The sequence below is a fragment of the Rhinoderma darwinii genome, chromosome 7 (assembly GCF_050947455.1).
Source record: "Rhinoderma darwinii isolate aRhiDar2 chromosome 7, aRhiDar2.hap1, whole genome shotgun sequence".
Taxonomy (NCBI): Eukaryota; Metazoa; Chordata; class Amphibia; order Anura; family Rhinodermatidae; genus Rhinoderma; species Rhinoderma darwinii.
The window spans coordinates 81325065-81613422 of record NC_134693.1 but is presented as its reverse complement, the minus strand read 5'-3'; the positions used below and the strand labels follow the sequence as shown (position 1 = coordinate 81613422).

The window sequence follows — 288358 nt, the reverse complement described above, 5'->3', positions numbered from 1 at the left end:
TGCTCTGTGGGCTTGAAAATACAAGTGGTTTGTATATCAAGTGGAGTTCCAAAAACCGGATTGACTTACTGTGTTGTGTGTGACAAAGTGGGGGGCCATTGTATGTGATATATGTATTGATTGCTTGCTAAAAAGTTTGCAAAAGTGACACGATTTAAAACCATTTTTTCTTTGCAGCTTCCTTCCTGCTGAGCAGCTGACTAGGGGGAGGGGTTAGCTGGTCCCAGGTGGTATAAATCAGGCCTCAGTACTCTGTAGAGCCTGCTCTGTGGGCTTGAAAAAACAAGTGGTTTGTATATCAAGTGGAGTTCCAAAAACCGGATTGACTTACTGTGTTGTGTGTGACAAAGTGGGGGGCCATTAATGGTATGTGATATATGTATTGATTGCTTGCTAAAAAGTTTGCAAAAGTGACACAATTTAAAACCATTTTTTCTTTGCAGCTTCCTTCCTGCTGAGCAGCTGACTAGGGGGAGGGGTTAGCTGGTCCCAGGTGGTATAAATCAGGCCTCAGTACTCTGTAGAGCCTGCTCTGTGGGCTTGAAAAAACAAGTGGTTTGTATATCAAGTGGAGTTCCAAAAACCGGATTGACTTACTGTGTTGTGTGTGACAAAGTGGGGGGCCATTGTATGTGATATATGTATTCATTGCTTGCTAAAAAGTTTGCAAAAGTGACACAATTTAAAACCATTTTTTCTTTGCAGCTTCCTTCCTGCTGAGCAGCTGACTAGGGGGAGGGGTTAGCTGGTCCCAGGTGGTATAAATCAGGCCTCAGTACTCTGTAGAGCCTGCTCTGTGGGCTTGAAAAAACAAGTGGTTTGTATATCAAGTGGAGTTCCAAAAACCGCATTGACTTACTGTGTTGTGTGTGACAAAGTGGGGGGCCATTGTATGTGATATATGTATTCATTGCTTGCTAAAAAGTTTGCAAAAGTGACACAATTTAAAACCATTTTTTCTTTGCAGCTTCCTTCCTGCTGAGCAGCTGACTAGGGGGAGGGGTTAGCTGGTCCCAGGTGGTATAAATCAGGCCTCAGTACTCTGTAGAGCCTGCTCTGTGGGCTTGAAAAAACAAGTGGTTTGTATATCAAGTGGAGTTCCAAAAACCGGATTGACTTACTGTGTTGTGTGTGACAAAGTGGGGGGCCATTGTATGTGATATATGTATTGATTGCTTGCTAAAAAGTTTGCAAAAGTGACACAATTTAAAACCATTTTTTCTTTGCAGCTTCCTTCCTGCTGAGCAGCTGACTAGGGGGAGGGGTTAGCTGGTCCCAGGTGGTATAAATCAGGCCTCAGTACTCTGTAGAGCCTGCTCTGTGGGCTTGAAAAAACAAGCGGTTTGTATATCAAGTGGAGTTCCAAAAACCGGATTGACTTACTGTGTTGTGTGTGACAAAGTGGGAGGCCATTGTATGTGATATATGTATTGATTGCTTGCTAAAAAGTTTGCAATAGTGACACAATTGAAAACCATTTTTTCTTTGCAGCTTCCTTCCTGCTGAGCAGCTGACTAGGGGGAGGGGTTAGCTGGTCCCAGGTGGTATAAATCAGGCCTCAGTACTCTGTAGAGCCTGCTCTGTGGGCTTGAAAAAACAAACGGTTTGTATATCAAGTGGAGTTCCAAAAACCGGATTGACTTACTGTGTTGTGTGCGACAAAGTGGGGGGCCATTGTATGTGATATATGTATTGATTGCTTGCTAAAAAGTTTGCAAAAGTGACACAATTTAAAACCATTTTTTCTTTGCAGCTTCCTTCCTCCTGAGCAGCTGACTAGGGGGAGGGGTTAGCTGGTCCCAGGTGGTATAAATCAGGCCTCAGTACTCTGTAGAGCCTGCTCTGTGGGCTTGAAAAAACAAGTGGTTTGTATATCAAGTGGAGATCCAAAAACCGGATTGACTTACTGTGTTGTGTGTGACAAAGTGGGGGGCCATTGTATGTGATATATGTATTGATTGCTTGCTAAAAAGTTTGCAAAAGTGACACAATTTAAAACCATTTTTTCTTTGCAGCTTCCTTCCTGCTGAGCAGCTGACTAGGGGGAGGGGTTAGCTGGTCCCAGGTGGTATAATCCAGGCCTCAGTACTCTGTAGAGCCTGCTCTGTGGGCTTGAAAAAACAAGTGGTTTGTATATCAAGTGGAGTTCCAAAAACCGGATTGACTTACTGTGTTGTGTGTGACAAAGTGGGGGGCCATTGTATGTGATATATGTATTCATTGCTTGCTAAAAAGTTTGCAAAAGTGACACAATTTAAAACCATTTTTTCTTTGCAGCTTCCTTCCTGCTGAGCAGCTGACTAGGGGGAGGGGTTAGCTGGTCCCAGGTGGTATAAATCAGGCCTCAGTACTCTGTAGAGCCTGCTCTGTGGGCTTGAAAAAACAAGTGGTTTGTATATCAAGTGGAGATCCAAAAACCGGATTGACTTACTGTGTTGTGTGTGACAAAGTGGGGGGCCATTGTATGTGATATATGTATTGATTGCTTGCTAAAAAGTTTGCAAAAGTGACACAATTTAAAACCATTTTTTCTTTGCAGCTTCCTTCCTGCTGAGCAGCTGACTAGGGGGAGGGGTTAGCTGGTCCCAGGTGGTATAATCCAGGCCTCAGTACTCTGTAGAGCCTGCTCTGTGGGCTTGAAAAAACAAGTGGTTTGTATATCAAGTGGAGTTCCAAAAACCGGATTGACTTACTGTGTTGTGTGTGACAAAGTGGGGGGCCATTGTATGTGATATATGTATTGATTGCTTGCTAAAAAGTTTGCAAAAGTGACACAATTTAAAACCATTTTTTCTTTGCAGCTTCCTTCCTGCTGAGCAGCTGACTAGGGGGAGGGGTTAGCTGGTCCCAGGTGGTATAAATCAGGCCTCAGTACTCTGTAGAGCCTGCTCTGTGGGCTTGAAAAAACAAGTGGTTTGTATATCAAGTGGAGTTCCAAAAACCGGATTGACAACCTGTGTTGTGTGTGACAAAGTGGGGGGCCATTGTATGTGATATATGTATTGATTGCTTGCTAAAAAGTTTGCAAAAGTGACACAATTTAAAACCATTTTTTCTTTGCAGCTTCCTTCCTGCTGAGCAGCTGACTAGGGGGAGGGGTTAGCTTGTCCCAGGTGGTATAAATCAGGCCTCAATACTCTGTAGAGCCTGCTCTGTGGGATTGAAAAAACAAGTGGTTTGTATATCAAGTGGAGTTCCAAAAACCGGATTGACTTACTGTGTTGTGTGTGACAAAGTGGGGGGCCATTGTATGTGATATATGTATTGATTGCTTGCTAAAAAGTTTGCAAAAGTGACACAATTTAAAACCATTTTTTCTTTGCAGCTTCCTTCCTGCTGAGCAGCTGATTAGGGGGAGGGGTTAGCTGGTCCCAGGTGGTATAAATCATGCCTCAGTACTCTGTAGAGCCTGCTCTGTGGGCTTGAAAAAACAAGTGGTTTGTATATCAAGTGGAGTTCCAAAAACCGGATTGACTTACTGTGTTGTGTGTGACAAAGTGGGGGGCCATTGTATGTGATATATGTATTCATTGCTTGCTAAAAAGTTTGCAAAAGTGACACAATTTAAAACCATTTTTTCTTTGCCGCTTCCTTCCTGCTGAGCAGCTGACTAGGGGGAGGGGTTAGCTGGTCCCAGGTGGTATAAATCAGGCCTCAGTACTCTGTAGAGCCTGCTCTGTGGGCTTGAAAAAACAAGTGGTTTGTATATCAAGTGGAGTTCCAAAAACCGGATTGACTTACTGTGTTGTGTGTGACAAAGTGGGGGGCCATTGTATGTGATATATGTATTGATTGCTTGCTAAAAAGTTTGCAAAAGTGACACAATTTAAAACCATTTTTTCTTTGCAGCTTCCTTCCTGCTGAGCAGCTGATTAGGGGGAGGGGTTAGCTGGTCCCAGGTGGTATAAATCATGCCTCAGTACTCTGTAGAGCCTGCTCTGTGGGCTTGAAAAAACAAGTGGTTTGTATATCAAGTGGAGTTCCAAAAACCGGATTGACTTACTGTGTTGTGTGTGACAAAGTGGGGGGCCATTGTATGTGATATATGTATTCATTGCTTGCTAAAAAGTTTGCAAAAGTGACACAATTTAAAACCATTTATTCTTTGCCGCTTCCTTCCTGCTGAGCAGCTGACTAGGGGGAGGGGTTAGCTGGTCCCAGGTGGTATAAATCAGGCCTCAGTACTCTGTAGAGCCTGCTCTGTGGGCTTGAAAAAACAAGTGGTTTGTATATCAAGTGGAGTTCCAAAAACCGGATTGACTTACTGTGTTGTGTGTGACAAAGTGGGGGGCCATTGTATGTGATATATGTATTGATTGCTTGCTAAAAAGTTTGCAAAAGTGACACAATTTAAAACCATTTTTTCTTTGCAGCTTCCTTCCTGCTGAGCAGCTGACTAGGGGGAGGGGTTAGCTGGTCCCAGGTGGTATAAATCAGGCCTCAGTACTCTGTAGAGCCTGCTCTGTGGGCTTGAAAAAACAAACGGTTTGTATATCAAGTGGAGTTCCAAAAACCGGATTGACTTACTGTGTTGTGTGCGACAAAGTGGGGGGCCATTGTATGTGATATATGTATTGATTGCTTGCTAAAAAGTTTGCAAAAGTGACACAATTTAAAACCATTTTTTCTTTGCAGCTTCCTTCCTCCTGAGCAGCTGACTAGGGGGAGGGGTTAGCTGGTCCCAGGTGGTATAAATCAGGCCTCAGTACTCTGTAGAGCCTGCTCTGTGGGCTTGAAAAAACAAGTGGTTTGTATATCAAGTGGAGATCCAAAAACCGGATTGACTTACTGTGTTGTGTGTGACAAAGTGGGGGGCCATTGTATGTGATATATGTATTGATTGCTTGCTAAAAAGTTTGCAAAAGTGACACAATTTAAAACCATTTTTTCTTTGCAGCTTCCTTCCTGCTGAGCAGCTGACTAGGGGGAGGGGTTAGCTGGTCCCAGGTGGTATAATCCAGGCCTCAGTACTCTGTAGAGCCTGCTCTGTGGGCTTGAAAAAACAAGTGGTTTGTATATCAAGTGGAGTTCCAAAAACCGGATTGACTTACTGTGTTGTGTGTGACAAAGTGGGGGGCCATTGTATGTGATATATGTATTCATTGCTTGCTAAAAAGTTTGCAAAAGTGACACAATTTAAAACCATTTTTTCTTTGCAGCTTCCTTCCTGCTGAGCAGCTGACTAGGGGGAGGGGTTAGCTGGTCCCAGGTGGTATAAATCAGGCCTCAGTACTCTGTAGAGCCTGCTCTGTGGGCTTGAAAAAACAAGTGGTTTGTATATCAAGTGGAGTTCCAAAAACCGGATTGACTTACTGTGTTGTGTGTGACAAAGTGGGGGGCCATTGTATGTGATATATGTATTGATTGCTTGCTAAAAAGTTTGCAAAAGTGACACAATTTAAAACCATTTTTTCTTTGCAGCTTCCTTCCTGCTGAGCAGCTGACTAGGGGGAGGGGTTAGCTGGTCCCAGGTGGTATAAATCAGGCCTCAGTACTCTGTAGAGCCTGCTCTGTGGGCTTGAAAAAACAAGTGGTTTGTATATCAAGTGGAGTTCCAAAAACCGGATTGACAACCTGTGTTGTGTGTGACAAAGTGGGGGGCCATTGTATGTGATATATGTATTGATTGCTTGCTAAAAAGTTTGCAAAAGTGACACAATTTAAAACCATTTTTTCTTTGCAGCTTCCTTCCTGCTGAGCAGCTGACTAGGGGGAGGGGTTAGCTGGTCCCAGGTGGTATAATCCAGGCCTCAGTACTCTGTAGAGCCTGCTCTGTGGGCTTGAAAAAACAAGTGGTTTGTATATCAAGTGGAGTTCCAAAAACCGGATTGACTTACTGTGTTGTGTGTGACAAAGTGGGGGGCCATTGTATGTGATATATGTATTCATTGCTTGCTAAAAAGTTTGCAAAAGTGACACAATTTAAAACCATTTTTTCTTTGCAGCTTCCTTCCTGCTGAGCAGCTGACTAGGGGGAGGGGTTAGCTGGTCCCAGGTGGTATAAATCAGGCCTCAGTACTCTGTAGAGCCTGCTCTGTGGGCTTGAAAAAACAAGTGGTTTGTATATCAAGTGGAGTTCCAAAAACCGGATTGACTTACTGTGTTGTGTGTGACAAAGTGGGGGGCCATTGTATGTGATATATGTATTGATTGCTTGCTAAAAAGTTTGCAAAAGTGACACAATTTAAAACCATTTTTTCTTTGCAGCTTCCTTCCTGCTGAGCAGCTGACTAGGGGGAGGGGTTAGCTGGTCCCAGGTGGTATAAATCAGGCCTCAGTACTCTGTAGAGCCTGCTCTGTGGGCTTGAAAAAACAAGTGGTTTGTATATCAAGTGGAGTTCCAAAAACCGGATTGACAACCTGTGTTGTGTGTGACAAAGTGGGGGGCCATTGTATGTGATATATGTATTGATTGCTTGCTAAAAAGTTTGCAAAAGTGACACAATTTAAAACCATTTTTTCTTTGCAGCTTCCTTCCTGCTGAGCAGCTGATTAGGGGGAGGGGTTAGCTGGTCCCAGGTGGTATAAATCATGCCTCAGTACTCTGTAGAGCCTGCTCTGTGGGCTTGAAAAAACAAGTGGTTTGTATATCAAGTGGAGTTCCAAAAACCGGATTGACTTACTGTGTTGTGTGTGACAAAGTGGGGGGCCATTGTATGTGATATATGTATTCATTGCTTGCTAAAAAGTTTGAAAAAGTGACACAATTTAAAACCATTTTTTCTTTGCCGCTTCCTTCCTGCTGAGCAGCTGACTAGGGGGAGGGGTTAGCTGGTCCCAGGTGGTATAAATCAGGCCTCAGTACTCTGTAGAGCCTGCTCTGTGGGCTTGAAAAAACAAGTGGTTTGTATATCAAGTGGAGTTCCAAAAACCGGATTGACTTACTGTGTTGTGTGTGACAAAGTGGGGGGCCATTGTATGTGATATATGTATTGATTGCTTGCTAAAAAGTTTGCAAAAGTGACACAATTTAAAACCATTTTTTCTTTGCAGCTTCCTTCCTGCTGAGCAGCTGACTAGGGGGAGGGGTTAGCTGGTCCCAGGTGGTATAAATCAGGCCTCAGTACTCTGTAGAGCCTGCTCTGTGGGCTTGAAAAAACAAGTGGTTTGTATATCAAGTGGAGTTCCAAAAACCGGATTGACTTACTGTGTTGTGTGTGACAAATTGGGGGGCCATTGTATGTGATATATGTATTGATTGCTTGCTAAAAGTTTGCAAAAGTGACACAATTTAAAACCATTTTTTCTTTGCAGCTTCCTTCCTGCTGAGCAGCTGACTAGGGGGAGGGGTTAGCAAGTCCCAGGTGGTATAAATCAGGCCTCAGTACTCTGTAGAGCCTGCTCTGTGCGCTTGAAAAAACAAGTGGTTTGTATATCAAGTGGAGTTCCAAAAACTGGATTAACTTACTGTGTTGTGTGTGACAAAGTGGGGGGCCATTGTATGTGATATATGTATTGATTGCTTGCTAAAAAGTTTGCAAAAGTGACACAATTTAAAACCATTTTTTCTTTGCAGCTTCCTTCCTGCTGAGCAGCTGACTAGGGGGAGGGGTTAGCTGGTCCCAGGTGGTATAAATCAGGCCTCAGTACTCTGTAGAGCCTGATCTGTGGGCTTGAAAAAACAAGTGGTTTGTATATCAAGTGGAGTTCCAAAAACCGGATTGACTTACTGTGTTGTGTGTGACAAAGTGGGGGGCCATTAATGGTATGTGATATATGTATTGATTGCTTGCTAAAAAGTTTGCAAAAGTGACACAATTTAAAACCATTTTTTCTTTGCAGCTTCCTTCCTGCTGAGCAGCTGACTAGGGGGAGGGGTTAGCTGGTCCCAGGTGGTATAAATCAGGCCTCAATACTCTGTAGAGCCTGCTCTGTGGGATTGAAAAAACAAGTGGTTTGTATATCAAGTGGAGTTCCAAAAACCGGATTGACTTACTGTGTTGTGTGTGACAAAGTGGGGGGCCATTGTATGTGATATATGTATTGATTGCTTGCTAAAAAGTTTGCAAAAGTGACACAATTTAAAACCATTTTTTCTTTGCAGCTTCCTTCCTGCTGAGCAGCTGACTAGGGGGAGGGGTTAGCTGGTCCCAGGTGGTATAAATCATGCCTCAGTACCCTGTAGAGCCTGCTCTGTGGGCTTGAAAAAACAAGTGGTTTGTATATCAAGTGGAGTTCCAAAAACCGGATTGACTTACTGTGTTGTGTGTGACAAAGTGGGGGGCCATTGTATGTGATATATGTATTCATTGCTTGCTAAAAAGTTTGCAAAAGTGACACAATTTAAAACAATTTTTTCTTTGCCGCTTCCTTCCTGCTGAGCAGCTGACTAGGGGGAGGGGTTAGCTGGTCCCAGGTGGTATAAATCAGGCCTCAGTACTCTGTAGAGCCTGCTCTGTGGGCTTGAAAAAACAAGTGGTTTGTATATCAAGTGGAGTTCCAAAAACTGGATTAACTTACTGTGTTGTGTGTGACAAAGTGGGGGGCCATTGTATGTGATATATGTATTGATTGCTTGCTAAAAAGTTTGCAAAAGTGACACAATTTAAAACCATTTTTTCTTTGCAGCTTCCTTCCTGCTGAGCAGCTGACTAGGGGGAGGGGTTAGCTGGTCCCAGGTGGTATAAATCAGGCCTCAGTACTCTGTAGAGCCTGATCTGTGGGCTTGAAAAAACAAGTGGTTTGTATATCAAGTGGAGTTCCAAAAACCGGATTGACTTACTGTGTTGTGTGTGACAAAGTGGGGGGCCATTAATGGTATGTGATATATGTAGTGATTGCTTGCTAAAAAGTTTGCAAAAGTGACACAATTTAAAACCATTTTTTCTTTGCAGCTTCCTTCTTGCTGAGCAGCTGACTAGGGGGAGGGGTTAGCTGGTCCCAGGTGGTATAAATCAGGCCTCAATACTCTGTAGAGCCTGCTCTGTGGGATTGAAAAAACAAGTGGTTTGTATATCAAGTGGAGTTCCAAAAACCGGATTGACTTACTGTGTTGTGTGTGACAAAGTGGGGGGCCATTGTATGTGATATATGTATTGATTGCTTGCTAAAAAGTTTGCAAAAGTGACACAATTTAAAACCATTTTTTCTTTGCAGCTTCCTTCCTGCTGAGCAGCTGACTAGGGGGAGGGGTTAGCTGGTCCCAGGTGGTATAAATCATGCCTCAGTACCCTGTAGAGCCTGCTCTGTGGGCTTGAAAAAACAAGTGGTTTGTATATCAAGTGGAGTTCCAAAAACCGGATTGACTTACTGTGTTGTGTGTGACAAAGTGGGGGGCCATTAATGGTATGTGATATATGTATTGATTGCTTGCTAAAAAGTTTGCAAAAGTGACACAATTTAAAACCATTTTTTCTTTGCAGCTTCCTTCCTGCTGAGCAGCTGACTAGGGGGAGGGGTTAGCTGGTCCCAGGTGGTATAAATCAGGCCTCAGTACTCTGTAGAGCCTGCTCTGTGGGCTTGAAAAAACAAGTGGTTTGTATATCAAGTGGAGTCCAAAAAACCGGATTGACTTACTGTGTTGTGTGTGACAAAGTGGGGGGCCATTGTATGTGATATATGGATTCATTGCTTGCTAAAAAGTTTGCAAAAGTGACACAATTTAAAACCATATTTTCTTTGCAGCTTCCTTCCTGCTGAGCAGCTGACTAGAGGGAGGGGTTAGCTGGTCCCAGGTGGTATAAATCAGGCCTCAGTACTCTGTAGAGCCTGCTCTGTGGGCTTGAAAAAACAAGTGGTTTGTATATCAAGTGGAGTTCCAAAAACCGGATTGACTTACTGTGTTGTGTGTGACAAAGTGGGGGACCATTGTATGTGATATATGTATTGATTGCTTGCTAAAAAGTTTGCAAAAGTGACACAATTTAAAACCATTTTTTCTTTGCAGCTTCCTTCCTGCTGAGCAGCTGACTAGGGGGAGGGGTTAGCTGGTCCCAGGTGGTATAAATCAGGCCTCAGTACTCTGTAGAGCCTGTTCTGTGCGCTTGAAAAAACAAGTGGTTTGTATATCAAGTGGAGTTCCAAAAACCGGATTAACTTACTGTGTTGTGTGTGACAAAGTGGGGGGCCATTGTATGTGATATATGTATTGATTGCTTGCTAAAAAGTTTGCAAAAGTGACACAATTTAAAACCATTTTTTCTTTGCAGCTTCCTTCCTGCTGAGCAGCTGACTTGGGGGAGGGGTTAGCTGGTCCGAGGTGGTATAAATCAGGCCTCAGTACTCTGTAGAGCCTGCTCTGTGGGCTTGAAAAAACAAATGGTTTGTATATCAAGTGGAGTTCCAAAAACCGGATTGACTTACTGTGTTGTGTGTGACAAAGTGGGGGGCCATTGTATGTGATATATGTATTGATTGCTTGCTAAAAAGTTTGCAAAAGTGACACAATTTAAAACCATTTTTTCTTTGCAGCTTCCTTCCTGCTGAGCAGCTGACTAGGGGGAGGGGTTAGCTGGTCCCAGGTGGTATAAATCAGGCCTCAGTACTCTGTAGAGCCTGCTCTGTGGGCTTGAAAAAACAAGTGGTTTGTATATCAAGTGGAGTTCCAAAAACCGGATTGACTTACTGTGTTGTGTGTGACAAAGTGCGGGGCCATTGTATGTGATATATGTATTGATTGCTTGCTAAAAAGTTTGCAAAAGTGACACAATTTAAAACCATTTTTTCTTTGCAGCTTCCTTCCTGCTGAGCAGCTGACTAGGGGGAGGGGTTAGCTGGTCCCAGGTGGTATAAATCAGGCCTCAGTACTCTGTAGAGCCTGCTCTGTGGGCTTAAAAAAAGAAGTGGTTTGTATATCAAGTGGAGTTCCAAAAACCGGATTGACTTACTGTGTTGTGTGTGACAAAGTGGGGGGCCATTGTATGTGATATATGTATTCATTGCTTGCTAAAAAGTTTGCAAAAGTGACACAATTTAAAACCATTTTTTCTTTGCAGCTTCCTTCCTGCTGAGCAGCTGACTAGAGGGAGGGGTTAGCTGGTCCCAGGTGGTATAAATCAGGCCTCAGTACTCTGTAGAGCCTGCTCTGTGGGCTTGAAAAAACAAGTGGTTTTTATATCAAGTGGAGTTCCAAAAACCGCATTGACTTACTGTGTTGTGTGTGACAAAGTGGGGGGCCATTGTATGTGATATATGTATTGATTGCTTGCTAAAAAGTTTGCAAAAGTGACACAATTTAAAACCATTTTTTCTTTGCAGCTTCCTTCCTGCTGAGCAGCTGACTAGGGGGAGGGGTTAGCTGGTCCCAGGTGGTATAAATCAGGCCTCAGTACTCTGTAGAGCCTGCTCTGTGGGCTTGAAAAAACAAGTGGTTTGTATATCAAGTGGAGTTCCAAAAACCGGATTGACTTACTGTGTTGTGTGTGACAAAGTGGGGGGCCATTAATGGTATGTGATATATGTATTGATTGCTTGCTAAAAAGTTTGCAAAAGTGACACAATTTAAAACCATTTTTTCTTTGCAGCTTCCTTCCTGCTGAGCAGCTGACTAGGGGGAGGGGTTAGCTGGTCCCAGGTGGTATAAATCAGGCCTCAGTACTCTGTAGAGCCTTCTCTGTGGGCTTGAAAAAACAAGTGGTTTGTATATCAAGTGGAGTTCCAAAAACCTGATTGACTTACTGTGTTGTGTGTGACAAAGTGGGGGGCCATTGTATGTGATATATGTATTGATTGCTTGCTAAAAAGTTTGCAAAAGTGACACAATTTAAAACCATTTTTTCTTTGCAGCTTCCTTCCTGCTGAGCAGCTGACTAGGGGGAGGGGTTAGCTGGTCCCAGGTGGTATAAATCAGGCCTCAGTACTCTGTAGAGCCTGCTCTGTGGGCTTGAAAAAACAAGTGGTTTGTATATCAAGTGGAGTTCCAAAAACCGGATTGACTTACTGTGTTGTGTGTGACAAAGTGGGGGGCCATTGTATGTGATATATGTATTGATTGCTTGCTAAAAAGTTTGCAAAAGTGACACGATTTAAAACCATTTTTTCTTTGCAGCTTCCTTCCTGCTGAGCAGCTGACTAGGGGGAGGGGTTAGCTGTTCCCAGGTGGTATAAATCATGCCTCAGTACCCTGTAGAGCCTGCTCTGTGGGCTTGAAAAAACAAGTGGTTTGTATATCAAGTGGAGTTCCAAAAACCGGATTGACTTACTGTGTTGTGTGTGACAAAGTGGGGGGCCATTGTATGTGATATATGTATTGATTGATTGCTAAAAAGTTTGCAAAAGTGACACAATTTAAAACCATTTTTTCTTTGCAGCTTCCTTCCTGCTGAGCAGCTAACTAGGGGGAGGGGTTAGCTGGTCCCAGGTGGTATAACTCAGGCCTCAGTACTCTGTAGAGCCTGCTCTGTGGGCTTGAAAAAACAAGTGGTTTGTATATCAAGTGGAGTTCCAAAAACCGGATTGACTTACTGTGTTGTGTGTGACAAAGTGGGGGGCCATTGTATGTGATATATGTATTGATTGCTTGCTAAAAAGTTAGCAAAAGTGACACGATTTAAAACCATTTTTTCTTTGCAGCTTCCTTCCTGCTGAGCAGCTGACTAGGGGGAGGGGTTAGCTGGTCCCAGGTGGTATAAATCAGGCCTCAGTACTCTGTAGAGCCTGCTCTGTGGGCTTGAAAAAACAAGTGGTTTGTATATCAAGTGGAGTTCCAAAAACCGGATTGACTTACTGTGTTGTGTGTGACAAAGTGGGGGGCCATTAATGGTATGTGATATATGTATTGATTGCTTGCTAAAAAGTTTGCAAAAGTGACACAATTTAAAACCATTTTTTCTTTGCAGCTTCCTTCCTGCTGAGCAGCTGACTAGGGGGAGGGGTTAGCTGGTCCCAGGTGGTATAAATCAGGCCTCAGTACTCTGTAGAGCCTGCTCTGTGGGCTTGAAAAAACAAGTGGTTTGTATATCAAGTGGAGTTCCAAAAACCGGATTGACTTACTGTGTTGTGTGTGACAAAGTGGGGGGCCATTGTATGTGATATATGTATTCATTGCTTGCTAAAAAGTTTGCAAAAGTGACACAATTTAAAACCATTTTTTCTTTGCAGCTTCCTTCCTGCTGAGCAGCTGACTAGAGGGAGGGTTTAGCTGGTCCCAGGTGGTATAACTCAGACCTCAGTACTCTGTAGATCCTGCTCTGTGGGCTTGAAAAAACAAGTGGTTTGTATATCAAGTGGAGTTACAAAAACCGGATTGACTTACTGTGTTGTGTGTGACAAAGTGGGGGGCCATTGTATGTGATATATGTATTGATTGCTTGCTAAAAAGTTAGCAAAAGTGACACGATTTAAAACCATTTTTTCTTTGCAGCTTCCTTCCTGCTGAGCAGCTGACTAGGGGGAGGGGTTAGCTGGTCCCAGGTGGTATAAATCAGGCCTCAGTACTCTGTAGAGCCTGCTCTGTGCGCTTGAAAAAACAAGTGGTTTGTATATCAAGTGGAGTTCCAAAAACCGGATTAACTTACTGTGTTGTGTGTGACAAAGTGGGGGGCCATTGAATGTGATATATGTATTGATTGCTTGCTAAAAAGTTTGCAAAAGTGACACAATTTAAAACCATTTTTTCTTTGCAGCTTCCTTCCTGCTGAGCAGCTGACTAGAGGGAGGGGTTAGCTGGTCCCAGGTGGTATAAATCAGGCCTCAGTACTCTGTAGAGCCTTCTCTGTGGGCTTGAAAAAACAAGTGGTTTGTATATCAAGTGGAGTTCCAAAAACCGGATTGACTTACTGTGTTGTGTGTGACAAAGTGGGGGGCCATTGTATGTGATATATGTATTGATTGCTTGCTAAAAAGTTTGCAAAAGTGACACAATTTAAAACCATTTTTTCTTTGCAGCTTCCTTCCTGCTGAGCAGCTAACTAGGGGGAGGGGTTAGCTGGTCCCAGGTGGTATAACTCAGGCCTCAGTACTCTGTAGAGCCTGCTCTGTGGGCTTGAAAAAACAAGTGGTTTGTATATCAAGTGGAGTTCCAAAAACCGGATTGACTTACTGTGTTGTGTGTGACAAAGTGGGGGGCCATTGTATGTGATATATGTATTGATTGCTTGCTAAAAAGTTAGCAAAAGTGACACGATTTAAAACCATTTTTTCTTTGCAGCTTCCTTCCTGCTGAGCAGCTGACTAGGGGGAGGGGTTAGCTGGTCCCAGGTGGTATAAATCAGGCCTCAGTACTCTGTAGAGCCTGCTCTGTGGGCTTGAAAAAACAAGTGGTTTGTATATCAAGTGGAGTTCCAAAAACCGGATTGACTTACTGTGTTGTGTGTGACAAAGTGGGGGGCCATTAATGGTATGTGATATATGTATTGATTGCTTGCTAAAAAGTTTGCAAAAGTGACACAATTTAAAACCATTTTTTCTTTGCAGCTTCCTTCCTGCTGAGCAGCTGACTAGGGGGAGGGGTTAGCTGGTCCCAGGTGGTATAAATCAGGCCTCAGTACTCTGTAGAGCCTGCTCTGTGGGCTTGAAAAAACAAGTGGTTTGTATATCAAGTGGAGTTCCAAAAACCGGATTGACTTACTGTGTTGTGTGTGACAAAGTGGGGGGCCATTGTATGTGATATATGTATTCATTGCTTGCTAAAAAGTTTGCAAAAGTGACACAATTTAAAACCATTTTTTCTTTGCAGCTTCCTTCCTGCTGAGCAGCTGACTAGAGGGAGGGGTTAGCTGGTCCCAGGTGGTATAACTCAGGCCTCAGTACTCTGTAGATCCTGCTCTGTGGGCTTGAAAAAACAAGTGGTTTGTATATCAAGTGGAGTTACAAAAACCGGATTGACTTACTGTGTTGTGTGTGACAAAGTGGGGGGCCATTGTATGTGATATATGTATTGATTGCTTGCTAAAAAGTTAGCAAAAGTGACACGATTTAAAACCATTTTTTCTTTGCAGCTTCCTTCCTGCTGAGCAGCTGACTAGGGGGAGGGGTTAGCTGGTCCCAGGTGGTATAAATCAGGCCTCAGTACTCTGTAGAGCCTGCTCTGTGCGCTTGAAAAAACAAGTGGTTTGTATATCAAGTGGAGTTCCAAAAACCGGATTAACTTACTGTGTTGTGTGTGACAAAGTGGGGGGCCATTGAATGTGATATATGTATTGATTGCTTGCTAAAAAGTTTGCAAAAGTGACACAATTTAAAACCATTTTTTCTTTGCAGCTTCCTTCCTGCTGAGCAGCTGACTAGAGGGAGGGGTTAGCTGGTCCCAGGTGGTATAAATCAGGCCTCAGTACTCTGTAGAGCCTTCTCTGTGGGCTTGAAAAAACAAGTGGTTTGTATATCAAGTGGAGTTCCAAAAACCGGATTGACTTACTGTGTTGTGTGTGACAAAGTGGGGGGCCATTGTATGTGATATATGTATTGATTGCTTGCTAAAAAGTTTGCAAAAGTGACACAATTTAAAACCATTTTTTCTTTGCAGCTTCCTTCCTGCTGAGCAGCTGACTAGGGGGAGGGGTTAGCTGGTCCCAGGTGGTATAAATCAGGCCTCAGTACTCTGTAGAGCCTGCTCTGTGGGCTTGAAAAAACAAGTGGTTTGTATATCAAGTGGAGTTCCAAAAACCGGATTGACTTACTGTGTTGTGTGTGACAAAGTGGGGGGCCATTGTATGTGATATATGTATTCATTGCTTGCTAAAAAGTTTGCAAAAGTGACACAATTTAAAACCATTTTTTCTTTGCAGCTTCCTTCCTGCTGAGCAGCTGACTAGGGGGAGGGGTTAGCTGGTCCCAGGTGGTATAAATCAGGCCTCAGTACTCTGTAGAGCCTGCTCTGTGCGCTTGAAAAAACAAGTGGTTTGTATATCAAGTGGAGTTCCAAAAACCGGATTAACTTACTTTGTTGTGTGTGACAAAGTGGGGGGCCATTGTATGTGATATATGTATTGATTGCTTGCTAAAAAGTTTGCAAAAGTGACACAATTTAAAACCATTTTTTCTTTGCAGCTTCCTTCCTGCTGAGCAGCTGACTAGGGGGAGGGGTTAGCTGGTCCCAGGTGGTATAAATCAGGCCTCAGTACTCTGTAGAGCCTGCTCTGTGGGCTTGAAAAAACAAGTGGTTTGTATATCAAGTGGAGTTCCAAAAACCGGATTGACTTACTGTGTTGTGTGTGACAAAGTGGGGGACCATTGTATGTGATATATGTATTGATTGCTTGCTAAAAAGTTTGCAAAAGTGACACGATTTAAAACCATTTTTTCTTTGCAGCTTCCTTCCTGCTGAGCAGCTGACTAGGGGGAGGGGTTAGCTGGTCCCAGGTGGTATAAATCAGGCCTTAGTACTCTGTAGAGCCTGCTCTGTGGGCTTGAAAAAACAAGTGGTTTGTATATCAAGTGGAGTTCCAAAAACCGGATTGACTTACTGTGTTGTGTGTGACAAAGTGGGGGGCCATTGTATGTGATATATGTATTGATTGATTGCTAAAAAGTTTGCAAAAGTGACACAATTTAAAACCATTTTTTCTTTGCAGCTTCCTTCCTGCTGAGCAGCTGACTAGAGGGAGGGGTTAGCTGGTCCCAGGTGGTATAAATCAGGCCTCAGTACTCTGTAGAGCCTTCTCTGTGGGCTTGAAAAAACAAGTGGTTTGTATATCAAGTGGAGTTCCAAAAACCGGATTGACTTACTGTGTTGTGTGTGACAAAGTGGGGGGCCATTGTATGTGATATATGTATTGATTGCTTGCTAAAAAGTTTGCAAAAGTGACACAATTTAAAACCATTTTTTCTTTGCAGCTTCCTTCCTGCTGAGCAGCTGACTAGGGGGAGGGGTTAGCTGGTCCCAGGTGGTATAAATCAGGCCTCAGTACTCTGTAGAGCCTGCTCTGTGGGCTTGAAAAAACAAGTGGTTTGTATATCAAGTGGAGTTCCAAAAACCGGATTGACTTACTGTGTTGTGTGTGACAAAGTGGGGGGCCATTGTATGTGATATATGTATTCATTGCTTGCTAAAAAGTTTGCAAAAGTGACACAATTTAAAACCATTTTTTCTTTGCAGCTTCCTTCCTGCTGAGCAGCTGACTAGGGGGAGGGGTTAGCTGGTCCCAGGTGGTATAAATCAGGCCTCAGTACTCTGTAGAGCCTGCTCTGTGCGCTTGAAAAAACAAGTGGTTTGTATATCAAGTGGAGTTCCAAAAACCGGATTAACTTACTTTGTTGTGTGTGACAAAGTGGGGGGCCATTGTATGTGATATATGTATTGATTGCTTGCTAAAAAGTTTGCAAAAGTGACACAATTTAAAACCATTTTTTCTTTGCAGCTTCCTTCCTGCTGAGCAGCTGACTAGGGGGAGGGGTTAGCTGGTCCCAGGTGGTATAAATCAGGCCTCAGTACTCTGTAGAGCCTGCTCTGTGGGCTTGAAAAAACAAGTGGTTTGTATATCAAGTGGAGTTCCAAAAACCGGATTGACTTACTGTGTTGTGTGTGACAAAGTGGGGGACCATTGTATGTGATATATGTATTGATTGCTTGCTAAAAAGTTTGCAAAAGTGACACGATTTAAAACCATTTTTTCTTTGCAGCTTCCTTCCTGCTGAGCAGCTGACTAGGGGGAGGGGTTAGCTGGTCCCAGGTGGTATAAATCAGGCCTTAGTACTCTGTAGAGCCTGCTCTGTGGGCTTGAAAAAACAAGTGGTTTGTATATCAAGTGGAGTTCCAAAAACCGGATTGACTTACTGTGTTGTGTGTGACAAAGTGGGGGGCCATTGTATGTGATATATGTATTGATTGATTGCTAAAAAGTTTGCAAAAGTGACACAATTTAAAACCATTTTTTCTTTGCAGCTTCCTTCCTGCTGAGCAGCTAACTAGGGGGAGGGGTTAGCTGGTCCCAGGTGGTATAACTCAGGCCTCAGTACTCTGTAGAGCCTGCTCTGTGGGCTTGAAAAAACAAGTGGTTTGTATATCAAGTGGAGTTCCAAAAACCGGATTGACTTACTGTGTTGTGTGTGACAAAGTGGGGGGCCATTGTATGTGATATATGTATTGATTGCTTGCTAAAAAGTTAGCAAAAGTGACACGATTTAAAACCATTTTTTCTTTGCAGCTTCCTTCCTGCTGAGCAGCTGACTAGGGGGAGGGGTTAGCTGGTCCCAGGTGGTATAAATCAGGCCTCAGTACTCTGTAGAGCCTGCTCTGTGGGCTTGAAAAAACAAGTGGTTTGTATATCAAGTGGAGTTCCAAAAACCGGATTGACTTACTGTGTTGTGTGTGACAAAGTGGGGGACCATTGTATGTGATATATGTATTGATTGCTTGCTAAAAAGTTTGCAAAAGTGACACGATTTAAAACCATTTTTTCTTTGCAGCTTCCTTCCTGCTGAGCAGCTGACTAGGGGGAGGGGTTAGCTGGTCCCAGGTGGTATAAATCAGGCCTTAGTACTCTGTAGAGCCTGCTCTGTGGGCTTGAAAAAACAAGTGGTTTGTATATCAAGTGGAGTTCCAAAAACCGGATTGACTTACTGTGTTGTGTGTGACAAAGTGGGGGGCCATTGTATGTGATATATGTATTGATTGATTGCTAAAAAGTTTGCAAAAGTGACACAATTTAAAACCATTTTTTCTTTGCAGCTTCCTTCCTGCTGAGCAGCTAACTAGGGGGAGGGGTTAGCTGGTCCCAGGTGGTATAACTCAGGCCTCAGTACTCTGTAGAGCCTGCTCTGTGGGCTTGAAAAAACAAGTGGTTTGTATATCAAGTGGAGTTCCAAAAACCGGATTGACTTACTGTGTTGTGTGTGACAAAGTGGGGGGCCATTGTATGTGATATATGTATTGATTGCTTGCTAAAAAGTTAGCAAAAGTGACACGATTTAAAACCATTTTTTCTTTGCAGCTTCCTTCCTGCTGAGCAGCTGACTAGGGGGAGGGGTTAGCTGGTCCCAGGTGGTATAAATCAGGCCTCAGTACTCTGTAGAGCCTGCTCTGTGGGCTTGAAAAAACAAGTGGTTTGTATATCAAGTGGAGTTCCAAAAACCGGATTGACTTACTGTGTTGTGTGTGACAAAGTGGGGGGCCATTAATGGTATGTGATATATGTATTGATTGCTTGCTAAAAAGTTTGCAAAAGTGACACGATTTAAAACCATTTTTTCTTTGCAGCTTCCTTCCTGCTGAGCAGCTGACTAGGGGGAGGGGTTAGCTGGTCCCAGGTGGTATAAATCAGGCCTTAGTACTCTGTAGAGCCTGCTCTGTGGGCTTGAAAAAACATGTGGTTTGTATATCAAGTGGAGTTCCAAAAACCGGATTGACTTACTGTGTTGTGTGTGACAAAGTGGGGGGCCATTGTATGTGATATATGTATTGATTGATTGCTAAAAAGTTTGCAAAAGTGACACAATTTAAAACCATTTTTTCTTTGCAGCTTCCTTCCTGCTGAGCAGCTAACTAGGGGGAGGGGTTAGCTGGTCCCAGGTGGTATAACTCAGGCCTCAGTACTCTGTAGAGCCTGCTCTGTGGGCTTGAAAAAACAAGTGGTTTGTATATCAAGTGGAGTTCCAAAAACCGGATTGACTTACTGTGTTGTGTGTGACAAAGTGGGCGGCCATTGTATGTGATATATGTATTGATTGCTTGCTAAAAAGTTAGCAAAAGTGACACGATTTAAAACCATTTTTTCTTTGCAGCTTCCTTCCTGCTGAGCAGCTGACTAGGGGGAGGGGTTAGCTGGTCCCAGGTGGTATAAATCAGGCCTCAGTACTCTGTAGAGCCTGCTCTGTGGGCTTGAAAAAACAAGTGGTTTGTATATCAAGTGGAGTTCCAAAAACCGGATTGACTTACTGTGTTGTGTGTGACAAAGTGGGGGGCCATTAATGGTATGTGATATATGTATTGATTGCTTGCTAAAAAGTTTGCAAAAGTGACACGATTTAAAACCATTTTTTCTTTGCAGCTTCCTTCCTGCTGAGCAGCTGACTAGGGGGAGGGGTTAGCTGGTCCCAGGTGGTATAAATCAGGCCTTAGTACTCTGTAGAGCCTGCTCTGTGGGCTTGAAAAAACAAGTGGTTTGTATATCAAGTGGAGTTCCAAAAACCGGATTGACTTACTGTGTTGTGTGTGACAAAGTGGGGGGCCATTGTATGTGATATATGTATTGATTGATTGCTAAAAAGTTTGCAAAAGTGCCACAATTTAAAACCATTTTTTCTTTGCAGCTTCCTTCCTGCTGAGCAGCTAACTAGGGGGAGGGGTTAGCTGGTCCCAGGTGGTATAACTCAGGCCTCAGTACTCTGTAGAGCCTGCTCTGTGGGCTTGAAAAAACAAGTGGTTTGTATATCAAGTGGAGTTCCAAAAACCGGATTGACTTACTGTGTTGTGTGTGACAAAGTGGGGGGCCATTGTATGTGATATATGTATTGATTGCTTGCTAAAAAGTTAGCAAAAGTGACACGATTTAAAACCATTTTTTTTTTGCAGCTTCCTTCCTGCTGAGCAGCTGACTAGGGGGAGGGGTTAGCTGGTCCCAGGTGGTATAAATCAGGCCTCAGTACTCTGTAGAGCCTGCTCTGTGGGCTTGAAAAAACAAGTGGTTTGTATATCAAGTGGAGTTCCAAAAACCGCATTGACTTACTGTGTTGTGTGTGACAAAGTGGGGGGCCATTGTATGTGATATATGTATTGATTGCTTGCTAAAAAGTTAGCAAAAGTGACACAATTTAAAACCATTTTTTCTTTGCAGCTTCCTTCCTGCTGAGCAGCTGACTAGGGGGAGGGGTTAGCTGGTCCCAGGTGGTATAAATCAGGCCTCAGTACTCTGTAGAGCCTGCTCTGTGGGCTTGAAAAAACAAGTGGTTTGTATATCAAGTGGAGTTCCAAAAACCGGATTGACTTACTGTGTTGTGTGTGACAAAGTGGGGGGCCATTAATGGTATGTGATATATGTATTGATTGCTTGCTAAAAAGTTTGCAAAAGTGACACAATTTAAAACCATTTTTTCTTTGCAGCTTCCTTCCTGCTGAGCAGCTGACTAGAGGGAGGGGTTAGCTGGTCCTAGGTGGTATAAATCAGGCCTCAGTACTCTGTAGAGCCTGCTCTGTGGGCTTGAAAAAACAAGTGGTTTGTATATCAAGTGGAGTTCCAAAAACCGGATTGACTTACTGTGTTGTGTGTGACAAAGTGGGGGGCCATTGTATGTGATATATGTATTCATTGCTTGCTAAAAAGTTTGCAAAAGTGACACAATTTAAAACCATTTTTTCTTTGCAGCTTCCTTCCTGCTGAGCAGCTGACTAGAGGGAGGGGTTAGCTGGTCCCAGGTGGTATAAATCAGGCCTCAGTACTCTGTAGAGCCTGCTCTGTGGGCTTGAAAAAACAAGTGGTTTGTATATCAAGTGGAGTTCCAAAAACCGCATTGACTTACTGTGTTGTGTGTGACAAAGTGGGGGGCCATTGTATGTGATATATGTATTGATTGCTTGCTAAAAAGTTTGCAAAAGTGACACAATTTAAAACCATTTTTTCTTTGCAGCTTCCTTCCTGTTGAGCAGCTGACTAGGGGGAGGGGTTAGCTGGTCCCAGGTGGTATAAATCAGGCCTCAGTACTCTGTAGAGCCTGCTCTGTGGGCTTGAAAAAACAAGTGGTTTGTATATCAAGTGGAGTTCCAAAAACCGGATTGACTTACTGTGTTGTGTGTGACAAAGTGGGGGGCCATTGTATGTGATATATGTATTCATTGCTTGCTAAAAAGTTTGCAAAAGTGACACAATTTAAAACCATTTTTTCTTTGCAGCTTCCTTCCTGCTGAGCAGCTGACTAGGGGGAGGGGTTAGCTGGTCCCAGGTGGTATAAATCAGGCCTCAGTACTCTGTAGAGCCTGCTCTGTGGGCTTGAAAAAACAAGAGGTTTGTATATCAATTTGAGTTCCAAAAACCGGATTGACTTACTGTGTTGTGTGTGACAAAGTGGGGAGCCATTGTATGTGATATATGTATTGATTGCTTGCTAAAAAGTTTGCAAAAGTGACACAATTTAAAACCATTTTTTCTTTGCAGCTTCCTTCCTGCTGAGCAGCTGACTAGGGGGAGGGGTTAGCTGGTCCCAGGTGGTATAAATCAGGCCTCAGTACTCTGTAGAGCCTGCTCTGTGGGCTTGAAAAAACAAGTGGTTTGTATATCAAGTGGAGTTCCAGAAACCGGATTGACTTACTGTGTTGTGTGTGACAAAGTGGGGGCCATTGTATGTGATATATGTATTGATTGCTTGCTAAAAAGTTTGCAAAAGTGACACGATTTAAAACCATTTTTTCTTTGCAGCTTCCTTCCTGCTGAGCAGCTGACTAGGGGGAGGGGTTAGCTGGTCCCAGGTGGTATAAATCAGGCCTCAGTACTCTGTAGAGCCTGCTCTGTGGGCTTGAAAAAACAAGTGGTTTGTATATCAAGTGGAGTTCCAAAAACCGGATTGACTTACTGTGTTGTGTGTGACAAAGTGGGGGGCCATTGTATGTGATATATGTATTGATTGATTGCTAAAAAGTTTGCAAAAGTGACACAATTTAAAACCATTTTTTCTTTGCAGCTTCCGTCCTGCTGAGCAGCTAACTAGGGGGAGGGGTTAGCTGGTCCCAGGTGGTATAAATCAGGCCTCAGTACTCTGTAGAGCCTGCTCTGTGGGCTTGAAAAAACAAGTGGTTTGTATATCAAGTGGAGTTCCAAAAACCGGATTGACTTACTGTGTTGTGTGTGACAAAGTGGGGGGCCATTGTATGTGATATATGTATTGATTGATTGCTAAAAAGTTTGCAAAAGTGACACGATTTAAAACCATTTTTTCTTTGCAGCTTCCTTCCTGCTGAGCAGCTGACTAGAGGGAGGGGTTAGCTGGTCCCAGGTGGTATAAATCAGGCCTCAGTACTCTGTAGAGCCTGCTCTGTGGGCTTGAAAAAACAAGTGGTTTGTATATCAAGTGGAGTTCCAAAAACCGGATTGACTTACTGTGTTGTGTGTGACAAAGTGGGGGGCCATTGTATGTGATATATGTATTGATTGCTTGCTAAAAAGTTAGCAAAAGTGACACAATTTAAAACCATTTTTTCTTTGCAGCTTCCTTCCTGCTGAGCAGCTGACTAGGGGGAGGGGTTAGCTGGTCCCAGGTGGTATAAATCAGGCCTCAGTACTCTGTAGAGCCTGCTCTGTGGGCTTGAAAAAACAAGTGGTTTGTATATCAAGTGGAGTTCCAAAAACCGGATTGACTTACTGTGTTGTGTGTGACAAAGTGGGGGGCCATTGTATGTGATATATGTATTGATTGCTTGCTAAAAAGTTTGCAAAAGTGACACAATTTAAAACCATTTTTTCTTTGCAGCTTCCTTCCTGCTGAGCAGCTGACTAGAGGGAGGGGTTAGCTGGTCCCAGGTGGTATAAATCAGGCCTCAGTACTCTGTAGAGCCTGCTCTGTGGGCTTGAAAAAACAAGTGGTTTGTATATCAAGTGGAGTTCCAAAAACCGGATTGACTTACTGTGTTGTGTGTGACAAAGTGGGGGGCCATTGTATGTGATATATGTATTGATTGCTTGCTAAAAAGTTAGCAAAAGTGACACAATTTAAAACCATTTTTTCTTTGCAGCTTCCGTCCTGCTGAGCAGCTAACTAGGGGGAGGGGTTAGCTGGTCCCAGGTGGTATAAATCAGGCCTCAGTACTCTGTAGAGCCTGCTCTGTGGGCTTGAAAAAACAAGTGGTTTGTATATCAAGTGGAGTTCCAAAAACCGGATTGACTTACTGTGTTGTGTGTGACAAAGTGGGGGGCCATTGTATGTGATATATGTATTGATTGCTTGCTAAAAAGTTAGCAAAAGTGACACGATTTAAAACCATTTTTTCTTTGCAGCTTCCTTCCTGCTGAGCAGCTGACTAGGGGGAGGGGTTAGCTGGTCCCAGGTGGTATAAATCAGGCCTCAGTACTCTGTAGAGCCTGCTCTGTGGGCTTGAAAAAACAAGTGGTTTGTATATCAAGTGGAGTTCCAAAAACCGGATTGACTTACTGTGTTGTGTGTGACAAAGTGCGGGGCCATTGTATGTGATATATGTATTGATTGCTTGCTAAAAAGTTTGCAAAAGTGACACGATTTAAAACCATTTTTTCTTTGCAGCTTCCTTCCTGCTGAGCAGCTGGATAGGGGGAGGGGTTAGCTGGTCCCAGGTGGTATAAATCAGGCCTCAGTACTCTGTAGAGCCTGCTCTGTGGGCTTGAAAAAACAAGTGGTTTGTATATCAAGTGGAGTTCCAAAAACCGGATTGACTTACTGTGTTGTGTGTGACAAAGTGGGGGGCCATTGTATGTGATATATGTATTCATTGCTTGCTAAAAAGTTTGCAAAGGTGACACAATTTAAAACCATTTTTTCTTTGCAGCTTCCTTCCTGCTGAGCAGCTGACTAGAGGGAGGGGTTAGCTGGTCCTAGGTGGTATAAATCAGGCCTCAGTACTCTGTAGAGCCTGCTCTGTGGGCTTGAAAAAACAAGTGGTTTGTATATCAAGTGGAGTTCCAAAAACCGGATTGACTTACTGTGTTGTGTGTGACAAAGTGGGGGGCCATTGTATGTGATATATGTATTGATTGCTTGCTAAAAAGTTTGCAAAAGTGACACAATTTAAAACCATTTTTTCTTTGCAGCTTCCTTCCTGCTGAGCAGCTGACTAGAGGGAGGGGTTAGCTGGTCCTAGGTGGTATAAATCAGGCCTCAGTACTCTGTAGAGCCTGCTCTGTGGGCTTGAAAAAACAAGTGGTTTGTATATCAAGTGGAGTTCCAAAAACCGGATTGACTTACTGTGTTGTGTGTGACAAAGTGGGGGGCCATTGTATGTGATATATGTATTGATTGCTTGCTAAAAAGTTTGCAAAAGTGACACAATTTAAAACCATTTTTTCTTTGCAGCTTCCTTCCTGCTGAGCAGCTGACTAGAGGGAGGGGTTAGCTGGTCCCAGGTGGTATAAATCAGGCCTCAGTACTCTGTAGAGCCTGCTCTGTGGGCTTGAAAAAACAAGTGGTTTGTATATCAAGTGGAGTTCCAAAAACCGGATTGACTTACTGTGTTGTGTGTGACAAAGTGGGGGGCCATTGTATGTGATATATGTATTGATTGCTTGCTAAAAAGTTAGCAAAAGTGACACAATTTAAAACCATTTTTTCTTTGCAGCTTCCTTCCTGCTGAGCAGCTGGATAGGGGGAGGGGTTAGCTGGTCCCAGGTGGTATAAATCAGGCCTCAGTACTCTGTAGAGCCTGCTCTGTGGGCTTGAAAAAACAAGTGGTTTGTATATCAAGTGGAGTTCCAAAAACCGGATTGACTTACTGTGTTGTGTGTGACAAAGTGGGGGGCCATTGTATGTGATATATGTATTCATTGCTTGCTAAAAAGTTTGCAAAAGTGACACAATTTAAAACCATTTTTTCTTTGCAGCTTCCTTCCTGCTGAGCAGCTGACTAGAGGGAGGGGTTAGCTGGTCCTAGGTGGTATAAATCAGGCCTCAGTACTCTGTAGAGCCTGCTCTGTGGGCTTGAAAAAACAAGTGGTTTGTATATCAAGTGGAGTTCCAAAAACCGGATTGACTTACTGTGTTGTGTGTGACAAAGTGGGGGGCCATTGTATGTGATATATGTATTGATTGCTTGCTAAAAAGTTTGCAAAAGTGACACAATTTAAAACCATTTTTTCTTTGCAGCTTCCTTCCTGCTGAGCAGCTGACTAGAGGGAGGGGTTAGCTGGTCCCAGGTGGTATAAATCAGGCCTCAGTACTCTGTAGAGCCTGCTCTGTGGGCTTGAAAAAACAAGTGGTTTGTATATCAAGTGGAGTTCCAAAAACCGGATTGACTTACTGTGTTGTGTGTGACAAAGTGGGGGGCCATTGTATGTGATATATGTATTGATTGCTTGCTAAAAAGTTTGCAAAAGTGACACAATTTAAAACCATTTTTTCTTTGCAGCTTCCTTCCTGCTGAGCAGCTGACTAGAGGGAGGGGTTAGCTGGTCCCAGGTGGTATAAATCAGGCCTCAGTACTCTGTAGAGCCTGCTCTGTGGGCTTGAAAAAACAAGTGGTTTGTATATCAAGTGGAGTTCCAAAAACCGGATTGACTTACTGTGTTGTGTGTGACAAAGTGGGGGGCCATTGTATGTGATATATGTATTGATTGCTTGCTAAAAAGTTTGCAAAAGTGACACAATTTAAAACCATTTTTTCTTTGCAGCTTCCTTCCTGCTGAGCAGCTGACTAGAGGGAGGGGTTAGCTGGTCCCAGGTGGTATAAATCAGGCCTCAGTACTCTGTAGAGCCTGCTCTGTGGGCTTGAAAAAACAAGTGGTTTGTATATCAAGTGGAGTTCCAAAAACCGGATTGACTTACTGTGTTGTGTGTGACAAAGTGGGGGGCCATTGTATGTGATATATGTATTCATTGCTTGCTAAAAAGTTTGCAAAAGTGACACAATTTAAAACCATTTTTTCTTTGCAGCTTCCTTCCTGCTGAGCAGCTGACTAGAGGGAGGGGTTAGCTGGTCCCAGGTGGTATAAATCAGGCCTCAGTACTCTGTAGAGCCTGCTCTGTGGGCTTGAAAAAACAAGTGGTTTGTTTATCAAGTGGAGTTCCAAAAACCGCATTGACTTACTGTGTTGTGTGTGACAAAGTGGGGGGCCATTGTATGTGATATATGTATTGATTGCTTGCTAAAAAGTTTGCAAAAGTGACACAATTTAAAACCATTTTTTCTTTGCAGCTTCCTTCCTGCTGAGCAGCTGACTAGAGGGAGGGGTTAGCTGGTCCTAGGTGGTATAAATCAGGCCTCAGTACTCTGTAGAGCCTGCTCTGTGGGCTTGAAAAAACAAGTGGTTTGTATATCAAGTGGAGTTCCAAAAACCGGATTGACTTACTGTGTTGTGTGTGACAAAGTGGGGGGCCATTGTATGTGATATATGTATTGATTGCTTGCTAAAAAGTTTGCAAAAGTGACACAATTTAAAACCATTTTTTCTTTGCAGCTTCCTTCCTGCTGAGCCGCTGACTAGGGGGAGGGGTTAGCTGGTCCCAGGTGGTATAAATCAGGCCTCAGTACTCTGTAGAGCCTGCTCTGTGGGCTTGAAAAAACAAGTGGTTTGTATATCAAGTGGAGTTCCAAAAACCGGATTGACTTACTGTGTTGTGTGTGACAAAGTGGGGGGCCATTGTATGTGATATATGTATTCATTGCTTGCTAAAAAGTTTGCAAAAGTGACACAATTTAAAACCATTTTTTCTTTGCAGCTTCTTTCCTGCTGAGCAGCTGACTAGAGGGAGGGGTTAGCTGGTCCCAGGTGGTATAAATCAGGCCTCAGTACTCTGTAGAGCCTGCTCTGTGGGCTTGAAAAAACAAGTGGTTTGTATATCAAGTGGAGTTCCAAAAACCGGATTGACTTACTGTGTTGTGTGTGACAAAGTGGGGGGCCATTGTATGTGATATATGTATTGATTGCTTGCTAAAAAGTTTGCAAAAGTGACACAATTTAAAACCATTTTTTCTTTGCAGCTTCCTTCCTGCTGAGCAGCTGACTAGAGGGAGGGGTTAGCTGGTCCCAGGTGGTATAAATCAGGCCTCAGTACTCTGTAGAGCCTGCTCTGTGGGCTTGAAAAAACAAGTGGTTTGTATATCAAGTGGAGTTCCAAAAACCGGATTGACTTACTGTGTTGTGTGTGACAAAGTGGGGGGCCATTGTATGTGATATATGTATTGATTGCTTGCTAAAAAGTTTGCAAAAGTGACACAATTTAAAACCATTTTTTCTTTGCAGCTTCCTTCCTGCTGAGCAGCTGACTAGAGGGAGGGGTTAGCTGGTCCCAGGTGGTATAAATCAGGCCTCAGTACTCTGTAGAGCCTGCTCTGTGGGCTTGAAAAAACAAGTGGTTTGTATATCAAGTGGAGTTCCAAAAACCGGATTGACTTACTGTGTTGTGTGTGACAAAGTGGGGGGCCATTGTATGTGATATATGTATTCATTGCTTGCTAAAAAGTTTGCAAAAGTGACACAATTTAAAACCATTTTTTCTTTGCAGCTTCCTTCCTGCTGAGCAGCTGACTAGAGGGAGGGGTTAGCTGGTCCTAGGTGGTATAAATCAGGCCTCAGTACTCTGTAGAGCCTGCTCTGTGGGCTTGAAAAAACAAGTGGTTTGTATATCAAGTGGAGTTCCAAAAACCGGATTGACTTACTGTGTTGTGTGTGACAAAGTGGGGGGCCATTGTATGTGATATATGTATTGATTGCTTGCTAAAAAGTTTGCAAAAGTGACACAATTTAAAACCATTTTTTCTTTGCAGCTTCCTTCCTGCTGAGCCGCTGACTAGGGGGAGGGGTTAGCTGGTCCCAGGTGGTATAAATCAGGCCTCAGTACTCTGTAGAGCCTGCTCTGTGGGCTTGAAAAAACAAGTGGTTTGTATATCAAGTGGAGTTCCAAAAACCGGATTGACTTACTGTGTTGTGTGTGACAAAGTGGGGGGCCATTGTATGTGATATATGTATTCATTGCTTGCTAAAAAGTTTGCAAAAGTGACACAATTTAAAACCATTTTTTCTTTGCAGCTTCTTTCCTGCTGAGCAGCTGACTAGAGGGAGGGGTTAGCTGGTCCCAGGTGGTATAAATCAGGCCTCAGTACTCTGTAGAGCCTGCTCTGTGGGCTTGAAAAAACAAGTGGTTTGTATATCAAGTGGAGTTCCAAAAACCGGATTGACTTACTGTGTTGTGTGTGACAAAGTGGGGGGCCATTGTATGTGATATATGTATTGATTGCTTGCTAAAAAGTTTGCAAAAGTGACACAATTTAAAACCATTTTTTCTTTGCAGCTTCCTTCCTGCTGAGCAGCTGACTAGGGGGAGGGGTTAGCTGGTCCCAGGTGGTATAAATCAGGCCTCAGTACTCTGTAGAGCCTGCTCTGTGGGCTTGAAAAAACAAGTGGTTTGTATATCAAGTGGATTTCCAAAAACCGGATTGACTTACTGTGTTGTGTGTGACAAAGTGGGGGGCCATTGTATGTGATATATGTATTGATTGCTTGCTAAAACGTTTGCAAAAGTGACACAATTTAAAACCATTTTTTCTTTGCAGCTTCCTTCCTGCTGAGCCGCTGACTAGGGGGAGGGGTTAGCTGGTCCCAGGTGGTATAAATCAGGCCTCAGTACTCTGTAGAGCCTGCTCTGTGGGCTTGAAAAAACAAGTGGTTTGTATATCAAGTGGAGTTCCAAAAACCGCATTGACTTACTGTGTTGTGTGTGACAAAGTGGGGGGCCATTGTATGTGATATATGTATTGATTGCTTGCTAAAAAGTTTGCAAAAGTGACACAATTTAAAACCATTTTTTCTTTGCAGCTTCCTTCCTGCTGAGCAGCTGACTAGGGGGAGGGGTTAGCTGGTCCCAGGTGGTATAAATCAGGCCTCAGTACTCTGTAGAGCCTGCTCTGTGGGCTTGAAAAAACAAGTGGTTTGTATATCAAGTGGAGTTCCAAAAACCGGATTGACTTACTGTGTTGTGTGTGACAAAGTGGGGGGCCATTGTATGTGATATATGTATTCATTGCTTGCTAAAAAGTTTGCAAAAGTGACACAATTTAAAACCATTTTTTCTTTGCAGCTTCCTTCCTGCTGAGCAGCTGACTAGAGGGAGGGGTTAGCTGGTCCCAGGTGGTATAAATCAGGCCTCAGTACTCTGTAGAGCCTGCTCTGTGGGCTTGAAAAAACAAGTGGTTTGTATATCAAGTGGAGTTCCAAAAACCGCATTGACTTACTGTGTTGTGTGTGACAAAGTGGGGGGCTATTGTATGTGATATATGTATTGATTGCTTGCTAAAAAGTTTGCAAAAGTGACACAATTTAAAACCATTTTTTCTTTGCAGCTTCCTTCCTGCTGAGCAGCTGACTAGGGGGAGGGGTTAGCTGGTCCCAGGTGGTATAAATCAGGCCTCAGTACTCTGTAGAGCCTGCTCTGTGGGCTTGAAAAAACAAGTGGTTTGTATATCAAGTGGAGTTCCAAAAACCGGATTGACTTACTGTGTTGTGTGTGACAAAGTGGGGGGCCATTGTATGTGATATATGTATTGATTGCTTGCTAAAAAGTTAGCAAAAGTGACACGATTTAAAACCATTTTTTCTTTGCAGCTTCCTTCCAGCTGAGCAGCTGACTAGGGGGAGGGGTTAGCTGGTCCCAGGTGGTATAAATCAGGCCTCAGTACTCTGTAGAGCCTGCTCTGTGGGCTTGAAAAAACAAGAGGTTTGTATATCAATTGGAGTTCCAAAAACCGGATTGACTTACTGTGTTGTGTGTGACAAAGTGGGGGGCCATTGTATGTGATATATGTATTGATTGCTTGCTAAAAAGTTTGCAAAAGTGACACAATTTAAAACCATTTTTTCTTTGCAGCTTCCTTCCTGCTGAGCAGCTGACTAGAGGGAGGGGTTAGCTGGTCCCAGGTGGTATAAATCAGGCCTCAGTACTCTGTAGAGCCTGCTCTGTGGGCTTGAAAAAACAAGTGGTTTGTATATCAAGTGGAGTTCCAAAAACCGGATTGACTTACTGTGTTGTGTGTGACAAAGTGGGGGGCCATTGTATGTGATATATGTATTGATTGCTTGCTAAAAAGTTTGCAAAAGTGACACAATTTAAAACCATTTTTTCTTTGCAGCTTCCTTCCTGCTGAGCAGCTGACTAGAGGGAGGGGTTAGCTGGTCCCAGGTGGTATAAATCAGGCCTCAGTACTCTGTAGAGCCTGCTCTGTGGGCTTGAAAAAACAAGTGGTTTGTATATCAAGTGGAGTTCCAAAAACCGCATTGACTTACTGTGTTGTGTGTGACAAAGTGGGGGGCCATTGTATGTGATATATGTATTGATTGCTTGCTAAAAAGTTTGCAAAAGTGACACAATTTAAAACCATTTTTTCTTTGCAGCTTCCTTCCTGCTGAGCAGCTGACTAGGGGGAGGGGTTAGCTGGTCCCAGGTGGTATAAATCAGGCCTCAGTACTCTGTAGAGCCTGCTCTGTGGGCTTGAAAAAACAAGTGGTTTGTATATCAAGTGGAGTTCCAAAAACCGGATTGACTTACTGTGTTGTGTGTGACAAAGTGGGGGGCCATTGTATGTGATATATGTATTGATTGCTTGCTAAAAAGTTTGCAAAAGTGACACAATTTAAAACCATTTTTTCTTTGCAGCTTCCTTCCTGCTGAGCCGCTGACTAGGGGGAGGGGTTAGCTGGTCCCAGGTGGTATAAATCAGGCCTCAGTACTCTGTAGAGCCTGCTCTGTGGGCTTGAAAAAACAAGTGGTTTGTATATCAAGTGGAGTTCCAAAAACCGGATTGACTTACTGTGTTGTGTGTGACAAAGTGGGGGGCCATTGTATGTGATATATGTATTCATTGCTTGCTAAAAAGTTTGCAAAAGTGACACAATTTAAAACCATTTTTTCTTTGCAGCTTCCTTCCTGCTGAGCAGCTGACTAGAGGGAGGGGTTAGCTGGTCCCAGGTGGTATAAATCAGGCCTCAGTACTCTGTAGAGCCTGCTCTGTGGGCTTGAAAAAACAAGTGGTTTGTATATTAGGTGGAGTTCCAAAAACCGCATTGACTTACTGTGTTGTGTGTGACAAAGTGGGGGGCCATTGTATGTGATATATGTATTGATTGCTTGCTAAAAAGTTTGCAAAAGTGACACAATTTAAAACCATTTTTTCTCTGCAGCTTCCTTCCTGCTGAGCAGCTGACTAGGGGGAGGGGTTAGCTGGTCCCAGGTGGTATAAATCAGGCCTCAGTACTCTGTAGAGCCTGCTCTGTGGGCTTGAAAAAACAAGTGGTTTGTATATCAAGTGGAGTTCCAAAAACCGGATTGACTTACTGTGTTGTGTGTGACAAAGTGGGGGGCCATTGTATGTGATATATGTATTCATTGCTTGCTAAAAAGTTTGCAAAAGTGACACAATTTAAAACCATTTTTTCTTTGCAGCTTCCTTCCTGCTGAGCAGCTGACTAGGGGGAGGGGTTAGCTGGTCCCAGGTGGTATAAATCAGGCCTCAGTACTCTGTAGAGCCTGCTCTGTGGGCTTGAAAAAACAAGTGGTTTGTATATCAAGTGGATTTCCAAAAACCGGATTGACTTACTGTGTTGTGTGTGACAAAGTGGGGGGCCATTGTATGTGATATATGTATTGATTGCTTGCTAAAACGTTTGCAAAAGTGACACAATTTAAAACCATTTTTTCTTTGCAGCTTCCTTCCTGCTGAGCCGCTGACTAGGGGGAGGGGTTAGCTGGTCCCAGGTGGTATAAATCAGGCCTCAGTACTCTGTAGAGCCTGCTCTGTGGGCTTGAAAAAACAAGTGGTTTGTATATCAAGTGGAGTTCCAAAAACCGGATTGACTTACTGTGTTGTGTGTGACAAAGTGGGGGGCCATTGTATGTGATATATGTATTCATTGCTTGCTAAAAAGTTTGCAAAAGTGACACAATTTAAAACCATTTTTTCTTTGCAGCTTCCTTCCTGCTGAGCAGCTGACTAGAGGGAGGGGTTAGCTGGTCCCAGGTGGTATAAATCAGGCCTCAGTACTCTGTAGAGCCTGCTCTGTGGGCTTGAAAAAACAAGTGGTTTGTATATCAAGTGGAGTTCCAAAAACCGGATTGACTTACTGTGTTGTGTGTGACAAAGTGGGGGGCCATAGTATGTGATATATGTATTCATTGCTTGCTAAAAAGTTTGCAAAAGTGACACAATTTAAAACCATTTTTTCTTTGCAGCTTCCTTCCTGCTGAGCAGCTGACTAGGGGGAGGGGTTAGCTGGTCCCAGGTGGTATAAATCAGGCCTCAGTACTCTGTAGAGCCTGCTCTGTGGGCTTGAAAAAACAAGTGGTTTGTATATCAAGTGGATTTCCAAAAACCGGATTGACTTACTGTGTTGTGTGTGACAAAGTGGGGGGCCATTGTATGTGATATATGTATTGATTGCTTGCTAAAACGTTTGCAAAAGTGACACAATTTAAAACCATTTTTTCTTTGCAGCTTCCTTCCTGCTGAGCCGCTGACTAGGGGGAGGGGTTAGCTGGTCCCAGGTGGTATAAATCAGGCCTCAGTACTCTGTAGAGCCTGCTCTGTGGGCTTGAAAAAACAAGTGGTTTGTATATCAAGTGGAGTTCCAAAAACCGGATTGACTTACTGTGTTGTGTGTGACAAAGTGGGGGGCCATTGTATGTGATATATGTATTCATTGCTTGCTAAAAAGTTTGCAAAAGTGACACAATTTAAAACCATTTTTTCTTTGCAGCTTCCTTCCTGCTGAGCAGCTGACTAGAGGGAGGGGTTAGCTGGTCCCAGGTGGTATAAATCAGGCCTCAGTACTCTGTAGAGCCTGCTCTGTGGGCTTGAAAAAACAAGTGGTTTGTATATCAAGTGGAGTTCCAAAAACCGGATTGACTTACTGTGTTGTGTGTGACAAAGTGGGGGGCCATAGTATGTGATATATGTATTCATTGCTTACTAAAAAGTTTGCAAAAGTGACACAATTTAAAACCATTTTTTCTTTGCAGCTTCCTTCCTGCTGAGCAGCTGACTAGAGGGAGGGGTTAGCTGGTCCCAGGTGGTATAAATCAGGCCTCAGTACTCTGTAGAGCCTGCTCTGTGGGTTTGAAAAAACAAGTGGTTTGTATATCAAGTGGAGTTCCAAAAACCGCATTGACTTACTGTGTTGTGTGTGACAAAGTGGGGGGCCATTGTATGTGATATATGTATTGATTGCTTGCTAAAAAGTTTGCAAAAGTGACACAATTTAAAACAATTTTTTCTTTGCAGCTTCCTTCCTGCTGAGCAGCTGACTAGGGGGAGGGGTTAGCTGGTCCCAGGTGGTATAAATCAGGCCTCAGTACTCTGTAGAGCCTGCTCTGTGGGCTTGAAAAAACAAGTGGTTTGTATATCAAGTGGAGTTCCAAAAACCGGATTGACTTACTGTGTTGTGTGTGACAAAGTGGGGGGCCATTGTATGTGATATATGTATTGATTGCTTGCTAAAAAGTTTGCAAAAGTGACACAATTTAAAACCATTTTTTCTTTGCAGCTTCCTTCCTGCTGAGCCGCTGACTAGGGGGAGGGGTTAGCTGGTCCCAGGTGGTATAAATCAGGCCTCAGTACTCTGTAGAGCCTGCTCTGTGGGCTTGAAAAAACACGTGGTTTGTATATCAAGTGGAGTTCCAAAAACCGGATTGACTTACTGTGTTGTGTGTGACAAAGTGGGGGGCCATTGTATGTGATATATGTATTGATTGCTTGCTAAAAAGTTTGCAAAAGTGACACAATTTAAAACCATTTTTTCTTTGCAGCTTCCTTCCTGCTGAGCAGCTGACTAGAGGGAGGGGTTAGCTGGTCCCAGGTGGTATAAATCAGGCCTCAGTACTCTGTAGAGCCTGCTCTGTGGGCTTGAAAAAACAAGTGGTTTGTATATCAAGTGGAGTTCCAAAAACCGGATTGACTTACTGTGTTGTGTGTGACAAAGTGGGGGGCCATTGTATGTGATATATGTATTCATTGCTTGCTAAAAAGTTTGCAAAAGTGACACAATTTAAAACCATTTTTTCTTTGCAGCTTCCTTCCTGCTGAGCAGCTGACTAGAGGGAGGGGTTAGCTGGTCCTAGGTGGTATAAATCAGGCCTCAGTACTCTGTAGAGCCTGCTCTGTGGGCTTGAAAAAACAAGTGGTTTGTATATCAAGTGGAGTTCCAAAAACCGGATTGACTTACTGTGTTGTGTGTGACAAAGTGGGGGGCCATTGTATGTGATATATGTATTGATTGCTTGCTAAAAAGTTTGCAAAAGTGACACAATTTAAAACCATTTTTTCTTTGCAGCTTCCTTCCTGCTGAGCAGCTGACTAGAGGGAGGGGTTAGCTGGTCCCAGGTGGTATAAATCAGGCCTCAGTACTCTGTAGAGCCTGCTCTGTGGGCTTGAAAAAACAAGTGGTTTGTATATCAAGTGGAGTTCCAAAAACCGGATTGACTTACTGTGTTGTGTGTGACAAAGTGGGGGGCCATTGTATGTGATATATGTATTGATTGCTTGCTAAAAAGTTAGCAAAAGTGACACAATTTAAAACCATTTTTTCTTTGCAGCTTCCTTCCTGCTGAGCAGCTGGATAGGGGGAGGGGTTAGCTGGTCCCAGGTGGTATAAATCAGGCCTCAGTACTCTGTAGAGCCTGCTCTGTGGGCTTGAAAAAACAAGTGGTTTGTATATCAAGTGGAGTTCCAAAAACCGGATTGACTTACTGTGTTGTGTGTGACAAAGTGGGGGGCCATTGTATGTGATATATGTATTCATTGCTTGCTAAAAAGTTTGCAAAAGTGACACAATTTAAAACCATTTTTTCTTTGCAGCTTCCTTCCTGCTGAGCAGCTGACTAGAGGGAGGGGTTAGCTGGTCCTAGGTGGTATAAATCAGGCCTCAGTACTCTGTAGAGCCTGCTCTGTGGGCTTGAAAAAACAAGTGGTTTGTATATCAAGTGGAGTTCCAAAAACCGGATTGACTTACTGTGTTGTGTGTGACAAAGTGGGGGGCCATTGTATGTGATATATGTATTGATTGCTTGCTAAAAAGTTTGCAAAAGTGACACAATTTAAAACCATTTTTTCTTTGCAGCTTCCTTCCTGCTGAGCAGCTGACTAGAGGGAGGGGTTAGCTGGTCCCAGGTGGTATAAATCAGGCCTCAGTACTCTGTAGAGCCTGCTCTGTGGGCTTGAAAAAACAAGTGGTTTGTATATCAAGTGGAGTTCCAAAAACCGGATTGACTTACTGTGTTGTGTGTGACAAAGTGGGGGGCCATTGTATGTGATATATGTATTGATTGCTTGCTAAAAAGTTTGCAAAAGTGACACAATTTAAAACCATTTTTTCTTTGCAGCTTCCTTCCTGCTGAGCCGCTGACTAGGGGGAGGGGTTAGCTGGTCCCAGGTGGTATAAATCAGGCCTCAGTACTCTGTAGAGCCTGCTCTGTGGGCTTGAAAAAACAAGTGGTTTGTATATCAAGTGGAGTTCCAAAAACCGGATTGACTTACTGTGTTGTGTGTGACAAAGTGGGGGGCCATTGTATGTGATATATGTATTCATTGCTTGCTAAAAAGTTTGCAAAAGTGACACAATTTAAAACCATTTTTTCTTTGCAGCTTCCTTCCTGCTGAGCAGCTGACTAGAGGGAGGGGTTAGCTGGTCCCAGGTGGTATAAATCAGGCCTCAGTACTCTGTAGAGCCTGCTCTGTGGGCTTGAAAAAACAAGTGGTTTGTATATCAAGTGGAGTTCCAAAAACCGCATTGACTTACTGTGTTGTGTGTGACAAAGTGGGGGGCTATTGTATGTGATATATGTATTGATTGCTTGCTAAAAAGTTTGCAAAAGTGACACAATTTAAAACCATTTTTTCTTTGCAGCTTCCTTCCTGCTGAGCAGCTGACTAGGGGGAGGGGTTAGCTGGTCCCAGGTGGTATAAATCAGGCCTCAGTACTCTGTAGAGCCTGCTCTGTGGGCTTGAAAAAACAAGTGGTTTGTATATCAAGTGGAGTTCCAAAAACCGGATTGACTTACTGTGTTGTGTGTGACAAAGTGGGGGGCCATTGTATGTGATATATGTATTGATTGCTTGCTAAAAAGTTAGCAAAAGTGACACGATTTAAAACCATTTTTTCTTTGCAGCTTCCTTCCTGCTGAGCAGCTGACTAGGGGGAGGGGTTAGCTGGTCCCAGGTGGTATAAATCAGGCCTCAGTACTCTGTAGAGCCTGCTCTGTGGGCTTGAAAAAACAAGAGGTTTGTATATCAATTGGAGTTCCAAAAACCGGATTGACTTACTGTGTTGTGTGTGACAAAGTGGGGGGCCATTGTATGTGATATATGTATTGATTGCTTGCTAAAAAGTTTGCAAAAGTGACACAATTTAAAACCATTTTTTCTTTGCAGCTTCCTTCCTGCTGAGCAGCTGACTAGAGGGAGGGGTTAGCTGGTCCCAGGTGGTATAAATCAGGCCTCAGTACTCTGTAGAGCCTGCTCTGTGGGCTTGAAAAAACAAGTGGTTTGTATATCAAGTGGAGTTCCAAAAACCGGATTGACTTACTGTGTTGTGTGTGACAAAGTGGGGGGCCATTGTATGTGATATATGTATTCATTGCTTGCTAAAAAGTTTGCAAAAGTGACACAATTTAAAACCATTTTTTCTTTGCAGCTTCCTTCCTGCTGAGCAGCTGACTAGAGGGAGGGGTTAGCTGGTCCCAGGTGGTATAAATCAGGCCTCAGTACTCTGTAGAGCCTGCTCTGTGGGCTTGAAAAAACAAGTGGTTTGTATATCAAGTGGAGTTCCAAAAACCGCATTGACTTACTGTGTTTGTGTGTGACAAAGTGGGGGGGCCATTGTATGTGATATATGTATTGATTGCTTGCTAAAAAGTTTGCAAAAGTGACACAATTTAAAACCATTTTTTCTTTGCAAGCTTCCTTCCTGCTGAGCAGCTGACTAGGGGGAGGGGTTAGCTGGTCCCAGGTGGTATAAATCAGGCCTCAGTACTCTGTAGAGCCTGCTCTGTGGGCTTGAAAAAACAAGTGGTTTGTATATCAAGTGGAGTTCCAAAAACCGGATTGACTTACTGTGTTGTGTGTGACAAAGTGGGGGCCATTGTATGTGATATATGTATTGATTGCTTGCTAAAAAGTTTGCAAAAGTGACACAATTTAAAACCATTTTTCTTTTGCAGCTTCCTTCCTGCTGAGCCGCTGACTAGGGGGAGGGGTTAGCTGGTCCCAGGTGGTATAAATCAGGCCTCAGTACTCTGTAGAGCCTGCTCTGTGGGCTTGAAAAAACAAGTGGTTTGTATATCAAGTGGAGTTCCAAAAACCGGATTGACTTACTGTGTTGTGTGTGACAAAGTGGGGGGCCATTGTATGTGATATATGTATTCATTGCTTGCTAAAAAGTTTGCAAAAGTGACACAATTTAAAACCATTTCTTCTTTGCAGCTTCCTTCCTGCTGAGCAGCTGACTAGAGGGAGGGGTTAGCTGGTCCCAGGTGGTATAAATCAGGCCTCAGTACTCTGTAGAGCCTGCTCTGTGGGCTTGAAAAAACAAGTGGTTTGTATATCAAGTGGAGTTCCAAAAACCGCATTGACTTACTGTGTTGTGTGTGACAAAGTGGGGGGCTATTGTATGTGATATATGTATTGATTGCTTGCTAAAAAGTTTGCAAAAGTGACACAATTTAAAACCATTTTTTCTTTGCAGCTTCCTTCCTGCTGAGCAGCTGACTAGGGGGAGGGGTTAGCTGGTCCCAGGTGGTATAAATCAGGCCTCAGTACTCTGTAGAGCCTGCTCTGTGGGCTTGAAAAAACAAGTGGTTTGTATATCAAGTGGAGTTCCAAAAACCGGATTGACTTACTGTGTTGTGTGTGACAAAGTGGGGGGCCATTGTATGTGATATATGTATTGATTGCTTGCTAAAAAGTTAGCAAAAGTGACACGATTTAAAACCATTTTTTCTTTGCAGCTTCCTTCCAGCTGAGCAGCTGACTAGGGGGAGGGGTTAGCTGGTCCCAGGTGGTATAAATCAGGCCTCAGTACTCTGTAGAGCCTGCTCTGTGGGCTTGAAAAAACAAGAGGTTTGTATATCAATTGGAGTTCCAAAAACCGGATTGACTTACTGTGTTGTGTGTGACAAAGTGGGGGGCCATTGTATGTGATATATGTATTGATTGCTTGCTAAAAAGTTTGCAAAAGTGACACAATTTAAAACCATTTTTTCTTTGCAGCTTCCTTCCTGCTGAGCAGCTGACTAGAGGGAGGGGTTAGCTGGTCCCAGGTGGTATAAATCAGGCCTCAGTACTCTGTAGAGCCTGCTCTGTGGGCTTGAAAAAACAAGTGGTTTGTATATCAAGTGGAGTTCCAAAAACCGGATTGACTTACTGTGTTGTGTGTGACAAAGTGGGGGGCCATTGTATGTGATATATGTATTCATTGCTTGCTAAAAAGTTTGCAAAAGTGACACAATTTAAAACCATTTTTTTCTTTGCAGCTTCCTTCCTGCTGAGCAGCTGACTAGAGGGAGGGGTTAGCTGGTCCCAGGTGGTATAAATCAGGCCTCAGTACTCTGTAGAGCCTGCTCTGTGGGCTTGAAAAAACAAGTGGTTTGTATATCAAGTGGAGTTCCAAAAACCGCATTGACTTACTGTGTTGTGTGTGACAAAGTGGGGGGCCATTGTATGTGATATATGTATTGATTGCTTGCTAAAAAGTTTGCAAAAGTGACACAATTTAAAACCATTTTTTCTTTGCAGCTTCCTTCCTGCTGAGCAGCTGACTAGGGGGAGGGGTTAGCTGGTCCCAGGTGGTATAAATCAGGCCTCAGTACTCTGTAGAGCCTGCTCTGTGGGCTTGAAAAAACAAGTGGTTTGTATATCAAGTGGAGTTCCAAAAACCGGATTGACTTACTGTGTTGTGTGTGACAAAGTGGGGGGCCATTGTATGTGATATATGTATTGATTGCTTGCTAAAAAGTTTGCAAAAGTGACACAATTTAAAACCATTTTTTCTTTGCAGCTTCCTTCCTGCTGAGCCGCTGACTAGGGGGAGGGGTTAGCTGGTCCCAGGTGGTATAAATCAGGCCTCAGTACTCTGTAGAGCCTGCTCTGTGGGCTTGAAAAAACAAGTGGTTTGTATATCAAGTGGAGTTCCAAAAACCGGATTGACTTACTGTGTTGTGTGTGACAAAGTGGGGGGCCATTGTATGTGATATATGTATTCATTGCTTGCTAAAAAGTTTGCAAAAGTGACACAATTTAAAACCATTTTTTCTTTGCAGCTTCCTTCCTACTGAGCAGCTGACTAGAGGGAGGGGTTAGCTGGTCCCAGGTGGTATAAATCAGGCCTCAGTACTCTGTAGAGCCTGCTCTGTGGGCTTGAAAAAACAAGTGGTTTGTATATTAGGTGGAGTTCCAAAAACCGCATTGACTTACTGTGTTGTGTGTGACAAAGTGGGGGGCCATTGTATGTGATATATGTATTGATTGCTTGCTAAAAAGTTTGCAAAAGTGACACAATTTAAAACCATTTTTTCTCTGCAGCTTCCTTCCTGCTGAGCAGCTGACTAGGGGGAGGGGTTAGCTGGTCCCAGGTGGTATAAATCAGGCCTCAGTACTCTGTAGAGCCTGCTCTGTGGGCTTGAAAAAACAAGTGGTTTGTATATCAAGTGGAGTTCCAAAAACCGGATTGACTTACTGTGTTGTGTGTGACAAAGTGGGGGGCCATTGTATGTGATATATGTATTCATTGCTTGCTAAAAAGTTTGCAAAAGTGACACAATTTAAAACCATTTTTTCTTTGCAGCTTCCTTCCTGCTGAGCAGCTGACTAGGGGGAGGGGTTAGCTGGTCCCAGGTGGTATAAATCAGGCCTCAGTACTCTGTAGAGCCTGCTCTGTGGGCTTGAAAAAACAAGTGGTTTGTATATCAAGTGGAGTTCCAAAAACCGCATTGACTTACTGTGTTGTGTGTGACAAAGTGGGGGGCCATTGTATGTCATATATGTATTGATTGCTTGCTAAAAAGTTTGCAAAAGTGACACAATTTAAAACCATTTTTTCTTTGCAGCTTCCTTCCTGCTGAGCAGCTGACTAGGGGGAGGGGTTAGCTGGTCCCAGGTGGTATAAATCAGGCCTCAGTACTCTGTAGAGCCTGCTCTGTGGGCTTGAAAAAACAAGTGGTTTGTATATCAAGTGGAGTTCCAAAAACCGGATTGACTTACTGTGTTGTGTGTGACAAAGTGGGGGGCCATTGTATGTGATATATGTATTCATTGCTTGCTAAAAAGTTTGCAAAAGTGACACAATTTAAAACCATTTTTTCTTTGCAGCTTCCTTCCTGCTGAGCAGCTGACTAGAGGGAGGGGTTAGCTGGTCCCAGGTGGTATAAATCAGGCCTCAGTACTCTGTAGAGCCTGCTCTGTGGGCTTGAAAAAACAAGTGGTTTGTATATCAAGTGGAGTTCCAAAAACCGGATTGACTTACTGTGTTGTGTGTGACAAAGTGGGGGGCCATAGTATGTGATATATGTATTCATTGCTTACTAAAAAGTTTGCAAAAGTGACACAATTTAAAACCATTTTTTCTTTGCAGCTTCCTTCCTGCTGAGCAGCTGACTAGAGGGAGGGGTTAGCTGGTCCCAGGTGGTATAAATCAGGCCTCAGTACTCTGTAGAGCCTGCTCTGTGGGTTTGAAAAAACAAGTGGTTTGTATATCAAGTGGAGTTCCAAAAACCGCATTGACTTACTGTGTTGTGTGTGACAAAGTGGGGGGCCATTGTATGTGATATATGTATTGATTGCTTGCTAAAAAGTTTGCAAAAGTGACACAATTTAAAACAATTTTTTCTTTGCAGCTTCCTTCCTGCTGAGCAGCTGACTAGGGGGAGGGGTTAGCTGGTCCCAGGTGGTATAAATCAGGCCTCAGTACTCTGTAGAGCCTGCTCTGTGGGCTTGAAAAAACAAGTGGTTTGTATATCAAGTGGAGTTCCAAAAACCGGATTGACTTACTGTGTTGTGTGTGACAAAGTGGGGGGCCATTGTATGTGATATATGTATTCATTGCTTGCTAAAAAGTTTGCAAAAGTGACACAATTTAAAACCATTTTTTCTTTGCAGCTTCCTTCCTGCTGAGCAGCTGACTAGAGGGAGGGGTTAGCTGGTCCCAGGTGGTATAAATCAGGCCTCAGTACTCTGTAGAGCCTGCTCTGTGGGCTTGAAAAAACAAGTGGTTTGTATATCAAGTGGAGTTCCAAAAACCGGATTGACTTACTGTGTTGTGTGTGACAAAGTGGGGGGCCATAGTATGTGATATATGTATTCATTGCTTACTAAAAAGTTTGCAAAAGTGACACAATTTAAAACCATTTTTTCTTTGCAGCTTCCTTCCTGCTGAGCAGCTGACTAGAGGGAGGGGTTAGCTGGTCCCAGGTGGTATAAATCAGGCCTCAGTACTCTGTAGAGCCTGCTCTGTGGGTTTGAAAAAACAAGTGGTTTGTATATCAAGTGGAGTTCCAAAAACCGCATTGACTTACTGTGTTGTGTGTGACAAAGTGGGGGGCCATTGTATGTGATATATGTATTGATTGCTTGCTAAAAAGTTTGCAAAAGTGACACAATTTAAAACAATTTTTTCTTTGCAGCTTCCTTCCTGCTGAGCAGCTGACTAGGGGGAGGGGTTAGCTGGTCCCAGGTGGTATAAATCAGGCCTCAGTACTCTGTAGAGCCTGCTCTGTGGGCTTGAAAAAACAAGTGGTTTGTATATCAAGTGGAGTTCCAAAAACCGGATTGACTTACTGTGTTGTGTGTGACAAAGTGGGGGGCCATTGTATGTGATATATGTATTGATTGCTTGCTAAAAAGTTTGCAAAAGTGACACAATTTAAAACCATTTTTTCTTTGCAGCTTCCTTCCTGCTGAGCCGCTGACTAGGGGGAGGGGTTAGCTGGTCCCAGGTGGTATAAATCAGGCCTCAGTACTCTGTAGAGCCTGCTCTGTGGGCTTGAAAAAACACGTGGTTTGTATATCAAGTGGAGTTCCAAAAACCGGATTGACTTACTGTGTTGTGTGTGACAAAGTGGGGGGCCATTGTATGTGATATATGTATTGATTGCTTGCTAAAAAGTTTGCAAAAGTGACACAATTTAAAACCATTTTTTCTTTGCAGCTTCCTTCCTGCTGAGCAGCTGACTAGAGGGAGGGGTTAGCTGGTCCCAGGTGGTATAAATCAGGCCTCAGTACTCTGTAGAGCCTGCTCTGTGGGCTTGAAAAAACAAGTGGTTTGTATATCAAGTGGAGTTCCAAAAACCGGATTGACTTACTGTGTTGTGTGTGACAAAGTGGGGGGCCATTGTATGTGATATATGTATTCATTGCTTGCTAAAAAGTTTGCAAAAGTGACACAATTTAAAACCATTTTTTCTTTGCAGCTTCCTTCCTGCTGAGCAGCTGACTAGAGGGAGGGGTTAGCTGGTCCTAGGTGGTATAAATCAGGCCTCAGTACTCTGTAGAGCCTGCTCTGTGGGCTTGAAAAAACAAGTGGTTTGTATATCAAGTGGAGTTCCAAAAACCGGATTGACTTACTGTGTTGTGTGTGACAAAGTGGGGGGCCATTGTATGTGATATATGTATTGATTGCTTGCTAAAAAGTTTGCAAAAGTGACACAATTTAAAACCATTTTTTCTTTGCAGCTTCCTTCCTGCTGAGCAGCTGACTAGAGGGAGGGGTTAGCTGGTCCCAGGTGGTATAAATCAGGCCTCAGTACTCTGTAGAGCCTGCTCTGTGGGCTTGAAAAAACAAGTGGTTTGTATATCAAGTGGAGTTCCAAAAACCGGATTGACTTACTGTGTTGTGTGTGACAAAGTGGGGGGCCATTGTATGTGATATATGTATTGATTGCTTGCTAAAAAGTTAGCAAAAGTGACACAATTTAAAACCATTTTTTCTTTGCAGCTTCCTTCCTGCTGAGCAGCTGGATAGGGGGAGGGGTTAGCTGGTCCCAGGTGGTATAAATCAGGCCTCAGTACTCTGTAGAGCCTGCTCTGTGGGCTTGAAAAAACAAGTGGTTTGTATATCAAGTGGAGTTCCAAAAACCGGATTGACTTACTGTGTTGTGTGTGACAAAGTGGGGGGCCATTGTATGTGATATATGTATTCATTGCTTGCTAAAAAGTTTGCAAAAGTGACACAATTTAAAACCATTTTTTCTTTGCAGCTTCCTTCCTGCTGAGCAGCTGACTAGAGGGAGGGGTTAGCTGGTCCTAGGTGGTATAAATCAGGCCTCAGTACTCTGTAGAGCCTGCTCTGTGGGCTTGAAAAAACAAGTGGTTTGTATATCAAGTGGAGTTCCAAAAACCGGATTGACTTACTGTGTTGTGTGTGACAAAGTGGGGGGCCATTGTATGTGATATATGTATTGATTGCTTGCTAAAAAGTTTGCAAAAGTGACACAATTTAAAACCATTTTTTCTTTGCAGCTTCCTTCCTGCTGAGCAGCTGACTAGAGGGAGGGGTTAGCTGGTCCCAGGTGGTATAAATCAGGCCTCAGTACTCTGTAGAGCCTGCTCTGTGGGCTTGAAAAAACAAGTGGTTTGTATATCAAGTGGAGTTCCAAAAACCGGATTGACTTACTGTGTTGTGTGTGACAAAGTGGGGGGCCATTGTATGTGATATATGTATTGATTGCTTGCTAAAAAGTTTGCAAAAGTGACACAATTTAAAACCATTTTTTCTTTGCAGCTTCCTTCCTGCTGAGCCGCTGACTAGGGGGAGGGGTTAGCTGGTCCCAGGTGGTATAAATCAGGCCTCAGTACTCTGTAGAGCCTGCTCTGTGGGCTTGAAAAAACAAGTGGTTTGTATATCAAGTGGAGTTCCAAAAACCGGATTGACTTACTGTGTTGTGTGTGACAAAGTGGGGGGCCATTGTATGTGATATATGTATTCATTGCTTGCTAAAAAGTTTGCAAAAGTGACACAATTTAAAACCATTTTTTCTTTGCAGCTTCCTTCCTGCTGAGCAGCTGACTAGAGGGAGGGGTTAGCTGGTCCCAGGTGGTATAAATCAGGCCTCAGTACTCTGTAGAGCCTGCTCTGTGGGCTTGAAAAAACAAGTGGTTTGTATATCAAGTGGAGTTCCAAAAACCGCATTGACTTACTGTGTTGTGTGTGACAAAGTGGGGGGCTATTGTATGTGATATATGTATTGATTGCTTGCTAAAAAGTTTGCAAAAGTGACACAATTTAAAACCATTTTTTCTTTGCAGCTTCCTTCCTGCTGAGCAGCTGACTAGGGGGAGGGGTTAGCTGGTCCCAGGTGGTATAAATCAGGCCTCAGTACTCTGTAGAGCCTGCTCTGTGGGCTTGAAAAAACAAGTGGTTTGTATATCAAGTGGAGTTCCAAAAACCGGATTGACTTACTGTGTTGTGTGTGACAAAGTGGGGGGCCATTGTATGTGATATATGTATTGATTGCTTGCTAAAAAGTTAGCAAAAGTGACACGATTTAAAACCATTTTTTCTTTGCAGCTTCCTTCCTGCTGAGCAGCTGACTAGGGGGAGGGGTTAGCTGGTCCCAGGTGGTATAAATCAGGCCTCAGTACTCTGTAGAGCCTGCTCTGTGGGCTTGAAAAAACAAGAGGTTTGTATATCAATTGGAGTTCCAAAAACCGGATTGACTTACTGTGTTGTGTGTGACAAAGTGGGGGGCCATTGTATGTGATATATGTATTGATTGCTTGCTAAAAAGTTTGCAAAAGTGACACAATTTAAAACCATTTTTTCTTTGCAGCTTCCTTCCTGCTGAGCAGCTGACTAGAGGGAGGGGTTAGCTGGTCCCAGGTGGTATAAATCAGGCCTCAGTACTCTGTAGAGCCTGCTCTGTGGGCTTGAAAAAACAAGTGGTTTGTATATCAAGTGGAGTTCCAAAAACCGGATTGACTTACTGTGTTGTGTGTGACAAAGTGGGGGGCCATTGTATGTGATATATGTATTCATTGCTTGCTAAAAAGTTTGCAAAAGTGACACAATTTAAAACCATTTTTTCTTTGCAGCTTCCTTCCTGCTGAGCAGCTGACTAGAGGGAGGGGTTAGCTGGTCCCAGGTGGTATAAATCAGGCCTCAGTACTCTGTAGAGCCTGCTCTGTGGGCTTGAAAAAACAAGTGGTTTGTATATCAAGTGGAGTTCCAAAAACCGCATTGACTTACTGTGTTGTGTGTGACAAAGTGGGGGGCCATTGTATGTGATATATGTATTGATTGCTTGCTAAAAAGTTTGCAAAAGTGACACAATTTAAAACCATTTTTTCTTTGCAGCTTCCTTCCTGCTGAGCAGCTGACTAGGGGGAGGGGTTAGCTGGTCCCAGGTGGTATAAATCAGGCCTCAGTACTCTGTAGAGCCTGCTCTGTGGGCTTGAAAAAACAAGTGGTTTGTATATCAAGTGGAGTTCCAAAAACTGGATTGACTTACTGTGTTGTGTGTGACAAAGTGGGGGGCCATTGTATGTGATATATGTATTGATTGCTTGCTAAAAAGTTTGCAAAAGTGACACAATTTAAAACCATTTTTTCTTTGCAGCTTCCTTCCTGCTGAGCCGCTGACTAGGGGGAGGGGTTAGCTGGTCCCAGGTGGTATAAATCAGGCCTCAGTACTCTGTAGAGCCTGCTCTGTGGGCTTGAAAAAACAAGTGGTTTGTATATCAAGTGGAGTTCCAAAAACCGGATTGACTTACTGTGTTGTGTGTGACAAAGTGGGGGGCCATTGTATGTGATATATGTATTCATTGCTTGCTAAAAAGTTTGCAAAAGTGACACAATTTAAAACCATTTCTTCTTTGCAGCTTCCTTCCTGCTGAGCAGCTGACTAGAGGGAGGGGTTAGCTGGTCCCAGGTGGTATAAATCAGGCCTCAGTACTCTGTAGAGCCTGCTCTGTGGGCTTGAAAAAACAAGTGGTTTGTATATCAAGTGGAGTTCCAAAAACCGCATTGACTTACTGTGTTGTGTGTGACAAAGTGGGGGGCTATTGTATGTGATATATGTATTGATTGCTTGCTAAAAAGTTTGCAAAAGTGACACAATTTAAAACCATTTTTTCTTTGCAGCTTCCTTCCTGCTGAGCAGCTGACTAGGGGGAGGGGTTAGCTGGTCCCAGGTGGTATAAATCAGGCCTCAGTACTCTGTAGAGCCTGCTCTGTGGGCTTGAAAAAACAAGTGGTTTGTATATCAAGTGGAGTTCCAAAAACCGGATTGACTTACTGTGTTGTGTGTGACAAAGTGGGGGGCCATTGTATGTGATATATGTATTGATTGCTTGCTAAAAAGTTTGCAAAAGTGACACAATTTAAAACCATTTTTTCTTTGCAGCTTCCTTCCTGCTGAGCAGCTGACTAGAGGGAGGGGTTAGCTGGTCCCAGGTGGTATAAATCAGGCCTCAGTACTCTGTAGAGCCTGCTCTGTGGGCTTGAAAAAACAAGTGGTTTGTATATCAAGTGGAGTTCCAAAAACCGGATTGACTTACTGTGTTGTGTGTGACAAAGTGGGGGGCCATTGTATGTGATATATGTATTCATTGCTTGCTAAAAAGTTTGCAAAAGTGACACAATTTAAAACCATTTTTTCTTTGCAGCTTCCTTCCTGCTGAGCAGCTGACTAGAGGGAGGGGTTAGCTGGTCCCAGGTGGTATAAATCAGGCCTCAGTACTCTGTAGAGCCTGCTCTGTGGGCTTGAAAAAACAAGTGGTTTGTATATCAAGTGGAGTTCCAAAAACCGCATTGACTTACTGTGTTGTGTGTGACAAAGTGGGGGGCCATTGTATGTGATATATGTATTGATTGCTTGCTAAAAAGTTTGCAAAAGTGACACAATTTAAAACCATTTTTTCTTTGCAGCTTCCTTCCTGCTGAGCAGCTGACTAGGGGGAGGGGTTAGCTGGTCCCAGGTGGTATAAATCAGGCCTCAGTACTCTGTAGAGCCTGCTCTGTGGGCTTGAAAAAACAAGTGGTTTGTATATCAAGTGGAGTTCCAAAAACCGGATTGACTTACTGTGTTGTGTGTGACAAAGTGGGGGGCCATTGTATGTGATATATGTATTGATTGCTTGCTAAAAAGTTTGCAAAAGTGACACAATTTAAAACCATTTTTTCTTTGCAGCTTCCTTCCTGCTGAGCCGCTGACTAGAGGGAGGGGTTAGCTGGTCCCAGGTGGTATAAATCAGGCCTCAGTACTCTGTAGAGCCTGCTCTGTGGGCTTGAAAAAACAAGTGGTTTGTATATCAAGTGGAGTTCCAAAAACCGGATTGACTTACTGTGTTGTGTGTGACAAAGTGGGGGGCCATTGTATGTGATATATGTATTCATTGCTTGCTAAAAAGTTTGCAAAAGTGACACAATTTAAAACCATTTTTTCTTTGCAGCTTCCTTCCTGCTGAGCAGCTGACTAGAGGGAGGGGTTAGCTGGTCCCAGGTGGTATAAATCAGGCCTCAGTACTCTGTAGAGCCTGCTCTGTGGGCTTGAAAAAACAAGTGGTTTGTATATTAGGTGGAGTTCCAAAAACCGCATTGACTTACTGTGTTGTGTGTGACAAAGTGGGGGGCCATTGTATGTGATATATGTATTGATTGCTTGCTAAAAAGTTTGCAAAAGTGACACAATTTAAAACCATTTTTTCTCTGCAGCTTCCTTCCTGCTGAGCAGCTGACTAGGGGGAGGGGTTAGCTGGTCCCAGGTGGTATAAATCAGGCCTCAGTACTCTGTAGAGCCTGCTCTGTGGGCTTGAAAAAACAAGTGGTTTGTATATCAAGTGGAGTTCCAAAAACCGCATTGACTTACTGTGTTGTGTGTGACAAAGTGGGGGGCCATTGTATGTGATATATGTATTGATTGCTTGCTAAAAAGTTTGCAAAAGTGACACAATTTAAAACCATTTTTTCTTTGCAGCTTCCTTCCTGCTGAGCAGCTGACTAGGGGGAGGGGTTAGCTGGTCCCAGGTGGTATAAATCAGGCCTCAGTACTCTGTAGAGCCTGCTCTGTGGGCTTGAAAAAACAAGTGGTTTGTATATCAAGTGGAGTTCCAAAAACCGGATTGACTTACTGTGTTGTGTGTGACAAAGTGGGGGGCCATTGTATGTGATATATGTATTGATTGCTTGCTAAAAAGTTTGCAAAAGTGACACAATTTAAAACCATTTTTTCTTTGCAGCTTCCTTCCTGCTGAGCCGCTGACTAGGGGGAGGGGTTAGCTGGTCCCAGGTGGTATAAATCAGGCCTCAGTACTCTGTAGAGCCTGCTCTGTGGGCTTGAAAAAACAAGTGGTTTGTATATCAAGTGGAGTTCCAAAAACCGGATTGACTTACTGTGTTGTGTGTGACAAAGTGGGGGGCCATTGTATGTGATATATGTATTCATTGCTTGCTAAAAAGTTTGCAAAAGTGACACAATTTAAAACCATTTTTTCTTTGCAGCTTCCTTCCTGCTGAGCAGCTGACTAGAGGGAGGGGTTAGCTGGTCCCAGGTGGTATAAATCAGGCCTCAGTACTCTGTAGAGCCTGCTCTGTGGGCTTGAAAAAACAAGTGGTTTGTATATTAGGTGGAGTTCCAAAAACCGCATTGACTTACTGTGTTGTGTGTGACAAAGTGGGGGGCCATTGTATGTGATATATGTATTGATTGCTTGCTAAAAAGTTTGCAAAAGTGACACAATTTAAAACCATTTTTTCTCTGCAGCTTCCTTCCTGCTGAGCAGCTGACTAGGGGGAGGGGTTAGCTGGTCCCAGGTGGTATAAATCAGGCCTCAGTACTCTGTAGAGCCTGCTCTGTGGGCTTGAAAAAACAAGTGGTTTGTATATCAAGTGGAGTTCCAAAAACCGGATTGACTTACTGTGTTGTGTGTGACAAAGTGGGGGGCCATTGTATGTGATATATGTATTCATTGCTTGCTAAAAAGTTTGCAAAAGTGACACAATTTAAAACCATTTTTTCTTTGCAGCTTCCTTCCTGCTGAGCAGCTGACTAGGGGGAGGGGTTAGCTGGTCCCAGGTGGTATAAATCAGGCCTCAGTACTCTGTAGAGCCTGCTCTGTGGGCTTGAAAAAACAAGTGGTTTGTATATCAAGTGGAGTTCCAAAAACCGCATTGACTTACTGTGTTGTGTGTGACAAAGTGGGGGGCCATTGTATGTCATATATGTATTGATTGCTTGCTAAAAAGTTTGCAAAAGTGACACAATTTAAAACCATTTTTTCTTTGCAGCTTCCTTCCTGCTGAGCAGCTGACTAGGGGGAGGGGTTAGCTGGTCCCAGGTGGTATAAATCAGGCCTCAGTACTCTGTAGAGCCTGCTCTGTGGGCTTGAAAAAACAAGTGGTTTGTATATCAAGTGGAGTTCCAAAAACCGGATTGACTTACTGTGTTGTGTGTGACAAAGTGGGGGGCCATTGTATGTGATATATGTATTCATTGCTTGCTAAAAAGTTTGCAAAAGTGACACAATTTAAAACCATTTTTTCTTTGCAGCTTCCTTCCTGCTGAGCAGCTGACTAGAGGGAGGGGTTAGCTGGTCCCAGGTGGTATAAATCAGGCCTCAGTACTCTGTAGAGCCTGCTCTGTGGGCTTGAAAAAACAAGTGGTTTGTATATCAAGTGGAGTTCCAAAAACCGGATTGACTTACTGTGTTGTGTGTGACAAAGTGGGGGGCCATAGTATGTGATATATGTATTCATTGCTTACTAAAAAGTTTGCAAAAGTGACACAATTTAAAACCATTTTTTCTTTGCAGCTTCCTTCCTGCTGAGCAGCTGACTAGAGGGAGGGGTTAGCTGGTCCCAGGTGGTATAAATCAGGCCTCAGTACTCTGTAGAGCCTGCTCTGTGGGTTTGAAAAAACAAGTGGTTTGTATATCAAGTGGAGTTCCAAAAACCGCATTGACTTACTGTGTTGTGTGTGACAAAGTGGGGGGCCATTGTATGTGATATATGTATTGATTGCTTGCTAAAAAGTTTGCAAAAGTGACACAATTTAAAACAATTTTTTCTTTGCAGCTTCCTTCCTGCTGAGCAGCTGACTAGGGGGAGGGGTTAGCTGGTCCCAGGTGGTATAAATCAGGCCTCAGTACTCTGTAGAGCCTGCTCTGTGGGCTTGAAAAAACAAGTGGTTTGTATATCAAGTGGAGTTCCAAAAACCGGATTGACTTACTGTGTTGTGTGTGACAAAGTGGGGGGCCATTGTATGTGATATATGTATTGATTGCTTGCTAAAAAGTTTGCAAAAGTGACACAATTTAAAACCATTTTTTCTTTGCAGCTTCCTTCCTGCTGAGCCGCTGACTAGGGGGAGGGGTTAGCTGGTCCCAGGTGGTATAAATCAGGCCTCAGTACTCTGTAGAGCCTGCTCTGTGGGCTTGAAAAAACACGTGGTTTGTATATCAAGTGGAGTTCCAAAAACCGGATTGACTTACTGTGTTGTGTGTGACAAAGTGGGGGGCCATTGTATGTGATATATGTATTGATTGCTTGCTAAAAAGTTTGCAAAAGTGACACAATTTAAAACCATTTTTTCTTTGCAGCTTCCTTCCTGCTGAGCAGCTGACTAGAGGGAGGGGTTAGCTGGTCCCAGGTGGTATAAATCAGGCCTCAGTACTCTGTAGAGCCTGCTCTGTGGGCTTGAAAAAACAAGTGGTTTGTATATCAAGTGGAGTTCCAAAAACCGGATTGACTTACTGTGTTGTGTGTGACAAAGTGGGGGGCCATTGTATGTGATATATGTATTCATTGCTTGCTAAAAAGTTTGCAAAAGTGACACAATTTAAAACCATTTTTTCTTTGCAGCTTCCTTCCTGCTGAGCAGCTGACTAGAGGGAGGGGTTAGCTGGTCCTAGGTGGTATAAATCAGGCCTCAGTACTCTGTAGAGCCTGCTCTGTGGGCTTGAAAAAACAAGTGGTTTGTATATCAAGTGGAGTTCCAAAAACCGGATTGACTTACTGTGTTGTGTGTGACAAAGTGGGGGGCCATTGTATGTGATATATGTATTGATTGCTTGCTAAAAAGTTTGCAAAAGTGACACAATTTAAAACCATTTTTTCTTTGCAGCTTCCTTCCTGCTGAGCAGCTGACTAGAGGGAGGGGTTAGCTGGTCCCAGGTGGTATAAATCAGGCCTCAGTACTCTGTAGAGCCTGCTCTGTGGGCTTGAAAAAACAAGTGGTTTGTATATCAAGTGGAGTTCCAAAAACCGGATTGACTTACTGTGTTGTGTGTGACAAAGTGGGGGGCCATTGTATGTGATATATGTATTGATTGCTTGCTAAAAAGTTAGCAAAAGTGACACAATTTAAAACCATTTTTTCTTTGCAGCTTCCTTCCTGCTGAGCAGCTGGATAGGGGGAGGGGTTAGCTGGTCCCAGGTGGTATAAATCAGGCCTCAGTACTCTGTAGAGCCTGCTCTGTGGGCTTGAAAAAACAAGTGGTTTGTATATCAAGTGGAGTTCCAAAAACCGGATTGACTTACTGTGTTGTGTGTGACAAAGTGGGGGGCCATTGTATGTGATATATGTATTCATTGCTTGCTAAAAAGTTTGCAAAAGTGACACAATTTAAAACCATTTTTTCTTTGCAGCTTCCTTCCTGCTGAGCAGCTGACTAGAGGGAGGGGTTAGCTGGTCCTAGGTGGTATAAATCAGGCCTCAGTACTCTGTAGAGCCTGCTCTGTGGGCTTGAAAAAACAAGTGGTTTGTATATCAAGTGGAGTTCCAAAAACCGGATTGACTTACTGTGTTGTGTGTGACAAAGTGGGGGGCCATTGTATGTGATATATGTATTGATTGCTTGCTAAAAAGTTTGCAAAAGTGACACAATTTAAAACCATTTTTTCTTTGCAGCTTCCTTCCTGCTGAGCAGCTGACTAGAGGGAGGGGTTAGCTGGTCCCAGGTGGTATAAATCAGGCCTCAGTACTCTGTAGAGCCTGCTCTGTGGGCTTGAAAAAACAAGTGGTTTGTATATCAAGTGGAGTTCCAAAAACCGGATTGACTTACTGTGTTGTGTGTGACAAAGTGGGGGGCCATTGTATGTGATATATGTATTGATTGCTTGCTAAAAAGTTTGCAAAAGTGACACAATTTAAAACCATTTTTTCTTTGCAGCTTCCTTCCTGCTGAGCCGCTGACTAGGGGGAGGGGTTAGCTGGTCCCAGGTGGTATAAATCAGGCCTCAGTACTCTGTAGAGCCTGCTCTGTGGGCTTGAAAAAACAAGTGGTTTGTATATCAAGTGGAGTTCCAAAAACCGGATTGACTTACTGTGTTGTGTGTGACAAAGTGGGGGGGCCATTGTATGTGATATATGTATTCATTGCTTGCTAAAAAGTTTGCAAAAGTGACACAATTTAAAACCATTTTTTCTTTGCAGCTTCCTTCCTGCTGAGCAGCTGACTAGAGGGAGGGGTTAGCTGGTCCCAGGTGGTATAAATCAGGCCTCAGTACTCTGTAGAGCCTGCTCTGTGGGCTTGAAAAAACAAGTGGTTTGTATATCAAGTGGAGTTCCAAAAACCGCATTGACTTACTGTGTTGTGTGTGACAAAGTGGGGGGCTATTGTATGTGATATATGTATTGATTGCTTGCTAAAAAGTTAGCAAAAGTGACACAATTTAAAACCATTTTTTCTTTGCAGCTTCCTTCCTGCTGAGCAGCTGACTAGGGGGAGGGGTTAGCTGGTCCCAGGTGGTATAAATCAGGCCTCAGTACTCTGTAGAGCCTGCTCTGTGGGCTTGAAAAAACAAGAGGTTTGTATATCAATTGGAGTTCCAAAAACCGGATTGACTTACTGTGTTGTGTGTGACAAAGTGGGGGGCCATTGTATGTGATATATGTATTGATTGCTTGCTAAAAAGTTTGCAAAAGTGACACAATTTAAAACCATTTTTTCTTTGCAGCTTCCTTCCTGCTGAGCAGCTGACTAGAGGGAGGGGTTAGCTGGTCCCAGGTGGTATAAATCAGGCCTCAGTACTCTGTAGAGCCTGCTCTGTGGGCTTGAAAAAACAAGTGGTTTGTATATCAAGTGGAGTTCCAAAAACCGGATTGACTTACTGTGTTGTGTGTGACAAAGTGGGGGGCCATTGTATGTGATATATGTATTCATTGCTTGCTAAAAAGTTTGCAAAAGTGACACAATTTAAAACCATTTTTTCTTTGCAGCTTCCTTCCTGCTGAGCAGCTGACTAGAGGGAGGGGTTAGCTGGTCCCAGGTGGTATAAATCAGGCCTCAGTACTCTGTAGAGCCTGCTCTGTGGGCTTGAAAAAACAAGTGGTTTGTATATCAAGTGGAGTTCCAAAAACCGCATTGACTTACTGTGTTGTGTGTGACAAAGTGGGGGGCCATTGTATGTGATATATGTATTGATTGCTTGCTAAAAAGTTTGCAAAAGTGACACAATTTAAAACCATTTTTTCTTTGCAGCTTCCTTCCTGCTGAGCCGCTGACTAGGGGGAGGGGTTAGCTGGTCCCAGGTGGTATAAATCAGGCCTCAGTACTCTGTAGAGCCTGCTCTGTGGGCTTGAAAAAACAAGTGGTTTGTATATCAAGTGGAGTTCCAAAAACCGGATTGACTTACTGTGTTGTGTGTGACAAAGTGGGGGGCCATTGTATGTGATATATGTATTCATTGCTTGCTAAAAAGTTTGCAAAAGTGACACAATTTAAAACCATTTTTTCTTTGCAGCTTCCTTCCTGCTGAGCAGCTGACTAGAGGGAGGGGTTAGCTGGTCCCAGGTGGTATAAATCAGGCCTCAGTACTCTGTAGAGCCTGCTCTGTGGGCTTGAAAAAACAAGTGGTTTGTATATCAAGTGGAGTTCCAAAAACCGCATTGACTTACTGTGTTGTGTGTGACAAAGTGGGGGGCTATTGTATGTGATATATGTATTGATTGCTTGCTAAAAAGTTTGCAAAAGTGACACAATTTAAAACCATTTTTTCTTTGCAGCTTCCTTCCTGCTGAGCAGCTGACTAGGGGGAGGGGTTAGCTGGTCCCAGGTGGTATAAATCAGGCCTCAGTACTCTGTAGAGCCTGCTCTGTGGGCTTGAAAAAACAAGTGGTTTGTATATCAAGTGGAGTTCCAAAAACCGGATTGACTTACTGTGTTGTGTGTGACAAAGTGGGGGGCCATTGTATGTGATATATGTATTGATTGCTTGCTAAAAAGTTAGCAAAAGTGACACGATTTAAAACCATTTTTTCTTTGCAGCTTCCTTCCTGCTGAGCAGCTGACTAGGGGGAGGGGTTAGCTGGTCCCAGGTGGTATAAATCAGGCCTCAGTACTCTGTAGAGCCTGCTCTGTGGGCTTGAAAAAACAAGAGGTTTGTATATCAATTGGAGTTCCAAAAACCGGATTGACTTACTGTGTTGTGTGTGACAAAGTGGGGGGCCATTGTATGTGATATATGTATTGATTGCTTGCTAAAAAGTTTGCAAAAGTGACACAATTTAAAACCATTTTTTCTTTGCAGCTTCCTTCCTGCTGAGCAGCTGACTAGAGGGAGGGGTTAGCTGGTCCCAGGTGGTATAAATCAGGCCTCAGTACTCTGTAGAGCCTGCTCTGTGGGCTTGAAAAAACAAGTGGTTTGTATATCAAGTGGAGTTCCAAAAACCGGATTGACTTACTGTGTTGTGTGTGACAAAGTGGGGGGCCATTGTATGTGATATATGTATTCATTGCTTGCTAAAAAGTTTGCAAAAGTGACACAATTTAAAACCATTTTTTCTTTGCAGCTTCCTTCCTGCTGAGCAGCTGACTAGAGGGAGGGGTTAGCTGGTCCCAGGTGGTATAAATCAGGCCTCAGTACTCTGTAGAGCCTGCTCTGTGGGCTTGAAAAAACAAGTGGTTTGTATATCAAGTGGAGTTCCAAAAACCGCATTGACTTACTGTGTTGTGTGTGACAAAGTGGGGGGCCATTGTATGTGATATATGTATTGATTGCTTGCTAAAAAGTTTGCAAAAGTGACACAATTTAAAACCATTTTTTCTTTGCAGCTTCCTTCCTGCTGAGCAGCTGACTAGGGGGAGGGGTTAGCTGGTCCCAGGTGGTATAAATCAGGCCTCAGTACTCTGTAGAGCCTGCTCTGTGGGCTTGAAAAAACAAGTGGTTTGTATATCAAGTGGAGTTCCAAAAACCGGATTGACTTACTGTGTTGTGTGTGACAAAGTGGGGGGCCATTGTATGTGATATATGTATTGATTGCTTGCTAAAAAGTTTGCAAAAGTGACACAATTTAAAACCATTTTTTCTTTGCAGCTTCCTTCCTGCTGAGCCGCTGACTAGGGGGAGGGGTTAGCTGGTCCCAGGTGGTATAAATCAGGCCTCAGTACTCTGTAGAGCCTGCTCTGTGGGCTTGAAAAAACAAGTGGTTTGTATATCAAGTGGAGTTCCAAAAACCGGATTGACTTACTGTGTTGTGTGTGACAAAGTGGGGGGCCATTGTATGTGATATATGTATTGATTGCTTGCTAAAAAGTTTGCAAAAGTGACACAATTTAAAACCATTTTTTCTTTGCAGCTTCCTTCCTGCTGAGCAGCTGACTAGAGGGAGGGGTTAGCTGGTCCCAGGTGGTATAAATCAGGCCTCAGTACTCTGTAGAGCCTGCTCTGTGGGCTTGAAAAAACAAGTGGTTTGTATATCAAGTGGAGTTCCAAAAACCGCATTGACTTACTGTGTTGTGTGTGACAAAGTGGGGGGCCATTGTATGTGATATATGTATTGATTGCTTGCTAAAAAGTTTGCAAAAGTGACACAATTTAAAACCATTTTTTCTTTGCAGCTTCCTTCCTGCTGAGCAGCTGACTAGGGGGAGGGGTTAGCTGGTCCCAGGTGGTATAAATCAGGCCTCAGTACTCTGTAGAGCCTGCTCTGTGGGCTTGAAAAAACAAGTGGTTTGTATATCAAGTGGAGTTCCAAAAACCGGATTGACTTACTGTGTTGTGTGTGACAAAGTGGGGGGCCATTGTATGTGATATATGTATTGATTGCTTGCTAAAAAGTTTGCAAAAGTGACACAATTTAAAACCATTTTTTCTTTGCAGCTTCCTTCCTGCTGAGCCGCTGACTAGGGGGAGGGGTTAGCTGGTCCCAGGAGGTATAAATCAGGCCTCAGTACTCTGTAGAGCCTGCTCTGTGGGCTTGAAAAAACAAGTGGTTTGTATATCAAGTGGAGTTCCAAAAACCGGATTGACTTACTGTGTTGTGTGTGACAAAGTGGGGGGCCATTGTATGTGATATATGTATTCATTGCTTGCTAAAAAGTTTGCAAAAGTGACACAATTTAAAACCATTTTTTCTTTGCAGCTTCCTTCCTGCTGAGCAGCTGACTAGAGGGAGGGGTTAGCTGGTCCCAGGTGGTATAAATCAGGCCTCAGTACTCTGTAGAGCCTGCTCTGTGGGCTTGAAAAAACAAGTGGTTTGTATATCAAGTGGAGTTCCAAAAACCGCATTGACTTACTGTGTTGTGTGTGACAAAGTGGGGGGCCATTGTATGTGATATATGTATTGATTGCTTGCTAAAAAGTTTGCAAAAGTGACACAATTTAAAACCATTTTTTCTTTGCAGCTTCCTTCCTGCTGAGCAGCTGACTAGGGGGAGGGGTTAGCTGGTCCCAGGTGGTATAAATCAGGCCTCAGTACTCTGTAGAGCCTGCTCTGTGGGCTTGAAAAAACAAGTGGTTTGTATATCAAGTGGAGTTCCAAAAACCGGATTGACTTACTGTGTTGTGTGTGACAAAGTGGGGGGCCATTGTATGTGATATATGTATTCATTGCTTGCTAAAAAGTTTGCAAAAGTGACACAATTTAAAACCATTTTTTCTTTGCAGCTTCCTTCCTGCTGAGCCGCTGACTAGGGGGAGGGGTTAGCTGGTCCCAGGTGGTATAAATCAGGCCTCAGTACTCTGTAGAGCCTGCTCTGTGGGCTTGAAAAAACAAGTGGTTTGTATATCAAGTGGAGTTCCAAAAACCGGATTGACTTACTGTGTTGTGTGTGACAAAGTGGGGGGCCATTGTATGTGATATATGTATTGATTGCTTGCTAAAAAGTTTGCAAAAGTGACACAATTTAAAACCATTTTTTCTTTGCAGCTTCCTTCCTGCTGAGCAGCTGACTAGAGGGAGGGGTTAGCTGGTCCCAGGTGGTATAAATCAGGCCTCAGTACTCTGTAGAGCCTGCTCTGTGGGCTTGAAAAAACAAGTGGTTTGTATATCAAGTGGAGTTCCAAAAACCGCATTGACTTACTGTGTTGTGTGTGACAAAGTGGGGGGCCATTGTATGTGATATATGTATTGATTGCTTGCTAAAAAGTTTGCAAAAGTGACACAATTTAAAACCATTTTTTCTTTGCAGCTTCCTTCCTGCTGAGCAGCTGACTAGGGGGAGGGGTTAGCTGGTCCCAGGTGGTATAAATCAGGCCTCAGTACTCTGTAGAGCCTGCTCTGTGGGCTTGAAAAAACAAGTGGTTTGTATATCAAGTGGAGTTCCAAAAACCGGATTGACTTACTGTGTTGTGTGTGACAAAGTGGGGGGCCATTGTATGTGATATATGTATTGATTGCTTGCTAAAAAGTTTGCAAAAGTGACACAATTTAAAACCATTTTTTCTTTGCAGCTTCCTTCCTGCTGAGCCGCTGACTAGGGGGAGGGGTTAGCTGGTCCCAGGAGGTATAAATCAGGCCCCAGTACTCTGTAGAGCCTGCTCTGTGGGCTTGAAAAAACAAGTGGTTTGTATATCAAGTGGAGTTCCAAAAACCGGATTGACTTACTGTGTTGTGTGTGACAAAGTGGGGGGCCATTGTATGTGATATATGTATTCATTGCTTGCTAAAAAGTTTGCAAAAGTGACACAATTTAAAACCATTTTTTCTTTGCAGCTTCCTTCCTGCTGAGCAGCTGACTAGAGGGAGGGGTTAGCTGGTCCCAGGTGGTATAAATCAGGCCTCAGTACTCTGTAGAGCCTGCTCTGTGGGCTTGAAAAAACAAGTGGTTTGTATATCAAGTGGAGTTCCAAAAACCGCATTGACTTACTGTGTTGTGTGTGACAAAGTGGGGGGCCATTGTATGTGATATATGTATTGATTGCTTGCTAAAAAGTTTGCAAAAGTGACACAATTTAAAACCATTTTTTCTTTGTAGCTTCCTTCCTGCTGAGCAGCTGACTAGGGGGAGGGGTTAGCTGGTCCCAGGTGGTATAAATCAGGCCTCAGTACTCTGTAGAGCCTGCTCTGTGGGCTTGAAAAAACAAGTGGTTTGTATATCAAGTGGATTTCCAAAAACCGGATTGACTTACTGTGTTGTGTGTGACAAAGTGGGGGGCCATTGTATGTGATATATGTATTGATTGCTTGCTAAAACGTTTGCAAAAGTGACACAATTTAAAACCATTTTTTCTTTGCAGCTTCCTTCCTGCTGAGCAGCTGACTAGAGGGAGGGGTTAGCTGGTCCCAGGTGGTATAAATCAGGCCTCAGTACTCTGTAGAGCCTGCTCTGTGGGCTTGAAAAAACAAGTGGTTTGTATATCAAGTGGAGTTCCAAAAACCGCATTGACTTACTGTGTTGTGTGTGACAAAGTGGGGGGCTATTGTATGTGATATATGTATTGATTGCTTGCTAAAAAGTTTGCAAAAGTGACACAATTTAAAACCATTTTTTCTTTGCAGCTTCCTTCCTGCTGAGCAGCTGACTAGGGGGAGGGGTTAGCTGGTCCCAGGTGGTATAAATCAGGCCTCAGTACTCTGTAGAGCCTGCTCTGTGGGCTTGAAAAAACAAGTGGTTTGTATATCAAGTGGAGTTCCAAAAACCGGATTGACTTACTGTGTTGTGTGTGACAAAGTGGGGGGCCATTGTATGTGATATATGTATTGATTGCTTGCTAAAAAGTTAGCAAAAGTGACACGATTTAAAACCATTTTTTCTTTGCAGCTTCCTTCCTGCTGAGCAGCTGACTAGGGGGAGGGGTTAGCTGGTCCCAGGTGGTATAAATCAGGCCTCAGTACTCTGTAGAGCCTGCTCTGTGGGCTTGAAAAAACAAGAGGTTTGTATATCAATTGGAGTTCCAAAAACCGGATTGACTTACTGTGTTGTGTGTGACAAAGTGGGGGGCCATTGTATGTGATATATGTATTGATTGCTTGCTAAAAAGTTTGCAAAAGTGACACAATTTAAAACCATTTTTTCTTTGCAGCTTCCTTCCTGCTGAGCAGCTGACTAGAGGGAGGGGTTAGCTGGTCCCAGGTGGTATAAATCAGGCCTCAGTACTCTGTAGAGCCTGCTCTGTGGGCTTGAAAAAACAAGTGGTTTGTATATCAAGTGGAGTTCCAAAAACCGGATTGACTTACTGTGTTGTGTGTGACAAAGTGGGGGGCCATTGTATGTGATATATGTATTCATTGCTTGCTAAAAAGTTTGCAAAAGTGACACAATTTAAAACCATTTTTTCTTTGCAGCTTCCTTCCTGCTGAGCAGCTGACTAGAGGGAGGGGTTAGCTGGTCCCAGGTGGTATAAATCAGGCCTCAGTACTCTGTAGAGCCTGCTCTGTGGGCTTGAAAAAACAAGTGGTTTGTATATCAAGTGGAGTTCCAAAAACCGCATTGACTTACTGTGTTGTGTGTGACAAAGTGGGGGGCCATTGTATGTGATATATGTATTGATTGCTTGCTAAAAAGTTTGCAAAAGTGACACAATTTAAAACCATTTTTTCTTTGCAGCTTCCTTCCTGCTGAGCAGCTGACTAGGGGGAGGGGTTAGCTGGTCCCAGGTGGTATAAATCAGGCCTCAGTACTCTGTAGAGCCTGCTCTGTGGGCTTGAAAAAACAAGTGGTTTGTATATCAAGTGGAGTTCCAAAAACCGGATTGACTTACTGTGTTGTGTGTGGCAAAGTGGGGGGCCATTGTATGTGATATATGTATTCATTGCTTGCTAAAAAGTTTGCAAAAGTGACACAATTTAAAACCATTTTTTCTTTGCAGCTTCCTTCCTGCTGAGCAGCTGACTAGAGGGAGGGGTTAGCTGGTCCCAGGTGGTATAAATCAGGCCTCAGTACTCTGTAGAGCCTGCTCTGTGGGCTTGAAAAAACAAGTGGTTTGTATATTAGGTGGAGTTCCAAAAACCGCATTGACTTACTGTGTTGTGTGTGACAAAGTGGGGGGCCATTGTATGTGATATATGTATTGATTGCTTGCTAAAAAGTTTGCAAAAGTGACACAATTTAAAACCATTTTTTCTTTGCAGCTTCCTTCCTGCTGAGCAGCTGACTAGGGGGAGGGGTTAGCTGGTCCCAGGTGGTATAAATCAGGCCTCAGTACTCTGTAGAGCCTGCTCTGTGGGCTTGAAAAAACAAGTGGTTTGTATATCAAGTGGAGTTCCAAAAACCGGATTGACTTACTGTGTTGTGTGTGACAAAGTGGGGGGCCATTGTATGTGATATATGTATTCATTGCTTGCTAAAAAGTTTGCAAAAGTGACACAATTTAAAACCATTTTTTCTTTGCAGCTTCCTTCCTGCTGAGCAGCTGACTAGGGGGAGGGGTTAGCTGGTCCCAGGTGGTATAAATCAGGCCTCAGTACTCTGTAGAGCCTGCTCTGTGGGCTTGAAAAAACAAGTGGTTTGTATATCAAGTGGAGTTCCAAAAACCGGATTGACTTACTGTGTTGTGTGTGACAAAGTGGGGGGCCATAGTATGTGATATATGTATTCATTGCTTACTAAAAAGTTTGCAAAAGTGACACAATTTAAAACCATTTTTTCTTTGCAGCTTCCTTCCTGCTGAGCAGCTGACTAGAGGGAGGGGTTAGCTGGTCCCAGGTGGTATAAATCAGGCCTCAGTACTCTGTAGAGCCTGCTCTGTGGGTTTGAAAAAACAAGTGGTTTGTATATCAAGTGGAGTTCCAAAAACCGCATTGACTTACTGTGTTGTGTGTGACAAAGTGGGGGGCCATTGTATGTGATATATGTATTGATTGCTTGCTAAAAAGTTTGCAAAAGTGACACAATTTAAAACCATTTTTTCTTTGCAGCTTCCTTCCTGCTGAGCAGCTGACTAGGGGGAGGGGTTAGCTGGTCCCAGGTGGTATAAATCAGGCCTCAGTACTCTGTAGAGCCTGCTCTGTGGGCTTGAAAAAACAAGTGGTTTGTATATCAAGTGGAGTTCCAAAAACCGGATTGACTTACTGTGTTGTGTGTGACAAAGTGGGGGGCCATTGTATGTGATATATGTATTGATTGCTTGCTAAAAAGTTTGCAAAAGTGACACAATTTAAAACCATTTTTTCTTTGCAGCTTCCTTCCTGCTGAGCCGCTGACTAGGGGGAGGGGTTAGCTGGTCCCAGGTGGTATAAATCAGGCCTCAGTACTCTGTAGAGCCTGCTCTGTGGGCTTGAAAAAACACGTGGTTTGTATATCAAGTGGAGTTCCAAAAACCGGATTGACTTACTGTGTTGTGTGTGACAAAGTGGGGGGCTATTGCATGTGATATATGTATTCATTGCTTGCTAAAAAGTTTGCAAAAGTGACACAATTTAAAACCATTTTTTCTTTGCAGCTTCCTTCCTGCTGAGCAGCTGACTAGAGGGAGGGGTTAGCTGGTCCCAGGTGGTATAAATCAGGCCTCAGTACTCTGTAGAGCCTGCTCTGTGGGCTTGAAAAAACAAGTGGTTTGTATATCAAGTGGAGTTCCAAAAACCGCATTGACTTACTGTGTTGTGTGTGACAAAGTGGGGGGCTATTGTATGTGATATATGTATTGATTGCTTGCTAAAAAGTTTGCAAAAGTGACACAATTTAAAACCATTTTTTCTTTGCAGCTTCCTTCCTGCTGAGCAGCTGACTAGGGGGAGGGGTTAGCTGGTCCCAGGTGGTATAAATCAGGCCTCAGTACTCTGTAGAGCCTGCTCTGTGGGCTTGAAAAAACAAGTGGTTTGTATATCAAGTGGAGTTCCAAAAACCGGATTGACTTACTGTGTTGTGTGTGACAAAGTGGGGGGCCATTGTATGTGATATATGTATTGATTGCTTGCTAAAAAGTTAGCAAAAGTGACACAATTTAAAACCATTTTTTCTTTGCAGCTTCCTTCCTGCTGAGCAGCTGACTAGAGGGAGGGGTTAGCTGGTCCCAGGTGGTATAAATCAGGCCTCAGTACTCTGTAGAGCCTGCTCTGTGGGCTTGAAAAAACAAGTGGTTTGTATATTAGGTGGAGTTCCAAAAACCGCATTGACTTACTGTGTTGTGTGTGACAAAGTGGGGGGCCATTGTATGTGATATATGTATTGATTGCTTGCTAAAAAGTTTGCAAAAGTGACACAATTTAAAACCATTTTTTCTTTGCAGCTTCCTTCCTGCTGAGCAGCTGACTAGGGGGAGGGGTTAGCTGGTCCCAGGTGGTATAAATCAGGCCTCAGTACTCTGTAGAGCCTGCTCTGTGGGCTTGAAAAAACAAGTGGTTTGTATATCAAGTGGAGTTCCAAAAACCGGATTGACTTACTGTGTTGTGTGTGACAAAGTGGGGGGCCATTGTATGTGATATATGTATTCATTGCTTGCTAAAGAGTTTGCAAAAGTGACACAATTTAAAACCATTTTTTCTTTGCAGCTTCCTTCCTGCTGAGCAGCTGACTAGGGGGAGGGGTTAGCTGGTCCCAGGTGGTATAAATCAGGCCTCAGTACTCTGTAGAGCCTGCTCTGTGGGCTTGAAAAAACAAGTGGTTTGTATATCAAGTGGAGTTCCAAAAACCGGATTGACTTACTGTGTTGTGTGTGACAAAGTGGGGGGCCATAGTATGTGATATATGTATTCATTGCTTACTAAAAAGTTTGCAAAAGTGACACAATTTAAAACCATTTTTTCTTTGCAGCTTCCTTCCTGCTGAGCAGCTGACTAGAGGGAGGGGTTAGCTGGTCCCAGGTGGTATAAATCAGGCCTCAGTACTCTGTAGAGCCTGCTCTGTGGGTTTGAAAAAACAAGTGGTTTGTATATCAAGTGGAGTTCCAAAAACCGCATTGACTTACTGTGTTGTGTGTGACAAAGTGGGGGGCCATTGTATGTGATATATGTATTGATTGCTTGCTAAAAAGTTTGCAAAAGTGACACAATTTAAAACAATTTTTTCTTTGCAGCTTCCTTCCTGCTGAGCAGCTGACTAGGGGGAGGGGTTAGCTGGTCCCAGGTGGTATAAATCAGGCCTCAGTACTCTGTAGAGCCTGCTCTGTGGGCTTGAAAAAACAAGTGGTTTGTATATCAAGTGGAGTTCCAAAAACCGGATTGACTTACTGTGTTGTGTGTGACAAAGTGGGGGGCCATTGTATGTGATATATGTATTGATTGCTTGCTAAAAAGTTTGCAAAAGTGACACAATTTAAAACCATTTTTTCTTTGCAGCTTCCTTCCTGCTGAGCCGCTGACTAGGGGGAGGGGTTAGCTGGTCCCAGGTGGTATAAATCAGGCCTCAGTACTCTGTAGAGCCTGCTCTGTGGGCTTGAAAAAACACGTGGTTTGTATATCAAGTGGAGTTCCAAAAACCGGATTGACTTACTGTGTTGTGTGTGACAAAGTGGGGGGCTATTGCATGTGATATATGTATTCATTGCTTGCTAAAAAGTTTGCAAAAGTGACACAATTTAAAACCATTTTTTCTTTGCAGCTTCCTTCCTGCTGAGCAGCTGACTAGAGGGAGGGGTTAGCTGGTCCCAGGTGGTATAAATCAGGCCTCAGTACTCTGTAGAGCCTGCTCTGTGGGCTTGAAAAAACAAGTGGTTTGTATATCAAGTGGAGTTCCAAAAACCGCATTGACTTACTGTGTTGTGTGTGACAAAGTGGGGGGCCATTGTATGTGATATATGTATTGATTGCTTGCTAAAAAGTTTGCAAAAGTGACACAATTTAAAACAATTTTTTCTTTGCAGCTTCCTTCCTGCTGAGCAGCTGACTAGGGGGAGGGGTTAGCTGGTCCCAGGTGGTATAAATCAGGCCTCAGTACTCTGTAGAGCCTGCTCTGTGGGCTTGAAAAAACAAGTGGTTTGTATATCAAGTGGAGTTCCAAAAACCGGATTGACTTACTGTGTTGTGTGTGACAAAGTGGGGGGCCATTGTATGTGATATATGTATTGATTGCTTGCTAAAAAGTTTGCAAAAGTGACACAATTTAAAACCATTTTTTCTTTGCAGCTTCCTTCCTGCTGAGCAGCTGACTAGGGGGAGGGGTTAGATGGTCCCAGGTGGTATAAATCAGGCCTCAGTACTCTGTAGAGCCTGCTCTGTGGGCTTGAAAAAACAAGTGGTTTGTATATCAAGTGGAGTTCCAAAAACCGGATTGACTTACTGTGTTGTGTGTGACAAAGTGGGGGGCCATTGTATGTGATATATGTATTCATTGCTTGCTAAAAAGTTTGCAAAAGTGACACAATTTAAAACCATTTTTTCTTTGCAGCTTCCTTCCTGCTGAGCAGCTGACTAGGGGGAGGGGTTAGCTGGTCCCAGGTGGTATAAATCAGGCCTCAGTACTCTGTAGAGCCTGCTCTGTGGGCTTGAAAAAACAAGTGGTTTGTATATCAAGTGGAGTTCCAAAAACTGGATTGACTTACTGTGTTGTGTGTGACAAAGTGGGGGGCCATAGTATGTGATATATGTATTCATTGCTTACTAAAAAGTTTGCAAAAGTGACACAATTTAAAACCATTTTTTCTTTGCAGCTTCCTTCCTGCTGAGCAGCTGACTAGAGGGAGGGGTTAGCTGGTCCCAGGTGGTATAAATCAGGCCTCAGTACTCTGTAGAGCCTGCTCTGTGGGTTTGAAAAAACAAGTGGTTTGTATATCAAGTGGAGTTCCAAAAACCGCATTGACTTACTGTGTTGTGTGTGACAAAGTGGGGGGCCATTGTATGTGATATATGTATTGATTGCTTGCTAAAAAGTTTGCAAAAGTGACACAATTTAAAACAATTTTTTCTTTGCAGCTTCCTTCCTGCTGAGCAGCTGACTAGGGGGAGGGGTTAGCTGGTCCCAGGTGGTATAAATCAGGCCTCAGTACTCTGTAGAGCCTGCTCTGTGGGCTTGAAAAAACAAGTGGTTTGTATATCAAGTGGAGTTCCAAAAACCGGATTGACTTACTGTGTTGTGTGTGACAAAGTGGGGGGCCATTGTATGTGATATATGTATTGATTGCTTGCTAAAAAGTTTGCAAAAGTGACACAATTTAAAACCATTTTTTCTTTGCAGCTTCCTTCCTGCTGAGCCGCTGACTAGGGGGAGGGGTTAGCTGGTCCCAGGTGGTATAAATCAGGCCTCAGTACTCTGTAGAGCCTGCTCTGTGGGCTTGAAAAAACACGTGGTTTGTATATCAAGTGGAGTTCCAAAAACCGGATTGACTTACTGTGTTGTGTGTGACAAAGTGGGGGGCTATTGCATGTGATATATGTATTCATTGCTTGCTAAAAAGTTTGCAAAAGTGACACAATTTAAAACCATTTTTTCTTTGCAGCTTCCTTCCTGCTGAGCAGCTGACTAGTGGGAGGGGTTAGCTGGTCCCAGGTGGTATAAATCAGGCCTCAGTACTCTGTAGAGCCTGCTCTGTGGGCTTGAAAAAACAAGTGGTTTGTATATCAAGTGGAGTTCCAAAAACCGCATTGACTTACTGTGTTGTGTGTGACAAAGTGGGGGGCTATTGTATGTGATATATGTATTGATTGCTTGCTAAAAAGTTTGCAAAAGTGACACAATTTAAAACCATTTTTTCTTTGCAGCTTCCTTCCTGCTGAGCAGCTGACTAGGGGGAGGGGTTAGCTGGTCCCAGGTGGTATAAATCAGGCCTCAGTACTCTGTAGAGCCTGCTCTGTGGGCTTGAAAAAACAAGTGGTTTGTATATCAAGTGGAGTTCCAAAAACCGGATTGACTTACTCTGTTGTGTGTGACAAAGTGGGGGGCCATTGTATGTGATATATGTATTGATTGCTTGCTAAAAAGTTAGCAAAAGTGACACAATTTAAAACCATTTTTTCTTTGCAGCTTCCTTCCTGCTGAGCAGCTGACTAGAGGGAGGGGTTAGCTGGTCCCAGGTGGTATAAATCAGGCCTCAGTACTCTGTAGAGCCTGCTCTGTGGGCTTGAAAAAACAAGTGGTTTGTATATTAGGTGGAGTTCCAAAAACCGCATTGACTTACTGTGTTGTGTGTGACAAAGTGGGGGGCCATTGTATGTGATATATGTATTGATTGCTTGCTAAAAAGTTTGCAAAAGTGACACAATTTAAAACCATTTTTTCTTTGCAGCTTCCTTCCTGCTGAGCAGCTGACTAGGGGGAGGGGTTAGCTGGTCCCAGGTGGTATAAATCAGGCCTCAGTACTCTGTAGAGCCTGCTCTGTGGGCTTGAAAAAACAAGTGGTTTGTATATCAAGTGGAGTTCCAAAAACCGGATTGACTTACTGTGTTGTGTGTGACAAAGTGGGGGGCCATTGTATGTGATATATGTATTCATTGCTTGCTAAAGAGTTTGCAAAAGTGACACAATTTAAAACCATTTTTTCTTTGCAGCTTCCTTCCTGCTGAGCAGCTGACTAGGGGGAGGGGTTAGCTGGTCCCAGGTGGTATAAATCAGGCCTCAGTACTCTGTAGAGCCTGCTCTGTGGGCTTGAAAAAACAAGTGGTTTGTATATCAAGTGGAGTTCCAAAAACCGGATTGACTTACTGTGTTGTGTGTGACAAAGTGGGGGGCCATAGTATGTGATATATGTATTCATTGCTTACTAAAAAGTTTGCAAAAGTGACACAATTTAAAACCATTTTTTCTTTGCAGCTTCCTTCCTGCTGAGCAGCTGACTAGAGGGAGGGGTTAGCTGGTCCCAGGTGGTATAAATCAGGCCTCAGTACTCTGTAGAGCCTGCTCTGTGGGTTTGAAAAAACAAGTGGTTTGTATATCAAGTGGAGTTCCAAAAACCGCATTGACTTACTGTGTTGTGTGTGACAAAGTGGGGGGCCATTGTATGTGATATATGTATTGATTGCTTGCTAAAAAGTTTGCAAAAGTGACACAATTTAAAACAATTTTTTCTTTGCAGCTTCCTTCCTGCTGAGCAGCTGACTAGGGGGAGGGGTTAGCTGGTCCCAGGTGGTATAAATCAGGCCTCAGTACTCTGTAGAGCCTGCTCTGTGGGCTTGAAAAAACAAGTGGTTTGTATATCAAGTGGAGTTCCAAAAACCGGATTGACTTACTGTGTTGTGTGTGACAAAGTGGGGGGCCATTGTATGTGATATATGTATTGATTGCTTGCTAAAAAGTTTGCAAAAGTGACACAATTTAAAACCATTTTTTCTTTGCAGCTTCCTTCCTGCTGAGCCGCTGACTAGGGGGAGGGGTTAGCTGGTCCCAGGTGGTATAAATCAGGCCTCAGTACTCTGTAGAGCCTGCTCTGTGGGCTTGAAAAAACACGTGGTTTGTATATCAAGTGGAGTTCCAAAAACCGGATTGACTTACTGTGTTGTGTGTGACAAAGTGGGGGGCTATTGCATGTGATATATGTATTCATTGCTTGCTAAAAAGTTTGCAAAAGTGACACAATTTAAAACCATTTTTTCTTTGCAGCTTCCTTCCTGCTGAGCAGCTGACTAGAGGGAGGGGTTAGCTGGTCCCAGGTGGTATAAATCAGGCCTCAGTACTCTGTAGAGCCTGCTCTGTGGGCTTGAAAAAACAAGTGGTTTGTATATCAAGTGGAGTTCCAAAAACCGCATTGACTTACTGTGTTGTGTGTGACAAAGTGGGGGGCCATTGTATGTGATATATGTATTGATTGCTTGCTAAAAAGTTTGCAAAAGTGACACAATTTAAAACAATTTTTTCTTTGCAGCTTCCTTCCTGCTGAGCAGCTGACTAGGGGGAGGGGTTAGCTGGTCCCAGGTGGTATAAATCAGGCCTCAGTACTCTGTAGAGCCTGCTCTGTGGGCTTGAAAAAACAAGTGGTTTGTATATCAAGTGGAGTTCCAAAAACCGGATTGACTTACTGTGTTGTGTGTGACAAAGTGGGGGGCCATTGTATGTGATATATGTATTGATTGCTTGCTAAAAAGTTTGCAAAAGTGACAAAATTTAAAACCATTTTTTCTTTGCAGCTTCCTTCCTGCTGAGCAGCTGACTAGGGGGAGGGGTTAGATGGTCCCAGGTGGTATAAATCAGGCCTCAGTACTCTGTAGAGCCTGCTCTGTGGGCTTGAAAAAACAAGTGGTTTGTATATCAAGTGGAGTTCCAAAAACCGGATTGACTTACTGTGTTGTGTGTGACAAAGTGGGGGGCCATTGTATGTGATATATGTATTCATTGCTTGCTAAAAAGTTTGCAAAAGTGACACAATTTAAAACCATTTTTTCTTTGCAGCTTCCTTCCTGCTGAGCAGCTGACTAGGGGGAGGGGTTAGCTGGTCCCAGGTGGTATAAATCAGGCCTCAGTACTCTGTAGAGCCTGCTCTGTGGGCTTGAAAAAACAAGTGGTTTGTATATCAAGTGGAGTTCCAAAAACTGGATTGACTTACTGTGTTGTGTGTGACAAAGTGGGGGGCCATAGTATGTGATATATGTATTCATTGCTTACTAAAAAGTTTGCAAAAGTGACACAATTTAAAACCATTTTTTCTTTGCAGCTTCCTTCCTGCTGAGCAGCTGACTAGAGGGAGGGGTTAGCTGGTCCCAGGTGGTATAAATCAGGCCTCAGTACTCTGTAGAGCCTGCTCTGTGGGTTTGAAAAAACAAGTGGTTTGTATATCAAGTGGAGTTCCAAAAACCGCATTGACTTACTGTGTTGTGTGTGACAAAGTGGGGGGCCATTGTATGTGATATATGTATTGATTGCTTGCTAAAAAGTTTGCAAAAGTGACACAATTTAAAACAATTTTTTCTTTGCAGCTTCCTTCCTGCTGAGCAGCTGACTAGGGGGAGGGGTTAGCTGGTCCCAGGTGGTATAAATCAGGCCTCAGTACTCTGTAGAGCCTGCTCTGTGGGCTTGAAAAAACAAGTGGTTTGTATATCAAGTGGAGTTCCAAAAACCGGATTGACTTACTGTGTTGTGTGTGACAAAGTGGGGGGCCATTGTATGTGATATATGTATTGATTGCTTGCTAAAAAGTTTGCAAAAGTGACACAATTTAAAACCATTTTTTCTTTGCAGCTTCCTTCCTGCTGAGCCGCTGACTAGGGGGAGGGGTTAGCTGGTCCCAGGTGGTATAAATCAGGCCTCAGTACTCTGTAGAGCCTGCTCTGTGGGCTTGAAAAAACACGTGGTTTGTATATCAAGTGGAGTTCCAAAAACCGGATTGACTTACTGTGTTGTGTGTGACAAAGTGGGGGGCTATTGCATGTGATATATGTATTCATTGCTTGCTAAAAAGTTTGCAAAAGTGACACAATTTAAAACCATTTTTTCTTTGCAGCTTCCTTCCTGCTGAGCAGCTGACTAGAGGGAGGGGTTAGCTGGTCCCAGGTGGTATAAATCAGGCCTCAGTACTCTGTAGAGCCTGCTCTGTGGGCTTGAAAAAACAAGTGGTTTGTATATCAAGTGGAGTTCCAAAAACCGCATTGACTTACTGTGTTGTGTGTGACAAAGTGGGGGGCTATTGTATGTGATATATGTATTGATTGCTTGCTAAAAAGTTTGCAAAAGTGACACAATTTAAAACCATTTTTTCTTTGCAGCTTCCTTCCTGCTGAGCAGCTGACTAGGGGGAGGGGTTAGCTGGTCCCAGGTGGTATAAATCAGGCCTCAGTACTCTGTAGAGCCTGCTCTGTGGGCTTGAAAAAACAAGTGGTTTGTATATCAAGTGGAGTTCCAAAAACCGGATTGACTTACTCTGTTGTGTGTGACAAAGTGGGGGGCCATTGTATGTGATATATGTATTGATTGCTTGCTAAAAAGTTAGCAAAAGTGACACAATTTAAAACCATTTTTTCTTTGCAGCTTCCTTCCTGCTGAGCAGCTGACTAGAGGGAGGGGTTAGCTGGTCCCAGGTGGTATAAATCAGGCCTCAGTACTCTGTAGAGCCTGCTCTGTGGGCTTGAAAAAACAAGTGGTTTGTATATTAGGTGGAGTTCCAAAAACCGCATTGACTTACTGTGTTGTGTGTGACAAAGTGGGGGGCCATTGTATGTGATATATGTATTGATTGCTTGCTAAAAAGTTTGCAAAAGTGACACAATTTAAAACCATTTTTTCTTTGCAGCTTCCTTCCTGCTGAGCAGCTGACTAGGGGGAGGGGTTAGCTGGTCCCAGGTGGTATAAATCAGGCCTCAGTACTCTGTAGAGCCTGCTCTGTGGGCTTGAAAAAACAAGTGGTTTGTATATCAAGTGGAGTTCCAAAAACCGGATTGACTTACTGTGTTGTGTGTGACAAAGTGGGGGGCCATTGTATGTGATATATGTATTCATTGCTTGCTAAAAAGTTTGCAAAAGTGACACAATTTAAAACCATTTTTTCTTTGCAGCTTCCTTCCTGCTGAGCAGCTGACTAGGGGGAGGGGTTAGCTGGTCCCAGGTGGTATAAATCAGGCCTCAGTACTCTGTAGAGCCTGCTCTGTGGGCTTGAAAAAACAAGTGGTTTGTATATCAAGTGGAGTTCCAAAAACCGGATTGACTTACTGTGTTGTGTGTGACAAAGTGGGGGGCCATAGTATGTGATATATGTATTCATTGCTTACTAAAAAGTTTGCAAAAGTGACACAATTTAAAACCATTTTTTCTTTGCAGCTTCCTTCCTGCTGAGCAGCTGACTAGAGGGAGGGGTTAGCTGGTCCCAGGTGGTATAAATCAGGCCTCAGTACTCTGTAGAGCCTGCTCTGTGGGTTTGAAAAAACAAGTGGTTTGTATATCAAGTGGAGTTCCAAAAACCGCATTGACTTACTGTGTTGTGTGTGACAAAGTGGGGGGCCATTGTATGTGATATATGTATTGATTGCTTGCTAAAAAGTTTGCAAAAGTGACACAATTTAAAACAATTTTTTCTTTGCAGCTTCCTTCCTGCTGAGCAGCTGACTAGGGGGAGGGGTTAGCTGGTCCCAGGTGGTATAAATCAGGCCTCAGTACTCTGTAGAGCCTGCTCTGTGGGCTTGAAAAAACAAGTGGTTTGTATATCAAGTGGAGTTCCAAAAACCGGATTGACTTACTGTGTTGTGTGTGACAAAGTGGGGGGCCATTGTATGTGATATATGTATTGATTGCTTGCTAAAAAGTTTGCAAAAGTGACACAATTTAAAACCATTTTTTCTTTGCAGCTTCCTTCCTGCTGAGCCGCTGACTAGGGGGAGGGGTTAGCTGGTCCCAGGTGGTATAAATCAGGCCTCAGTACTCTGTAGAGCCTGCTCTGTGGGCTTGAAAAAACACGTGGTTTGTATATCAAGTGGAGTTCCAAAAACCGGATTGACTTACTGTGTTGTGTGTGACAAAGTGGGGGGCTATTGCATGTGATATATGTATTCATTGCTTGCTAAAAAGTTTGCAAAAGTGACACAATTTAAAACCATTTTTTCTTTGCAGCTTCCTTCCTGCTGAGCAGCTGACTAGAGGGAGGGGTTAGCTGGTCCCAGGTGGTATAAATCAGGCCTCAGTACTCTGTAGAGCCTGCTCTGTGGGCTTGAAAAAACAAGTGGTTTGTATATCAAGTGGAGTTCCAAAAACCGCATTGACTTACTGTGTTGTGTGTGACAAAGTGGGGGGCCATTGTATGTGATATATGTATTGATTGCTTGCTAAAAAGTTTGCAAAAGTGACACAATTTAAAACAATTTTTTCTTTGCAGCTTCCTTCCTGCTGAGCAGCTGACTAGGGGGAGGGGTTAGCTGGTCCCAGGTGGTATAAATCAGGCCTCAGTACTCTGTAGAGCCTGCTCTGTGGGCTTGAAAAAACAAGTGGTTTGTATATCAAGTGGAGTTCCAAAAACCGGATTGACTTACTGTGTTGTGTGTGACAAAGTGGGGGGCCATTGTATGTGATATATGTATTGATTGCTTGCTAAAAAGTTTGCAAAAGTGACAAAATTTAAAACCATTTTTTCTTTGCAGCTTCCTTCCTGCTGAGCAGCTGACTAGGGGGAGGGGTTAGATGGTCCCAGGTGGTATAAATCAGGCCTCAGTACTCTGTAGAGCCTGCTCTGTGGGCTTGAAAAAACAAGTGGTTTGTATATCAAGTGGAGTTCCAAAAACCGGATTGACTTACTGTGTTGTGTGTGACAAAGTGGGGGGCCATTGTATGTGATATATGTATTCATTGCTTGCTAAAAAGTTTGCAAAAGTGACACAATTTAAAACCATTTTTTCTTTGCAGCTTCCTTCCTGCTGAGCAGCTGACTAGGGGGAGGGGTTAGCTGGTCCCAGGTGGTATAAATCAGGCCTCAGTACTCTGTAGAGCCTGCTCTGTGGGCTTGAAAAAACAAGTGGTTTGTATATCAAGTGGAGTTCCAAAAACTGGATTGACTTACTGTGTTGTGTGTGACAAAGTGGGGGGCCATAGTATGTGATATATGTATTCATTGCTTACTAAAAAGTTTGCAAAAGTGACACAATTTAAAACCATTTTTTCTTTGCAGCTTCCTTCCTGCTGAGCAGCTGACTAGAGGGAGGGGTTAGCTGGTCCCAGGTGGTATAAATCAGGCCTCAGTACTCTGTAGAGCCTGCTCTGTGGGTTTGAAAAAACAAGTGGTTTGTATATCAAGTGGAGTTCCAAAAACCGCATTGACTTACTGTGTTGTGTGTGACAAAGTGGGGGGCCATTGTATGTGATATATGTATTGATTGCTTGCTAAAAAGTTTGCAAAAGTGACACAATTTAAAACAATTTTTTCTTTGCAGCTTCCTTCCTGCTGAGCAGCTGACTAGGGGGAGGGGTTAGCTGGTCCCAGGTGGTATAAATCAGGCCTCAGTACTCTGTAGAGCCTGCTCTGTGGGCTTGAAAAAACAAGTGGTTTGTATATCAAGTGGAGTTCCAAAAACCGGATTGACTTACTGTGTTGTGTGTGACAAAGTGGGGGGCCATTGTATGTGATATATGTATTGATTGCTTGCTAAAAAGTTTGCAAAAGTGACACAATTTAAAACCATTTTTTCTTTGCAGCTTCCTTCCTGCTGAGCCGCTGACTAGGGGGAGGGGTTAGCTGGTCCCAGGTGGTATAAATCAGGCCTCAGTACTCTGTAGAGCCTGCTCTGTGGGCTTGAAAAAACACGTGGTTTGTATATCAAGTGGAGTTCCAAAAACCGGATTGACTTACTGTGTTGTGTGTGACAAAGTGGGGGGCTATTGCATGTGATATATGTATTCATTGCTTGCTAAAAAGTTTGCAAAAGTGACACAATTTAAAACCATTTCTTCTTTGCAGCTTCCTTCCTGCTGAGCAGCTGACTAGAGGGAGGGGTTAGCTGGTCCCAGGTGGTATAAATCAGGCCTCAGTACTCTGTAGAGCCTGCTCTGTGGGTTTGAAAAAACAAGTGGTTTGTATATCAAGTGGAGTTCCAAAAACCGCATTGACTTACTGTGTTGTGTGTGACAAAGTGGGGGGCCATTGTATGTGATATATGTATTGATTGCTTGCTAAAAAGTTTGCAAAAGTGACACAATTTAAAACAATTTTTTCTTTGCAGCTTCCTTCCTGCTGAGCAGCTGACTAGGGGGAGGGGTTAGCTGGTCCCAGGTGGTATAAATCAGGCCTCAGTACTCTGTAGAGCCTGCTCTGTGGGCTTGAAAAAACAAGTGGTTTGTATATCAAGTGGAGTTCCAAAAACCGGATTGACTTACTGTGTTGTGTGTGACAAAGTGGGGGGCCATTGTATGTGATATATGTATTGATTGCTTGCTAAAAAGTTTGCAAAAGTGACACAATTTAAAACCATTTTTTCTTTGCAGCTTCCTTCCTGCTGAGCCGCTGACTAGGGGGAGGGGTTAGCTGGTCCCAGGTGGTATAAATCAGGCCTCAGTACTCTGTAGAGCCTGCTCTGTGGGCTTGAAAAAACACGTGGTTTGTATATCAAGTGGAGTTCCAAAAACCGGATTGACTTACTGTGTTGTGTGTGACAAAGTGGGGGGCTATTGCATGTGATATATGTATTCATTGCTTGCTAAAAAGTTTGCAAAAGTGACACAATTTAAAACCATTTTTTCTTTGCAGCTTCCTTCCTGCTGAGCAGCTGACTAGAGGGAGGGGTTAGCTGGTCCCAGGTGGTATAAATCAGGCCTCAGTACTCTGTAGAGCCTGCTCTGTGGGCTTGAAAAAACAAGTGGTTTGTATATCAAGTGGAGTTCCAAAAACCGCATTGACTTACTGTGTTGTGTGTGACAAAGTGGGGGGCCATTGTATGTGATATATGTATTGATTGCTTGCTAAAAAGTTTGCAAAAGTGACACAATTTAAAACAATTTTTTCTTTGCAGCTTCCTTCCTGCTGAGCAGCTGACTAGGGGGAGGGGTTAGCTGGTCCCAGGTGGTATAAATCAGGCCTCAGTACTCTGTAGAGCCTGCTCTGTGGGCTTGAAAAAACAAGTGGTTTGTATATCAAGTGGAGTTCCAAAAACCGGATTGACTTACTGTGTTGTGTGTGACAAAGTGGGGGGCCATTGTATGTGATATATGTATTGATTGCTTGCTAAAAAGTTTGCAAAAGTGACAAAATTTAAAACCATTTTTTCTTTGCAGCTTCCTTCCTGCTGAGCAGCTGACTAGGGGGAGGGGTTAGATGGTCCCAGGTGGTATAAATCAGGCCTCAGTACTCTGTAGAGCCTGCTCTGTGGGCTTGAAAAAACAAGTGGTTTGTATATCAAGTGGAGTTCCAAAAACCGGATTGACTTACTGTGTTGTGTGTGACAAAGTGGGGGGCCATTGTATGTGATATATGTATTCATTGCTTGCTAAAAAGTTTGCAAAAGTGACACAATTTAAAACCATTTTTTCTTTGCAGCTTCCTTCCTGCTGAGCAGCTGACTAGGGGGAGGGGTTAGCTGGTCCCAGGTGGTATAAATCAGGCCTCAGTACTCTGTAGAGCCTGCTCTGTGGGCTTGAAAAAACAAGTGGTTTGTATATCAAGTGGAGTTCCAAAAACTGGATTGACTTACTGTGTTGTGTGTGACAAAGTGGGGGGCCATAGTATGTGATATATGTATTCATTGCTTACTAAAAAGTTTGCAAAAGTGACACAATTTAAAACCATTTTTTCTTTGCAGCTTCCTTCCTGCTGAGCAGCTGACTAGAGGGAGGGGTTAGCTGGTCCCAGGTGGTATAAATCAGGCCTCAGTACTCTGTAGAGCCTGCTCTGTGGGTTTGAAAAAACAAGTGGTTTGTATATCAAGTGGAGTTCCAAAAACCGCATTGACTTACTGTGTTGTGTGTGACAAAGTGGGGGGCCATTGTATGTGATATATGTATTGATTGCTTGCTAAAAAGTTTGCAAAAGTGACACAATTTAAAACAATTTTTTCTTTGCAGCTTCCTTCCTGCTGAGCAGCTGACTAGGGGGAGGGGTTAGCTGGTCCCAGGTGGTATAAATCAGGCCTCAGTACTCTGTAGAGCCTGCTCTGTGGGCTTGAAAAAACAAGTGGTTTGTATATCAAGTGGAGTTCCAAAAACCGGATTGACTTACTGTGTTGTGTGTGACAAAGTGGGGGGCCATTGTATGTGATATATGTATTGATTGCTTGCTAAAAAGTTTGCAAAAGTGACACAATTTAAAACCATTTTTTCTTTGCAGCTTCCTTCCTGCTGAGCCGCTGACTAGGGGGAGGGGTTAGCTGGTCCCAGGTGGTATAAATCAGGCCTCAGTACTCTGTAGAGCCTGCTCTGTGGGCTTGAAAAAACACGTGGTTTGTATATCAAGTGGAGTTCCAAAAACCGGATTGACTTACTGTGTTGTGTGTGACAAAGTGGGGGGCTATTGCATGTGATATATGTATTCATTGCTTGCTAAAAAGTTTGCAAAAGTGACACAATTTAAAACCATTTTTTCTTTGCAGCTTCCTTCCTGCTGAGCAGCTGACTAGAGGGAGGGGTTAGCTGGTCCCAGGTGGTATAAATCAGGCCTCAGTACTCTGTAGAGCCTGCTCTGTGGGCTTGAAAAAACAAGTGGTTTGTATATCAAGTGGAGTTCCAAAAACCGCATTGACTTACTGTGTTGTGTGTGACAAAGTGGGGGGCTATTGTATGTGATATATGTATTGATTGCTTGCTAAAAAGTTTGCAAAAGTGACACAATTTAAAACCATTTTTTCTTTGCAGCTTCCTTCCTGCTGAGCAGCTGACTAGGGGGAGGGGTTAGCTGGTCCCAGGTGGTATAAATCAGGCCTCAGTACTCTGTAGAGCCTGCTCTGTGGGCTTGAAAAAACAAGTGGTTTGTATATCAAGTGGAGTTCCAAAAACCGGATTGACTTACTCTGTTGTGTGTGACAAAGTGGGGGGCCATTGTATGTGATATATGTATTGATTGCTTGCTAAAAAGTTAGCAAAAGTGACACAATTTAAAACCATTTTTTCTTTGCAGCTTCCTTCCTGCTGAGCAGCTGACTAGAGGGAGGGGTTAGCTGGTCCCAGGTGGTATAAATCAGGCCTCAGTACTCTGTAGAGCCTGCTCTGTGGGCTTGAAAAAACAAGTGGTTTGTATATTAGGTGGAGTTCCAAAAACCGCATTGACTTACTGTGTTGTGTGTGACAAAGTGGGGGGCCATTGTATGTGATATATGTATTGATTGCTTGCTAAAAAGTTTGCAAAAGTGACACAATTTAAAACCATTTTTTCTTTGCAGCTTCCTTCCTGCTGAGCAGCTGACTAGGGGGAGGGGTTAGCTGGTCCCAGGTGGTATAAATCAGGCCTCAGTACTCTGTAGAGCCTGCTCTGTGGGCTTGAAAAAACAAGTGGTTTGTATATCAAGTGGAGTTCCAAAAACCGGATTGACTTACTGTGTTGTGTGTGACAAAGTGGGGGGCCATTGTATGTGATATATGTATTCATTGCTTGCTAAAAAGTTTGCAAAAGTGACACAATTTAAAACCATTTTTTCTTTGCAGCTTCCTTCCTGCTGAGCAGCTGACTAGGGGGAGGGGTTAGCTGGTCCCAGGTGGTATAAATCAGGCCTCAGTACTCTGTAGAGCCTGCTCTGTGGGCTTGAAAAAACAAGTGGTTTGTATATCAAGTGGAGTTCCAAAAACCGGATTGACTTACTGTGTTGTGTGTGACAAAGTGGGGGGCCATAGTATGTGATATATGTATTCATTGCTTACTAAAAAGTTTGCAAAAGTGACACAATTTAAAACCATTTTTTCTTTGCAGCTTCCTTCCTGCTGAGCAGCTGACTAGAGGGAGGGGTTAGCTGGTCCCAGGTGGTATAAATCAGGCCTCAGTACTCTGTAGAGCCTGCTCTGTGGGTTTGAAAAAACAAGTGGTTTGTATATCAAGTGGAGTTCCAAAAACCGCATTGACTTACTGTGTTGTGTGTGACAAAGTGGGGGGCCATTGTATGTGATATATGTATTGATTGCTTGCTAAAAAGTTTGCAAAAGTGACACAATTTAAAACAATTTTTTCTTTGCAGCTTCCTTCCTGCTGAGCAGCTGACTAGGGGGAGGGGTTAGCTGGTCCCAGGTGGTATAAATCAGGCCTCAGTACTCTGTAGAGCCTGCTCTGTGGGCTTGAAAAAACAAGTGGTTTGTATATCAAGTGGAGTTCCAAAAACCGGATTGACTTACTGTGTTGTGTGTGACAAAGTGGGGGGCCATTGTATGTGATATATGTATTGATTGCTTGCTAAAAAGTTTGCAAAAGTGACACAATTTAAAACCATTTTTTCTTTGCAGCTTCCTTCCTGCTGAGCAGCTGACTAGGGGGAGGGGTTAGCTGGTCCCAGGTGGTATAAATCAGGCCTCAGTACTCTGTAGAGCCTGCTCTGTGGGCTTGAAAAAACACGTGGTTTGTATATCAAGTGGAGTTCCAAAAACCGGATTGACTTACTGTGTTGTTTGTGACAAAGTGGGGGGCCATTGTATGTGATATATGTATTCATTGCTTGCTAAAAAGTTTGCAAAAGTGACACAATTTAAAACCATTTTTTCTTTGCAGCTTCCTTCCTGCTGAGCAGCTGACTAGAGGGAGGGGTTAGCTGGTCCCAGGTGGTATAAATCAGGCCTCAGTACTCTGTAGAGCCTGCTCTGTGGGCTTGAAAAAACAAGTGGTTTGTATATCAAGTGGAGTTCCAAAAACCGCATTGACTTACTGTGTTGTGTGTGACAAAGTGGGGGGCCATTGTATGTGATATATGTATTGATTGCTTGCTAAAAAGTTAGCAAAAGTGACACAATTTAAAACCATTTTTTCTTTGCAGCTTCCTTCCTGCTGAGCAGCTGACTAGGGGGAGGGGTTAGCTGGTCCCAGGTGGTATAAATCAGGCCTCAGTACTCTGTAGAGCCTGCTTTGTGGGCTTGAAAAAACAAGTGGTTTGTATATCAAGTGGAGTTCCAAAAACCGGATTGACTTACTGTGTTGTGTGTGACAAAGTGGGGGGCCATTGTATGTGATATATGTATTCATTGCTTGCTAAAAAGTTTGCAAAAGTGACACAATTTAAAACCATTTTTTCTTTGCAGCTTCCTTCCTGCTGAGCAGCTGACTAGGGGGAGGGGTTAGCTGGTCCCAGGTGGTATAAATCAGGCCTCAGTACTCTGTAGAGCCTGCTCTGTGGGCTTGAAAAAACAAGTGGTTTGTATATCAAGTGGAGTTCCAAAAACCGCATTGACTTACTGTGTTGTGTGTGACAAAGTGGGGGGCCATTGTATGTGATATATGTATTCATTGCTTGCTAAAAAGTTTGCAAAAGTGACACAATTTAAAACCATTTTTTCTTTGCAGCTTCCTTCCTGCTGAGCAGCTGACTAGGGGGAGGGGTTAGCTGGTCCCAGGTGGTATAAATCAGGCCTCAGTACTCTGTAGAGCCTGCTCTGTGGGCTTGAAAAAACAAGTGGTTTGTATATCAAGTGGAGTTCCAAAAACCGGATTGACTTACTGTGTTGTGTGTGACAAAGTGGGGGGCCATTGTATGTGATATATGTATTCATTGCTTGCTAAAAAGTTTGCAAAAGTGACACAATTTAAAACCATTTTTTCTTTGCAGCTTCCTTCCTGCTGAGCAGCTGACTAGGGGGAGGGGTTAGCTGGTCCCAGGTGGTATAAATCAGGCCTCAGTACTCTGTAGAGCCTGCTCTGTGGGCTTGAAAAAACAAGTGGTTTGCATATCAAGTGGAGTTCCAAAAACCGGATTGACTTACTGTGTTGTTTGTGACAAAGTGGGGGGCCATTGTATGTGATATATGTATTCATTGCTTGCTAAAAAGTTTGCAAAAGTGACACAATTTAAAACCATTTTTTCTTTGCAGCTTCCTTCCTGCTGAGCAGCTGACTAGAGGGAGGGGTTAGCTGGTCCCAGGTGGTATAAATCAGGCCTCAGTACTCTGTAGAGCCTGCTCTGTGGGCTTGAAAAAACAAGTGGTTTGTATATCAAGTGGAGTTCCAAAAAACCGGATTCACTTACTGTGTTGTGTGTGACAAAGTGGGGGGCCATTGTATGTGATATATGTATTGATTGCTTGCTAAAAAGTTTGCAAAAGTGACATAATTTAAAACCATTTTTTCTTTGCAGCTTCCTTCCTGCTGAGCAGCTGACTAGGGGGAGGGGTTAGCTGGTCCCAGGTGGTATAAATCAGGCCTCAGTACTCTGTAGAGCCTGCTCTGTGGGCTTGAAAAAACAAGTGGTTTGTATATCAAGTGGAGTTCCAAAAACCGCATTGACTTACTGTGTTGTGTGTGACAAAGTGGGGGGCCATTGTATGTGATATATGTATTGATTGCTTGCTAAAAAGTTTGCAAAAGTGACACAATTTAAAACCATTTTTTCTTTGCAGCTTCTTTCCTGCTGAGCAGCTGACTAGGGGGAGGGGTTAGCTGGTCCCAGGTGGTATAAATCAGGCCTCAGTACACTGTAGAGCCTGCTCTGTGGGCTTGAAAAAACAAGTGGTTTGTATATCAAGTGGAGTTCCAAAAACCGGATTGACTTACTGTGTTGTGTGTGACAAAGTGGTGGGCCATTAATGGTATGTGATATATGTATTGATTGCTTGCTAAAAAGTTAGCAAAAGTGACACAATTTAAAACCATTTTTTCTTTGCAGCTTCCTTCCTGCTGAGCCGCTGACTAGGGGGAGGGGTTAGCTGGTCCCAGGTGGTATAAATCAGGCCTCAGTACTCTGTAGAGCCTGCTCTGTGGGCTTGAAAAAACAAGTGGTTTGTATATCAAGTGGAGTTCCAAAAACCGGATTGACTTACTGTGTTGTGTGTGACAAAGTGGGGGCCATTGTATGTGATATATGTATTGATTGCTTGCTAAAAAGTTTGCAAAAGTGACACAATTTAAAACCATTTTTTCTTTGCAGCTTCCTTCCTGCTGAGCAGCTGACTAGAGGGAGGGGTTAGCTGGTCCCAGGTGGTATAAATCAGGCCTCAGTACTCTGTAGAGCCTGCTCTGTGGGCTTGAAAAAACAAGTGGTTTGTATATCAAGTGGAGTTCCAAAAACCGCATTGACTTACTGTGTTGTGTGTGACAAAGTGGGGGGCTATTGTATGTGATATATGTATTGATTGCTTGCTAAAAAGTTTGCAAAAGTGACACAATTTAAAACCATTTTTTCTTTGCAGCTTCCTTCCTGCTGAGCAGCTGACTAGGGGGAGGGGTTAGCTGGTCCCAGGTGGTATAAATCAGGCCTCAGTACTCTGTAGAGCCTGCTCTGTGGGCTTGAAAAAACAAGTGGTTTGTATATCAAGTGGAGTTCCAAAAACCGGATTGACTTACTGTGTTGTGTGTGACAAAGTGGGGGGCCATTGTATGTGATATATGTATTGATTGCTTGCTAAAAAGTTAGCAAAAGTGACACAATTTAAAACCATTTTTTCTTTGCAGCTTCCTTCCTGCTGAGCAGCTGACTAGGGGGAGGGGTTAGCTGGTCCCAGGTGGTATAAATCAGGCCTCAGTACTCTGTAGAGCCTGCTCTGTGGGCTTGAAAAAACAAGAGGTTTGTATATCAATTGGAGTTCCAAAAACCGGATTGACTTACTGTGTTGTGTGTGACAAAGTGGGGGGCCATTGTATGTGATATATGTATTGATTGCTTGCTAAAAAGTTTGCAAAAGTGACACAATTTAAAACCATTTTTTCTTTGCAGCTTCCTTCCTGCTGAGCAGCTGACTAGGGGGAGGGGTTAGCTGGTCCCAGGTGGTATAAATCAGGCCTCAGTACTCTGTAGAGCCTGCTCTGTGGGCTTGAAAAAACAAGTGGTTTGTATATCAAGTGGAGTTCCAGAAACCGGATTGACTTACTGTGTTGTGTGTGACAAAATGGGGGGCCATTGTATGTTATATATGTATTGATTGCTTGCTAAAAAGTTTGCAAAAGTGACACAATTTAAAACCATTTTTTCTTTGCAGCTTCCTTCCTGCTGAGCAGCTGACTAGGGGGAGGGGTTAGCTGGTCCCAGGTTGTATAAATCAGGCCTCAGTACTCTGTAGAGCCTGCTCTGTGGGCTTGAAAAAACAAGTGGTTTGTATATCAAGTGGAGTTCCAAAAACCGGATTGACTTACTGTGTTGTGTGTGACAAAGTGGGGGGCCATTGTATGTGATATATGTATTGATTGATTGCTAAAAAGTTTGCAAAAGTGACACAATTTAAAACCATTTTTTCTTTGCAGCTTCCTTCCTGCTGAGCAGCTAACTAGGGGGAGGGGTTAGCTGGTCCCAGGTGGTATAAATCAGGCCTCAGTACTCTGTAGAGCCTGCTCTGTGGGCTTGAAAAAACAAGTGGTTTGTATATCAAGTGGAGTTCCAAAAACCGGATTGACTTACTGTGTTGTGTGTGACAAAGTGGGGGGCCATTGTATGTGATATATGTATTGATTGCTTGCTAAAAAGTTTGCAAAAGTGACACGATTTAAAACCATTTTTTCTTTGCAGCTTCCTTCCTGCTGAGCAGCTGACTAGGGGGAGGGGTTAGCTGGTCCCAGGTGGTATAAATCAGGCCTCAGTACTCTGTAGAGCCTGCTCTGTGGGCTTGAAAAAACAAGTGGTTTGTATATCAAGTGGAGTTCCAAAAACCGGATTGACTTACTGTGTTGTGTGTGACAAAGTGGGGGGCCATTAATGGTATGTGATATATGTATTGATTGCTTGCTAAAAAGTTTGCAAAAGTGACACAATTTAAAACCATTTTTTCTTTGCAGCTTCCTTCCTGCTGAGCAGCTGACTAGGGGGAGGGGTTAGCTGGTCCCAGGTGGTATAAATCAGGCCTCAGTACTCTGTAGAGCCTGCTCTGTGGGCTTGAAAAAACAAGTGGTTTGTATATCAAGTGGAGTTCCAAAAACCGGATTGACTTACTGTGTTGTGTGTGACAAAGTGGGGGGCCATTGTATGTGATATATGTATTGATTGCTTGCTAAAAAGTTTGCAAAAGTGACACGATTTAAAACCATTTTTTCTTTGCAGCTTCCTTCCTGCTGAGCAGCTGACTAGGGGGAGGGGTTAGCTGGTCCCAGGTGGTATAAATCAGGCCTCAGTACTCTGTAGAGCCTGCTCTGTGGGCTTGAAAAAACAAGTGGTTTGTATATCAAGTGGAGTTCCAAAAACCGGATTGACTTACTGTGTTGTGTGTGACAAAGTGGGGGGCCATTAATGGTATGTGATATATGTATTGATTGCTTGCTAAAAAGATTGCAAAAGTGACACAATTTAAAACCATTTTTTCTTTGCAGCTTCCTTCCTGCTGAGCAGCTGACTAGGGGGAGGGGTTAGCTGGTCCCAGGTGGTATAAATCAGGCCTCAGTACTCTGTAGAGCCTGCTCTGTGGGCTTGAAAAAACAAGTGGTTTGTATATCAAGTGGAGTTCCAAAAACCGGATTGACTTACTGTGTTGTGTGTGACAAAGTGGGGGGCCATTGTATGTGATATATGTATTGATTGCTTGCTAAAAAGTTTGCAAAAGTGACACGATTTAAAACCATTTTTTCTTTGCAGCTTCCTTCCTGCTGAGCAGCTGACTAGGGGGAGGGGTTAGCTGGTCCCAGGTGGTATAAATCAGGCCTCAGTACTCTGTAGAGCCTGCTCTGTGGGCTTGAAAAAACAAGTGGTTTGTATATCAAGTGGAGTTCCAAAAACCGGATTGACTTACTGTGTTGTGTGTGACAAAGTGGGGGGCCATTAATGGTATGTGATATATGTATTGATTGCTTGCTAAAAAGTTTGCAAAAGTGACACAATTTAAAACCATTTTTTCTTTGCAGCTTCCTTCCTGCTGAGCAGCTGACTAGGGGGAGGGGTTAGCTGGTCCCAGGTGGTATAAATCAGGCCTCAGTACTCTGTAGAGCCTGCTCTGTGGGCTTGAAAAAACAAGTGGTTTGTATATCAAGTGGAGTTCCAAAAACCGGATTGACTTACTGTGTTGTGTGTGACAAAGTGGGGGGCCATTGTATGTGATATATGTATTGATTGCTTGCTAAAAAGTTTGCAAAAGTGACACGATTTAAAACCATTTTTTCTTTGCAGCTTCCTTCCTGCTGAGCAGCTGACTAGGGGGAGGGGTTAGCTGGTCCCAGGTGGTATAAATCAGGCCTCAGTACTCTGTAGAGCCTGCTCTGTGGGCTTGAAAAAACAAGTGGTTTGTATATCAAGTGGAGTTCCAAAAACCGGATTGACTTACTGTGTTGTGTGTGACAAAGTGGGGGGCCATTAATGGTATGTGATATATGTATTGATTGCTTGCTAAAAAGTTTGCAAAAGTGACACAATTTAAAACCATTTTTTCTTTGCAGCTTCCTTCCTGCTGAGCAGCTGACTAGGGGGAGGGGTTAGCTGGTCCCAGGTGGTATAAATCAGGCCTCAGTACTCTGTAGAGCCTGCTCTGTGGGCTTGAAAAAACAAGTGGTTTGTATATCAAGTGGAGTTCCAAAAACCGGATTGACTTACTGTGTTGTGTGTGACAAAGTGGGGGGCCATTGTATGTGATATATGTATTCATTGCTTGCTAAAAAGTTTGCAAAAGTGACACAATTTAAAACCATTTTTTCTTTGCAGCTTCCTTCCTGCTGAGCAGCTGACTAGGGGGAGGGGTTAGCTGGTCCCAGGTGGTATAAATCAGGCCTCAGTACTCTGTAGAGCCTGCTCTGTGGGCTTGAAAAAACAAGTGGTTTGTATATCAAGTGGAGTTCCAAAAACCGCATTGACTTACTGTGTTGTGTGTGACAAAGTGGGGGGCCATTGTATGTGATATATGTATTGATTGCTTGCTAAAAAGTTTGCAAAAGTGACACAATTTAAAACCATTTTTTCTTTGCAGCTTCCTTCCTTCTGAGCAGCTGACTAGGGGGAGGGGTTAGCTGGTCCCAGGTGGTATAAATCAGGCCTCAGTACTCTGTAGAGCCTGCTCTGTGGGCTTGAAAAAACAAGTGGTTTGTATATCAAGTGGAGTTCCAAAAACCGGATTGACTTACTGTGTTGTGTGTGACAAAGTGGGGGGCCATTGTATGTGATATATGTATTCATTGCTTGCTAAAAAGTTTGCAAAAGTGACACAATTTAAAACCATTTTTTCTTTGCAGCTTCCTTCCTGCTGAGCAGCTGACTAGGGGGAGGGGTTAGCTGGTCCCAGGTGGTATAAATCAGGCCTCAGTACTCTGTAGAGCCTGCTCTGTGGGCTTGAAAAAACAAGTGGTTTGTATATCAAGTGGAGTTCCAAAAACCGCATTGACTTACTGTGTTGTGTGTGACAAAGTGGGGGGGCCATTGTATGTGATATATGTATTCATTGCTTGCTAAAAAGTTTGCAAAAGTGACACAATTTAAAACCATTTTTTCTTTGCAGCTTCCTTCCTGCTGAGCAGCTGACTAGGGGGAGGGGTTAGCTGGTCCCAGGTGGTATAAATCAGGCCTCAGTACTCTGTAGAGCCTGCTCTGTGGGCTTGAAAAAACAAGTGGTTTGTATATCAAGTGGAGTTCCAAAAACCGGATTGACTTACTGTGTTGTGTGTGACAAAGTGGGGGGCCATTGTATGTGATATATGTATTCATTGCTTGCTAAAAAGTTTGCAAAAGTGACACAATTTAAAACCATTTTTTCTTTGCAGCTTCCTTCCTGCTGAGCAGCTGACTAGGGGGAGGGGTTAGCTGGTCCCAGGTGGTATAAATCAGGCCTCAGTACTCTGTAGAGCCTGCTCTGTGGGCTTGCAAAAACAAGTGGTTTGTATATCAAGTGGAGTTCCAAAAACCGCATTGACTTACTGTGTTGTGTGTGACAAAGTGGGGGGCCATTGTATGTGATATATGTATTCATTGCTTGCTAAAAAGTTTGCAAAAGTGACACAATTTCAAACCATTTTTTCTTTGCAGCTTCCTTCCTGCTGAGCAGCTGACTAGAGGGAGGGGTTAGCTGGTCCCAGGTGGTATAAATCAGGCCTCAGTACTCTGTAGAGCCTGCTCTGTGGGCTTGAAAAAACAAGTGGTTTGTATATCAAGTGGAGTTCCAAAAAACCGGATTGACTTACTGTGTTGTGTGTGACAAAGTGGGGGGCCATTGTATGTGATATATGTATTGATTGCTTGCTAAAAAGTTTGCAAAAGTGACATAATTTAAAACCATTTTTTCTTTGCAGCTTCCTTCCTGCTGAGCAGCTGACTAGGGGGAGGGGTTAGCTGGTCCCAGGTGGTATAAATCAGGCCTCAGTACTCTGTAGAGCCTGCTCTGTGGGCTTGAAAAAACAAGTGGTTTGTATATCAAGTGGAGTTCCAAAAACCGCATTGACTTACTGTGTTGTGTGTGACAAAGTGGGGGGCCATTGTATGTGATATATGTATTGATTGCTTGCTAAAAAGTTTGCAAAAGTGACACAATTTAAAACCATTTTTTCATTGCAGCTTCTTTCCTGCTGAGCAGCTGACTAGGGGGAGGGGTTAGCTGGTCCCAGGTGGTATAAATCAGGCCTCAGTACACTGTAGAGCCTGCTCTGTGGGCTTGAAAAAACAAGTGGTTTGTATATCAAGTGGAGTTCCAAAAACCGGATTGACTTACTGTGTTGTGTGTGACAAAGTGGGGGGCCATTAATGGTATGTGATATATGTATTGATTGCTTGCTAAAAAGTTTGCAAAAGTGACACAATTTAAAACCATTTTTTCTTTGCAGCTTCCTTCCTGCTGAGCAGCTGACTAGGGGGAGGGGTTAGCTGGTCCCAGGTGGTATAAATCAGGCCTCAGTACTCTGTAGAGCCTGCTCTGTGGGCTTGAAAAAACAAGTGGTTTGTATATCAAGTGGAGTTCCAAAAACCGGATTGACTTACTGTGTTGTGTGTGACAAAGTGGGGGGCCATTGTATGTGATATATGTATTGATTGCTTGCTAAAAAGTTTGCAAAAGTGACACGATTTAAAACCATTTTTTCTTTGCAGCTTCCTTCCTGCTGAGCAGCTGACTAGGGGGAGGGGTTAGCTGGTCCCAGGTGGTATAAATCAGGCCTCAGTACTCTGTAGAGCCTGCTCTGTGGGCTTGAAAAAACAAGTGGTTTGTATATCAAGTGGAGTTCCAAAAACCGGATTGACTTACTGTGTTGTGTGTGACAAAGTGGGGGGCCATTAATGGTATGTGATATATGTATTGATTGCTTGCTAAAAAGTTTGCAAAAGTGACACAATTTAAAACCATTTTTTCTTTGCAGCTTCCTTCCTGCTGAGCAGCTGACTAGGGGGAGGGGTTAGCTGGTCCCAGGTGGTATAAATCAGGCCTCAGTACTCTGTAGAGCCTGTTCTGTGGGCTTGAAAAAACAAGTGGTTTGTATATCAAGTGGAGTTCCAAAAACCGGATTGACTTACTGTGTTGTGTGTGACAAAGTGGGGGGCCATTGTATGTGATATACGTATTCATTGCTTGCTAAAAAGTTTGCAAAAGTGACACAATTTAAAACCATTTTTTCTTTGCAGCTTCCTTCCTGCTGAGCAGCTGACTAGGGGGAGGGGTTAGCTGGTCCCAGGTGGTATAAATCAGGCCTCAGTACTCTGTAGAGCCTGCTCTGTGGGCTTGAAAAAACAAGTGGTTTGTATATCAAGTGGAGTTCCAAAAACCGCATTGACTTACTGTGTTGTGTGTGACAAAGTGGGGGGCCATTGTATGTGATATATGTATTCATTGCTTGCTAAAAAGTTTGCAAAAGTGACACAATTTAAAACCATTTTTTCTTTGCAGCTTCCTTCCTGCTGAGCAGCTGACTAGGGGGAGGGGTTAGCTGGTCCCAGGTGGTATAAATCAGGCCTCAGTACTCTGTAGAGCCTGCTCTGTGGGCTTGAAAAAACAAGTGGTTTGTATATCAAGTGGAGTTCCAAAAACCGGATTGACTTACTGTGTTGTGTGTGACAAAGTGGGGGGCCATTGTATGTGATATATGTATTCATTGCTTGCTAAAAAGTTTGCAAAAGTGACACAATTTAAAACCATTTTTTCTTTGCAGCTTCCTTCCTGCTGAGCAGCTGACTAGGGGGAGGGGTTAGCTGGTCCCAGGTGGTATAAATCAGGCCTCAGTACTCTGTAGAGCCTGCTCTGTGGGCTTGCAAAAACAAGTGGTTTGTATATCAAGTGGAGTTCCAAAAACCGCATTGACTTACTGTGTTGTGTGTGACAAAGTGGGGGGCCATTGTATGTGATATATGTATTCATTGCTTGCTAAAAAGTTTGCAAAAGTGACACAATTTAAACCCATTTTTTCTTTGCAGCTTCCTTCCTGCTGAGCAGCTGACTAGGGGGAGGGGTTAGCTGGTCCCAGGTGGTATAAATCAGGCCTCAGTACTCTGTAGAGCCTGCTCTGTGGGCTTGCAAAAACAAGTGGTTTGTATATCAAGTGGAGTTCCAAAAACCGCATTGACTTACTGTGTTGTGTGTGACAAAGTGGGGGGCCATTGTATGTGATATATGTATTCATTGCTTGCTAAAAAGTTTGCAAAAGTGACACAATTTAAAACCATTTTTTCTTTGCAGCTTCCTTCCTGCTGAGCAGCTGACTAGGGGGAGGGGTTAGCTGGTCCCAGGTGGTATAAATCAGGCCTCAGTACTCTGTAGAGCCTGCTCTGTGGGCTTGAAAAAACAAGTGGTTTGTATATCAAGTGGAGTTCCAAAAACCGGATTGACTTACTGTGTTGTTTGTGACAAAGTGGGGGGCCATTGTATGTGATATATGTATTCATTGCTTGCTAAAAAGTTTGCAAAAGTGACACAATTTAAAACCATTTTTTCTTTGCAGCTTCCTTCCTGCTGAGCAGCTGACTAGAGGGAGAGGTTAGCTGGTCCCAGGTGGTATAAATCAGGCCTCAGTACTCTGTAGAGCCTGCTCTGTGGACTTGAAAAAACAAGTGGTTTGTATATCAAGTGGAGTTCCAAAAAACCGGATTGACTTACTGTGTTGTGTGTGACAAAGTGGGGGGCCATTGTATGTGATATATGTATTGATTGCTTGCTAAAAAGTTTGCAAAAGTGACATAATTTAAAACCATTTTTTCTTTGCAGCTTCCTTCCTGCTGAGCAGCTGACTAGAGGGAGGGGTTAGCTGGTCCCAGGTGGTATAAATCAGGCCTCAGTACTCTGTAGAGCCTGCTCTGTGGGCTTGAAAATACAAGTGGTTTGTATATCAAGTGGAGTTCCAAAAACCGGATTGACTTACTGTGTTGTGTGTCACAAAGTGGGGGGCCATTGTATGTGATATATGTATTGATTGCTTGCTAAAAAGTTTGCAAAAGTGACACGATTTAAAACCATTTTTTCTTTGCAGCTTCCTTCCTGCTGAGCAGCTGACTAGGGGGAGGGGTTAGCTGGTCCCAGGTGGTATAAATCAGGCCTCAGTACTCTGTAGAGCCTGCTCTGTGGGCTTGAAAAAACAAGTGGTTTGTATATCAAGTGGAGTTCCAAAAACCGGATTGACTTACTGTGTTGTGTGTGACAAAGTGGGGGGCCATTAATGGTATGTGATATATGTATTGATTGCTTGCTAAAAAGTTTGCAAAAGTGACACAATTTAAAACCATTTTTTCTTTGCAGCTTCCTTCCTGCTGAGCAGCTGACTAGGGGGAGGGGTTAGCTGGTCCCAGGTGGTATAAATCAGGCCTCAGTACTCTGTAGAGCCTGCTCTGTGGGCTTGAAAAAACAAGTGGTTTGTATATCAAGTGGAGTTCCAAAAACCGGATTGACTTACTGTGTTGTGTGTGACAAAGTGGGGGGCCATTAATGGTATGTGATATATGTATTGATTGCTTGCTAAAAAGTTTGCAAAAGTGACACAATTTAAAACCATTTTTTCTTTGCAGCTTCCTTCCTGCTGAGCAGCTGACTAGGGGGAGGGGTTAGCTGGTCCCAGGTGGTATAAATCAGGCCTCAGTACTCTGTAGAGCCTGCTCTGTGGGCTTGAAAAAACAAGTGGTTTGTATATCAAGTGGAGTTCCAAAAACCGGATTGACTTACTGTGTTGTGTGTGACAAAGTGGGGGGCCATTGTATGTGATATATGTATTCATTGCTTGCTAAAAAGTTTGCAAAAGTGACACAATTTAAAACCATTTTTCTTTGCAGCTTCCTTCCTGCTGAGCAGCTGACTAGGGGGAGGGGTTAGCTGGTCCCAGGTGGTATAAATCAGGCCTCAGTACTCTGTAGAGCCTGCTCTGTGGGCTTGAAAAAACAAGTGGTTTGTATATCAAGTGGAGTTCCAAAAACCGCATTGACTTACTGTGTTGTGTGTGACAAAGTGGGGGGCCATTGTATGTGATATATGTATTCATTGCTTGCTAAAAAGTTTGCAAAAGTGACACAATTTAAAACCATTTTTTCTTTGCAGCTTCCTTCCTGCTGAGCAGCTGACTAGGGGGAGGGGTTAGCTGGTCCCAGGTGGTATAAATCAGGCCTCAGTACTCTGTAGAGCCTGCTCTGTGGGCTTGAAAAAACAAGTGGTTTGTATATCAAGTGGAGTTCCAAAAACCGGATTGACTTACTGTGTTGTGTGTGACAAAGTGGGGGGCCATTGTATGTGATATATGTATTCATTGCTTGCTAAAAAGTTTGCAAAAGTGACACAATTTAAAACCATTTTTTCTTTGCAGCTTCCTTCCTGCTGAGCAGCTGACTAGGGGGAGGGGTTAGCTGGTCCCAGGTGGTATAAATCAGGCCTCAGTACTCTGTAGAGCCTGCTCTGTGGGCTTGCAAAAACAAGTGGTTTGTATATCAAGTGGAGTTCAGAAAACCGCATTGACTTACTGTGTTGTGTGTGACAAAGTGGGGGGCCATTGTATGTGATATATGTATTGATTGCTTGCTAAAAAGTTTGCAAAAGTGACACAATTTAAAACCATTTTTTCTTTGCAGCTTCTTTCCTGCTGAGCAGCTGACTAGGGGGAGGGGTTAGCTGGTCCCAGGTGGTATAAATCAGGCCTCAGTACACTGTAGAGCCTGCTCTGTGGGCTTGAAAAAACAAGTGGTTTGTATATCAAGTGGAGTTCCAAAAACCGGATTGACTTACTGTGTTGTGTGTGACAAAGTGGGGGGCCATTAATGGTATGTGATATATGTATTGATTGCTTGCTAAAAAGTTTGCAAAAGTGACACAATTTAAAACCATTTTTTCTTTGCAGCTTCCTTCCTGCTGAGCAGCTGACTAGGGGGAGGGGTTAGCTGGTCCCAGGTGGTATAAATCAGGCCTCAGTACTCTGTAGAGCCTGCTCTGTGGGCTTGAAAAAACAAGTGGTTTGTATATCAAGTGGAGTTCCAAAAACCGGATTGACTTACTGTGTTGTGTGTGACAAAGTGGGGGGCCATTGTATGTGATATATGTATTGATTGCTTGCTAAAAAGTTTGCAAAAGTGACACGATTTAAAACCATTTTTTCTTTGCAGCTTCCTTCCTGCTGAGCAGCTGACTAGGGGGAGGGGTTAGCTGGTCCCAGGTGGTATAAATCAGGCCTCAGTACTCTGTAGAGCCTGCTCTGTGGGCTTGAAAAAACAAGTGGTTTGTATATCAAGTGGAGTTCCAAAAACCGGATTGACTTACTGTGTTGTGTGTGACAAAGTGGGGGGCCATTAATGGTATGTGATATATGTATTGATTGCTTGCTAAAAAGTTTGCAAAAGTGACACAATTTAAAACCATTTTTTCTTTGCAGCTTCCTTCCTGCTGAGCAGCTGACTAGGGGGAGGGGTTAGCTGGTCCCAGGTGGTATAAATCAGGCCTCAGTACTCTGTAGAGCCTGTTCTGTGGGCTTGAAAAAACAAGTGGTTTGTATATCAAGTGGAGTTCCAAAAACCGGATTGACTTACTGTGTTGTGTGTGACAAAGTGGGGGGCCATTGTATGTGATATATGTATTCATTGCTTGCTAAAAAGTTTGCAAAAGTGACACAATTTAAAACCATTTTTTCTTTGCAGCTTCCTTCCTGCTGAGCAGCTGACTAGGGGGAGGGGTTAGCTGGTCCCAGGTGGTATAAATCAGGCCTCAGTACTCTGTAGAGCCTGCTCTGTGGGCTTGAAAAAACAAGTGGTTTGTATATCAAGTGGAGTTCCAAAAACCGCATTGACTTACTGTGTTGTGTGTGACAAAGTGGGGGGCCATTGTATGTGATATATGTATTCATTGCTTGCTAAAAAGTTTGCAAAAGTGACACAATTTAAAACCATTTTTTCTTTGCAGCTTCCTTCCTGCTGAGCAGCTGACTAGGGGGAGGGGTTAGCTGGTCCCAGGTGGTATAAATCAGGCCTCAGTACTCTGTAGAGCCTGCTCTGTGGGCTTGAAAAAACAAGTGGTTTGTATATCAAGTGGAGTTCCAAAAACCGTATTGACTTACTGTGTTGTGTGTGACAAAGTGGGGGGCCATTGTATGTGATATATGTATTCATTGCTTGCTAAAAAGTTTGCAAAAGTGACACAATTTAAAACCATTTTTTCTTTGCAGCTTCCTTCCTGCTGAGCAGCTGACTAGGGGGAGGGGTTAGCTGGTCCCAGGTGGTATAAATCAGGCCTCAGTACTCTGTAGAGCCTGCTCTGTGGGCTTGCAAAAACAAGTGGTTTGTATATCAAGTGGAGTTCCAAAAACCGCATTGACTTACTGTGTTGTGTGTGACAAAGTGGGGGGCCATTGTATGTGATATATGTATTCATTGCTTGCTAAAAAGTTTGCAAAAGTGACACAATTTAAAACCATTTTTTCTTTGCAGCTTCCTTCCTGCTGAGCAGCTGACTAGGGGGAGGGGTTAGCTGGTCCCAGGTGGTATAAATCAGGCCTCAGTACTCTGTAGAGCCTGCTCTGTGGGCTTGCAAAAACAAGTGGTTTGTATATCAAGTGGAGTTCCAAAAACCGCATTGACTTACTGTGTTGTGTGTGACAAAGTGGGGGGCCATTGTATGTGATATATGTATTCATTGCTTGCTAAAAAGTTTGCAAAAGTGACACAATTTAAACCCATTTTTTCTTTGCAGCTTCCTTCCTGCTGAGCAGCTGACTAGGGGGAGGGGTTAGCTGGTCCCAGGTGGTATAAATCAGGCCTCAGTACTCTGTAGAGCCTGCTCTGTGGGCTTGAAAAAACAAGTGGTTTGTATATCAAGTGGAGTTCCAAAAACCGGATTGACTTACTGTGTTGTTTGTGACAAAGTGGGGGGCCATTGTATGTGATATATGTATTCATTGCTTGCTAAAAAGTTTGCAAAAGTGACACAATTTAAAACCATTTTTTCTTTGCAGCTTCCTTCCTGCTGAGCAGCTGACTAGAGGGAGAGGTTAGCTGGTCCCAGGTGGTATAAATCAGGCCTCAGTACTCTGTAGAGCCTGCTCTGTGGACTTGAAAAAACAAGTGGTTTGTATATCAAGTGGAGTTCCAAAAAACCGGATTGACTTACTGTGTTGTGTGTGACAAAGTGGGGGGCCATTGTATGTGATATATGTATTGATTGCTTGCTAAAAAGTTTGCAAAAGTGACATAATTTAAAACCATTTTTTCTTTGCAGCTTCCTTCCTGCTGAGCAGCTGACTAGAGGGAGGGGTTAGCTGGTCCCAGGTGGTATAAATCAGGCCTCAGTACTCTGTAGAGCCTGCTCTGTGGGCTTGAAAATACAAGTGGTTTGTATATCAAGTGGAGTTCCAAAAACCGGATTGACTTACTGTGTTGTGTGTCACAAAGTGGGGGGCCATTGTATGTGATATATGTATTGATTGCTTGCTAAAAAGTTTGCAAAAGTGACACGATTTAAAACCATTTTTTCTTTGCAGCTTCCTTCCTGCTGAGCAGCTGACTAGGGGGAGGGGTTAGCTGGTCCCAGGTGGTATAAATCAGGCCTCAGTACTCTGTAGAGCCTGCTCTGTGGGCTTGAAAAAACAAGTGGTTTGTATATCAAGTGGAGTTCCAAAAACCGGATTGACTTACTGTGTTGTGTGTGACAAAGTGGGGGGCCATTAATGGTATGTGATATATGTATTGATTGCTTGCTAAAAAGTTTGCAAAAGTGACACAATTTAAAACCATTTTTTCTTTGCAGCTTCCTTCCTGCTGAGCAGCTGACTAGGGGGAGGGGTTAGCTGGTCCCAGGTGGTATAAATCAGGCCTCAGTACTCTGTAGAGCCTGCTCTGTGGGCTTGAAAAAACAAGTGGTTTGTATATCAAGTGGAGTTCCAAAAACCGGATTGACTTACTGTGTTGTGTGTGACAAAGTGGGGGGCCATTAATGGTATGTGATATATGTATTGATTGCTTGCTAAAAAGTTTGCAAAAGTGACACAATTTAAAACCATTTTTTCTTTGCAGCTTCCTTCCTGCTGAGCAGCTGACTAGGGGGAGGGGTTAGCTGGTCCCAGGTGGTATAAATCAGGCCTCAGTACTCTGTAGAGCCTGCTCTGTGGGCTTGAAAAAACACGTGGTTTGTATATCAAGTGGAGTTCCAAAAACCGGATTGACTTACTGTGTTGTGTGTGACAAAGTGGGGGGCCATTGTATGTGATATATGTATTCATTGCTTGCTAAAAAGTTTGCAAAAGTGACACAATTTAAAACCATTTTTCTTTGCAGCTTCCTTCCTGCTGAGCAGCTGACTAGGGGGAGGGGTTAGCTGGTCCCAGGTGGTATAAATCAGGCCTCAGTACTCTGTAGAGCCTGCTCTGTGGGCTTGAAAAAACAAGTGGTTTGTATATCAAGTGGAGTTCCAAAAACCGCATTGACTTACTGTGTTGTGTGTGACAAAGTGGGGGGCCATTGTATGTGATATATGTATTCATTGCTTGCTAAAAAGTTTGCAAAAGTGACACAATTTAAAACCATTTTTTCTTTGCAGCTTCCTTCCTGCTGAGCAGCTGACTAGGGGGAGGGGTTAGCTGGTCCCAGGTGGTATAAATCAGGCCTCAGTACTCTGTAGAGCCTGCTCTGTGGGCTTGAAAAAACAAGTGGTTTGTATATCAAGTGGAGTTCCAAAAACCGGATTGACTTACTGTGTTGTGTGTGACAAAGTGGGGGGCCATTGTATGTGATATATGTATTCATTGCTTGCTAAAAAGTTTGCAAAAGTGACACAATTTAAAACCATTTTTTCTTTGCAGCTTCCTTCCTGCTGAGCAGCTGACTAGGGGGAGGGGTTAGCTGGTCCCAGGTGGTATAAATCAGGCCTCAGTACTCTGTAGAGCCTGCTCTGTGGGCTTGCAAAAACAAGTGGTTTGTATATCAAGTGGAGTTCAGAAAACCGCATTGACTTACTGTGTTGTGTGTGACAAAGTGGGGGGCCATTGTATGTGATATATGTATTCATTGCTTGCTAAAAAGTTTGCAAAAGTGACACAATTTAAAACCATTTTTTCTTTGCAGCTTCCTTCCTGCTGAGCAGCTGACTAGGGGGAGGGGTTAGCTGGTCCCAGGTGGTATAAATCAGGCCTCAGTACTCTGTAGAGCCTGCTCTGTGGGCTTGAAAAAACAAGTGGTTTGTATATCAAGTGGAGTTCCAAAAACCGCATTGACTTACTGTGTTGTGTGTGACAAAGTGGGGGGCCATTGTATGTGATATATGTATTCATTGCTTGCTAAAAAGTTTGCAAAAGTGACACAATTTAAAACCATTTTTTATTTGCAGCTTCCTTCCTGCTGAGCAGCTGACTAGGGGGAGGGGTTAGCTGGTCCCAGGTGGTATAAATCAGGCCTCAGTACTCTGTAGAGCCTGCTCTGTGGGCTTGAAAAAACAAGTGGTTTGTATATCAAGTGGAGTTCCAAAAACCGGATTGACAAACTGTGTTGTGTGTGACAAAGTGGGGGGCCATTGTATGTGATATATGTATTCATTGCTTGCTAAAAAGTTTGCAAAAGTGACACAATTTAAAACCATTTTTTCTTTGCAGCTTCCTTCCTGCTGAGCAGCTGACTAGGTGGAGGGGTTAGCTGGTCCCAGGTGGTATAAATCAGGCCTCAGTACTCTGTAGAGCCTGCTCTGTGGGCTTGCAAAAACAAGTGGTTTGTATATCAAGTGGAGTTCAGAAAACCGCATTGACTTACTGTGTTGTGTGTGACAAAGTGGGGGGCCATTGTATGTGATATATGTATTCATTGCTTGCTAAAAAGTTTGCAAAAGTGACACAATTTAAAACCATTTTTTCTTTGCAGCTTCCTTCCTGCTGAGCAGCTGACTAGGGGGAGGGGTTAGCTGGTCCCAGGTGGTATAAATCAGGCCTCAGTACTCTGTAGAGCCTGCTCTGTGGGCTTGAAAAAACAAGTGGTTTGTATATCAAGTGGAGTTCCAAAAACCGGATTGACTTACTGTGTTGTTTGTGACAAAGTGGGGGGCCATTGTATGTGATATATGTATTGATTGCTTGCTAAAAAGTTTGCAAAAGTGACATAATTTAAAACCATTTTTTCTTTGCAGCTTCCTTCCTGCTGAGCAGCTGACTAGGGGGAGGGGTTAGCTGGTCCCAGGTGGTATAAATCAGGCCTCAGTACTCTGTAGAGCCTGCTCTGTGGGCTTGAAAAAACAAGTGGTTTGTATATCAAGTGGAGTTCCAAAAACCGCATTGACTTACTGTGTTGTGTGTGACAAAGTGGGGGGCCATTGTATGTGATATATGTATTGATTGCTTGCTAAAAAGTTTGCAAAAGTGACACAATTTAAAACCATTTTTTCTTTGCAGCTTCTTTCCTGCTGAGCAGCTGACTAGTGGGAGGGGTTAGCTGGTCCCAGGTGGTATAAATCAGGCCTCAGTACACTGTAGAGCCTGCTCTGTGGGCTTGAAAAAACAAGTGGTTTGTATATCAAGTGGAGTTCCAAAAACCGGATTGACTTACTGTGTTGTGTGTGACAAAGTGGGGGGCCATTGTATGTGATATATGTATTCATTGCTTGCTAAAAAGTTTGCAAAAGTGACACAATTTAAAACCATTTTTTCTTTGCAGCGTCCTTCCTGCTGAGCAGCTGACTAGAGGGAGGGGTTAGCTGGTCCCAGGTGGTATAAATCAGGCCTCAGTACTCTGTAGAGCCTGCTCTGTGGGCTTGAAAATACAAGTGGTTTGTATATCAAGTGGAGTTCCAAAAACCGGATTGACTTACTGTGTTGTGTGTGACAAAGTGGGGGGCCATTGTATGTGATATATGTATTGATTGCTTGCTAAAAAGTTTGCAAAAGTGACACAATTTAAAACCATTTTTTCTTTGCAGCTTCCTTCCTGCTGAGCAGCTGACTAGGGGGAGGGGTTAGCTGGTCCCAGGTGGTATAAATCAGGCCTCAGTACACTGTAGAGCCTGCTCTGTGGGCTTGAAAAAACAAGTGGTTTGTATATCAAGTGGAGTTCCAAAAACCGGATTGACTTACTGTGTTGTGTGTGACAAAGTGGGGGGCCATTGTATGTGATATATGTATTCATTGCTTGCTAAAAAGTTTGCAAAAGTGACACAATTTAAAACCATTTTTTCTTTGCAGCTTCCTTCCTGCTGAGCAGCTGACTAGAGGGAGGGGTTAGCTGGTCCCAGGTGGTATAAATCAGGCCTCAGTACTCTGTAGAGCCTGCTCTGTGGGCTTGAAAATACAAGTGGTTTGTATATCAAGTGGAGTTCCAAAAACCGGATTGACTTACTGTGTTGTGTGTGACAAAGTGGGGGGCCATTGTATGTGATATATGTATTGATTGCTTGCTAAAAAGTTTGCAAAAGTGACACAATTTAAAACCATTTTTTCTTTGCAGCTTCCTTCCTGCTGAGCAGCTGACTAGGGGGAAGGGTTAGCTGGTCCCAGGTGGTATAAATCAGGCCTCAGTACTCTGTAGAGCCTGCTCTGTGCGCTTGAAAAAACAAGTGGTTTGTATATCAAGTGGAGTTCCAAAAACCGGATTAACTTACTGTGTTGTGTGTGACAAAGTGGGGGGCCATTGTATGTGATATATGTATTGATTGCTTGCTAAAAAGTTTGCAAAAGTGACACAATTTAAAACCATTTTTTCTTTGCAGCTTCCTTCCTGCTGAGCAGCTGACTAGAGGGAGGGGTTAGCTGGTCCCAGGTGGTATAAATCAGGCCTCAGTACTCTGTAGAGTCTGCTCTGTGGGCTTGAAAAAACAAGTGGTTTGTATATCAAGTGGAGTTCCAAAAAACCGGATTGACTTACTGTGTTGTGTGTGACAAAGTGGGTGGCCATTGTATGTGATATATGTATTGATTGCTTGCTAAAAAGTTTGCAAAAGTGACATAATTTAAAACCATTTTTTCTTTGCAGCTTCCTTCCTGCTGAGCAGCTGACTAGGGGGAGGGGTTAGCTGGTCCCAGGTGGTATAAATCAGGCCTCCAGTACTCTGTAGAGCCTGCTCTGTGGGCTTGAAAAAACAAGTGGTTTGTATATCAAGTGGAGTTCCAAAAACCGCATTGACTTACTGTGTTGTGTGTGACAAAGTGGGGGGCCATTGTATGTGATATATGTATTGATTGCTTGCTAAAAAGTTTGCAAAAGTGACACAATTTAAAACCATTTTTTTCTTTGCAGCTTCCTTCCTGCTGAGCAGCTGACTAGGGGGAGGGGTTAGCTGGTCCCAGGTGGTATAAATCAGGCCTCAGTACACTGTAGAGCCTGCTCTGTGGGCTTGAAAAAACAAGTGGTTTGTATATCAAGTGGAGTTCCAAAAACCGGATTGACTTACTGTGTTGTGTGTGACAAAGTGGGGGGCCATTGTATGTGATATATGTATTCATTGCTTGCTAAAAAGTTTGCAAAAGTGACACAATTTAAAACCATTTTTTCTTTGCAGCTTCCTTCCTGCTGAGCAGCTGACTAGGGGGAAGGGTTAGCTGGTCCCAGGTGGTATAAATCAGGCCTCAGTACTCTGTAGAGCCTGCTCTGTGCGCTTGAAAAAACAAGTGGTTTGTATATCAAGTGGAGTTCCAAAAACCGGATTAACTTACTGTGTTGTGTGTGACAAAGTGGGGGGCCATTGTATGTGATATATGTATTGATTGCTTGCTAAAAAGTTTGCAAAAGTGACACAATTTAAAACCATTTTTTCTTTGCAGCTTCCTTCCAGCTGAGCAGCTGACTAGGGGGAGGGGTTAGCTGGTCCCAGGTGGTATAAATCAGGCCTCAGTACTCTGTAGAGCCTGATCTGTGGGCTTGAAAAAACAAGAGGTTTTGTATATCAAGTGGAGTTCCAAAAACCGGATTGACTTACTGTGTTGTGTGTGACAAAGTGGGGGGCCATTGTATGTGATATATGTATTGATTGCTTGCTAAAAAGTTTGCAAAAGTGACACAATTTAAAACCATTTTTTCTTTGCAGCTTCCTTCCTGCTGAGCAGCTGACTAGGGGGAGGGGTTAGCTGGTCCCAGGTGGTATAAATCAGGCCTCAGTACTCTGTAGAGCCTGCTCTGTGGGCTTGAAAAAACAAGTGGTTTGTATATCAAGTGGAGTTCCAAAAACCGGATTGACTTACCGTGTTGTGTGTGACAAAGTGGGGGGCCATTGTATGTGATATATGTATTGATTGCTTGCTAAAAAGTTTGCAAAAGTGACACAATTTAAAACCATTTTTTCTTTGCAGCTTCCTTCCTGCTGAGCAGCTGACTAGGGGGAGGGTTTAGCTGGTCCCAGGTGGTATAAATCAGGCCTCAGTTCTCTGTAGAGCCTGCTCTGTGGGCTTGAAAAAACAAGTGGTTGTATATCAAGTGGAGTTCCAAAAACCGGATTGACTTACTGTGTTGTGTGTAACAAAGTGCGGGGACATTGTATGTGATATATGTATTGATTGCTTGCTAAAAAGTTTGCAAAAGTGACACAATTTAAAACCATTTTTTCTTTTGCAGCTTCCTTCCTGCTGAGCAGCTGACTATGGGGAGGGGTTAGCTGGTCCCAGGTGGTATAAATCAGGCCTCAGTACTCTGTAGAGCCTGCTCTGTGGGCTTGAAAAAACAAGTGCTTTGTATATCAAGTGGAGTTCCAAAAACCGGATTGACTTACTGTGTTGTGTGTGACAAAGTGGGGGGCCATTGTATGTGATATATGTATTGATTGATTGCTAAAAAGTTTGCAAAAGTGACACAATTTAAAACCATTTTTTCTTTGCAGCTTCCTTCCTGCTGAGCAGCTAACTAGGGGGAGGGGTTAGCTGGTCCCAGGTGGTATAAATCAGGCCTCAGTACTCTGTAGAGCCTGCTCTGTGGGCTTGAAAAAACAAGTGGTTGTATATCAAGTGGAGTTCCAAAAACCGGATTGACTTACTGTGTTGTGTGTGACAAAGTGGGGGGCCATTGTATGTGATATATGTATTGATTGCTTGCTAAAAAGTTAGCAAAAGTGACACGATTTAAAACCATTTTTTCTTTGCAGCTTCCTTCCTGCTGAGCAGCTGACTAGGGGGAGGGGTTAGCTGGTCCCAGGTGGTATAAATCAGGCCTCAGTACTCTGTAGAGCCTGCTCTGTGGGCTTGAAAAAACAAGTGGTTTGTATATCAAGTGGAGTTCAAAAACCGGATTGACTTACTGTGTTGTGTGTGACAAAGTGGGGGCCATTAATGGTATGTGATATATGTATTGATTGCTTGCTAAAAAGTTTGCAAAAGTGACACAATTTAAAACCATTTTTTCTTTGCAGCTTCCTTCCTGCTGAGCCGCTGACTAGGGGGAGGGGTTAGCTGGTCCCAGGTGGTATAAATCAGGCCTCAGTACTCTGTAGAGCCTGCTCTGTGGGCTTGAAAAAACAAGTGGTTTGTATATCAAGTGGAGTTCCAAAAACCGCATTGACTTACTGTGTTGTGTGTGACAAAGTGTATTGATTGCTTGCTAAAAAGTTTGCAAAAGTGACACAATTTAAAACCATTTTTTCTTGCAGCTTCCTTCCTGCTGAGCAGCTGACTAGGGGGAGGGGTTAGCTGGTCCCAGGTGGTATAAATTAGGCCTCAGTACTCTGTAGAGCCTGCTCTGTGGGCTTGAAAAAACAAGTGGTTTGTATATCAAGTGGAGTTCCAAAAACCGGATTGACTTACTGTGTTGTTTGTGACAAAGTGGGGGGCCATTGTATGTGATATATGTATTCATTGCTTGCTAAAAAGTTTGCAAAAGTGACACAATTTTAAACCATTTTTTCTTTGCAGCTTCCTTCCTGCTGAGCAGCTGACTAGGGGGAGGGGTTAGCTGGTCCCAGGTGGTATAAATCAGGCCTCAGTACTCTGTAGAGCCTGCTCTGTGCGCTTGAAAAAACAAGTGGTTTGTATATCAAGTGGAGTTCCAAAAACCGGATTAACTTACTGTGTTGTGTGTGACAAAGTGGGGGGCCATTGTATGTGATATATGTATTGATTGCTTGCTAAAAAGTTTGCAAAAGTGACACAATTTAAAACCATTTTTTCTTTGCAGCTTCCTTCCTGCTGAGCAGCTGACTAGGGGAAGGGGTTAGCTGGTCCCAGGTGGTATAAATCAGGCCTCAGTACTCTGTAGAGCCTGCTCTGTGGGCTTGAAAAAACAAGAGGTTTGTACATCAATTGGAGTTCCAAAAACCGGATTGACTTACTGTGTTGTGTGTGACAAAGTGGGGGGCCATTGTATGTGATATATGTATTGATTGCTTGCTAAAAAGTTTGCAAAAGTGACACAATTTAAAACCATTTTTTCTTTGCAGCTTCCTTCCTGCTGAGCAGCTGACTAGGGGGAGGGGTTAGCTGGTCCCAGGTGGTATAAATCAGGCCTCAGTACTCTGTAGAGCCTGCTCTGTGGGCTTGAAAAAACAAGTGGTTTTTATATCAAGTGGAGTTCCAAAAACTGGATTGACTTACTGTGTTGTGTGTGACAAAGTGGGGGGCCATTGTATGTGATATATGTATTGATTGCTTGCTAAAAAGTTTGCAAAAGTGACACAATTTAAAACCATTTTTTCTTTGCAGCTTCCTTCCTCCTGAGCAGCTGACTAGGGGGAGGGGTTAGTAGGTCCCAGGTGGTATAAATCAGGCCTCAGTACTCTGTAGAGCCTGCTCTGTGGGCTTGAAAAAACAAGTGGTTTGTATATCAAGTGGAGTTCCAAAAACCGGATTAACTTACTGTGTTGTGTGTGACAAAGTGTATTGATTGCTTGCTAAAAAGTTTGCAAAAGTGACACAATTTAAACCCATTTTTTCTTGCAGCTTCCTTCCTGCTGAGCAGCTGACTAGGGGGAGGGGTTAGCTGGTCCCAGGTGGTATAAATTAGGCCTCAGTACTCTGTAGAGCCTGCTCTGTGGGCTTGAAAAAACAAGTGGTTTGTATATCAAGTGGAGTTCCAAAAACCGGATTGACTTACTGTGTTGTTTGTGACAAAGTGGGGGGCCATTGTATGTGATATATGTATTCATTGCTTGCTAAAAAGTTTGCAAAAGTGACACAATTTTAAACCATTTTTTCTTTGCAGCTTCCTTCCTGCTGAGCAGCTGACTAGGGGGAGGGGTTAGCTGGTCCCAGGTGGTATAAATCAGGCCTCAGTACTCTGTAGAGCCTGCTCTGTGCGCTTGAAAAAACAAGTGGTTTGTATATCAAGTGGAGTTCCAAAAACCGGATTAACTTACTGTGTTGTGTGTGACAAAGTGGGGGGCCATTGTATGTGATATATGTATTGATTGCTTGCTAAAAAGTTTGCAAAAGTGACACAATTTAAAACCATTTTTTCTTTGCAGCTTCCTTCCTGCTGAGCAGCTGACTAGGGGAAGGGGTTAGCTGGTCCCAGGTGGTATAAATCAGGCCTCAGTACTCTGTAGAGCCTGCTCTGTGGGCTTGAAAAAACAAGAGGTTTGTACATCAATTGGAGTTCCAAAAACCGGATTGACTTACTGTGTTGTGTGTGACAAAGTGGGGGGCCATTGTATGTGATATATGTATTGATTGCTTGCTAAAAAGTTTGCAAAAGTGACACAATTTAAAACCATTTTTTCTTTGCAGCTTCCTTCCTGCTGAGCAGCTGACTAGGGGGAGGGGTTAGCTGGTCCCAGGTGGTATAAATCAGGCCTCAGTACTCTGTAGAGCCTGCTCTGTGGGCTTGAAAAAACAAGTGGTTTGTATATCAAGTGGAGTTCCAAAAACTGGATTGACTTACTGTGTTGTGTGTGACAAAGTGGGGGGCCATTGTATGTGATATATGTATTGATTGCTTGCTAAAAAGTTTGCAAAAGTGACACAATTTAAAACCATTTTTTCTTTGCAGCTTCCTTCCTCCTGAGCAGCTGACTAGGGGGAGGGGTTAGCTGGTCCCAGGTGGTATAAATCAAGCCTCAGTACTCTGTAGAGCCTGCTCTGTGGGCTTGAAAAAACAAGTGGTTTGTATATCAAGTGGAGTTCCAAAAACCGGATTGACTTACTGTGTTGTGTGTGACAAAGTGGGGGGCCATTGTATGTGATATATGTATTGATTGCTTGCTAAAAAGTTTGCAAAAGTGACACGATTTAAAACCATTTTTTCTTTGCAGCTTCCTTCCTGCTGAGCAGCTGACTAGGGGGAGGGGTTAGCTGGTCCCAGGTGGTATAAATCAGGCCTCAGTACTCTGTAGAGCCTGCTCTGTGGGCTTGAAAAAACAAGTGGTTTGTATATCAAGTGGAGTTCCAAAAACCGGATTGACTTACTGTGTTGTGTGTGACAAAGTGGGGGGCCATTGTATGTGATATATGTATTGATTGATTGCTAAAAAGTTTGCAAAAGTGACACAATTTAAAACCATTTTTTCTTTGCAGCTTCCTTCCTGCTGAGCAGCTGACTAGGGGGAGGGGTTAGCTGGTCCCAGGTGGTATAAATCAGGCCTCAGTACTCTGTAGAGCCTGCTCTGTGGGCTTGAAAAAACAAGTGGTTTGTATATCAAGTGGAGTTCCAAAAACCGGATTGACTTACCGTGTTGTGTGTGACAAAGTGGGGGGCCATTGTATGTGATATATGTATTGATTGCTTGCTAAAAAGTTTGCAAAAGTGACACAATTTAAAACCATTTTTTCTTTGCAGCTTCCTTCCTGCTGAGCAGCTGACTAGGGGGAGGGGTTAGCTGGTCCCAGGTGGTATAAATCAGGCCTCAGTTCTCTGTAGAGCCTGCTCTGTGGGCTTGAAAAAACAAGTGGTTTGTATATCAAGTGGAGTTCCAAAAACCGGATTGACTTACTGTGTTGTGTGTAACAAAGTGCGGGGACATTGTATGTGATATATGTATTGATTGCTTGCTAAAAAGTTTGCAAAAGTGACACAATTTAAAACCATTTTTTCTTTGCAGCTTCCTTCCTGCTGAGCAGCTGACTATGGGGAGGGGTTAGCTGGTCCCAGGTGGTATAAATCAGGCCTCAGTACTCTGTAGAGCCTGCTCTGTGGGCTTGAAAAAACAAGTGCTTTGTATATCAAGTGGAGTTCCAAAAACCGGATTGACTTACTGTGTTGTGTGTGACAAAGTGGGGGGCCATTGTATGTGATATATGTATTGATTGATTGCTAAAAAGTTTGCAAAAGTGACACAATTTAAAACCATTTTTTCTTTGCAGCTTCCTTCCTGCTGAGCAGCTAACTAGGGGGAGGGGTTAGCTGGTCCCAGGTGGTATAAATCAGGCCTCAGTACTCTGTAGAGCCTGCTCTGTGGGCTTGAAAAAACAAGTGGTTTGTATATCAAGTGGAGTTCCAAAAACCGGATTGACTTACTGTGTTGTGTGTGACAAAGTGGGGGGCCATTGTATGTGATATATGTATTGATTGCTTGCTAAAAAGTTAGCAAAAGTGACACGATTTAAAACCATTTTTTCTTTGCAGCTTCCTTCCTGCTGAGCAGCTGACTAGGGGGAGGGGTTAGCTGGTCCCAGGTGGTATAAATCAGGCCTCAGTACTCTGTAGAGCCTGCTCTGTGGGCTTGAAAAAACAAGTGGTTTGTATATCAAGTGGAGTTCCAAAAACCGGATTGACTTACTGTGTTGTGTGTGACAAAGTGGGGGGCCATTAATGGTATGTGATATATGTATTGATTGCTTGCTAAAAAGTTTGCAAAAGTGACACAATTTAAAACCATTTTTTCTTTGCAGCTTCCTTCCTGCTGAGCCGCTGACTAGGGGGAGGGGTTAGCTGGTCCCAGGTGGTATAAATCAGGCCTCAGTACTCTGTAGAGCCTGCTCTGTGGGCTTGAAAAAACAAGTGGTTTGTATATCAAGTGGAGTTCCAAAAACCGCATTGACTTACTGTGTTGTGTGTGACAAAGTGTATTGATTGCTTGCTAAAAAGTTTGCAAAAGTGACACAATTTAAAACCATTTTTTCTTGCAGCTTCCTTCCTGCTGAGCAGCTGACTAGGGGGAGGGGTTAGCTGGTCCCAGGTGGTATAAATTAGGCCTCAGTACTCTGTAGAGCCTGCTCTGTGGGCTTGAAAAAACAAGTGGTTTGTATATCAAGTGGAGTTCCAAAAACCGGATTGACTTACTGTGTTGTTTGTGACAAAGTGGGGGGCCATTGTATGTGATATATGTATTCATTGCTTGCTAAAAAGTTTGCAAAAGTGACACAATTTTAAACCATTTTTTCTTTGCAGCTTCCTTCCTGCTGAGCAGCTGACTAGGGGGAGGGGTTAGCTGGTCCCAGGTGGTATAAATCAGGCCTCAGTACTCTGTAGAGCCTGCTCTGTGCGCTTGAAAAAACAAGTGGTTTGTATATCAAGTGGAGTTCCAAAAACCGGATTAACTTACTGTGTTGTGTGTGACAAAGTGGGGGGCCATTGTATGTGATATATGTATTGATTGCTTGCTAAAAAGTTTGCAAAAGTGACACAATTTAAAACCATTTTTTCTTTGCAGCTTCCTTCCTGCTGAGCAGCTGACTAGGGGAAGGGGTTAGCTGGTCCCAGGTGGTATAAATCAGGCCTCAGTACTCTGTAGAGCCTGCTCTGTGGGCTTGAAAAAACAAGAGGTTTGTACATCAATTGGAGTTCCAAAAACCGGATTGACTTACTGTGTTGTGTGTGACAAAGTGGGGGGCCATTGTATGTGATATATGTATTGATTGCTTGCTAAAAAGTTTGCAAAAGTGACACAATTTAAAACCATTTTTTCTTTGCAGCTTCCTTCCTGCTGAGCAGCTGACTAGGGGGAGGGGTTAGCTGGTCCCAGGTGGTATAAATCAGGCCTCAGTACTCTGTAGAGCCTGCTCTGTGGGCTTGAAAAAACAAGTGGTTTGTATATCAAGTGGAGTTCCAAAAACTGGATTGACTTACTGTGTTGTGTGTGACAAAGTGGGGGGCCATTGTATGTGATATATGTATTGATTGCTTGCTAAAAAGTTTGCAAAAGTGACACAATTTAAAACCATTTTTTCTTTGCAGCTTCCTTCCTCCTGAGCAGCTGACTAGGGGGAGGGGTTAGTAGGTCCCAGGTGGTATAAATCAGGCCTCAGTACTCTGTAGAGCCTGCTCTGTGGGCTTGAAAAAACAAGTGGTTTGTATATCAAGTGGAGTTCCAAAAACCGGATTAACTTACTGTGTTGTGTGTGACAAAGTGTATTGATTGCTTGCTAAAAAGTTTGCAAAAGTGACACAATTTAAAACCATTTTTTCTTGCAGCTTCCTTCCTGCTGAGCAGCTGACTAGGGGGAGGGGTTAGCTGGTCCCAGGTGGTATAAATTAGGCCTCAGTACTCTGTAGAGCCTGCTCTGTGGGCTTGAAAAAACAAGTGGTTTGTATATCAAGTGGAGTTCCAAAAACCGGATTGACTTACTGTGTTGTTTGTGACAAAGTGGGGGGCCATTGTATGTGATATATGTATTCATTGCTTGCTAAAAAGTTTGCAAAAGTGACACAATTTTAAACCATTTTTTCTTTGCAGCTTCCTTCCTGCTGAGCAGCTGACTAGAGGGAGGGGTTAGCTGGTCCCAGGTGGTATAAATCAGGCCTCAGTACTCTGTAGAGCCTGCTCTGTGCGCTTGAAAAAACAAGTGGTTTGTATATCAAGTGGAGTTCCAAAAACCGGATTAACTTACTGTGTTGTGTGTGACAAAGTGGGGGGCCATTGTATGTGATATATGTATTGATTGCTTGCTAAAAAGTTTGCAAAAGTGACACAATTTAAAACCATTTTTTCTTTGCAGCTTCCTTCCTGCTGAGCAGCTGACTAGGGGAAGGGGTTAGCTGGTCCCAGGTGGTATAAATCAGGCCTCAGTACTCTGTAGAGCCTGCTCTGTGGGCTTGAAAAAACAAGAGGTTTGTACATCAATTGGAGTTCCAAAAACCGGATTGACTTACTGTGTTGTGTGTGACAAAGTGGGGGGCCATTGTATGTGATATATGTATTGATTGCTTGCTAAAAAGTTTGCAAAAGTGACACAATTTAAAACCATTTTTTCTTTGCAGCTTCCTTCCTGCTGAGCAGCTGACTAGGGGGAGGGGTTAGCTGGTCCCAGGTGGTATAAATCAGGCCTCAGTACTCTGTAGAGCCTGCTCTGTGGGCTTGAAAAAACAAGTGGTTTGTATATCAAGTGGAGTTCCAAAAACCGGATTGACTTACTGTGTTGTGTGTGACAAAGTGGGGGGCCATTGTATGTGATATATGTATTGATTGCTTGCTAAAAAGTTTGCAAAAGTGACACGATTTAAAACCATTTTTTCTTTGCAGCTTCCTTCCTGCTGAGCAGCTGACTAGGGGGAGGGGTTAGCTGGTCCCAGGTGGTATAAATCAGGCCTCAGTACTCTGTAGAGCCTGCTCTGTGGGCTTGAAAAAACAAGTGGTTTGTATATCAAGTGGAGTTCCAAAAACCGGATTGACTTACTGTGTTGTGTGTGACAAAGTGGGGGGCCATTGTATGTGATATATGTATTGATTGATTGCTAAAAAGTTTGCAAAAGTGACACAATTTAAAACAATTTTTTCTTTGCAGCTTCCTTCCTGCTGAGCAGCTAACTAGGGGGAGGGGTTAGCTGGTCACAGGTGGTATAAATCAGGCCTCAGTACTCTGTAGAGCCTGCTTTGTGGGCTTGAAAAAACAAGTGGTTTGTATATCAAGTGGAGTTCCAAAAACCGGATTGACTTACTGTGTTGTGTGTGACAAAGTGGGGGGCCATTGTATGTGATATATGTATTGATTGCTTGCTAAAAAGTTTGCAAAAGTGACACAATTTAAAACCATTTTTTCTTTGCAGCTTCCTTCCTGCTGAGCAGCTGACTAGGGGGAGGGGTTAGCTGGTCCCAGGTGGTATAAATCAGGCCTCAGTACTCTGTAGAGCCTGCTCTTTGGGCTTGAAAAAACAAGTGGTTTGTATATCAAGTGGAGTTCCAAAAACCGGATTGACTTACTGTGTTGTGTGTGACAAAGTGGGGGGCCATTGTATGTGATATATGTATTGATTGCTTGCTAAAAAAGTGTGCAAAAGTGACACAATTTAAAACCATTTTTTCTTTGCAGCTTCCTTCCTGCTGAGCAGCTGACTAGGGGGAGGGGTTAGCTGGTCCCAGGTGGTATAAATCAGGCCTCAGTACTCTGTAGAGCCTGCTCTGTGGGCTTGAAAAAACAAGTGGTTTGTATATCAAGTGGAGTTCCAAAAACCGGATTGACTTACTGTGTTGTGTGTGACAAAGTGGGGGGCCATTGTATGTGATATATGTATTGATTGCTTGCTAAAAAGTTTGCAAAAGTGACACAATTTAAAACCATTTTTTCTTTGCAGCTTCCTCCCTGCTGAGCAGCTGACTAGGGGGAGGGGTTAGCTGGTCCCAGGTGGTATAAATCAGGCGTCAGTACTCTGTAGAGCCTGCTCTGTGGGCTTAAAAAAACAAGTGGTTTGTATATCAAGTGGAGTTCCAAAAACCGGATTGACTTACTGTGTTGTGTGTGACAAAGTGGGGGGCCATTGTATGTGATATATGTATTGATTGCTTGCTAAAAAGTTTGCAAAAGTGACACAATTTAAAACCATTTTTTCTTTGCAGCTTCCTTCCTGCTGAGCAGCTGACTAGGGGGAGGGGTTAGCTGGTCCCAGGTGGTATAAATCAGGCCTCAATACTCTGTAGACCCTGCTCTGTGGGCTTGAAAAAACAAGTGGTTTGTATATCAAGTGGAGTTCCAAAAACCGGATTGACTTACTGTGTTGTGTGTGACAAAGTGGGGGGCCATTGTATGTGATATATGTATTGATTGCTTGCTAAAAAGTTTGCAAAAGTGACACAATTTAAAACCATTTTTTCTTTGCAGCTTCCTTCCTGCTGAGCAGCTGACTAGGGGGAGGGGTTAGCTGGTCCCAGGTGGTATAAATCAGGCCTCAGTACTCTGTAGAGCCTGCTCTGTGGGCTTGAAAAAACAAGTGTTTTGTATATCAAGTGGAGTTCCAAAAACCGGAGTTGAAAAGAGGAGTTAAGCCCCAGTAAATACTCTTCTTCTTTTTCTTTTTGCATTAACAACTGTTCGCTGTTTTTTTTTTGTAACTGGGATAATGGCCAGCAAGATTGGAGGTTTTCTTCATTGCACAGTTTGCCATATGTATGCACGACTGGAGCCAGAGTTCCAGGGTGAATACCTCTGTGGCAGATGTGAGCATGTTGGTCACCTGGAAGCTCGTATTAGAGATCTGGAGGAGCAAAATGCAACACTGAGGAGGATAGACAATCTTGAGCGAAGCATGCTGCTCACGGAGCATGCAGTTAGTGGGTTAGAACTGGAGGGTGAAGACATGGGTGAGCAGGATCAGGTAAGTAGCTGGGTTAATGTAGTTAGGGGCAGTAGAAAGGGGTCAAAGAAAAGGACGGCCGATCCGGTTTCTGACATTCCAACCAAAATTGCCAAGTTGGGTGATGATGCGAGGGTGTCAGTCTCAGAAATGGCAGCCCTAGTGGATACTGATCTCTCTAACAGCCGGGAGAACAGCCCATCTAGTAGTCGGTGGGATGGTAATGCAGGTAAGCCAAGACAATTGATAGTCGTAGGGGATTCTATAATCAGGAAGACGGATAGAATAATTTGTCGCCAAGAACACCTCAACCGAATGGTTTGCTGTCTCCCTGGTGCCAGAGTTCGGCATGTGGTGGAACGGGTGGACAAATTGCTGGGAGGGGCTGGTGATGATCCAGCTGTCGTGGTCCATGTCGGTACCAACGACAGAATAAATGGTAGGTGGAGGAGCCTTAAGAATAATTTTAAAGAACTAGGCTACAAGCTGAAGGGAAGGACCTCCAAGGTTGTATTCTCAGGAATACTGCCTGTGCCATGCGCATCACAGAAAAGACAGCGGGAGCTCAGGGAGTTAAATGCATGGCTTAAGTCTTGGTGTAGAGGAGAAGGATTTGGGTTCCTAGAGCACTGGGCTGACTTTTCATTGGGGTACAAACTGTATTCTGCAGATGATTGGAAGGGGGTCCGCTGTGCTGGGGGAGAGAATTCTAGCTGGGGTGGTGGAGTATTTAAACTAGGGCTGAGGAGGGAGGTCAATGTAGAAAAAAAAGGGGTAGCCAGGTTAGAGAGGGGTCAGACTATATTGGTGGGGGGAGAAACAGAATGTGGGGAGAGGACTAGGCAACAAGATAAGGAGATCCTTTCGTTACAAAACAGCAGTGTAAATAAAAATGCCCAAATAATGTCAAATCACATTTCTGATAATAAAAGTGAAAAACTGACAGGCAAGTTAAAGTGTATGTTCACAAATGCCAGAAGTCTAGCAAGCAAAATGGGGGAGCTGGAGGCCTTGATACTGGAAGAAAATATAGATATAGTTGGTGTTGCTGAAACATGGCTGGACTCTTCACATGACTGGGCTGTAAATCTACAGGGTTTTACACTGTTTCGGAAAGACAGGACAAATAGGAAAGGCAGTGGTGTATGTCTGTATGTGAGAAATGATATGAAGGCGAGTGTGAAAGAGACAATAGTGGGTGAATACTGTGAGGAGGTTGAAACCTTGTGGGTGGAACTAGAAAGGGAGGTAAACACTGAAAAAAATTACTTTTGGTGTAATCTATAGACCCCCCAATATAACTGAGGAGATGGAAGGTCAGCTATATAAACAGATGGAGCGGGCTGCACAGGCGGGTACTGTAGTGATAATGGGAGATTTTAATTTCCGGGATATTAATTGGTGTCATGGTTCAGCTTCAACTGCAAAGGGGAGACATTTCCTCAACCTGTTGCAGGAAAATGTTATGGGCCAGTTTGTGGAAGACCCGACAAGAGGTGAAGCTCTGTTGGATCTGGTCATTTCTAATAATGCAGATCTTGTTGGGAATGTCAATGTTTGTGAAAACCTTGGTAACAGTGATCATAATATAGTTACATTTTACCTATACTGTAAAAAACAAACGCAGGCTGGGAGGGCAAAAACATTTAATTTTAAGAAAGCCAAATTCCCCAGGATGAGGGCTGCAATTCAGGATATAGACTGGGAAGAACTAATGTCATATAATGGGACAAATGATAAATGGGAGATTTTCAAATCTACTTTGAGTTATTATAGTGCAAAATTTATTCCTATAGGTAACAAGTATAAACGACTCAAATTAAATCCCACATGGCTTACACCTTCTGTGAAAGGGGCAATACATGACAAAAAAAGGTCATTTAAAAAATACAAATCTGAGGGTACATCTGCAGCCTTTGTAAAATATAAAGAGCTTAATAAAATCTGTAAAAAGGTAATAAAATTAGCAAAAATACAAAATGAAAGGCAGGTGGCCAAGGATAGTAAAACAAATCCCCAAAAATTCTTCAAGTATATAAATGCTAAAAAGCCAAGGTCTGAACATGTAGGACCCCTAGATAATGGTAATGGGGAGTTGGTCACAGGGGATCAAGAGAAGGCAGAGTTACTAAATGGGTTCTTTAGCTCTGTATATACAACTGAAGAAAGAGCAGCTGATGTAGCCGCTGCCAGTGCTGTTAATATATCAGTTGATATACTGAATTGGATGACTGTAGATATGGTCCAAGCTAAATTAAATAAAATAAATGTGCACAAGGCCGCGGGACCAGATGGGTTACACCCTAGAATTCTTAAAGAGCTTAGTTCAGTTATTTCTGTCCCCCTTTTCATAATATTCAGAGAATCTCTAGTAACTGGTATAGTGCCAAGGGACTGGCGCAGGGCAAATGTGGTGCCTATTTTCAAAAAGGGCTCTAGGTCTTCCCCGGGTAATTATAGACCAGTAAGCTTAACATCCATCGTGGGGAAAATGTTTGAGGGGCTATTGAGGGACTATATACAGAATTATGTGACAAAAAATAGTATTATAAGTGACAGCCAGCACGGTTTTACTAAGGACAGAAGTTGTCAAACTAACCTAATCTGTTTTTATGAAGAGGTAAGCAGAAGCCTAGACAGAGGGGCCGCTGTGGATTTAGTGTTTTTGGACTTTGCAAAGGCATTTGACACTGTCCCCCATAGACGCCTAATGGGTAAATTAAGGACTATAGGTTTAGAAAATATAGTTTGTAATTGGATTGAGAATTGGCTCAAGGACCGTATCCAGAGAGTTGTGGTCAATGATTCCTACTCTGAATGGTCCCCGGTAATAAGTGGTGTACCCCAGGGTTCAGTGCCGGGACCACTATTATTCAACTTATTTATTAATGATATAGAGGATGGGATTAATAGCACTATTTTTATTTTTGCAGATGACACCAAGCTAAGTAATATAGTTCAGTCTATGGAAGATGTTCATGAATTGCAAGCAGATTTAAACAAACTAAGTGTTTGGGCGTACACTTGGCAGATGAAGTTTAATGTAGATTAATGTAAAGTTATGCATCTGGGTACCAACAACCTGCATGCATCATATGTCCTAGGGGGAGCTACACTGGCGGATTCACTTGTTGAGAAGGATCTGGGTGTACTTGTAAATCATAAACTAAATAACAGCATGCAGTGTCAATCAGCTGCTTCAAAGGCCAGCAGGATATTGTCTTGTATTAAAAGAGGCATGGACTCACAGAACAGGGATGTAATATTGCCACTTTACAAAGCATTAGTGAGGCCTCATCTAGAATATGCAGTTCAGTTCTGGGCTCCAGTTCATAGAAAGGATGCCCTGGAGTTGGAAAAAATACAAAGAAGAGCAACGAAGCTAATTAGGGGCATGGAGAATTTAAGTTATGAGGAAAGATTAAAAGAATTAAACCTATTTAGCCTTGAAAAAAGACGACTAAGGGGGGACATGATTAACTTATATAAATATATTAATGGTACATACAAAAAATATGGTGAAATCCTGTTCCTTGTAAAACCCCCTCAAAAAACAAGGGGGCACTCCCTCCGTCTGGAGAAAAAAAGGTTCAACCTGCAGAGGCGACAAGCCTTCTTTACCGTGAGAACTGTGAATCTATGGAATAGCCTACCGCAGGAGCTGGTCACAGCAGGGACAGTAGATGGCTTTAAAAAAGGGCTAGATAATTTCCTAGAACAAAAAAGTATTCGCTCCTATGTTTAGAAATTTTTCCTTCCCTTTTCCCGTCCCTTGGTTGAACTTGATGGACATGTGTCTTTTTTCAGCCGTACTAACTATGTAACTATGTAACCTCCTATACGTGTTTTCACGGCGGCCATTAAGGGTACTTATGCCAGAGCGCCGCCTTTGGCATAAGATAGTGCCCCCAGGAGGTGCTTAAACTCCGTGGACTCAGCTACGGAGGTAGCTGAGGCCTTGGAACACAGACCGAGGACCATTTTGTCCAGTCCCCGGTCACGTGATCACCATTATTCAACGAATAATGGTGATCGCTGTAAAAACACTGGCGATACGTTCTATCTCTTCTCTCACAAGAATATTTTCTGTGAGAGAAGAGAGAAATGGTCTAAATAAGGGCCAGCACCCCCATAATACACCCCCGATCAACCCGCTGTCCCTGATCCGGATCTTTAAGATGGCGCGTGACTGACTGTCACGTCACAATGACTGAACACATTACACTACGTAGGTAGTGTAATGTGTTCTAGCAGCGATCAGAGCTGCAAGTTTAAATGTCCCCTAGTGGGACAAGTAAAAAAAAGATAATAAATTTTTTTTAAAAAGTGTAAAAATAAAAGTTACATAAACAAAAAATGCTTTTTTTCCTATAAGTTTTTAAAACAATGCTGGAATCACAATTTTTTGGTCACCACCCCACCCAAAATATACAATAATATACAATAAAAAGTGATCAAAAAGTTGCATGTACGCCAAAATAGTACCAATAAAATCTACAACCTGTTCCGCAAAAGACAAGCCCTTACACAACTTTTTTGACTGAAAAATAAAAACTTTATGGCTCTCAAAATATGCTGACATACGTAATCGTACCGACCCACAGAATAATGTAAAATGGTCATTTATAGCCCAGGGTGAACGCCGTAAAAAAATAATAATAATAATAACCATTGTCAGAATTGATCGTTTTTGGTCAACTTGTTTGCCAAAATAATGTAATAAAAAGAGATAAAAAAAAATCGCATGTACCCCAAAATGGTACCAATGAAAAGTACAGATTGTCCCGCAACAAATAAGCCCTCACACATCTCCGGTGAAGAAATAATAAAGTTCTGGCTATCAGATTTTGGCGATGCAAAATGTGCAGTGTTCCAAAAGCCACATATCTGCAGATTATTATTTATTTACCCATTATTATAGCCTCTATTATGCCCTGATGTACTCCGCACAGATTACATATGCCCCCACATTATAAACTGAAATACCAACAAAACGCCAAGCAAAACTACTACCAAGCTAAATCTGCACTCCAAAAGCCAAATGCCGCTCCCTCCCTTCTGAGCCCTACAGCGTGCCCAAACAGCAGTTTACGTTCACAGATATGGCATCGCCATACCCGGGAGAACCCGGTTAATATTTTATGAGGTATTTTTCTACAGTGGCTCAAACTGGGCATAACATATAGTGCACTAAAATGGCATATCAGTGGAAAATGTTAATTTTCACTCTGCACCATCCGTTGCGCAGTAACCCCTTCGTGCACCACGACTTAATAGCGGGGGTGATGTATGGAGGAGGCTCACGCGCTGAGCCCATACCATACGCTGTGGGTGTCAGCTGTGTATTACTAACGGACAGGAACAGCGATCACGCTGTAAGGGCTGATTCAGACGAACGTGACGTTTTTGCGCGCTCAAAAAACGCTGCGTTTTGCGCGCGACAGCAGCCGTGTGTTATTCGTATTTGTGCGTTGAATACGCGCATACGACATGCGTTTTTCCCGCGCGTGTAAAAAACGGAAGTTGTTAGGTTTTCGCCAGCCTACAAAAAGGCCAACAATGCAACACCCCTGCTTGATGTGCGCACCTGTGTTGCAGCATTTTTGACCTTTTTAGTGCAACAGAGTGTTTCTTACAAGCCCTATTTGTGGTTATTTTGCATGCTCAACTGCATTGATGCCATATAGCTCGCTGGCCCGTGTTCTGCTAGCATGGATGGTTTCCCAGAGATTTGGGGAAGGCTGTACCATGCTACTGCCACACTGGCGGAGAAGAGGTAGGATTTGGGTTTATCCAATAGTGGCCCAACGCACCTCAAAAGGCCATTTTCATATCCTGTATGCTGACCTCCGTCGTCACCCTGATAAATTTCGCTCCTTTTGCCGCCTGTCTGTCGTTGCCTTTGATATGCTGCTTGAGCTGGTTCGGCCAGGAATAACCTACCAGGACACCAACAGCGGAGCTGTATTTCCCCAGAGGGGCGTCTCCTTGTCACCTTGCAGTATGTGATGTTTGTTAAGCGAGTTACACAGTGGTTTATGTGCTTCATGTCCTACCTATCATGTTGCCTTTGTTGTTTGTGTTTCTGATTTCATGTAGATTTTTGGCGACAGGCAACAGCTACCATTCGCTTAATTTCGAATTCCTTCTTGGGGTGTCCACAATTAGCGGCATTTTCACATCAACCTGTGTGGTCCTGTGGCTGAGATTGTGGAGCACCGTGATGCCTCAGCCAACGGCCCAACACTGGCTTAGAATAGCCGAGCAGTTTGTTACCGACACCCAATTTCCACACTGTATTGGTGAACTCGATGGGAAGCACATTCGTGTCAAGAAACCCCCCACTCTGGCTCAACTACTTCAACTACAAACAGTTTTTTTCAATAGTCTTGCTGGCCTTGGCGGACTGTAATTTCTACTTTACCATCGTAGACATCGGGTCCTATGGTAGCTCTGCGGATGCCCGCATATTTCGCTCGTCCAGAATGGGCCATCGCCTAATGTCAAACCAACTTGATGTTCCCGAACCTAAAATCCTCCCTGGCACCAGCGGCTCACCACTCCCATATATTATGGTTGCAGATGAGGGTTTCGCCCTCACAAGACAAGTCATGCGTCCATTTGCGAGGAGGGGCTTGGATGCCCGTAGGCGCATGTTCAATAACCGGCTAGGCAGAGCCCGAAGATGTGTGGAATGCGCCTTTGGCATCAAGTCAAACAAGTGGAGGGTCTTGATGACATCAATGCAAATGTCACCGGCCAATGTGACACGTGTGATCAAAGCTTATGTTGTGCTGCACAACTTTACCCGCATCCATGATGCCAGTTATGATGGGGAATATCTGTTACCAACTGCACCCACCACCAACATTGTGCAGGCAGTTCGCGCAGGGCGCCTACAAACATCTGGTCTGCGAGTGCGTCAGCAATTTGCTGAGTATTTTGACAGCCCGGCTGGAGCTGTACCCTGGCAGCACGTTGCCATTTAAAGAGTTGCTAAGTTATCATTATTTGAGAGAAAGGTCGTTTCTCCCTCTAGTCCTTTTTTGTTTTGGGAGGGGGGGGGAGTTGTGTTAGGGTCTCGCAATACTTGAGGACCCTTGACGTGGGTTGCGAGCTTAAAAATCAGTAGGGGTTTGGAGTTCCGTTTTTTGCGGCCACCAAGTCCTTGGCACAACATCCCCTTGTGTAGACCAATTATTTCCTGACCTATGTCAGCGGCCCTTTCTGCCTGAGGTAAGCTAGTTGTGGGCAACAAAATACTAACACCTTAGTACCTGGAATTACAAACCCCTACCGATAAAACTAATACCTCAACGATGGGGTGGATAAGTGTGGTATCCTGCAAACCTCTTAAGACATGTGACCTCCTAGCATGAGAGGCACTACAAATTTTGGAGAGATGTATAAAATAAGGATTGTCCACACGGATTGAAACAAATTACTTCCTAGTTTATGTTCTTGTCACATAAACAGCAAAAAAACAAACGACAGAGTTGGATAAAATACCCAATCACATTTTGGCACCAACATGATGCTATAAACAGAAACCGTAAAAGTAACACAACCCTGTCAAGGGTTTCCCCAATTTTAACTTAAAGGGCCTTGACCACGCACACCTACAAATTCTGGTAGGAACGCCTGGGAGAGGTGTAGGCGGACATATCAGCAGCACTATGCTGTCCACGGCCCTGATGAGGATGGTCCTGAACAGCATAGTGGTGAGGAAACTGGGGCTGGTAGCCGTGAGGCTGGATGGGAGGACGGATAGGTTTGGGCAGGTCGGGAGTAGGGAGGTAACTGACGGGCAGGGGCAGCCAACGGTCCAGGGGAGAAGTGGGTAGGCCCTGGACCATATTGCAGCATATGCGATATGGGTGGGGCCGGTTGTGAGGGCCCAGCCAAATGGAGCCCCGCCGAGGGCACAGGGACAGTACGCCACTGCTCGATTGCAGTGAAGCACCGCCCTGGACTATGCGGGGGTGTAGCACTGTCGATGAGCGACAGTATGTTGGACTGGAGGCGCCCCAGCCTATGCTCCGGTACCCGGCGCATTAAAGGGGCCATGCTGCGACAAAAAAAAACTGCAGTTGTCCTCATCTGCGGCGCGCCGCAGGTACTCCAGGACACGAGTGTCCACCTGTGCACCTGCGGCCAGGTTCAGTGGCCGTCTGCGTCGGGGTGCTGCAGGCGTAGGTGCCACTTCCTCTGGTGGGCCTGCTTCTGGCGCCGCGGCTACTGGGGCAGGCTCCTCTGCTGTGGGTTCCGAGGTTAGGGTCACCAGGGGAGTGGCGGATTCGGACGCCTGAGCTGACTCGGCCCGTGCCTCCTCTTGAGAGCCCTCCAGATTGTCGCTAGTTCTAGACTAATGGAAACGAGTGTTGATTATCACATTTTCCTGTTGGAAAAACAAGGCTCTTTGCCGTATATGACATTTCAGCGAGGTCACTGTTGCAAAAAGGGGAAAGGTCGATGACTTACTGTCGCATGTCCATGATTTTGCGCAAGAACAGAAGCTGGTCATAATATATATACCGGCGCTTCCTGGTGGCACCATCTCTGCTGTGCCCGCTGGACCCATATTCCCGGCGGAACTGGTCGCGTGTGCTTCGCCACCGTCTCTTGACATCATCCACTGTAGAATGAACAGAACATTAAATGAACACACATGATGTTACTGGCCACACAGGCACTGCTTAGAAACGACAGGACGACACCTACACAGAAGAAAGAACACACATTACTGAAGCTACTAAAGCTGCCACTGACCCGAAACGTTGGGCATGACAGGAACTGTTACCACAGGGCCACACTAGTGAATAGGGATGTCATTACATGTATTATCTATCAGGACATCGACTCACCAATGCGTTGCCGGTCGCGGGAGATGCTCTTGGCCCAATCCTGCTGGAAGAGCGCCTCCGCAATATGCTCCCATACCACCTCCTTCAGTGTCCGGTCATGGTATGACTCTGCACGGGTGTTCCATACCTCTGGCCTCTCCTGAACTAAAATTATGAGCTGCTCAACATCCATGTGGCGTGGCATAACTGCAAGTTGCTTGTCCTGCTGGAGTACGGTCTGTTCTCTTTTCAAACCAGGGCTCTAAACAACTTCCTGCTTTTCTGCGGATTTGGACAAGTTTGCTCTAACTCCTTAGCATAGAGACAACCAGTCCGGCGTGAAAAACGCGCGTTCCACGCTGGTGCCTCCGTGTGGCATGCGTGATTTTCACGCACCCATTGACTTCAATAGGTGCGTTATGCGCGAAAAACGCAGATATATAGAAATTGTCGCGACTTTTACGCAGCGGACTAACGTTGCGCAAGTGCCTTTTGCGCACGCAAAACGCAGCATTTTTTGCATGTGCAAAACGCACACGCTCGTGTAAATCAGGCCTTAATGTATGGGCGGAGAGTCAGAGGTATGAACATCATGAAATAAAGAATTTCCTTCAATATCTAGAGCATTAATAAGTTCAGAGGATTGCATCTCACTCAACCTTTTGGAGAGAGCATTGAGCAGTCGGGGTCTCTGCTTAGCAGGGCTGGCAGACAGAGAGTGTGGTGGCGTGTGCATGCGGCCAGGAGAGGACGCCGCCATTTTGGAATGTACAGCCAGGGTCCGCGCCATTTCTTGTATATCCACCGGAGTGGGAGGAAGATGCACGGCAAGAGGTTCAAGGGAGACCCGATCATCTATATTGTATACCCGTGGGGTAGATAAGGGTGATGGTGTCCTCAGGATGTTATCTTGTGAGGCGTCGGAGCGGGAGGACAAGCCTGCATCCCCTCCATCTTTGCTGCGTTCTCGATCGAAGTAAAACTCCAGACTGTTCCCATTTTTTGAGACTTCTTCCCTTTCACCATGATTACCTTGCTAAGGCACACTAAATCTGACCAGATGAGGAAAGATTGGAAGGCTGTGAGTCACTTTAAGGGTATGTTCACACGCAGTGTTTTCAGGCATATTTCGGGGCGTTTACGCCTCGAAAAACGCCTGAAAAAACGGACGCTGAACGCCTACAAACATCTGCCCATTGAAATCAATCGGAAAAACAGCATTTAGTTCATACAGGGCGTCTTTTTACGCCTCTGTTTAAAAAAACGGAGCGTAAAAAGAAGTGGCTTCTTGAGGCGTTTTTTGGAGCTGATTTTCCATTGAACATTATGAAAAACGCCTCATAAAACGCCTGAAAAGAAGCCTCAAAAGAAGCTCCAAATTTCATTTTCAGCTTCAAAAACACCTGAAAATCAGAGGCTGTTTTCTCTGAAATGCCCCCCTGCGGTGCGTATTTTAACCCCTTCCCGCTTTGGCCCCTTTTGACCTTCCTGAGAGAGCCTCATTTTTCAAATCTGACATGTTTCACTTTATGTGGTAACTTCGGAATGCTTTCACCTATCCAAGCGATTCTGAGATTGTTTTCTCGTGACACATTGCACTTTTGCTTCATACATTCAGTATTTAATTGTGAAAAACACCAAAATTTAGCGAAAAATTTCACAAATTTGCATTTTTCGAAATTTAAATGTATCTGCTTGTAAGACAGGCAGTTATAACACACAAAATTGTTGCTAATTAACATCTTCCATGTATCTATTTTAGATTGGCATAGTTTTTCTAACACTTTCTTTTTCTAGGAAGTTACAAGTCTTAGAACTTTAGCAGCAATTTCTCACAAATTCAAGAGGCTATTTTTTCAGGGAGCAGTTCAGTTGTGACGTGGCTTATATATTAGAAACCCCCAATAAGTCACCCCATTTTAAAAACTTCACCCCTCAAAGTATTCAAAACAGCATTTAGAAAGTTTCTTAACCCATTAGATGTTTCACAGGAATTAAGCAATGTAGATGTGAAATTGACAAATTTAATTTTTTTTTTGCAGAAATTCATTTCTAATCAATTTTTTTGTAACACAGAGATTTACCAGAGAAACGCAACTCAATATTTATTTCTGCAGTTTTTGGAAATACTGCACATGTGGTCCTAGTATGCTTATGGACTGAAACACAGGCCTCAGAAGCAAAGGAGTACCTAGAGGATTTTGGGCCTCCTTTATTAGAATATATTTTAGGCACCATGTCAGGTTTGAAGGGCTCTTGTGGTGCCAAAACTATGGAAATCCCCCAAAAGTGACCCCATTTGGGAAACTACACCCCTCAAGGAAATTATTTAAGGGCATAGTGAGCATTTTGACCCCACAGGTTTATTGCAGAAATTATTGGAAGTAGGCCATGAAAATCTAAATTTTTTCAAAGAAAAGAAAGAAGAGCGCCATTTAGCTTTTGGAGCTCAAATTTAGCAGGAATGGTTTGTGGAGACCATGTCGCATTTGCAACGCCCACGAGGGGACAAGACAGTGGAAAACCCCCACAAGTGACCCCATTTTGGAAACTACACCCCTTGAGGAATTTATCTAGGGGTCTAGTGAGCATTTTGACCTCACAGGCATTTGATAAATTTTATTAAAATTGGGCAGTGAAAATAAAAACAATCCTTTTTCTTCAATAAGACGTAGCTGTAGCTCAAATGTTTTCATTTTCTCAACACATAAAGGAAAAAAGAACCACTACTTTTGCAAAGCAATTTCTCCAGAGTATGGCAATACCCAATTTGTGGTCATAAACTGCTGTTTGGGCACACAGTAGGGCTCAGAAGGGAAGGGGCACCATTTGGCTTTTGGAGTGTAGCTTTAGCTGGATTGGTTTCTGGTCGCTTTGTCGCATTTGCAAAGCCCCTGTGGGTCCAAAACAGTGGAAACCCCACCAGAAGTGACCCCATTTTGGAAACTACACCCATTGAGGAATTCATCTAGGGGTCTAGTGAGCATATTGACCCCACAGGTGTTTCATAGATTTTATTAGAATTGGGCAGTGAAAATCCTTCCTTGCTCCCTAATTTTAGGGCCTTTATAAATCGCCTCTTGAAAAAGAAAGACATTTTCCCCTCGGGCCTGCACAACTGCATATTTGTTATTTCCTGATTGAACTAATTTAATTTTTTCATAGACGTAGTAGTATGAGGGATGTTTTTTTTGTGGGACGAGCTGTAGTTATTATTGGTACCATTTTGGGATACATGTGACTTTTTGATCACTTTTTATCCTATTTTTTTGGAGGCAAGGTGACCAAAAAACAGCAAAACTGGCATCATTTTTAAATTTTTGTTATATGGCGTTCAACAGGCGTTATAAATCACGTTAGCAAGAATGGAAGAAAAAGCGGCACTCACCCACGATGGTAAAAAAATTATTTTAATGTGGCATTGTTTTCTTCCATTCTTGCTAATGTGATTACTGCTTCTTTGATGGCGGAGCAGCACCAAACAAATGGATATGGAACCCTTGTTATAAAAATCTGCTGGCAAAATTCAAAATCTTACAGTAGTGCCTATTTCTCTCTCTCTTCACTAAATTACATGTTACCTTTTTCTGTGGGTCAGTACGATTCCGGCGATACCAAATTTATAGCACTTTATGTTTTACAACTTTTTGCCCAACAAAACTACTTTTGTAAAAAGAATGTATTTTTTCTGTCACCATGTTGTGAGAACCATAACTTTTTAGTCGACAGAACTGTATGAGGGCTTGTTTTTTGGGAGACGAGCAATCGTTTTTATAGGTACGATTTTTGAATACATGTGACTTTTTGATCACTTTTTACTTCAATTTTTGTAGGGCAAAGTGACCAAGAAACCGAAATTCTGGCATTGATTTTTAAGTTGTTTTTTTTTACGCCGTTCACCACATGGAATAAATAATATTTTTATAGATCAGGCCGTTACAGATGCGGCGATACCAAATATGTATGGTTTATTTATTTTTTCTATAATAAAGGACATAAGGGAAAAAGGGCAATTGTGTTTTATTTTATTACTTAAAACGTATTATTTTTTTCCAACTTTTTTTACACTTTTCTTTAGTTCTACTAGGGGACTTGGAGGTCCAACGGTCAGATTTTTTTTTCTAATACATTGCACTACCTATGTAGTTCAATGTATTAGATTTGTCAGCCATTCACTGACAGCAAGCTGATTAGGCTTCGCCTCCTGGCAGAGCCTAATCGGCTTCCGTAATGGCCATTGTTAGGCCTCTTGTTGCCACATCAGCAGTTGGCAGCCCTGCGATTGCAGGGCAGAGCTGCCGATCTGCTGCCAACCACTAAGATGCAGCGATTACTGCATCTAAGGGGTTAATGGCAGGAATCTGAGCTAGCTCCGGTTCCTGCCATTACAGGTAGATGTCAGCTGTAACATACAGCGGACATTCCCCACTGATGACACTGGCTCATCTCCTGAGCCATCTTGCCGACTGCTAAGGAATACTTTTAGGCCCCGAAAAGTTTACGTACTAGGCAGACCAGGCGGCCACTAATAGGCCTCCGGTTGCCATTGCTGGGGTGCCGATGAGCTGCAAACACCTTAAATGCAGCGATCGCTTTTGACCTCTGCATTTGAGCGATTAACGGCGGAGATCAAAGCTAACTTCGATGCCCGCCATTACGGCAGGGTGCCAGCTGTAAGATACAGCTGACATCCGGGGATGATGGCACCGACTCAGCTTCTGAGCTGTGCCATATATTTGTCGTAAGCATACGACAATTTGCAGGCAGAACTGGCTTTCCATGACGTATACTTACAACAAATGTCGGGAAGGGGTTAAAATCATATTAATTTACCTTGCGTTTCCGCTTGCGAATTGTGTCTGTCTAGTGCTGAGGAAAATCGCACCAAAACCGGGAGCATGAAAACGCACCGATTAACGTAGCAAAACGTAAAAATACTCACTGAAAAGCGCATCGAAAAATGCACGATCTGGTGCAGTTTTTACCAGCAAATTTGCTGCGTATTTCTGTGGTTTCGGTGCGTATTTTCCGCAGCAAAATATGCAACGTGTGCACGTAGCCTTAAACAACAATGTTGCACACAAGGATTGTCTCATGTTTTTTACTTGAACTTTAAAGTGTATATACATGGATGCAAAATGTTCTCTTTTTAAAAAAAAACAATTTAAAGATTGAATTAGGCAAATAGCTGCTTCATGATTTCTTTTGCACTAAGATAAGCAGCCATGATAAGAAAAGGACACATGGGGAGCAGAGCTGCAGAAAGCAGTGCGTGGGCAGCCTAAGAATGAACCCCCCCCCCCCCCCCCCAGGTATGCCTTTTCACTCTTGCATCCAGGGAATACTTGCCTTGTAAGAAAGGAAACACAGTGCATCACTGTAATACAGCTTGTTCTGCACCATGCCATTTTTAAGACCATCATTATCCTACCAAAGAACCGAGCACAGAATGATCCAAGACTGATTTATGTACTTGTATTATCCTTTATTCCATGAATAAGAATTTGCCATACAATTAACTTGGTACTTACAAATGACATTCAAATTCTCAAAAACATGTTACCTAAGGCTATGTTCGCATGGCATATGTTCAGGCTAAAAAATAAAGGGCTCATAAAGTGTCAATAGCAGCTTGTAAAACGCTTCAAGAAGTGACATGTCACTTCTTTTTTACAAAGCGTATTTTTACAAGGCGTTTTTTCAAATTAGCAGCATAAAAACATGCCTTGTATGAGCTACACTGCGTATCTCCCATTGAAATCAATAGGAAGCTGTTTGCAGGCGTATTTCTAGGGCATTTCATGGCATAAAACGAAAATTTTCTGAAATATGCCGTGCGAACATGGCCTAACTGGTTTTATCTCAGGCTTTTCAGTTTATGTGGGTAGAGCAATTCCCTGAAAAGAGATATAGATACAGTCTTAGAAGTACTTACAGTATCGCTGAATATGTCAAACTTAAAATATAGCTTTTAGTAATAATCCACTAAAATATCACACCAGATCCATATAAGAAAAATGCTACCAAACAGACACAAACCAATAACGGCATCGATGTGTTTCACACAAATAATCGCATGTGTTCTGAACCGCCTGTAGTTCAGTTGCCATCGACTAATTGTTTATTGGTTTGAGTCTTCATGTTTGGTTGTAGTTTTCCAATATGGATTTAAAGGGGTTTTCCACGTTCTGAAAACTGATTACCTATCCACTAGATAGGTCATCAGCATACGATCGGTGCATGCCCAGCGCTCGGACCCCGTACCGATCCGCCACTCTGGTTGCCTCCTGAGACCGGACGATATTGCCTGAAGCAGATGGCAGATGGCTCCGGACAAAACAGCTCTGCTTCTATTTAAGTGAATAGGAGCAGAGCTGCAGTTCTGCCGAACGGCCGCTATGCAGTGGTCGTAGCCATCTGCTTCCGGCTCCAACTTCTGCATCCCATTATTCGAAACAACTGGTGCCTGGAGGCAGCCAGAGTGGCGGATTGGTGCAGGGTCCGGGTGTCAGAACGTGGAAAACCCCTTTAACTCTGGTCTAATATTTTAGTGGATGATTACTAAAAGCTACATTTTAGGGTTGATATATTCATGTAGGTAGAGCACAGAGAATAATTAGTTTGTTTTTTTACAGTCATGTATCTAATAAATATTACATCACATTAAACATGAACTGATCAAAATAATTAACTATAAATATTCCTCCTTTCATTCTAAAATACTATGTAGAATAAATGATAGATTATAATGGACTGTACTGACAGGAGAGAGAAATGTCCACAATATTCAGAGAATGGTGCGGATTATCTAAGCAGTTATTCTATTTAGAACAGCCTCTGCCATGTTTAATTGCTGCAACCATCTAGACCAGGGGTCTCAAACTCAGCCGGGTAAGTGGGCCGCATATAGAAAAAATGGGAAGTTGACGGGCCGCATTACTTTCAAATTTGATACAATACAAAATTATTGTTAATCAATTAGTTATTTGAACTACTAGAACACTATATTACTAGAATAATAATACTACATTACTATAATAATAGCGCTAGGTTTAAAATTAGAGATATTTCTCCACGTGCTTATTTCAACAATCCAGCTTTCCAGTTTAAGTGTGCTAAATGCAGTCCGGCGGCTCAGTTAGCACACATGTCAAGATTGGGCAGCCCCTTTTTAGATAGTGGCGCAGTGCCCTCTGTGGATGCTGCCGCAGTGCCCTCTGTGGATGCTGCCGCAGTGCCCTCTGTGGATAATGCAACACACCCCTAGATAAGGCCACAGTGCCCTCTGTAGATAAGGCCACAGTGCCCTCTGTAGATAAGGCCACAGTGCCCTCTGTAGATAAGGCCACAGTGCCCTCTGTAGATAAGGCCACAGTGCCCTCTGTAGATAAGGCCACAGTGCCCTCTGTAGATAATGCAACACACCCCTAGATAATGCCAGTGTCCTCTTCAGATACTGTCACACACCCACTTGTAGATAACGCCACAGTGCCCTCTGTAGAGGCTGCCACAGTGCCCTCTGTAGAGGCTGCCCCAGTGCCCTCTGTAGAGGCTGCCCCAGTGCCCTCTGTAGAGGCTGCCCCAGTGCCCTCTGTAGAGGCTGCCCCAGTGATGTCAGGGGCTTGCCCAGAGCTGGAGTCCCAGGCAGAGCGCTAGTAGGCTCTTCCTGGGACTCCAGCTGTGCTCCTGACATCACTGGGACTCCTGCTCTGGGGAAGACCCTGACACACACACTGTCCATATATGGGCAGCGATGTCAGGGAATTCCACAGAGTCCCGGAGCAGAGCCGACACCAGCGCTCTGCTCTGGACTCCGGCTCTGGGGAAGCCCCAGACATCGCTGTTCATATGTGGACAGCGATGTCAGGGAATTCCACAAAGTCCAGGAGCAGAGCCGACACCAGCGCTCTGCTCCGCTCTGGGCAAGACCCTGACACACTGTCCATATATGGGCAGCGATGTCAGGGAATTCCACAGAGTCCCGGAGCAGAGCCGACACCAGCGCTCTGCTCGGGACTCCGGCTCTGGGGAAGCCCCAGACATCGCTGTTCATATGTGGACAGCGATGTCAGGGAATTCCACAGAGTCCCGGAGCAGAGCCGACACCAGCGCTTTGCTCGGGACTCCGGCTCTGGGGAAGCCCCAGACATCGCTGTTCATATGTGGACAGCGATGTCAGGGAATTCTAGAGTCTCGGAGCAGAGCCGATACTAGCGGCTCTGTGTCCCGCGGGCCGCAGATGACAGCCCCAGGGGCCGCATGCGGCCCGCGTGCTTGAGACCCCTGATCTAGACGATCATAAAAAAAAATATACATTAACAACTCTATCTATGCTAAAATATAATAATATTTATCACCATTTGGTGAACATTAATGCCCTAAAACGTCTACATTTACTGCTCTATTCAAGAGTTGTTACATTTGTACATCTTTCCTACATGTATATAACTACTTATTCCTTGTTCTTTCACAACTTGAATAATAATTTAAAAAAAGCAACGCACTATAAAGATATGTAAACTATGAAACTGAGAAAATCACTTCTGGGAACACAAGGATCAGCGGTGGTCTGTGATTTCACATATAGATATATCTATCTCTCTCTCTCTAGATCGATCTCTCTCTCTCTCTAGATCGATCTCTCTCTCTCTCTAGATCGATCTCTCTCTCTCTCTCTAGATCGATCTCTCTCTCTCTAGATCGATCTTGCTCTCTCTCTAGATCGATCTCTCTCTCTAGATCTCTCTCTCCCTCCATCTCGATGTCTCTCGATAGATTTTATATATATATATATATATATATATCTCTCAACCCCCCCATACATACACACATTTGTTGGCCTACATAGTTAATACGCAGGGGAAAGCTCTCAACATATGTGCTAAATGTAAGCTGTGACGGATGTCCAATTGTGACATCTATTACCCAAAGACTATTATGGCATCCATTTAACTCATGACATATACTTTTAACAGATGCCTGTGACGTATGCAATACGTCAACCATATTTTCCCAAGTTAAGAAAAAGAAACACATACCGCTTTAATAGCAATGATAATTAATATACATATTTAATAAAAGGCAATAGAAGTCTCTGCTGACACTTCAACCAGCACTATGACATTAGAGGCCTTATTACCATTGGCACTAAGCCCTCCATTCTCCATAGTGAACAATGGCAAAAATCCAAGGACCTCTAGCTTTAAGGTTTATAACAAGGAAGAAAATTCCAGAATGCACCATGCTTATTGTGATCCTAACACGGGTTTCAGATCAATTTCTTTAGAATATGAAGCATTAAACTATTCAACCATGTAAATCAAGTCATGCATTGTGGTTAACCTAGGTAATGTAGGTAAATGTTTTAACATATCCATTTCTAGTAGTATCTACATTTTTTTTACAGCCTGCACTAATAATAATAATAGTAATAATAATAAGAAAAAAAATAAATAAAAAAGTGTGAAATCTGGAAACTGGCATGATGCCTCACAAATATGTATATATTAGAATCCAGTGTGACCTAGTTTTTATTAAAATAATGGAGTATTGATTAATGTAAATGTTGTGTCTGTGTAGGTGTGAGTGGTGACAGACCAGGTAGCTCTGAAACATTGCAACACAGCACATATATACGGATACAGTGGAATAACTATTATGATCACTCCCAATCCCAAAGTCTCTCGTAAGTTGTGCTTCTATGATTCTAGACATTTGTCACAGTAAGAGGAAGATATAGATCTAGAACCATTTCCCTCGCATCTAGAAGAGTCTTTTCCTTTCAAGATTACAATATCTGGAAAAAAGAAGTAGAAAATCTTTAGTAAAAAGAATGAGAAGTTCGGCCATTCTAGGGTACAAGAAATAATGAATAGTGTCAATCATAGAAGCTGGAGGGGAGCCACTCAACAGACACTTTCCCCCAAGCCTGGCACATAACACTAGCCACAACTCTGTATTAAAAAGAGGTTGGACCACCGTAACTATTCATAATAAAGCCTTCCACTAGTATATTAACCCTTTCCCATTTTTCGGATTTTCACTTTTGTTTTTTCCTCCCCACCTTCCAAAAGCCGTTTTTTTTTTCCATCAATATTGCAGTATAAGGGGTTGTTTTTTGCGGGACGAGTTGTAGATTTTCACAGCACCAAATATTGTACCATATAATGTAGTGGGAAACTGGACAAAATATATTTGTGGGGTGGAATAGGAAATAACAGTGATTCCCCAATACTTTGGGTGGTTTTGTTTTTACGACGTTCACCGTGCGGTAAAAACTACATGTTAACTTTATTCTGCGGGTCAATACGATTACAGCGATACCAAAGTTAAATATTTTTTTTTATGTTTTACTACTTTTACAAGGAAAAAAATTAATGTTAAAAATAAAATTTGAGTTTTGTCTCCATATTCTGAGAGCCATAACTTTATTTTTCCGTCGATTTAGCGGTATGAGGGCTTATTTTTTGCAGGGCGAGTTGTAGTTTATATTGGTACCATTTTGGCGTATATGAGACTTTTTATTTCATTTTTTGTGGGAGATGAAGTGACCACAAAACAGCAATTCTGACGGTTTTAATGTTTTACGGCGTTCACCGTGCGGACTAAATAATGATATATTGTAATAGTTCAGAATTTTATGGACACTTTCTTTTTTTAACTTTTAATTTTTTTTATTTATTAAAAAAAGTTTATTTTACTGTTTTTTACTTGTCCCCCTAGGGGACTTTAACCAGCGATCGTTAGATCGCTTGCACAATATATTGCAATACTAATGTATTGCAGTATATCGTGATTCTGACAGTCTCCCATGAAGCCCTGCCGGAGGCACAAAGATGGCGGACTTGGGGGCCTTCACCAGGCCCCCATGACAACCAACGGCACCCCCCAATCTCACTGCGGGACTGCACTAGTTACCCAGAAGTGTCGGCTGTAACACACAGCCGACACACTCGTCTTATGGAGCGGGCTCAGCCCATGAGCCCGCTCCATACTCCACCACCCAGCATGCGCCTTATATATACGGCGGATGTTGGGAAGGGGTTAAATTAAAAGTAAACACTGACCTATTCCTTTAATTTGGTTTTAGTACATTTTTATCTTCATTTGGTCTCTACGTCTTGAACTACAACACTGTCCTGGCTCTGAGCATGTTGGAATGAACGTGTCATACAGTTATATTGGTGCTCCAGGAATACGCGGAATCATACATAACCTTTCTTAAAGCTCAGATCTTTTCTGCTGCTAAATTGCACTCTTAAAGGGGTTGTCCGAGATCCCAACATTTTTTAAAAAACTGTGTCATACATACCCCTTATACAGACAACCTAAATAAAGCATTATTTTTAAAAAAAATTCTACTTAACACATTTCTTCTTTGAATTCAGCACAGCTTGTTTACATGCAGTTCAGCTCTGGTTTGTTGATCTTTCCTTGTGATGAAACTTTTTTCACGTGCACGCTCATTGCAGGCTGCAATGAGCGTGCACGTACCTTCCAAGAGTTCATGTGAGCTGTCCCTGCTCCTCCCCGCTGACATCCTTCACTGGACTTGTCTCCTTGCTGACATTCTTGAAGGATGATGAGCAAATGTTCTCCCCCCCCATTATGTTTTTCACATTTATGTTTTCTTTCTCTTTTCAGGTCTATAAACCTCTTCGTGTCTACCCTAAGGGTATGTTCACACGCACTAATTACGGACATAATTCGGGCGTTTTTGCCCAGAATTACATCCGAAAATAGCGCCTCAATAGCGTTGACAAACATCTGCCCATTGAAAGCAATGGGCAGACGTTTGTCTGTTCACACGAGGCGTATATTTATGCGCCGCTGTCAAATGACGGCGCGTAAATAGACGCCCGCGTCAAAGAAGTGACCTGTCACTTCTTTGGGCATAATTGGAGCCGTTACTCTTTGACTCCAATGAATAGCAGCGCCAATTACGCCCCTAATTGACGCGGCGTTCAAGCGCCTGCACATGCCGTTATGGCTGAAATTACGGTGATGTTTTCAGGCTGAAACATCCCCGTAATTTCAGCCGTTACGGACGCCCTCGTGTGAACATACCCTAACCCTTGTCCGCCCTCCTCTATCTCATGTCTCTCTCCACTAAGGCTATGTTCACACAGAGTTTTTTGGCAGGAACAATATCTGCCTCAAAATTCCGTCTTGAAGTTTGCGGCAGATTTACCTCTCCCTGCACGTTGTTTTTTGCGGCGTTTTTCCCGGCGTTTTTTGTGCGCTGTTTGCGTTTTTCTTTGCCGATTTTTTTCGGGGCGTTTTTCGCTTACTTTATCTTGGCGTTTTTTGCTTGTTTGTTTGCGTCTTTTTTTGCGATGTTTTTGAATGTGTTTTCCATTTCGTTTATCGTATCCTTTTTTTCGCGTCGTTTATCGTTTCTTTTTTTGCGTCGTTGTTCTCGGAAATTTTTTATGCGTTTTTCGTTGCGTCTTTCGTATGGTTTTCCCCGTTTTTTTTCGCAGCCTTCTTTGCCTCTTTGTTTGCGGCTTTTTTCGCGTCATTTTCCACTATATTTTTTTCGTCGTTTTGCGTGTCGTTTATCATAGCCTTTTTTTCTATGCTTTTCGCGTATGTTTTTGGGGTTTTTTTTTTCTGCGTTTTTCGTTGCGTCTTTCGTGGCGTTTTCCCTGTCGTTTTTCGTGGCGTTCTTTGCCTCTTTGTTTGCTGTTTTTTCACGTTTTTTTTAAAATGTTTTTCCCCGCGTTTATCGTAGCCTTTTTGGCGTTGTTTTTTTATTGTTTTTTGCGGCTTTTTTTGCGTTCGTCCAGCCCCGTCTTATGCCTCATGCACACTTGCGTGTAAGATTGACGCCCGTGAGAAACGCATATGAAAACAGGCCAATTTAAAATAATGGGTCGCGTGTGCTGTGCGTGGTTTTCACGATCAGCACACGGGCGAGATTCACCCTGTTGAGAATGGGGCCTTAGGCACGATTTACACAAGCGTGAATCACGTCCGTGTGCTGTGCTTTGAAAAAACGCACAACACACACGACCCATTTATTTCAATGGGGCCGTTGACACATGCGTGACTTTTCACGCAGCGAGAGTCCGCTGCGTGAAACATACTGCATGTCCTCTATTGGTGCGTTATCCTGCACCTACACTCACATTGAAGTCAATGCATGCGTGAAAACCACGCACCGCACACACGTGTTTGGTGCGTGATTTACACAATTTGTTAGATGAAAAAAATGTGCTGGCTTTGTGAGTGCGTGAATAACACATGACAATCGAAAAGCACACTGATGCATAAGGGCGGATTTACACGAGCGTGTGCGTTTTGCGTGCACAAAATGCACTTGACAGCTCCGTGTCATGTTCATATGGTGCGCAGCTGCGTGCTTTTCGCGCAGCCACCATCATTATGACACTACGTTTGGATGTTTGTAAACAGAAAAGCATGTGGTGCTTTCCTGTTTACATTCATACTTTTTACTGCTGTTGCGCGAATCACGAGTGTCCCATGGAAGTGCTTCTGTGTGGTGCGTGTGATTTTTACGCACCCATTGACTTCAATGGGTGCGTGATGCTCGAAAAACGCAGAAATATAGAACATGTCGCGAGTTTTACGCAGCGTACTTACGCTGGGTAAAACTCACGGACAGTCTGCATGCCCCCATAGACTTGCATAGGTCCGTGCGACCCGCGTGAAAACCACGCGGGTTGCACGGACGTATAGCACGTTCGTGTAAATCCGCCGTAACGCACACACACAGACATGATTGACGCAAGTTTTTCACGCGTGTAAAATACACACGCTCGTGTGCATGAAGCCTTACTAATGGACGCTGTTAGACAGTAATGAACTAGTAATACATTTTAAAATAAATGAGGACATAGAAAAAATATTGTAATGAAATAACACACATAACACTGGTTAACGATTTTATTAAAAATAAAAAAGGGTGTCATTGAAGTAGTCCTTGAACTGTAAAAAACACATAACTAAGAAAAAAAAAGTGATGCTTAGATACACTGCTCATGTGTGATACTGTCTGTTTGACCATGTATCTAAGCCTACCACAAGGTAGCCTTAGATACATTACCCAAGCAGACAGTGTCACACATGGGCCATGTATCTAAGAATACATGTTAGGCTTAGATACAGGGCCCCAAAACACAAATCTTATACAGGAATAAAAAGAATGTCATCTGGGGTCCTGTATCTAAGCATACATTGTGTTAGGCTTAGATACAGGCTCCATGTGTGACAATTTTTTTTAGCCACTGTATCTAAGCCTAACAATGTAGGCTTAGATACAGGACCCCAGAAGATCTTTTACAGTTTAATATTATACGCTCTGCTCCGGGACTCCTGACATCGTAGCAGAGCCTATAATAGCGTAGTGCGGCTCCTCCTTGGGCCTGCTCGGTGCTACGGCGCAACGGTGTCCCGCGGGCCGCAGATAACAGCCTCAAGGGCTGCATGCGACCCGTGTGCTGCATCGAGTTGTCTGATCCCCTATCAAAGCCTACTATGTGTAGGCTTTGATAGGGGAAGAACTAAAAGTACAGAGGTCACTGTACCTCTCTAGTCCGCGGGTGCCGTCCCTCTTCACTTTTTTCACTGTGAACACGCATAGGCGCGCTCACAGTGAAAAAAAGCTGCATAGGCTGGGCGGGCACCCGCAGAAACGACACATCTCCAGTGACGTGTCGTGTCCCATCCGAGGGGGCGAGACCATGTGATCGGGACACGACACGACTGTGGAGGAGGAAGAAAACGTGACGTCAGAAGACAGGTGATCTGAAGAAAAGAGCTGCCAGAACGGAGAACAGAAGCAAGATTGCACAGGTAAGTATATTAGGGAATAGTTAATGTGTGTATTGTGTGTTTAACTTTTAAATAAAAATATATCTCGGACAACCCCTTTAAGATACAGTTAATAGAGTTTGTATTTTGACAGTTTAAAAAAAAAAAAAAAAAGATCATTGCAAACTTACCCATTAAGGGAGTGAACTGAACTTCAACCTAGAAAGAATTCTTTTAATATCTTCTACTTTGGGCCTCATATTTGCACTTCTCAGAGACAGAGCGTGGCTGCTGGACAGTGCCCACCTCATGCCCACTTTGCTTACAGTCAGGTTTCGGGACATATTGCCTGGTGTGCTCTGCTCCTGTTCTGCAGTCACGATTGCAAGGAGGGCATCCTTCTCCAAATCTCTAATCCCCGCTGAGAACATAATATACATATCTTAAATAATAGGCTGTGAACACCTTTTTTTATTGCATGTATTATGTGCTAAAATAAAAAAAAAATTGTAATTGGGTTTAATTAAAATAAATGTTGGCTTCTGCAGTTTGTATATCTCCAAAACACATTTTAACCGCTGGATGCCGTTCAAAGTCAATTCCATCAGACTAAGGGCATATTTACACGAACGTGATATACGTCCGTGCAACGCACGTGGTTTTCACGCGCCTCGCACGGACCTATGTTAGTCTATGGGGCCGTGCAGACAGTCAGTGATTTTTAAAAATAGATATTGGGATGCACTCCTCAATCAATTGGCGTGGTGCTAGTAAGGTAGGGACGAGAATCCCACAATATTGGAAATATATAACCCCAGCACACACAGAGGTACGCAAAAGATCCAGATGCAAACAAATTTAAGTTTTATTGCAACAAAAGATGGTAAAGTTGAGGTGGAAAGCGACTTGGTAAAGACGTTTCGGCCGAACCTCGGCCTTTGTCATGGTCGCTAAAATGATAAAGCATAAAATGCTTTTACAAAGTTGGCAATAAAATTTACAAAAATACAGTATGAATAAATGAAAAATAATAATATGAAAATAACATATATAGATGAGTTATCTCTGTTTACATGAAATTATATAGCGCTGTCACCTCAGATATACACAGAGAACAATTATTATACATTATAAGGAAAAATAAAAATATTTTAATACTGAACTGTATAAAGAAAATTGCGTGATCAATTAGTGGAACACGTAACACAAGAATTAAGGAAATCATAATCATCTATAAAAGAATAAGTCATAATGATCTATAAAAAACAAGACTAGGGGCTGAATAGTCAGAACAAAATTAAGTTAAATATGCTCAAGGAGGATCTAGCAGTATATAACTGTATGGGGCATAAACAATCTGGAAACCTCTGATGGTAATGCAATACCTAGGTTACATATATTGATTTAGTTTTGTTATTGTGGTGGGGAGAGGAAAGAGTCCTCACTGTAGACCATACCATAAAGTACCGGTAGAAAATAAAGGATAGTGTGGAAAGGAACAAACACTAGAGGATAAACTAAAGTTTAGTAGTCGTAGTTTTTCATGGCACCATTTATTTTACTGCATAATGTACTGGGAAGTGGAAAAAATTATTGTGGCGTGAAGTGGGCAAAAAACAGCAATTACGTCATTGGGGGGGTTTACGGCGTCCATTAGGCGGTAAAAACTACATATTCACCTTATTCTACAGGTTGATATGATTAGGGCGATACCAAATTTATATATTTTGTTTTAGGTTTTAACACTTTTAGAAAAATATAACTATTTGCTAAAAAAAGCTAAAATATTTGGTGTCGCCATATTCTCAGAGCCATAACTTTTTTTATTTTTCCATGAATTTAGCTGTGTGAGGGCTTAAATTTTTATTCTGTATTTTTCACGGATACCATTTTGGGGTACATGCGACATTTTGATCACTTTTTATTCCATGTTTTTTGAGAGCTAAGGTGATCAAAACAACAGGAAATTGCGTGATATTAACTTTTATTTTTTGAAAATTGCTTTAGGGAAAAAATTGCAAAAGGGAGGATTTTTGAAATTGTAATTTTTTGGGGAACATTATTAGTAAAATACTTTTTTTTATTAGTCCCTCTATGGGACTTGAACCAGAGATCGTTTGCATGATATACTGAATTACTAATGTATTGCAGTATATCGTGATACTGACACTCTGGCAGGGCATCAAACAAGTACAAAGATGGTAGCTCCAGGCTGTCATGACAACCGATGGCACCCCACGACTGCGCTGTGGGGGGGGTCATGGCACGCTAAAGGGGTGCGCCCCCCTGATTCTAACAATTTAATTTAAGGTGCTAAATGGGCAGAATCAAAGTGATCTTTGATTCCGCTCATTGCAGTGATGTGTCGGCTGTATTGCACAGCAATTACCCGCTGAGTATGGAGCGTGCTCAGCCTGTGAGCCGCTCCATACTTCCCCTTAATGGCTGTCACGTACCAGTACATGACATGTTGTTAAGGTGTTAAGCTGAATTCTGATCAAATCAACTCAATAATAATAAAAATGTGTCCAAAAAGTGTCCATGACCATTAAAGACAAACAAACTCCGTAATTGTGACGATTATGCTTCAAAACTTACCGGCAGAGGATACAATACTTGAAGAAACATTGAAGAGATCCAGAACAACTCCTGGATAAGTAGGACAAAGCAAGTAAAGATGTCGGACCAGATGAAAATCAGATTTTCTATATGGTATTTGCTGTGGATAAAAGAAAAATACAACGGTTAAGTTCAGGGAAGATATAGGAACAGCCACAACCAAATAGTCTACAAACTATAAATGCTCTATTGGATATACACAATTAGATCAGAACTTACAGAGTTGTTACCTAAAACTGCGCCTTCACCCCAAAAAAGGAAGACCGATTTTCCATCAGTAGTTAGAAGTGAGATAGCCTCAGTTTCTTTTTCATGTTCATGCCATGAAATCTCCCATTCCCACAGGGATTGACTTGTGGATCCATCAATAATAATCACCTGAAATAAACAGCAGGCAAAAAACAACAAAAACATAAACCACTGAAATTCTCTTAAAGAAGAAGATTACCGCCACAAGGTAAGATTCACCATTATCTGTATATCAGAAGTTAGAGCAAAATCCAAAGTTTAATATATAAAGGACGCAGAGACATTGCCATTTTCTATCTGGTTGTAATGCCCATTTTGGTATAAAGCTACTCCGAAACGGAGGACCAATCAGTCGATAGGACGCAAATTCAAAAGTCAAAAACAATATGGCTGTTTAGCAAAACTGCACAGCTCGACAAAACATCTCTAATTAAACAAAAAAATAAAAAATGTAATTCATATTCGGATTTACTAACGTTTGGACATTTTTACTTTTGCGAGTCTAAATCCTTTTTAAACTTTTAAAAATTCTATTCAGACAACAGATAACAGGAAGTGGCCACCATTGAAGCCCCTACAGAGGCAGTCACCTATTTTTCAAGATGCCAGGAAGGATAAATCGCCTCAGTATGCAGTGATACAGTAAAATTCCTTTAATTCAAAATCAACGGGACATCATAGAAGCCAGATTTTTGTATATTCTAGATTAATGGTTGGTCAAAAAAATATATATATATAAAACTAAATTATAAAAAGGTAGGGAACCTTCATGGAGAGAGCCCAACATAAAATGATAACACAATCTTCTTTAAAGAAAGTTCCAAATTGGTTCTCTGCTCAGTCCTATGTTTTAAGCCCTGTAAAATTTCACATTATACTGCAGTACTGTGCTGGGAACAAGTGCCAGATTATTATTATTAGATTCCATTGTCACGTAGGGTTCATGGACCCACTGGGCCGTACCGCCTTGGCTGTATGGCAGCTGGCCAACAGGGCGCAGGTCAGTGTCTATAGTTCGTATAGGGTACCTCTGGCAGCTCAGACAATAGCAACGCAGGCTCGGTTGGGACTAGGCAGCGGGTAGAAGTCAGGCGTGGAGAAGCAGGACAGGCGTGGAATACAGCACAGCACTTGACCAGGATAGTGCGGGATACAGGAACAGGTAACACTGGGAACTGGAAAAGACTAGCAGACCATTTGCTTAGATAAACAACGCTCAGGCATAGAAGAAAGGGGCCGGGCCCCACTTTTAGTCCAGGACACTCATGGGCTGATTACACATTAAAGTCTGGTGCACGTGCTGCCCCTTTAAGAGCGGGCACGAGCGTGTGCACGCGTACCCTACGGGACCTGGCCGAGGTGAGTGGAAGAGAGCGCTGGCGTCTCCTGAGGAGGAGACTGGGGCCAGCAACGCAGACCCATGGCTGCGGCCGTCAGGAGGAGAGTGAACCTGACTACCCGCAGCTACGGACATGACAGTATCCCCCCTCTTACACCCCCTCCTCTTGGAGCCAGAGCGAGAGAGAAACTTCTTCAGAAGGGTAGGAGCATTGAAGTTCTCCTCTGGCTCCCAAGACCTCTCAAGACCAAACCCCTCCAATTCACCAAATAAAAAAAAAGTCTTTCCTCTCACTCTCTTGGTGTCCAAGATCTCCTTAACCTCGAAGGTGTCTAAAGGACCGCTGGAGGCAACCGCAGGTCTAGCAGTCTTGGTGAAGCAGTTCAGAACCACTGGTTTCAGGAGAGAGACATAAAAGGAGTTGGGGATCCTGAGGGTAGGAGGCAGCTGAAGCTTGTAGGCGACAGGGTTGATCTGCTGCAGGATCTCGAAGGGTCAGAGGAACCTGGGAGCAAATTGTACGATGGCACCCTCAGTCGAATATTCCTGGAGGACAGCCAGACCTTCGTGAAAGGAAGAAATTGAGGAGGTTCTCTTCTCCTTGTGTCCGCCTTCCGTTTCATGCGGTCGGCCGCCAGCAGGATGGAGGATCGAGTCTGCTGCCAGATCTGCAGAAAGTCCCTAAAAGCCTTGTCAGCAGCTGGTACCTCGGACATATCAGGCACCGGGAGAGGAATTCATGGGTGTTGGCCATGGACAATAAAGAACGGTGTCTTCTGTGTGGACTCTCTGGTGTGATTATTGTAAGAGAATTCAGCCCACGGCAGCAACTGCACCCAGTCATCATGCTGCTTGGAGATGAAGTGGCGTAAGTAGTTTTCCAAGATCTGATTGATCCTCTCGACCTGACCATTGGACTAAAGGATGGTAGGCCAAGGAAAAGTCCAACTTTATACCTAGGAGTTCGCAGAGGGCTCTCCAGAACTTCGAGGTGAACTGAACCCCCCGATCAGACACAATATGATGCGGCAAGCCGTGCAGGCGGAAGATGTGTTGTGTGAACAGCTTGGCCAGTTGAGGAGCAGAAGGAAGACCGGTCAGAGGAACTAAGTGTGCCATCTTAGAAAATCGATCCACCACCACCCAGACAGTACTGTGTCCAGCAGAGAGAGGCAGGTCAGTGATAAAGTCCATAGCAATATGCTGCCAGGGAGTATCGGGCAAAGGCAACGGCTGGAGAAGGCCAGCAGGTCTGGAGTGAGCGACCTTGTTAGCTGCACACAATGAGCAGGAAGAAACAAAGTCCATAATATCCTTGGGCAGCGTGGGCCACCAAAAATGACGGGCAGTCAGATCCCGGGTCTTACGGGTCCCCGCATGACCTGCCAGTCTAGGGGAGTGTTCCCAGCGGAGGATTCTCCCTCGGTCAGCCAGGCGCACAAAAGTCCTCCCTGGAGGAATGTCCCCAACTTGCAGGGGATTGACAGAGACAATGTAAGACGGATCAATAATGTTCTGTGGAATTTCCATGGTGTCTTCTGTCTCGAAAGACCTGGACAAGGCATCGGCCCTCACATTCTTGTCGGCCGGGCGATAATGGAGCTCAAACTGTAACCTGGTAAATAACAGCGACAACCTGGGCCTGACTAGGGTTCAGCCATTGGGCCGTCTGAAGATAGGTGAGGTTCTTGTGGTCCGTAAAAATCAGGATGGGATGAGCTGCGCCCTCTAGTAGATACTCCTCCAGGGCCAATTTGATGGCCAGTAACTCCCGATCCCCAATCGAGTAGTTGCGTTCTGCGTTAGAGTAGAGCTTAGAGAAACATCCACATACCCTTGACTTGCCCTTGGAACCTCTCTAGAACAGGAGTGCACCAGGACCGACAGGGGATGCGTCCACCTCCAACGAGAACTGTAGTGAAACATCTGGATGATGGAGGATAGAGGATGACGTGAAGGCACTCTTCAGGCTATTGAATGTGGAATCTGCCTCAGGAGTCCACACCTTGGTGTTCATGCCCTTCTTAGTGAGGTTAGAGATAGGAGATGTCAGAGGAGAAGTTTGGAATAAACGGTCTGTAAAAATTTGCGAATCCCAGAAAGCGCTGTATGGCCCTCAAGCCTTGAGGGCATGGCCATTCCAGGACGGACTTTACCTTTTCAGGATCCATCTTGAGACCTCTATTCGAGACAATGTAGCCCAGAAAAGGTAGAGCATCCTTTTCAAACACGCACTTCTCCAACTTGGCGTAAAGGCGATTCTCCCTTAACTGCAGCAAAACTTGACGGACATGTCTCTGATGAGTCATAGGATCTGGAGAAAAAAATAAAGATGTCATCAAGATCGACCACGACATAAACATAGAGGAGGTCACGGAAAATGTCATCAACAAACTCCTGGAAGACCGCGGGAGCATTACACAGGCCGAAAGGCATTACTAGATATTCATAGTTTTCATCACGGGTGTTAAATTAGTCACCCCGGCGAATCCGGATTAGGTTGTAAGCTCCACGCAGGTCTAGTTTGGAAAAAATGTTGGCATTACGTATACGATCGAACAATTCTGAGATCAGTGGCAACGGATATTTATTTTTCACACCATGATTTGGTTGAGACCCCGGTAGTCAATACAAGGACGCAGGGAGCCATCCTTTTTGACGAAGAACCACCTGGCTCCTGCCGGGGAGGGAGACTTCCGTATGAACCACCTCTCCAAGTTCTCTTTAACATAGGCAGACATGGACAGATTCTCTGGTAAGGAGAGAGGATATACTCTACCAAGGGGAAGGGATGCAACAGGAATCAGCACGATAGGAAAGTCATACGCCCGGTGTGGGGGCAGTGTCTCCGCCTCCCTTTTGCTGAAGACGTCCAAAAATGCAGCATAATGACCAGGCAATCCTGCCAATGACCGAGGCAGAGGAGGCTGAGCCGAATGAATCTGCACCTAGCATCGGCTGAGACACTCGGGGCCCCACTGGAGAACCTCTCCAGAGTTCCAGTCCAGGACTGGGGCATGTAGTCAGAGCCAAGGCAGGCCCAGCAGCACAGGGTTAACGGCCTTGGATAGGACATAGAACGATCGTTCGGAGTGGAGAGCCCCTACTTGGAGCCTCAGCGGCTTGGTCACAGCTATAACTGGGTCTGGCAGAGGTAGTCCGTTTACCGATGCAACCAACAACGGTCTCTCCAGAAGGGGTAGTGGGTAATTGAAGAAGTCCACCAGGTCTCTACAAACGAAATTAGCAGCGGATCCAGAGTCCAGATACGCAGAGACCTGATGCGTTTTCTCCCCAGACACTTTGGTCACGGTATGGACAATTTAGACGGGAGTCCTTCTTTGCTCAAGGTGGTCTTTCCTACCAACCCTAGGCTTTGGGACTTTTGGGGACACAGACGCACAAGATGGCCTCCGAGGACGCAATAAAGAAGTGCGTCTGCGTTGTCTCTCCTGGGTAGATAGCTTACATTGGTCCATCCTCACAGACTCCTTAGGAGGATCGGCATCTGAGGACAGCAGGGGTTGCTGCAAGGTAGAGACTGGACTAGGAAGACCTCACCCCGACGAACCTCTTGGAGCCGTTCTCGGAGCCTTCTATCAATCCGGGCAGCCAGAAGGCTGAGGTCATCCAGGGTAGATGGCAGGTCGAGCGACAAGTTCGTCCTTAATTTTAGGAGACACTCCATGCCGGAATTTAGCCACCAGGGCCTCATTGTTCCACAACAGTTCTCCCGCCACGGTGCGGAAGTGGATGGCGTACTCGCCCACATAGATGTCTCCTTGGCGTAGGTTCAGCAAGGAAGCCGCTGCAGAGGAGACTCGTCCAGGCTCCTCAAACACCGTGCGAAATGTCCGGAGGAACCCCTGGAAGTCACGGGTCTCTGGTCCTTGTCTCTCCCAGATAGGTTTCGCCCATGCAAGGGCCTTGCCAGTAAGAAGAGATAATGAAAGAGACCCTTGCGTCATCAGATGAAAATGCCCTTGAATACAGGCTGAAGTGGATCTGGCACTGGTTCAAAAATCCACGACAGGTACCTGCGTCTCCATCAACGAGGATCAACACTGCCAGGAGGTGTAGTAGGAGGAACGTAGGAGGAACGGCAGCTCGTGCTTTCTGCCGACGTGCAAGAATGTTCAAGGCCTGGAGGGGTTGGTCCTGTCAAGACCAGAGGTCCAGCATATCTGTCTGCATCTCGGTCTTGGATCGACGAGCAGGGTCCATGGCCTGAGCATACTGTCACGTAGGGTTCGTGGACCCACTGGGCCGTACCGCCTTGGTGGTATGGCAGCTGGCCAACAGGGCGCAGGTCCCAGTCTATAGTTCGTATAGGGTACCTGTGGCAGCTCGGACAGTAGCAAGGCAGGCTCGGCTGGGACTAGGCAGCGGGTAGATGTCAGGCGTGGAGAAGCAGGACAGGTGTGAAATACAGCACAGCATGGCACTTGACCAGGATAGCACGGGATACAGGAACAGGGAACACTGGGAACTGGAAAACACTAGAAGACCATTTGCTTAGACAAACTAGGATACGACAAACAACGCTCAGACATCAAAGCAAGGGCCTGGGCCCCTTTTATAGTCTAGGGCACACATGGGCTGATTACACAGTAAAGTTCGGGACCCGGCCGAGGTGAGTGGAAATGAGCGGTGGCGTCTCCTGAGGAGACTGGGGCCAGCTCTCACAGACCCATGGCTGTGGCCGTCAGGCGGAGAGTGAACCTGACGGCCCGCAGCCACGGACATGACAGCCATATTAATGGAATTTCACTGTACTTGTCTTGCTCTTTAGCACTGCCTTGCTTTCAGATTAGCCATTCAAGAGTCTAAGAAAATCAGGTGAAAACTCCTATATGACCAGTAATGTCTGTATTTCCTGTTGTCAATTGAAGTAAAAAAGAAACAGAAAAAAATAAAAAATGAATTACTAAACCAAGACTTCAGGGATGAGGGAGATTATTTTTTTTAAATTTCACATGGAAATGCCACAAGAATTCCATTAAAGGGGTATTTCCATATTATAAAGCGATGGCATATCTCTAGGATATGCCGTCACTTATGATCTGAAGAATGACGGGGCCACAGTGCTAGATTAACGCTGCCTCCCCTTCACTGTTTTTCAAGTGAATAAGACCAGCTGCAGTTCATTGCAATGATGGGTGGCCGAAAGCACTGATGAGCAGAGAAAACGTTGAAGGATACTCCGTGCTAACCTACACCTTTCTTCTCTGGATTGGTGGGGGTCCAAGAGGTGAGACCTCCACCGATCATAAAGTGATCCGGCATGATCTAGCAGGCATTCGCTCCAGGCAGACCTGGGGGCGTTTATTAGGCCCCCGGCTGCCATTGGAGACACAGACACTCGGCGATCGTATCGCCGGGTGTCGGTGGGAGAGAGAGGGAGCTCCCTCGCTCTCTCCAAAACCACTCAGATGCGGTGCATGCTATTGTGCACCGCATCTGAGGGGTTAAACGGGTGAGATCGATACGAATATCGATCTCACACGGCAGAGCAGGGACGCCCCCAGCTGCATTTAGCAGCTGAGAGCAGGGAGATTTGACAGCTCCCTGCTCTGTTTACTAAAAGGCATATGCATCAGAATAAAGCCCGTTAGTGGCCGCCGTTAAAAGGCGTATTGGCGGTCACTAACTGGTTAAACGCGGTCGAAAAAACAAAAACATGCACTTATGTAAAGTATATGTACACCTTTGAGGAGAATGTTTTTCTTTTAATAAATTAATGTTTTATGTGATTTGAAACAACAGTCTTTTATTACATTTTTTTCACCTTTTTAACATACAGCTTCTATGTATCCTGTTTACATAGAGGCTGTATCGTTCCGTCAAAGCCGATTTCGTCAGTTCAGCTGAACTGATGGGTTGGCTGAAAGCTGGTCTCTGAAAGGCAGGATCCAGCAAATAATAAAGTTATCAACTTCGATGTGATCGTTATTAGCTGGATCCGTAGTCTCAGAGGCACACAGGACAAGCTTTCAGCCGAGTTGTCAGTTCAGCCAAACAGCTTCTATGTATACAGAATACATAGAAGCTGTATGCTAAAAAGCTGAAAAATATTTTGAATGAAAGTCAATGTAAGAGTTTAAAAATCACATAAAACATGGATTTTAAAAAAATTCATAATTTCTTTCAAAAAGGTGAACATAGCCGTTAAGTACCCTAAAGCCTGAATATTCTTATTATGGATCTGGAAAAAGATTTTTTCATTTTCCAATGTGCAAAGCCATGTCTGATGCCATAAATGGTTCACATAACCATACCTTGTCACAGGTTCACTATGGAGCACCATATCTGACAAAGTCTAATGTGCAGAACCTTACTTTCCGCATTGTCCTACAGCAGCACACATGGGATATTCTGTCCCAAGTCTCTACCTTAGTATTCTAGTTGGGATGGCCCTAATAGTAACAATAAGCATAATTAACCAACAATTAACTGGTCTATTAGAGTATGTTTAATCCCCACATGTTTTTATTTTGTCCTCATTGCAGGAGCTGTGCGCTTGTGCCCACCTTATTAACGTATATATATATTTTTTTCTAGGTTTAGCCCGGCAGGGGTTTCCCGGTCTTGTGGCATATATATATAATTATATGGATTTTTATTATACCAGAGTTGTGTCTTTATTTAAAGGGAACCTGTCGCCAGCATTTCACCTATTGAACTCTCCTCACCCCTCGCTGGCTGCTGCTGTCAAAAGTTCAGTCGCGTTATCCGCTCTCCTAAACTCCTCTGAACGTAAATAACGGTCTGAAAACATTTTTTACAGTAATAATCCGGCAGTCTCGTGCATTGCTCTTCTTATGCTGGCCCACCGCCGATAACTGGCCCACCCTGAATGCGGTCAATCAAAAGTGAGTGGTCAATTAAAAAAGTAAGTTAACTTGGAAAGGCTTGAGGAATGAAGATATGACTCTTTTCGACTGAAGATAGGACGCTTATGCTCATTAGCATACAGCACGGGAACACAAAAAAAAGAAAAATGGAATACTAATGGTATAGAGCCTACTTGAAAGATAATTATAGGTTACATAAATATTTTTCACCCACTACCACCAGCTATTGCTGGTTTAATAGGTGAAATGCTGGTGACAGGTTCCCTTTAAGTTGTGAGTCCAGAGTTAGTTTATTGAAGATGGTCCTGATGTCTCTACTGCTTTATGTATTGCACAATTCCCCCGTTTGGCTTCTGAACTCTCTGTTCCGCAGAACTAACCAACTATTTAGGGGTTTTCTGTGAGGTAGGGGGATTCCTAAGATTAGGTTGGAGACACTGCAATTACCCACTGACATGGGATATCTGGCAGTACCCAATCCTCAGGCGTACTTTTAGCCTGAACAATTGCAGCATTTTAAAGGATGGGGAGTTTGGCACCCTGGAGGCTCCAGTGATGCATTGTGAACACATTTGTTCTGGCATGGCCCTCTGTTTTCACTATTGGAGGCTCACCGCTTTTGTCACCCACCCACACCTCTGCCAAATGTTTCCTTGATACATAAGATCTGGTGGAAATCTCGTGGGCTGCAGGGCATCACTGGTGTCACTAAGCTCACTCCTATTTGGCAAAATGTACAGTTGTGGGACTTGTATCAGTTGCAGGGGTTTAAACAATGGGAAAGAAATGGGCTTCAGTTTGTTGTGCAACTCTATAAAGACACAGTATTAAAATCTTCCCAGCAATAACAGGAGGAATTTACTTAACATAAAATGCAATAAATGCTTAAAGAGGCTCTGTCACCAGATTTTGCAGCCCCTATCTGCTATTGCAGCAGATAGGCGCTGCAATGTAGATTACAGTAACGTTTTTATTTTTTAAAAATGAGCATTTTTGGCCAAGTTATGACCATTTTTGTAGTTATGCAAATGAGGCTTGCAAAAGTCCAAGTGGGTGTGTTTAAAAGTAAAAGTCCAAGTGGGCGTGTATTAGGTGCGTACATCGGGGCGTTTTTAATACTTTTACTAGCTGGGCGCTCTGAAGAGAAGTATCATCCACTTCTCTGCAGAACGCCCAGCTTCTGGCAGTGCAGACACAGCCGTGTTCTCGAGAGATCACGCTGTGACGTCACTCACAGGTCCTGCATCGTGTCAGGCGAGCGAGGACACCGGCAGCAGAGGCTACAGTTGATTCTGCAGCAGCATCAGCGTTTGCAGGTAAGTAGCTACATCGACTTACCTGCTAACGCCGATGCTGCTGCAGAATCAACTAAAGCCTCTGGTGCCGGTGTCCTCGCTCGTCTGACAGGATGCAGGACCTGTGAGTGACGTCACAGCGTGATCTCTCGAGAACACGGCTGTGTCTGCACTGCCAGAAGCTGGGCGTTCTGAAGAGAAGTGGATGATACTTCTCATCAGAACGCCCAGCTAGTGAAAGTATTAAAAACGCCCCGATGTACGCACATAATACACGCCCACTTGGACTTTTACTTTTAAACACACCCACTTGGACTTTTGCAAGCCTCATTTGCATAACTACAAAAATGGTCATAACTTGGCCAAAAATGCTCGTTTTTTAAAAATAAAAACGTTACTGTAATCTACATTGCAGCGCCTATCTGCTGCAATAGCAGATAGGGGTTGCAAAATCTGGTGACAGAGCCTATGGAGGATTACCACCGGACATGCAGGCATCTATAAGTTTGAATATGTTGGAAACTGCAGGTTCTTCCAAGGGCATAATTTCATTCCTATATGGACAGATTTTAGGTCATATGTTACAATCATTAGATCAGGCAAGGTAAAAATGGTTGCAAGATGTTGGGGTCATGTCTAATGACAGTTGGAAAGATATCTTAGCCTCTGTTCCTGTGATATATCTTTTAATGTGGCGCACCGCAAGTCTCAGCTATTTTTATTTCACAGGGTATATCACACAACAGAGCTTTTAAAACAAAAATTGGTCTCCGGACTGATGCGAGGTGTCCGAGCTGTTCGGATGAACAGGCAGATCTTAATCACATGATGTGTGGGTGCCCCACTATTCAGGGATTCTGGGGTGAGGTATTTGGATTAATAGATAACCTATTTCATACCACGTTCTCCATTGATAGGTGTCCTATGTTATGTGGAAGACCTTACAATTACCACCTTTCAAAAATTAGCTACTCAAAAAATATATCAAGCAAGTAAACTAATAGCTATGAGATAGCTGGATTCTCTCGCACCCAGGTACAGGGAATTGGTTAAACAAATGAACCCCATTATACAGATGGAAAAGGCCATTTACCTAGAATGAGGCACTCAAGAAATTTGATGGTCATTGGACTGCATGGTTGATGTCTCAGAAGGTTAGCTGACGGCAACCCCCATCTACCGTGTGATTATTACTGGGTGTGTGACAGTGCAGGGAGCAGGGTGACTAATTAGAGAAGGGAATGACCTGTGAACATAGAGGGGCGTGACAGTATGCAAATAGCGGAGATGCTGTGGAGGAAGGGGGGGAAATCAAGCTGTTTTCTCAGAGCTTCAGAGACCTTGGGGATGCAGTGACTAAGGACACCGCTAACACAACATTGTTGACACTGCAGCCATCATTAGTACCATTGATTGCGCTGACATCAATAAAGACATCGCAGACATGAAGAGCTATATGATATGTATCGGCCCTTGGACCCAGGAAACGGTCTGTATAGTGGATAATTGCACTAGGCCTATTTTGTCAGCTTCGTTTTTCTAGCAAACCCAGACTTTCATTCTAACTCTGCAAAATTATCCTTCTAAAAACACTGACATTAGAGCTTTGGGGATTTTAGTATCTGTACATTGGGTTGTATTAGTGCCACACTAGAGATAAACTAGTGCCAATGCCAAAGATATCTTATTAATACAAACAGGACCTGGGTGCATTTAGCAGTTTCAAGCTGCACGTAATCTAACAGTTCAAAGCATCTCTGCCTCTGCTCACCATTTACTATTTTTTCATGCTTATGCTGCCTATGCAGTCTAAAGGGTTTATGCTGTTTTTTTAATGCCTAAGTGGTTTCATGATGCCAAAATTGTTCATGCTGATAACAATGAAATATCAGCCTAGAGGAGTCTACAATATTGCAAGCACCAGATAGATCTTTGGAACATCGCCCCATAAAAGGATAAGACCAAACCTAGAAGACAGAAGACGACCTCTGGTTGCGAAGTATACTGTTTTTTTGTTTGTTTGCAAAGTATTGGTGGAAAGATATTGTCTCGTGTGTCCCGTCCAAATAATCTAGCTATCTAGGCACCAAAAAGCGGACTTTATATTGGAAAAGGCGAGAGATATACACTGTGCGGGACTATCGAACTAAAATGGCACCTAAAACAGGAAAAAATCTATTGAAAGATGATAGGAGAGAGTCGGGGCGGACATTTATGTAGAAATCCCCAGGCCGAGGAAAGGGAGAGGAGAGCGTTTTATCTGAGGAGACGCAAAGGCATATCAAAGACTGCATACAAGATGCTATAAAAAGGCATGTTACCGTCTCTGCAAGTGACTGGAGAAATCAATTACTCAGTCTTTGCAGGTTTTGAAAGAAGATGTGGGAGCGCAATCTGCCAGATTAGACTTTTTGGAACAAAAAATAGTAACTGTGGAAGATGAGGCAGAGGTATTACATGCCGCTATTGAGGGGCTGAATAAAGATAATAAGGTTGATGATCTTGAAAATAGATCAAGGCAAAAATAACATAAGAATTATTGGTTTGCCAGAATCTTTTGCCGCAGAAAGATTAAAAGATATTGCAACAAAATAAATACCCAATGCTTTGAATATCAATGGAGAAATTAAAATCGAACCGATACATTGGATTGGCGCCATGAAGGAAAATAAGGGCCCACGACCAGTGATTGCTAGAATGAGAGATTACAGCGATAAACAATATTTAATGCTGGCATACAGGAGAAACCAACCTCTAATGATTGGAGGCAACAAATTACTTATATTCGCTGGCTACTCCGCTGAAACAGCAAACAGAAGGAGAAAATTTTCACCATTATGTTCCAAACTATTTGAGAATAAGGGCCTGTTCACATCACCGTTCGCTTTCTGTTCCGGGGTTCCGTCGGGTGAACCCTGCAACGGAAAGTGAAACCACAGCTTCCGTTTCAGTCACCATTGATATCAATGGTGACGGAAACATCGCTAATGGTTTCCGTTCATCACCATTCCGGCAGGTTTCAGTTTTAACGACGGAATCAATAGCGGTGTCGACTGCGCTATCGATTCCATCTGAAAAACAGAAATCTGCCAGAATGGTGATGAAGGGAAACCATTAGCGTTTTTCCGTCACCATTGAGATCCATGGTGACTGAAACTGTGGTTTCACTTTCAATTTCCGTTGCGGCGTTCACCCGACGGAAACCTCCGACGGAACCCCGGAACGGAAAGCGAACAGTGATGTGAACAGGCCTTAAGTTAACGTTTTTTTTGGAATATCCTTCGTCGTTGAGGATAGCAAACAGAGTTGGAGGAATGGTGAATTTCATAGACCCTTAGGGCGTACAGCTGTTTATTGAAAAGGAGTGGGACCTCACATGTCAATGAGACAACTGGATAGTTATACTGTGATAAACAAGAGAATTAGAGATGGGTAAAATAGGATTAGGCTATGTTCACACTGCCTATTTTCAGCCATATTTCTGGCCGTAAACGCCCCAAAAAACGGCTGAAAATATGGGGGCTGAACGCCTCCAAACATCTGCCCATTGATTTCAAATGGGAAACCTTAAAAAATAAGTGCATGCCACTTCTTGAGCAGTTTTTCATTGTCTCAAATGAAAAACAGCTCCAAAAATGTCTGTAAAAATGCACCAAAAAATGCCTGATGCATAAAAAACAGCCGTAAATCTGAGGCGGTTTTCCCTTAATAACAGCTCCGTATTTTACAGCCGTTTTTTGTTAAGCGTGTGAACATACCCTAAGGGTTAGAGATAAATGCAATTACCAAAGAGAAATTCCCTGAAATAAACTAGATAAAGACACACAGCCCTGATTTTGGCACTGTAGGGAAAAAAGGGGAAAACATTTATTTTTTGGTATAGAGATACACTATGACTGGGGTAATTTGTTCCTATAAAGACAGTAAGAGGTTAAGCAAAATAATAATAAAAAAAATAATTAACTATAAAAATTATAATAAGATTATGTATAAAACACTTTAACCCCTTCAGGACACAGCCTGTTTTGGCCTCGTGGACACAGATGATTTTTTCAAATCGGACATGTGTCAATTTAGGTGGTAATAACTCTGGAATTCTTTTACCTATCCAAATGATTCAGAGATTGTTTTCTTGTGACAATTTGGTCGATAAATCCTTTATTTGTGAAAACCTTCAAATTTTAGCGAAAATTTGCATTTTTCTAAATTTAAATGTATTTGCTTGTAAAACAGATAGTAATACCACACAAAATAGTTACTAGTTAACATCACCCATATGTCTACTTTATGTTTGCATCGTTTGTTTTCACGTCCTTTTATTTTTCTAGGACGTTACGAGGCTTAGAACTTTTTTTTTTTTTAAACTCGTTTTATTGAAGGAGATACATAAACACCATGATACAAGACATTTCTGGGCCCCCGCACAGCGGACATGCCCTACATTAAATACAAAAGTGTGTGTTACAATATCATATCAGCAATGCATGGCATTACAATCTCTTTCAAATTTAAACAGGTAATAAACTAAAACATAGTATACAAAAAACCTTTTCACAATCGTTCATAGTGCATGGTGCTCCATATTTTAGAAGCAATAATATATCACCATATGCAGAAGACAGAGATCCCACAAATCTCGATTCCATCTAAGCGATCTAGGGTACCTATAATATCGCATCTCATCTTAAAGCTTATACATTACCCAAACAGATAGGAGAGGCAACCTCCTCCCTTCCCTTTACAACACACATTAAGTGGGGGCTGCTTCAAGAGCCCTAGATAAAGCATTGTTGGAGTAGGATGTGAGTTCAGAATTACACCACTGATCCCACACCCTATGAAATTTATCCGGACATCTTCTATTAACATACACAATTCGTTCATAAGGTATCATGGAATTAATCATTTCTATCCACATAGATTTAGTGGGAGTACGAGGATTCATCCACCTAATAGCAATAGCCTTCCTAGCTATAAATAACGTCTCTCGAAGGCACGTACGTGTTGTATGAGCATACATCCCATCCTCCACCAATCCAAATAGACAAACTCCTGGTTCCAGTCTAACTGGAACTTCCAATACCCGGGATAACAGGTCAGTAACTTCAGTCCAGAAAACCTGAAGCAGAGGACATTCCCATATCATGTGATGAAAATCCGCAGGTTCATAAGGACACCTATGACAACTGGGGTTAGGCCGTCTACCCATTTTAAAAAGACTGACCGGGGTAAGATAGCTCTGGTGTATGATGTAGAGCTGTATAAGCTTGTTGTTAATAGCAGGAGAGACGAATCTATGTGACTCTAGTAGATCCAATCTAGAATCCTCATCTAGGGATGGGATCAAGGTCTGCCACCTGCCCATTGCTGGGAGATCCGCTTTATTTGCCTTCGCATGTATAAGGTAAGAATAGATAGATGAGATTAATCCTCCAGGTCCCTGTGATCTAATAACCCCAATCAAGGGATAGGTGGAAATAGGTGTTTCTCTTCCCCTATACTGGGTCAGTAGTGAATGGCGCAATTGTAAATACTTATAGAAAGCTCTTCTCGGAGCTTGATAGGTTTCCTCAACTTGAGTAAAGGACAGCATCACATTATTCACAAATAGATCTCCCACCGTATTTACCCCTAGTGTCGACCAAAATGTATCATCCTGTGAGGAGAGTAACTGATCTAGTGCCTCATTCTGCCATAGGGGTGTTTCCGCTATTATTTGGTCTTCTCCTGAGATCTTAAGTGCCGCCGACCAGACATTACGAGCCACCCTATGTATCGGTAAAGATTTCCTACTAAGGGGAAGTGAGGGTTCTAATACAGGCCAGAGTTTAGGAATATCTAAGTATTTTGCCAGACATAGTTCCAATCCTTCCGGTACTTCAGGTGACACCCAGGCAGCCATATACTTGAGCTGACCCGCCAGGTAGTATAAATATAAATCAGAGAGGGCCATTCCCCCTAGATCTCTGGGTCGTTGCAATTTTGCTAGCTGTAGCTTAGATCTAGAAGATCCCCATATGAATTTAATTAGTTGCGAGTCTATTTCTTGGAAAAATGCCCTTGGGATATATACAAATATGTGTTGCAGAATATAAAGACATTTAGGCTGAACCACCATTTTGATAAGATTGATACGTCCTGCTACGGAAAGAGGTAATCCTGACCAAATCTTAAATTTGTCTCGAAACATCGGTATTAGGGGAGCAACATTTGCCTGTATCATGTCAGCATCCAATCTCGTGATTTGAATTCCCAAATACTTAAAACTAGGAACCACCCTCAAACCCCCTACCAATGATCCCACCATACCATTTCTGCGCGGGGAAAAGTACATCAGACACGACTTGCCCCAGTTAATGGACAGTCCAGAAAAATCTCCAAACCTATCAATTATGGTCATTGCTTCATCTAGGGACTCATCAGGAGATGACATAAATAGCAACAGGTCGTCAGCATATAATGCCACTCGGTGTTCCGCAGAGTCTAGGGGTATACCCCGGTAAACCACATCCGATCTAAGTCGAATAGCTAAGGGTTCTACAGCGATTGCAAATAATAAAGGTGAAAGCGGACACCCCTGTCTGGTACCACGAGCCAAATCAAAGTATGGGGAGAGCTGTCCGTTTAAGAACACCGCTGCTCTGGGATGAAGATACAATAAGGAGACCCAATGACAGAACACAGGGCCAAATCCAAACCTCCGCAGAACTTGAAGTAGATATGGCCATTCAATAGAGTCAAAGGCCTTTGCTGCATCCAAAGATGCCAAGGCCCAGTCCGCACCCTGCCGCGATGCAATCTGAGAAACAATTTGGACTCTGCGTAGGTTGTCCGACGTACTTCTCCCCTGTATAAACCCGGCCTGATCAGGATGGATAATAGAGGGCATAATACCATTAAGTCTATTTGCCAATACCTTAGTTAAAATTTTATAATCTACGTTAAGTAATGCTATAGGCCGATAGGAAGAACAGTCCAAGGGATCTTTATCTGGTTTAAGTATCACCACTACTGTGACTTCATAGAAGGAGTCGGGCAGGGACCCCGCTAACAAGGATTTATGGTAGGTCTGAAGGAGTTCTGGGAGTAACTGCTCTTGGTATTTCAAATAAACTTCTAAAGGTATTCCATCCGGTCCCGAGGCTTTCCCCTTAGACATATCAGTCACTGCCTCATTCAGCTCTTCTATCGTGATCATACTATCAAGTAGGAGACTCTGTTCATTAGTTATAGAGGGGCAGGGGACAGATTCACAATATACCTGCAACTCTTCTGCCGTTTCCGTAGTTCTAGAGACATATAAGTCTTTGTAAAAATCAGAAAATGCAGAAAGTATATCTGACGTAGCAGTGAGAATAACCCCATTAGGGCTTCTAATTTTCAAGATAGCTGGGGAGGAAGTATTCTGATGGATGAGGTGTGCTAACAGGCTGCTGGATTGGTTTCCCTGTTCAAAATACTTCTGGTTTGCAAAGAACATTTTACGCTTGCTTTTTTCCGTCAAATACAGCAAATATTGTCTTCCCGCTTTTAACCAGCTGACCCTATTGTTCTCCGATGGGTCCGAGACATAAGTGGCCTCTAGTACCTTGCAGAAGTTAGCTAGTTCCTGTTCCCTTTTAACCGATTCCTTTTTAATATAAGAAATGGAGGACTGGAGACAGCCCCTCAAATAGGCTTTTAATGCATCCCAGTAAGCTGAGTGATTTGTACCATTTCCGTTGCCCTGTGTGTAAATATGAATTTGATCTGGAATGCGATCCTGCTGGGTAAATTGAGTTAACCAAAATGGATGTATTTTCCTACAGATATGGCTCCTTCTCTGGGACGTGACCAATTTAACCATCATAGGGGAGTGGTCAGAAAACACCCGGGGTAAATGTTCTACAGATGAGAGCATCGAACATGCTCGTACATTACCGCAAATGTAGTCAATCCGGGACAATGCATTTCTCCCCGGGGTATAACAAGTATATTCTAGAACATCCGGCCACATATACCTCCATAGATCATGCCATCCCACCTCTTCCAGAAATAGCAATAAAGAAGGGGGTCTAGCTATACCGGGGGGATCTGTCCCCACATCCGGACGAAATCTGTCCAATGTAGGATTTGCTACAGTATTATAGTCTCCCATGCAGAGGACCGTAGCTTGGGGATACTCTGATGCAAATTTGGCTGCCTCATATAGTACCGCTAGGGATTGTGTCGGGGGAATATAAATACCCAGTATGACAAAAGGATGACTCTCTATCCAGGCATGTACAAAAATATATCTCCCATCTGGGTCTTTTTGCATAACTCCTGGCTCCCACCTTAGGGACTTGTGAATTAACAAGGAGACCCCCCTGGAATATGAGGAGTGCGTGGAGTGAGCTGACCATTGTATCCATGGCTTCCTCATAAATTTAATAGTGTCTGACATTAAGTGCGTTTCTTGCAAACATATTATTTGCGGGCCTCTTGCCCTGATCTGTGAGAAGATTTGATTGCGTTTACGTGGCTCTCCCAGTCCCCGCACATTCCAAGACATAACACTTAGAAACATCATGCACCGCTAAATGAACGATCCTTAAAATACAAAAGTAGAAGATTTAACAAAACAACAATAGTAGGAGGGTGAACTCAGTCGCCCTATCAAGAAAATCTTCCGAACTAGGGGAATATATCCCTTCTGAATCACGGGGGTAGCCTGTGTGAGACTGGAAACTCCACACAGACTATTACTCCAACTTCCCTCCTCCAGCGTCTCCAACCCACATAAGACAGGCATACAACCCGTCACATTAGAACCCGCAATAATATGGAGTATCTAGTCGCCTCAGATCGGTCTAGCAACCCATTCATGGACAATCCCAATCCAATATCAACAATATAAGCAAAAGTAAAATACAGTGGTTAGAGAGAGCATACATTCAATGAAAACGTATCAGATATGCATATATTATACCACAACGCAGCAACCTGGATCAACGTCAAGAGAAGAGGATAATAAAAGTTCCCGGAGCAGTCCTCAGCTCCACAAAAGTCCCAGAGTCTCCGTGTCCACGATTCTAGGTGTCGGATAGTAAAACCACAATCATGGTCTGGGGCCTAGGTTATTTCGGCTGTTCAGCCATTCGTCAGCCTCTCCCAACGTAGCGGCGTTGTGTGTGATCTGGCCTTTTTGGCGCGCAGCTCTCAAAATGGCGTCTCTATCTTTGCTGCTGAGTAAGCGAACCAACATAGGCCTAGGCATGGCCCCTGGCGGTGGTGGTCTGGCGGGAACGCGATGTGCTCGTTCAACCGCATAGGCCGCAGACAGTGTAGCATCAGGCAGCGTATCTTTGAGCCATTGCTCCATAAATGTCCCTGGATCTCTGCCTTCAGCACGCTCTGGCAGGCCCAGGATACGAACATTATTCCTGCGCATCCTATTCTCAAGATCATCCGATCTTTGCGCCCATGCTTCTGCAGCTCTTTCCAAGGCCCCGATTTGCCGCGCCACAGGAGCAGAATCATCCTCTATTTGCGAGATCCGAGTTTCGGTATCACGAACCCGGTCTCTTAGCTTCTGGAGATCCTGACGCATCAATCCAAGGTCCACCTTAACCTCATCTATTTTCCCAGTAAGAGAAGTAGTAGACTCACGTATAGCAGTCAGGAGCTGTGCTGTGACTTGTTTCAGTGATGGTTCCGGATCCTCATCTCCCTGAGGGTCCGCCTCGTCATGCTGCTGTCCAGGAGTAACGGCGCCATGATGGCTACTTGCTCTGGCGAACTCTTTAAGGCGGTCAGCGGCCGCCGAATTGCGTGTCTTGCTCATTTTGAGCTCTCCTCTACTGTGCCTGCGATTGCCCCACGTTCAAGAAGTTTTTGCGGGAAGTTTTACAGCAGGATTAATGCAGAAACACCGGAGCCGGGACGGAGCTCTCACAGCATGCGACTGCTCGCGGCGGAAGTCAGCCACGCCCCCGAGGCTTAGAACTTTAGCAGCAATTTCTCATATTTACAAGAAAGTTTCAAAAGGCTATTTTTTCAGGGACCAGTTCAGTTCTGAAGTGGCTTTGAGAGCCTTCTATATTAGAAAGTCCCCATAAATCACCCCATTTTGAAAATTGCACCCCTCAAAGTATTCAAAACCACATTCAGAAAGTATTTTAACCCTTTAAGCGTTTCACAGGAATTAAAGGAAAGTAGAGGTGAAATTCACAAATTTCATATTTTTGGCCGAAATTAATTTGTAATAAAAAAATCTGTAACACAGAAGGTTTTACCAGAGAAACGCAACTCAATGTATTGCCCAGATTCTGCCGTTTTTAAAAATATCCAACATGTGGCCCTAGTGTCCTAATGGACTGAAGCACCGGCCTCAGAAGCAAAGGAGCACCTAGTGGATTTTTGGGCCTCCTTTTTTTAGGAATATATTTTATTTTATTAGAAATTAATTAACCCTTTCAGAACTGATCCTTTTATGCTTTTTCATTTTCGTTTTTCACACCCCGCCTCCCAAGAGCCATAATTTTTTTATTTTTCCGTCAATAGAGCGGTGTGAGGGCTTATTTTTTGCGGGAAGAGTTGTAGTTTCTATTAACACCATTTAAAGTACCATAAAATGTGCTGGGAAACTGGGAAAAAAAATAATTTGCGGGCTGAAATTGGAAAAAACTGATTCCTCCATTGTTCTTGGGGTTTTGTTTTTAAGTCTTTCACCGTGCGGTAAAAACGACAACTTTAGTTTTATTCTGCGCCTCAATACGATTACGGGGATACCAAATTTATATAGTTTTTTTTATATTTTACTACTTAAAAAAAGTAAATAATTGTTTTGTGTCATCACATTCTGACATCCAGAACTGTTTTATTTTTTGGTCGAATGAGCGCTGTGGGAGCTTATTTTTGGTGGGACGAGCTGTAGCTTTTATTGGTACCATTTTATGGTACATACATCTTCCTGATTACTTTTTATTACATGGTTTTTTTTAGAGCTAAGGTGACCAAAAAACTGCGATTTTGGCGTTTTCAATTCTTTATTTCTTACAGTGTTCACCGTACGCAATAAATTAAGTTTTACTTTATTCTGTGGGTTGGTACGATTACGGCGATACCATATGTATATATTTTTTTTTAAGTTTTGCAGCGTTTGATCAATAAAATTGCTATAAAATAATTTATTTTCTGAGACACCATATTCTGAGCCGTAACTTTGTTATTTTTTAGTCAAAAAAGCTGTGGGAGGTCTTGTGTTTTGCGGGACGGGTTGTAGTTTGTATTGGTACTATTTTGGGGTAAATGCGACTTTTTCATCACTTTTTATTCTATATCTTGGGAGGGGTGGTGACAAAAAAATAGCGATGCGGACATAGTTTTCCATTTGTTTTGTTTGCAGCGTTCACCGTTCGGAAAAAACAACATTATAGTTTCATAGTTTGGGTCGTTATGAACGCGGTGATACTAAATATGTGCACTTTTTTTTACCGGTTTCATTTTTTTCCTATAATAAATGACTTATTATAGGAAAACAAAATGTATATTTACACTTTTCTAAAACATTTTTATTAATTATTTTTTTTTTCTACTTTTTACACTTCTCGCCACAAACCCCACTTGGTCAAAAAGTAAAACACGCCCTGTTGACCATTGAGAAACTCATTAGCATAAAGCTAATATAGGTCATAACTCCGTCAAAAATGATCGTTTTTCTAAATAAAAAAACACTGCTGTAATCTACATTACAGCGCCAATCACATCATGTTCAATATAGGCCACTTATAATGTGGTGACAGAGCCTCTTGAAACACTAAATTAAGCACTAGAATATAAAGTGTATGAATAAAACACTAGAACACCTTTTTATAAAAGGGCATAGTATATCACAGTAAATAAGCTTTTTGTTAACGGTAGATAATTGAGAGGAGAGGGGGGGGGGGTGATGGAGGGATAAGGAGGGAGAAAGTGGCAAATAGAAACATTTATTATGTTATGTAAAGTGGGAGGTCGACATAAAAGTAGAAGGGGGGTTGTCTTGTGCGGATTTATAAAAATAGAATAATTTTTTTTTGTATTGAAATATGACATCTGAGCTCAAGATTATATCTTGGAATGTGAAGGGGATTAGCACTCCAGCAAAGAGGAAAATAATCCTAAGGCATCTTAAAAAATTGGGTACTCGTATAGCCCTTTTGCAAAAAGCACATCTGCCCAATGTGAAATTGAAAAAATGAGAATGATCTTATAGTACTTATCTTATATGGTACTTATAGCAGAGCAAAGCGTAATCTCGTTGTAACCTGTCATCTACAGCGTAATCTCGCGAGATTACGCTTGCTCTGCTATAAGTACCACAGAAACAGTAACGAAGTACAGGGATTGTGAATAGACATCCCGTGGAATGTCTATTCACTGTCTAAATACTTCAGTATCGTTAATGTGTTAGTTTAAGCCAGCACATAGTGATCTAAAAGGATTCCTATGCGCTGCCTAAATGAATGAAGAGGAGTGCATGACGCGGATTGGTCAGCGTCATACACTCCCCTGTACAACGCCCACTTGGTCTAAAGTAAAACACGCCCACTTGAGCATTAAGAAACTCATTAGCATAAATCTAAAATCGCTAATAAAGTGGTGAAAATAGATAGTTTTATTAAATAAAAAGCACTGCTGTCACCTACATTATAGCGCCCATCTCCTTATGTAGGAGATAGGGCACTTATAATGTGGTGACAGAGCCTCTTTAAACCTAACTAGGATGGTGGATCCTCGGCGACAGATGAATCCTATAGAAAGGGAGTTTACCTTTTATTGCCCAGTTCATGGCTCTATGTCTCAAATAGATTATCTATTGACTTCAGATAACTTATTAAACACAATAATAGATGCTGCGATACATGACAGAGTAATCTCAGATCATTCCCCAATCAGTGTAGTATTATGGGGTATTGTAGGTGAAATACAATCAAAACTTTATTTGGAGATTTCCTTCGCAGCTAGTGAAGGATACTCAGTTTGCAGAAGCTATAAAGAAGTGGTGGGCCCAATATGTGAAAGAAAATGAAGAGGCACGCAGAGATCCAGTGCTATTTTGAGAAACAGCTAAAGCTGTATTAACCCCTTCCCGCCACAGCCCTTTTTCAGATTTTAATTTTTGTTTTTTCCTCCCCACATTCCAAAAGCCATAATATTTTATTTTTCAGTCGATATAGTCCTATGAGGGCTTGATTTTTGCGGGACGAGTTGTAGTTTTTCGTAGCACAATGTTTTTTGCCATATAATGTACTAGGAAAAGGGAAAAAAATGATTTGTGGGGTAGAAAATGAAAAAAACAGCGATTCCTCCATGTTTTTTTTGCGCAACGTTTTTACGGAATTCACTGTGCAATTAAAACAACATGTTAACTTTATTCTGTGGGTCAATACGATTACGGCGATACCAAACATATATAGTTTTTTTCTATATTTTACTACTTTTACAAGTAAAAACCTAAGTGTAAAAAAGAAAATTAATTTTTTGTCACCAAATTCCGAGAGCCATAACTTTTTAATTTTTCCGTCGATTAAGTGGTATGAGGGCTTATTTTTTGCGGGATAAGCTGTCGTTTTTAATAATACCATTTTGGGGTACATGCGACGTTTTGATCACTTTTTATTTCATTTTATGTGGTAGATTAGGTGACCAAAAAATAGAGATTCTGGCGTTTAATTTTTTTTTTCTTACGGCGTTCACCGTGCGGGTTAAATAATGATATATTGTAATAGTTCAGACTTTTACGGACACAGCGATACCAATTATGTTTATTTATTTTTTTACTATGCTTTAGGGGGAAAATGGGAAAAGGGAGGTTTTATGAACATTTAATGTTTTTTTTTTACATAAAAAAAAACAACTTTATTTAACTCATTTTTACTAGTCCCCCTAGGGGACTTCAACCATCGATCGTTAGATCGCTTGCACGATATACTGCAATACTAATGTATTGCAGTATATCGTGATTCTGACAGGCATCAATTAAGCCCTACCGGAGCCTTCATTAGGCCCCCAGGCAGCCATAGCAACCATCGCCCTCCCGCGATTGCGTTGCGGGGGGTGCGATGAGCTGTTAGAGGGGGTCGCCCCCTCTAACTATTTAAATGCTGCGGTCGCTATTGACCGCAGCATTTAAAACGAGTTAAACAAGCGGGATCACGTTCGAGCGTTACTCTGAAGTGTCGGCTGTAACAAACAGCCGACACTGGCATCGTATGGAGTGTGTTCACTCAGTGAGCCCCTTCCATACCTCCCCTACCTGACTTTGGCGTATGGATACGTCAAATGTCGGGAAGGGGTTAAGGGGACACAATATCATAAACCAGAAAATATCAGAAAAAAATAAGAGAGGGATATTGGCAGGCTAGTGAAAAATATAGATTGGCTTAAAAACAATTATAAAAAATATTTATCCAACAAATCTAGAGATGAAATGCTCAAAGCCCAAGAACTTAATATCTGGCTACAAAAATGTCAAGCTTTTTATAGTAACCAGAAGCTAAACTGTATAAATATGGCAATAAATCTGGTAAATTGCTTTCAAACTTGTCAAAAGATGGCAATGAGAACAAAAATATGGAGCGAGACTAAGATGATTAATAAAATACTCTTTTATAGGAGGCTATATAAATCTGAAAAAGGTAATATTGACCCTAAGTATTTGAGAGACCCAAATATTCCTACTTTGAAAGAAGAGCAGCAGAGTGCACAGGAAATACAGGATCATCGAACAGTCAACTAACAACAAAGCGCCAGGTCTAGATGGGTATATTTTTCAAATTACTAAGGGAAGATATTAGAACGGATTTGAGGGAGTTGTTTAACATTTTGTGAAGTAAAAAAAAAAACGCCATCTAGTGAAATTGCCTATATTAAGGGCTTAGCAGAGGCAGAGTGAAGGCAGTCCTGGGGGCCTTCATTAGGCCCCTGGGCTGCCATGACAACAGTCTGCACCCCGATCTCTTTTCAACGCCTCAGATGCTGCGGTCGCGATTGACTGCAGTATTTGAGGGGATAAACCACCAGGAACAGCGTGATCGCTGCTCCTGGCTTAGTCCCGGGTGTCCGCTGTAAAATACAGCCGACACCCGCAGCATATGGAGCGCGCTCAGAGCTCCGAACATCACCCCCCGCAGTCGGACTTAATAGCACGTCTAGGTGCGCGAAAGGATTAAATGTCTGTATTAAATTTTTATGTTTAACCCACTTCACGACAGAGCCTCGTTTTTCAAATCTGACATGTTTCACTTTATGTGGTAATAACTTCGGAATGCTTTTATCTATTTAAGCGATTCAGAGACTGTTATTTCGGGACACATTGGACTTTATGTTACTGGCAAAATTTGCTCGTTACATTCAGTATTTAATTGTGGAAAACACCAAAATGTAGCGAAAAATTTTAAAAATGTGAATTTTTCAAAATGTATATGTATCTGCTTGTAAGACCGGCAGTTATACCACACAAAATAGTTGCTAATTAACATCCCCCACATGTCTACTTTAGATTGGCACCATTTTTTGAACATCCTTTTATTTTTCTAGGACTTTAAAAGGCTTTGAACTTTAGCCGCAATTTCTCACATTTGAAAGAACATTTCAGAAGGCTGTTTTTACAGGGGCCAGTTCAGTTGCGAAATGGCCTTAAGGGCCTTATATATTAGAAACCCCCAATAAAAAAAAAAGTCACCCCACTTTAAAAACTGCACCCCTCAAAGTATTCAAAACAGCATTTAGAAAGTTTCTTAACCAGTTAGTGACCGGCCCATAGTGTTTTTACGTCGGTCACTAACGGGCCTTATTCCGATGCAATAGAATTTTTACGTCGTTGCATCGGAATAAGTAAACAGAGCATGGAGCTGTCAAATCTCCCTGCTCTCAGAGGTAGCCGAGGGCTGGGGGCGTCCCTGCTCGACCAGGTGAGATCGATACTAGTATCGATCTCACCCGTTTAACCCCTCAGATGCGGTGCACAATAGCGTGAACCGCATCTGAGTGGTTTTGGAGAGAGGGAGGGCTCTCCCTCTCATCCAACTGACACCCGGCGATCAGATCGCCGAGTGTCTGTGTTTCCGATGGCAGCCCGGGGCCTAATAAAGGCCCCCAGGTCTGCCGGTGGTGAATGCCTGCTAGGTCATGCCGGAGACAGGCATAATACACTGCAATACAGAAGTATTGCAGTGTATTATAAATGCGATCGGATAATCGAATAATGAAGTCCCCTAGTGGGACTAGTAAAAAAGTTTAAAAAAAAAGTGAAAAAAAAATGAAAAACCCAAATTTTCCCCCTTACAAACTGCTTTATTATCAACAAACAAAATAAAGTAAAAAAGCTACACATATTTGGTATTGCCGCGTCCGTAACGACCCAAACGATAAAGTTATTACATCATTTAACCCGCACGGTGAACGTCGTAAAAAATAAAAAAAAACTGCAAAAATTGCTGTTTTCTTTGAATCCAGCCTTAAAAAAAAACGTGAGAAAAAGTGATCAAAAAGTCGCATCTACTCCAAAATGGTACCGATAAAAACTACAAGTCGTCCTGCAAAAAAAAAAGCCCTCCTATAATTGCATCGGCGAAAAAATAAAAACGTTACGGCTCTTCAAATATGGAGACACAAAACCAAATAATTTTGAAAAAAAAGTGTTTTCACTATGTAAAAGTAGTAAAACATTTTCACTGTGTAAAAGTAGTAAAACATACAAAAACTCTCCAAATTTGGTATCGTTGCAATCTCAACAACCCGCTGAATAAAGTTATTGTGTTATTTATACCACACGGTAAATGGCGTAAGTTTAGGACGCAAAAAAGTGTGGCGAAATGGCTGTTTTTTTTCTATTCCCCCCCAAAAAAAAGTTAATAAAAAGTTAATCAATAAATTCTATGTACCCCAAAATGGTGCTATTAAAAATTAAAACTTGTCCCGCAAAAAACAAGACCTTATACAGCTATGTCGACGCAAAAATAAAAAGTGTATAGGTCTTTGAATCAGACGATGGAAAAACGTAAAAAATGGCTTGGTCATGAACGTCTAAAATAGGCTGGTCATTAAGGGGTTAATCCTTCAGATGTTTCACAGGAATTAAACCAAAGTAGGTGAAATTTACAAATTCAATTTATTTTTTGCAGAAATTCATTTTTAATCCATTTTTTTTTTTTGAAACACAGAAGGTTTTACCAGAGAAATGCAACTCAATATTTATTACCCAGATTGTGCAGTTTTAGAAAACATCCCACATGTAGCCCTAGTGTGCTAATGGACCGAAACACACGTCTCAGAAGCAAAGGAGCACCTAGTGAATTTTGGGTCCTCCTTTTTATTAGGAAATATTTTAGGCACCATGTCACGTTTGAAGAGCTCTTTCGGTGCTAAATCAGTGGAAATCCCACAAAAGTGACCCCATTTGGGAAACTACATCCCTCAAGGAATTTATCTGGGGGTATAGTGAGAATTTTGACACCACAGATTTTTTGCAGAAATTATTGGAAGTAGGCCGTGAAAATGAAAATGTATATTTTTTTTCAAAGAAAATGTAGGTTTAGCCAATTTTTTTTCCTTTTGACAAGGACTAAAAGGAGAAAAAGCACTACAACATTTGTAAAGCAATTTCTCTCGAGTAAAACCATACCCCATATGTGGTTATAAACGGCTGTTTGGACACACGGCAGGGCTCAGAAGGGAAAGAGCGCCATTTGGCTTTTGGAGCTCAAATTTAGCAGGAATGGTTTGCGGAGGCCATGCTGCATATGCAAAGCCCTGAGGGGACAAAACAGTGGAGCATTTTAACCCCATAGGTTTTATTTTTTTGCAGAAATTGGACGTAGGCCGTGAAAATGAAAATCTATATATTTTCAAAGAAAATGTAGGTTTAGCTAATTTATTTTCATTTCCACATGGACTAAAGGAGAAAAAGCACCACAACATTTGTAAAGTAACTTCTCTCGAGTAAAACCATACCCCATATGTGGTCATAAACTGCTGTTTGGACACACGGTAGGGCTCAGAAGGGAAGGAGTGCCATTTGGAATGGTTTCTGGGCGCCAGTCCATGTAGTACTAGTTTAGTGGAAACACCCCAAAAGTGACTTCATTTGGGAATCTACACCCCTTGAGGAATCATCTAGGAGTACAGTGAGAATTTTGACCCCAAAAGGTTTTTTGCTGAATTAGAATTAAGCCGTGAAAATGAAAAAATACATTTTTTTCAATAAATTGTAGTTTTAGATCAACATTTTTTATTTTCGCAAGGAAGAACAAAATGCACCCTAAAATATGTAAAGCAATTTCTCCCTAGTATGGTAATATCCCCCTTTTGTAACACTCTGCACCTTTTGGGGGCTTTTTCTCCTTTGTAGTTTGGGAAATTTTGCTGGGAAAGTGTTGGGCTGGTATAATACGGGCGCACTCGCTTCCAGCAGATGTGCTATGTCCCTTCCTTTCCTAGTTCCAAAATACTAGGGCCCTGAAACTGAAGCAATGTTCCCTTCCGGTCTACACATCGGGATGTTTTTTCATCACTGCAATACTAGTGCCATAACTTTTTTATTTTTCAGTTGTTGGAGCAGTGTGCCAGCTTGTTTTTTGCGAGACAAGCTGTAGATTTTATTGGTACCATTTTGGGACAGATACGACTTTATGTTAAAAAACCAGCAATTCTGGAATAGTTTTTTATTGGCATTCACCATGAACCACAAATTACATGTTATCTTTATTCTGTGGGTTGATACAATTACGGCAATACCAAATTTACATAGTTTTTTTTTAATGTATTGCAGCTTTTACATATTTACATAGTTTTTTTTTCATGTATTGCAGCTTTTAAACATTTACATAGTTTTTTTTATCATGTATTGCAGCTTTTACACATTTACATAGTTTTTTTTTTTCATGTATTGCAGCTTTTACACAATAAAAGCACTTTTTTCCGATCTGCTTCTGAGCCCGCACTATCACCGCGATGTAATGGTAGTACGGTTTGCGGAAACCCCTTCTCGATAGCACCGTATATATACGGCGGATGTCGGGAATGGGTTAATATAAAACATTGTTAATAAAAACTATCTGATTTAAAAAAAAATAAAAAAAAGTTGTGACTCCAGGGATAATTTTCATACAGAGTTGTGTCTGTTAACCTCTTGAGTCCTTTTACTCTTACTATGGGCAATGTTTTGCAGAAGGTTCTGTTTTCCCAAAAACCTTGAACAAGATTGCAGCAGAGAAACCCTCTATACTTCCGGTTGCTCCATTTTGGCCTCGCAGGGCATAGTTCCATCTTCTGTTCCGTCTCTCCAGAGGGGAATTATGGAAGCTACCAATGTGGCAAGATCTGTTGCTCCAGAAAGGCCTGTTTCACCCTCACCTCAGCAAACTCCATGTGACTGTCTAGAGGCTGAGAGGCAAAAATTGTTAAATAAAGGCCTCTCTGAGTCTGTAATTTCCATGCTTCTTCATGCAAGGAAACCAGTAAACAATAAAGTATATTCCAGACTGGAAGAAATTTTGTAGCTGGATGGAAGAGTCCTAATATTCTTTACTCGAGGTGCCAGTGGTATTGCAATTCCTGCAGCAGGGATTCCAGAGGGGGTTAAAATTCAATACCCTGACTCATGTATCGACCATCAATTGCATGACTGAAGGTAAATTCATCAATCAACCTCTTTTTGCAAAATTCTTTAACCGTTTCAGGACCAGGCTATTTTAAACCATCAGGACCAGACACCGTTTAGCCATTTTTAGCACACGTTAAATGGCTATAACTTTATTTGTTGGGCTAGCGATCTGGTTTTTTTCGTAGACAATGCAGGCTTCTTTATTTATCATTTTTATACACATCCTTTTAGATATTTTAGAATTTCTAGGCTTATAGTGTAAAAATAGTAAAAAACAATGTGCTTATTTACTTTTCAGCTAATTTTTTATGGTAATAATATAGTTTTACCCTAAAATAGACCTTTATTTAGGATCGCCATTGTCTAGCGTAAATTGATACACTACATGTCTATTTTAGGGTAAATTGGTTAGGGATAGCTTTAAAGAGGCTCTGTCGCCACATTATAAGTGCCCTATCTCTTACATAATGTGATTGGCACTGTAATGTAGATAACAGCAGTGGTTTTTATTTAGAAAAACGATCAATTTTGACCAAGTTATGACCTATTTTATGCGAATGACTTTAATGCCCAACTGGGCGTTTTTTAGCTTTTGACCAAGTGGGCGTTGTAAAGAGAAGTGTATGATGCTGACCAATTAGTGTCATACACTTCTCTCCATTCATGTACTCAGCACATAGTGATCTTGCGAGATCACGATGAGCTGTCATTTACTCACACATTAACTTTACTGAAGTGTCTTGAGAGTGAATAGACATCACCTCCAGCCAGGAAACGATGTCTATTCACAATGCGGACACTTCGGTAACGTTTGTGTGTCACTTACTCACACAGCACATCGAGATCACGCTGTGCTGTCATTTACAGCGTGATCTCGTGAGATCACGCATGCTGTCATTAAGTCCCACGCAAACGTTACCAAAGTGTCGGGATTGTGAATAGACATCGCGTCCTGGCTGGAAGCGATGTCTATTCACTCTCAAGACACTTCAGTAAAGTTAATGTGTGATCTACATCTACATTACAGTGCCGATCACATTATGTAGGAGATAATGTAAAAAATAAGTGCATGTCGCTTCTTGAGCCGTTTTTCATTAGGTCAATAGAGCAACAGCTCCAAAAACGGCCATAAAAAAAACGCATAAAAAAACGAGTGATGCTTAAAAAACAGCTAAATATCAGAGGCTGTTTTCCCTTGAAAAACTCTCCGTATTTTACAGCAGTTTTTTGTGAAGCGGGGGAATCAGCCCTCCTATAGTGACTATTGTCACTAATAGGGCTGTGCTGGGTCTAGTTAGACCCAGCAGCAGACTGCCACTAATGGCATACCGGTGATCATGTGACCAGCATACCGGACGATCTATTGGTCATCGGGACTAATAGAAGCAGATTGCTAATGTGCCAGACGCACAATGAAAACCAATTTCCCAACTACTAACTAGGTGCTAATAAAATATAACTTTTAATGGTATGCTAATAAAATGTCCAGGATAGACAGCAAAAGCACAATAAATTAAAATATGGCTAGAAACGACCAGCACATGCTCTGTATAAACTCTGCTAGACTGTGGCAGAATATAGTGTAGAAGCAGAGGCGCTGCCGCTTCCTCCATTCTATGCACAGCTCTCACTGAGCGCTGTGTAGAAGCGATCAGAGAAGACAGAAGCAGCGAAACATACTTCTATCTTCTCTTTAGGGTCCACTGCAGTCACTGACTGCCGGGCACCCAACATTCGCTCAGGCAGCTAGATAAAACCTCTAAAGACCTCGACCGCAGGCTGTTTATATACAGCCGGCGAACGTGAACCAGTTAAAGGCATCAAAAATCTTAGACCAGAGGTTAAACAACCATTGCCTTTCTGGGACTTGGCGCTTGTTCTAAAGTGTCTTGCATTGCCTCCATTTAAACCACTATTAGAAGTGGATCTTATGTGGCTGTCCTTTAAGGTGGTGTTCCATGTGGCAATCACTTCAGCCAGAAGAACAGGAGAGGTACAGCCATTCTGCAAAACATCCTTACCTCAGATTCCTTCTAGATACAGTGGTGTTACGCACTTTACGCACTTCCCTCCCGGAAGGTTTCGTCTGCGGATAACAAACAAAGAATCTTTCCTTCAGGTCTTCTTTTCCAATCTGATGAATCAGCAGGAGGAAAAACTTCACTCATTGGATAAAAAAAGAGCTGTAGAAATGTATTTCAACAGAACCAAATAGGGCTTTCAGAAAATCTCTTCATCCTATTCGCTGGTCCCTGGAAGGGCCTTAACCGGTTAAGGACTAGGCTGTTTTACAGCTAAATGACCAGAGCAAATTTCACAATTTTGCTGTGCGCTTCTTTAGATGACTATAACTCAGCAGGTGAATAAAGTTCATCTTTGAATTTTACACTCTTTTTAAAGGACAGATAGGGCTTTGTTTTAGTGGCATTTGTCAGTATATATCATTTTTATTTTTTTCTCTAAAGTGGGCAAAATTGGAAAAAAATTCAATTATTTAGCAATTGCGCCAGTTTATGCTAGCATTTTTCACACACGGTATGGACCACGGACAAAATTAATCTCCTTTCACATTCTTCCACTTCTCCCGTGCATGGGGATACCAAATATGTGTGCCTTATTCACTGTGCGGGCATGTGCCAGGGCTTGGCATAAAAGGAGGCTTTTCGGCCTTTTCGGTCCAGGAATTTTGCATTTGATTTTATAGCCGCATACTGTTTTCTGGGGGGCGTAATGCTGCTGAAACATTAGAATCACCCCATAAATGACTTCATTCACACAAGTAGACCCCACAAGGTTTCCTTCAAGGGGTTTATCATATTTTTAGACAGTCCAGTTTTCTTCTGAAAGTTTCTTGAATAAGATGGAACAAAATAAAATTACCTTTTTTTTTAACAAATGCGTCAGTTTATGCTAGCTTTTTCACACACAAAATGGACCACGGACAAAATTAATCGCATTTCACATTCTTCCACTTCTCCTGTGCATGGGGATACCAAATATGTGTGCTTTATTCACGGGCATGTGCCAGGGCTTGGCATAAAAGGAGGCTTTTTGGCCTTTTCGGTCCAGGAATTCTGCACTTGATTTTATAGCCGCATACTGTTTTCTGGGGGGCCTAATGCTGCTGAAAGATTAGAATCACCCCATAAATTACTTCATTCACGCAAGTAGACCCCACAAGGTTTTCTTCAAGGGGTTTATCATATTTTTAGACAGTCCAGTTTTCTTCTGAAAGTCTCTTGAATAAGATGGATCAAAATAAAATTAGCAATTTTTTAGCAAATGCATCAGTTTATACCAGCATTTTTCACACACGGCATAGACCACGGACAAAATTCATCTCCTTTCACATTCTTCCACTTCTCCTGAGCATGGGGATACCAAATATGTGTGTCTTATTTATCACATAGAGAAGTAGGAGGGCGGACGATAGAAGAAGCTTATTTCACAAATCGCTTTTTTTCAAAGCTGGTTTTACAAAACTCAACAGAGTTTCTATAACACTTCCAAAATATCTGCTCTTGAAGCAGAAATCCCAAAATATTCATCTAGGGGTATAATGGGAATTTATTTTTTGGGGTTTTCTAAAATAAGAAATTGCAGGTTTATGCAAATGGAGCTCTCCAGCAGATGAACTTTAGAGAATATGCAAACATGACATCCACCCCCCACCCATTCCCTCCCTCACCCTTGGAGTAAAATCAGGGGAAAAATAAAAACGTAATGTAGGGCAAATATATTTTCAACAAATTAACTAAAATCTAATAATTCAGAACAGTGTGGTATTTTTTAAAACATGGCTCAATGCACAGGCCTGGTTGTGAGGGACAGAAATATCGGGAATCTTTGCGGTGCCCGTCTTTTCTGCAGACGCGGCACTTTTTCTGGGGGTTGCTTCTGGTTGGTGTTGGGGGAATCCGACTGATGAAGTGTCTTTCAGTCAGTCGCGTGACATCCTCAGGTGTCCTGAACATCAAAAATGAGGCCTTCAATAATTTTTTCCTGGAAATCCAGGTATGTGTCTCTGCCTCTGTTTTTTTTGTAGAGCACAAATGAGTTGTGGATGGCCACCTGTAACAAATAAATGGCCACTTTTTTGTACCAGGTTTTAGTTTTGCGTTTTACTAAATAGGGCTGTAAAACCTGGTCGCTTAAATCCACCCCCCCCCATGTACTTGTTATATTCGGACACGCTCACTGGTTTGTGCTTGTCCGATGTTGCCCCTCTTTCCCTCACTGCCACTGTTCCTGCGGTATGAATCGTGCTTAGCACATACACATCTTTGCGATCCCTGAACTTGACCGCCAGCAATTCTTCAGATGCATAAGCACAGGAGTCCCCCTTTACCATGCGCTTCCCCACTAATTGCTGTGGAAAACCAATTCTGTTTTTGCGCATGGTACCACATGCGCCAGTCCTTGCAGCATGCAAATGCCTAAACAGGGGCACACTCGAATAAAAATTATCACAGTACAGGTGGTACCCCTTGTGAAGCAGAGGCTGCATTATCTCCCACACGATCTTACTGCTGGTGGAAAGATCAGGGGGGCATCCAGGAACATTTATTGTGCGGTCCCGCCCTTCATAAATTCTGAAGGCGGTGGTATATCCTGACCCGCTTTCACACAATTTGTAGAGCTTAACGCCATATCTTGCCCTTTTTGAAGGTAGATATTGGCGAAAGCTAAGTCTGCCATGAAAGTTGAGGAGGGATTCGTCCATACTTACATTCTGCTCAGGGGTGTAGAGTTGCAGAAATAAATTATTCAGGGAATTTATTAGCGGTCTTATTTTGAACAACCGATCCCGGTTTGCATCGGTACTTGGGGGGGGCCTGTGCGTTGTCATTGAAGTGGAGGAACCTCATTATTGTCTCATAACGAGACCTGGGCATTACTGCAGAATATACTGGGGTGGCTTGGGCGGGTCTTGTTGACCAGTAAGACCTAATGGAGGGCTTTTTGACAATACCCATATTTAGGGTGAGCCCCCAAATTTTTTTTAATTCCAGCAAATTGGTGGGCGTCCAATCTCTGGCATGGGTGGATGAAGGTTTCTGCCTTATATATTGAGTGGCATATAAATTTGTTTTGTGGACAATCTGATTTAGGATGTCGTCCGTTATAAATAAATGGAAGTAATCCATTTGGACAAAATTTGTATTGTCCACGGTTATGCCAGGAGTGGCAGTAAATCCGTGGATTCTAGGCCCAAAAGATGGGGCAGGTGCCCATACAAGAGCCTGGACTGAAGGTACCAGGCTGTCCCGTGCTACAGCGCTACTTGGCCCTGCGCTTTCAAGTTCTGCAGTTTCAACTGCATCAGGGACAACGTCCCCTGAAGATGAACCTGAAGTGACGCTGTCATCGTCACTACCTAAAACAGGTTCCATCTCGGACGCCATCTCTGAAGCGGTCTCCGACTCAGACCACAGCATGGCGTATGCCTCCTCGGCGCTAAACAACTTCCTCGCCATAACGTAACTAACACTAAACAAATTGTTTTTTGTTTTTTTTTATATAAAACACACAAACTAACTGCTATATATATCTACACTACCGCTAACAAAAAAATAAACCGCTATTGCTATATATATTATATATATGTGGATATATATATAATTATATACTCCCTACCTGCCTATTCTAATAGAATAAAAGATAGAAAGGTAGATATATAGAAAAAAAGATAGATGGATAGATAGAAATCTATCTATACAGAGAATGTTTTAGAGTGTAACTGTATTTTTTGTGTAACTAACTGTAATCTTCTGGCAGCAATTCTCCCGAGTCTCTTCTTCTCCTCAAACTGAAACAATGTTTGAGGAGAAGAAAAGAGGCAGGAGATTTACTGCCAGAAAAGTCAAAATAAAACAAATGTGGTCGCTGTAATAGGTTTTCACAGCGACCACATGTTCAGGGACCATCAGATTGGTCCCTGATACTCTGCCCAGTGCCCAGAGCTGTTGGTAACAGCGTGGGCACAGGGCTGTGTGCACGCGACCGCGTGCACACTGTTTTCTATGCAGAAATGCATGTGATCGCTGTGATTGGTTGTCACAGCGATCACATGTTCAGGGGCCAAAAGATTGACCCCTGACATTCTGCCCAGTGCCCATGGCTGTTAGCAACAGCCAGGGCACAGAGCTGTGTGCACGCGATCGCGCGTGCACAGTCTCTGAAGTGCCGCCGTAAATAGTCTATACGGCGGACTTCAGAGACCCTGACCGCTGGCCGTATAAATACGGCCAGCGGTCGGGAACCTGTTAAAGCTGCCAAAGACACCTTAGCTAGATAAGTCATGTCTTGCATAACAGAGGCATATGTTGCAGATGGCTCTTCTACTCAGTTTCCTGTCTGAGCTCACTCTACCCAAGCAACCACCAACTCGTGGGCAGGGAGGGCTCAAGTGTCCTTACAGGAGATTTGTGCTGCTGCTTCGTGATCAACACCATCTACCTTCGTAAAGAATTATTGGCTAGACAGAAAGGCTTCTAGGAGAACAGTTTTTGGTACTAGTGTACGTCATGTGGTATTTCAAAATTAAACCTCCCTTGTCTGTTTTCTATGCATATCCCATGTGCTGCCGTAGGAGGAGGATGAGGAAAGAGCAAAATTTGTATTACCTGTAATTTTCCTTTCCTCGAGTCCATAGGCAGCACAGCTATATCCCTCCTAATAAATTTTATAAGCAGCAATTAGTCTATTTACTAAAACAGGCATGTGGGGATTAGGCATACTCTTATAGATCAGTTAGTTGCTGGTTATTTATGCTAATTGTTGCTATTAGTATTCTTGGTGGGCTGGTCCTAAGGTGGAGACAGAATATTCTATGTGTGCTGCCTATGGACTCGAGGAAAGCAAAATTACAGGTAATACAAATTTTCTCTGTAAGTCAGGGCAATTGTCCATATCCATTGATAAAGATTCATGTTGATGAATGTTACACCCCTGCGTAATTGATTGGTGTTGAATGAGATAAATATTTCCTCTCATATCTTTCTACAGGAAATTAAAAACAATGGTAAAACCAACTTACATGATGAAGAGCTTGGTATCATTTCTAGGATTCATGAACATCATGAACGTACCTTTTTCTGAGTAGTATTGCTCTGAACCTGTATGAAGAAATCCAGGTTTCCATCACTATTAAAGTAACCAGGCTGTGGATGGCTGAAGGAGGACATACAAACGTTAGTTTACACTCTAGAATACTATATATAATATTACACACATTACTCAAAAGAACAAGATTTCATTAACACCAAGAAACTAGTGAATACAGGTTTTATCAAGTTCAGAACCTCAATATGATTTGTCTCAGTTTTCCTTGCCGTTTTTTGTTTTATTAATAGTGAGCATGCACTCGAGTAAAGGTTTCATTTCCCTGCAAGAAGTTAAAAAAGCACTCCACTTTATTTATTTTTATTGCACCCTCCATTTGTACATTGGTGTTTCAGTGGGGTGCGGTGTGCAAAAATACTTACTTATCCCTGTATCTTGTATTTTTCGGGTCCACCGCTGCTCACGTGATCTGCCCTATGACTTGTCTCGAGTCACTGTGCTATTGAATAAACCGTAACTCAAGCTCTCAATGCATTCCTGTGGGAGCCAGAACGAGGCTCCATAGAAACGCATTGAGAGCCTAACTTCCGGTTTTCTGAAAAACAGCGATTCCAGACCAGGTCAGAAAGAAGATCACGTGTGCAGCGCTGGACCCGAAAAATGACAAGATGCGGGGATCGATAAATATTTTTGCACACGGCACCCCACTGAAACACCATGTACAAATGGAGGGTGCAATAAAAAAATAAAGTGGAGGGCTTCTTTAAATAAGAAATGTAGTCACAGGAAAACCCATCAATATAAAACAAGCTTTAACCCCTTTAAGTCAAAGCCATTTTTTTATTTTTTATTTTACACTACCCGCCTTCTATGAGCCATAACTTGTTATTTTTCCAATGGAGTGGTAGAAGGGAAAATGTTTCTTTTTTATTATATTCTTTTTGTACATAAAAAAAATAATTACCTTTTCACTTCATTTTTAATAGTCCCCCAAGGGAACTTGAACCAGTGATCATTGGATGACTTTCACCATATACTGCAATACTAATGTATTGCAGTATATAGGGATTTTTACACCCTAATGCACTTTATATCTGTCATACACATGGCTAGACCATTGTACTCAACAAGCACTTTTTACATTGTGTCCCCCCAATTTCTTCATAGATTGTAAGCTCTTGCGAGCAGGCTCCTCGTTTGAATTGTTAATTAGTTTTATCACTATGTAATGTCTGATATTGTCTGTATGTTCCCTCTGAATTGTAAAGTGCTGCGGAATATGTTGGCACTATATAAAGATTATTATTAATAGGGTCTTGAAATACATGAAAAGACTGCAAGCCGATACAGCCCTCCTGCAGCAAAATATATATCTCAGAGAAGGAGATCTTGAAATCTGACCCAAGCTGGGTAAGCCAGGTTAGAGGAAAAAGAGATGTAATGTAGCATGTGGTTGTAAACTGCTATTTGGACACGTGGCAAGGATCTAAGGGGAAAAAGCGCAATTTCGTTTTTGGAGTGAAGATTTTACAATATTGTTTTTTGATGCCATGTTGCATTTCACCGAGGTGCCAGTACAGTGAAAATCCCCGAGAAGTGACCCCATTTGGGAAACGACACCCCTTTAAGGAATTTATCATGAAGTGTAATGAGCATTTTGACCCTACATGTTTTTCAGAAATGAGTGCACAATAGATGATGCAGATTGAAAATTGACATTTTTCCACAGATATGCTATTTCAGTGCCCAATGTGTTGTGCTTGTGCCACTGGAGACACACACCCCATAAATTGTTAAGCGGGTTCTTCAGAATACAGTAATACCCCATATGTGGTCATAAACTTCTGTTTGGGCCAGAATTAGCGCCATTTGACTTTTGGAGAGCAGATTTTGCTTGGTATTAGTTTTGTTTAGGGTTTTACTGGTGTTGCCGTTTATAATGTGGGGGTATACGTAAGCTGGGCAGAGTACATCAGGGTATATGTAAGCTGGGCATAGTGCATCAGGGCATAATAGGGTGATGTAATAATGGGGTAAATTAAATTTTTTTTTTTAATTATCCATGGATAGTGTCGTACGCTTTGAGCCAATCCTTTATGCACAGGTCAGGTTTTTGGGGGCAGGACTTGCACTTATAAATGGTGTCCACGGTAGTGTACAAAATATCAGCACTCCAGCGTTGCCTAATCTTTGACTTCATCACTAGCCCCTTATGTAGCATAAGACCCAAAAATGTTGTAGTTTCCTCTGCATTTACAGGGCCTAGCAAATGATCACGTGGGGTTTTAGGTGAACTGCTGCCCATGATTTTTATTCCATTTTTTGGGAGTTGAGGAAACCAAAAAACTGAAATTCTGTTTTTTTAAATACACTTTTAATGGTGTTCACTGTGCAGCATAAACAGGTTTACTTTATTCTGCGTTTTGATACGATTACAGCAATACCAAATTGATAGTTTTTAAATGTTTGACTACTTTTACAAAATAAAACCTTTTTTCTAAATAAAATAATGTTTTAGGCCTCAAGCATTCAGTGATTTTCTTCAGTGTGCTGTTTTTTTTGGTACCATTTTGTGGTACTTGCGACTTTTTGATCACATTTAATTAAAATTTTTTGGAAACAACGTGCTTTGTTTTTTTATGGTGTTCACCGTGCAGGATAAATATGATATTTTTATAGTTCAGGCTGATCCAAACGCGGCAATTATCATTATGTATATATTTTTTTATTTTTCCATTTTTTTCTAATTATAAATGGACTTGATCAGTGAAACAGGGCGATTATTGTGGTTTTTTTTTACCTAAAACTTTTATTTTTCTAAAACATCTTTTTTTTTTTTTTTACACTTATTAGCGGACTTGAAGATCTGATCTTCTGATGCCCTGTACAATACACTGCACTACTTATGTATTGTAACTGTAATTTTACAACTGACAGTTAGCCAATAGGCTTCCGTACATAGCCGACCAGGAACCCGTTGCTAGGCTTCCTGGTTGCCATAGCAGTCATTGGCACCTTGCGATTTCTCACGGGGTGACGATCGCTGTCGCTATTGTCTGCAGCATTTAAGGGGTTGAACAGCAATGAAAGGAGATAACTGTGATCGCCGGCATTGCAGTTGGATATCGGCTGTATATTACATCCGACACCGGCTGAAGATGAAGTGAGCACAGCTCCTGTGCCCGCTTCATCCTCAGGACGTTACTGTACGCCCATTTGCGGGAACACACTGCTAAAAAGGATGTAGGTAATGCCCATTTGCGGGAAGGAGTTAAGGAAATTGATTCCCAAGAGTTAATGATCAACAATATTTACGCCTCAAATGATGCCGGCCATAACAGGCATTTCTAAACCGCTTGGCGGATTGGATTAACATGGATAAAGCAAAATATAAGGTAACAGGAGGTGATTTTCACAGATTGGCAAACAGTCTACTAGATAAATCTAAATCCTTTAAGTCAGGCACACAAGGGGGAGAGGATCTCCTGGATTGGTTCATGCAAATGATATTGTTCCTTGATCCTTAGACTACAAAATTCAGTTTAAAAAGAGAATATACTTCTCTCTCCAAAGTGTATACTTGGTCTAGGGTAGAATACCTCCTCGTGCCCTTTTTAAAATCAGACCATGCCCCAATAATATTGGGAACAGAAGGGATGGGAGGGTCCAGGGTATGTGGTGTTTCCAAGGGATTCTATCAAGATCAGGAACTAAGATTTTCTTGGAAAAACTTCTTGGAAAATAAGAGAGACCATAAAGAACAACGAATTTTGATATGGGAAACGGCTAAAATTTTAAGAGGGTAAATAATATTCCACACTGCAGCAGTAGGAAAAAAATATAATACCTATATACAGCTTAGTGAATCCTATAGAAAATCATCCCGGGCAAAAAAGGTAGGATTCTTCAGGAAAACAAGGATATAAATCAAATTCTGGTGGCCTTCTATAAAAAGTTATATGCAAGTTAACACGCTTGAAGCGGAAATTCTTTGGGATAAGGTGCGCACTGCCTTTGTCTTAGAGGATCATTATGAGCTGCTGACATTCCCCCATAACAGAAAAAGAAATCCTTGAAGGTATTAAAACTGCACCTAAGCAGAAGGCTCCTCTGCATGTCAAACGACATGGTGACGTCACAATGATTGTTGCAGTCCATGACAGCTAACAATCACAGTTAGCCGGCACAGGACCCATCAGAGCGGTCCCGTGTCGGCGATCGCTGTGGTTGGTCAGTTAAATGTGACTGACCAATCACAGCTGTCAATGACGGCATAGTGCCGATTACCAGCTCTGAGAAGCTCATTTCTGATTCAGAGCTTCTCAGTGCCGGTCATCAGTGTAGTGTAGCGTACTGTGTGTCAGAGTGTTCCTGACAGAAAATCTTTCTCAAAAATAAAAAAAATCTTCTCTATATCTTCTCCATGCCCATCAGCTGATCCCTGCCTACTGTCCGATCTTTTGAAGGACCCTGTCCGATCTGTGAAGGTCCATGTCAATTTTATGAAAAAGTTCATCAATTTTACCCTATACTGACCCTTGACGCCAGCTTCTGTTAATCCTGCTTTCGTCCATCTCCTGCTGAACATTACTTGCAGACTTCTGTCCCTACCTACTCCGTCCTCTCCTGTATTTTTAGGGAGTTTCGTTTTTTTTTTCTTGTTAAAAAAAATAATTAAAAAAAAAAAATGTAAAAAGAAATTAAACAGTTATTTAGAAATCGTAGGGAGTCTTGTTAGGAGTAGCGCTACTTTATTTAGGCTCATTACCTGACCTCTGTGTCTTGTCACCCCCTGTGACCTATACAGTGCGCTCCGTCCCGCTCCTGTATTTTTAGGGAGCACTTTTTTTTCTAGTTATTTTAGTTCTATAAAAAAATCTATTAGAAAAATTGTTTTTATGGAGTTTTATTAGCTTTATTATATACTGTACCATACCAATATAGCCCAGAGATTTTACATGCTCCGACACAGACACTGCTAGCGATCATGAATTTGTTCTTTCATCTTCATCTAGCGAATATGATGAGCCCCCACAGCACAGAAGAGCAGTTAGTCCTGCGCAGCCGGATTCAAATGAGGCGATGTGGGTACCCGCTGTAAATTATACCCCTCAGGTTCCCAACTTTACTGCCTCCTCAGGGATCCAGCTAGAGACAGCTTGATTCATGGATTTAGATTTTTTAAAATTTGTTCTTCTCTGATGAATTAGTTTCTGCGATGGTCCAGCAGACCAATTTGTATGCAGAGCAGTTTATTGCCAGCAATCCCACCTCATAATGGCAGAGTTCAAAGCTGGACCCCCACAGACGCAGTGGAACTCCGAAAATTTTGGGGCCTATCGTTAAACATGGGCCTCATAAAAAAAAAAAAACAAGTATCCGAGACTACTGGTCCTCTGATGTATTGTACAATACGCCCTTCTACAGTACCGTGATGAGCAGAACACGTTTTGGGGCCCTGCTCAAGTTCTTGAATTATAATGACAATTCCCGTTGCCCACCATCCCAGGACCCCAAGTAATCGAGCACTTCAAATCAAAAATTTCCTGAAAATTAAACCCCTGAAAAAAATATAGCGGTCGATGAATCCCTTGTAACTTTTAAAGGGAGGCTGCACTTCAGGCAATACCTCAAACAAAAGGGCCCGGTAGGGCATAAAAATGTACAAGATGTGTGAGAGTACCACCGGGTACACACACCGCTTTAAAATTTAGGAGTATAAAGATTCAACAATTGATCCCCCAGACTTCCCCTCATTTCTTGGTATCAGTGGCAAAATAGTTTGGGACCGGATACACCCTTTACTTGGTCAGGGATATCACCTATACGTGGACAATCTTTACAATATCCTAAAGTCCCTTTCGTCCAGATCCTCCGTGGCCCGCGGCACCATCCAGGAGAATCAGGGGGTCCTTCCCAAAACCCTGCTGGGGCAGACGTTGCAGAAAGGGGAAAGTAGTGCTGTCTGCAACGATAATCTGCGCTCTTAAATTAGAGGACAGAAGGGACGTGCATATATTGTCCACCATTCATAATTCTTGCAGCAGACCTGTTATATGACATGGATCCAGCACCCCAACCACCAAGCCTACCTGCATCCCAGACTACAATCGCTTCATGGGTGGGGTGGACCTATCCGATCGAGTGATCATACAATAAAGTGCCATGCGTAAGAGCAAAACACGGTACAAAAAGCTGGTTGTCCACCTCACCCAAATTGCATTTTATATTGCGTTTGTGGTGTCCAGGTATGCAGGCAATCGTGAAACCTTCCTGCAATTCCAGGAGAAGGTCATCAAGGCCCTAATATTTGGAAACCCAAAAGGCTAGGGTACTGCAAGTAATGTAAGTCGCATTATTCCAGGCCAGCATTTTCCTACAGAAATACCCCCTACCGAGAAAAAAAAAAGACGACCCCCCAAAAATGTGGGGTGTGTACAAGAAGAGGGATCAGAAGAAACATCACCTACCAATGCGATACATGCCCCTCAAAACCCGGCCTATGCATAAAAGAATGCTTCTGAATTTATCACACCTCATTAGTTTTAAAAAAAAAAATTATTTATCAGTCCCCTCTTTCTTCATATTGGCCATTATAAAGTAATTTTATTTATTTTCCCATTTTCTGCCCACAGACTAAAATTGTAATAACCCCAAAACAAAACCCAAAATTCTCACTGTACCCCTAGATTGGGGATTGTAGTTTTTAAATGTTAGATTTTTTTGTTCTGCCTGTTGTTATGATTATGTCCTGCCATAAAAAGCTATTCTTTTCATTCTTAGTACTTTTTGGTGATACAGGCATAGTTCTTTTTATTTGGAGGGTATACGAGAAGTTCATGATCAGTGCAGTATGAGCTTGTTTTATGGTTTTGTGCAACTTGTTCTACCCGATAATACTGCTGGTAAAGCTGACAATAATTTGTGGATTACTGATCAGTTACTGTATATATACACGCATACGGTGTTGGACACTGCGCCTTTATATATTCTGCAGGTGATCGGTTGTTTTGTGCACATTTCAGTTCCTACCTTGCCCGGCAGGGATCGGTTATGGAGAGCCAGCGTCACTTGGCACGTATCGTCCCTCATATAGGTATTGATTGTGCTAATGAGACGTTGTACAACCAGTCCCTTTAAAAAAAAAAAATTATATAGCCCAATGGCTGTCCTTTTATTCTGTGAACATGCTCAGTATTTGTTTCCTCCACTTTTCAAATATATTGCCTTTCACTTCAAAGCAGTTTCATATATTTAAAATTTTCCGAATATAACTTACTATACATCAAAGTGAGATGCTGTTCTTAACTCTACGGACTAACACATATGTTGGTCATATGCTTTTTTTAGCACGACATAGTTATATGTACAGGCAAATCCAATGTTTAGGGACAAAAAAGACAAATAACCTAAACCACACCTAAAACTTTTTGATCAACATTCTCAAAATACCCCTAGATGAATAACATAGGGGATGTCGTTTTCAAAATGGGGTCACTTTTGGGGGTGTTACATTGTTCTGCCAGCTCAAAACCTTTGCAGGCATGGAGTGGGGCCTATAAGTTACTCAAGCTAAAATAGTATCCTAAAATGGCACATTGTGCGCCTTTGATTTTGCGTGTGGCCAGGCAGCAGATTACGGTCTAAGTGGGGGGTTTTCTGAACACAGGAGAAAGTGGGCAATAAATGTTGGGGTTCGATTCATCAGTTTCATGTACGTTTGAAAAATATGTCCTATAAATGACACATTAGTGAAAAAAATGGGTAATTTTTCATGCCAAAATTCTGCAAAAAACCTATGGGGTTAAAAAGAAAAAGCCATCTCGCCCCTAGAAAAATTCTTTGAGGGGTGTAATTCCAAAATGGGTTCCCATTTGGGTGTTTCCACAGTTTTAGTCCCTCCTGTGCGTTGCAAGCGCGACATGGCACCGAAAACCGTTCCAGCAAAATCTGCGCTCCAAAATCCAAATGGCACTCTTTCCATTGTGAGCACTGGCGTGGGTCTAAACAGCAGTTTATTACCACATAAAGGGTATTACCGTAATCGGGAGAAATTGCTTTACAAATGTTGGGGTGCTTTTTCTCCTTGTAAAAATTAGAAAATTCAATGTTTTTTCAGAAAAAAAATACATTTTCATCTTCAGACGAATTCAAATAAATTTAGCAAAAAAACTGTGGTGTCAAAATGCTAACTATACCCCTAGAAAAATTCATTGAGATGTCGTTTTTTGAGGTCACTTTTTGGGGGTTTCCATTGTTTTGGCACAAGACCTCTTCAAACCGTACATCGTGCCTGAAATATATTCTAAAGAAAGGAGGCCCCAAAATCCTCTAGGTGCTCTTTTGCTTCTGAGGCCTGTATTTCAGTCCATTAGCACACTAGGGCCACATGGGGATATTCTGGGCAATAAATATATGCATTATATGCAAAGATGCATTTCTTGGGCAAAACCTACTGTGTTACAGAACAAAAATGTATTACAAATGAATTTTGGCCAAAAAAAAAAAAAATGAATTTGTAAATGTCACCTCTACTTTGCTTTAATTCCTGTGAAACGGTTAAAAGGGTCGCAACACTTTCTGAACGCTGTTTTGAATACTTTGAGGGGTGCAGTTTTCAAAATGGGGTGATTTAAGGGGACTTTCTAATATACAAGGCCTTCAAAACCACTTCAGAACTGAACTGGTCCTTGAAAAAAAAAAAAGTTTTAAGTCTTGTAACGTCCTAGAAAAATGAAAGGACGTTCAAAAAACAATGCAAACATATAGTGGACATATGGCAAATGTGAAATAGTAACCATTTTTTGTGGTATTACTGTCTGTTTTACAAGCAGATACATTTAAATTTAGAAAAAGGCTAATTTTTGAAAACTTTCTTTAAAATTTTGGTGATTCTCACAAATAAATATGGAATTTATCGACCAATTTTTTTTCCCTAACAAAGTACAATATGTCACGATAAAATCTCAGAATCCCTTGGATAGGTAAAAGCATTCCAGAGTTATTACCACATAAAGGGACACATGTCAAATTTGAAAAACCGGGGCAGGTCCTGAAGGCCAAAATGAGCTTGGCTTTGAAGGAGTTAAGGGCCATCGTAGTCATGTATGATCACCCACATGCACAAAAAAATAACACAAGGATTAATTTCAGAGGAATTTGGATTATTCCGGGGGAACGTGACAGGGGTGTCCACTTTCTCTGCAACATTTTAGTATGGCAATCGAACCACTGGCAAGGTATCATTTACAATCTACAGGTATAAAGGTGGAGGATAACTTTTTGCCGACGACTTGGTATTTTAGGTGCACGATCTAACGAGTCAGATTGATGCCATTTTGAAGTTAGTGGGTGTTTTTGAAACGCTAGCAGGATATAAAATACATAGAACTAAGGGCGTGTTCAGAACAGCGTTCGGTTTCCGTTGATGGATTCCATCAGACCTTTCCGTCAGTGGAACCCATCAACGGAAAGGCAAACGGAAACCATAGCTTTTGTTTGCATTACCATTGATTTCAGTGGTAATGCTTTAGTTGCTAATGGTTTCCGTTTGTCTCGGTTCTGTAAGGTTTCAGTTTTTTTGGCGGAAACAATAGCGCAGTGGACTGCCCACGGTTTTTGTAATAGATTGAATGGCCAAGGGAAAGAAACGCCACAAGAAACCCATAAAGAAAAGGAAAAACAATGCTGCTAATTCGAAGTCTGCGAAAATCTACATGTGAACTAGGCCCAACATGGTCAGTTTCCCTAAACGACTAGATTTAATGCAAATATTGCCATTTTTATGGAAACAAAGATGTTATTCTCTAAAACATATTTCAAAAATATTTATCGAAAGCTAGAAAAGCTAGGGTCTCTATGAGAAACCCCCAGAAAGGAAGAAAAGGCCTTCAAAAACAGAAGGATATGTAATATATCATATCTTATTACAAGAAAAGGCTAAGGTTACAGGAGAACAGTATATGGAGGCAAGGTAGGAGAGAAGTGGTGTGGAGATCTAAAGGAATATGAGAAAATATAATCTGTAGAGTTTGCAGAGCATTTAAAGGGGTAGTCCGGCCACTGGGCCATTTGAATTGCCGCATTTCAAGGGCCTTAACGTTTTTGTTTTTTTGTCGCTGTAGCCATATGTAGGTTTGTTTTTTGCGGGATGAGATGTAGTTTTCAGTAGTACCATTTTGGTGATTAACTTTTATCAATTTTTTTTGTAGAAGGGGGATGGAGAAAAAAAAGCAATTCTGAAGTTTTTTTCTTTTTTTTCTTATGCCGTTCACCATGTTTAAATAAAGCGTTAACTTTATTACTCCAGTCGTTACCATCGCGGTGATACCATATATGTGCTTTTTTCTTTTTTTACACTTTGACAACATAAAACCACTTTTTATAGAAAAAAAAAAAAAAAATGGTTTAATTTATTTTATATATTATAGATGCAATTTTTTGCTATTTATTGCCCTTCTTTACAGTAGGTGTGGGGTTTAATTTTAGCCGTTTATACCATCGTACATTTGTACGATTTGTACATTTGTTATTCCCAGTCTATGTCCTGAAGTGCAACATGAATGAAAGGCATCTGACAGAAAAAACAATCGTACATGTACGCCTCTGAAATAATTCTCTTATATTTTTATCACTATATCATCATATGGTCACTTCATTTAATACACTATATTATTTTCTATATTGCTTCAACTGTATAGTACATTGCATAACTCCATTGTACATTTTTTAATACTCTTCATCGTTCTTGATAGTGGCCAGGTCTTGAGGACAATGGAGAGGTGACCTGATGTAAAAACATAAATGGATCAGAAAAACGAGATGGTGATGTTACTTCATAGCAACCACTGACATAAGACGATTGGCGACTTTTACAAAGGCTCATATGTAAATGTTAGACATATTCCATACACACACATGTAACTTTACTAAAGCTAAATCTGTTCAAGTAACAAGCACCCAGTTTGGTTCAGTTTATCTTCAAGTTGCTATGAATAGATACAATATTGTGTCCCTTCTTTGTGCTATCTTTTTCTCTGGGTATAGGCAAAATGTATTGTATTTTATTGTGTTTATGACGTGTAATTCTGTTGTGCTTTCATGAATTTAGTCAGATCGGGGCCCTTTCTTTAGTTGTTCTGATCCTAAAGAAATCATACACAGTGGTTCCAAAGTTTTATCACAGAGGTGGGAAGTGCAAATGTAAGGCCCCATGCACACGACCGTAAAAAATGGACTCACTCACGTTCGTTGAACGCGGACACCTCTCCGTAGCGCTACGGATGGGTGTCCGTGCCGTAGAAATGTTCCGAAAATTATGGAACATGTCCGTTCTTTTGCATTTTGCTGGCCGTGCTCCCATACTATGTTTTGGAGCTCGGCCCGAAAATGCGGGTGTCAGTCGGCGGCCGGCCGTGCCCGCAATCGTGGGCCGTGATTGCGGGCACGGTCGTGTGCATGGGGCCTAAAAGAGATGCCCCCAGCGAGACCACAAGTGTGCATGAATTTAACCCCTTAATGACCAAGCTAGTTTGGACCTTAATGACCAAGCCAGATTTTTCAAATCTGGTATGTCTGACTTTATCAGAGAATAACTCTGCGAACGTTTTGAATATCCAAGTAATTCTGACATTGTTTTTTCGTCACATGTTGTACTTTATTTTAGTGGTAAAAGTAGACTGATACGATTTGCGGAAATTAATAAAAAAATAGAAAAATTGAAGAAATTTTGTAAAAATTAACATTTTTTCCTATTTTTAACTGCAATATGTCACATATGTACATACATACTGTACAATTTTTTTTTATTAAATATATATTACCATCTCTTTACTCTATTTTGGCAGCACTTTTGAAAAAATTAAATACATTTTCTGCAATTTAGAGGACTTACAAATTGAATAATAATTTTTTACGTTTTGAAATACATTTTGTTTTCCTGCACCAAGCCAGGTTTTCAGAGGCTCATAGGTCTCAGAATGATGGAAACCCCCACAAATGACCCCATTTAGAAAACTAGACCCCATAAGGTATTAATCTAGGGGTATAGTAATCATTTTGACCCCACAGTTTTTTTGCTAAATTTAATGCATAGCAGGTGAAAATAAATTAAATTTCACTTTTTTCCTAAAAGTATCAGTTTGAAGACCGATTTCTTTGTAAAGCGAACATGAAAGTGAAGAATCACACCACAAAATCTATCACCCTGTTTCTCCTGTTTTCAAAAATACCCACATTGTGGCCCTAATGTGTTGCCTGGACACATGGCAGGGCCCAAAAGGAAGGGAGCACCCGGAGGCTTTCAGGACTCATATTTTGCTTGAAAATGTTTTAGGCCCCACTGTACATTTGGAGAAGCTTTAAGCTGTCAGAACGATAGAAACTCCTCATAAACGACCCCATTTAGAAAACTAGACCCCTTAAGGTATTTATCTAGGGGTATAGTAAGTATTTTGACCCCACAGTTTTTTGCTAAATTTAATGCATAGCAGGTGGAAAAAAAATAAATTCACTTTTTTCATAAAAGTATCAGTTTGAAGACCAATTTCTTTGTAATGCAAACATGAAAGTGAAGAATCACACCACAAAATCTATCACCCTGTTTCTCCTGTTTTCAAAAATACCCACATTGTGGCGCTAATGCGTTGCCTGGACACACGGCAGGGCCCAAAAGGAAGGGAGTACACGGAGGCTTTTAGGGCACCAATTTTGCTTGAAAATGTTTTAGGCCCCAATGCACATTTGGAGAGGTTTTGAACTGACAGAATGATAGAAACCCCCAAGAAATGACCCATTCTTAAAACTACACACCTTAAGCTATTCAGGAGTGTAGTGAGCATGCTGACCACTATGTTCTCATAAAGGAGGCATGTCCTGAAAAATTTATTTGCCTGTTTGACTATGTCTTGCTAACAAAGCAATTGTCCTACATTTGTGTCATTCTGATGCCGTTGTGAACAGCATTCTAGTCTGATATATAAAAAATTATAGTGGGAAAAATCAACTGTTCTGGAGTGAACGGCAATATATTTTTTAAAAAATGGAGGAAAACATATCCAACTATGTGGCAAACTGGAGTTTGTTCACGAGATAAAAACACCTGAAGGGCTATGATGACATCTTGTTTTTTATAGTGACAGGTCATACAACGTCTCTTTAGCCTCATCAATCCCTATATAAGGGACAAACGTACCAAGCGACGCGGTACACCATAACAGACCCCTGCCCGGCAAGGTAGGAACCGCTATGCGCACAAACAACCAATCACCTACAGAATATATAAAGGGACAGTGTCCAAAACCATATATAGGAACAGTAATGGATCACTAGTCGCCAAAATAATGTCAGTATTGCCAGAAGTATTGTCGTGGTGTAAGAGATCCAGTAAAAACCTGAATAAAACTGTAGTAAAGCCCATGGTGTATTGATATGGAACAGCTCGATTATTAGAGATCCTCCAAATAAAAAAAATATGCCCATTTCACGATACAGTAAAACAAATTGAGCTTTGTGTGGCAGGACAGTCATTACAGGTCATCTTACATTTTGAAAAAAAAAAAGATATGCCATTTCAGTGACAACATAGGGTCACATTTTGAAAGCTATAACCCTTATGCTTTTTATCTAGGTGTGTAGTGAGTATTTAGACCCTGCAAATATTGAGGCCTTAATATTTAGCGTGCCTTTTCTCCTGTGCTTCAAGATATTCATCTAGGGGTATAATGGAAATTTTTAGTTCTATTTAGTGGTTTTACTGGGATGTCAGGATTGCACATCAGAACTCAGAATTGAAGGAGTGCGAGGAGGTTTTTAGGGCCCACTTTTTACTCGTAAGATTTTATGCAACACGGGTGTCAGAACATTTAGAAAATTCATAAAATGCCTCCTTGAATAAAATTGAAACTTTCAAGGTATTCATCTAGGGGTATAATGGGAATTTTTAGTTTTATTTGGTAGTTTTTGTTTTTTTTTAAATGTCAATTGGGACAAAATGGGAAATAAAATAAATTTTAGAAAGTAAATACCCATCGATAGGAGAAGTTAGGAAGAAAAGGGACTTAATTCAAATCAACAGAGGAGTGGTATACTCGAAAGCACTCTCCAATGCAGAGGCCCGGTTTAGAGGGGCAGGTCTCACAGCAGTTAGTGGTGTCTTTCCTAATGCCCCTCATCGAGCACACTCGACACCTTCTTTGGGGCCTCCTTTTCTTTTCAGTGGGGGGGGAAGTACGCCAGGGAAATACTGCCCATGATCAAATCTTGAGCCCACTATTCCAGAAGCACTGCTGCGTCCACTGCCGCTCTCCCCTTCCTGGTCTTTAATAATTTTTTCTTGAAAATCAAGAAAAGTCCCCCTGTGGCCTGCACTTTTATACAAAACAAAGGAATTATATAGTGCCACTTGTGTCAGGTATACGGCCAATTTTTTATACCAGGTTCTTGTTTTTCTGAGGGCATTGTAGGGTTGCAGAACCTGGTCCGAAAGAGCCACCCCTCCCATGAACTGGTTGTAATCCTGGATACACACAGGCTTGATGGTGTGCTCTGTGGTTCCTCGCACTGGGACAGGGCTGGATCGGTCTGCATGGAGAGTGGTCAATACAAGGACATCACGCTTGTCCTTGTATTTGACCAGCAGCAAATTGTCACTGCAAACAGCCCTGCTTTCCCCTCGGCGCACTGTATGATCTACAAAGTCCTTGGGGAGACCCTTTTGGTTTCTCCTGATTGTGCCGCATGCTGCGGTTCCTCTAACAGCAAGGCACTTCAAAAGGGGGACACTATTGTAAAAATTATCAATATATAGATAGTATCCCTGGTCTAGTATGGGGTGCAGCAAATCCCATACTATCTTCCCACTTATTCCTAGGACAGGGGGACAGTCCGGGGGCTCTATTGCAGAATCTTTTCCCTCATAGATTCTGAATTTAAAAGTGTATCCAGACGCGCTTTCACACACTTTATACAGCTTCACGCCATACCTAGACCTTTTGTTGGGCAGGTACTGGCGGAAGTGTAGCCTGCCTTTGAAATGAACCAAGGATTCGTCCACTGCAATGCATTTTTGAGGGGTGTAAATCTCTTTAAATTTTGAATTATAGTGGTTCACTACAGTTCTAATTTTGAACAGTCTGTCAAAACTGGGGTCATTTGTGGGTGGGCATTCCTCATTATTGTTATAATGCAGGAACCGTAGCAGGATCTCGAAACGAGCCCTAGGCATGGTGAGGCGGTAAAGTGGGGAATGGTGTAGCATATCAGTGCTTCAATAGGAGCGAATAGAGGGCTTTTTTGTAATGCCCATGTTAAGTAATAGGCCCCAAAATTTCAGTATTTCATTTGCATTGGTAGGGGTCCATTTTTGGGGCCTGGCATAGTAACTGTTGGGATTGCGGGCAATAAATTGTGCAGCATAAATATTTGTCTGCTGTACCATAAGACAAATTAGTTAATCAGAGAAATATAATTAAAAAAAATCTATCTCTCTGAATCCAGTAGTGTCCACGTTGGTGCCTGGGGTGGCAGTAAATTCAGGCACCTGGGGCATATAATTATCAGGGGCAATCCACGCAGGGGCATCTGAATTTGGTTGTGCTTGCGCACTAGCCCTAGAACGTCTACGGGGGGGGGGGGGGGGGGGCTCATCACTAGATGTGTCACTTGAGGATGACGACATCAAAAATGTCACCTCATCTCCACTGTCAGACTCTGCACAGAATAAGGCGTACGCCTCTTCAGCAGTGAACACCCGCTTTGTCATTATAATAGTTTTTAACTCCCTGAACCTCTAACCCTAATTAGCCCTACCCTAAATTATTTTTAACTAGCCCTGACTACCTAACCTTACACCACGTACACTCTAACAAGCTAGTCTGATACTATCCCTAACTAATTTACTATCCCTGTCGCTCACTAACAAACTATTTTTATAGGTTTGTTTTTTTAATGTTTTTTTTTTATATTTTTTTATATATATATTTTTTTAGTATTTTTTTTAGTACAAAAAGACTGAACTGATTCAGTGATGCCTGTCACTAGGCAACAGACGATACTGATTGGGTGATGTGGCACACTGGGGTGCTGATGGGGCACAGGGATGTGCTGATGGAGCACAGGAGGTGACTGACTAGCTGTAGGAGTGACTGGTCAGCACAGGGGATGACTGATCAGGCTGTGGGGGTGACTGGTCAGCAAAGGGGGTGACTGGTCGGCACAGGGGGTGACTGGTCGGCACAGGGGGTGACTGGTCGGCACAGGGGGTGACTGGTCGGCACAGGGGGTGACTGGTCGGCACAGGGGGTGACTGGTCGGCACAGGGGGTGACTGGTCGGCACAGGGGGTGAGACTGGTCGGCACAGGGGGTGAGACTGGTCGGCACAGGGGGTGAGACTGGTCGGCACAGGGGGTGAGACTGGTCGGCACAGGGGGTGAGACTGGTCGGCACAGGGGGTGAGACTGGTCGGCACAGGGGGTGAGACTGGTCGGCACAGGGGGAGACTGGTCGGCACAGGGGGTGAGACTGGTCGGCACAGGGGGTGTGACTGGTCAGCACAGGGGGTGACTGGTCAGCACAGGGGGTGACTGGTCAGCACAGGGGGTGACTGGTCAGCACAGGGGGTGACTGGTCAGCACAGGGGGTGACTGGTCAGCACAGGGGGTGACTGGTCAGCACAGGGGGTGACTGGTCAGCACAGGGGGTGACTGGTCAGCACAGGGGGTGACTGGTCAGCACAGGGGGTGACTGATCAGGCTGTGGGGGTGACTGGTCAGCACAGGGGGTGACTGATCAGGCTGTGGGGGAGACTGGTCGGCACAGGGGGAGACTGGTCGGTACAGGGGGTGACTGGTCAGCACAGGGGGTGACTGGTCAGCACAGGGGGTGACAGGTCAGCACAGGGGGTGACAGGTCAGCACAGGGGGTGACAGATCAGCACAGGGGGTGACAGATCAGCACAGGGGGTGACAGATCAGCACAGGGGGTGACAGATCAGCACAGGGGGTGACAGATCAGCACAGGGGGTGACAGATCAGCACAGGGGGTGACAGATCAGCACAGGGGGTGACAGGTCAGCACAGGGGGTGACTGGTCAGGCTGTGGGGGTGACTGGTCAGCACACGGGGTGACTGGTCAGCACAGGGGCTGACTGGTCAGCACAGGGGCTGACTGATCAGGCTGTGGGGGTGACTGGTCAGGCTGTGGGGGTGACTGGTCAGCACAGGGGGTGACTGGTCAGGCTGTGGGGGAGACTGGTCAGCACAGGGGGAGACTGGTCAGCACAGGGGGTGACTGGTCAGCACTGGGGGTGACTGGTCAGCACTGGGGGTGACTGGTCAGCACTGGGGGTGACAGGTCAGCACAGGGGGTGACAGGTCAGCACAGGGGGTGACTGGTCAGCACAGGGGGTGACTGGTCAGCACTGGGGGTGACTGGTCAGCACTGGGGGTGACTGGTCAGCACTGGGGGTGACTGATTAGGCTGTGGGGGGGACTGATCACTCTGTGGGGGTGACTAATCAGGCTGTGGGGGTATATTTCATGCACAAGTAAAATTAGATCCGTCTCTGATCTCCTCTCAAAACCAACAGAGGAGCTCAGAGACGGAGACTGTAGAAAAACAAGTTACACTAACTGTGATTGGTCTGTCTGTACTGACAGACCTATCACAGCGATCACCGACAGGGGGCCACTTTCATTGGTCCCCTGTCGGCTACCTCTGTTGCTAAGCTGTCTCGGACAGCAGTTTGCATTGAACTGTCACCTCGCCCCGCGGCGCTGTGACAGTTTAACTGCATCACGTACATGCACGTGGGAATGCGCTAACCAGCCGCATTCCCCGACGTGCATGTACGTGATAATGCGGGAAGGGGTTAAACTAAAAGAATAGTTGACCTCAAAGTGGATTGTCTGGCTGCTCTGAAAAGAAACCTTGAATTATTTGCCATAGTTCACATATTTTAAACCTACTTATAAAAAAATAATAGTATAAAATCACAATATTCAAAGCCCCAAAATCTGGAGAGAACTGCAAGTTGTTTAATACAGACCTGTAAATATTGTTCAGATTGATGATCCATCTCTGCTCCAAATCTTGACCCCTCACAAGTGTTACAGTCTCTTTCGTTGTGACAAGTAGATCACTGAAGTTACTGAGATAAACTGGAACCGTTTGAAGAAACTCCACCCCAGCACTGTAAAATAACAGCAAGAGATAACAAGCAGAAATTTGTTCCATCAGTTGGAACAATTATTAAATAGTGACTATACTTTCAAACTTTTGGTATGTCATAGAGACATATCAGAAGTTTGGATCAGTGGAGGTCCAGGTGCGGAGATCCTCAGCGTCGCTGAAACTAAGGTGCAGAATTGCTCAGCTGGGCGCATTGCTGCTTCGGCAGTGATCGGCGCTCCTTGTTAAGCTGAAGACGGTTTACATAGAACACCTATGTGAGCCAGCTTCAACGTGAAAGGCACCGCCAAAGCTCAGCTAAGCGCTTCTGCACCTTCCTTTCAGCAATGGGTAGGGATCTCCATGTTCGGACCCCCACCGATACAAACTTTTGATATGTCTCCATGACATCTAAAAAGTCTGATGAAAGTGTAGTTATTTTTTAAAAATGCTTCACATTGTTTTAAAAGTTGCTATTATAGCGTTTACACAACTTTCATTCACTCATTCACGCAGGGTAATGATTTTTGCTGCAACATTGTTATATGATAGAATGGCTGTGGTACTGATAATTACTTGAACCTCTATATACCGCTCAGGTATATACTGTAAATGGTAAATCAGTGGCAAGCTTAAAGGGGTTGTCAAGTATTAAAGTTAAGCTTGTACAACTTTCCAATATACTTTTTAAAATATTCACCATTTTCAAGATTGCTGTTTGCTGTCAGTGAATTCAAACATTCTTATTTACATTCAGAGAAAAAACCATTCCTGAGCAAATATGACGAGCTTGTACAATGGATGTAGGTAGCAACTATTAATTTGGGCTCCAGGACAATGTTGCTGCTGTGTTTAGCTCAGAGAGGATTGGCCAGAATGCTTAAGTGTAACAAATAAACAAACACTCAGACCCCGTGCACATGAACGTGCTTTTGCGGCCGCAATTCCCCCAAAAATCCACGGGAATTTCATTTCTATGGGGCCATGCACACGACCGTGGTTTCCACGGTCCGTGCATGGCCCAGAAGCCCGCACCGCAGAAAGAACGGGCAAGTCTTATTACGGCCGTGTTCTACGGTCCAGGCTCATAGCAAATAATGGCTGCGGCCATGTGCACTCCACACCCAGCCGACCCGAAAATCACGGCCGTGCACATGGCTACGGTCGTGTGCATGAGGTTAGGATGGTTTTAACTTCTAAATGTAGAAGAAGATCAAGGGATTAGAGACTGAAAATGTTGAGTTACACAAGCATTTCCGCAAGTTGCATAACTTTTATGATATCATTTTTTAAGTTTGTTTCACGTAAGACAAGTGAAAGAGGAAAGCCCTCAATTAACCCATCTGTTAAGGCCCTTTTGCACAGGTCGATTATCGGGCAGACGAGAGCACTTTTAAACTCTTGTTCCCGATCATCGGCCAGCGTAACGAGCCCAGCGATCAGACAACAAACAGGCAATCACTCATTTGTTTTATACAGCCAAAAATGTAATTGGTTGCCAGCAGCACATGTCCCCTTGTAAACAGGGAAGTGCTGCTGACAATAAACTCGATATAACTTGAAATAATGAATGTTGTTCAGTCACATCCAGTAGCCATGATTGCTCCATGTAAATAGGGCTAAATGAGCGCCGATTATAAAAGGAGTTTAAGAATGTTGATGCAGAATTTCGAATAAATAAGTAGATACCTGTAAACATTGATCAGATTAGAATGATTGACTGCTCTTCTCTTTTCCCAATCTGGATCAATCCTCTGGAGTGCACTTGGGAAATTACCACCAATTTTAGCCTGCGCATATATATCTCTTAATGCAACAGCCTGGATGTTCCCTAAGAAGTAGAAGAAATCAAATGTTATTAACAGCCCGGTTCTGTCAGTCATTGAAATCTATCCAGGTGAGAGTTTGAATGTAGCATATAAAACTTAGATGTTATTTGTACTAAAATAAAACTTTGTCATTTGCTTTAAATGTCAAAAAGCATGTATCATATGTGATTCTATTCACACAAATAAAGGAACGAAGCTTACCAAAACCAAAAAGGATATAAATGGCCCGCTGGCTTGTGTAGTATATCAGAGGTCCTAAAAGTTTTCCTTCTCCCATAATGCTGTATTTTACTATTCCACCCAAAGTTTTCCCAGTGCGGCCCGACACCAAGAGGAATCCGAGATCTGGCTGCATAACAAATTGAGTATAGTCAGACTGTGCCTTCATACTTCTCCAATGAATTTAGCTTTACTACACTCTTGACAAACATCTGTGACAGCAAAGAATGCATTTGTGTAATAAAGCCATTACAGAATCCAACACAGCAGGTCCATTTTTCCAGAGATATCTGCCATTGTTACACGTCGCGCTCAGTGTCAGAAAAAGCCGCAGACGGTCGGCAGAACATGGTCTAGATCGGTCTTTTTGGCGGACCAAAATCTTGTGTATGATCAGCTTAACCAGTTACAGACCACCCATAGACTATAAACGTCCAAGCGGTCCGCACTTATCCCTGCGAAAGACGTTCCAGAACATCCTGCAGAGTTAGCTTGTTTGCAGCTCCCCAGCTGTTTAACGGTAAAAAATTGGGATAGGCCATCTATATCTGATCGGTCGGGGTCTGACTCCCGGCAACCCCTGCTTATCAGCTGTTTTGAAGGGGCCACAGCGCTCGTTTTTTCCTTTATGGCTCACACTGTCAATCGCTGACACACTTTTATCGGCAATTGACAGTATTACAATCTGTTCTCTTCAATGGGAGGCGGCTGTAATAATGTGAACCACCGCTAAAAGTATGTCGGTGATTCACAGTGTGAGCAGTAAAGGAAATGAAGGGGAAGCGCTGCGGCCCCTTCAAAACAGCTGATCAGCAGGGGTGCTGGGAGTTTAAACACGACCGATCAGATATTGACGACCTGCCCTGAGGATAGGCCTTCATCTTTTTGTGACTGGACAACTACTTTAACGGGTATTCGCACGTCACAACATCTGTAATGGTCGTATGATGTCAGCAAACCAGCTTTGGAAAATTGCTCCCCAAAAGCCAGTTGGCGCACCATTCATTGTAAGCCCCAACTTGCTCCCAGCGTGTAAGAAATGCACACATTTTGGTTTCGCTGAAGTCAGCAGAAGTTGCCAAATATATATTCAGGTGTGTTTACCCAGTGGCATGAACCAGATGTAAAAAAAAATTAAAAACAAAAATCACATTCACATTTTTTTTCCCTGTCATATTTTAAAAAGTAAAATATGTCTATTATTCGTGTTACACAATATGGAAGCCCAATATGTTCTGAGAAAAAAAAAAACACTTGTAGGTTGGAAGTGTAATAGTACAACAAATTACTTTTAAATTGTCACATGGCTACAGCTTGAAATGGACCTGGTCAGGAAGGGGGGTAAAACTTCAACAAGGGAAAAAATAATAATGATATGTTACAAAACACCTTTGATGTAAAGGGGTTTTACACTGGGCGATTATCGGGCAGACAAGCGTTCACAGAACGCTCTGTTGCCAACAATTGCCCTGTATAAACAGGGCAGCGATCAGCAGATGAACGAGCAAACGCTCGATCATCTGCTGTTCGTATCGTTTTAAAAAAGTTAAGTATTATCGTTGTCAGCAGCACATCTCCCTGTGTAAACAGGGAGACGCGCTGCCGACATGATAATAATGAATGGGGACGAGCGATCGGAGTAACGATTATCGGCCGGTGTAAAAGGGCCTTTACTCCTCTAGACTTTAATTAAAAGTTGGCCAAAATGCAAAGACAGGAAAATTTTGGAAGTGACTGAACCATAAATAACCCTACTAGTTCATGCTCTTACCTGACTTTCCCCGATGGTTAGAACAAGCAAATCACTTGTAAAGTCATCATCCAGATCTGGCAGAATTACAGCAGGGGCCGCTATTGTTCCACTTGACACGTGGTTTAGACTCATTGTCCATAAAGATTCCCCTTGAGAAAAATCCACAAATCTCACAAAATTATTTATTTTTTACAAATTTACAAGATCTCATCATTTACACAGAATATCCGGTAGTGCTTATTTCTACAGTGAACGTTATGCAAACTAAAAACTATGGAAAACAGTGCAAATGCCAACATTATTTTGTGTGTTACAGGAAACATCCAGGCTTTCAAGTCCAACAAAAATTCACCCTATCAAGAACTGACACACATTTCTTTTTAACAATTTTCTTATTCTCTGAACTGAGCACTTTAAATGCGCACGTTTTTACGTGTGGTTTTTGGCCGTGTAGAACATTACCGGCCAATGTAAATACACGGTTATAGGGGTAATCTGAACATAAAAGCTAAAGTCTATATTAAAGTCTCATTTGCTGTGCAGATGAATATAATTTTATATGTAAGCAGCTATATCAGGTTGGAGAAAGGCTTAAAGTGCGAACAGGAAGCAGGATCATATTGTGACTGTTTCGGTAGAGCCTTCCACTGACCTCAGGGGTGGGATACATGATCTTATGCTACGTATCCCACCCTCTAACAATCAGAGAGCAAATTGTAATTTTAGGGGATATCTTTATTTCTACTAAGGGTGTGGGGAAACGAGTAGACAAGTCGCTGCTGCACCTAATCAGACTGTTTGTCGGCCCCGTGATCCAGATGTTTACTGGCAGTCGGATTGGGGAGTCAAGTAAGTCACACCAAGCGACACATTTTACATGTAACTTATACCAGTCCGTAGACGATCTTTAGAGAAAACCCCTATGACTTCTTCTCTAGTGATACTCGTTACAGACTACAGTCATAGTGATAACAATTATGGCTAGAGGAAAATGTCCAATACAATTCTGACTGATAAAACAGATTTCTGACAGTCAGAAACGACATTATCACTCGTTGATTGAAAATGCACGTTGGCACCATCTCTCTGAGTCAGAACAGAGAGCTGCTATTAAGAGCGACTCCTGCTCTGGTAGACCTGACCTGTCCACGCATTACACGTACAGCCATACATTGGAATGTCTGCCACGTAATGCTACTTTTCCCTTGTAGCGGCCACAGACTAGCAAACGGTTTAGAAATTAGAAAAAAAAAAAGAATTAGATCAAAATTTCAGCAGATGGCAGGTAATTTTCTGAAACTATCGAAATTAGCATTTTTTTTCTTGTGTAGCCACAAATGTGAGATTATATCATTTTATTTAAAAAAAATGTAAACCTTTTTTGTAACGAAGTTGCGTGAAAGTAGTCATGGCTGTAAATTTGCTTTCAGGAAAGATATAGGGTGAGACAATACATTCAGTCTTCAAGGCGTTACTTTACTTTTTTTGTGCATATATATATATCCTTTATAGGGAGTCTGTCATCACATTTTCACCTCCCAAACTGCTAATACTGTTATATAGCAAAGCATGATGTTTTTCAAACATACCTATGTGGCCCAAGTCAGCCCTTTGTGAATAAAAAAAAAAAAGTGCTTTGATTTCCTCGGGGGCTGTATTCAAATGAGCACTGAAGAGTCCGGCAATCCAGGAAGTGTCCATTATTTTCCAGGGTTCCTAGTAAGCCTTATAGCTCATCCCAGTGCTGAATTCACAATTACACTGCCCATTACTGCTGTATAAGCTCTTCCATGTTGCTGCTGCTTCTATATAAAATAAGATGTCCTCTTCTATGGGTGCCGTGTATAGAAGACATGATAGAAGTTTAGGGACAACTAGCTTAGGGACAACTGAGAATAAGAGATAGAACCTGCAGAGGGGAAAACTGCTAAAACAATGCCATATGCAAGTAATAGAATAGTCAGAAATAATGTTATTCCTCACGTACGCACATATGAAAGCTTATTCTGTAAAGCCACCGGAAAAGTTAGGTAGGTTTGTGTCGGGCGTACCATCTCTCAATGGATCGGATACAGAGATCATAACATATTTGTTTTATAATTCAGGCTTTATTTGTACAGAATATGTCAAAAGTGTGAAAATTTTCCTGGATACAAGGTGCAAAATGTCCAGAAACCCATAGCACCGAAAAGGTTTATGTATTTCCTACTGTGAATTCTAAGGATTAGGACTATTAAAATTCACTTAAATTTTACAGTTAAAGCGCTTAGGCTCCAGCGGCAAGTATAGGAGATTATTGTGTTTTGTTTGTTTTTATTGTTTTGTTTTTTTTTCATTTGCCCTTTCTAAAAAAAATATGTCACTTCCCGGATAATCCCTTTATAGGAGTTGTCTCAGTAAGACATTGATGGCATATGGCTTCATCAGTAAGGGCCCAATCACTATGACCACCTCCGATCTCTAGAATAAAGTGGCAGCAGCACTAGGAAAGTAGACACAAACTATAATGTCCTAGTGATATGTGATCAATGTCTGTACTGAGACAACACCTTTAACCCCTTCCATCTTTGGTCACTTTTGACCTTCCTGACAGAGCCTCATTTTTCAAATCTGACATGTTTCACTTTATGTGGTAATAACGTCGGAATGCTTTTACCTATCCAAGTGATTCTGAGACTGTTTTCTCGTGACACATTGGACTTTATGTTACTGGCAAAATTTGCTCGATACATTCAATATTTAATTGTGAAAAACACCAAAATTTAGCGAAAAATTGCAAAAATTTGCTTTTTTTTTCAATTTAAATGTATCTACTATAACAGACAAAATTGTTGCTAACTAACATCCCCATATGTCTACTTTAGATTGGCATCATTTTTTGAACATCCTTTTATTTTTCTAGGATGTTACAAGGCTTAGAACTTTAGCAGCAATTTCTCAAATTTTCAAGAACATTCCAAAAGGCTATTTTTACAGGGGCCAGTTCAGTTCTGAAGTGGTTTTGAGGGGCCTACACAATACAAACCCCTCCAAGTCACCCCATTTTAAAAACTGCACCCCTAAAAGTATTCAAAACAGCATTTAGAAAGTTTATCAACCCTTTAGACGTTTCACAGGAATTAAAGCAAAGTAGAGGTGAAATTTACAAATTTCATTTTTTTTTGCAGAAATTCATTTTTAATCCCTTTTTTTTTGTAACACAGAAGGTTTTACCAGAGAAACGCAACTCAATATTTGTTGCCCAGGTTCTGCAGATTTAGGAAATATCCCAAATGTGGCCCTGGTGTGCTTATGGACTGAAGCACAGGCCTCAGAAGTAAAGGAGAACCTAGTGGATTTTGGGGCCTCCTTTTTATTAGAAAATATTTTAGGCACTATGTCAAGTTTGCAGGGCTCTTGCGGTGCCAAAACAGTGGAAACCCCCCACAAGTGGCACTATTTTGGGAACTACACCCCTTGAGGAAATTATCTAGGGGTATAATGAGCATTTTGACCCCACAGGTTATTTGCAAACATTTTTGGAAGTAGGCAGTGAAAATGAAAATCTACATTTTTTCAAAGAAAATGTAGGTTTAGCTAATTTTTTGTCAATTCCACGATGACTAAAAGAGAAAAAGCTCCACCAAATTTGTAAAGCAATTTCTCCCGAGTAAAACAATACCCCACATGTGGTCATAAACGGCTGTTTGGACACACTGCAGGGCTCAGAAGGGAAATAGTGCCATTTGGCTTTTGGAGCTCATATTTAGCAGGAATAGTTAGCAGAGGCCATGTTGTATTTGCAAAGCCCCTGGGGGGCCAAAACAGTGGAAATTCCCTACAAGTGACCCCATTTTGGAAACTACACCCCTTGAGGAAATTATCTAGGGGTATAGTGAGCATTTTGACCCCACAGGTTATTTGCAGAAATTTTTGGAAGTAGGCCATGAAAATGAAAATCTACATTTTTTCAAAGAAAATGCAGGTTTAGCTAATTTTTTCTCAATTCCACGAAGGCTAAAAGAGAAAAAGCTCCACCAAATTTGTAAAGCAATTTCTCCCGAGTAAAACAATACCCCACATGTGGTCATAAACGGCTGTTTGGACACACAGCAGGGCTCAGAAGGGAAAGAGCGCCATTTGGCTTTTGGAGCTCAAATTTAGAAGGAATAGTTAGCAGAGGCCATGTCGCATATGCAAAGCTCCTGAGGGGCCAAAACAGTGGAAATCCCCCACAAGTGACCCCATTTTGGAAACTACACCCCTTGAGGAAATTATCTAGGGGTATAGTGAGCATTTTGACCCCACAGGTTTTTTTCAGAAATTTCTGGAAGTAGGCAGTGAAAATTAAAATCTACATTTTTTCAAGAAAATGTAGGTTTAGCTAATTTTTTCTCATTTCCATGAGGACTAAAGGAGAAAAAGCTCCACAACATTTGTAAAGCAATTTCTCCCGAGTAAAACAGTACCCCACATGTGGTCATAAATGGCTGTTTGGACACACGGCAGGGCTCAGAAGCTCATTTTGACTTTTGGGACTAGGATGTAGCTGGATATGTGTGTGGACACATTGTTGCTTTTGGCATAATAAAGGGGTTAATGAATCATGAAATTACTAATTTATGGATGTATGGTACACTTTGAAGCAGTCCTTGATACACAGGCCTGGTTTTTCGGGGCAGGTTTCACATTGGTAAATAGTGTCTTTTCTTATTCCCCTTTTGGAACACACTCTGTACATTTTTTTTGTGTCCTTCCCTTCTTTGCAATTTGGGGCACTTCATTGGGGAAATGTTGCCCAGGTACAATACGTGGAGTATCGCTACCAGCAGATGTGCTTGGGCCCTCCCCTGCCTGGTTCCCAAATAGAAGTGCCTTGATCACCACCTCTTGGAAGTTAAGGAATGTCCCTGTTCGGCCTGCACATCGGGATAGTACGTAAGCGTTATATAATGCCATCTGTACAATGTGCACGGCCAGCTTTTTGTACCATGTCTTTGTTTTCCGTAGGGCACTATAAGGCTTCAGTACTTGATCAGAGAGATCAACCCCGCTCATGTACTTATTGTAGCCCAGGATGCAATTTGGCTTCTGGGTCACTGTGGTGGTACCTCGTTCAGGGACAGGGGTGCTGCCGCTGCCATCAATTGTGGTCAATATAAGGACATCCCTCTTGTCCTTATATTTGACGAACAGCATGTTCTCGCTGCATAGTTTCCTGCTCTCACCCCTTCTGAGGCTTTGGCTAAGCAGTGTTTTAGGGAGGCCTCTCTGATTTTTGCGCACAGTACCGCATGCTACAGTACTTCTGGCAGAGAGGCACTTAAATAGTGGGATGCTGGTATAGAAATTATCCACATAAAGGTGATAACCCTTGTCCAGCAATGGGTGCATCAAATCCCACACTATTTTCCCACTAACTCCCAGGACGGGGGGGCATTCTGGGGGTTCAATAATAGAGTCCTTCCCTTCGTAAACCCTAAACCTGTGTGTATACCCAGATGTACTCTCACACAGTTTGTACAATTTAATTCCATATCTTGCCCTCTTATTGGGCAGGTATTGGCGGAATTTAAGCCTCCCCTTAAAATGAACAAGGGACTCGTCTATGGAAATATATTTATCGGGGGTGTACACTTGTGAAAACTTGGTGGAGAAATGATCAATGAGTGGCCTGATTTTAAAAAGACGGTCAAATGTGGGGTCGTCCTGTGGCGGGCACTGTGCATTATCATTATAATGCAAGAATTTTAAAATGGCTTCAAAGCGAGTCCGGGTCATGGCCATGCGGTAAATTGGGGTGTTGTACAAAATATCCACACTCCAGTATTGCCTAACCTCTGGCTTCCTCACTAGTCCCATATGCAGCGCAAGGCCCCAAAATGTCATAATCTCCGCTGCATCTACTGGGGTCCACCTAACAAATGATGAAGTGGGGTTTCAGGTTAAAAATTGTTGGGCGTACAGATTCGTCTGGGCCACCATTAAATTAACAAACTCCATTTCTGTGAGGCCTTCAGTCTCAAACTGAATTCCTGAGCTGCCTATAAAATCAGGAATTTGAGGCTCATAATTTTCAGGGAGTGGAGTCCACACGGGATCAATAATTGGGGTTGGCTCAGCTGCTCTCCTGGGTCGCCTTTGGGGGGGTTCCTCATCACTGGAGGAGGAGGAAGAGGAGGAAACTAAAAGGAGTGGGGCATATTCCTCCTCTCCCTCGCTGGCCGACTCAGTGTCAGAGGCAATGATGGCGTATGCCTCCTCGACTGAATACATCCTTCTGGACGATTGAGACATTTTGATTTATCACAGGGGGTCGTGTAGTGTTTTTACACGTGTAATCAACTGTTATTTTTACACAGGGGGGTGTGTGTATGTGTGGTGTTTTTACAACAGAAATGAGAAGATAAGAAAGAAGAAAAGGAAAAAAAAAAAAAGAATGGAATTTACTGTAAATCGTCAGTTAGAAGAAAACAACTGAACGTCCGTCAGTAACTGACGCTATCTATTACTAAAGAACCTGTAGTCTAACTAACTTGCTACAGCAAAACTAGGTTCTAAAAATTTACTGGACGAACGTCAGTAAGAAAAAAAAACTGAACATCCGTCAGTAACTGACGCTATCTATTACTAAAAAAAACTGTAGTCTAACTGAACTACGGTAAATTTCTACTAAAACTGCAGAAAAAAGTTGCTAGATATATCTATCTAGGTCTAAAACTTAATGAAAGTTTCTAACCAGTGGCGTAACTACCGCCGTAGCAGCCGTAGCGACTGCTACGGGGCCCGCGGCATGAGGGGGCCCGTGACGCCCGCCAGCACGGGCCCCCACCATGGCCGCAGGCTCCGCTAGAAGCCGCTATGGCTGCTACAGCGGGACGCCACTAAACACGACTACGGCAGAGCAGGGAGTTATCTCCCCACTCTGCCATTAAACAAAAGACATGTATCCCCTATCCACAGGATAGGGGATACATGTGTGATCACTGGCAGCGATAGGGAGAACGGGGGACTGAAAGTCCCCTGAAGTTCTCCATCACAAACCTCGGACTTCCGGGGTCTGTGTCGGCAGCTCCATAGAAATGAATGGAGCGCCGGTCGCGCTTGTGCGCATGAGTGACCAGCACTCCTTTCATTTTTATTGAGCTGCGCAGACGCCGGAAGTCAGAGGTCAGTCATGGAGAACTTGGGGGACTTTCAGTCCCCCGTTCTCCTTATCGCTGCAAGCGATCACACATGTATCCCCTATCCTGTGGATAGGGGATGCATGTTATTTGTAGGACACACTATAGGTCGCATTTTTTTTTTGGGGGGGGGGGGCTGTATGGCGTTCCCTACAGGGGGGGGCGCTGTGTGGCGTTCCCTGCAGGGGGGGGGGCTGTATGGCGTTCCCTGCAGGGGGGGGGGCGCGGTATGGCGTTCCATGCAGGGGGGGCCGTATGGCGTTCCCTGCAGGGGGGCGCTGTATGGCGTTCCCTGCAAGGGGGGGGCGCTGTAAGGCTTTCCCTGCAGGGGGGCTGTATGGCGTTCCCTGCAAGGGGGGGCGCTGTATGGCGTTCCCTGCAAGGGGGGGCGCTGTATGGCGTTCCCTGCAAGGGGGGGCGCTGTATGGCGTTCCCTGCAAGGGGGGGCGCTGTATGGCGTTCCCTGCAAGGGGGGGGCGCTGTATGCCGTTCCCTGCAAGGGGGGGGGGGGCGCTGTATGCCGTTCCCTGCAAGGGGGGGGGGGCGCTGTATGCCGTTCCCTGCAAGGGGGGGGGGCGCTGTACGGCGTTCCCTGCAAGGGGGGGGGCGCTGCATGGCGTTCCCTGCAAGGGGGGGGGCGCTGTATGGCGTTCCTTGGCAACCTTTTATGCGCTGCCAAAGGTTCATAAAGCAACCTCCCCTCCTCCTGGAAGACCCATTGTGTCAGGTAATGACAGCCTGACACAGGGTATTAGTCTCTATGTCAATGAGATACTGACACCCTTCGTCTCCTCTCTATCCTCTTATCTTAAAGACACCAAGGACACCGTCACCAGGATCCACGAGATCAATGTTACTTCGACTACTATGATAGCGAGCATAGACGTGGAGTCACTATATACCAATATTCAGCACGATTTAGGACTCACTGCTGTCAAATATTTTTTAAGCACTAAAGGCACTCAATTCCATCGACACAACGATTTTGTTCTGTCACTCTTACGTTTTTTACTTACTCACAATTATTTCATTTTTGATAATAAATATTATCACCAAATTAAAGGCACGGCCATGGGCACAGTTTGTGCACCCACTTACGCGAATCTTTTTTTGGGGTGGTGGGAAGACACTATTGTTTTTTCTGATAATTTCCTTTTATTCACCTCACATATTTCTTTCTGGGAAAGATACATTGATGACATTCTCATCCTCTGGGATGGGGATGTCAACACTTTCAATGACTTCATGTCTATGCTCAATGCCAACTCCATTGGCATGAAATTTACGTATGAAATTCATGATCACACTATCAATTTTCTTGATCTCAAGATTTCTTTGGATCCTGGTGGCGGTGTCCAAACGGACATTTTTCGTATGGCAACTGCTACTAACAGCCTTTTACACTGGGAAAGCCATCATCCCCCTGCCCTTAAGAAAGGGATACCGATAGGCCAGTATTTGAGAGCCAAACGCAACTGCTCTAACGAATTATCCTTTCAAGCCGAATGTGATAGACTTTTTAATAAGTTCAGAGCACGTGGCTACCCAAAAAAGTGGCTACATCGGGCCTATGCTAGGGCAAGGGCCTCTGAGAGAAGCGACCTACTGTCGAATAAGGGAAGTAAATCCATTAAAACAGGATCATCCAGTTCCATTCGGTTTATAGGCTCTTTTGATGCCTGTTCTCCCCAGGTTGTCCAAATCTTACAAAAACATTGGGCTATTCTCATCGCTGACCCCGATTTAAAGGATGCCGTCACGGCTAATCCTAGTATCACCTAAAGTAGGGGAAGGAATTTACGGGACTTTTTAGTACATAGTCATTATTCTAGACAATCTTATACTCCTTCCACTTGGCTTAGATCACCAGTAAAGGGATTCCATCCATGCGGCAGATGTTCCTTCTGCCCCCTGATGCCGACCGTTAAGAACTTCACTAATCCTACCGACGGCAAATTATATCAAATTGAACAATTTCTGAACTGCCAGAGTAGTGGGGTTGTTTACATTGCCAAATGTCCCTGCCCTAAGCTGTATGTGGGTAAAACTATCCAGGAGTTGAGAAGACGTGTATCTAAACATCTAAGCACCATTAACTGTAATGAAGATACGACTCTCTCAAGACATATCATAGAATTTCATGGGGGTAACCCTAAGCTGCTTAAATTTTGGGGCATTATCCAAATCAAAATGGGTCCCAGAGCGGGTAATCTAGACCGTAGACTCTTGCAAGAAGAGGCGCGGTGGATTCACCGCCTTAACACTATGTCCCCTTCAAGTCTGAACGAGGGCTTTACCTTCAGTGCGTTTCTTTGACCTTACAGTAATAAATTGATATTTCACTTTTTGCTCTATCTCCATCTTTACTAATAAGTATTTGGAGAGATTTATATATGTATAAAAAACTATCATACAACTGTATACCTGTTACATACCGAATGATTTATATATACGTTAAGACTTTCTCAAATAAAATAATGACCATGTACATCAAAATGTCATGGTCTAGATACTATGAATTTGACCACATAGTGGTAGCGGCTTGTTGTCACTGACATGATATATCTATCTTCGGGCCCTAGATATCTGTCAGATGTACTGTATATTCTCATCTGGGGATTCCTTGAGTAGTGTCAGGGCTCTTGACTAGTTCCTTCATATATATGATCAATTTTGCTATCTAAATACTCACCATATTCGATTATCTCAGTAATGCGCATGCGCCTCTCCTCAGCGATGCTCCGAACATCAATTTGGATTAATCAACCTACCAATGTGCAGACCTTGGTCTGTAATTTATTCTTCAGTGTAAGTGCTGGTAATTTCATTTATGTACCTATGGCTTTGGTGAAAAAGTACATAAGGTCCTTTTTTTATTATTAAACGTAATCGCCGTATTTCATCGTTCATTGGTACTAATCTCATCACTTTAAACACTTACTGCACTCTATATAGCCATCGGCCTGTCTATCCCTGCTTTCCTCTAAACCCCCACATCCCAATAATGTACATATGCCGGTACCTGTCAGACCGGTGATGATAGAGACTTGTACCTTTAACTAACTGGTTAAGTCCTGGGTTGATAAAGTGAACCTGCTGGCACTAAGTTGGAAATTGCTCATTGGCGCATGCGCCGGAAACCTTACTTGAAAAGTCACGGCCGGGGAGATGCTAATTGCACTAAGTCCCCTTTTTACCGTTATACGCATGCGCCGCTTCCTGTTCTTTATTGGTGCATCTTATCTTAATGTCCATTCGCCGGTCGGCTACAGCTGAGATGCCGTCGTGCCTTTCTCACTGCCATTGGCTGTCTGTCCCGGCACACCCCCAGATACGTCATCTGACATGTCTATATCAGGATCCCTTTCCTTCCGCGCCGCCATTAGCCCCGTGTAACCCTGAGGACGCTACTCAGTAGCGAAACATGTCGGGGGGGCTGTTAAGATTTTAAACACCTACCGCTGACCGGACCTACTGTTTATATACGGGGTAGATTGGGACAGGGAGGGGGTGGATTGGGACGGGGACAGGCCAAAGGGCAGGGACAGGGCCAAAAAAATCTGTCTGATCACAAAAAAATTTAAAAGAAAGGTGATCAGACAGAAGCAGCAAAAGGGATTTCTTATTTTTTACACAGTAGTGCAGGACACACTACAAATACCGGTAAATCCGCAGCAGACACTCTCTCAACCGCTCTGCACGCTGCCTCAAACTGGAATCAAACTGGCATCACTGCCACCTCCCTAGGTGACGTTGGTGGCGATGGGTGTTGTCTTAGACAGCATCAATCGTCACTGTCTAACTGTGCCCTGTGACTCCAGGGCGCAGTTTTAACAAAAATCCCTGCTATTGGCCGGTCAGAATTGACTGGCCATTAGCAGCGATCGCCGATGCGGGGGGCCAAAACGGCACCCTGGGCTAGTAGTAGAGATGCCCTGCTGTCATGGACAGCAGCCATCTTTACTTTGTCATTGTGCAATTAGCACCGATGACCGTTTCCCGTTGCGCAGTACCTATACGGCCCTGTACAGCAGTCTGCTTGGAGCAAGGGAGCAGAGTGCAACAGACACACTGAAGCGGAACGCTGGAGAGGAGAACGACGAAGCCACAGGACAGGGGTGACTGGTGAGTACACAGATTAAACTATTTAGTGCCTGGGAACACGAGCATTTCTAAATTCATAAAATAAATTACATTATTTTATGGTTTTAGAAATTCTTGTGTCTCCAGGCACATTCTTTTTGAAGCACCCACCCCCCCCCCACCCCGTGCCCCCCCCCCCTCTCTGGACTGCTGTAACTTCTGGTAGGAGAGGGAGAATAGTGGTAATAAAAAATACCCACAATTCTCCATTAAACATCTATCTAATCTATATGTCTGTCTGTGTCTGTCTGTCTGTCTATCACATATTTCTATCTATCTTATATCTATCTATCTTATATCTATCTATCTTATATCTATCTATCTCATATCTGTCTCCTATCTATCTATCTATCTATCTAAGAATGGTAGAAGGCTGCAATACTGTGTCGATTCACAGTGAGCAAGTAGAAAAGAAGGGGAAGCACTACTCGTACGGCTGGGGTCCCAGGAGTTGTACCCCGACCGATCAGCTATTGATGGCCTGTCCTGAGGATGGGCCATCAATGTTTAGGGACTGGAAAACCCCTTTAAAGCAACCACATGTATCTCCTACATGTGATCTATAGTGGTCTGCCCACTGGGACCCCCCCAGCGTTGAGAACGGGTGACCGAAATTCCCCCGAAGTGCTCCATGATGACGAAGCCCTGATGCACTTGCTCGACCATTGCACTATTCATGTTTATGGAGGAGCCATCCCATACAAATGAATGGAGCGCTGGCCACTTCGGGGGACTTTCGGTCCACAGTTCTTATCGCTGGGGGCCAGAGTGGTCGGACCCCCAGCGATCACACACTGTGGATAGAGTATGCATGTGTTTGTGGGAAAACCCCTTTAATTTGTAATATATGACGTTTCAGAAGTTCATTGACATCTAGTTTATATTGCGGCACAGGGGAGCAGACTGAAGACTGCTGTAGGTGAGTATAAGAGTTTTTATTCTTCATATTACTAACTTTATTTTTTTGTTTTGCAGGTTCCGCTGGACTGTTTGGACTACATCGTAGATTCGCTGGACTACTGTAATGGCAGGAAGGAGGTGAAGGGAAAGTGAGCCCTAATCTACCCACCACCCTGTCCCTGCCTACTTGCAACGACCCGCCCTAGGCGACAGGGTACAACTGGGCGGCGGTCCCTACGCTGTCTAAGTGCACGGGAGAACAAACAGGGAACACGCAAGGGAAGGGGCAGTAGCCCACGGAACGCCGCGAGGAAACGGAGCGGTGAACGAATAGTCAGGACCAGGATGAAGTGGAGTATACCAACGTGAGCACGGAGAAGGAAGCAAGCCAGGGGCAAAGCGAAGCAGGTAAAGCGGAACTGCAGCAAGGCAGAAGCACGGCAGAAGCAGGCTGGAGCAAGCAGCAGTGGGGCCAGGAATCCAGAAGAATTACAAGCACTGAGGAAGAGAACACGGCAGGTAATAAAGGACAGGGGGCGGAGCTAACTCCGACTGACCAGGCCGCGATAGGCTCTCCCACTCCTGAGCCTGCCACCCTGGTTGGTGGGAGACGGTGTCAGTCTAACAGGTCTGGCCTCAGGTGTGGATTGATTAATCCCAGGAGTATACCTAGACGTAGTACCTGGCAGATCCCTAACAGTACTCCCCCTTTTATGAGGGGCCACCGGACCCTTACTAAGAGGACCAGGTTTAGTAGGGAAGAGAAGGTGGAACCTCCTGATCAATACCCCAGAGTGAACATCACGGGCAGGTACCCAAGTCCTCTCCTCCGGCCCGTATCCTCTCCAATGGACCAGGTACTGGAGGGAGCCCTGGACCATCCTACTGTCCATAATCTTGGCCACCTCGAATTCCACCCCCTCAGGGGTGAGAACGGGAACAGGAGGTTTCCTCGAGGGGGACCAGGACGGGGAGCAGCGTTTGAGGAGGGAGGCATGGAAGACGTCATGTATGCGAAAGGATGGGGGCAGCTCCAGACGGAAGGATACAGGGTTGAGGACTTCAATGATCTTATAAGGTCCAATAAATCGGGGAGCAAACTTCCTGGACGGGACCTTAAGGCGCAAGTTCCTGGACGACAACCAGACCAAATCCCCGACGACAAACCGGGGGTTAGCAGAACGTCTAGTATCAGCCTGAATCTTTTGTGCGCTCTGGGACGCCTCTAGGTTCTTCTGAACCTGGGCCCAGACTGTGCACAGTTCCCGATGAACATCCTCTACCTCAGGATTATTGGAACAACCAGGGGAAACGGAGGAGTACCTTGGGTTAAACCCAAAATTACAGAAAAACGGGGAGACCCCTGACGAGTTACTGACCCGGTTATTCAGGGAAAATTCAGCAAGGGGAAGGAATGAGACTCAATCGAATTGACAGTCAGAGATGAAACACCTTAAATATTGTTCCAGGGATTGGTTAGTCCTTTCCGTTTGGCCATTAGTTTCGGGATGGAAGGCGGAGGAGAAGGACAGATCAATCTCCAACTTTTTACAAAAAGCTCTCCAAAATAAGGAAACAAATTGTACCCCTCTGTCAGAAACGATATTGACTGGGGCCCCATGGAGACGCAGGATGTGTTTCACAAACAAAGAAGCTAACGTCTTGGCGTTAGGTAGCTTCTTAAGGGGCACAAAGTGGCACATCTTGCTGAAGCGGTCTACTACCACCCACACCACCGACTTGCCCTGAGATGGGGGCAAATCGGTGATAAAATCCATGGAGATATGGGTCCAAGGTCTCTGGGGAATGGGCAAGGAACGTAGTAGGCCCGCAGGTCGGGACCTAGAGGTTTTTGACCTAGCGCAAACCTCACAAGCGGCGACGTAAGCCCTAACGTCTTTAGGCAACCCAGGCTACCAATAGTTTCTGGTAATGAGGTGTTTGGTGCCCAAGATGCCAGGATGACCAGATAGAGCGGAGTCATGGTTTTCCCTGAGTACCCTTAGCCGGTATTGCAGGGGAACAAACAGTTTGTCCCCAGGGACGTTCCCGGGAGCTGAACCCTGATCAGCCGCAATATCAGAAGCTAAATCAGAATCCGTGGCAGAAACGATTATACCAGGGGGTAAAATACAAGCAGGATCCTTCTCGGAAGGAGGATTGGCCATGAAACTACGTGACAGAGCATCAGCCTTAATATTCTTGGACCCAGCCCTATAGGTAACCAAGAAATTAAATCTGGTAAAGAATAGTGCCCACCGAGCTTGTCTAGGATTAAGCCTCCGGGCCGATTCTAGGAAAACCAGATTCTTGTTGTAACGGCAGGGGGTAGGGAGACGGACAAGTGAGCCCTAATCTACCCGCCACTCTGTCCCTGCCTACTTGCAACGACCCGCCCTAGGCGACGGGGTACAACTGGGCGGCGGTCCCTGCGCTCAGTAAGTGCACGACAAACACGACAAACATACAAGGAACACAAGCAAGGAAAAGGGGCCGTTGCCCACGGCAACACCGTGAGCAACCAGAGTGGTGAACGAGCCGAGTCAAGCCAGGAGTGTGCGAGGTACAAAACGAACAGCAGAAGAGTAGTCGGTAAGCCAGGGTCGGTATGGAGCAGGATCAAAAATAGCAGGAGCTGTAGCTGGGCCAGGAACCACAAGGAAGGAAACCAAAGCAATAACAAGCACCGAGGGACAGGAAGTGCAGGCTTAAATAGACCGAGGGCGGGAGCTAGCTGAGTCTGGCCAGGTTACGATAGGCTCTCCCACTCCTAAGCCTGCCAGCCTGAATGGTGGAAGCAGGAGTCAGTCTCAGGGATGTATTCTCAGGTGCTGACTGATTAGTTCTGGGAGTTAACCCAGCAGTGCCTGGCAGATCCTTTACAGTACCCCCCCTTTTATGAGGGGCCACCGGACCCTTTCTAAGTGGACCTGGCTTACTGGGGAAACGCAGGTGGAACCTCCTGACCAATACCCCAGCGTGAACATCCCGGGCGGGTACCCAAGTCCTCTCCTCGGGCCCGTATCCTCTCCAATGGACCAGGTACTGGAGGGAGCCTTGGACCATCTTGCTGTCCACAATCCTGGCCACCTCGAATTCCACCCCCTCAGGGGTGAGGATGGGAACAGGAGGTCTCCTCGAGGGAGCCAAGGACGGGGAGCAGCGTTTGAGGAGGGAGGCATGAAACACGTCGTGTATCCGAAAAGACGGGGGTAACTCCAGCCGGAAGGAGACAGGATTGAGGACCTCAATGACCTTATACGGCCCAATAAACCGGGGAGCAAACTTCTTGGACGGAACCTTGAGACGCAAGTTCCTAGACGACAACCACACCAGATCCCCGACCATAAACAGGGGGTTAGCAGAACGTTTTTTATCAGCCTGAGTTTTTTGTACGCTCTGGGACACCTCTAGGTTTTTCTGAACCTGGGCCCAGACTGTGCACAGTTCCCGATGAACGACCTCTACCTCAGGATTGTTGGAACTACCAGGTGAAACGGAGGAGAACCGTGGATTAAACCCAAAATTACAAAAAAAAGGAGAGACCCCAGACGAGTTACTGACCCGGTTATTAAGGGAAAATTCGGCGAGGGGAATGAAAGAGACCCAATCAAATTGACAGTCAGAGACAAAACACCTTAAGTATTGTTCTAGGGACTGATTAGTCCTCTCCGTTTGGCCATTGGTTTCAGGATGGAAGGCAGAGGAGAAGGACAGATCAATCCCCAACTTCATACAGAAGGCTCTCCAAAACAATGAAACAAATTGTACCCCTCTGTCCGAAACAATATTGACAGGGACCCCATGGAGACGCAGGATGTGTTTGACAAACAAGGTAGCCAACGTTTTGGCGTTGGGTAGTTTCTTGAGGGGCACAAAGTGGCACATCTTACTGAAGCGGTCCACCACCACCCACACCACCGACTTGCCTTGGGATGGAGGCAAATCGGTGATAAAATCCATGGAGATATGTGTCCAAGGTCTCTGGGGAATGGGCAACGAACGCAGTAAGCCCGCTGGTCGGGACCTGGGAGTCTTGGACCTAGCACAAACCTCACAAGCGGCGACGTAGGCCTTAACGTCTTTAGGCAACCCAGGCCACCAATAATTTCTGGTAATGAGGTGTTTGGTACCCAGGATGCCTGGATGGCCAGATAGTGCGGAGTCATGATTTTCCCTAAGTACTCTTAGCCGGAATTGCAGGGGAACAAACAGCTTGTTCTCAGGAAGGTTCCCGGGAGCTGCACCTTGATCAGCAGCAATTTCAGAAACTAAATCAGAATCGATCGAGGAAATGATTATACCTGGAGGCAAAATACAAGCAGGATCTTCCTCCGAAGGAGGGCTGGCCATGAAGCTACGCGACAGTGCATCAGCCTTAATATTTTTAGACCCAGCCCTATAGGTAACCAAAAAATTGAATCTGGTAAAAAATAACGCCCATCGAGCTTGTCTCGGGTTTAGCCTCCGGGCAGATTCTAGGAACACCAGATTCTTGTGGTCGGTAAGGACCGTTACCTGGTGCCTAGCCCCCTCCAGGAAGTGGCGCCACTCTTCAAATGCCCATTTAATGGCTAAGAGTTCGCGGTTGCCAATATCATAGTTACTTTCAGTTGGCGAAAACTTCCTGGAGAAGTAGGCACAGGGGCGGAGATGGGTGAGGGACCTGGTACCCTGGGACAAGACAGCACCCACTCCCACCTCAGATGCGTCAACTTCCACGATAAATGGCTCCATTTGGTTGGGCTGAACCAGCACCGGGGCCGAGACAAAGCACTTCTTAAGGACCTCAAAAGCCTGGACAGCCTCAGGAGGCCAGTGGAGGAGATCAGCACCTTTGCGAGTGAGGTCCGTAAGGGGCTTAGCGATGACCGAGAAGTTAGCAATAAATCTCCTGTAATAATTAGCAAATCCCAAAAAACACTGTAACGCCTTCAGGGAGGCAGGTTGGACCCATTCCGCCACAGCCTGAACCTTGGCGGGGTCCATGCGGAATTCATGAGGAGTGAGGATTTGACCCAAAAATGGAATCTCCTGTACCCCAAACACACATTTTTCGGTTTTGGCAAACAGTTTATTTTCCCGAAGGACCTGGAGCACCTTCCTGACATGCTCCACGTGGGAGGACCAGTCCTTGGAAAACACCAGTATGTCATCAAGGTACACTACCAGAAAAATCCCCAGGTAATTTCTCAAAATCTCATTTATGAAATTCTGGAAGACCGCAGGGGCATTACACAACCCAAAGGGCATGACGAGGTATTCGAAATGGCCTTCGGGCGTGTTAAACGCAGTCTTCCACTCATCCCCCTCTTTGATGCGAATAAGGTTATACGCCCCCCGTAGATCCAATTTAGAAAACCATTGGGCCCCCTGAACCTGATTAAAGAGATCAGGAATCAAAGGAAGGGGATACTGGTTCCTTACCGTGACCTTATTCAGGCTACGGTAGTCAATGCATGGCCTAAGACCACCATCCTTCTTCCCCACGAAGAAGAAGCCAGCACCTACCGGAGAAGAAGAGGGACGAATGTAACCCTTGGCCAGGGATTCCTGGATATACACTCTCATAGCTTCACGTTCGGGACAAGAAAGATTAAATATCCTACCCTTAGGAAGCTTAGCTCCTGGTACCAATTCGATAGCGCAATCGTATTCTCTATGAGGAGGTAACACTTCGGAGGCCTCCCTAGAGAAAACATCAGCGAAGTCCTGAACAAACTCGGGTAGCGTATTCGCCTCCTTAGGGGGAGAAATAGAATTAACAGAAAAACATGACGTACAACATTCATTACCCCATTTGGTTAGCTCCCCAGTATTCCAGTCAAACGTAGGATTATGCAACTGCAACCAGGGAAGACCTAGCACCAAATCGTACGATAATCCCTGCATCAACAGTACAGAGCATTGCTCCAAATGCATGGAGCCAACAAGGAGTTCAAAAACAGGGGTATGCTGTGTAAAATAACCATTAGCAAGAGGAGTGGCGTCGATACCCACTACCGGGACAGGTTTAGGCAAATCAATAAGAGGCATAGCAAGGGACATAGCAAATTCCACAGACATGATATTAGTAGAGGACCCTGAATCCACGAAAGCACTGCCGGTAGCAGACCTACCACCAAAAGAGACCTGAAAGGGAAGCAAGATCTTAGTACGTTTCATATTTACGGGAAATACCTGTGCGCCCAAGTGACCTCCCCGATGATCACTTAGACGCGGAAGTTCTCTGGCTGCAACCTTACGCTTAGGACAGTTGTTCACTTGATGCTTGTCGTCCCCACAGTAGAAGCAGAGACCATTCTTCCTGCGGAATTCTCTACGTTGTTGGGGGGACACGGAGGCCCCGAGTTGCATAGGTATCTCTGAATCTTTCGGGGAGGAACGAAGCAACGGAGCTTCGGGAGGCATCATGGGGGAGTCGGAGGAGAAAACACATAAACGTTCACGTTGTCGTTCCCTGAGACGTCGGTCAAGTCGTATCGCTAAAGCCATAACCTGGTCTAGGGAGTCACAAGAGGGATAGCTAACTAGCAGGTCTTTCAGGGCATTCGACAGACCCAACCTAAACTGGCACCTTAAGGCAGGGTCATTCCACCGAGAAGCTACGCACCACTTCCGAAAGTCAGAGCAATACTCCTCAACAGGTCTCTTACCCTGACTTAAGGTCACCAGCTGACTCTCGGCAAAGGCAGTCCTGTCAGTCTCGTCATAAATAAGTCCGAGAGCAGAAAAGAAACAATCAACGGAGGAAAGTTCAGGGGCGTCAGGAGCCAAGGAGAAGGCCCACTCTTGGGGCCCTTCCTGGAGCCGGGACATAATTATACCCACCCGCTGGCTCTCAGAACCTGAGGAATGAGGCTTTAAACGAAAGTAAAGCCTACAACTCTCCCGAAAGGAGAGAAAAGTCCTCCGGTCCCCTGAGAACCGGTCGGGCAACTTGAGGTGGGGTTCAAGAGGTGCGGTGCGGGGAACTACCAGGGTAGCATCAGGCTGGTTGACCCTCTGAGCCAGGGCCTGGACCTGTAGGGAGAGACCCTGCATTTGCTGAGCCAGGGTCTCACGGGGATCCATAGTGGTGTCAGGGACCAGGGGTAGACTAGGTATGGGCTTGTTATTATGTAACGGCAGGGGGTAGGGAGACGGACAAGTGAGCCCTAATCTACCCGCCACTCTGTCCCTGCCTACTTGCAACGACCCGCCCTAGGCGACGGGGTACAACTGGGCGGCGGTCCCTGCGCTCAGTAAGTGCACGACAAACACGACAAACATACAAGGAACACAAGCAAGGAAAAGGGGCCGTTGCCCACGGCAACACCGTGAGCAACCAGAGTGGTGAACGAGCCGAGTCAAGCCAGGAGTGTGCGAGGTACAAAACGAACAGCAGAAGAGTAGTCGGTAAGCCAGGGTCGGTATGGAGCAGGATCAAAAATAGCAGGAGCTGTAGCTGGGCCAGGAACCACAAGGAAGGAAACCAAAGCAATAACAAGCACCGAGGGACAGGAAGTGCAGGCTTAAATAGACCGAGGGCGGGAGCTAGCTGAGTCTGGCCAGGTTACGATAGGCTCTCCCACTCCTAAGCCTGCCAGCCTGAATGGTGGAAGCAGGAGTCAGTCTCAGGGATGTATTCTCAGGTGCTGACTGATTAGTTCTGGGAGTTAACCCAGCAGTGCCTGGCAGATCCTTTACACTTGTGATCCGTAAGGACCGTTACCTGGTGTCTGGCCCCCTCCAGGAAGTGCCGCCACTCTTCAAAAGCCCATTTAATGGCTAGAAGTTCGCGGTTGCCAATATCATAGTTACTCTCCGTGGGCGAAAACTTCCTAGAGAAGTAAGCACAGGGGCGGAGATGGGTGAGGGAGCTGGTACCCTGGGACAAGACGGCCCCCACTCCCACCTCGGATGCGTCAACCTCCACAATAAATGGCTCCTCTTGGTTGGGCTGAATCAGCACGGGGGCCGAGAGAAAGCACTTCTTGAGGGTCTCAAAGGCCTGGACGGCCTCAGGGGGCCAATGGAGGACATCAGCACCCTTGCGAGTAAGGTCCGTAAGAGGCTTAGCGACGACCGAGAAGTTGGCAATAAATCTCCTGTAATAGTTGGCGAACCCTAAAAAACACTGTAACGCCTTAAGGGAGGCAGGTTGGACCCATTCCACCACAGCCTGAACCTTGGCAGGGTCCATGCGGAATTCATGAGGAGTGAGGATTTGCCCTAAAAATGGTATCTCCTGTACCCCAAAGACACATTTTTCAGTCTTAGCAAACAGATTATTCTCCCGAAGGACCTGGAGCACCTTTCTGACATGCTCCACATGGGAGGACCAGTCCTTGGAAAACACCAGTATGTCATCAAGGTACACAACAAGAAAATTACCCAGGTAATCTCTCAGGATTTCATTAATAAAGTTCTGGAAGACAGCAGGGGCATTACACAACCCAAAGGGCATGACCAGGTATTCGAAATGACCCTCGGGTGTGTTGAACGCCGTTTTCCACTCATCCCCCTCTTTGATGCGGATAAGGTTATATGCCCCCCGTAGATCGAACTTAGAAAACCATTGGGCTCCCTGAACCTGATTAATAAGATCCGGAATCAAAGGAAGTGGGTACTGGTTCCTTACGGTGACCTTATTCAGGTTACGATAATCAATGCACGGCCTAAGACCACCATCCTTCTTCCCCACGAAGAAGAAGCCAGCACCTACAGGAGAAGTCGAGGGGCGAATGAAACCCTTGGCCAGGCATTCTTGGATATACACCCTCATAGCTTCACGTTCAGGACATGAAAGATTAAATATGCTACCCTTAGGAAGCTTGGCACCAGGCACCAAATCGATGGCGCAATCGTAATCTCTATGGGGGGGGCAACACCTCGGAGGCCTCCTTAGAAAACACATCGGCGAAGTCCTGAACAAACTCAGGAAGCGTGTTTACCTCCTCCCGGGGAGAAATAGAGTTAACAGAAAGACATGACATAAGACATTCATTACCCCATTTGGTAAGCTCCCCAGTATTCCAAATCAAACGTGGGATTATGCAACTGCAACCAGGGAAGACCTAATACCAGATCAGACGATAATCCCTGCATCACCAGTACAGAGCACTGCTCCAAATGCATGGAGCCAACCAGGAGTTCAAAAACAGGAGTATGCTGACTAAAATAACCATTAGCAAGGGGGGTTGAGTCGATACCTACTACAGGGATAGGATAAGGTAAATCAATAAAAGGCATCTTTAGAGACATAGCAAATTCCACAGACATGATATTAGCAGATGAGCCAGAATCCACGAAAGCACTGCCCGTGGCAGACCGGCCAGCAAACGAGACCTGAAAGGGAAGCAAAATTTTATTGCGTTTCACATTAACGGGAAATACCTGTGCGCCCAAGTGACCTCCCCGATGATCACTTAGGCGTGGAAGTTTTCCGGCTTTTTATTCTTGCGCCTGGGACAGGTGTTCAGTAGATGCTTGTCGTCCCCACAGTAGAAGCAGAGACCATTCATTCTGCGAAACTCCCTACGTTGTCGAGGGGACATGGAGGCCCCGAGTTGCATAGGTACCTCCGAGTCCTCCGTGGAGGGGCGAGGGGACGGGACCTCGGGGGGGATCGCAGAAAAGTCTGAGGGGAGCACATTGAAACGTTCAAGCTGACGTTCCCTGAGACGTTGGTCAAGTCGTACTGCTAGGGCCATAACCTGGTCAAGGGAGTCAGAAGAGGGGTAGCTAACCAGCAGATCCTTCAGGGCGTCAGATAATCCTAACCTAAACTGGCACCTTAGGGCCGGATCGTTCCACCGAGAAGCTACGCACCACTTTCTAAAATCAGAACAGTATTCCTCAACCGGTCTCCTACCCTGACGTAAGGTCACCAGCTGACTCTCGGCTAAAGCAGTCCTGTCAGTCTCGTCGTAAATGAGTCCGAGGGCAGAGAAAAAACGATCAACAGAGGAAAGTTCAGGGGCGTCAGGAGCCAAGGAGAAGGCCCACTCTTGGGGCCCTTCCTGGAGTCGGGATATGATGATACCCACCCGCTGGTTCTCGGAACCTGAGGAGTGGGGTTTTAGGCGGAAATACAGTCTGCAACTCTCCCGGAAGGAGAGAAACGTCTTACGGTCCCCTGAGAACCGGTCAGGTAACTTGAGGTCGGGTTCTAGAGGTGAGGTGAGGGGTACTACTAAGGCAGCGTCACCCTGGTTGACCCTCTTAGTAGCGGAACTGCAGCAAGGCAGAAGCACGGCAGAAGCAGGCTGGAGCAAGCAGCAGTGGGGCCAGGAATCCAGAAGAATTACAAGCACTGAGGAAGAGAACACGGCAGGTAATAAAGGACAGGGGACGGAGCTAACTCCGACTGACCAGGCCGCGATAGGCTCTCCCACTCCTGAGCCTGCCACCCTGGTTGGTGGGAGACGGTGTCAGTCTAACAGGTCTGGCCTCAGGTGTGGATTGATTAATCCCAGGAGTATACCTAGACGTATTACCTGGCAGATCCCTAACAACTACTTAGATAATTTACGCTTTTTTAAAAAGAGTCAAAGAGGGTGTGTGGGGGAGTTCTTATTTCAATAAAAAAATATTTTCTTATGTCTCGGTTTTGTTTTTTCAATACTTTATTAGCGCCTTGGTAATGGCAGCTGTCTGACACCGTCCATTACTAAAGTGGGGCTTAGTGTTAGCCGGTAAAAAGGCTGCAACTAACCCCCCATTATTACCCGGGACCCACCAGCACCAGGGGTATCGGGAAGAGCCGGGTACGATCCAGTACCTGACCATCTGTAGTGATGGTCTGGTACTGGGGTGGCCGCAGGCTGGTATTATTAGGCAGTTAAAGCCCAAAAACAGTGAGCCTTCCCACCCTGGTAATGCTAGGCTGCTGCTGCTTTATTGTATCTGGCTGGTTATAAAAATGGGGGGGGACCCCACGTTGTTTTTTTTAAAAAAAACAAAACAAAGAATTGAAGAAAACCATGTGGGCCCCCTCTTTTTTTCCTAACCAGCCCGATACAAAAAAGCAGCCACTCCCTAGCATTACCATGGTGGGAAGGGCAACAGTTTTTGGCCCTTCCCAGCCTAATAGTACCAGCCTGCGGCTGCCCCAGTGCCCGACCATCACTACAAATGTTCGCGTACTGGATCATACCAGGGCTCTTCCCGATACCCCTGGTGGCGGTGGGTACCGGGGTAATAATGGGGGGTTAGTTACAGCCTTTTTACAGGCTAACACTAAGCGCCACCTTAGTATTGGATGACAGCGGCTATTACTAAGGTGCTAAGAAAGTATTAAAAAAACAGAGACATAAGAAAATATACTTTTTATTGAAATAAAAATTCCCCACAAGATCCTCTTTGACCATTTTATTTGACAAAACTGCAGATCATCGCAGTAGTACAACGAATCTACAACGTACTCCAAACAGTTCAGCGAAATCCTGCAAAACCAAAAAAAAAAGTTTGTAGTATGACAAATAAAAAAACTTCTTATCTCCAGCGACTTCGGGTCTTCTCCCCTACGCTGCAATAGAAACTAGACGTGATTGAAAAATAATTTCCCTTCATGTAACTCTGCTACCTGTCAATTGAAAAGTCGTCCACCACAGGGTCTCCCTCTTGACTTTCATTGTTCTCAGCCTTTTGGTTTGTTCTGCAGCTGCTGCCGCCGTGATGAGCAAATATTATACCCAAGATAGGAAAAGTAACACAAAGACGATATAACCGGATCCATAATATCTGATATACAGATAGTCTAGAGATCCGCAGTGACAATGTGCGCGTGTTATTTGCAGAAGGATCTGGCCGTGATTTGATGTGTTTATGTGGAATATTGGGCGTGGTTAGGGGGCAAGGCTTAAAAATGTCCCTCTTTTCCGAATTCAAAAGTTGGGAGGTATGCTGACTATAAGCAATGTCAGATTTCAAATATATAGAGATTGAATCTGCAGGAAACGAACCATGAGGCCAGGGCTACATGGCCATCTCCATTGTGCGCTTTCTCAAGAATCAATCCTTTTTCGACCCAATAATAGTCCATGGAAAATTGCAGCAGTGTGGTTGCCTTCATTTCTTTTAGATGGGGTTCAAGTCAGATGCAATAATTCAAACACCTTGTGATACTTAATTCATTATCATATTTTACAAAATAATACATTGAGATTTTATTTTGCCTGACAAAAAACTACTAAGCCTAAAAGTCTCCTTCCGGATTTTTTAAAGCAAAAAAGGTTTTTGAGGCGTTTTCTTTTTACATTAAGCAACAGTATAAACCACTGAAAATGAATAGTATATTTATTTTCCACCTCCACTTATTTAAATGGAGGTTAAGTAGAGGGATCCGCGCCAAGATAGGGCACGGAAAAAAGACATCCAGAAAAAAAAAAGCGTCTGCCTCCTATTGGACTCAATAGAGGGAAGTTTGGTGTGTTCAGATCAGTGCAAAAAATTGCTGTGTGAACTGGGCCTTAAAGCAAAACCTACCTGTGGATGCAGAGATCAAGCTTAGTAGCTTGTAAATTCCAGTTAGAAGACATGTGTCATTCTGTTCAGGTTTTATAACCACCTGTCCACATTGAATACTCCGGAGATACTCCTGGGTGTGCCTGCTCCACAAGACACTCCCACTATTACCAGAGAGAACAGAAAGAAAAGGAGGCTGCTTCACCATATCTGCAAAGTATAATATATATATGAAAAAAGGGGCATAGTTGACATTCCACTAAAAGAAGCATTAAAATATATTTAAAGTGGTTGTCCCAACTGGAAATGCCCTCTTTATGCCATGGGGCATATAGATGTCAGGGCGAGTCCTCCTCTCAGGTCCTATTAGCCGCAGCAAAGAGCTGCTCCCACTCTACAAAACTTGATGCAACCATGTATGATATGGTCGCCCATTTATTTAATTTGACACATTTTGCTTTAGGGAAGAGGTTGTACAGTTGGGACAAACCCTTTAACGCAAAGGTCATGTTCACCTTACCCTGTGGAGTATGGATTCTGGAAGACAAGAACGGCAACAGTATATCCGGTACACCATCCTTATTTACATCAAACAGCTCCAAAGGGGAGGAAAATTCTAAAAACAAAAAAAAACACAAAACATTAAAATGGTAAATAACAATGCTTTGAAAACCAAATTGTAAGTGTTGATACTAAGGCTACATTCACATGATAGTGAAAAACCGCCGTGTGATGGCCATTTTTTTAACGGCCATCACACGCATGTTTTGAGAACGATGATGTTGTATGGGTCTATTCACACATCTTTTTTTAACCGTGAATACTAGCAATCAAAAAATAGGACGTCCTATTTTTGTCAGTTTTTTCACGGCCAGACGGCTCCCATAAAACTTAATGGATCCGTTTTTACCGGCCGTTTTTCAGGAATCAATCCTTGTAACGGCCAGTAGAAACTGATCCTGGCCGAAGATTCGCTGGACACAGAGCTACTTTGAGCGCTGAGCCCTGGAAAGCCCTTGACATTGCTGTCCATATATGGACAGCGATGTCGGGCTTTCAACAATGGAGTCCCTGGCCAGAGCGTCGCAAGATCTCTGGCTGGGGACTCCTGTCTTGGGAAAGACCTTGACGTCGCTGTCCATATATGGACAGTGACGTCAGGGGCTCCCTCTGACTCCCCCTGTAGATAGCGCCACTGTAGCTCCCTGTATGAGAGGAATCCCAGCGGCCAGACCTTGCACTGGCTGGGGATACCGCTCCTGGAGAAGCCCCCAGCATCACTATCCATATATGGACAGTAACGTCAAGGAGTTACACCTGGAGCGGAATCCCCGGCCAGAGCATTGGCGACGCTCTGGCCGGGGATTCCCCTCCTGGAGAAGCCCCTGGCGCCACTGTCCATATATGGACAGAGACATCAGGGGCTACTCCTGGAGCGGAATCCCCGACCAGAGCACTGCCAACGCTCTGACAGGGGATTCCGCTCTTAGAGAAAGCCCCTGAAGTCACTGTCCATATATGGACAGAGACATCAGGGGCTCCGTCTATGAGCAGAATCCCTGGCCAGAGGGATTACGCTCCTACAGGGAGCTACAGTGGCGCTATCTACAGAGGGTAGGGGTGGTTTGCTGCTATCTTAAAGGGGGGGGGGGTGCTGCTATCTACAGGGTGGGCGGTGCAATCTATAGAGGGGGTTGCTGCTATCTACAGGCCTATGTCACTTTATATGTAGGCACTGTGGTACTATGTGGGCACTGTGGCACTATGTGGGCATTATCTACAGTACGTACTGTGGCACTAGCTACAAGGACATTGCAGCACTATCTACATGGGCACTGTGGTGTTTTCAGGTGTTTTGCACAAAAAAATCCTGTCAAATGAAATCCATCTTTTTTTTTTTTTTTTTTTAACGGCAATGAAAAATGGATGGCAAACGGCCATTAAAAATGGACAGATGGACTAGAAATGGATGAAAACTTGGAGACACACTGATGCAAAATGGCCATGAAAAACTGACAGTTGATCAGTTTTTAATCTTTAATCTTTTTTTTTCACTGTAAAAAAAAATGGCCATTAAAAACTGATCAACTGTCAGTTTTTCATGGCCATATTGCATCAGTGTGTCTCCAAGTTTTCATCCATTTCCAGTCTCTGTCTTTCTTTCATGGCCGTTAAAAAAACGGATGGATTTAATTTGTCAGGGTTTTTCTTGTGCCAACCCCCTGAAAACACCACAGTGCCGATGTAGATAGTGCCGCAATGTCCTGTAGCTAGTGCCACAGTACGTACTGTAGATAATGCCCACATAGTGCCAGAGTGCCCATGTAGATAGCGCCACACCCCCCATATAGTGTCACAGTGCTCATGTATATAGCGCCACACCCCCCTGTAGATAGCATCCCATCCGCAGATAGCACCCCCCCCTTATAGATAGCATCCCCCCTTTTATAGATAGCACCACCCCCTTATAGATAACACCACCGTAGCGCCTTGTAGAAGCAGAATCCCCAGCGGCTAGACCCTGCTCTGGCCAGGTATTCCGCTCCTAGACGTCTCTGTCTATATATGGACAGTGACGGCAGGGGCTCACTCTAAGAGCAGAATCCCCTGCCAGAGCGTCCGCAAACGCTCTGGCCGGGGATTCCGCCCCAGGAGTAACCCCTGACGTCACGGTTGATATATGGATAATGACGCCGGGGGCTCCTCCAGGAGCGGAATCCGTCCCTGCCAGAGCATTGCCGACGCTCTGGCAGGGGATTCCACTTTTAAAAGTAACCCCTGACGCCACTGACCATATTTGGACAGAGACATCTAGGAGCGGAATGCCTGGCCAGAGCGGGGTCCAGCTGCAGGGAATTGCGCTCCTACAGAGAGCTACAGTGGCACTATCTACAGAGGGAGCACCTGACGTCACTGTCCATATATGGACAGTAATGTCAAGGGCTTCCCTGGCCTCAGCGCTAAAAGTAGCGTGGTGTCTGGGGAGTCCTCGGTCAGGATCAGTTCTTACCGGCCGTTACAAGGATTGATTCCTGAAAAAACGGACGTGAAAAACTGATCCATTGAGCTTTATGGGAGCCGCCTGGCCGTGAAAATGGCCAAAAATAGGACATGTTCTCACACAGTCGTTCTTTACCGCGTGTAAATGTAGCCTTAGGCCTTATTCACACGACAGTGAAAAAAAATGTCCGTTAAAAACTGATCAACGGTCAGTTTTTCATGGCCGTTTTGCATCAGTGCGTCTCTAAATTTTCATCCATTTCCAGTCCGTCTGTCCGTTTTTAATGGCCGTTTGACATCCATTTTGCATCAGTTTTTCATGGCCGTTAAAAAAACTGCTGAATTTCATTGGTCAGGCTTTTTTTGTCCTAGCCCCCTGAAAACACCCAAAGGAAGGTCACATGTACACCTAGACACTATTTACAGCCTCCCTGTATGATGCCACACACCTCCTGTATATGCTGCCACACAGCCTCCTGTATATGCTGCCACACAGCTCCCTGTATATGCTGCCACACAGCCCCACTCTCGATGCCACACAGCCCCACTCGATGCCACACAGCCCCTCTCGATGCCACACAGCCCCTCTCGATGCCACACAGCCCCACTCTCGATGCCACACAGCCCCTCTCGATGCCACACAGCCCCACTCTCGATGCCACACAGCCCCACTCTCGATGCCACACAGCCCCACTCTCGATGCCACACAGCCCCACGTGAATGCCCTACATACTCACCGATGCAGCGCTGTCTTCAGGTAAGGTCCCTCGTCTTCACGGGATCTGTGGCGATGCGATGACACATACTCAAGATGCAGCACTGTCTCCGGTGGTCTGGTCGCTAGTCTCTCGGGATCTGCGAAGGCGGCACGAGGACGTCTTCGCGTCGCCTTCGCAGAACCCGTGAGACTAGTGACCAGACCAGAAGAAGTCGGCGCTGCATCTGTGAGTATGTGTCGTCGCGCCGCCAATAGCCCGCAAATCCCCATGTCACAGATCCATTTTTAACGGTTGTTACATGTCCTATTTTTTGACGGCCATTATTCACGAGCCGTTAAAAAAACGGCCGTGTGAATACACCCATAGAACATCATTGTTCTGAAAACGGCCGTTAAAAGGACGGCCATCACACAGCCGTTTTTCACTGTCGTATGAATAAGGCCTAAGGCCTCTTTCACACGACAGTGAAAAACGGCCATGTGATGGCCGTCCTTTTAACGGCTTTCACATGGCCGTTTTCAGAACAATGATGTTCTATGGGTGCATTCACACGGCCGTTTTTTTAACGGCCCGTGAATAATGGCCGTCAAAAAATAGGACATGTCCTATTTTTGGCCGTTTTAACGGCCTGACGGCCCCCATAGAAGTAAATGGATCCGTTTTTAACGGCTGTCAATACATGTAACAACCGTTAAAAACGGATCTGTTACATGGGGATTGGCAAGGGAACTACTAGTTCCCTTGCTGGCTATCGTTGGCATACTCACGTTTGCGGCGCTTCTTCAGGTGTGGTCACTCGTCTTCATGGGTTTGAAGGCGCCTCGATGACGTCATCGCCCCTTCGCGCTGCCTTGCCAGATCCCGTGCAGACGAGTGACCACAAGTGAAGAAGAGGAGAGACGGCGCTGCTCTCATGAGTATGTGGCACGATCTACAGGGAGGCTGGTGTGGCATCTACAGGGAGGCTGGTGTGGCATCTACAGGGAGGCTGGTGTGGCATCATCTACAGGGAGGCTGGTGTGGCATCATCTACAGGGAGGCAGGTGTGGCATCATCTACAGGGAGGCAGGTGTGGCATCATCTACAGGGAGGCTGGTGTGGCATCATCTACAGGGAGGCAGGTGTGGCATCATATACAGGGAGGCATGTGGCATCATCTACAGGGAGGCGTGTGGCATATACAAGAAGGCTGTGTGGCATCATCTACAGGGAGGCGTGTGGCATCATATACAGGGAGGTGTGTGGCATCATATACAGGGAGGTGTGTGGCATCATATACAGGGAGGTGTGTGGCATCATATACAGGGAGGTGTGTGGCATCATATACAGGGAGGTGTGTGGCATCATATACAAGAAGGCTGTGTGGCAGCATATACAGGGACGTGTGTGGCATCATATACAGGGAGGTGTGCGGCATCATATACAGGGAGGTGTGTTGCATCATATACAAGAAGGCTGTGTGGCATCATATACAGGGAGGTGTGTGGCATCATATACAGGGAGGTGTGCGGCATCATATACAGGGAGGCTGTAAATAGTGTCTAGGTGAACATGTGACCTTCCTTTGGTTGTTTTCAGGGGGCTGGGACAAAAAAAAGCCTGACCAATGAAATTCATCAGTTTTTTTAACGGCCATGAAAAACTGATGCAAAATGGATGTCAAACGGCCATTAAAAACGGACAGATGGACTTGAAACGGATGAAAATTTAGAGACACACTGATGCAAAATGGCCATGAAAAACTGACAGTTGATCAGTTTTAAATGGACATTTTTTTTCACTGTCGTGTGAATAAGGCCTAAGGCCTCTTTCACACGACAGTGAAAAACGGCCATGTGATGGCCGTCCTTTTAACGGCTTTCACATGGCCGTTTTCAGAACAATGATATTCTATGGGTGCATTCACACGGCCGTTTTTTTAACGGCCCGTGAATAATGGCCGTCAAAAAATATGACATGTCCTATTTTTGGCCGTTTTAACGGCCTGACGGCCCCCATAGAAGTCAATGGATCCGTTTTTAACGGCTGTCAATACATGTAACAACCGTTAAAAACGGATCTGTTACATGGGGATTGGCAAGGGAACTACTAGTTCCCTTGCTGGCTATCGTTGGCATACTCACGTTTGCGGCGCTTCTTCAGGTGTGGTCACTCGTCTGTGGTCACTCGGGTTTGAAGGCGCCTCGATGACGTCATCGCCCCGTCGCGCTGCCTTGCCAGATCCCGTGCAGACGAGTGACCACAAGTGAAGAAGAGGAGAGACGGCGCTGCTCTCGTGAGTATGTTGCATGATCTATAGGCAGGCTGGTGTGGCATCTACAGGGAGGCTGGTGTGGCATCTACAGGGAGGCTGGTGTGGCATCTACAGGGAGGCTGGTGTGGCATCTACAGGGAGGCTGGTGTGGCATCTACAGGGAGGCTGGTGTGGCATCTACAGGGAGGCTGGTGTGGCATCTACAGGGAGGCTGGTGTGGCATCTACAGGGAGGCTGGTGTGGCATCTACAAGGAGGCTGGTGTGGCATCAACAGGGAGGCTGGTGTGGCACGATCTACAGGGAGGCTGGTGTGGCACGATCTACAGGGAGGCTGGTGTGGCACGATCTACAGGGAGGCTGGTGTGGCACGATCTACAGGGAGGCTGGTGTGGCACGATCTACAGGGAGGCTGGTGTGGCACGATCTACAGGGAGGCTGGTGTGGCACGATCTACAGGGAGGCTGGTGTGGCACGATCTACAGGGAGGCTGGTGTGGCATCATCTACAGGGAGGCGTGTGTCATCATCTACAGGGAGGCGTGTGGCATCATCTACAGGGAGGCTGGTGTGGCATCTACAAGGAGGCTGGTGTGGCATCTACAGGGAGGCTGGTGTGGCACGATCTACAGGGAGGCTGGTGTGGCACGATCTACAGGGAGGCTGGTGTGGCATTATCTACAGGGAGGTGTGTGGCATCTACAGGGAGGCGTGTGGCATCATCTACAGGGAGGCGTGTGACATCATCTACAGGGAGGCGTGTGGCATCATCTACAGGGAGGCGTGTGGCATCATCTACAGGGAGGCGTGTGGCATCATCTACAGGGAGGCGTGTGGCATCATCTACAGGGAGGCGTGTGTCATCATCTACAGGGAGGCGTGTGGCATCATCTACAGGGAGGCGTGTGGCATCATCCACAGGGAGGCGTGTGGCATCATCCACAGGGAGGCGTGTGGCATCATCCACAGGGAGGCGTGTGGCATCATCTACAGGGAGGCGTGTGGCATTATCTACAGGGAGGTGTGTGGCATCTACAGGGAGGCGTGTGGCATCATCTACAGGGAGGCGTGTGACATCATCTACAGGGAGGCGTGTGGCATCATCTACAGGGAGGCGTGTGGCATCATCTACAGGGAGGCGTGTGGCTTAATCTACAGGGAGGCGTGTGGCATCATCTACAGGGAGGCGTGTGGCATCATCTACAGGGGGCGTGTGGCATCATCTACAGGGGGCGTGTGGCATCATATACAGGGGGCGTGTGGCATCATCTACAGGGAGGCTGTAAATAGTGTCTAGGTGAACATGTGACCTTCCTTTGGTTGTTTTCAGGGGGTTGGGACAAAAAAAGCCTGACCAATGAAATTCATCAGTTTTTTTAACGCCCATGAAAAACTGATGCAAAATGGATGTCAAACGGCCATTAAAAACGGACAGATGGACTTGAAATGGATGAAAATTTAGAGACAAACTGATGCAAAATGGCCATGAAAAACTGACAGTTGATCAGTTTTAAATGGACATTTTTTTTCACTGTCGTGTGAATAAGGCCTAAGGCTGTATTCACACAACAGTGAAAAAAATGGCCATTAAAAACTGATCAACTGTCAGTTTTTCATGGGCATTTTTTGCATCAATGGGTCTCCAAATTTTCATCCATTTCCAGTCCGTCTGTCATCAGCTTGCCATCCGTTTTTCATGGCCGTTAAAAAAACTGATGGATTTAATTTGTTGGTTTTATTGTCCAAACCCCCTAAAAACACCACAGTTCTCATGTAGATAGTGCTGCAAAGACCCTGTAGATATTGCCACAGCATCCACTGTATAGTGCCCACATAGTGCCACAGTGCCCACTGCAGATTGTGCCATAGTGTCCACATATAAAGTGCCAGTGCCCTCAGTGTCACAGTGCCCATGTAGATAGCACAACAGTGTCCCCTGTAGATAGTGTCACACCCCCATATAGTGTCAAAGTGCCCATGTAGATAGCGCCACATCCATGTAGATAGCACCACCCCCTTTATAGATAGCTCCTCCCCACACTGTAGATAGCACCCCCCCCCCCACTGTAGATAGCACCTGGCTTCTCCAGTAGCGGAATCCCCTGGCCAGAGCGTCTGCCGGGGATTCCGCTCCTACAAGCAGCTACAGTGGCGCTATCTAGGGGGGGTGACGCTATTTACAGGGGGTACTATCTACAGGGGGGGGGGTCAGAGACAGGAGTCCCAGCACAGAGATCTCGCCATGCTCTGGCCGGAGACTCCACAGATGAAAGCCTGACATCACTGTCCCTATATGGATAGTAATGTCAAGGGCTTCCCCGGGCTCAGCACTCAATGTAGCGCTGTGTGCAAGGAATCCTCGGCCAGGATCAGTTTTTACCGGCTGTTACAAAGATTGTTTCCTAAGACACGGCCGATAAAAACTGATCCATTGACTATCTAAAGGATATGGAATCGATGATGTAAAATAAACCAAACCTAATTACAAATTAAAGGCTATGTAAACCTTTGCAGCCTATTTTTATGTAATGTATGTTTTGTGTTCCTTAGCATTTTTCTTACATTAAAAAATGTATTTCGTTTTTCTCTGCAGCTTCTATGTATCAACTTATATAGAGGCTGCATAATGCCGCTGCAAGCCAAATCCTTTAATCAGCTGGACTGACAGCTCAGACGGCAGTGGGTCCTGTGTGCCTCTAACACACAATATAACCCTAATTGCGATCGGTTGATTAACTTAGATTAGATCGGTATTAGGGTCTTACTGTGTCAAAGGCACACAGAAGGTGCTGTCAGTCCAGCTGACAGATGGATTCGGCTTCCATCAGAGTTATGCAGCTTCTATGCAAAGTATATACATTGAGGCTGCAGATCAAAAATGAAACACATTATTTTCTAAATGTCTATTAGAAAATATTTTAAAAACCCTAAACACATGCATTAAAAAAAGCCTGCAAAGATTTACATAGCCTTTTAGCTTGGAGTGCTGAATATATATTTTTTTATCTTTTACATATGATATTAGATTCTCGGGCAGTGGGGATCAGAACGTGCACCCAGCATTCCAGGAGTGGGGTAAGTGGCATTTTTTTGGTTTTGCAAGATAAAGAGGAGAGAGAGCCCGAATTAACATTACACCCGGTGCTAAAGGAGGTTATTACAAAAGGAAAAAGATGAATATGGAATTTCCTTCATGGCAAAAGAAGCTAAAGTTGCTTTCTCTCTCTCTCTCAAAACAGTTAGAAGTCCGGATGGACTCCTTAGAGGGGGTAGTACAAGAGCTTCAAGAAGTACTTGCCTTGTGGCAAGATGAAATGCTGAATCAGAAGACAGAAAGTGCCAAACGGCCTATTTTAAAAACATGAGATGGGCAGCCAGAAAGAACAGACCGCCTCGGAAAAGGGAACTGCTGGCAATGCGAACAGGTGGGCCATTATGATTGCAATTGCCCCCATTCCTCTGTAACTGCACATAGGAGAAATTTAAACTAGGATCACCTGCGGTTGAGGGGCAAACTGCAGAGGGATCTGTTATACCTCGCCTCACCCTACAGGAACAGAACTTGTCAGAGATTGTCTGGTGGTCACCCCTATGCCTAATGAGTTACAAGTGACCACAATGGCCCAAGAGGTGTCAGAGTTACAACAGGATGGCAGGCCAATACCACCTGCACAACCTCCAAAAGAAAGACTTGAGAAGTGAGTGATGGCCACCCAGGTACAGGGTACAGTTTGGTGGTTTAAAATGAATTGAGGCTATGGCTTTATTAACTGGAACGACACCAAGAAAGATATTTTTGTACATTATACAGCCATAGTGAGGAATAGCCCCTCAAAGTAATTGCACAGTGTGGACAATGGAGAAACTGTTGAATTTGGTGTAATGGAGGGTGACAGGGGTACTGAGGTAGCAAATGTTACTGGTCCTGGTGGAGCCCCTGTCCAGGGAAACTGATTTACATGGGTGTGCAAAGGTATTGTAGCTGTGGCTGCCAGGCAAGGGAGGAAATTGTACAAACAACACTTGCCCACACAAATCCCTCCAAACTCAGAAGACGTCACCATCGTAGTAGATTTTTCAGGCCACCACTTCCATATCGTCATCTAGTGAGAATAGCCATAAGGTTGGAGTGATATTTAAAGTGACACAGTGTCAAAAGTGACACTCCACTAGACCCGTGTCTGTACTGGGGCTTCCTGTGGACGTGCAATCCAGACTGTGTGAGAGACTTGATATATAAGTGGTGTTGGGCCTACTGTTTGGTGATCTAGCCCTCCTTCTCATTGGAACTTGGAATAGAACTCTATTTTGCCACTGTATGGCCTATAACCAATTATTTTGATGCTGCGCATAGAAATACGTGCCATTGCCTCTATTGGTCCCGGTGGTCATGTGACTGGTCACAGGATCACCAAGATTCTTGTAGTAGGAAGCTGCTGCGGAGTTTAATAGACCCAGCAGAGCCCTAACTGTGACAATAGTCATTATAACAGAGCTGTGCAGCCCCTGTTACAGAGGAAAAGTATAGTGTAAAAATAAAATAATAAAGCCCCCAATCGTCTTTTCCTGACCTTTGAGAGGCAGAGCTTGAAAAATAAAAAACCCATCCCCAAAAATGCTCCGCTGCTTCTTCAAACTAGACGCATACATATTCAAAATAATTAAGTGTAAAAATAAAAGCTAACTAAGCAATGCAGCTCACAAAAAACGCTGCAATAATCATGTCAGCAAATAAATAAGTTATAGCCGTTAAACTAATGCGTGTTTAGAGTGAACTGTACTTTATCTGACCCCTTTCAAAGAATGGAACGCGGCAGGGCTGACCTCCTTGTTTACCTCAGGTATAGAAAGTCGGATACAAATAAAATTAGGCAATCCTCTAAAATAGGATTGAAAATTGGTCTAGTTACACACACCACGGCTGCATTCGCACATGGTTTATTAATTGTGATGACCAACCCATCTGCAGTTATACTAGATTTACTGCAGCTATTCCAAACATTTTGACTGGTCTCAAACTTTAACCCTTTAATGATCAGGCCATTTTTAATTTTTGTTTTTCATTCTATACTGCTGTCAGGGGCCCGGACCAAATGTAACTAAAAGAGGGGCCCGCTAGCCGATGCTATCGCGTTCCGCTGGCCTGCCGCTACTTATAGCCTCTGCATGACCAGTTTCACATTGCAGGGGCCCGTTTTTCTTTACCACATTAAAGTTATTGGTGTCCGACTCTCCCCCAGCCTGAAAATGACAGCTGCTAATGGGACTTGACCGCCCCGACACCACCAGCGGCCTACAGAACCCACTGACTTTAAGAGGTTCCGTCGACTTTCCATCATGGTGTCTATGGTTTTACCGGAAACAAAAGCTCAGCATGCTGCACTATTGTTTCCAGTCATCTCTGCCAAATCTGCGACTGAGGCCCCTAACGGAGCCTCTAACGCACATGTTAACGGGGCCTTAGGCCTTATTCACATCTGTGTTGGAGGCTCTATTAGGGGTCGAGAATATCGGAAACAATAGGGTAATAGGACACCTCAACAGAAACCCAACGGTACTCATTAAAGTCAATGGGTTCCTTCGCCCGCCGGTGGTGTCCGTGGTGCAACTGAACTGGCACTTCTGATGGAGAAGAACAAAAACAATCAATACAGGTATGAACCCAGCCTTAGATGTTGGGCATTATGAGTAAAACAAAAAATGTTTTTCCCAAAGCTGTTCATCTTGCGCTACTCATCTGGGTTTATCTTGAACCAAGAGGAAATGTAACAATGGACACATCTTGTATGTCAACTGCTATCCCCCCCCCCCTCCCATTCCCTAAAGAGTCATAATTCATTGGTTTTTTTTTCTTCCGTGCCTTAAAGGGGTTTTCCCAGAATTATAAATCACCTATCCACAGGATATAATTTTCTTATAGCTGTAGTCCCACCGCTGGGATCCCGATCAATTGTGAGAACGGGGTTCCTGATCCCCAAGATCCTCCTCACTACCCCCCTCTGCAGTGAGGAGCTTAAATGGAGCAGTCAAGCATGAGACGGACAAACAGCTGAGCGCTGTACACGTCTGTTTTCATCATTCTCATATACATTGAATGACTGCCGCTGAATTTATAGACATTATCGACTGCCGCTCAATTTAAGGTCCTCCTCACCGTGGTGGGGTGCAGTGATGAGGATCTCTGGGTTTGGAAACTCCCTTCTCATGATCACAAAACAAGAAAAATAAATTAAAAACTGAAAAATTATTGTTCACCTACCTGGTGGCCTATAGTTGCTGGCTTCTTGCTCCGTTCCCAGTTGTCTGAGATACAAAATTGTCTGAGACTCGCCCCCAACTCCTTCACTGCACTCAGATGGACTAGAACTGAGAACTGTGTCCATCTCTTCTGACGATTGCCCTGCTGGGTCCCTGACGGGGGTTCCGACTGAAGCAACATCCCCACTGACAGTGCATCAGTGAATCACGGAGGAAGACCGCACCTGGGACGTCATAAATCAACTTTTGGATGAAAGTATATCATTGTATGCTTGTCAAGAACCCAGCAGGGGAAGTGTCGAAAGAGATGGACACAGTGCTGATGTCATCAGAGTTTGTCCATCTGATGGCGGTGAAGGAGGTAGGGGCATATCTAAAACTTGCAGACAACGATTCCTATATGCAAGTCTGAGTGGTGGCCATCTTGGATCCCGTACAACGGGGACCAAAATGAGAAAATGGAGCCAGAAGCAAGAGAGAGAAGACCACCAGGTAGGTTAACTATAATTTAGCAGTTTTTACTAGTGTTAGATACATCTAGAGGCATTGAGAAATTTTTAATAAGTTAGAGAAGAGTAGGGCCCTGCCAAAAGAGTCTACCTTGTCATGAGGGTAGGCTTAAAAATCTTATGGCCAAATCAAAAGTTAATAAATATTAAAAAGGGCGTGATATGGTGCTGGATGGGGAACAGTTAATGGGCAGGGGGGCCCAGACAATTTGGCTGTATGGGGCCCTGAAATTCCTGATGGCGGCCCTGGACGCAGCCATACAAATTATGTTTTTGTTTTTTACATCACTTTTAGGGAAAGCTGATGGAAAATACGTTTAATATTTTTTTGTATATTTAAAAAGTAACAAACTTTATATACCGCTTTTTTTTTATGTACTTTTTTTTTTTATTAGTCTCCCCAGGGGACTTGAACCAGCGATCAGTGGTTTGTTTTTTACCGACTCCTAATAAGCCCCGCCACTGGAAGAGCTTAATAGTAGCACAAAGCTGACAGACCTGGGGGCCCTCATTGGGCCCCCAAGCTGCCACTTCAGCCATCAACACCCTGTGATCCCATTGCGGGAGGACAGACAAGCAATCAGATGGGGCGGCTCCCCTCTTTCTTAAATGCCGTGGTCGCTATTAACGACAACATCGAAGTAGTTAAACAGCTAGGTGAGATCAAAGTTATCGCCGATCCCAGCAATTAAACCAGGGTGTCAGCTGTAATATGCAGCTGACACTAGGATTGCACAATGCATTGAAATATCGATACTATTTCGAAGCTGTTGTCAATACCGTCAATTCATGTATTTCGATACTAAGATGCGCAGTCGCAGAGTTTAGTATTGTAATGCATGAATCTGCTGACCAGCATGATGTCACTTGATTCATTAGTGAAGCGCCAGCCCTGAAGAACGAGAACATGGCGCGCGCGCACTGCAAAATGTCCTCTTTCTTCATTGGATGCCTCTCATTAGTGCAGACCTGGCTGCATCTCATAATGCTTATTGCAGCAAGTGTGCCTGCAAGATCAGGAGTAGGGCTATGGCTGTAATACACATCCGAAGTCCTTTATTATTGAAAAAATAAATAAACCATACATATTTTGTATCGCCGCGTCCATAACGGCCTGAACTATGAAAATACTATGTTATTTATTCCACACGGTGAATGGCGTAATAAAAAAAACCCCGTAAAAAACAATGTCAGACTTTTTTTTTGTCACTTTGCCCTACAAAAATTGGAATAAAAAGTGATCAAAAAGTCGCATGTATCCAAAAAATGTACTAATACTAACTCCAGCTTATCCTGCCAAAAAACAGCCCTCATAAAGCTCCATCGACGAAAAAAATGTAAAAGTTATGGTTCTCAGAACATGGCGACAGAAAAAAATACATTCTTTTTACAAAAGTAATTTTATTGTGCAAAAAGTTGTAAAATATAAAAAAAAACAGCTATAAATTAGGTATCTCCGGAATCGTACTGACCCACAGAATAAAGTTAACATGTAATTTATGACGCGTGGTGAACACTGTATAAAAAAACCCTTAAAAACGATGCCACAATTGCTGTTTTTTAGTCACCTTGCTTTCCAAAAAATATGATAAAAAGTGATCAAAAAGTCACATGTACACCAAAATGGTACCAATAATAACTACAGCTCATCCCACAAAAAACAGCCCTGATACCACTACGTCTATGAAAAAATAAATTAGTTAAGGCTCCAATATGTCAGGAAAGAAAAATATGCAGTTGTGCAGGCCAGAAGGGAACATTTCTTCTGTTTCAAAAGGTGATATATCAATGGATTTAAAATTAGGGAACCAGGAATGGTAGGGCCTAAGCATATCTGCTGGAAGAGGGGGTGACCGTATTATACCAGGACAACACTTTCCCAGCAAAATTCCTCAAACTGCAAAGATGCGGAGTGTGGACCAAAAGGGGGATAAGTAAAGACATTTATCAGTGCGACACTGGCCTGTGCAGAAAGGATTGCTTCACAGCGTAACATACATCTTTGGATTATTTTATGTTTTTTTTACCCCATTATTATACCACCTGACTATGCCCCTGATGTACTCTGCCCAACTTTGATGTACCCCCACATTATAAACTAAAATACCAGTAAAACTCCAAACAAAACTACTACCAAGCAAAATACACGCTCCAAAAGCCAAAAGGCGCTACCTCCATTCTGAACCCTACAGCGTGCCCAAACAGCTGTTTACTTCCACATATGTGGCATCGCAATACGCGGGAGAACCCTTTTAACAATTATTGGGGTGTGCGTCAACAGTGGCACAAGATGGTCATGGCATATTTGCCCCTGAAATAGCATATCTAGGGAAAAATTTACATTTTTACTTTGCACCATCCACAGCACAATAATTTATGGAAAAGACGTGTGGGGTGAAAATGTTCGTTACATTAAATGCCTTGACCGGTGTAGTTTCCAAAATAGGGTCACTCCTTAGGGGTTTCTTTTATTAGAGCCCTGTAATTGTGAACAAATACTTTGTATGTCGCCAAATTAGGCCTCAACTTCGCATGGTACGCTTTCACGCCTGAGCCTGCTTGAATGTCCAGGCAAAAGATTAGGGCCACATGTAGGGGGATTCTAAAACCGGCAAACACAGCATAATAATTAGAGAGCTGTCTTGTTATGGTGGCACAAGCAGGGCATCACATATTGGCATATCTATGCAAAAAATCCTATTTTCACTCTGCAACATCGAGTGCACACTAATTTTTGCAAAAAACCTGCGGGGTTAACACGCTCACTACACCCCTAGGTGAATACATTGATGGGTGTAGTTTCCATAAAATGGGGTCACTTCTGGGGGGGGGGTTTCCACTGTTTTCGTCCCACAGGGGCTTTGCAAATGCGACATAGCGCCCAAAAACCAATCCGGCAAAATCTGCACTCCAAAAGCCCAATGACGTTCCTTCCCTTCTGAGCCCTACTGTGTGCCCAAACAGCAGTTTATGACCACAAATGGGGTATTGCCGTACTCGGGAGAAGTTGCTTTACATTGTTCGGGTTCTTTTTTTCCTTTATTTGTAGAGAAAATGAAACATTTTGAGCAAAAGCTACATCTTATTGAAAAAAAAGGATTTTATGTTTTTATTTTCACTGCCCAACTCTAATAAAATCTATGAAACACCTGCGGGGTCAAAATGCTCACTACATCCCTAGATGAATTCCTGAAGGGGTATAGTTTCCTACATGGAGTTACTTTTTCATCTCTACTTTGCTTTAATTCCTGTAAAACGTCTAAAGTGTTAAGAAACTTTCTAAATGCGGTTTTAAATACTTTGAGGGGTTAAGTTTTTAAAATGGAGTGACTTTCAAATATTTAAGGCCCTCAAAGCCACTTCACAACTGAACTGATCCCTGTAAAAATAGCCTTTTGAAGTGTTCTTGAATTTGTGAGAAATTGCTGCTAAAGTTCTAAGATTTGTAACTTCCTATAAAAATAAAAAAAGTGTTAGAAAAACTATGCCAATCTAAAGTAGACATATGGGGATGTTAATTAGCAACAATATTGTGTGGTATAACTGCCTGTCTTACAAGCAGATACATTTAATTGTAGAAAAATGTGAATTTTTCTCAAAATTTTTGTGTTTTTCACAAATAAAAACTGAATGTATCGAGCAAATTCTGCCATTAACATGAAGTCCAATGTGTCACGAGAAAACAATCTCAAAATCGATTGGATAGGTAAAAGCATTCCGGAGTTATTACCACAAAGTGAAACATCAGATTTGAAAAATGAGGCTCGGTCAGGAAGGTCAAAAGTGGCTAAAGAGGGAAGGGGTTAAAGAGACTCTGTCACCACATTATAAGTGCCCTATCTCCTCCAAAAGGAGATGGGCGCTATAATGTAGGTGACAGAAGTGCTTTTTATTTTAAAAAACTATCTGTTTTCACCACTTTATTAGCGATTTTAGATTTATGCTAATGAGTTGCTTAATGCCCAAGTGGGCGTGTTTTTACTTTAGACCAAGTGGGCGTTGTACAGAAAGAGTGTATGACGCAGACCAATCAGCCTCATGCAACTCCTCTCCATTCATTTACTCATCGCATAGGGATCCTGCTAGATCCTTATGTGCTGTCTTATACTAACACATTAACAATACTGAAGTGTTTAGACAGTGAATAGACATTCCACGGGATGTCTATTCACAATCTCTGCACTTCGTTACTGTTTCTATGGTAGTTACAGCAGAGGAAGCGTAATCTCGTTGTAACCTGTCATCTACAGCGTAATCTCGCAAGATTATTCTTGCTCTGCTGTAAGTACCACAGAAACCGTAACGAAGTGCAGAGATTGTAAATAGACATCCCGTGGAATGTCTATTCACTGTCTAAACATTTCAGTATCGTTAATTTGTTAGTATAAGACAGCACATAGCGATCTAAAAGGATCTCTATGCGCTGACTAAATAAATGGAGAGGAGTGCATGACGCCGATTAGACCAAGTTGGGCATTAAGCAACTCATTAGCATAAATCTAAAATCGCTAATAAAGTGGTGAAAACAGATCGTTTATTTAAATAAAAAGCACTGCTGTCACCTACATTATAGCGCCGATCTCCTTATGTAGGAGATCGGGCACTTATAATGTGGTGACAGAGCCTCTTTAACCCTTTAGGCGTTTCACAGGAATTAAAGCAAAGTAGAGGTGAAATTTACAAATTTCCTTTTTTTTTTGCCGAAATTCATTTGGAATACATTTCTTTCTGTAACACAGAATGTTTTACCAGAGAATCGCAACTCAATATTTATTGCTCAGATTCTGCAGTTTTTAGAAATATCCCACATGTGGTCCTAGAGTGCTAATGGACTAAAGCACAGGCCTCAGAAGCAAAGGAGCACCTAGTGGATTTCAGGGCCTCCTTTTTCTTATATATATTTTAGGCACCATGTCAGGTTTGAAGAGGTCTTGTGGTGCCAAAACAGTGGAAACCCCCGAAAAGTGACCCTATTTTGGAAACTACACCCCTCAAGGAATTTTTCAAGGGGTATAGTTAGCATTTTGTCCGCAGTTTTTTTGCAGAATTTAGTTGAATTAGTGTGTGAAGATGAAAATCTACTTATTTTTCAGAAAAAAAACATGGAATTTTTTTTCATTTTTACAAGGAATAAAGAAGATAAAACACCCCAACATTTATAAACCAATTTCTCCCGATTACGGCAATACCCCATATGTGGTCGTAAACGGAGGTTTGGACTCACGGGAGGGCTCAGAAGCGAAAGAGCGCCTTTTGGATTTTGGAGCACAGATTTTGCTGGAATAGTTTTTGGTGCCATGTCATGTTTGCAATGCACTGGAGGGACCAAAACAGTGGACACCCCCCAAAAGTGACCCCATTTTTGAAACTGCACCTCTCAAGGAATTTTTCTAGGGGTATAGCTAGCATTTTGACCCTACAGTTTTTTTTTTTGCAGAATTTAGTGGAATTAGTCCGTGAAGATGAAAATCGACTTTGTTTTGGAAAAAACATTGAATTTTTTCATTTTTACAAGAAATAAAGGAGAAAAAGCACCCCAACATTTATTAAGTAATTTCTCCTGATTACAGCAAAACCGACCCACGGCAGGGCTCAGAAAGGAAGGAGAACCATTTGAAGCACAGATTTTGCTGGGAAGGTTTTTGGGTGCTATGTCACATTTTCAGATCTCCTGAGGTAACACTACAGTGGAAACAACGAAGAAGTGACCCTATTTGGAAACTGAACACCTCAAAGAATTTATCTGGGTGTGTGATCACTTATGACCCCATATTTTTTTGGGCTAAATTTAGTAGGAATCTGCCATTATAAAATGAAATTAAAAATAAAATGTTACATTTTTCACAAATGTGTAATTTATAGGACAGATTTTTCAGACACAGCATGTAAGTGCAAGAAGACACCTCAATGTTTATTGGGATTTTTCTTCTGAGTTTAGAAATAGCCCCAAGGTGGTCTAAATATGTTGTCTGAACACTTAGCAGTGCTTGTAAGTGAAGAAGCGCCACAAGGATTTTGAGGCCTTATTTTTACTTGGATGATTTTTAGCCACAAGCACAGGCCTAAAAATAATTGTGCAGATCTTACACATTTGTTAGAGTATTATGTATTCATCTAGGGGTATAATGAAGGTTTTGTTTTTTTATAATATTTTTTTTTTTTTTTTTTTTTTTAAAGAGAGTGTCCAATTTAAAAAATGGGTAAAAGACCAGAATGATAAAGAGAGGGGTGGGGGTTTTAAAAGTATAACATTTTTAATCCAGGGAGGTGGAGTAGATGCGGAAGCAGTCCTTCATGCACACTCCGGGTTTAGATGGGCAAGTGTCGCACTGATATGTTGTATCCTTATGGATACCCCTTTTTGTGCAGACACGGCACCTTTTTTGTGCCCTGCCTTTTTTTCCTGTGCCAGGCACCACACTAGGAATGTGCTGCCCAGGAAAAATTCGGGTGCAGCTGGCGTCATGTATAGACATCAGCATACAGACATCTTTTTTTGTCTCTAAATTTGAGACACAGGACCCCATCCTCCAGAAATGAAGGCTATTCCATGCGAGAAATTGCCAAGAAACTGAAGATTTCCTACAACGGTGTGTACTACTCCCTTCAGAGGACAGCACACACAGGCTCTAACCAGAGTAGAAAGAGAAGTGGGAGGCCCCGCTGCACAACTGAGCAACAAGACAAGTACATTAGAGTCTCTAGTTTGAGAAATAGACGCCTCACAGGTCCACAACTGGCAGCTTCATTAAATAGTACCCGCAAAACGCCAGTGTCAATGTTAGGGATCTGCCAGGTACTTCATCTAGCTATACTCCTGGGATTAATCAATCCACACCTGAGGCCAGACCTGTTCGACTGACACCATCTCCCACCAACCAGGGTGGCAGGCTCAGGAGTGGGAGAGCCTATCGCGGCCTGGTCTCTCGGAGTTAGCTCCGCCCCCTGCCCTTTATTACCTGCCCTGTGCTCTCCCTCAGTGCTTGTAATTCTTTTGGATTCCTGGCCCCACTGCTGCTTGCTCCAGCCTGCTTCTGCCGTGCTTCTGCCTTGCTGCAGTTCTGCTTGACCTGCTTTGCTTGCCCTGGCTTGCTTCTGTCTCCGTGCCCGCTCGGGTGTACTCACTTCGTCCTGGTCCTGACTGTTCGTTCGCCGCCCCGTTTCCTCGTGGCGTTCCGTGGCTACTGCCCCTTCCCTTGCGTGTTCCCCGTTTGTCTTCCAGTGCACTTAGCCAGCGTAGGGACCGCCGCCCAGTTGTACCTCGTCGCCTAGGGCGGGTCGTTGCAAGTAGGCAGGGACAGGGCGGTGGGTAGATTAGGGCTCACTTTCCCTTCACCTCCTTCCTGCCATTACATAATTACAAGCCCTTACCTAGTCTACCCTTTCTCCTACGCTGACGCTATCATGGACCCCCTTGAGACCCTGACCCAGCAGATGCAGGGCCTCTCCCTACAGGTCCAGGCCCTGGCCCAAAGGGTCAATCAGGGTGACGCTGCTTTAATAATACCCCTCACCTCACCTCTAGAACCCGACCTCAAGTTACCTGACCGGTTTTCAGGGGACCGTAAGACGTTTCTCTCCTTCCGGGAGAGTTGCAGACTGTATTTCCGCCTAAAGCCCCACTCCTCAGGTTCCGAGAACCAGCGGGTGGGTATCATCATATCCCGACCCCAGGAAGGGCCCCAAGAGTGGGCCTTCTCCTTGGCTCCTGACGCCCCTGAACTTTCCTCTGTTGATAGTTTTTTCTCTGCCCTCGGACTCATTTACGACGAGACTGACAGGACTGCTTTAGCCGAGAGTCAGCTGGTGACCTTACGTCAGGGTAGGAGACCGGTTGAGGAATACTGTTCTGATTTTAGGAAGTGGTGCGTAGCTTCTCAGTGGAACGATCCGGCCCTAAGGTGCCAGTTTAGGTTAGGATTATCTGACGCCCTGAAGGATCTGCTGGTTAGCTACCCCTCGCCTGACTCCCTTGACCAGGTTATGGCCCTAGCAGTACGACTTGACCGACGTCTCAGGGAACGTCAGCTAGAACGCTTCAGTGTGTTCCCCTCTGACTTTTCTGCGATTCCCCCCGAGGTCCCGTCTCCTCGCCCCTCCACGGAGGACTCGGAGGTACCTATGCAACTCGGGGCCTCCATGTCCCCTCGACAACGTAGGGAGTTTCGCAGAATGAATGGTCTCTGCTTCTACTGTGGGGACGACAAGCATCTACTGAACACCTGTCCCAGGCGCAAGAATAAGAAGCCGGAAAACTTCCGCGCCTAAGTGATCATCGGGGAGGTCACTTGGGCGCACAGGTATTTCCCGTTAATGTGAAACGCAATAAAATTTTGCTTCCCTTTCAGGTCTCGTTTGCTGGCCGGTCTGCCACGGGCAGTGCTTTCGTGGATTCTGGCTCATCTGCTAATATCATGTCTGTGGAATTTGCTATGTCTCTAAAGATGCCTTGTATTGATTTACCTTATCCTATCCCTGTAGTAGGAATCGACTCAACCCCCCTTGCTAATGGTTATTTTACTCAGCATACCCCTGTTTTTGAACTCCTGGTTGGCTCCATGCATTTGGAGCAGTGCTCTGTACTGGTGATGCAGGGATTATCGTCTGATCTGGTATTAGGTCTTCCCTGGTTGCAGTTGCATAATCCCACGTTTGATTGGAATACTGGGGATCTCACCAAATGGGGTAATGAATGTCTGATGTCATGTCTTTCTGTTAACTCTATTTCTCCCCGGGAGGAGGTAAACACGCTTCCTGAGTTTGTTCAGGACTTCGCCGATGTGTTTTCCAAGGAGGCCTCTGAGGTGTTGCCCCCCCATAGAGATTACGATTGCGCCATCGATTTGGTGCCTGGTGCCAAGCTTCCTAAGGGTAGGATATTTAATCTTTCATGTCCTGAACGTGAAGCGATGAGGGTATATATCCAAGAATGCCTGGCCAAGGGTTTCATTCGCCCCTCGACTTCTCCTGTAGGTGCTGGCTTCTTCTTCGTGGGGAAGAAGGATGGTGGTCTTAGGCCGTGCATTAATTATCGTAACCTGAATAAGGTCACCGTAAGGAACCAGTACCCACTTCCTTTGATTCCGGATCTTTTTAATCAGGTTCAGGGAGCCCAGTGGTTTTCTAAGTTCGATCTACGGGGGGCATATAACCTTATCCGCATCAAAGAGGGGGATGAGTGGAAAACTGCGTTCAACACACCCGAGGGTCATTTCGAATACCTGGTCATGCCCTTTGGGTTGTGTAATGCCCCTGTCTTCCAGAATTTTATTAATGAAATCCTGAGAGATTACCTGGGGATATTTCTTGTTGTGTACCTTGATGACATACTGGTGTTTTCCAAGGACTGGTCCTCCCACGTGTAGCATGTCAGGAAGGTGCTCCAGGTCCTTCGGGAGAATAATCTGTTTGCTAAGACTGAAAAATGTGTCTTTGGGGTACAGGAGATACCATTTTTAGGGCAAATCCTCACTCCTCATGAATTCCGCATGGACCCTGCCAAGGTTCAAGCTGTGGCGGAATGGGTCCAACCTGCCTCCCTTAAGGCGTTACAGTGTTTTTTAGGGTTCGCCAACTATTACAGGAGATTTATTGCCAACTTCTCGGTCGTCGCTAAGCCTCTTACGGACCTCACCCGCAAGGGTGCCGATGTCCTCCATTGGCCCCCTGAGGCCGTCCAGGCCTTTGAGACCCTCAAGAAGTGCTTTCTCTCGGCCCCCGTGCTGATTCAGCCCAACCAAGAGGAGCCATTTATTGTGGAGGTTGACGCTTCCGAGGTGGGAGTGGGGGCCGTCTTGTCCCAGGGTACCAGCTCCCTCACCCATCTCCGCCCCTGTGCTTACTTCTCTAGGAAGTTTTCGCCCACGGAGAGTAACTATGATATTGGCAACCGCGAACTTCTAGCCATTAAATGGGCGTTTGAGGAGTGGCGGCACTTCCTGGAGGGGGCCAGACACCAGGTAACGGTCCTTACGGATCACAAGAATCTGGTTTTCCTAGAATCGGCCCGGAGGCTTAATCCTAGACAAGCTCGGTGGGCACTATTCTTTACCAGATTTAATTTCTTGGTTACCTATAGGGCTGGGTCCAAGAATATTAAGGCTGACGCTCTGTCACGTAGTTTCATGGCCAATCCTCCTTCCGAGAAGGATCCCGCTTGTATTTTACCCCCTGGTATAATCGTCTCTGCCACGGATTCTGATTTAGCTTCTGATATCGCGGCTGATCAGGGTGCAGCTCCCGGGAACGTCCCTGGGGACAAACTGTTTGTTCCCCTGCAATACCGGCTGAGGGTACTCAGGGAAAACCATGACTCCGCTCTATCTGGTCATCCTGGCATCTTGGGCACCAAACACCTCATTACCAGAAACTATTGGTGGCCTGGGTTGCCTAAAGATGTTAGGGCTTACGTCGCCGCTTGTGAGGTTTGCGCTAGGTCCAAAACCCCTAGGTCTCGACCTGCGGGCCTACTACGTTCCTTGCCCATTCCCCAGAGACCTTGGACCCATATCTCCATGGATTTTATCACCGATTTGCCTCCATCTCAGGGCAAGTCGGTGGTGTGGGTGGTAGTCGACCGCTTCAGCAAGATGTGCCACTTTGTGCCCCTTAAGAAGCTACCTAACGCCAAGACGTTAGCTTCTTTGTTCGTGAAACACATCCTGCGTCTCCATGGGGCCCCAGTCAATATCGTTTCTGACAGAGGGGTACAATTTGTTTCCTTATTTTGGAGAGCTTTTTGTAAAAAGTTGGAGATTGATCTGTCCTTCTCCTCCGCCTTCCATCCCGAAACTAATGGCCAAACGGAAAGGACCAACCAATCCCTGGAACAATATTTAAGGTGTTTCATCTCGGACTGTCAATTCGATTGGGTCTCATTCCTTCCCCTTGCTGAATTTTCCCTGAATAACCGGGTCAGTAACTCGTCAGGGGTCTCCCCGTTTTTCTGTAATTTCGGGTTTAACCCAAGGTTCTCCTCAGTCTCCCCTGGTTGTTCCAATAATCCTGAGGTAGAGGAGGTTCATCGGGAACTGTGCACTGTCTGGGCCCAGGTTCAGAAGAACCTAGAGGCGTCCCAGAGCGCACAAAAGATTCAGGCGGATAGTAGACGTTCTGCTAACCCCCGGTTTGTCGTCGGGGATTTGGTCTGGTTGTCGTCCAGGAACTTGCGCCTTAAGGTCCCGTCCAGGAAGTTTGCTCCCCGTTTCATTGGACCTTATAAGATCATTGAAGTCCTCAACCCTGTATCCTTCCGTCTGGAGCTCCCCCCATCCTTTCGCATACATGACGTCTTCCATGCCTCCCTCCTTAAACGCTGCTCCCCGTCCTGGTCCCCCTCGAGGATACCTCCTGTTCCCGTTCTCACCCCTGAGGGGGTGGAATTCGAGGTGGCCAAGATTATGGACAGTAGGATGGTCCAGGGCTCCCTCCAGTACCTGGTCCATTGGAAAGGATACGGGCCGGAGGAGAGGACTTGGGTACCTGCCCGTGATGTTCACGCTGGGGTATTGATCAGGAGGTTCCACCTCCTCTTCCCCACTAAACCGGGTCCCCTTAGTAAGGGTCCGGTGGCCCCTCATAAAAGGGGGAGTACTGTTAGGGATCTGCCAGGTACTTCATCTAGCTATACTCCTGGGATTAATCAATCCACACCTGAGGCCAGACCTGTTCGACTGACACCATCTCCCACCAACCAGGTTGGCAGGCTCAGGAGTGGGAGAGCCTATCGCGGCCTGGTCTCTCGGAGTTAGCTCCGCCCCCTGCCCTTTATTACCTGCCCTGTGCTCTCCCTCAGTGCTTGTAATTCTTTTGGATTCCTGGCCCCACTGCTGCTTGCTCCAGCCTGCTTCTGCCGTGCTTCTGCCTTGCTGCAGTTCTGCTTGACCTGCTTTGCTTGCCCTGGCTTGCTTCTGTCTCCGTGCCCGCTCGGGTGTACTCACTTCGTCCTGGTCCTGACTGTTCGTTCGCCGCCCCGTTTCCTCGTGGCGTTCCGTGGCTACTGCCCCTTCCCTTGCGTGTTCCCCGTTTGTCTTCCAGTGCACTTAGCCAGCGTAGGGACCGCCGCCCAGTTGTACCTCGTCGCCTAGGGCGGGTCGTTGCAAGTAGGCAGGGACAGGGCGGTGGGTAGATTAGGGCTCACTTTCCCTTCACCTCCTTCCTGCCATTACAGTCAATGTCTACATTGAAGAGGCGACTCCAGGATGCTGGCCTTCAGGGCAGAGTGGCAAAGAAAAAGCCATATCTGAGACTGGCTAATAAAAGGAAAAGATTAATATGGGCAAAAGCACACAGAGGAAGATTGGAAAAAAGTGTTATGGACAGACGAATCGAAGTTTGAGGTGTTTGGATCACACAGAAGAACATTTGTGAGACGCAGAACAACTGAAAAGATGCTGGAAGAGTGCCTGACGCCATCTGTCAAGCATGGTGGAGGTAATGTGATGGTCTGGGGTTGCTTTGGTGCTGGTAAAATGGGAGATTTGTACAAGGTAAAAGGGATTTTGAATAAGGAAGGCTATCACTCCATTTTGCAACGCCATGCCATACCCTGTGGACAGCGCTTGATTGGAGCCAATTTCATCCTACAACAGGACAATGACCCAAAGCACACCTCCAAATTATGCAAGAACTATTTAGGGAAGAAGCGGGCAGCTGGTATTCTATCTGTAATGGAGTGGCCAGCGCAGTCACCAGATCTCAACCCCATAGAGCTGTTGTGGGAGCAGCTTGACCGTATAGTACGCAAGAAGTGCCCATCAAGCCAATCCAATTTGTGGGAGGGGCTTCTGGAAGCATGGGATGAAATTTCTCCCGATTACCTCAGCAAATTAACAGCTAGAATGCCAAAGGTCTGCAATGCTGTAATTGCTGCAAATGGAGAATTCTTTGACGAAAGCAAAGTTTGAAGGAGAAAATTATTATTTCAAATAAAAATCATTATTTCTAACCTTGTCAATGTCTTGACTATATTTTCTAGTCATTTTGCAACTCATTTGATAAATATAAGTGTGAGTTTTCATGGAAAACACTAAATTGTCTGGGTGACCCCAAACTTTTGAACGGTAGAGTGTGTGTGTGTGTATATATATATATATATATATATATATATATATATATAAAATCCAAAAGGCAATGTCAGCCGCACAGCCTTGTAAATCGTATGTGGGTGCCGACCCGCCCACGTCAGGGCTAACAGACCTGCCGCAGTAGAATCCAAAAATCAGGCAGCACTCCAAGGTATAAGCAAAATAGAGAAAGGTGCTTTATTGGTCCATACAAACACGACGTTTCAGCTCAACACAGGAGCCTTTCTCAAGTGAACAAATTCATGTCATGACCACACATATATAAGAGAACCAATATTAAAAAAAAGTAGTGCCAATAAAATGCAACCACACGTACAAGGTTGCCAAAAAGATACATAGTGAATTCATATACACAACTTTTAGACAAGTAAGGGGTGTGTTACAAAAGTGTTATCCAAGCAGGACTACAATATAGATGGTTATACAATCTAACAATCTTTTAATTGTATGTAATTAGTAGAGATCGTACATATGTGTAAGTATGACTACACTTGAGGGACTCACCGAGAGTAAGAATCCGGCTCCAATATAAACACAGTACATGTGTGTTCTAATCGCCATAACCGAGCCGCTACTACGCAGGCTCAGGAATATCGGGCTGTCAAAAGCATTAGTATTCATACTGCGCATGTCACGCATGCACAGACCCGAAAGGAACGCCAGTCAGCCATATCTGAAGAGGGCAAATGCCAATCTCAGATGTGCGAAAAAATCCACGATAAGTAATGGATTTAGTGAGTGAAAGGGAAGCCCTTGTCACCCGTACTCAATGTGGGAAGACAGTTTATACTGAATTGCCCAATAAGTATGTGCATATATAAGGTAAGGAAAGCCCAGCCTATTGCGTGGAGGTTTATATTCAGAACCCTTTATAGAGTATTCTGCAAAAAATAATCTACTCCCTATACACATATGCAAGGCGAAATCTGCACAAACTGCATAATGATACCTGCCTAACCCAATATTGATGTCGCACATCAAATATTGCCACGTCTCGATACATTCAGAAATACAAACTGTAATTGTCAAGATAGTCAACGAAAGTTGCATTAGGCATATTACTCTAATATAAATGAGCCAATCACAATGTCGGTGAGTCGATCAATGCCGCGATGTGATATGAGAAACGTGATCTGTGAATAAAGAAAATGATATTAAAAACATGTAATAAATTTTTTTTTTGAAAAAGACATGAGATGGTAATCAATCTTAATACCAATGGGGACGTGGACCGAATATCTAATATACGAGATGTAGCTGTATATAAATTTATTTAATAACGGTACCCAGAGAAAAACGCCACGTTTAATCCACCTGGTTTGAGTGTACCCAATCTATAAATCCACTGCAGATCACGACGTTTCAACAATCTGACCCTATCACCACCCCTACGTAATGGGGGTACATGGTCTACTATCCACAATTTCAAATCTCTTTCACCGTGTTTAAAATCAAAAAAATGTTTAGAGACCGGAAGATCAAGTCTCTTCTTCCGTATAGTATAACGGTGTTGGTTCAGTCTCGTTTTAGCATCAAGTGTCGTTTCTCCTACATACAGGAGGTGACAAGGACATTGGAGTACATAAATAATAAATTTGGTATTACATGTCAAAAAATAATTAATGAAGAATAGTTTACCAGTGTCAGGATGCACAAACTGACTGCCCTTAACCAAAAGCGTGCAATTTGTGCAACTGAGACATGGGAAACAACCCTTCTTGATAACTCCAGGACCATTCAAAACGTTATCGATGACGCCAGTAATGGGGGCCTCATTGATGACGACTTAAAAAAAATTCTGATCGTTGAACATCCCATTACCCCTGTGATATATATACTGCCAAAAATTCATAAAACTCTGACAGACCCGCCAGGGCGACCAATCGTCTCGGGGTCTGATTCTATTTTTTTCTAATATAGCGATTTTTCTTGACAAATGTCTAAGGGAATTTGCTATGGGGGCACGTTCATACATACGGGACACAACATATTTTTAAAATAAATTACAGGAGATTAAACTTGCTGAAGGGGCGGAGGTCATTTTGGCCTCCTTCGATGTGACCTCGCTCTACACATCCATACAGCATGAGGGTAGATTGAGAGCCGTGGAGTTATCATTACAACAATTGGATTACTCCATTGAATGTAGATCCTTTATATTGTTATTTCCTTTTTCGTGACCAGTTCTTTATCCAATGTCAGGGAACTGCCATGGGCTCAAACATTTACCCCACATATGCTAATATATATATGCGTTCACTCGAGGACGATCTTGTCTATGTATCCCACCATTTTCGGCATGTACTGAGATGGTGGAGATACATAGATGATGTCTTCCTCGTCTGGACTGGCAGTTCTTCTGAACTTATGGATTTTCATAATTTCTTGAATACCATAGATCAGACAGTGAAGTTGACATTACTTCGCTCCAAAAGTACATTGCAATTTTTGGATGTGCTAGTGGAACTGAGTGGTACTACATTTTAAACCGATTTATTCGTTAAACCTACGGATAGGAACAGCCTACTGAGATATGACAGTTCACATCCTAGAAAAATGATTAATTCTTTGCCGGTTAGCCAGCTTATGCGAAGCAAGAGAATTATAGATTATAGATAGACCTGACAGACTTTGTGTTGGCCTTGATCAGATGATGGACGTATATTAGATCAGCATTGACGTAGGATAGATTCTATCCCTAGACCTGATCTTTTACAAGATAGGGTATGTAGGGATCAAAAACGTATCCCATTTATTACCACTTACTCACAGATGAGTAATCGGATATATGACGTTATACGGTTACACTGGCCCATGTTTCCCGCATGTAGAACCTTTCTGAAAACCGCCCATGTTTACTTATCGTAGACCACCCAATCTGAGACACAAGTTAGTCAGATCGAACTCTGGACCATCAAGGGTTATACGACAGCTGTTCTGGTCTTCCCCGAAGGGTTGTTTCCCATGTCTCAGTTGCACAAATTGCACGCTTTTGGTTAAAGGACCAGTGTCACGGGAAAATTATTTTTTTATCAATTTGCTTTTAGTGTTTTATTAAAAAAAAAAAATTTATTTGTGTGTTTGTGATTTACTTTTTTTTATTTTTTAACTTTTTCTTCCCTATGGGGGCTGCCATTTTTTTTTCCATCTCTGTATGTGTCGATTAACGACACATACAGACATGGAATACGGCACATACAGTCCCATAGAGAATGCGAACGGGGCCCGTTCCATCCACTATGCTGTACGCCGTCTCTGTGGGAACGGCGCATGCGCCACTCCCACACAGTCCAAATTGAACTGTGCGACGTCCAGCGCCATTTTCTTGTGGACCGGAAGTCGCGGCCGGACAGTAAGATTACTACTTCCGGTCGCGGCTTCCGGACTTGTGCACTTGGAGCGGAGGTAGCAGACGGAGTGGACGGAACGGAGGGAGCGGCGGCGGCAGGTAAGTGAGGTCTGTGTATGTACGTGTTTTACTGTGTTTACTACAGTATGTTAACCTACTACACTGTGTGTTAGCTCAAAAAATGGCGACACACCGTGTAGGAGGTTTGACCGTTCAATCCCCTCGTTTCTCCCGGCAATAGCCAGGATAAAGGAGGGGGGATTCTGAGAGCTCACTAGAGCGAGTGAGTTTTCTCAAATTTTGCAGCATAAAGCAATGTGGTTGCTTTACCACATGCAATGCTGCAATTTTGGGAAATGCTCCATCTAGTGACCAGCGCTGGGAAATATTATAAATTAGAATCTAATTTATAATATTTCCAAACTCGTGAAAAAATAAAAAAAAATTAGAACAATGTTTAATCACCTATACACTAATTGTTTGACTAAAAAGAAAAAAACATTTTTTCTAGCGACACATTACCTTTAACCCCTTAAGGACGCAGCCTAGTTTTGGCCTTAAGGCTCAGAGCCCATTTTTCAAATCTAACATATTTCACTTTATGTGGTAATAACGTCGGAATGCTTAAACCTACCCAAGCGATTCTGAGATTGTTTTCTCGTGACACATTGGGCTTCATGTTCGTGGTAAAATTTGGTCGATATATTCAGTGTTTATTGGTGAAAAATTGCAAAATTTAGAGAAAATTTTGAAAAAATTGCATTTTTCAGAATTTAAATGCATCTGCTTGTAAAACAGACGGTTATACCACCCAAAATAGTCACTAGTTCACATTTCCCATATGTCTACTTTAGATTGGCATCGTTTTTTGAACATTCTTTTATTTTTCTTGGACGTTACAAGGCTTAGAACATAAACAGCAATTTCTCATATTTTTAAGAAAATGTCAAATGCCTTTTATTTAAGGTACCTGTTCAGTTCTGAAGTGGCTTTGAGGGGCCTATGTATTAGAAACCCTGATAAAACACCCCATTTTAAAAACTAGACCCCTCAAAGTATTCAAAACAGCATTTAGAAAGTTTTTTAACCCTTCAGGCATTTCACAGGAATTAAAGCAAAGTGGAGGTGAACTTTGCAAATTTCATTTTTCTTGCGGAATTTCAATTTTATTCATTTTTTTTTCTGTAACACAGAAGGTTTTACCAGAGAAACACTACTAAATATGTATTGTCCAGATTCTGCAGTTTTTAGAAATGTCTCACACGTGGCTCTAGTGTGCTCGTGGACTAAAACACAAGCCCCAGAAGCAAAGAAGCACCTAGTGCATTTTGAGTCCTCTTTTTTATTAGAATATATTTTAGGCAGCATGCCAGGTTTGAAGAGGTGTTGAGGTGCCAAAACAGTAGGAATCCCGCAATAGTGACCCCATTTTGGAAACTACACCCCTCAAGGAATTTATTTATGGTTGTTGTTACCATTTTGACCGCACAGTTTTTTCACAGCACCTATTTCAATTGGGCTGTGACATTAAAAAAAATGACATTTTTTCCAATAAGATGTAATTTTTTAGCAAAATTTCTTATTTTCACAGGGAACAAAATGCTCAATTTTGTTGCCCAATTTCTCCTGAGTGCAGTAATACCCCATTTGTGGCAATAAACTGCCGTTTGGGCCCATGGGAGGCCTCAGAAGGGAAGGAGCGCTGTGTGTTCTTTGGAGTCCAGATTTTGCTGGATTGGTTTTCGACTGCCATGTCGCATTTGCAGAGCCCCAGAGGTATCAAAGCAATGGAAACCCACCAGAAGTGACCCCATTTTGGAAACTACACCCCTCAAGGAATTCATTTATGGGTAATGTGACCATTTAGACCCCATAGTTTCTTCACAGAACTTATTTCAATTGGGCTGGGAATTAAAAAAAAATATATTTTTTCCAATAATATGTCATTTTAGCTCAAAAATTCTTATTTTCACAAGAAATAAAATACTCCATTTTGTTTCCCAATTTGTCCTGAGTGCGGCAATACCCCATTTGTGGTGATAAACTGCCGTTTGGGCCTATGGGAGGGCTCAGAAGGAAAGGAGCGCTGTGTGTTCTTTGGAGTCCAGATTTTGCTGGATTGGTTTTCGGGTGCCATGTCGCATTTGCAGAGCCCCAGAGGTATCAAATCAATAGAAACCAATCACAAATGACCCCATTTTGGAAACTACACCCCGCAAGGAATTCATTTATGGGTGTTGTGACTATTTTGACCCCATAGTTTTTTCACAGAACTAATTTGAATTGGGCTGGGAATGAAAACAAAATTATTTTTTTCAAATAATATGTAGTTTTGGCTGAAAATTTCTTATTTTCACAAGAAACAAAATACCCCATTCTGTTGCGCAATTTGTTCTGAGGGCCGCAATACCCCATTTGTTGTGATAAACTGCCGTTTGGGCCCATGGGAGGGCTCAGAAGGAAAGGAGCGCTGTGTGTTCTTTGGAGTCCAGATTTGGCCTACTGGGGATTTTCTAGTGCGAAGTCATGTATGCAGAAGCACCTGAGGTACCAGTACAGTTGAAACCCGCAAGAAGTGACCCCGTTTTAAAAACTACACCCTTAAGGCATTCATCTAGAGGTGTAGTGAGCATTTTGACCGGAGACCTACACCCCATAAACTGTAATGTGGGTTCTCCCGGGTATGGCAATACCCTACATGTGGCTGTTATCAGCTGCCTGGACACACAGCAGGGCCCAGAGGGGAAAGACGAGGGGGGATAAGCTGTGCGGAGTGCATCAGGGTAAGTAAAATTGGGGTAAATTATAAACCAAGGGATGTATGATAAATTTTAAAACACTCTTTCATACAGAGCTCGGGTTATTCGGGACACGTGTCACATTGCTATATTGTGTCATCCCTTATCGCCCTCTTATAGCAGACTTTGCTCCTCTTTTGACTTTTTCCCTTCTTGCCAGTTTGGGGAACTTCTCCTGGAAAGTGTTGCCGCCTTGGTACGATGCGTGTGGCCCCGCTTCCAGAAGTACTGGGTGTCCCCCTTCTTGGTCCCTAAAGATTAGGTTCTTGATAATCACCTCTTGAAATTCCAGGAAAGTTCCCGTCTGGCCTGCACATCGACGTAGCACGTACGCATTGTACAAAGCCATCTGTATGATGTGCACGGCCAGCTTCTTATACCACACCGCATAGCGCTGTAGGGCTTCAGGGTTTGATCTTACAAGTCCATCCCTCCCATGTACCTATTGTAGTCCAGGATGCAGTCTGGTTTGGGGGTGGCCTTTCCTTCATATATCCTAAACCTGTAGGTATACCCTGATGCACTCGCACAGCTTATACATCTTCACGCCATACCTTGCCCTCTTACCCGGCAGGTACTCGCGGAATTGAACCCTCCCTTTAAAATGTACCAGGGACTCATCAATAGAAATACACTTCTCGGGGTGTATGCTGGGGAAAACCGGGCACTGGAACGGTCTAATAGGGGTCTCCGTTTATACAAACGGTCAAAACTGGGGTCATCTCAGGGTGGGCACGGCTCATTATCAGTATAATGTAAGAAATGAAGTATTGCCTTATTTATTTATTTTTTTAGGTTCCAGTTCAGTTCTGAAGTTGCTTTGAGGGGCCCATATATTAGAAACCCCTATGAAATACCCCATTTTAGAAACTAGACCCCTCAAAGTATTCACAACAGCATGTAGAAAGTTTATGAACCCTTTAGGTGTTTCACAAAAATTTAGAGCAATGTAGAGGTGAAATTTACATTATTTTTTTTGTCAGAAAATCCTCTTTATACCATTTTTTTTATAACACAAAAGGATTTATCAGAGAAACGCAACTTAATACGTATTGCCCAGATTCTGCAGTTTTGAGAAATATCCCACATGTGGCCCTAGTGCGGTAATGGACTGAAGCACCGGCCTCCGAAGCAAAGGAGCACCTAGTGGATTTTGAGGCCTCTTTTTTATTAGGCACCATGTCAGGTTTGAAGAGGTCTTGTGGTGCCAAAACATTGGGAACCCCCCAAAAGTGACCCCAATTTGGAAACTAGACCCCTTGAGGAATCCATTGTAGTTTTCTTGGGGTGCATGCGGCTTTTTGATCAGTTTTTATTCTATTTTTAGGTGGCGTGGTAACTAAAAAACAGCAATACTACTATTGTTTTTTTATTCTATTTTTTTTACAGCGTTCACCGTGCGCTATAAATGACATATTCACTTTATTCTGCGGGGCGATACGATTACGGCGATACCAGATGTTTATAGTTTTTTTTAATGTCCTATGGCGTTTGCACAATAAAATACGTTTTGTAAACAATCATTCACTTTTTGTGTTACCTTATTCTAAGAGCCATATCGTTTTTATGTTTCAATCAATAAAGCCGTGCGAGGACTTATTTTTTGCGTAACGAACTGTAGTTTCGATCAGTACCATTTTTCGGTACATGCGACTTTTTGATCTCTTTTTATTCCATTTTTTGGGAGGTGAAGTGACCAAAGAATTGTGATTGTGGTACGGTTTATTATTATTTTATTTTACGGCGTTCACCGCGTGGGATAAATAACGAAATAATTTTGTAGTTCAGGCCGTTTCGAACGCGGTGATACCAATTATATATAGTTTATTTGTTTGTTTATATATTTTTATTAATAATAAAAGGACTGATAAGGGAAAAGGGGGGATTTTTACTTTTATTACTTTTAAATCTTTTATTTTCTTATTTTTACACATCTTTTTTGAACTTTTTTTTTACTGTATTACTTTGTCCCACTAGGGGACTTGAGGGCAGGAGGCCCTGATCGCTATTCTAATACACTGCACTACATGCGTAGTGCAGTGTATTAGAACTGTCAGCTACTCACTGACAGCAAGCATAGTGGGTCCTGACGTTGTCAGGACCCACTAGGCTTCCGTCTATGGCATAGCCGGACGCCATTGTTTGGTGTCCGGTTGCCATAGTCACCATCGCCGGCCGCTATCGCGTAGCAGGCCGGCGATGGCAGCTTAACCCCTAAAAAGCCGCGATCTCTATAGAACGTGGCTTTTAAGGGGTTAATCGGCGGGGACACAGCGATCGGTCCCCGCTGTAGGAGCTGTGACAGCTGCTGAACAAGACAGCAGCTTCACAGCTCCTGTATGTGTCGGGAGGACGGCCGAAACGGCCGTTACTCCCGTGACGTACTATTACGTCATGGAGCGCGAACGATACAGCTGCCATGACGTAATAGTACGTCAAGGAGCGGGAAGGGGTTAAGGGCAGTCAGTTTGTGCATCCTGACACTGGTAAACTATTCTTCATCAATTATTTTTTGACATGTAATACCGAATTTATTATTTATGTACTCCAATGTCCTTGTCACCTCGTGTATGTAGGAGAAACGACACTTAATGCGAAAAGGAGACTGAACCAACACCGTTATACTATACGGAAGAAGAGATTTGAAATTTTGTATAGTAGACCATGTACCCCCATTACGTAGGGGTGGTGATAGGGTCAGATTGTTGAAACGTCGTGAGGTATAGTGGATTTATAGATTGGGTACACTCAAACCATGTGGATTAAACGTGGAGTTTCCTCTGGGTACCGTTATTAAATAAATTTATATACAGCTACATCTCGTATATTAGATATTCGGTCCACGTCCCCATTGGTATTAAGATTGATTACCATCTCATGTCTTTTTCCCAAAAATTTATTTATTACATGTTTCTTTATTCACAGATCACGTTTCTCATATCACATCGCGGCATTGATCGACTCATCGACATTGTGATTGGCTCATTTATATTAGAGTAATATGCCTAATGCAACTTTCGTTGAATATCTTGACAACTACAGTTTGTATTTCTGAATGTATCGAGACGTGCCAATATTTGATGTGCGACATCAATATTGGGTTAGGCAGGTATCATTATGCAGTTTGTGCTGATTTCGCGTTACATATGTGTATAGGGAGTAGATTTATTTTTTCAGAATACTCTATAAAGGGTTCTGAATATAAACCTCCACGCAATAGGCTGGGCTTTCCTTTGCCTTATATATGCACATACTTATTGGGCACTTCAGTATAAACTGTCTTCCCACATGGAGTACGGGTGACAAGGGCTTCCCTTTCACTCGCTAAATCCATTACTTATCGTGGATTTTTTCGCACATCTGAGATTGGCATTTGCCCTCTTCAGATATGGCTGACTGGCGTTCCTTTCGGGACTGCGCATGCGTGACATGCGCAGTACGAATAGTAATGCTTCTGCAAGCCCGATATTCCGGAGCCTGCGTAGTGGCGGCTCGGTAATGGCGATTATAACGCACATGTACTATGTGTATATTGGAGCCGGATCCTTACTCTCGGTGAGTCCCTCAAGTGTAGTGATACTTACACATATGTATGATCTCTACTAATTACATACAATTAAAAGATTGTTAGATTGTATAACCATCTATATTGCATCATGTTATGTATTGTAGTCCTGCTTGGATAACACTTTTGTAACACACCCCTTACTTGTCTAAAAGTTGTGTATATGAATTCACTATGTATCTTTTTTGCAACCTTGTACGTGGTTGCATTTTATTGGCACTACTTTTTTATAATATTGGTTCTCTTATATATGTGTGGTCATGACATGAATTTGTCCACTTGAGAAAGGCTCCTGTGTTGAGCTGAAACGTCGTGTTTGTATGGACCAATAAAGCACCTTTTTCTATTTTGCTTATACCTTGGGGTGCTGCCTGATTTTTGGATTATATATATATATATGTGTGTGTACTGTTTACACACACACACACACACACACACACACACACACACACACACACGTAGCTCAGAGAACTGTAACAAAGTATAACAATTATTTTTTTCACATAAAACACTAACGCGAACACTGGAACACAACGTTTTTTTGTGTTTTTTTTACATTTTTCTCACGTAAAACACTAACCACTGACCAACTATTTTTTTAGGTTGTTTTTGTTTTAGAACGCTTAGTAAAACTTACTACACTTCCTAACTGACACTGAGGCACACTGAGGCTGACTGACAAGTGACGTGATTGACGCTGACTGACACGGACGCTATGGATTGATACTGACAATGGATTGTCGCTGACTGACACGACGAATTGACGTAGACGAGCAACTACCTACGAACTAAATCAAATTATTATTTATGATCAAAAAAGAAAAAATATCTCCCTTATACACTGGGAGGCGTTGGGGAACAGGGGAAGTGAAAATTAGGAGTTATTCACTATTTTCACTGACAACCCATACAGGCTCTGATCTCTCCAACTACTAAACACCAACTAAGAGATCAGAGCCTGTATCCTGTATTTTTCACCTGCCCTGCAAGAAAACGCACTGTGATTGGTAGGTCTGAACAGACCCACCAATTACAGCACTCACCGGCAATGGACCAATAGCAGCGGTCCATTGCCGGTCACATGGGACATGGGGAGGGAGCACAGGAAGAGTTTTTACAACTTTTCTAATACTATTGATCACTTTTAGGGAGGATCGGTGGATCTGTACAGATCCACCGATCACATAGATCGCCGGCATTGGACCGCTTTTATGGGTCCATTGCAAGTGACTGAGATGTGTAAGCTGTCGGGGGGAGGGTATTTTTTTTAACCGCCCCCGGCTAAAGCGTACTGTGATTGGTGGGTCTGAACAGAAATCTCCGGCAATGGCCGCTATTGGTCCATTTCCGGTCACATGGTGCATGGGGCAGGGAGGGGGACCTTTGTAACCATTCCCGGACTTAACTACAAGTCCCGGAAACGTTTTTTTTTAAACTTTAACAGTAAAAACAATGTGATCGGTGTATCTGTACAGATCCACCGATCACAGGTATGGGACCGCCAATCGGGCTCCGTTGCCAGTGACTCGGGAGTGTTAGCTGTCAGGGACAGCTTCTCTCCCGGTTCCCAGCGCACACAGCCACCGGCTGTGTATACCGGGACCAACTCCGTAACTATACGTCCTCGTGCGCAAAGTAACCTCCCGCGATGACGTCTAGTTACTGACTCGTGCGGGTAGGGGTTAACAACAACGACGTACTATTACGTTGGATGTCGTTAAGGGGTTGGCAAGGATTTTTTTTTTTTTTATAATAAGTGTCCCCCAGCCTTGGTTTGCCTTCCCTAAATCCCTCTACTAAACTTCTAACCAGTTTCAGTTTGATCTCCATAGTCACTGCTGCTCTCTCTGTTTGTTTACATCCCTTGCTTCTGGCCCTGGCTGTTTCCGGTCTTGTAACCCACCATACCCATGATCCCTTGCTGCATCTGTTTGACAGCTTGCATCCCCCCCTTCCTCCACAGCCTCTCAGCTATTTGGATACTACCATGCCCCCCTATGTTCATACGTCATTCCCTGCTCTAATTACAGGCACCCAGCTCCCTCCCTGCACTGTCCTAAACACCAACTAATAATCATCATTATTATTCTTTGTGCCACCTGCTGCTGCTGGATCTGTTCCAAGAGATCCTGTATTACAGTGAAGCAAATATCAAAGACTACGCCAAACAATGGTAAAACAGGTTTTTGTTTTTTTTACATAATTTACTATAAATGTACGGGCAGGGGTGGGATCTGGCCGGTTGGTTTTTAAGATGACAACCGGTTCGCAGAACCGGGTGAAGCGGGAAGCCAGAACCAGTCCCCTGCACTCAATTGTATCCACGTCCTTAGGACGCGGATACAATTGAGTTGACTAGCGTGGACCTGGCGAGGCACATGATGCCTTGCCAGTCGGCGCTTTAGTGATGATGCAGTCGGCGCGATGACGATTACATCATTGCGCCACTGCATTGTTCCGATGGAGGAGGACTGACGTCACTGGAGGATGGCGCGGCAACGGGACAGGTAAGAAAATTTGTTTTTTTCCTTCTACTGTGGGGATTATAGGGACCGAGAACTACAGAAGACTATATAGGGGCCCTTATCTACAGGTAACGCCACATAGAGCGTTCCCCATATATAGGGACCCCTGTGGCGGTCCCCGTAGATAGAGACCCCTGTGGCGGTCCCCGTATATAGGGGCACCATGTGGCATTCCCCGTAGATAGGGGCCCCATGTGGCGTTCCCCATATATAGGGACCCCTGTGGCGGTCCCCGTAGATAGAGACCCCTGTGGCGGTCCCCGTATATAGGGGCACCATGTGGCATTCCCCGTAGATAGGGGCCCCATGTGGCATTCCCCGTATATAGGGGCACCATGTGGCATTCCCCGTAGATAGGGGCCCCATGTGGCATTCCCCGTAGATAGGGGCCCCATGTGGCATTCCCCGTAGATAGGGGCCCCATGTGGCATTCCCCGTAGATAGGGGCCCCATGTGGCATTCCCCGTAGATAGGGGCCCCATGTGGCATTCCCCGTAGATAGGGGCCCCATGTGGCATTCCCCGTAGATAGGGGCCCCATGTGGCATTCCCCGTAGATAGGGGCCCCATGTGGCATTCCCCGTAGATAGGGGCCCCATGTGGCATTCCCCGTAGATAGGGGCCCCATGTGGCATTCCCCGTAGATAGGGGCCCCATGTGGCATTCCCCGTAGATAGGGGCCCCATGTGGCACTCCCCGTAGATAGGGGCCCCATGTGGCATTCCCCGTAGATAGGGGCCCCATGTGGCATTCCCCGTAGATAGGGGCCCCATGTGGCATTCCCCGTAGATAGGGGCCCCATGTGGCATTCCCCGTAGATAGGGGCCCCATGTGGCATTCCCCGTAGATAGGGCCCCATGTGGCATTCCCCGTAGATAGGGCCCCATGTGGCATTCCCCGTAGATAGGTCCCCATGTGGCATTCCCGGTAGATAGGGCCCCATGTGGCATTCCCTGTAGATAGGGCCCCATGTGGCATTCCCTGTAGGTAGGGCCCCATGTGGCATTCCCTGTAGGTAGGGCCCCATGTGGCATTCGCTGTAGATAGGGCCCCATGTGGCATTCGCTGTAGATAGGGCCCCATGTGGCATTCGATGTAGATAGGGCCCCATCTACAGGGACTGCCACAGGGGCACAGGGGGCCCCATCTACAGGGACCGCCACAGGGGCACAGGGGGCTCCATCTACAGGGAACGCCACAGGGGCACAGGGGGCTCCATCTACAGGGAACGCCACAAGGGGCTCCATCTACAGGGAACGCCACAAGGGGCTCCATCTACATGGAACGCCACAAGGGGCTCCACCTACCGGGAACGCCACAAGGGGCTCCACCTACCGGGAACGCCACAAGGGGCTCCACCTACCGGGAACGCCACAAGGGGCTCCACCTACCGGGAACGCCACAAGGGGCTCCACCTACAGGGAACGCCACAAGAGGTTCCACCTACCGGTAACGCCACAAGGGGCTCCACCTACAGGTAACGCCACAAGGGGCTCCACCTACAGGTAACGCCACAAGGGGTTCCATTTACAGGAAACACCACAGGGGGCCCCATCTACAGGAAACGCCACAGGGGGCCCCATCTACAGGAAACGCCACAGGGGGCTCCATCTACAGGGAACGCCACAAGGGGCTCCATCTACAGGGAACGCCACAAGGGGCTCCATCTACAGGGAACGCCACAAGGGGCTCCATCTACAGGGAACGCCACAAGGGGCTCCATCTACAGGGAACGCCACAAGGGGTTCCACCTACCGGGAACGCCACAAGGGGCTCCACCTTAGCGGGAACGCCACAAGGGGCTCCACCTACCGGGAACGCCACAAGGGGCTCCATCTACAGGGAACGCCACAAGGGGTTCCACCTACCGGGAACGCCACAAGGGGTTCCACCTACCGGGAACGCCACAAGGGGCTCCACCTACAGGGAACGCCACAAGGGGCTCCACCTACAGGGAACGCCACAAGGGGCTCCACCTACAGGGAATGCCACAAGGGGCTCCACCTACAGGGAACGCCACAAGGGGCTCCATCTACAGGAAACGCCACAGGGGGCCCCATCTACAGGAAACGCCACAGGGGGCCCCCATCTACAGGAAACGCCACAGGGGGCGCCATCTACAGGAAACGCCACAGGGGGGCCTATCTACAGGGGGCACTATAAGTGAATGCCACAGGGGGCACTATCTACAGGGAACGCTACAGGGGGCACTGTCTACAAGGAACGCTGCAGGGGGCACTATCTACAGGGAACGCTGCAGGGGGCACTATCTACAGGGAACGCTGCAGGGGGCACTATCTACAGGGAACGCTGCAGGGGGCACTATCTACAGGGAACGCTACTACCTACAGAGGGCTCTATGGGGAGAACTATCTATAGAGGGCATTACTGGGAGCACTATCTACAGAGGGCTCTATGAGGGGCACTATCTACAGGGGGCACTGTGTGTGGTGCATTACTTTACAGTGTTTGACACAATTTTATTCAGGGGCACAGTGTATGTTACTATTATATTCAGGGGCACAGTGCGTAGCGCTATTATATTCGGGGACACAGTGTATGAGACTATTATATTTGGGGGCATAGAGTGTGGTACCATAAGAATTTTCTCGTCGTTTATAGGTGCAGAAATGTTGAAAAAGTGAGCTTCCGAAGACACCTGAGCAGCAAATTCACCCATTTCTGCAGAAATGGGTCATGGCCAGGAGGCATCATAGAGTTCTGGACCAGATGGAAAAGTAAAGAGAACGACTAGAATCTGAGAAGTCGTCACCGGTGAGTCACTAAATGTAAATGTTTATTCTGCCTGTGACTTTTCAGTCACTGTATCATCTGCAGCGAGATGATGTGTGTATCGTTCTTTTTTGTGGAACAGCAACTCCCAGGATATCCTTACCTTCTTTCTGGCTATACTGGGAGCTGTAGTTTTATGCCGTACAAACTTATATGGCAGGGGTTAAAACTAAATTGACAAATTATCTCTGTACTGAGCTGTATTTGTACTGGTGCTGTATATATGTACTGAGCTTGGTTCTGGAGTTATATTCATCATAACAACCATGCTCAATACATATATACAGCACCAAAGAGAAGCTCAAAACAAATCAAGAACTAAGCTCTGCATATAAATACAGTACCAGGACCAAGCCCAGTACATATATACAGCACCATAACAAAGCTTAGTACATATATACAGCACCAGAACAAAGCTCAGTACATATATACAGCACCAGAACAAAGCTCAGTACATACATATCAGAACAACCAAGCTCAAAACACATTATAACATATATATACATATACATACACATACTGAGCTTGGTTCTGGTGCTGTATATATGTACGGAGCATTGTTCTGGTGCTGTATACATGTACTGAGCTTTGTTCTGGCGCTGTATATATGTACTGAGCTTTGTTCTGGTGCTGTATATATATGTACTGAGCTTTGTGCTGGTGCTGTATATATGTACTGAGCTTTGTGCTGGTGCTGTATATATGTACTGAGCTTGCTCCTGGCACCGTATCTGTGCATTAGCTGGAAGAGTTGTCGCGGCTTACTGCGCACTGTCCTCCAACCTTCTCATGTGCACAGCCTAACTAAATGGGCTGAGCACGCTTAGGTTATTGAATCTGCGCATATAGGCCTATATGTAATGGGTGAGTTTAATATAATGTGTGGGTAGGTCTGTACGCTTATGTAATTATATAAATAGTGTGCCAATCCACACAAACATTAGGGAAAGGGAATTTCTTTATTTAGAGTCCACTTTAATGTAGGGGGTATTTGGAATATCATAATTATTTCATTTTATTATTACAATCATTTTCAATGGCGCGATACACCGCAAGACACAGTGAACCCATCCCCCCTCCCCGCATGTCTTCGTCCGAAAAACAAGGAACCTGTTAAAAATTTGAATCCCACCCCTGTGTACGGGTCTCTCTCTCTCTCTCACTGTCATGTTCTCTCTCACTGTCATTTCCGCGCCCCCTCGCTGTCATTTCCGCGCCCCCTCGCTGTCATTTCCGCGCCCCCTCGCTGTCATTTCCGCGCCCCCTCGCTGTCATTTCCGCTCTATAGTAGTTAACTGCGCTATTGTTTCCACCAAAAAAAAATAATAATTAGCAACTGAAGCGTTACCATTGTAATCCATGATAGCGCAAACGGTAGCTATGGCTTTAGTTCGGTTTACGTTCAGGGGTTCCTCCGACAGAAAATTCTGATGGAACCCTACAAACGTAAGCCGAATGCTGATGCGAACGAGGCATAAGGCAAATGGAAGATATGGTTTCCGTTCGACCTTTCCGCTGAAGGTACCCATGAACGGAAAGCCAAACGGAACCCATATATGGAAGCCCGACGCTGATGTGAACAGGCCCTAAGTTAGGGGCGTAGCCAAGTCGGGCTGGGGTGGCATGTGCCCTGGGCGCAACTAAGAGGGAAGGTGAGGGAGCGCAACGCTCCGGCCTGGTATCCGCTATTAGAGGGAGAGAGAGATATATATATATATATATATATACATACACACACACACACACACACACACACACGATGCATCAAAACTTCTATACAGTTTCGATACCGTGCATCCCCAAACGGTTCAAAACCGTTATTTCATGTGTTACGATACATAGCCGTGCGGCCCCACAGTTCAGTATTGTAACACATGAATGTATGAGAGCGGGGCTGCGGCTGTGTAATACAGCCATCGCCCCGCTCCCGAGTCCGGACAATAAGTGAGCGCCGTCAGGATGATGTGATGCGGTCAGCGCTAATGAGCGGCGACACTGAAGACCGACACTGCAAAACATCCCCATGTTCTGTGTTCAGTGCCTGAACCGCCGTTCATTAGTGCATTACCTCCTGCTGACCGCGTGCGCACTTATTGTCAGGAGCAGGGCAATGGCTGTTTTACACAGCCGCAGCCCCGCTCCATAACGGCGGAGATCAGAGAAACTTCTCATCTCCGCCGCTATTCTCCTGAATGCTGCGATCAAAGCTGCCCGCCACTGCAGCATTCAGAGGTAAATGAGAAGGGGGATGCCCCTTTGGATCGCGTCACAGGGAATTAATTTATAGCATCCATCATGTTTACGCGGTTATAAAATACAAAACTGCTTTCTTTCACTTATTAATGTGAGGCACGAGGTGTTATGAACTTTGAACCTCAATGTACCTCACATTAATAGTAATTAACCCAAACACGTACCTCACACATTAACCCAATGTTGTCAATTATGTGAGGCACGTGGAGGTTCAAAATTCATCACACCACACGCCTCACATCAGAAAACGGGGGAACTTTTTTTTTTTTATTATTGCCAAAAGTATCGTTTTGGTATCGAGTATCGCAATACTACACGAAGTATCGGTATCGAAGTCCAAATTCTGGTATCGTGACAATATATATACGTTGAGGGCTCTGCCAGGAGAGGAATCCCCAGCCAGAGCGTCGGCAACCCTCTGGCTAGGGATTCCACTCCTAGAGGGAGCCCCAATGGTTGCGTCGTATATCACGGACCGAAAACGCTCGTGTGTTATGCTCCTAAGGCCCTGTTCGCACAGAGATTTTTGACACGTTTTTTGACGCGGAAACCGCGTTGGAAAACGCGCCCAAAAAAGTTTTCGAAAATGCCTCCCATTGATTTCAATGGGAGGCGGATGAGTTTTTTCCCATGAGCGGAAAAAAACGCTTGTGGGGAAAAAGAAGCGAAATGCCCTATCTTCAGGCGTTTACGTCTCTGACCTCCCATTGACATCAATGGGAGGCAGAGAAAGCATATTTCGCTGCGTTTTTGCCCGTGACGCTCAATGGGCGCGAGCGAAAAACGCCGGAAAAAACGCGGCAAACGGCGTGCAGGCAAATCAAAATCTGCCTCAAAATGACAAACGGAATTTTGAGGCAGAATTTTCTGCCTGCAAAAAACTCTGTGTGAACAGGGCCTAACAGTTCCGCCTGTAAAGGGGCATGGTCTGATACACTCTGTGGTGCATATTCAATAGGATATGCAATTGATATAGGCATGTACAAAGATAGATCTACCCTCAGTATCCGTGCTCGTTCTAGTGGCCTCCCAGTGTACCGAGCGATGTATCAAGATCGATACCCCGCAAGAATATTAAGTATGCCACGAGTGCCTGGCCCATTGACCCCACGGTTATTGTAATCTGCCAAGAGTTGCAGAGGTTAAATGGGGCTTTTGAAGACATAAAATATGGGGACCGAACCTAATATGTGCAAAAAACACCATTCTTTTACGCGATTGTCCTAATCCCCGGATATTCCAGGACATCACCTTTAATAACAACACTATAGCACCACAGGTTCATATTCTGAGCAAGGGATGTACCTGTATGGCTAAAATGTAAATAATCCACACAAAGAATACATTTCAGGTCAATATATATATATATATATATATATATATATATATACACACACACACACACACACACACACACACACACACATACATATATACATACATACGAAAGAAAATTAGTAAAATATATATATATAAATATATACACATAGGCATATAGTGTCAAGCTTCAAAACGTTTTGTATAACTAGACCCTGCGACAAGCCTTCTTTACCGTGAGAACTGTGAATCTATGGAATAGCCTACCGCAGGAGCTGGTCACAGCAGGGACAGTAGATGGCTTTAAAAAAGGCTTAGATAATTTCCTAGAACAAAAAAATATCAGCCCCGAAGTCAATGTGTAGAATTTTTGCTTCATCCCTTCCCTTTTTCCCCATCCCTAGGGTGAACTCGACGAACACGTCTTTCTTCCATGCGTTTTCACGGATGTTTGCCTATAGACTTAAGAAGTGGCACCAGGAAAAAGAAGCAGTGCAATGTGCTGCTGAACAGAAGACATGACCAGCCATGCTGTAAACTAGAAAATGGCGTTTCATGTGACCATCTTGGGGGTGTTTTCAGTAGGTTGGGTCAATTGAAGACAATCTTCAGTTTTTTGGCACATTGATGTCACCCGGACGGAAAAAAATGACAAACTGAAGGTAATTGCAGAAAAAAACTGATGCACAATCGTCAGTTTCTCACGGACTGAACTCAGCACGGGTTTAAACAGCGCTCGTCTAAACAAGCCCTAAGGGAGCTGCAATAGTGAAGGCTAAAGGCTGTCACACAGCATTCCAAGAAACAGATTTCTTTAAAAAAAAATTGCCTGTATTAACATGACAGAAGTGGCACCTCAAAGACGTATATTTCGTTTTGGGTTTTTTGAAGTTATTTTCGAGGGAAGTGTTCTTAAAGAGACTTGTCAGGTTTTTTTTAACTATTCTTCTGACCAAGACACAGCTGTACATTATTTCGTATAAAGTCTAAATTCTATACAATATTTCAGTAGTTGCCTCAAGAAAACTTAGACATGGTAGGAAAGGATAAAGAAAACCTGCCACGTCCTCTTTAAAGAAAGCTTCAAGCTTATTGACGGGAATAGTAAATCTAACTGGTTACCTGAATACAAGACTAAGAATGACAATGCTTACCTGTGTCATAACCGACATGGAGCGTCCACGTGTTGTGCTGACCATTCATAGGGCAAGGGATGAGGAAAGCACAAATAAGCACCATTACCATTGAGACAACAACTGTCAGAAGAAAAACGGTGGTCCGCACACATGATATCAACGAGGATAGTGGCTTTAGTTCTGGTTCCAGAGATCCCGTGGTAGACAGTCCATCCTGTTTATTATCTACTGGCCGCTGTTGGACCCTCTTGGACATTCCTTCATCATCAGAGTCCCGATCCTGGGATGCCCCTCTCCCCTTTCCATTCTGAACTCCATTTTGCTGGATGTTGATTACGAGATCATCTTCACTCTCATCGCTATCGGCCTGCGTAAGAGGGTCATATTCCCTGGGGTCATGGGACTTTTTCCCTGAAAAACAGCAGGCAATTTGAAGTGACATTATACCACAAACGGACACTAATAATCTCATTTCTACATACTCACTGAATTTTTGAGACCCGGACAAGGAGCCAAGATTTTGCTTAGTTTTCTCTTTACACCATGCTCCTTCCAGCCTAAACATCATGATTTACACAGAGAATAGAAGGCTTTCAATTCAAGAGCAACATGATCTAGATAATCCCAAATAATCCAGTGCACTCTCCCTATGACTGCTCAGCACCAGCACCACAGACTCCAATCTGGTTTTACTCACACAAGGTTCACAAGTATTATTTGGAACATTCTAGGTGTGTTTTGCCTGCAGCACAGTAACAACGCAGCTTCAGAAAGTCCTTACTTTATTAATAATACAATATTGCCGCTTTTCTTTTGTATATATGAAAATAGGTCAGTGAGTGGGCTGAAATAGGCAAGGTGGCTCACGCCCTGAGAGTCTATATTTGGGTTGAATTGCATAGTAAAAAGTCGTGTATGTTACATAAAAGTGGGTTGGACTAAGGTTATTAAATGAAGAAAGAATTCAACTTTTCAAAGACCTACAGTGGATGAATTGTTCCTGCAGTGTGTTTATCTGAGTTAGGAGAATATTACCTTACCATATCACAATTGCTGTATTATATAGGCTACTTCAACCTGGAATAACCTCCAAATCAGACACTTGTGAACGGTGCCTTATAATGGATAAGACACAAAAGTTACGTGAACAAATAACAAAAGGCCCTTTTACATGCGCCAATTATCGGGCAAATGAACGTTCATTAACTAGTTCCTGATTATTGCTCTGTGTAACCAGGGCAACGATCAGCCGACAAACGAGCAAATGCTAGTTCATCAGCCGATCGTATTGTTTATGCAGCAGAAAACATTATCGTTGTTGGCAGCACATCTCCCTATATAAACCGGGAGATGTGCTGCCGACATGATAGAAATGCATGAGGACGCGCGATCGTAGGAACAATCGCTCAGTCCCAAACACAAGGAGCTCGTTAACGTGTAAGGGGACCCTAGGTTTTGGTCCAAGTATTTTACCACTAAGATGTAGATAGCTTATCATAGGACAATGTAATACAAATCACCATTTTAGGCAAATATATATTGCTAAATCCAGCACAATCATCTCAAACAAGGCCAAAACAGGCTGCGTCCTAAAGCGGTTAATAAAGATGGACTCTATTTGCCAACAACTCTGACTGACCGTGTGACATTAATAGAGAAGTCCTGTCACACATTTCACTGCTTGTGGTCGGATTCTTGTTTTTTTCTGTGACTTTGCTCATAGGTGAATGTCCTCTATATCTGTTTGCATGATGTGCTGGGAGGTTACGCATGACGCCGTTCATGTTGCACATATAGCATCCACTAATCCAAATTAATCTGTTATTCCCTCCAGTGAATACCTATATCGTGTACATTCATGAATAGAGAAAGTGGGAGAGATCCTCCAGCTCACCTGTAGCGCTCGGGTCCTCGTGTCGGCGCACGTACTGGATAGACAACGAAGTAGGAGAAACGATCCAGCACTGAGACCAAATGTATCTGTTAAAATTGGAAAACTTCTTCCAAGTTTTATTTTCCAAATAAGGTGATTAAAAATGGATGGTCCGTGTTTCTTCAATATCGGTGGTTCATTAGGAAGAATAGGCGGGTGCCGGGTGCCTACGCGTTTCAGACGCGATCTGCGTCCTTAATCATGGCTTTCTGTAAAACTCTGTCAGACATCAGTGGACTTTATATCCGGTCCAACAGGTGAATTTGATTGTGGTCCAGGCTAATTACTATGCTGGAACGCTTTGCCATTTTTGTTCTGACGGCTGATCCGATAGATACAAAGGCCGGGAACCAGGAGCGGCCAGTCCAGTGTAGTATTTCACTTCTGTTTATATTCTTTATTTAACTTTGAATTTAGAAGGACTTCTCCTACTTCCTTGTCTATCCAGTGCGTGCGCCGACACGAGGACCCGAGCGCTACAGGCAATGTGAATACCTACTCAGGTGAGCTGGAGGATCCCTCCCATTTTCTCTATTACTAGCATCGGCTATTCCTCACGTGTTCAACCTTACCAGGATAAAGTGTTTCCTACATTATGCACACAAACTAAATGCACATAAATCACTAAATTATATCTACATTGTGGTAATTTGTTGGGAAGAAACAACAACAAATAAACGAGTGAATTTATATATGAGAAAAACTCTAAATATTATCTACAAGAATTATATACATACATCTTTCTGGCTGATTGCGTTTTAAAGACACCTTTTGCTTTTAAGTCACCATATATTGGAGATATAATTGAGTTGGAGTCAAATATCAACTAGAGATCATGAATCAGCAAGCACAAAACACTCGAGCCGAAATGGCTGCCAAAGTATTCGGCAATATAGAAAATTTGGGAGAAAATAACATGGAAATAGAAGACCTTTCCATTAACTAGAAAAACGAATGACTCAGGAGGCTAAAGTATGGTGGGATCTGACAACCCTTAGAAATTATACCACTAAAGAAATGATATCGAGAGGCCTGCACATGAAAAAGATCCTTACCTTCAATTACTCGGAAGAGTTCAGCAAAGAATGGAATCAAATCTGATCAAACTGCTCCTTAAAATTGATGGAACTAATCAAACAGGAGGAAATGAAATTATTGGAACTAAAAAGTGAAATTTCCAAAATAAAAAACACGCTGGACTCTCATTCTAGCTCACCTGATTTCATATTGTTGGAAGTACGTACTACCCAGAGCATAGACAAATTGGATAAAATAATAGCAGAAGTTAAACGAGGCAAATTTCAACGGGATATTCGGGACTATGCAAACAACGAGGTATATGAATGGAAAAATCGAGGAAGAAAGTATAACCAACTCAAACATATACTCAAATACCGAAAACACCAGAGAAAACAAAATGGATATTCAAACAGAGTAAGCTTCAGCTCCACTGAATTGGAGTCGACAGATGGGGGAAATGAGGGATCAGACAGTGAAGCACCTAGAGGGGGACATAGGTACAATTACAAAACAGCCAAAGTTAACTACACATCAAAAAACGAGGCAGGAGGGGCGGCAGAAAGCATAAAGTGCATGGATCACGAACCGAGCCGTCACCTCCGTACACGCAGGAACAAGTATCCAATTTAAACATCATCAACGTATCGTCAATTATCCTTACTCCAGAACAAACCGAAGTGCTGTCTTTGGGCATCAATTTTTCCCCCAGTCAAAATTTCGACTTATTTAACACCTTACTCGACATTAATAAATTTGTAAGAAACTTGACAGTGAAAAGACATTTTCATGCATTGGAAGAGCCTGAATTAGAACAAACAAGTAATGAAACATTCTTGCATGATGCCTTCTTTAATGATAACCAACAAACAGAACAACAAAAAATACAAAGAGAAAGAAAGGACTATAGTGCATTCTCCTTTGAAGAACAACGAACTGCCATTTGTCTGGAGAGTCTAGACACAAATAATCCTAACAAAACAACAAATATATCAAAGAACTTTGTAACCAAGAACCCAAGATTCTATCCAGTTATGTCAAGAACTGATTCCACGGATCGTTTCCAAACAGCCATTGAGAAAGATCTCCAACATTTAGCAGAAAACAAAAAATACAATAATAAATCAAATCTTCCAATAAAGCTTAGAAAAGCAGTCAAGTCTCTTCATGACAACAAAGATCTCATCATTAAAATGTCAGATAAAGGGGGCAGCATCACGATAATGGACAAAAGATTATAAAATACAGATTAAAAATCTACTGTCAGATCAAGATACATATAAAATACTCGAACACAACCCCACAGAAAAATTTCAAAAATAAATTAAACAATTATTAAACAATGGGTTAAAAACAGGTTCGCTTACACCTAGACAAGCAGAATATATGTACATAGAACATCCTATTATACCCATTATCCATGCACTCCCCAAAATACATAAAAACACTTTTCCCCCTCCAATGAGACCCATAGTGTCTGGTATAGGATCATTCTGAGAGAAAACATCAGAATGGATAGATTCTCTACTTCAACCCATAGCTCAAAATACCCCAGGCTTCCTAAAGGATACACGAGACGTGCTTCGTGCTTTTCACAGCAAAATATGGTTGGATAATTATACATGGCTAACATGTGCTGTCATCTCGTTATATACTATTATCCCCCATCACATAGCACTGCTAGCACTAAAACACTATTTGTCCATACATAACACCTATACCGAGGAGCTGCAGGCATTTATTTTAGAGACAATAATGTTGTTAATGTCACATAATTATTTTCTATTTGACAGTAATTTTTATTTACAATTGAAAGGCGTCTCCATGGGAGCCAAATTTTCTCCCTCCCTGGTCAATTTGGTGATGGCATGGTGGGAGGAAACATCCATTTTTTCAACAAACAACCCCTTTGTAGTCAACATTCACTGGTACGGAAGATATATTGACGATCTCCTATTTATATGGGATGGGGACACTTCCACCATCCCAGAATTCATAATCTTTCTTAATTCAAATACATCAAATCTTGGATTCACCTATACATGGAACAAAGACAGTATTACATTTTTGGACCTAGCGCTAATGGGAATGGCAGGAAGTCGGATCTGCACAAAAACCTTCCGGAAACCATTAAGTGGCAATACCATATTACATGCAACAAGTAACCACTCCAAGCAGACAATTGAATCTATCCCAATCGGGGAAATGAGCCGAGCTAAACGTAATTGTAGCTCAGACATACACTATGAATTGGAACAAAAACAAATTCATACCAGACTACAGAACAGAGGATATCCCAAATGGTCCTTAAAAAGAGCACAAAATGCTACCCACAAAAAATCCAGAGACTTCTTACTATTTAAAGAAAAGCCACATATAGCATCGGATTCAAACAAACCAACTTTGGTCCTTCAACAAAACAACCAGTTTAACCCGTTAGTGACCGGCCCATCGTGTTTCTACGTCGGTCACTAATGGGCATTATTCCGATGCCATAGACTTTTTACGTCGCGGCATCGGAATAAGTAAACAGAGCAGGGAGCTGTCAAATCTCCCTGCTCTCAGCTGCTAGAGGCAGCTGAGGGCTGGGGGCGTCCCTGCTCTGCCGGGTGAGATCGATATTAGTATCGATCTCACCCGTTTAACCCCTCAGATGCGGTGCTCAATAGCGAGCACCGCATCTGAGTGGTTTTGGAGAGAGGGAGGGAGCTCCCTCTCTCTCCCACCGACACCCGGCGATACGATCGCCGAGTGTCTGTGTCTCTAATGGCAGCCGGGGGTCTAATCAAGGCCCCCAGGTCTGCCTGGAGTGAATGCCTGGTAGATCATGCCGGAGGCATGACCTAGCAGATGTCTGTCCGTGTTAAACGGACAGGCAGTAATACACTGCAATACAGAAGTATTGCAGTGTATTATAAATGCGATCGCAGAATCGCATATTATAGTACCCTAATGGGACTAGTAAAAAAGTGAAAAAAAAGTTTAACACAGTTAATTTAAAAAAAAAATGTGAAAAAAAATGAAAAACCCAGCTTTTCCCCTCACAAAATGCTTTACTATTAAAAAAACAAAATAAAGTTAAAAAGTTACACATATTTGGTATCGCTGCATCCATAACGACCCCGACTATAAATCTATTACATTATTTAACCCGCACGGTGAACGCCGTAAAAAATGTAATAAAAAACTATGGAAAAATTGCGGTTTTCTGTGAATCCTGACTTAAAAAAATGTGATAAAAAGTGATCAAAAAGTCGCATCTACTCCAAAATGGTACCAATAAAAACTACAAGTCTTCCCGCAAAAAAAAAGCCCTCATGCAACCGCATCGGCGAAAAAATAAAAACGTTACGGCTCTTCAAATATGGAGACACAAAAACAAATAATTTTGAAAAAAAAGCGTTTTTACTGTGTAAAAGTAGTAAAACATACAAAAACGATACAAATTTGGTATCGTTGCAATCGTAACAACCCGCTGAATAAAGTTATTGTGTTATTTATATCACACGGTAAACGGCGTAGATTTAAGACGCGAAAAAGAGTGGCGAAATTTCAGGTTTTTTTTCTATTTCCCCCCAAATAAAAGTTAATAAAAGTTAATCAATAAATAATATGTCCCCCAAAATGGTGCTATTGAAAAGTACAACTTGTCCCGCAAAAAAACAAGACCTTATACAGCTATGTCGACGCAAAACCACTCAGATGCGGTGCTCGCTACTGTGCACCGCATCTGAGGGGTTAAACGGGTGAGATCGATACTAATATCGATCTCACCCGGCAGAGCAGGGACGCTCCCAGCCCTCAGCTGCCTCTAGCAGCTGAGAGCAGGGAGATTTGACAGCTCCCTGCTCTGTAAACTTATTCCGATGCCGCGACGTAAAAAGTCTATGGCATCGGAATAAGGCCCGTTAGTGACCGACGTAGAAACACGATGGGCCGGTCACTAACGGGTTAAAATATAAGTCCCAAAACATGAAATAATATAGACATATTTGGTATCGCCACGACCGTAACAATCTGTACAACAAATGTATAACATTATTTATGATGATCGGTGAATGGTGTAAAAAAAAAAATATATTAAAACTGCTGCGCAACTGCTTTTTTTCTGCATTTTAATCTAATTAAAAATGTATAGAAATTAAATGATAATGTATTTGTACCAAAAAATGGTACGTACATAAAGTACAACACGTCCCGCAAAAAACAAAGTCTCATACAACTACGTCGTAAAAAAAATAAGAGTTATGAGCGTCGGGATGCAAAGAGGGAAATGTAAAAAAAATTGCTCTGTCCTCAAGGCCAAAATTGGCCGTGTCCTTAAGGAGTTAAATGCTATGCTATTGAAAAAAATCCATACTCCCAAAAGAGGGGGAGATATTATACACAAGACACGTACAAGAGAGGCATATTGGGTTTTTAGGTTACAGACCAGGGTACCAAAAGGTCTCAACTTGAGGAAGGAATTAATGTTCCATTATTGTAAAGGATCTGCCAGGCACAACTTCTGTGTATACGCCCATAGGTAATCAGTCTGCACCTGAGTCTATGTCTCTGAGACTGACTCCAGCTTCCACCACTCAGGATGGCAGGCTTAGGAGTGGGAGAGCCTATCGCAGCCTGGCCAGACGGAGCTAGCTCCCGCCCTCTGTCTATTTATACCTGCCTTTCCTGTTCATCCTTGCTTGTGATTCTTCTCGTGTGGTTTCCTGGCCCAGCTACAGCTTCTACTATTTGATCCTGCTCCATACTGACCCTGGCTTACTGACTACTCTCCTGCTCTGCGTTTGGTACCTCGTGCACTCCTGGTTTGACTCGGCTCGTTTACCTCTCTTGTTGCTCACGGTGTTGCCGTGGGCAACTGCCCCATTTCCCTTAGCTTTGTGTACCCTTGTCTGTTTGTCTCGTGCACTTACTGAGCGTAGGGACCGCCGCCTAGTTGTACCCCGTCGCCTAGGGCGGGTCGTTGAAAGTAGGCAGGGACAGAGTGGCGGGTAGATTAGGGCTCACTTGTCCGTTTCCCTAACCCCATCATTACAATTATTGACTAAAATACACAACAAGTTGATAAATAATCCAAACAAATTATTCTGGTTTCATCATTTAAATTAATACCAACAATCAAATCAACCAATTCAATGCAATTAACGGGAATAAATATGTAAAACACAAATACACATTTTATGCCAACAAAATTACTAATATAATAATAAATAAGTTCATTATTAAATCCCCATCATTTTATTAACAGGAATAAATATATAAAACACAAATATACAATGTATGCCGAAAAATTACTAATATAATAACAAATATGTCCATTATTAAATTCCCATCATACAAGTCCAACATCACTATTTCATATATATTAAAAAAATTACTGAAATATAATCAATGAGAAACATTTTATCAAATATAACAGAATATACAATTGTGCCATAATGTTATCAAACTGATATAAACAAGAGTACTACTATGTGATATACTCCAGTTAACAAATAAACTGATAAATTACTCAACAACAATAATAATAAAATATGATACATATAAAATAGATTCTACCAACGTCTTCTATATCTCCAGCAACGACCAACAAGCTTTTATCCAACATTCTTTCACATATATGTATTTTAACTCAATCCGTCTATTATTCAACAAACTCTGTTCATTGCTATATTCATTTTCGTTGCAAACCAACAATTAAGGTTGCGGCACGATCTAAAGTACCTTCTAAATTCAAAGTTAAATAAAGAATATAAACAGAAGTGAAATACTACACCGGACTGGCCGCTCCCGGTTCCCGGCCTTCGTATCTATCGGATCAGCCGTCAGAACAAAAATGGTGAAGCGTTCCAGGATAGTAATTACCCTGGACCGCAATCAAATTCACCTGTTGGACCGATATAAAGTCCACTGATGTCCACTGTCAGTTTTATAGAAAGCCATGATTAAGGACGCAGATCGCGTCTGAAACACGTAGGCACCCGGCACCCGCCTATTCTTCCTAATGAACCACCGATATTGAAGAAACACGGACCATCCATTTTTAATCACCTTATTTGGAAAATAAAACTTGGAAGAAGTTTCCAATTTTAACAGATACATTTGGTCTCAGTGCTGGATCCTTTCTCCTACTTCCTTGTCTATCCAGTGCGTGCGCCGACACGAGGACCCGAGCGCTACAGGCAATGTGAATACCTACTCAGGTGAGCTGGAGGATCTCTCCCACTTTCTCTATTCATGAATGTACACGATATAGGTATTCACTGGAGGGAATAACAGATTAATTTGGATTAGTGGATGCTATATGTGCAACATGAACGGCGTCATGCGTAACCTCCCAGCACATCATGCAAACAGATATACAGGGTGGGCCATTTATATGGATACACCTAAATAAAATGGGAATGGTTGGTGATATTAACTTCCTGTTTGTGGCACATTAGTATATGGGAGGGGGGAAAAGTTTCAAGCTGGGTGTTGACGATGGTGGCCATTTTAAAGTCGGCCATTTTGTATCGAACTTTAGTTTTTTCAATGGGAAGAGGGTCATGTGACACATCAAACTCATCGAGAATTTCACAAGAAAAACAATGGTGTGCTTGGTTTTAACGTTACTTTATTCTTTCATGAGTTATTTACAAGTTTCTGACCACTTATAAAATGTGTTCAAAGTGCTGCCCATTGTGTTGGATTGTCAATGCAACCCTCTTCTCCCACTCTTCACACACTGATAGCAACACCGCAGAAGAAATGCTAGCACAAGCTTCCAGTATCCGTAGTTTCAGTTGCTGCACATCTCGTATCTTCACAGCATAGACAATTGCCTTCAGATGACCCCAAAGATAAAAGTCTAAGGGGGTCAGATCGGGAGGCATTTCTTCTGCGGTGTTGCTATCAGTGTGTGAAGAGTGGGAGAAGAGGGTTGCATTGACAATCCAACACAATGGGCAGCACTTTGAACACATTTTATAAGTGGTCAGAAACTTGCAAATAACTCATGAAAGAATAAAGTAACGTTAAAACCAAGCACACCATTGTTTTTCTTGTGAAATTCTCGATAAGTTTGATGTGTCACATGACCCTCTTCCCATTGAAAAAACTAAAGTTGGATACAAAATGGCCGACTTCAAAATGGCCACCATGGTCAACACCCAGCTTGAAAAGTTTCCCCCCCTCCCATATACTAATGTGCCACAAACAGGAAGTTAATATCACCAACTATTCCCATTTTATTTAGGTGTATCCATATAAATGGCCCACCCTGTAGAGGACATTCACTTATCAGCAAAGTCACAGAAAAAAAAAAGAATCAGACCACAAGCAGTGAAATGTGTGACAGGACTTCTCTATTAATGTCACACGGTCAGTCAGAGTTGTTGGCAAATAGAGTCCATCTTTATTAACCCCTTTAGGACGCAGCCTGTTTTTGGCCTTGTGGCACAGCCGATTTTTTCAAATCTGACATGTGTCACTTTATGTGGTAATAACTCCGGAATGCTTTTACCTATCCAAGCGATTCTGAGATTGTTGTCTCGTGACATATTGTACTTTATGATAGTGGAAAAATTTGGTAGAGAAATTCAATATTTATTTGTGAAAAACACCAAAATTTAGAGAAAATTTGCAAAAATGTGCATTTTTCTCAATTTAAATGTATCTGCTTGTAAAACCGATAGTAATACCACACAAAATAGTCATAAGTTACCATTTCCCATATGTCTACTTTATATTTGCATCATTTTTTGAACATTCTTTTATTTTTCTAGGACGTTACAAGGCTTAGAACTTTAGCAGCAATTTCTCACATTTTCAAGAACATTTCAAAAGGCTATTTTTACAGGGGCCAGTTCAGTTCTGACCTGGTTTTGAGGGCCTTATATATTAGAATACCCCAATAAATTACCCCATTTTAAAAACTGCACCCCTCAAGGTATTCAAAACAGCATTCAGAAAGTATTTTAACCCTTTAGGCGTTTCACAGGAAATAAAGCAAAGTAGAGGCGAAATTCATATGTAATAAAGAAAATTGTATAACACAAAAGGTTTTACCAGAGAAATACAACTCAATATTTATTGCCCAGGTCCTGCAGTTTTTCGGAATATCCCACATGTGGCCGTAGTGTGGTAATGGACCGAAACACCGGCCTCAGAAGCAAAGGAGCACCTAGAGGATTTTGGGGCCTGCTTATTTTTAGATTATATTTTAGGCACCATGTCGAGTTTGAAGAGGCCTTGTGGTGCCAAAACAGTGGAAACTCCCCAAAAGTGACCCCATTTTGGAAACTACACCCCTCAAGGAATATATCTAGGGGTATAGTTAGCACTTTGACCCCACAGGTATTTTGCTATATTTATGGGAGTTAGTCTGCGAAAATGAAAATCTACTTTTTTTCTGAAATAACAGACATTTTTAATATTTACAAGGAATAAAGAAGAAAATTCACCCCAACATTTGTAAAGCATCTTCTTCCGATTATGGAAATACCCCATATGTGGTAATAAACTGCTGTTTGGACACACGGCAGCGCTCAGAAGGGAGGGAGCGCCATTTGGATTTTGGAGCACAGATTTTGCTGGATGGGTTTTTAATGCCATGTCGCGTTTGCAACCCCCTGGAGGGAACAAAATAGTGGAAACACCCCAAAAGTGACCCTATTTTGGAAACTAGACCCATCAAGGAATTTTTCTAGGGTTATAGTGAGCATTTATACCACACAGGTCTTTTGCAGAATTTAGTAGAATTAGGCCGTGAAAATGAATATAAACATTATTGTCCACTAAAATGTTGAATATTTTTCATTTTCACAAGGGATAAAGGAGAAAAAGTCGCCCTAAAATTTTTGTCAGAACGAGCTGTAGTTTTTATTGGTACCATTTTTTGGTAGATGCAAATTTGTGATCACTTTTTCTTACATTTTATTGAGGTGCTTTGGTGGCCAAAAACAGTGATTTTGAATTCTTTATCTCTTACGGCGTTCATAATGCACTATAAATGAAATTTTACTTTATTTTGCGGGTCGGTACGATTACGGCGATACCATATGTATATCGTTTTTTTATGTTTTGCAGCGTTTGCACAATAAAATCACTTCTTTATAAAATAATTTATTTTCTGTGTCACCATATTCTGCGAGCCATAACTTTTTTATTTTTCAGTCAAAAAAGCGGTATAAGGGCTTGTTTTTTGCGGGACGGGTTGTAGTTTTTATTAGTACTATTTTCAGGTACATGCGACTTTTTGATCACTTTTCATTCTATATTTTGGGAGGGGTGGTGACCAAAAAAATAGTAATTCTGGCATTGTTTTTAGTTTATTTTTTTTGCGGTGTCCACCGTGCGATAAAAATAACATTACAGTTTTATAGATTGGGTTGTTACGAACGCGGTGATACCAAATATGTGTACTGTTTTTTAACGGTTTCATTTATTCCCTATAATAAGAGACTTATTATAGGAAAAAAAAATCTTTGATTTTTACACTTTTGTAAAACATTTTTATTAACTTTATTTTATTTTTATTTTACTTTTTACACTTTATTTTTTGTTTATTAACTTTTCTTTTACTTTTTACACTTTCTTTTTTTACCTGCAGCTCTGATCGCTGCTAGAATACATTACACTACCTAGGTAGTGTAACGCATTCCAGCTGTCAGTGTGACGTCACAGTCACTCTGACAGTTAGTCTACGAGGACCAGCCAGAGGCTGATCCTCATAGGCTTGCATACATGGCAGACCCGGGGGCCGTTGTCTGGCCCCCGGGTGCCATCACAAGCATCAGCAGCATCCCACAATTGCATGGGGGCTGCTGATGTGCTACAAACCCCCTACATGCGGAGATTGCAATCGAGCCCCGCATGTAATGGGTTAATTGCCGAAATCAGCGGCAATGAGCCGCTGATCGGCAACTAGTGGAGTGTCAGCTGACCTCCCGGTTCTCGATGCAAACTGTCGCCGACACTGTCACAGACACTGTCATCGACAGTGTGCATCGCGAACGGCAGTGACGTCCTGTCACTCTGACATGAAGTCTATCAGGAGGCTGATCCTGATAGGCTTCCGTACATGGCAGACACGGAGGCCATTACTTGGTCTCTGATCGCCATGCTAGCCATCTGCAAACCTCACAATTTATCGTAAGGTCTGCCGATGAGCTAGCAACCCCTGAATGCAGTGATTGCAATCGATCACCGCAATCAAGGGGTTAATTGCCGGAATCAGCGGAAATAAGTCGCTGATGGGCATACAGTGGAGTGTCAGCTGTCAGGGACAGCTGGCCTCCCGGTTTCCGGTGCACACTGTCGCCGACAGTGTGCACCGGGAACCACGCAGTAACTGTACATCCCTGTGCCTTAAGACACTGGCCACATGGACCTACAGTTGCGTCCTGGTGCGCCTAGGGGTTAATGAGAGAAGAGAAGGTATAATAGAAACTACCAGGCTGCTAAGATTACACGGAGGACCTTGGAGCTCCTATATATGCAAAGGATAAATCTCTTCCTCCAGTTCAGTTACATCTGAGAACATATAAAACACCAACTGTGCACATCAAAAACATACCTCCTCCTGTACAGGACGCACTGGAAAATACCAAGCAGAAAAGTCTGCTCAAAAAACTACACTTTCATAAATTATCGGAGACAGCTAATTCTTCACAGTTTTTACATCAACTATGAAGAGAATATATGTGCAAAGCTAAAAGGAAGTGCTCCATCTGGGCAAATGTTACCCAAATTCAGAAGAAATAGATTTCAGAGCACAGATTTTTTGATTCGGTTGGATCAAGGGATTAAAAAAAAATTATAAAAAAAACCCCAAGTTGATAAATCCCAGGATCGTGCTGAATCACTTGCATAACTAAGCTCATTGGACAAACACTCCCCCAAGCAGAGCAGACCGCAGCATATAGCGCACATCGGCAATGGAGTCCCAAGATGAGCAGTCCGCAGCATATAGCGCACATCGGCAATGGAGTCCCAAGCTGAGCAGTCCGCAGCATATAGCGCACATCGGCAATGGAGTCCCAAGCTGAGCAGTCCGCAGCATATATCGCACATCAGCAATGGAGTCCCAAGCTGAGCAGTCCGCAGCATATAGCGCACATCGGCAATGGAGTACCAAGCTGAGCAGTCCGCAGTATATAGTGCACATCGGCAATGGAGTACCAAGCTGAGCAGTCCGCAGCATATAGCGCACATCGGCAATGGAGTCCCAAGCTGAGCAGTCCGCAGTATAAAGCGCACATCAGCAATGGAGTCCCAAGCTGAGCAGTCCGCAGCATATAGCGCACATCGGCAATGGAGTCCCAAGCTGAGCAGTCCGCAGCATATAGCGCACATCGGCAATGGAGTCCCAAGCTGAGCAGTCCGTAGCATATAGCGCACATCGGCAATGGAGTCCCAAGCTGAGCAGTCCGCAGCATATAGCGCACATCGGCAATGGAGTCCCAAGCAGTGGTCAGTATTACGCAGGACAATCCTATTGTATAATCTCTTGAATCCCCACAAATATAGAAACGTTATCACCAGTAAGAAAAATGTGTATTATAAGAAATGATGTACAACGTAATGCAAGTGACACGGATATTAGAAGACAGTTTTGTGACCACATAAAGGTGAAAAGCGCCAATGTTTATTCTCATATCATAAGGCATTTACACACAAATTTCTTCCACTAGAAAACATAAAATAAACAGGTCAGTCAGTGTGTTTGATGCAACTTTATATTTCGTTTTTATTAAAAATAAATTTTACTTTTTGAGATACAGCTGCTTTGTATACTAGATAAAGAGCAGCTGTATCTTTCGCTAAGACCTCTCGGGTTCAGTGTCAGCTGGTCCTGCATGTCTGTGACACGCAGGATCCACCTGTAATCTATCACATCTAAGTTATGAATTTAGATGTGATGGATAACAGGTGGATCCTGCGCGTCAGAGAGTCGCAGGACCCGCTGTCACTGAACCCGTGGATTTAGCACTACATACAGCTGCCCTGTATAGAGAATACAGAGCAGCTATATCTCAAAAAGCAAAACAAATTTTTCATAAAAATTTATTATAAAGTTACACCAAACACACTGACTGACCTAGTCATTAGAAAAAAAAAAAGAAAATACAATCAAAGGTTCACATTACTTTTAGGGTATGTACACACGGCAAATGAAAAACGTCCGTAAAATACGGAGCTGTTTTCAAGGGAAAACAGCCTCTGATTTTGAGACGTTTTTTATTCATCAAGCGTTTTTTGATGAGTTTTTCACGGCCGTTTTTGGAGCTGTTTTTCTATTGAGACAATAAAAAACGGCTCCAAAACCGGCTCAAGAAGTCACATGCACTTCTTTTTTACGTGACGTTTTTACCTAACCTTAATAGTGGGTGTACAGGTAGAAAAGGTAATATGCTCACCTGTACAGGTTGCACATAGTACAGGCACCACACTGTTATAGACAGACAGGGTTAGGCTTCCCACACACGAGCGTATTCGGTCCGTGATATATGGCCCGTATGTCGGCAGTATTTCCCAGACCGAACACACTGCAGGGAGGAACGCTACTCGCATCCTAGTTATGTACGATGCCAGCAGTCCCTGCCTCGCTGCGGGAAATCTGTCCTGTACTCTAATCACATTTCCAGTACGGGACAGTTTTCCCGCTGCGAGTAGCGTTCCTCCCTGCACAGTGTTCCGTCCGGGAAATACCGCCGACATACAGTCCGTATTTCACAGACCGAACACACTCGTGTGGCAGCTACTTCCAGACCGAAAAATGTACTGGACACCACCGTAAAATAAATCGATGCAGAACGTAGAGGGTGGAAAATGATGAGCGCTACTGATCGTCAGGAACAAATAGTATACAGCACAAGAGACTTTATTAGTAAAGCGTGTCAATGCCAAAATGGCGTCTTCATGCGACCAAATCATAAAACAGTGCAAGCAGCAGATATTTATAAAGAAAATGGCTTGGATTTCAAGGGATTAGGCCTCATTCACACGACAGGGTCCGAGTGTCGGCCGGAAAAATCGGCCGTTTTTGGCCGATTTTCTCGGCCGGTTTGTATCCGTTCCGATTCCATTCCGGGCCGAGTTGCCGTTTTTACCGGCCGATTTGGACCCGATTTGCATCCGTTTTTTTTCCCTGTCCGTTTTAAAATCAGATGAATTTCATTTAAATTTGTTGACACACACAGCCCTTTGTAGATAATGCCACAGCCCCCCTGGTAGGTAATGCCACACAGCCCCCTGTAGGTGATGCCACACAGCCCCCTGTAGGTGATGCCACACAGCCCCCTGTAGGTGATGCCACACCGCCCCCTGTAGGTGATGCCACACAGCCCCCTGTAGGTGATGCCACACAGCCCCCTGTAGGTGATGCCACACAGCCCTCTGTAGGTGATGCCACAGAGCCCCCTGTAGGAATACCACCCGGCCCCCTGTAGGTAATGCCACCTGGCCCCCTGTAGGTAATGCCACCCGGCCCCCTGTAGGTAATGCCACCAAGTCCCCTGTAGGTGATGCCACCAAGTCCCCTGTAGGTGATGCCACCAAGCCCCCTGTAGGTGATGCCACCAAGCTCCCTGTAGGTGATGCCACCAAGCCCCCTGTAGGCGATGCCACCAAGCCCCCTGCAGGCGATGCCACCAAGCCCCCTGCAGGCGATGCCACCAAGCCCCCTGCAGGCGATGCCACACAGCCCCCTGCAGGCGATTCCACCCTGCCCCCTGTAGGCGATGCCACCCAGCCCCCTGTAGGCGATGCCACCCAGCCCCCTGTAGGTGATGCCACCCTGCCCCCTGCATGCGATGCCACCCTGCCCCCTGTAGGTGATGCCACCCTGCCCCCTGTAGGTGATGCCACCAAGTCCCCTGTATGTGATGCCACAGCCCCCTGTAGGTTGCACCCACCCCCCCCCCCCCCTCTTCCATGAGAAGTCACTGACTTCAATGTCCATATATGGACAGTGTAGTCACTGTCTTCTCCTGGAGAGGAATTCCCTGACACAGGTCGGGAATTCCGCTTCAGAAGTGAGTGACTTCGCTGTGTCCATATATGGACAGTGTAGTCACGCACTTCTCCTGTAGCGGCATCCCCGGCCATAGAGTCGGGGATTCCGCTGCAGAAGTGAGTGACATCGCTGTGTCCATATATGGACAGTGTAGTCACGCACTTCTCCTGTAGCGGAATCCCCGGCCATAGAGTCGGGGATTCCGCTGCAGAAGTGAGTGACTTCGATGTGTCCATATATGGACAGTCTAGTCACTCACTTCTCCTGTAGCGGAATCCCCGGCCATAGAGTCGGGGATTCCGCTGCAGAAGTGAGTGACTTCGATGTGTCCATATATGGACAGTCTAGTCACTCACTTCTCCTGTAGCGGAATCCCCGGCCATAGAGTCGGGGATTCCGCTGCAGAAGTGAGTGACATCGCTGTGTCCATATATGGACAGTGTAGTCACGCACTTCGGCTGTAACGGCATCCCCGGCCATAGAGTCGGGGATTCCGTTGCAGAAGTGAGTGACTTCGCTGTGTCCATATATGGACAGTGTAGTCACGCACTTCTCCTATAGCGGAATCCCCGGCCATAGAGTCGGGGATTCCGCTGCAGAAGTGAGTGACATCGCTGTGTCCATATATGGACAGTGTAGTCACGCACTTCTCCTGTAGCGGAATCCCCGGCCATAGAGTCGGGGATTCCGCTGCAGAAGTGAGTGACATCGCTGTGTCCATATATGGACAGTGTAGTCACTTACTTCTACTGTAGCGGCATCCCCGGCCATAGAGTCGGGGATTCCGCTGCAGAAGTGAGTGACTTCTCTGTGTCCATATATGGACTGTGTAGTCACGCACTTCTCCTGTAGTGGAATCCCCAATCGGGGATTGGGGATTCCGACTCCTACAGGGGCAAAAAAAGACCCTCCTCACATGCACTCTGCACTGTGAGGAGGAGGAGAGTGCGCGAGCGACGGTAGACCCGGCCATCACTCGGGACACATTCCGGTGATGGCCGTGTATTACCCGGCCCCATAGACTTCTATGGGAGCCGGGCGCCCGGCCGAAAATAGGGCATGTCCCATTTTTTGACGGCCGGTTTTCCCGGCCGTCAAAAAATCGGTCATGTGAATAGCCCCATTAGGGGTCTATTATTCCTAATGCAGCCGGGTGCCGGCCGATTTATGAACGGCCGGCACCCGGTCGGGAAACCCTGTCGTGTGAATCCCGCCTTAAAGTGAAATTGGCGCCGTTGGGCAGTGTTGGTTTCTGCCATGCGACGGATCCGATGCTTTCAGTATTCTCATTGCTCTGCTCCTATGATGAAGCAGAACAATGGAACCCGGCATACAGGTGTGAGCAGTCTTATCTCCAGATTGTGAATAGTCATTGGACAGATGTCCTGCTCCCTGTCTGCCCATTATATCTACAGTGATGACTCTAGGCTCCCGCGCCATTTTACTATACAGAAAACACAGACTTCTCTACATCCATCTCTCGGTACTTTATGGAGCGCAACGCACTGCCTGTCCCATGATAAAAATACACTGAATATTCAATAGCAACGAGCCGTCTAATGAGACATCCATCACCCGGCAGGAGAGCTCCTTATATACAATGTGATAATAACACCGTCAAACATCCAAAGCGAAACCAAACACCGTTATGTCAAGCAGCTCTCACCTGGAAGCTTCAGGGCTCTGGACAGCACCGTAGCCATTCTCGATGGATTGAGAGTGCGCATGCGTGCCGCAGGTGCTGCTGGGAGTTGTAGTTTGACGGTAAAGACAGGAAGCCGTGTGAATCCAGATCGCGCAAACGATGATGGGAGTCCGCAGGATATGATAGAGAGGACGTATTGGCGTGCTGTGATCGTATGCGGCCTCTACGGGACCTCGGTCCAGACGTGCTCCTAGAAATACTTTCGGTTATGTTTTTCGGGGCCATACAAAACCTACTGTTTTTAGATTACTATTGTTTTATGTTTCCCTTTACTAGTAAGAGTGCGGGAATTTATCAAATAGAGGAGATTTCTGGGTTTTTCTGCAGGAATATTGACCCCCTGCGCTTCCGCAGCCATTTTTCATTTTCGTTTTTTATCCCCACCTTCCTAAAGACTTAACGTTTTTATTTTTTCCATCGATCTAGCCGTATGAGGGTCTGTTTTTTTGCGGCTGCATTTGTAGTTTTTTAGGGCACCATTTATTGTACCATATAATGTACTAGGAAACTGGAAAAAATATCTTAGTGAGGTGAAATGGGGGAAAAAAATTATTTCCTCCATTGTTTTTTGGGTTTCGTTTTTACAGTGCTCGCCGTACGGTAAAAGCAACATGCTAACTGTATTCTGTGGGCCAATACGATTACGACGGTATTAAATTTTTATATATATATATTTATTTATTTTTTCTTTATGTTTTACTACTGTTACAAAGAAAAATTAACGGTTATAAAAAAAATATGTCAATAGCAACTGCGGCATTTAACTTGTTTACAGAGGGAGTGCGCTCCCTCTGTCACCCATCGGTGGCCCGCAAATGCAATCTTGGGTCTCCGATGGGGTGTCATGGCTGCTGGGGGCCTGATAAAAGCCCCCAGGTCTGCCCTGGACATTTGCCTATTAGGACGCGCCGCAGGCACGTCCTAATAGATTGTCAGATTTACACTGAAAGGCAATAATGCTCTGGTATACCAAAGCATTATAGCAGCGATCGGAATATCGCACAGTAAAGTCCCCTAGTGGGACTAATAAAAGAAGTCATCAAAGTGAAATAAAGATTATTAATAAAAATCACAGTAAAAAAATCATTTTTTTTTCCATAAAAAGGGGTTTTATTTAGTAAAAGTGTCAAAAATAAATAAAAGTACACATATATGGTATTGCCGCGACCGTAATGACTCAATTAATAAAGTTAATATGTAATTTAAGCCGCAAGGTGAACACCGTAAAAAAACTCGCAAAGAACAATGGCGAAATTGCAATTTTTTTTCCATTGCCCCCCAAAAAAGTCATAATAAATAATCAATAAGTCCCATGCACCCCAAAACAGTACCAATCAAAACTACGTCTCGTCCCGCAAAAAACAAGCCCAAAAAATCACTACATTGATGGAAAAATAAAAAAGTTACGGCTCTTGGAAAGCGACGATGCAAAAATAAATAATTTTAGTTCAAAAGAGTTTTTATTGTGCAAAAGTCGTAAAACATAAAAAAACCTCTACATATTTGGTATCGTCGTAATCATACCGACCCGTAGAATAAAGGTAACATGTTATTTACGTCGCACAGTGAACATCGTCCATTTAATAGCATAGAACCATGGTGGAATTTCAGGTTTTTTTTTATAATCACCCTAAAAAAAGTTAATAAAAAAATTATATGTACCCAAAAAAGGTGCTATTAAAAAGTACAACTAATCCCGCAAAAAACAAGTCCTCATACAGTTATGTAGATGGAAAAATAAAAAAGTTATAGCTCTTTGAATGCGACTATAGAAAAATGAATAAAATAGGCTGGTCACTAAGGGGTCTTTTCATGCAGACAAGGTGACCTAAAAAACATTCTGTCATTTTTTTATCTTATTTTTTCACGGTATTCACCATATGGGTTGTTTTTTTTTTTCTAACAATATATAAATATATCCCCCACCCCAAATATTTTTTTTAAACCTTTAGTAAGATATGTACACCGTGTTCCAAATTATTATGCACATTGGATTTAAGTGTCATAAACATTTAATTATTAGTTTTTCAATTAAACTCATGGATGGTATTGTGTCTTAAGGGTATGTGCACACACACTAATTACGTCCGTAATTGACGGACGTATTTCGGCCGCAAGTACCGGACCGAACACAGTGCAGGGAGCCGGGCTCCTAGCATCATACTTATGTACGATGCTAGGAGTTCCTGCCTCTCCGTGGAACTGCTGTCCCATACTGAAAACATTAATACAGTACGGGACAGTTGTCCTGCAGCGAGGCAGGGACTCCTAGCATCGTACATAAGTATGATGCTAGGAGCCCAGCTCCCTGCACTGTGTTCGGTCCGGGACTTGCGGCCGAAATACGTCCGTCAATTACGGACGTAATTAGTGTGTGTGCACATACCCTTAGGCTGGGTTCACACGACCTATTTTCAGACGTAAACGAGGCGTATTATGCCTCGTTTTACGTCTGAAAATAGGGCTACACTACGTCGGCAAACATCTGGCCATTCATTTGAATGGGTTTGCCGACGTACTGTGCAGACAACCTGTCATTTACGTGTCGTCGTTTGACAGCGGTCAAACGACGATGCGTAAAAATACAGCCTCGTCAAAAGAAGTGCAGGACACTTTCAGACGTAATTTGAGCCGTTCTTCATTGAACTCAATGAAGAGCAGCTCAAAATTTACGGCTGTCCGAGAAGCCTCGCAAAATGCGAGGAGGAGCATTTACGACTGAAACGAGGCAGCTGTTTTCTCCTGAAAACAGTCTGTCTTTTCAGACGTAAATGCCTGCTATCGTGTGCACATACCCTTAGGGCTCTTTGAATCATTGTAATCAATCTCAGACACCTGTGATAATTAGTTTGCCAGGTGTGCCCAATCAAAGGAAAACTACTTAAGATGGACGTTCCACATTATTAAGCAGGCAACAGGTTTCAAGCAATATGGGAAAGAGAAAGGATCTCTCTGCTGCCGAAAAGCGTGAAATAGTGCAATACCTTGGACAAGGTATGAAAACATTGGATATTTCAAGAAAGCTTAGGCGTGATCATCGTACTGTGAAAAGATTTGTGGCTGATTCAGAGCACAGACGGGTTCGTTCAGATAAAGGCATAATGAGGAAGGTTTCTGCCAGACAAATCAATAGGATTAGGAGAGCAGCTGCTAAAATGCCATTACAAAGCAGCAAACAGGTATTTGAAGCCGCTGGTGCCTCTGGAGTCCCGCAAACCTCAAGGTGTAGGATCCTCCAGAGGTTTGCAAGTGTGCATAAAGCTATTATTCGGCCACCCCTAAACAATGCTCACAAGCAGAAACGGTTGCAGTGGGCTCAGAAATACATGAAGACTAATTTTCAAACCGTGTTGTTTACTGATGAGTGCCGTGCAACCCTGGACGGTCCAGATGGATGGAGTAATGTATGATTGGTCAGTAAGGAGGTGGCGGAGTCATGTTTTGGGCTGGAATCATGGGGAGAGAGCTGGTAGGCCCCTTTAGGGTCCCTGACGGTGTGAAAATGACCTCTGCAAAGTAAGTAGAGTTTATGACTGACCACTTTCTTCCGTGGTACAAAAAGAAGAACCGTGCCTTCCGTAGCAAAATTATCTCCATGCATGACAATGCACCATCTCATGCTGCAAAGAATACCTCTGTGTCATTGGCTGCTATGGGCATAAAAGGAGAGAAACTCATGGTGTGGCCCCCATGTTCCCCTGACCTCAACCCTATTGAGAACCTTTGGAGCATCCTCAAGCAAAATATCTGTGAAGGTGGGAGGCAGTTCACATCAAAACAGAAGCTCTGGGAGGCTATTCTGACACCCTGCAAAGATATTCAAGCAGAAACTGTCCAAATACTCACAAATTCAATGGATGCAAGAATTGTGAAGGTGATATCAGAGAAGGGGTCCTATGTTAACATGTAACTTGGCCTGCTAAGTTTTTTTTATTGAAAGAGCTTTTGATTTCTGTAAATATGACCTCCTGATGCTGCAAATTCAACAAATTACCATTTTAGTTCTCTTTACAACCTTTAAAATGTTTTGATCTCTGTTGTGCATAATAATTTGAAACAGTGCATTTTGAGTTTTTTATTTCTAAAAAAAAATCTGTTATCATTAGGAGATTTGTTCAATAAAATTTGCATTATACTCCAACGGTTGATGGCTTGAAGATTATACTGACTGTCATTTGCATCGACTATTTAGGAAAATCAGCGAAAAATAACATTTGCATAATAATTTGGAAAGCGGTGTATTCGAACCGAGAACTTGGGAATACAGTGAGTTAATAGTTTTACATTTTTTTTTATTTTGGGTGGAATTACATTTAACCCCTTAAGAGGCTCTGTCACCACATTACCAGTGCCCTATCGCCTACATAATATGATCGGCGCTGTAATGTAGGTGACAGCAGTGTTTTTTATTTAGAAAAACGATCTATTTTCACCAAGTTATGAGCGATTTTAGCTTTATGCTAATGACTTTCTTAATGCCCAACTGGGCGTGTTTTTGACCAATCAGCGTCATACACTTCTCCCCATTTATTCACTCTGCACATAGTGTGTTCACTATGTGCAGTCACACATTAACATTACTGAAGTGTCTTGACAGTAAATAGACATCGCTTCCAGCCAGGACGCGATGTCTATTCACAATCCCGACACTTCGGTAACGTTTGTGTGTTATTTACAGCACATCGAGATCACGTTGTGCTGTCATTTACAGCGTGATCTCGCGAGATTACGCTTTCTGTGTTGTAAGTCACACACAAACATTACCGAAGTGTCGGGATTGTGAATAGACATCTCGTCCTGGCTGGAAGCGATGTCTATTCACTGTCAAGACACTTCGGTAACGTGTGTGTGTGTGTGTGTGTGTGAACAACGCAGGCTCAGTATGTGCAGAGTAAATGAATGGAGAGAAGTGTATGACACTGATTGGTCAGCGTCATACATTTCTCTCCACATCGCCCACTTGGTCAAAAAGTAAAAACACGCCCTGTTGGGCATTAAGAAAGTAATTAGCATAAATCTATAATAGGTCATAACTTGGTGGAAATAGATCATTTTTCTAAATAAAAAACACTGCTGTTACCTACATTACAGCACCGATCTCATTATGTAGGAGCTTGGGCACTTATAATCTGGTGACAGAGCCTCTTTAAGGACACGGCCAATTTTGGCCTTGAGGATAGAACAATTTTTTTAGATTTCCCTCTTTGCATCCCGACGCTCATAACT

The 288358-nt window shown here is 43.6% G+C and overlaps 1 protein-coding gene across 1 annotated transcript; it reads right to left on the bottom strand.

Moving 5' to 3' along the window:
- Positions 1-127062: 127062 nt before the first annotated feature.
- Positions 127063-283174, bottom strand: FAM234B (family with sequence similarity 234 member B). The gene is made up of 13 exons (XM_075833616.1): positions 283094-283174; positions 264494-264886; positions 219439-219534; positions 218940-219128; positions 194281-194411; positions 192492-192639; positions 192151-192292; positions 190340-190483; positions 172322-172403; positions 136104-136262; positions 135864-135984; positions 133457-133686; positions 127063-128286 (listed from the first exon to the last, which is right to left on the bottom strand). The coding sequence occupies exons 1-12, from the start codon at positions 283152-283154 to the stop codon at positions 133460-133462; spliced, it is 1893 nt and encodes a 630-aa protein (XP_075689731.1). The 5' UTR covers positions 283155-283174; the 3' UTR covers positions 127063-128286; positions 133457-133459.
- Positions 283175-288358: the final 5184 nt, after the last annotated feature.

Excerpts from the sequence above, each read along its gene's own strand:
- FAM234B (XM_075833616.1), bottom strand. The coding sequence starts at position 283,154 with ATGCGCACTCTCAATCCATCGAGAATGGCTACGGTGCTGTCCAGAGCC. Across the intron at positions 264,887-283,093 it reads CAGAGCCCTGAAGCTTCCAG|GGAAAAAGTCCCATGACCCC; the intron begins GTGAGAGCTGCT and ends GCTGTTTTTCAG. Across the intron at positions 219,535-264,493 it reads CCATGTCGGTTATGACACAG|AATTTTCCTCCCCTTTGGAG; the intron begins GTAAGCATTGTC and ends TTTTGTTTTTAG.